Raw genomic sequence first — 271,483 nt, forward strand, 5'->3', positions numbered from 1 at the left:
CCTGTGTTAGGAACTGGGGACAAAAACCAAATATATATTTCTTATCATATCACAATGTCACACTTAATATAATCAAATTTCTGGTCAGTGTTTAAATTTCTTAACTCTCTTATAAATGAAAATTTAAAAAATTCAGGATCTATATAGTCTACAGAGAGCAATTGAGCATAAGTACCTAGAGTCTTTCAAACTATAAGACTGTCCTCTGTCTCTTTTTTCCCCCTCCAACAATTTATTTGTTGTAGAAAAGATCACTGGTCCTGTAGAGTTTCCAGTCTGAACTTTGCTGATGGAATTCCCATGTTGTAGCTTAACATGTTCCTCTGTCCTCTGCATTTCTTAAAACTTGCTAGTTAGACCTAAAGTCTTTTTCATATTTGATTTTTTAGAGACAGAGAAAAAAAAAAAAACATCAACTTGTTGTTCCACTTATTTATGCATTCATTGGTTGACTCTTGTGTGTGCCCTGACCCGAAATCAAACTCACAACCTTGGTGTATGAGGACGGCACTCTAACCAGTTGAGCTACTGGGCCAGGGCTAGACCTAAAGTCTTGATCACTTTTAGAGCTTCCTTCTCCCTCTTAGCAGGGGCAGTTCATAGATGGTCCTGGAGAACTATGCTGTTTCTCCTTCGATGACTTTAACAGCCACTGATGATCAAGCCCAGAGCCACTAATTCATTAGGGGTTGTGAAATGACAATATTCTAACTGTATCATTTCTTCCTCATTTATAACCTGGAATACTTCTATAAAGAGAACCCAGCTCCTCCCGCCCCCATACACGCATCTACAACTGGGTTCCACTACAGCAAGTTCTTAGAGGAAAGGCAAGGACAATGATTTCCTTTTATTGCCATTTTCAAAGTAATGAGATTAATCTCCAGAGTAATGAGGTAAAGGAGACTAATAAGTATATTCTTTACTATAAACTTGTGAATTCAAATGTATTTAAAATAAGCATATTTGATATGTTTTCATCTAATTCAGTTATTATACTTGTAATTATTTACATGGTTCCAAAATCAGATCCCCAAAACATGATAAAGTAAAGGAAATTCAGCTTCTATCCCTGTCCTCTCTACCCTATTCCCTCCTTCCCCTTACAGGTAATTTTTTTTAGCCACCCCATGCCTCCCCAAAATACACACACGTATAACAGAAGCATACCTCCTTACCTATTATTACAGGACAAAAAGCAACTCGGAAACAGCTTGTAGAGTTTGATTTGAAACAAAAATAAATTGTGTTCAAATGTATAATAATAGAATAAAGCCTTTTTGCTGTCTCTAAGCACATCTGCTTGCTAGGCGTCCCATAAGCTGGCACACCCTTTGCTCAGCCAAGTATTTTATACTTATAGCACATCCAAATAGGATTAGCCCCATTTCCAGGGCTCAAAAGCAACCTGTGGCCCATAGCTGCCATGGCGCTTTGGGAGTTGAATTTAATTTGGAGAAGATGAGAGGTTGCAGAGTAGAGCAGAGGCTGTCCATGTCACCCCCAGGAGCTGAGTGCTGGGGGTGAGGTGCAGAGGTGTAGCTGAAAGGGGGTCACAGGCCAGTGGGGGGACACCAGCTGTACCCTGTGAAGTGGTGACGAGTGGGGAGCTGCTGAGCATGGGCAAGTGCCAGCTCAGGACACCACTCTCACTGGCTCACAGCAGCCTCAGTGAATGGTTGGTTTTGGCGAGGAGAAAGGGGAACAGGAGGGAACTCTTCCTAAAAGGCAGAGCTGCTTACGCCAGGCCCTGGCTCAAAGCCCTCTAGGCCCCAGCTGCCCTGAGCCAGGCCCAGCCTCCAGCGCTGCTGCCCGCTGCCCGCTGCCCGCTGCCCGTGCCTGCTGCCCTCTGCCTCTCCTCGCCTCTGCCACATTCAGCACTCCCCCGTTCCTCACCTTCCTGGATCTTCAGTACAAACCATTTCCTCCTTCCCAATTGGTTGGAAAGTTCTTCAAGTCTGTGGAAAGCATTTGAGCACTGCCACTGATGTGCTGTTGGGTACACAGAGAGGCCTTCCTGCAGCTGGCCCTTATGTGACGTATATCAGCTTTTTAAAAACAAATAAATAAAATGAAAGGAGGTTGGAGGAGCTGTCAGCTTCCCCTGGGAGAGGGATGACATCTTAACTTATTTCCATACAATGTGCCCAGTGCTCTCCTGTCCATCTGAAATGTCCACACCCCCCACACACACACACTAGGGGACTCTATGCCAGCGCCCCCACAGAATGCAGGGACCTCTGTGCACCTGTTTTGATAATTCCAGAGTCTGAAGTCTTGCTAAGCTGTGAGCTCCTTAAAGACAGGTGCCAGGCTTGGCCCTTCTCTACTTCGTTGGTGAACTCAGGCTGACTGCCCAGGGGAGGAAAACCAGGCAATCTTCATCCCCCTTCCTAAACAAGGCTGTCTCCCCTCATCCCATCTGCAGGGGCTCCTGGATGACTTCCTGGAGTAGGAGGAAGGAGAGGAGGGGAAGGAGTGGAAAGCAGGATGGAGAAGGCAGAGATACTTTGCCAGCAAAGAGGCAAAGAGGAACTGAGCAGCAGTTCCTGCCTTGGGTTAGCAGAAGTGAGTCCGTGGCAAGGGGAAGACATGTGAGAACAAGAAAAAAAGCCTGGCTGGGTTGGGGACGGAGGGTGGGGGCAGGTAGAGTGTAAGTGACATGCACACAAGAGCACACTGCCATATAGGGTCCAGCTCAATGAATTTTCACCACCTGGATCAAGATCAAAGCCATTTCCTGCAGCCCACAGGCTTCCTCATGTTGAAGGGATGATGTATTGTGTATTGCCAGTAGGACCCCACAGGGTCAGAACCAGCAAACAACTAACATACACATCTCACACTGGGGCAGAACTAAGCAAACCCAGGTGGCAAGAATAATACCTTCATTCACTGGGAACTTCTGTGTGTGCGCGCAGAGGTCGGTGGGTGGGGGAGGGGCATGCACTCTTTCAGCCATTTACATTCATGGGTGATAGCTCCCCAATAAAGAATGCAAGGAATATCACATTTACCTGACTTTCTTTAAATCAAGTTAAATCCTGTGCCAGTTAACATCCCACCAGGCTGCCCAGAAATTGATTTTGGATGTAACAAGGGCACCAGAGTTTCCTAGGACTCTCTCTGGGCATCCTTACCCTTTTCTGTAGCACCAGAGCTTGAGGGGAGTGGGTAGGGGGGGAAGGGCGCTTGGACCAGAACATCCATCTGCCCTGGTGATCATGGAGACACTCATTTCTGAAGCAGATATAATCCCTTCCTGGAGGGAGATACCACTGCTTCCTTGCCAAGTTTGGGGCCCTGGGGAACTTCATCGAGGCTGAGGGCCCCCAGGTGTCCCACACAGCCATGCCCAAGGAGATCACATGGAGAGATTCCACCTCCATCCCATCCCTGTTCTGAGGGGCTTGCTCTTGTTCCCTGCTGCTCTCAGAGGATCTCTCTCCTTTCCCCTCTGAGAATTTGGCATAATCTATTTAGTGATTTGATAGTTACATCTTTATCCTGTCACATATTTTCTCCTCTTTAAATCCCCTTAAAAAGCCTAAGGGAAAGGTATCATTATCCCTTTGTACTGAGGAGGAAAATGGAGGCTGGGAGAGACTGAGTCTCCCAGGACAGGAAGACATAGAGGTGATACTCAAGTTCAGGTACCCCAGAGCCAGCATTCTGTACCCTGACCCTGGCTGCTGGGGCCAGGAACTCAGACCTAGAAGCACAGTCACGAATAGAACTGTATTAACAGAGGGCACACGTGTCACTTTCAGACTAATTCACTCTAACTCCATTATTACTCCATAAGCTCCCAAGGCCAGAACCACCTCTGCACTGGAGGGTGGACCCCTGTAGCTCCTCCTTCAAAATGCTCCCAACCTGGGAGCACAGAGCTTTGGACTTCAGACCTGGGAAAGGCCTTAGAAATTACGCAGTCCTCCTTTTATGGGAGATGACAGAGAACCCTGAAAGGTAAACAGATCCTGCAAGAGAGGCTGGGAAATGTGGCTTACATAGGGCCCCGTCCCTGCCCTACACCAAGAGGCCAGGTCCAGCAGCTCCTTTTGGAGCCCAGAGTCAGACCTTTAAAAAAGAAGGGTGGAGGCCTGCCCCCAGGTGGCTCAGTTGGTTAGCGCATACACCAAAGGGCTGTGGGTTCGATCCCTAGTTGGGGCACAGACAGGAGGCAATCGATCAGTAATGTTTCTTTCTCTCTCCCTCCCCCTTCCTTTCTCTCTCAAATCAATGACCATATCCTCGAGTGAGAATTTTTTTTTTTAAAGGGTTGAAGAGGTCATAGCCTAGAGTCATTCCTAGTAACTGAGCATATATAATGTATGTCTACATGTTTACTTGAGAGGATTGAGCACCCATTGTGGGCCAGGTACCTACCACACATTCGCAGTAGAGTTCACAGCATAGCAGGGAGATAAACAGGGGAAGGGGCAGGGTCGGATTCATGGGAGTCTAGGTAAGAACGTCCAAACCTGTAGAGAAATTTTTTTTAAGATTTTATTTATTTATTTTTAGAAAGAGGGGGAGGGAGGGAGAAGGAGAGGGAGAGACACATCAATGTGTGGTTGCCTCTCGTGCACCCCAACTGGGGACCTGGCCTGCAACCCAGGCATGTGCCCTGATTGGGAATCGAACTAGTGATGCTTTGGTTCACAGGCCAGCACTCAGTCCACTGAGCCACACCAGCCATGGCAAGAATTTTTTATAAGAGTTTATTTGAGCCAAACTGAAGGCATTGCCTGGGAGCAAGACCTCAAATACTTCAAAAAGTGAGTTTTGCAATTCCTTTTATACATTTGGAATTAAGGAAGGAACATAAGGTGGGCCCAGTAAATTATGTAGCCAGTCCAAGGAACAGACAAGCAAAACGCAGTGTGATAAATGCCAAAATAGTGAGGGCACAGAGAAGGGCTCCAAACACAATCTTCTCAGAACAGACAATCCCAGCTGAGTCCTAAAGGATGATGTGTAGGAGATGAAGACATTAACAAAAATTACAAAAGAAACTAAAAGGTAGTCTTATTCATAATATGGTTTGCAAATCAGGGACATGACCCCAGTACAAACCAAAGACATGTTCCAAAATGGAGGGGAAATTAAGAAAAGAAAAAACATACAAAATGGAGGAAATAGGGATAGTTTTTTAAAGACAATAGTTACAAGGAGCTAATGACCAGAGATGGGTTGCTAGGAGAAACAAGATCACAAAGTTACATTATTTGTCTTCTGATTGGTGGGGGCAACTGAACTTTTCAACTATAGGCTGACCCAGTGGTCAGCAAGTGGCGCTGTGATGCAAGAACAGTGGGTAGCGAATAATTGGGCATTCGTCACAGTCCTAGTTCTGATTCAGGCTTGTAGAGTAAAAGCTTTTGGGTTACTTATCAACAGAAATCATATTGCTCAGAGACTGTTCATTCTGCAGGCAGTTTCCAAGTTCAAGGAGCAGAGTCATCCTCCGTAAGCAGTCTCAGAGTTCAAACGGAAAAAATCCAAATGTTGAGCCCTGGTCAGGTGGCTCAGTTGTTTGGAGCATCATCCCATACACCAGAAGGCTGCTGGTTCAATTCCCAATCAGGGCACATACCTAGGTTCTGGGTTTCTTCCCCAGTCAGGGCACGTATAGGAGGCAACTGATCAATGTTTCTCTCCCACATCAATGTCTCTGCCCTCGCTTCCTCTCCCTCTAAAAGCAATGAAAAAAAAAAAAAAAAAGTCCTCAGGTGAGGATATAAAAAATAATAATAATAAGTTAGGCCACAAGTTATTATATTAAAAGTTCTTGTACAAACTCAAAGAGGAGGGAAGAATGTACCAAGTAAAGGGAGAGCATGCACAAACACCCTGAGATGAGAAAATTCAGGGTGCTTCTTAGAACAACTGTGGTGTAGAATATGGGGAGTGGTGACACACCACCAGCCTGACCAGAGAGCTAGGGCCAACAAGAGCCAAAATAATTCTAAAAAAGAACAAAATGAAGGGTCTCGTTCTACTGGACATCAAGACATTGGGTAGAGCTCCTATAATTAAGAGAGTGTGGCTCAGAGATAAATAAACCAGTGGAACAGAGCCAAGCCTCTGAAAATGAACCCACACATATGTAGAGACACAATTATGACAGAGAAGGAGAGGTGAGTCAGTGGGGCAAAGATGTATTATTCAATAAATGGTGCAGGGCAATTGGCTATCTATAGAGGGAAAAAATTAAGACCCCTACTCACACCACACACAAAATAAATTTCATATGGCTTAAAGCCCTAAGAGTGAAAAGCAAACTTTAAGACTCTCAAAAGGAAATACCGAGTATCTTTACAGACTCAAGGCAAGGAAAGAATTTCTTTAATAAGCTCTTTTCCTAAAAGGTAAGCTTGATAAACTGGAACACGGTATTATTTTAATTTTTTGTATGTTTGCACACCTGGAAAGAGCTCCATCATTCACTCTCTCTTTCCAAACCCCTTTCGAGTAGAGCCACATCTGTGAATGTAAAGATTCCCATGTGGAGGGCATGTTGGATTCTCAGCTCTTCAGATTGGAGTGGAATTGAAACTTGGATGCCCATGACTTCTAGTTCCCCTTTCCTGATATCACAGAAGCCAAATTATTAATCAAAAAATTACTTAGTAAATACAAAATCAATACAAACTATTAAGTCCACCTAGCTTCTACTACCTCGGAGTTTTTTGTTTTTTGTTGGTTTGTTTTCTTGAGCAGGCTCTCCCTTTGAAGTCTATGGTGCCAACACAGTGTTGTCCAAAAATTCAATCTATCGGCAACATTTAAAAATCAAGAGATTTTATTTTAAATAAACATCTGGATTTCCAGGTTCTCTTGAAAAAGATCTAGCACAATGGGCTGCAGGTGAGTAGCTACTGCAGCCTCTTTTATTTAAAGATTTTATTTATTTATTTTTAGAGAGAGGGGAAGGAAGGGAGAAAGAGGGAGAGAAACCTCGATGTGCAAGTATATGTTGATCTGTTGCCTCTCACACGCCCCCAGCTGGGGACCTGCCCTGCAATCCAGGCATGTGCCCTGACTGGGAATTGAACGGGCAACCTTTCAGTTTGCAGGCCAGCACTCAATCCTTTGATCCACACCAGCCAGAGGTGTAGTCTTTAACTCTTTACTCAGCTCCCAACACACCCCATTACATCACATTTGCTGTCTGCAGTCCTTTATCTTACTTGCCTGGCACCTACCCTGGAGTTTAAAACCACTTTATTTACCCCTGCAACTGAGAGCATTTCAATTAATACATTGAAAGAGCAAGAAAGTTGATTGTTTTGAAGGAAAGTTCATCTACTACCCGGGAAGGCTCTACCCCACACAATTTGTATGACACAAATAACATCCTCCAGGTGCCTGAATTCTTCTCCTGCCCCCAGAATCAGTTACTCTCCCTTGAACTCATGCTAATGAGCTGGGCATTCTTTCCTTAGATTGTCTAAATGATAAATTTAGAGATTAACCCATTTTTAAGTTAGATTCATCTAATGATACCTTAGATATCATTATGATAAACTAATCTAAATGATAGTTAAGGTTCTCTCTCTATATATATATACACAAATCCCCTTTAAAATGTAGCCAGAGCTGCCATGCCAGAGGCACTGCTTTGCACTCTTATGCCTCAAACCTTGGAATGTTAAAACATGACAAAATAACCTTTGGATTGGGCCTAGGACAACATTGTCTCAAAGAACTACTTATAAAGATAACAAGAAAGCAAGTCATATTATGACTATTGGACTGAAAATTAAACACGTATAAAATTAATATCACCATGTTGTCTGCTGTCTGCACCAGTAGAAATACCTTCCTTCTGATGTAATTGCTCTCTTTCCTCATACATGCCCTTTGCCTGGTCTCCTAATGGGAACATCATTTGGGGTTCCATTTGAATTAATGGTTTCCCAGTTATCTATTCTTATTGAGCTCAAATAAATGCTTGTTGACTCTCACTTTAAAAGGCCTTTTTATTTTTATGTTAACAAAGTTTGGGTTATATTATTGCATGTTGATTAAAGTGGCACCCTAAATCTTGTAAAGAAAGAGAAAGTGGGTCACTAGGTGAGTACGAGATAGTGGTAATTTGTCCTGTTTTGGAGGCTCAGACCTAAATCCCCTCTGAAGACTACCAATTACCCCACAAAAAAATTCCTTCTTGGAGCAGGTACTGCAGCAACAGGGTCAAAAACGCGGAAGTTGACAGAAAACATAGTGCGCAGGCGCGTCCGTAACCTCCGCCAGCTTTCTGCGCAGCCGACACCTTCCTTCCGCACTGCACAGGCGCCGAGACCAAGCTTGCCCTCCCCCTTCCTTCTCTCCCGAGTCAGAGGACGCCCTCCCACAGCACCGAGTTCCTGCGCAAGCTCCGTCCGGCATCCCTGCCACTGGGCCAATTGGAAGCGGCGGCACCTGGACGCTGGGGCATGACGCCGTGGGCGGGGTCGAGACGTGAGGGCAACGCGCTGGCGACACAGGGGCGGCTATATAAGTGAATACAGGCACCGCCCCTCCGCCCCAGTCGCTGAGCCGCCGCCGAGGACTCAGCAACCTTCCCCTTGAGCCCCCCTTGCTTCCCGACGCTCCATCCCCCCTGCCCACCTTCTCCCGCCGCAGCCTTCCGCAGGCCGTTTCCACCGAGGAAAAGGAATCGTATCGTATGTCCGCTATCCAGAACCTCCACTCTTTCGGTAAGCTAAGTTACGGCCTCGCGGGGTGAAGGCCCGGGTGTGGCGGCAGGGCTGCCCAGGCCGGGAAAGCTTCCAGGTCCTGCAGGCCCTCGTAAATGTGGGCGGAATGAAGATGTCTGCCCTTGTGGGCAATGGGAAAGGGGCCTGGGCCTTGAGGTCGGTCCCGGAGTGTGACCGGAAGGGTAGGACGAGAGGTCAGTTCTTGGGCGGCCCGGGTCTCGGGTGGCGCATTTACTAATGGCTCCAAGGCCACTGTGGGCCACACCCGCCCCCTCCCGCAACCCCTGCGTCACGTCCTTCACGTCACCGCCCTTGTCGCGGACCTGGGAGAGGGAGGTGGCACCAGCCCTAAGTGACAAATACGCGCGCCAATGGGGCGGGAAGTTGGCCCCGCCTCGGAGCTCGGGTTCCGGCTGGTTGCATCAGCCGAGTGGGGCGTTGCCTACCAGCCCTGGCTTCCCAAACACGTGATCGTGATCGGCTGCCGAGGGCGGGGCTGGAGGCCCAGGCTTCCAAACTCCGCAGAAAGCTGGCCGTCCTAGACTGACCTGTTCGCGGAGAACCCACAAAGGACGTATATAATCTGCCTCAGTCCTTAGCGATTTCACTATTTTCTGCATGTACAGAAGATCCGGTGGGAGGGTGACAGTGGCATCTGAGCCACAACGGCTCGAAACTTGACCTTTCTTTCCAGACCCCTTTGCTGATGCAAGTAAGGGTGATGATCTGCTTCCTGCTGGCACTGAGGATTATATCCATATAAGAATTCAACAGAGAAACGGCAGGAAGACCCTTACTACTGTCCAAGGGATCGCTGATGATTACGATAAAAAGAAACTAGTGAAGGCGTTTAAGAAGGTAGGTCTTTGTAGGAAATGCACGTTTAACATGCTCACATGGGAGTGCTGTGTTGTTTAATTTACTGAAAGGGATTATTAGTGCTGTTGCTTGGCCTCATTTGCTTTGCTTGCCGTGCAGAAATTTGCCTGCAATGGTACTGTAATTGAGCATCCAGAATATGGAGAAGTAATTCAGCTACAGGGTGACCAGCGCAAGAACATATGCCAGTTCCTCGTAGAGGTGAGTTCAGTCACTTGAAGCATTTGAGCCTCTGCCCTGGCTAATCTCAGATCCTGCCTACTCCGTTTAATTTCTGCTGGGGAAACAAGGTTCATTTTATAAAGCTAAGCAAAATGGTTGAGATTTGAAGTGCATAGGCAAATGTCTTTAAAAAGCAAAAGGGACTTGTCTGCCCTGAGTTTACTTTTTTTAATAGATCTACTTTAAAGATAGCAAATTCAAATTGCATGCAGACAAGTACTAAAGATAAGCAGGATGTCTGCTTGGCTGTTCCCACTAAGAGCTAAAATTCTATGATATTGTTGGTTTTGAACCGAGTACCCCAGGTTGAGAACTAGTGTGCTGTGCTCATGGTGGTTGAGGTATGCATCTTAGCTTTTAGACTCCCCTTGCCCAATGCAGAAACAGAAAGACAAGAGTGTTGGTACCAGAATTGGAGGCTTTAACTCTATATCCACTCTTTAAAATTTTTCCCATTTTTCTTTGCAGATTGGACTGGCTAAGGACGACCAGCTGAAGGTTCATGGGTTTTAAGTGCTTTTGGCTCACTGAAGCTTAAGTGAGGGTTTTCTTGCAATGAGTAGAATTTCCCTTCTGTCCCTTGTCACAAGTTTAAAAACCACACAGCTTGTATAATGTAACCATCCGGGGCCTGCTTTTAACCTGGACTAGTGTAACTCCTTCACGCAATAAACTGAAAAGAGCCATGCTGTCCAGTCTTGAAGTCCCTCATTTAAACAGAGGTCAAGCAGTAGGCACCTGGCAGTGTCCAGCCTGAAACAAAGCAATAACGTGATGTTTCAGCCAAGCCCAGAACCCCAAGATCACAGGCTGGCCAGAAGCTCCTCGCTAGCGTTCCCTGCCCTCGGAGAATGTCACCACCTGAACAGGCGCGGTGAAGCTGAGAGGGGTAAGGCAGCAACGGCATCTGTTACCACTAGAGGGCGTCAGCGGTAGTCAAAGATCCCCCAACCTGACCAGGTGGATGGAGCTTAGAGCAGCCACCTTACCCCTCGGAGGTGATGAGGATATCTGGCTTGCCACCAAGGTCTTTTTAATCAGACAAATCCTAGCTCTCTGATGTCCAAACACGAGAATTTGAGGCCAATCTTCTATCAGAGTTAAACTTTTGACAAGGGAACAAATTTCCAACTGTTGTGTTAGTCATGTAGCTAGCTATAGAGCTTACAACATACTAGCAACAGCTGCCCAATGCCATGTGAAGTAACAAACTGATTTTTGGGTTTTTCACCTTCAGTTTTAATGTTATGTAATGTATTTAAACCCTTATTTAAATAAAACTTGTTTTCAGAAACACCTGACTTGCAGACTCTATTTTATAGTCGGTCTTGTGTGGAAGGAACCACAGAAGTGGGCAGTGGATCTGTCTGTACCCAGAGCTGCTCAACTGGGGCCTAAACAAAACTAGGCCAAGAAAATACTGAGTGAGTTTGTTCCTTTACATTCCCCAAAAGGACACAAACATGGTATGGGACTTGACCTAATCTACAAACCCCTAAAAAGCCATGCAGGCATCTACTACTAGGATATTAGGTTTATAGTATTACAGGGTTTAGTGACTAAAGTGTTGGAGAAGCTGAATTGAATGTTGGGAGGCTATCCCTTGACAGTGAAGAGTAAAGTATATCAAGGCCTACTCCTGGTTTCATTTGTTAGAACAAAATACAATTCTCCCAGTATATGGATTATAGACTAGCCCTAATTTCAGATACTGAAATACAGGCTGGCAACTACTAAGGTCGGAAATCGACACTTTACCTGTTTGTTGTCAGTTCCTGTTTATAGATAAAAGCCAACCTGGATCAAGTGAGGTGTGGAGAGGCTCTGATGGAAGGCTGAGCCAGAGGTGAGTGCCCTGAAAATAGAAGAGGATTCAAATCCCAGTGATAGATTACAACACAGGTTCTATAAAATAGATCTATTTAATAAATTTACCACTTGGCTCCTGCCATTAGTATTGTTCAAAACATTTAGGTGATAAACTAAATCAGTAAGATTTGACTACAATAAGAGGGCTTTTCCTAAGCAACACTGGAGGCCAAATTCACAGAAGATGGATTGAAATGGTGAAGAAATGGTGCTATAAATTGAAGAGCAGGTCCTTTGTTAGGCTGTTAACCTTTTGTGCCTTTTAAGGACCTCTGATTTTCTCAAATGGGATTCTTCTGAGGTGTGTTAGCAACACCAGTGTTACCAGCTGTTTGAACCAACCAAAGCAAATTTATCTGAACATATGTGAACACTAATCCAATTGATGTGATGTGGGTGTATCTCAGACCTGAAATAAACCATAATTGTCTCAATTTGATGGTTGAAAAAACCGAGGTGGAAATTCCAAAGCTAAGTGACAGAGCCTCATCCAGAGCCCTGTCTGCTCTTCCCACCAGATGATCTGTAGCTTCATGTTTTAAATAGTTCATTTTACAAACAGGATTGGTTTGTGCAGTGCCGCTGGGGATCACAGGGCACACAAAGGCAAATCAAGAAGACTCCTCGATGGGATGTAAGACCAGCGACAGTCTTGATGTGAGGCAGAAGGGCCAGTGCCACCACTGCTTAGCCAAAGAGCACAGGGTCTCTGAGCACTGGGAAATCTTACCCTCTCTGATCCACGCCCAGGGGGCCAGCAGAAGCAGGGCATTCTAGTCAGAGAAGTCAAGGCCCAGTGGCAACAGCACACAGTGTGTATGAGAATCCTAAGGTAGGACCATTAGGCTGAAGCAGGTCTTGCATAGAGCAGAAATAATATAGAACTGTCTCTTATTATGCCAGGCCTATGCCAAGCACATAACACATCAACTCATTGATTACAGTTGGGGCTCATTAGCCCCAAGGTAAAACATTCAGAGAGGTAACCAGCAAGTAGATGGAAAGAAGGGAATAGAGGAAAATAAGGGCTGGAAAGTTGGTGTTAGATTGGAGTGGGCTGAGCCACAGCCAAGAGCCTCCCCTTCTCTTTTCCCGCATTTCTTGCCCCCGCTCTCAGTCTCCCTGCCCAGCCCAGGCAGCAGCAGCCCTCCTGCCCACCCCGCAGGCCCACCCTCTGCAACAGGGACAAATGAAACATCCCATAAAATGATGTAATTTAATTCAACAAAAATGGTCAGCTAAAACACAGGAATTTACAAAAACTACTTAAAGCCTATTCAAATTGCTGTACATCCTATAAATAGGTAAAGAAACTATATTTAGGACTGAACATTCTACCAAGTAGCTCTAGAATTGATGCCCTTCCTCATTTACCATTCTTGGTGGCACCAGTGTCAGAATACAGTTCACAAGGCTTTGAAATTAAGAGCTCCTTGACTAATTTCTTTTTTAGGAGATAAACAATTACTTCAAAATTAACACATAACAGCTGTTTCAGTAATTTCTTGCACTTTTTTCCCTTTTTACGAGTTTCTTTCTTTGCTTTTAAAAATTTCTTGCACTCTTAAATCCTAATTCAAATAGTTATAAAATGCACTCTTCTTGGGGAGCTTGTTAAAAATTCAGATTGTAGATCCCACCCAGAACAGTTCAGCTCACCTGGGTATCAGCTGAACAATGCCCAGGTCCCACCTGTTTTTCAAGTGCCTACAAAAATGTCTGAACTGACAAGAAATGTATCATCTCTAAAATTTGACCCAACAACTGCAAAATCAAAATGAATAACTGCTTAATACTACACACATTAACATTGGCAATAACTGAAATATAATTCTTGTATAACCATATATAAATGTAATCAAAGTTCTGGAGAAAGAACATTAATTATTGTTAACAAAAGTTAGATTTGTAAAATTTATAAACATCTTTTCAAAAATGTTACAAAAAGCCCTGTCTGGTGTGGCTCAGTGGATTGAGCGCCAGCCTGCAAACCAAAGGGTCACTGGTTTGATTCCCAGTCAACGCACATGCCTGGGTTGCGGGCCAGGTTCCCAGTAGGGGGCGCACAAGAGGCAACTACACATTGATGTTCTCTCCCTCTTTATCCCTCCCTTCCCCTCTCTCTAAAAAATAAATAAAATCTTTAAAAAACAAAACAACAGAGCTTACCAAAAAAATATGTCTATCTGGCCTGTGGGTACATGTCATTCATTTCACCTGAGGTGTGACAGCTTCATGCTGAAATGCCTGGCCCACAAACTCCAGGAAATGGCCCTGCCTTGAGAGCCAGAGAATCTGGTCCCAAAACTCTGATGTGGGGCCCAGGAACTGGCCTTTTTAACTAGCATCAGCCAATTCTTACAGAAGGGCCACAAACTACACTTGGGGAAACAGTGCTGGGCGTAAAGGGGAGCTACACAGGAAATGAGCAGGAAAGAAGCATTGTCAGAGCTGAACTTCAGGGAAAGTAATCAGGAGTATTGCATTTAAGATGGTTTGAAACGGCGGAGGCAGGGGGGGAGGGGGTGGTCAAGGGTCAGAATTTGGTTACCAGCATCAGAAAAATCAACCCCTGAGACTTTGTGAGATTTCATGTAAAACGTCCATCTGGACATTTTCTTGTGAGACTGTCCATGCTTTTATCATTCTTAAAAGCCCACTACCAAAAACATTTAAGAATCACTGGTCCATGGTTTCCTCCCAAGGCTTACAAAGCCCCAGGGATTAACAAAGGTTTTCCAGGCCCATCATTACAAGCAGCAACAGCACTTATCTCAGTGTCAACTTTTAAAATTAATAACTTTTTAAATATTTGTAAATATCTCTAAAACCGACTGTGTTGGGCAGAAGGCGCACACGCAGCTGCCGGGATCCACGGTGCTCAGAAGCCGGCGCCTGACTCACTCGCCCCACAGCTGCTATCACCCGGTCACAGCAGTCTGATCGTTGTACAGTTTAAATTGTCTTTACTCATAGTCCTTTATGGCTAATTTATACCCAGATTGGACAATTGGTTAAAAACAGGAAACAGGGAACACGAGAAATGTTAATGTGGAGCACAAACATGTCCCTCCTTCTGTGTGTGTATCGCGTCATTGATTCTCACTCCATTTCTGTGAAACAACAGAAAACAAGCATGAGGACAAACCCTGGTGCAGAGATGTGACTGACTTGGTTCCAAGATCCCTCATGGAGACAGAACTAAAGGCTGCTGCTCAGCATCACCTGGGAACTTGATAGATGTGCAGAATATCAAACCCCTCCCCAGTTCTACTGAACCAATCTTCATTTTAGCAACCTTCATTTTACAAAGTTTGAGAAGTACCAATTTGGACCATAAAGTCAGCAGACTTCATATTGTGATCTGCAAGCTGGTTTTTTGTTTTTGTTTTTTTTTTAAGTATCATTATGACTTCTCATTTTTAGTAAGCGCAATTTTCATTACAGTGTTAGATCTGCATTGACATGCACAAAACCAGCTGAAGCACAGAAAGCAACAGTTATGAGCAGACTATGTACCATTGCTCTAGCTGAGAGGTGCGGAAACCGGGCAGTCACAGAATCAGCCAGGGAGCTCCTCTGTGGGACCAGCCTGGGCTCAGCTTTCAGAGACTCAAGCCAGAACCACTGGGCTGGCTCATGAGTGATAGTGATCTACCCGTTCACCCCCGTCAAGCTCCACCAGACCTGCAGTTCCCATTCATGCAAGTAAGAGATTTCCAGGATGTCAAAAACAATGCTGAAGGAGAAAATACAGAGATGGACAAAGATCCCTGCCCATGTGGTGTTCTTGTTCCACAGAGGGGAATACGAACAAAATCAAACATCAGTAAATTATATACTTGTCCAGATGGTGATAAGTGCTATGGAGGAAAAGGGAGCAGTAAAAAGTACCTCTCACCCTGGCTGGTGTGGCTCCGTGGATTGAGTACTGGCCTGCAAACCAAAAGTTTGCTGGTCTGGTTCCCCATTAGGGCACATGCCTGGGTTGCAGGCCAGGTAATGCAAAAGGCAACCAATTGATGTTTCTCTCGCACATTGATGTTTCTCTCCCTCCTTTCTCCTCTCTCTAAAAATGTAAAACGAGAGAAAAAGTGCCTCTCCCTGTCACATGCCAAATATGACCTTCTGCCTAAACAGAGTAGAAATAATTTAGGTATTTGTACAGCGGCTGGTTTAACACCTGACTCCCCAACAAGAATATAAACTCCATGGGCAATTAAAAAGGTGTGGTTTGACTTGTCCATTGCTGACCCCTCACACCCACTCAGAGTAAGTATTCCATAAATGTGAATGGATGAGTGAATGAATGAATGAATGAACTCAGCAAAGAACTGGCAGAGTTCTGGATTTGGAATAGAGGTTGTGGCTGGAAACAGAGCTTTAGGATCATGAACACTGAAGGCATAACCAAAGTGATAACATAGGATGAGACCACCAAGGGAGAGCGAAGGAAGGTCCAGACAACCCTGTGGAACTCCTCCTACATTCAGAGTGGAAGAAGTGGGAGTTTCCAGAAGGTAGAGAGGTCAAAAGATGCCTATCAGGAGACCTTTTCAGAGAAGCCAAGATGGCTGGTTACAGTGCCAAATGCTGCAGGAACCACAGTAGGATGATACTAGGAGAGAGGTGCTCCACATTAACATTTCTTATGTTCCCCGTTTCCTGTTTTTAACCAATTGTCCAATCTGGGTATAAATTAACCATCAAGGACTATGAGTAAAGACTATTTAAACTGTGCAACAACGAGACTGCTGTGACTGGCTGGGTAACCTTGAGGAGAGTCAGAAACCCCACCTGGAACAGTTTGGGGGTGGGGAGGTGAGGGGCCTTGGGTGCAACATTACTCTTCCTTTAAAAAAATTTTTTTTTTGCCCTAGCTGGTGTGACTCAGGGGATTGTGTGCCGGTCTGCAAACTAAAAGGTGACCAGTTTGATTCCCAGACAGGGCACATGCCTGGGCAACAGGCCAGATCCCCAGTTGAGGGCATGTGAGCGGTAGCCAATCCATGTCGGTCTCCCTCTCTTTCTCCCTCCCTTCCCCTTTCTCTGAAAATAAATAAATAAAATTTTTTTTCCCCGTGAAAACAATACACACTGCGGAGTCTGAGGGCTGCTGTTTCAGACAGCCCGGCTCCCACGGCGACCCACTGTACTTCAGTGCAGGACGCCCAAACCCACCTGCTGCGGGAGCTCACGAGGTCACTTTTCAATAACACGACCCTGAAGACGTGGGGCTGGTAGTAGATTGGGATCACCGCCTGCCTCCATGAAGGCCACGGTTGAGAGCCTCCCCAGGACAGTCATCTGGGGCTCTCAGTCTGCAGGAGAGTGCCATTGAGATGCCTTGTGGTCACCTCTTCCCTGTCAACGGCATTCTGCCCTGGCTAAACCAGACGAGTTCCTGCCCCCTCTGCCGCCATGAGCTGCCCGCCGAGGCTGACCTGAGGCGCACAGGTGAGACGAGGCTCACATGCAACCGCGGAGCACGGACAGGAGAGCCTGCGTGGAGCCACGCACTCATTTCCACACGAGGGGGCGGGGGCTGAGCACTGGCTGCTACAACTCCCTCTTGCACCTCAAATCCTCATAAAGGTTTCTTTACCCACAAGAAAAAGGAAAAAACAAAACAAAATAAAAGACTGAAAAGGAATTGGAAAGCAGCCAAAAGAAAACAGAAATCAGTCTAATCCACCAAGTGCGAATTTCCCTGTATCCTTAACTATTCTTTAAAAACATACTGTTCATGGCTGAATGATATTTCATCATTAGATTCTCTTGGCCTGTAATCTTTTTTCTTTTTAAAGATTTTATTTATTTATTTTTAGAGAGAGGGGCGGGAGAGAGAGAAGAACATCCCCAAGGACCTGGCCCACAACCCAGGCCTTGTCCTGACTGGGAATTGAACCAGCAGCCCTTTGGTTTGTCAGATGATGCCCAATCCTCTGAGCCACACTAGTTGGGGGTTGCCTGTCCTCTTTACTAGACATAATTCTTTGATAAGGCCTTCACTTTCTCCCATAATTTTGGACTGTTTGAGTTTCCTTGATTTTATTTTGGGTTTTTTGTTTGTTTTTTATTTTTAGTTTTCTTGATTTTAAAAACGTGTATTTTTCCCTGGTTGGTGTGGCTCAGTGGACTGAGCACTGGCCTGTGAACTGAAAGGTCATTGGTTTGATTCCCAGTCAAGGCACAAGCCTAGGTTGCAGGTCTGGTCCCCAGTTGGGGATGTACAAGAGGCAACTAATTGATGTTTCTCTCTCTCTCTCTCTCCCTCTCTTCTCCTCTCTCTAAAAATAAATAAAAATAAAATCGTTTTTTAAGTGTATTTTTTCAGAAAGTTGGCCCTTTTATTGAGATTATCGTGTTTATTAGCATAAAATTATGCATATTATTTCTTATTTTAAAAAAACCTCCATTTTAAAATTATTTTTTCTGTTTAACCACATGTGATTTCCATTCTTTTGAATAATTAGACTCACTAGATGTTTCTTTTCTATTGATTTTTCAAAAATAATCCATTCTTTGTCTTATCACCTCTATCATTTGTGTGTGTGTGTGTGTGTGTGGTTTTCTCAGTCATGAACTTCCACTTTTATCAGGTTTCTTTCCCCCCTACATTCCTTGGTTTACTCTGTGGTTCTTTTTCTAACTTCCTGAGTTTGAAGATTCACACATTTGTATTAATTCCTGTATTTAATGATGAAATGTTTACATGCTCTAAATTAGATTTGGTTCCATCTCTTAGAATTCTCAGGGCACCCTGGCTGGGTAGCTCGGTTAGAGCATCTCTCCAATACAGCATGGTTGATGGTTTAATCTCTGGACCAGGCACATATAAGAATCAACCAATGAATGCATAAGTAAGTGAGAAAACAAATTAATGCTTCTCTCTCTTTCCCTTCTTCTATCTCGCTCAATAAAATAGTGTTTTCTCTTAAAAAATAAAAATTTTTCTCAGGGCTACAATTTTATAAGTACCCTGTGGGGTTTTGTTTGTTTTGTTTTGTTTTGCATGTTATTTGAAAGAGTAGCTTTAAGTTTTGAACAATCCATGGGATGGGAAGGGTTCCTAACTTCTTAAGGTGGTGTATGTACTGCCAGTTTCTTGGGCAGTTACTCACAAAACACTTTTTAGGCCACACCTGAGACCAACAAATCAGACTCTGCATCCGAACAAGGCCCCAGGCGATGCTTCTGCACATTAAAAGTTGGAAAGCACTGTTATAAAACACACTTTAAAAGCCCTCACTCAACACATAAATTTGAAATAACACAAATTCCCCCAAATAAAATTTATCAAGAATCATTTCATTTCAGTCTACTAATTTTTGACAAAGTGCCAAGACAATTCAATGCAGAAAAATCGCCTTTGTAACAAACACTGCTAGGCCAACTGGATAGCCACACGTGAAAGAATGAAGTTGGACCCGTAATTTCCACCATATACAAAAATTAACTCAAAATGGATCATAGTCCTAAGTATAAGAGCTAAAAAATACAGAACTCTTAAAAGGAAATTTGAGTTAATCTTCATGGCCTTAGATTAGGCAAAACTTTAGATACGACAACAAAATTGTAAGTAACAAAAGAAAAATAGATGAATTGGACTTCATCAAATTCTAAAACTTCTGTGCTTCAAAAGCTTCTACCAAGAAAGTGAAAAGGCAACCCACCAAATAGGAAAAAATATTTGCAAATCATGTATCTGATAACGGACTTGGATTTAAAATATATAAAGAACTCTTACAACTCAATAATAAAAAGGCAACCTAATCGAAATATGGGCAGAGGATCTGAATAAATATTTTTCCAGAGAAGCTATACAAGTGGCCAATAAACACATGAAAAGATGTCTGACATCATTAGGCGTTAGGGAAAGACAAATCAAAACCACAATGAGATACCACTAGGATGGCTATGGCCCAAAAGATGCTAACAATTTTTGGTGGAAGATGTGGAGAACTGGGAACCCTCATATGGTGCTAATAGAAATGTAAAATGATGTGGCCACTACATTTTTAAGTTCCTAAAAACCTTAAACATAGAGTTGCCATGTGATTCAGCATTCCACTGCTAGGTCTATCCTTAAGTGAATTAAAAGTATATATTCACACAAAAACTTGTACGCAATGTTCATAGCAGCATTGTTCACAATAGCCAAAAGGGAGAAACAACCCAACAGTCCATCAACTGATAAATGAATAAATAAAATGTAGTATATCCATACAATGGAATATTATTCAGCAAAGAAAAGGAATGAAGTATTGACACATGCTAAAATATGAATTAATCTTGAAAACATTACACTAAATGAGAGAAGCCAGTCAAGGCCAGATATTGTATGATCCCATTTACATGGAATATTAAGAAAAAGCAAATCCATAGGGATAGTAAGTAGATTGGTGGTTGCCCTTGCCACATGGCAGCACCACTTTGGCTGGTGAATGAAAATGTCCTCTACCCTCTGCCAGTGATAATTTGGAATTAGGTGGGTTTATAAATATAGGAGAATGTCGGTAAAGCCTTAAGAAATGCACTGTGCCTTCTCCTTTCCCTGAAATAGCTTTTCAGAATAGCCAGTGAGGTCACAGGCAAAATCAACCATCAAAACCTCCCCCATCTCACCCTGGCCGGGGTGGCTCAATTGATTGCAGTATCGTTTTGCATACACTGGAAGGTCATGATTTAGGGCACATACCTACGTTGTGGGTTCAATCCCTGGTTGAGGTGTATATGAGAGGCAATTGACCAATGTTTCTCTCTCTCTCCCTCCCTTCCACCTCTCTGTGAAAATTAAAATAAAAATAGATCAATAAGCATGTCCTCAAGTGAAGATTAAAAAGAAAACCAAAACCTTCCCCGCCCCATTTCTCCTTATCCCCCCATCTGTCACTTCAATGTACCCCACACACCAGCCACACACAGTAGATACCAGAGTGAAGGAAAAAGAAAGATCACCAAGGAGGGGACAGAAAAGCCATGAGCAAGAGGGCGGGGGTTAGGGCGCCCCAGGTGAGCTTAATGTGAGGTGCATATTGAGAGCCGCTGCTACAAAGACACAGGTGGCCAGCAGGTGAGAATGTGAGAGGAGTGGCCAGGGAGAGAAGGGGGAGGCTAAATTGGGGTGCCCTCTGCTCTCTCTCCTAGGTGCCCAGGCCTGTCCTCTGGCCCCTGAGGTTGGAGGGTGGCCCCCCAGTTCAGCCCGAGAGCAGCATGCTCCCAGACAACAGGCAAGGCCACAAGTCATGATCCCACTTCCTCCACCCCAGCCCCCTGCCCTGGGAGGGGCCATGGATGCCCATGTTGACACAAACACCTCCCAGTTGTCACTACTTGTCCCAGCACCTTCACACCCTCCAAGGCCCCGTTGCCTGGGACAGGGTGACTGAGTCATTATCAGCGTCCATCGTCTCCTCTGTGGAGGAAGCCAGCATGACGATCACCAGTAATAGCAAAGTTTCCTAAGGCCACCTGTAGTCAGGTTGCAGCGTTGCCCTTGGAGAGGCTCCCTCCCCAGGAACTGCTCTTCCCTTTCCAGGGTACCATTGTTATGTCTATTTTCTTGCGTGTGATGCCTCCCGTAGAACCTAAACTCCGCGGCAGCAAGGAAAGGGCCTCCATACTCATCTCTTATCCCTGGGCCTCCCCAAACCCTGGCTTACAGCAACTGCTCAATAATTGCAACGAAAATGGCATAGATGATCAGCCCGACACCTTAACGCACATCTCCCTTCACTGTACATACATGGAAAATCACACCCCAATCCACTGAGGGCTGGTTCTTACTAATAGAAGCCAACCGAAGGCTGCAAACACTTGCATTCATTTCCTATTGTTGCCCTAAACATTACCACCAATGTGCCTTGGCCAGGTGGCTCAGTTTGGGAGCATCACCCCTTACACCAAAAGATCGCAGGTTCCAGTCAGGGTACATACCTACGTTTCAGGTTCAATCCCCAGTGGGAGCACATACGGGAGGCAACCAATCGATGTTTCTCTCTCATGTCCATGTTTCTTTCTCCCTCCCTCTCCCTTCCTCCCTTCCATTCCCCTCTTCCTTTCTCTTTAAAATCAAGAAACACATCCTTGCATGAGAAAAAAAAATGACCGCCAATTCAAGGCTTCAGAACACACAACCCACTCTCCCACTGTTCTGTAGTTCAGAAGTCCAGGCTCAGCGTGGCTCCCTGGGCCAAAATCCAGGTGTGGCCAGGGCTGCATTCCTGCCTGAAGGCTCTGGGGTGAATCTGACTCCCACCTCCTCCAGGTTGTCAGTCAAACTCGGTTCCTTGTGGCTGTGGGGCCTCAGCTGGGGGCTCATCTCGTTCGCCCTGTTGCCCTGGGTCTCTCATCTTCAACCCAGCAAGGGCAGGTCAAGTCCTTTCTACTCTTCGAATCTCTGACTCATCCTTTGGCCACATCACTCCTGCCTCTAGCTAAAGAACATTCTCTGCTTTTAAGGGCTCGCCTGGTTAAATTGGGCCCACTCACACAATCCAGAAGAAACTCTCTGTTTTAAAGTCTGTGACCTTAATCACATCTGCCAAGTTCCCTTTGCCATGTAACGTCACACATTCACATGTCCTGGGGCTTAGGGTATGGACATCTTTGGGGGAACATTATCCTGCCCACCACCACCATCCTGACCCCCGGAGAAGAAAGAGCCCAGAGCTCGGTGGACAGAGACCTGAGTTTTGAGCCTGGCTCTCCTTGGTCGTGTGACTTCAGGACAGAAATTGCTTCACCTGCAAAGGCCTGTGTCATCATCTGTAGAATTGGAACACACTAGCACTTACATCCGAGGATCATGATAAGGGACAACTGCATTCATTCATGCGAAGGGCATACGATAATGTCAATGCCTCCCATACAGCATCGTCATTATGCAAGCACAGGGGCAGGACCCACAGGGAGGAGGAGAGGCCCCAAGGTCTGGGATCTGGCCTTCAACGTGGTAGACCTAGAAACTGGATTTTCTGGTCCCCTGTTAGTCAAAGTGTTGGATCCTGGATTCTACCCCGGCTTCCCCAGTTCCATAACTTTCCTCACACAGGCAGGTGTTGGTCCCGGAGAGGTCCAGCCTCCATAGGCTCCAACCCTGCTGCCTCTTCCAGGGACAACTCAAGGCAGTTGTCCCTCAGAGTCACCGCCAGCTGGAGGGAAAACCTCAGATTCATAGAAGATGCTTCTTAGGGAATTGCCCTCCTTGAGCCATGGGGGAGACGAAGCTCCCTGATGTGGGCAGAGGGTACAGTCCTTGTCATGTGCCCCTTCACTGCAGCCCTGTGAGGTGGGAGTGAATGATCCCCATTCCACAGATGAAGCTAACGGATACCCAGGGAGGATACGGGACGAAGGCACAAACACAGTAGATACCAGGGAACTTCTGCGGACTGGGCACAGTCCTTTACGTACGTCACCTTCCCAGGACTCCCCCCAAGTTATTTTCCTCATTTCCCATAGGAAAAACAGCTCAGAAAGGGAAAGAACTGCCCAAAGCTCCCCAGGTTCCCTTGCGAGGGGAATGTGGCAACACCATAATGGCGAGCTCCCTGGGGTATGGGCTGTCTCTCAGCTGTGCACAGGGACCCTGGTGCAAGCCCCCCGGTGCCCTGAGACAGCAACCCTCCACCACACTAACAGGAGGGAGTGCCCACCCCTGTCTGGTGCAACTGCTACCCCTGTGCAGCCAACCTACAGCAGAAAGGCCAAGGGGCCTAACCCCCCAATACCCCAACCCTCCACCCCACCCCCACAGCAGAAATCAAGTCTTGGGTTTGGGTACAACTAGGACTCTGCTGAAAGCTTGTAATTTCCCATTACCACAGCGACAGGAGCATCACTTTTCCCCCAGATATGAGCAGAGCTGCTCCCCACCCTTCCCCCCAAGCCCCTTCAAAGTCACTTCTGTCTCTGAGAGTCTGTGATTCAATTATGATCACCAATGCCCGCACTGTTTTTGTCACTTACATTTGTTCTCTCTGCTGAGTCACCGAGACCCGCTCTGGATTAGGGTGGTTATTCACTAGAACATTCTGCCATTTGTTGCCATGGACACCTCACGACCTGCTTCCTTCATCACCTGGTAATTCTCCACAAAGCTGGCTGAGAGCGTGGGTACCACTTCCCCTTATCCAGGACCCAAGGGGCCTCAAAACTCCTCCAGGCCAGGAGGGGCCGTGATGACGGATGAACCAAAGCAAAATCTCTAGTCCCAGCTGCAAAAAAATAAAAAACAGCCTAGAGCTAGCTATATCCATCCAAACCAGGTCAAGGCAGCAATTTATCAAACAGGTCAACAAAGTGTTCCATTTGGCTTTCTTTCTTTTTTTTTTTTCTTTAAATATTGTATTTTTACTTGTTTTTAGAGAGAGGGGAAGGGAGGGAGAAAGAGAGGAAGAAAAAGATATTAGATGTGCACGAGAAACACCAACTGGTGGCCTCTCCCATGTCCCCCAACTGGGGATCTGGCCTGCAACCCAGGCATGTGCCCTGACTGGGAATCAAACCAGTGACCTCTCAGTTCTCTGGACGATGCTCAATCCACTGAACCACACCAGCCAGGGCTCATTTGGTTTTCTGGAACATCTTGGACAAACCCCTTAGTCTCTTTGCTAACCTTTTTTATTTTTTTTTTATTGTTTTTTATTTTAAGAAAGTAGAGAAGGGAGGGAGAAAGAGAGGGAGACAAACATCAATCACAGGCACCCCAACTGGGGACCCTGCCCTCCACTCAGACAGGTGTTCTGACTGAGATTCAAATCATCGACCTTTCACTTCACAAGACAACACTCAACCAACTGAGCCACATAGGTTAAGTCTGTTTGCTAACCATTTTAAGATATATTTTTATATTGAAAAGTGGTGAGTGTGTTATGCAGATTACTGTCTCCCCATGAGCATCAAACTGCAGGAGCCACAAGGAATTGGCTCTGGGTAGGGGGGTTGCAAGAGGTAGGGATGAGGGGCAGGCTTGGGGAGACGCAGTGGTAGCCGCCTGCCAGCTAAATCCAGCCCAGCACAGAGGGCACAAGGGGAGCGGGGCGATACTCAGGGGTTTCCAGGTTAGGGAAGGTGAAGGGGGTTCAGAGCCAACCAGGATGTAGCACTAGGCAGAGAGAGTAAAGCCATCAGCCTATGGCCCATTGCTCCTGATAACTATGACACGTCCTGTTTGCCAAGGCCTGCAGAAGGGACAGGGGATCAATATGTCACTCTACAGTCACACACTCCCTGACCTTCAAACATCAATATATGGTGAAATGTGCTTTCTCCGAATCTAAGGTCATGTGGTCCATCTGCCTCACCTGCCTGGCAAATAGGAAGTAGTCTGAGGAATGAGCTGCAGGCCTCTGACCCAGAGGACATGGTGGGGACATTGTTCCTGACCCCAGGGAGCCTATCCCCTGCCTGCCTTCAAGCTGCAGAACTGTCCCTACCCTGCTCCGGACCCACACCACGAAGTCAACTCCCTTTCCCTTCCCCCACATCCAGAGGCGTGACTCTAAAAGGCAGGGCAGGGCTGGGGTTCCTCTTGCTGTGGGGAGTCTGGCCTTATGGGGGAGGAGGGCTTGGGAGGGGCCTTGAGGGCTTTATAAGGCAGGGCTGGAGCACCCAGGCCAGCAGAGAACTGAGAGGTACCGGACAGACCTCAGCGTCACCCAACTCCCAGCTCTGCAGGTGAGACTACGCAGGAGGGGAGTGAGAGGCTGGGAAGAGGGTTGATGGTACCTTCCCACACTGTCAAGGTACCAGGCTCCTATCTCGGTGTCTCCAGTGCTGGGACCCTTCCCTTGGCCCAGGGCTGGACTAAGTCTCAGGGCTAGGACCCACCCTGGCTTCCCAACCCTCACCTTCGAGCTGGGCTGCTGCTTCCCCAAGGGCCCAGCCCCAATGCTCTTACTCCCTACTCATCCCAGCTCTGGGAGGTGGGAAGGATAAAGGCTAAGTTCTCGTCTCTTACGTGAGAAAACTGAGGCCAAGAGGGAGATGTGACCCAAATGGCTGGGCAAGGCTGGGACTGGAACTCAGGGTTCCTGGGCCCCCATCTCAAGTTCTTCCCTAGATCAGCACCATCTAAAAGAACTTTCTGTGATGATGGTAATATTCTATGTCTGCCCTATCTGATACGGTGTCCCTCAGCCACATGTGTGCTGGAGGTACCGCTAGTGCAAGCGAGGACCTGTTTATTTGAATTAATTTAAGTGTAAAGAGCCACATGGGGCTTGTGGCTGCCATACTGGACAACACACGTGGCCAGTGTTGGACACGGTGAATACGCTGGAGGTCTCCAAAGAGATCCCACGTGGTCTGTAACACAGCTGACCGTGTATGTTCCTTCTGTATTACCTTTTTTTTTATTGTTCTGTTCTTGGGTATTACTTTTAAAGTTCACCTTAAATTACGAGACTAAAACATCCACAAAGCTGCTCACATGGCCTCAAATTGTGCTTAACAGTTTAGAAACCATTTCTCTAGGTTTTCATTTCCTCTGAGGAAAGCATCACTGGCATTAGGGTAGGTAAGCAGGAAAGGGACAAGGCTTGTGGGGAAGGGGCAGCTGGCGGGAACAGTCCCCAAGCCCTCCCAGGATTGTACACCTGCCATCAGGGTGCCTGGACCGCCCCACCTCTAAGCGTGGCCCTGCTCTCCTTTGCAGACAAGATGCAGCGACTGTGTGCCTGTGCGCTGATTTTGGCGCTGGCTCTGGCCACCTTCTCCGAAGCCTCTTGGAAGCCCGGTTCCCAGCCGCAGAATGTACCATCGGGTCCAGGGGTCAGTAGGGGCCTGGATCCACATTCGCTGGACCGCCCGGGCCCAGCCTCTCACCACCCAAGGCAGCTGAGGTTCCAGGGTCCCCCACACCTGGGGCCAGGTAGGAGATGCTGACAGCCATCCTGCTTGGCTCACCCAGCCAGTTCTGGCCCTGCCCTCTGTCCCAGAGGCTAGGTGTCCTTCCCCATCCTCACCTCCTCTCCCACCTCTGACCCTCAGATCTGTCCAAGAAGCAGGGGCCATGGCTGGAGGAGGAAGAAGCAGCATATGGATGGATGGACTTCGGCCGGCGCAGTGCTGAGGATGGGGACCAACATCCCTAGAACCGAGCCTCAGAGCCCAGTCACCTCCCAGCCCAGTCCAGCCCCTGGAAAAGACAATCAAAATAAACTAGTGTCCAATGGATCACATTGTGTCAAGTGTCATGGGGCAAGGGAGGGGACTGGGGGTACAGCTGAGGCACAGGAGAGAGCTGAGCTCCCGTCTAGGGGCACGGGTCCTGGCTCTTTCTTCTTGGTGTCCCCAGAGCTTCACAGCAACCAAGAAAATCCACATGTGCCTGAGAGAATAAGGGGTGGGGGTCACAACCAGAGGGAGATTTTTAAAAGTCAGCTAATCATGCCACTCCAACCTTCCAGGGCTTTCCATTGCACTTAGAATGAAATCTATGCGCCTCGTCAAGGCTCTAACAGCCAGCCTTCATGGTGGGAGCCACTATGGACGTCACACTTCCTCCTTCTCTCTCCTTCCCCTAACACAAAGGCGCCATGCTCTTTCCTGCTCAGATCCTTTGTCCTTGCTTTCCCGCACCCTCCCTAGCACAAATGTAGTTGGCTGTTCTTTTCCTCCTCGCGGCCTTGGTTCAAATGCCTCTTCCTCAGAGACCTACCCTCTCCGTCCCGCCCGCTTCACACACGGCCCCCGTTACTCACTAATTGTGGCACAATATTTTCTGTAGCGCACGTGCCACGATCTGTGGTTGTTTCGTCTGCCAGTTTATTGTGTGCCTCCCCAGTTAGAAGGGAGACGCTGTAAAAGGGGGGGACCACGTGTCCCTCTTCCCTGCTGTACTCCTGGTGCCAAGAACAGGAGGTATCCAATAAATGTCTGTCAGATGAGCGAGTGGCTGGCGCCAGCATTTGTTGGTGTTGCACCTACACGCCCTCACTGTTCCTGGGTCTGTCCGGGCACCCTCCCACGGGCACAGGCCACTCTCCACCTGAGGGCTTTCTGAGGACAGGGGAGGCTGGAAACACTGGGCAGTGAGTGCCCCCAGAAGCATCTCCCAGCCCATGACAGAGGAGAGTTGGAGAATCACAGTGCAGACCCCTAGGGCCCGCAAACTTGCTCGAAAAGGGTCAAATGGAAAACATCAGGCTTTGCAGGCCAAGAGGCAAAATCAAGACTATTGTGTAAGTATTCAAATAAACATTTAAAATGCAATTATTTAAAACACGAAAACCATTCTTTGCTTGCAGGCTGTATGAAAATAGGTGATGGGCGAGATTTGGCCCCTGGGTCATGGTTTCCTGACTCCCATTCCAGAGCAAGCCATGTCGTCTGCAGAAGACAAGCACTTACTACTTGAAAAGCCACTCCTGGTTACTCCTGAGCCCCGGTAGGGAACGAGCACTTGACCATTGAACATTAGGTTACGATGCAACCAGAGTGGCCCATCACAAGCTGCGTATTTTCAGACCCATCACATCACAAGGGTGGGTGGGACAAGCAGAGATGAGGTTTAGAATGTAAATGGTGAATCTGAGATTGGGCCTGAGTAGAGAGAGAGGGCACAAACAAGTTATCGAACACTCACCCACACCCCCAGGTACCTACGTCTACTGCACCTCCCCTCGGCTCATCTCCATGGCCTCATTGGAGGTTCCCTGTGGCCAGCGTATAGAGGAAGAAGAACCCAGGCCTGGTTCACAAATGAGTAGGCTTGACATGTTGGTAGAAGTTGAAAATAGACTGCTGCTGAATTATGGCCCACTCAGCGGTGGGCCCAAAAGGCAGGGGCGAGGGACCATTCTCTCAGTGGGAAGAGTTTCCAGTAGTGACCTGGTCATCAACTTGGTGTGGAGGAAGAAGCGGCCTGGGGGAAGGATATATACAGACTTCTGGGCAGGAGCAGATGGCTCCCCTCCCTGATTGGTCAGAGGATTGTAGGAACGAGATTAGAAAGTGAGAGACAAAAATTTCTGGCAAAGAGGCAAGTAGATGGATCTATGATGGAGAAGGCACCAAGTGTGTCACCTGAGAGCGGCCACCTCAACGGCCAGGCAGGCAGGGTGGCTCACGCAAAGGAAGTCAGCCAGACACAGTCTTCAGCCACTCCACACCTGCACCACGGACCCATGAATAGTGACAATGGTGGCGGAGACAGAGGTTATGCATGGGTCTGACCATCAGTCTAACTGCTATCTCTGCAGAATATCTGACCCATCAGCCACAGAGACCGACTGTGAGCCCTTGAAGTAGGATCATGCCTCAAGGAGACCAACAGCTACTTGTTGGTCAATTGACTACATCAAATACCTTCCATCCTACAGGGGGTGTTGGGCCACCCTTGTGGGGACTGATACATGTTCTAAGTATGAGTTTGTCTTCCTGCCCGCAGTGCCTCCACCAGCACTACAGAAATACAGAGCATCTAAGGATTTACAGTGAATGACTTGCCATCACGACATCCCATAAAACATGACTTCAGGGATTTGCTTCATAGTGGAAAATGTGCAGCAATGAGCACATGACCTTGGGAGATCCACCTGGTCCTACCATATACCACGTGACCCAGAAGCTGCAGGCCCTGCCTTGTGTGGCTCAGTCGGTTGGTGCATCATCCCATAAACCGAAAGGTCACATGTTGGATTCCCAATCAGGGCACATTACCTAGGTTGCAGGTTCAGTCCCTGGTTGGGGTGCATACAGGAGGCAATGATTCGATGTTTCTTTCTCACATGTATGTTTCTCTCCCTCTCTCTCTCCCTCCCTTCCCCTCTCTCTAAAATCAATGAACGTGAACTCCAGAGAGGATTTTTTTTAAAGTGCCGCTAAGGCACTAACTCGGGGATGTGCCCTGGGGGTTAGGATGCAGTATATACTTTGAACCAGTGGTTATGATACAGTGCTGTGCCCTGACATCCAGAACACATGGGCCCAGGAACCAAGGGGTAGAGTGGAGGGGGTCCCTATCACCATCACTGCCAAGAGTGCCCTTCAAGTTTGTGCTTCCCATCCTCACAATTCTAGACACTTCTGGACTAGAAATCCTGGCTCCTAGGTGAGGATGCTTTCACCAAGGAATGAATACACTAGACTCCCCTAAACCCTAAAGGTACAGCTACTGCCAGGCCGTTTTTGGCTCTTTGTGCCATTAGACCAGCAATAAAAAAAAAAAAAGTCAATAACTATCAGAAGTTATTGATCCTGATTAGCATAAGGAGCTGGGTTCACTGCCTGGCTGTGGAAGAAGGAAGGAATGTTCGGGGTCTGGAATGTAGGGGCCTCTTGGGCCTTCTTGCCTGCTGATAACCATAAACAGGAAGTCGCAGCAACCATGGCCTGAAAAGGGCATGGTGGCCAAGGGTTCAGACCTCTCAGGAACGAAGGTCTAGGTTATTTCACCAGGAAAGCAACCTGGAGCAGCTGGCCAAGAGTGAGTGGAATACAGGAAGAGTGTTGGAGGACAGAGATGAGAATAGCATGTTAGGGCAATAGGACCAGCTGCGGCAGTAGGGATCACCGCTTAGACCATTTGCCCTCCAGGTGTAAACTTCTGTTTCAAGATTTTGTGAGCAGCCATCACCTTAAAGAAGCAATGTCATGCCAGAGTGAACGCCACAATGGAGCTAAAGTGCTCTGTTGGTACACGGGGCGAACTGGAGCAGATGCCAGGTGCCATGCCCGTATCCTTGGCACTCACTATTCTGTACGTGCTGACCATCTTCTGCTACAAGCACAGTTAACTCTGCCAGGGGAATTTTCCTCAGCCCATGTATGGGAGGCCAGACACCAGTGAATTAATGCTCCCAGGGATAGCCCTCAGCCAATGACGAATGGGAGTTGCCCAGCTTCCCCACCACTTGGGTGGGATAACTGAAATGGGCTCTATTTCAGTGTGTCCTCAACTTTGACATGCCTGTGCATTGCTAGGGACCATGTTAACATGCAGACTCTCACTCTATAGGCCCGGGGTAGGACCTGAGATTCTGCAGTTATTTTTTTCTTTTCTTTTAGAGGGAGTGGAAGGAAGGGAGAGAGAGGGGAGGGAGAGAAACATTGATAAGAGAAAGAAACATCGATTGGTTGCCTCTAGTATGCACCTGACCAAGGACAGAAACCACAACCTAGGCATGTGCCCTGACCGGGAATCAAACTGGAGACCCTTTGCTTTAGAGGATCACACTCTACCAACTGAGCCATACCAGCCAAGGCATGATTCTGCATTTCTGACAAACTCCCAGAAGATGTCAATGATGCTGGTCCATGAACCACACTTTGAGTTGTAAAACACTATACTTCCTCACAAAGTTCCCCAGAAGGATTGTGTCTCAGGTACCTAAAACTCCCTTTCATTAGCTTCCTTCGGTTCTCAAGTCCCCAACTCCTGCCAAGAATGCTTCCTGGGATCATCTTCCAAATACACTACATGTTTTCAAACCCTGTTCCAACTCTGCTTCTGCTTCTGGGGGACCTCTCTCTGAAACAATGAGTGACTCTCACCCCTGCTTCAGCCTTCGCAGCCGAGCACTGGGTCAGAGTCCCTGTAGCAGAAAGGACCAGGAAGGGAGGCTATGGAGGCCTGAAGTCTCGGGTTCAAGATTTTATTTATTTTTAGAGAGAGGGGAAGGGAGGGAGATAGAGAGGGTGAGAAACATCCATGTGAGAGAGAAACATCTATCAGTTCCCGGTTGCCTCTCATATGCGCCCCGACTGGGGACAAACCTGCAACCCAGGCATGTGCCGTGACCCTCACTTTTCAGGACGATGTTCGACCAACTTAGTCACACCATCAGGACTGAAGTCTCAGGTTCAAATCCCAGCTCCACGACCAGCTGTTAGACCCTTGGGAGGGTCACTTAACCTGCCTGGGCCTATTTCCTCATCTGACAGACACCATCCCACAGGGGTTGTTGATACGATTAAGTAATATGTGTAATCAAAGCTCCTGGCACATCACTTGATATTGGAGCCATCCTCTCTCCACAACTTTGCCCCACCAAAGTACATTCCCACACATGCACACACACATGCACACTCCCTGAGAAAGATGTCTGGAGACTGGACCAGGTAGCGCACACGTACTTTATTTCCTGCACCAGCACATACACAGGCTGACAAGCAACAGCAGAGAAGCACTGCAGGGAGCAGGGCAGGTACCAGTGGGGTTCCTGAGCCCCTGATTCCAGCTGTTTATGAGTCAAGGGTGGGAAATGGGAGAATATCTGGAAGGAGGAACCAACAGCACTGCGGGGAGGACAGTGAAAGGGAGTGACTGGGCCTTGGGCAGGAGGCTGGACACTCATAGGCCAAGGCAGAGAGGTGGGGGGAAGGCACACCACGGGGCAGAGGGACTCCTCACCCACACGCAGCAACACTCTGGTTACAAACAGGAATTAGGGACTGAGAAGAAAGGGCCAAGAATGGAGGCTCCTAAAAGTCAACAAGGACTTTGGAGCCACCTTTAACTTGGGAGGCAGGGGATGAAGGGCATGTTGTTAGGAGGGTACTCGGGATAACTTCCCCCAGCTCAGAGCTGGGTCTGGAAGCCAGCAGGCCTCCCCCTGGGCTTCTTCTGCGCCCGGAGCCACCGTGTGATCCAGGCCCAGCAACCACAGCTTTTGCACCAGCTGCGGAAGGAGCACCAGGGTTCCTTCAGCCTGTCCCGGAAGAGGATCAAGGCTTGGGCCCTCAAGCTTCGGCCCAGGTTCATCAGGACAGAGGGTGGACTGGTGACAGACAGGGGGTCCCGATTCGGAGGAGGGGAAGGAGAATGCGGGGGGGTTGGGACTTGGCCAGGCAGCGGAAGAAGGGGCCTCAGGTTGTCTGTGGGGCCTCTGCAGGCTGCTGGGAAACAGCAAAGCCTGGAAGAGAAGGGGTGGATGTGAACCGGGGGCCTGAGGACCACAGGCCTGGCCTGGGCAGTGGGCAGAGGCTGGGGACTGGTCAGCCATATCAGAAAAAGACAGCCCCATTCATAGTTAGGCAGGTTTCCCACTGCCACAGAGGTCACCATTCAGTTTACAACCTGCACAACCTTACCTGGTGACCCTAATGAGGCCACCCAGTGGTGACCAAAGGGCCATCTGAGTGGGGATGGTCCAGATATAATAGTGAGGCTGCCAACAGGTTATAAACTTCACGGCTGACCCAGCAGGCCAGGCAGGCATCCGGACAGGGTCAGAGGAGAGGGTTGGGCCAGGGAAGTCGTTATGGCATAATAGTGAAGAGACCAGGCTCAGATCCACTCTAGCTGTATGACCTTGAATGAGTTACTTTGGTTCTCTGAATCTCAATTTCTTCACCAAATAAATGGAGATGATAATACCTACCCACAGAGGTCCAAAGGTAAGATTAAAGAAGATAACACGCGTCAGTAAGTCATCTTTGATATCTCTGTGAGCTCCTTGAAGGCAGGGCTCGCACAGCCTAGCATACAGCCTGCGCTCAGCAGGTACAGGTCCCCAACCTTTGGTGTTTCTAGCTGGGGAGAGGAGCCCCTGACCCTCCCCTACCACCCAGCAGGAGACCCTAGCCCACCTTCAGACTCACCCAGGGGACTGGTCCGACTGCTGCCCTTGTTGGTGGAGGCCTTTGTCCCAGTGGCCTGGGTGGCCCCAGAAGGCCCCTCTTCCTCCCAGGCCATGGGAGGGTGGTTGGCCCTGTCCTCCTCCAGCCTTCGCAAGTCCTCGGTCTGCACCCAGGGCTGCTGCTCCACGATCCCGCCCCCCATGTTTGTTTTGGCCTGCTGCTGCCATTGCTGCAGGGTTGGGGAGCCTTGGGGATGGAGGAGGTAGAATGAGGGACAGGAGAAGGGGGCAGGCAGAGACAGGAAGCTGAGGCGCATGGGAAGCTACAGTTCTGGCCCTGACCCCCAGCCCAGCCCCCAGGAGAAAAGGGGGTGGAGATCTGGAATCCTATACAAATTCCATGTAAATGAGCACTGGGGCCCGGTTCCAGCTGAGGGGGACTTGAGGTGCCTATGCAAATGATATACAGAGTCCATGCAAATCAGCACACTGGGTGGGGCCAGGCTGGGGTAAGTGAGCACTCGAGGGGCTCACCTACCCTCACCTTTCATCGGCTTGACGATCTGCAGCTTGTCCGGCTGGCTGGTGGGAGGCCCCCATGGGAGCACTCACCTTTCTGGGGCGTCTTCTGCATCGGCTGTGGCTTGTAATGGGTGTCCTGCCAGTTGGCCAGTTGCTGGAGGACATACTTCATGTCCAGGTGCGAGCTGCTGGCCTCCAGGGCTGAGGTCACCACATTCCTCCGAGTTGCCTCATCCTGTTCCGGCTCCACCTCCTCCCAGGCCTCAGCCTCCTCTGACACCAGCTCTGCCTCTTCTGTCACCCCCTCCTCAGCTGGCACTACCTCTTCTGTGGCCCCCAGCTCCTCCTCAGGCACCAGCTCCTCCACAGGCATGAAATCCTCTGCTGGCGTGGATCCCTCCTCAGCCTCGGACCCCTGTTCCTGTTCTTGCTCCTCACTGCTGTGCAGCTCAGATCTAGGCAGGGAGACAGGAAAGTCTTTCCATGCCCCCGCAAGCCAGCCCCAGCCAGAGCCCCCAGCCCCACTCTTCCACTGCCCCCGACATTTCCAGCCATGAGAGCTGAGGAGTAATCCTACCCTCTGCTCGGCCTACGCACAGACCCAGAACTACAGCACAGTTCTGTGCCAGTCAAGGAGGGGAGCTGGGTACCAGTTTCAAGGCTTCAAACACCTAGCTAGCCCAGGCTCCCAGTAGAAAGGAGGTCTCTAACACTGCATAACACTTCCCTTCGACTCCTGACCCTGCTGCCCAACAGGGACAAATAGGGATAATATTGCCACTGCCCCCTCTTTCATTATTTAACCTTTATACCCCATCCCACAGCTAGTTGTCATAGGAACAAATCCATTTCAGTAAGGCTCAGAAAGGTCAAATGACTTGTCCAAGGGCACACAGCCAATAAAGGGATCAAAACTGGGACTCAGTTCCAGGTGTTTTCAGCTCCTAGGCCAGTGCCCATTTGCCTCTCAGCCCCTGGGCAGGTAAAGGGAAGGCTCTGGTCTCAACTAGGAGCTGCCTTAAATGGGACAGCCACCGATGGGGCAAGAGGTGAAATAAAAGGAAGCAGCTCCTTCCCAGAACAACTTTCCACTCAGCAGAGATCTGGGCCTTGTCCAGGGCTGGAGCGTTGCAGAACTAGCTTAAGGCTGCTGAAAGGTGAGGGAAGGTGATCGGGGAGCCCCTGGTGGGCTTACCCCAGGTTTAAAGTCTCCTCTGAGTTCATTTCATAATTCCTTCAACAGAGAGAAGGGCCATCACTGCCCAGCTAAAACTGCAAAGTCCCTGGGGCCCCAGCAAGCAAAAAGTTCCAGGGAGAAATGAGGAGCCCAGGTCCTGACTTTGTGGGTAAAGAAAAGGGCAGGGGAATGGGAGGGGCTGGGCAGGAATCAAGGTGGGGGTAAGGAGGCAGGAGGAGGGGCACTTCTGGTGAAGGAAGGGAAAAACAGGAGGGCAAATCCCTCCCACTACAGGAAAGGCAAGAGTGAGTGGGGGTCAGCAAGGGTCTGGGGGCCCAGCAGCGTACCTTTCCATAAATAACACAGGGTTTGAGGTCATTCTCTTCATAGACTTTCTGAGCTCCTTAGCCAGGGACTCCTGGAAATCAGGAAGTGCCTCCTGCAGAGGAGGGGGGACATTACCAGAGGGTCCCCACTGAACCCCGCCCCCCCTTCCAGGCACAGAAAGGGACTAGGGATAGAAATTATCTAGCCAGGCTGAGTCACAGGGGACACAAATGAAAGGCCGCAGGCAGGGGGTCCTCACCAGAGGTATAGTGTATGTATAGTGGGTGACGGGGCCTGTGGACACTGGGGCTTGCTGGTGGAGGGTCTTCACATCTTCCTGGTCTTCGGTCAGCGTGCCCCCACACTCCATGTACTTCTCCCGAAGGTCCTGCAACTGGAACCCATCCACAGGTGGTGTTGGGACCCAGGCACACCCAGCCTACTATTTCCCTAGGGGGCCAGGAAGCTGGGCTAAGAGGCAAGAAGCCCAGACTCTAGACCCGCATGACGTGCAGGGTGACCCCAGGCATGTCCCTGGACTCCACTCTACTCAGACTCCAACTGAACTTCCACCCGCCAGGCCCAGTGCCAGACACTGAGGGCAAAGAGAGAGACAGACCCAGCCCTGCTGCAAGGAGCCTGTCCTCCCAGGAGAGTCAGTCAGAGGCTCTCAAGGACCGGGGCAGGAGCCCAGAGGGAGCCTCACCTCGTCTTGGAGCTGCATCTGGATTTCTTTCTCCGAAGCCAGCTGCTGCTGCAACTTCTCAGTCTCAGCCCCATACTGGATGGAAGAACCCAAGATGGGCGAGCCCCACCCTAAGCCTCCCACTGCCACGCACCCCCGCTTCCATGCACCCCTTCTTCCAGCAAGTCTTCCCAGGCACATCAGTGAGCCTTTGGGAGCCCTTTAAATAGGAGGTCATATGAAATAAGGCCAAATAAGGGGGAAGTGGCGGTTATGTGGCCTGATTCCTGGAACACCTTGGTCCCTTCCTTGGGATGAGAGGGCAGGGTCGGGAGGCTCTGGGGAGGTCTCCTCCAAATGTCTCTGGCCTGGGGCCTGGCTGAGCCGACAGCTCCAGGAGGTAGGGGCAGGGAAAAGATGCCTTGGGCCCCATGGGACCACAGCACAAGGAGGGACACACACACACCACCCGACGCACCGACTGGCAGCGCTGCTGCAGGTTGGTGACCTGGGTCCGCAGCTGGGTGACCTCCTTCTGCTGCTGGTCATAGTTCTCCATCTTGAGCACCAGCACCTCCGACAGCTCAGCCATCTGCTGGCTGGCCTCCGCTGAGAAGGAGTGAGGACAGGTCAGCCCTGGCTCCCCTGGACTCTAGGGGCCAGTTGTGGTCCTCCCAGAGGCCTCTGTCTACCCCAACTCTCAGCTCCTGCAGAGCACCCTTGGGTCCACTGAGGTAGCATTCCTAACTCAGGTCTTCTTTCCAATAACCCGTTATTGACTGACACAGAGCAGGGCACTGGGTGAGCAGTCAACAAGACCAAGTCCCAGCGCACACTCAACTCCAGTCTCACAAGGATTGATGGAAGTCACAATGGGGTGCCCTACTGACTGTGATGGAGCAGCTGTAAAGGACACATTGGGGATCACAGCTATGGTACCCAGCCCAGACTTGCTTGCAAAGCTTCGAAGCAAAGACCTCCATGGGGCAACGGGGCTCAGCCGGGCAGAAGGGAAGAAATGGCCCAGGTTGGGTGTGGGGAGGCCCAGAAGCCATCACAAGACACCCAGACAGAGTGGCTAGGGCATTGGGCAGGGCCCAGATCTCAAAGGCTGGGTAGAGAGGTAGGACTTTATCCTTTGGCCAGTAGGAAGTTATTTGGAGGCTTTAGGAAGAAGAGAGACATAGGCAAATTTGCTTTTAGAAAATTCATTTGGGCTGCGTGCAGAAGGGTCTGGAAAGGCAGAAGCGGAGGCAGGGAGGCCAGTTAAGAGGTAGCCTGGGCTAGAGGCAGCGGAATAGGGAGGAAGAGACTTGTTCCTTTCTAGGAGGACAAAGCAACAGACTGTGAGGACTGGCTCCTATTGGGGATCTGGGAACCAGTGGGGCCATTTGGGGAGCTGGGGAACTCAAGGGAAAGAAAGGTAGGGTTTCAGGTGAAGGGAACAGCTGTTGCCACCTTGAGTCTGCATCTTACCAGTCAGACTTGAGCTCTTCAGGGACAAATGCTGGGCCTCACTCATCTTCATAAACGCACAGTGCCAGGCAAAGCCACTGTCTAAGATGGAACTCTGAAGTGCCCCTGCCCCAGGGCCTTGGGGTGCCTGGTCTTCAGAAGTTCACAGCTCCCTCCTTTCCCTGCTTACAGTCCCCTCCTCCCCTTACCCCAAATAGCAAAAGGAGACTGGCTTTGAGAGACCCACAGCCTCTGTATAGCTCTTCACAGTTTACACAAAGAATTTCCTCAGCTGTAACCCCTGGAGAGGTCAGCAGGACTAAGATTATTAATCCCCATTCTAAAGATGAAAGTTCAGAAATGTCAAGGAACTTGTCCAAGCTCACACAGCTAAGAAGTGCCAGAACTGGGACTGAACCTAGGTCTGAGTCCTGCGTTCTGCCTCTGCTCCATGAAACAACCCCGTACCCCAAGTTACAACTTCACGTACCAAACTGCTCCACACATTCCAGTATAAGCATCTCCTCCTCTTCAAGGGCATCAAGTTGAGAGGTCTGGAAGGAGGGAGAGAAGAAGGATCAGGAGAGTCAACACCCCCTGTCTGCAGGCTAGCCCTCCTCCCCCATCTCACCTCCTCTCTCAGCTGCTCATTTTCCTCCTCCAGCAGCCTCAGCTGCTCCTGCAGGGCTTCTAGCTGCGGGCAGTGGTGCAGCAGCTCTGATTCAGTCAGAGGTGTCCTAGGGAGGGAGTGATGGGAGTCAGGGCGCTGCCAGGGGTCGGGCTGCAGAGGGACCCAGCTCCCAGCCCACCTGGGCTAAGTGTGGCAGTCTCAGCCCTAGCAACCCTGCTGGCAGGTACAGTGTCTGTCCACATCCCTGTTTGCAAACAAGAAAACTGAGGTCATCCAGGTGCAAAGGCAGGACACTTACAGCTCAGGGGCTTCATAGGAATGATCATGCTGCTGCTCCTCTTCTTCCTCCTGCTCCTCTACCTCTTCTTCTTCCTCATCTTCCTCCCTCTCCTCCTCTTCTTCCTCCTCATCTTCCTCCCTCTCCTCTTCCTCCTCATCATCATCAGAGTCTGAGTAGAGTTGAAGGAGGTCATCCCGCAAGCCCACCTGGTGTCTAAGGTGTAAAATCTGGCACGGAGAGAGTAGCCCTGGGTCAGGGCGGGGCAAAGGAGGCCATAGGCAGGCCTGAAAGGGCACGCCCCTCACCCCTCTTCCTGCCCAGTTACCTCCTCCCTGGCTGTGCCCAGCATGGCCTCCAGCTTGCTGTTCTCCTCCATCAGAACACCATTCTGTTTCGACAGGGACTGGCCTATGCGAGCTGCTGAATTCAGGTCCCGCTCTCTCTGCAGAGGGACCCCCATCCATGGGAAAGAAATTCCTGGTTTCTGGGATCTCCCAGACGGGTGGGAGAAACTAAGGGGTACACAGGGGTCAGAGGGAAGCTAGGCCACTAGGGGAAACTCCCCACCCCCCGCCCGCCATCCCCTAGTTCTCCAGAGTACTAGCCAAGAGTCTGCCATTCACCCACTGTGGGACCTAACTCAGTTTCCCCTTATGGAAAAAGAGCAGATCAGACCAGACAGCTCTAAAAGCTCTTCAGTCTGGACATCTTACATATACCTGCCTTTCAGAAAAGGGACTCCCAGCTTGGCCCCTAGAGAGGTAGCCAGGCAGGAAATAGACCAGACCCCGCCCCCCTCCAGGACAGAATTAAAACAGGGGCCTGGCTAAGGATCGGCGGGGTGGCCAGCCAGGGTAGGGAAGGCAGCAGACCTTCTCTAGCAAATTTAACATCAGTTTGATATCTTCTTGGGTGATCTTCTTGGCTGACAGGAGTCGGTCAGGACACAGCGCTGCAAGAGAAAGTGGAGCAGCCAGATCAACAACAAGGGAGGAGACTGAGCTCCTTCCTGCCGCCATTAGCCTCTCCACACCCCTGGTGCTCAGGACTCCCTTCCCTGCTCCCAGTGCCAACTGGACTCTTTCTTTCTTTCTTTTTTATTTTTTTCTTTTTCTTTTTCTTTTCTTTGTTGTTGTTGTTGGAGGGGCCCGAGTGAGGTAAGGAGATCACAGTCTTCCAGGCTCAGGTGGAAATGGGTTTGCAGTATGCCTGGGTCCCTGGCACTAGGAGAATGGAGGCAGCTAGTGCGAGCCCAGCAGCAGACTGACTCATCACCCTTTAGCCAGAGGGGAGCCGTGCCCAGCTTATTGGGGCCTTGTGGGTCATAAAAACAGTCTCAGTCACACACACACACACACACACCTTGTGGGTCATAAAGTCTCACACACACACACACACACACACACACACACACCTGCACCTGTTGCGCATGGAGAGGAGAGGGAAAGAGATTTCTTTGGCACTGGAGTAGGGGCACCTGAGGCTTTAGACCCAATCCAGAGATCTCCAGCGACCCAGAGAAGGATGCGAGGGAAAAGAAGGGGCAGATTCTGCCAGAGGGCCGCCCACCTCCGGCAGCCAAGAGGTTGGCAAAACCTCCCCCTTTGCCCACCCACCTTCCGGTCTCTGGCGCTGCGGGCCAGCGCAGGCTCAGAGCACGCCGGGCAGCGCCCTCCCGCAGCCCCCCGCCCCCCTCCTGGCACTGCGGTAGACCGGGGAGGTGGGCAGGAGAATGCGCAGATCTGCCGCAGCAACAGGCGCGCAGTGTTGGGGAGGGGGGTGACGCGCGGGTCCCGGGACTTGATCCACTGACGGAAATCAGGGACGAAGAGAAGAGGAGGTGGGAAAGAGCCGACCGGATAGGCATTGCAGACAGTGACATCTCGTGGGTGGGTGGAGGGGTGAGACTGAGGGCCAGAGGGGCTGGAGCGCCAGGACCCGACGGCGCCTCCTTCTCTCTGGAGCTGCCCTAGTCCCACCCGCTTCAGGGTCCCGGGACCCGGTTTACCTTCTTCCAGCTCCCGAATAAAGGTGGCACGCTCGATGCCTGATATCCCCGGCCGCCAGCCGATATAGGCAGCCGGCGTCTTCCCGATGTCCGCTGCCTTTCCAGTCCCCAGCCCAGTGGCCTGGGGACCAAGAGGCCCTTGGAATATGAAGCGGGACCTCGGCGCATCCGAGTTGCTGGGCACAGACTGGGCATTCCCCTGGACGGTCGAGAATTCTGACCCACCCTGGGGTCCCCCCTCTGATCCAGCCTCGGAGGCCGGGCAAGCTCCGGCTGGGGGTCCCGAGACAGCCGGGGCTCCAGATCCTTCTCCCTGTCCAGCAGCGGGTGCCTGCTCCAGGGCGGGTTCAGGCTCCGCGGGGGGCTCCAGAGCGGGGCTGGCTGCGGGCGGGGGGATGGGGGTGATAGCTGGGGAATTCCCGGGCCCATCTCCGGCGCAGCCCTGGCGGGACTCCTTCGGGCGCATCTTCGGTCCGTAGTCAGCTGCAACAGCTCGGCCTTTATAACCTGCGCCTGGCTGGGCGCCCTCCGGGCCGAACCACGAGCGGGAGGGGGCGGCCGAGGAGCAACTAGTGGTGCTCGGGATCGGAGCTCGCACGGGGGCAAGCTAACGGCGGTGGAACAGAGCGGAAAAAAAGTAAAAGAAAAGCGAGAAGACTCGAATGGGGGTTCCAGCTGGTTCCATGGGCTTGGTTTTGAGTGCAGAGCTTCTCCTCTCCTCTCCACCTCAGAGAATGGTTCTGCCCAAAACCGCAGTTTCTTGGGGACTTGGAGGTCCTCAACTGGTGACACCCCCTCCCTCCTCTCTTGTCTGGGTTTCAGCTGCCTTCCCTGCTGTTGACCTGTGACTTAGGGCAACGTTGTGTCTTTCCCTGAGGGTTGAGAGATCAACCCAAACTCCAGAACGGTCTCCACGCGCTGCCCAGTCTGGCGCGTCGCATACTCACCAATCTCCACGTTCACACCCGTCGTACTCCAGCCCTCCACAACCCTCCACAGATCTCGTTCTTATTCTTTAACTCGCCTTATTATCTTTCCTCAAGATTTACCTCCAGCCCGCATTCACTTTGCCCACCTCTTTCCACCCCGGCAAACTCCTGTTCTTCCCGGAGACCCCGCTTGGACGTCTCCGGGTCAAGACAACTCCGCCTCCGTCCCCCACGGCCCAGAGCTGACGAGCAGTGGTCAGAGTGTGTCTGTACCCCTTCGGCGCACGGTGCGTGTCCCTCTGCGCCCAGCACGGGCCGGATACCTACGGGGTCGCCGTAAATCCTGAATGAACTGTAGAGGGCAGAGGAATCCAGTGGCCATTTCTAAGCCTTGGGACTGGAGCAGACTGCAGGCAAAAAGAAGAAGTGGCTGTGGCACTGACTCTTTTAAAACTTTGGGATGGTTCTTGGTGCCCCTGTTCCCTTCTCTTCAATACCCAGGCACCAAGTCTGGCTTAATGTACCTCCTACATATTTCTGGCGTCTCTCCTCTTCAGCTCTTCTGCTGTTGAGGCCTCATCCTCACTTAGTGTGGAAATCTCTTCCCCACGCCCTCCGCCCGTGTGACTCCTTCTCTGGTCTATCCCTCTCACTCATACGCCTGTCAAGCCTAGGAAATTCCAGGAGCTCCTTCCCCACAGCCACCACTCCAAGCCTGAGCCCAGGACAGAGGCCCAAGGTGCATGTGGGACAGAGGCCTGCTGACAAGGTGTCACACAGCCTGAAACAAGAGACACAACCCAGGAAGGAGGATCAGGGCTCCCTGTCCATTAGCTCTGAGGCATTGTAATAAGAATGTTTCCTTCTATCTGGACTCATTTATTCATTCACAAATATTGATTACTCAATCAATATAAATACCAGGCACAGAGTCTTAGTTTGTTCAGGCTACTTTAACAAAGCACCATAGACTGGGTAGCTTACAAACAGCGAAAACATTTCTCATGGTTCTGAAGGCTGGAAGTCCAAGATTCACTGTCTGGTGAGGGCCCACTTCCTGGTTCATAGATAACCATCTTCTCCCATGGTGTCCTCACATGGACAGAAGGAGGGGGGCTCTCTAGGGTCTCTTTTTAAAGACTAGCTCCCTTTAATGAGAGTTTGTGACCTAATTACTTCCAAAAGGCCCCACCTCCTAATACCATTACCCTGGGAGTTAGGATTTCCACATACCAATTTGGGGGGACACAAACATTTAGTCCATAACAACCCTATCACTCTTTTTTTTTAAGCTATAGTTTGCATACCATAAAGTTTATCACATAAAAGTGTCCAATTAGTGATTTTTTCATCACCTCAGAATGAAACCCCATACCCATTAGTAGACATTCCCCTCTCCCCTCGCTCCCTGCCCCGGTAACCACTGATCTGCTTTCTATCTCTATGGATTTGCCTACTCTAGACATTTCATATAAATAAAGTTATATAATATGTGACCTTTTGTGTCTGGCCTCTTTCACTTAGCATCACTTAGCATGTTTTCAAGGTTCAGCCATGTTGTAGCATTTATCAATACTTTATTCCTTGGTTTTCCTTTTGAAAACAGCCTTATCGAGGTACAATTGACATTTACAAGTTATAACTATACAGTTTTAAATTGTATAATTTGATCAATTTTGATATACATATAGACTTTTGAAACTATCATCACAATCAAGATAATGGGCATTGTCATCACTCCCATATAGCATTCTTTTTTTTTTAAGTTTATATTTTACTTCTGGCCAAGATGGAGGCCTCAATGGACACGCTGCATCTCCCTCCACAACTAAGAAGGAATACAACTACCTCAAAACTAGAGACAACCAGAAGTTCCAGAAAATCGAGCTGCATGGAAGTCCAACAAAGATAAAAAGAAAAAATACTCAGCCAGACAAGTAGGGGGCGGCAGAGCCGGGGCACAGATGAAGCAGTGTGGTGACGGCAACAGCAGAGACAGCAGCAGGCTGGTGGAAAGCGCAGTCACATGTTTTATAAAGTAGGGAGGGACACCTGGGGAGCACTCCCAGCCCCAGACCATACCTCGCAGCTATGGATCCAGCACCAGGGAAAATAAAGCCTCATTGCTTCTGACTGTGCAAACCCGTGGGGGTTGGGGCAGAGAAAGAAACTGCTGGTCTTTCGGCAGAGTCCACTTGTTTAAAGGGCCCCGACAGTCCTAGAACGTCTGCAGACCCGTCCGCTCTGAAAATGATGGCCAGAGCAACAGCTAGAGAGGTGCTAGTCCTATACGGAAGTGGGAGAAGTGCCCAACACCCAGCACAGAACAGGACATACAGTAGAGGGCAGTTCAACTCCTGCCGAACAGATGTGCTGAACTGGATTTCCCCTGCTCCAGAGAAAGCAATTCTGAGGTCCCTGGGAAGTCTGGGGTAAAGAAGAAGGAAGTGACATGGAGAAGACAGAGAGGTGAAGGGGACCCTCCAGGTTCCCAGTGGATGGCACCGTCCAGGTCCAGGCACTGGCGCCCAGCAACTCCAGGTATAACCACCAGAGGGCAGTGCCAGCCCACATACCACCACCTTCCAGCTTTCCGTTAGGCAGGGTCAGACACTCCGCGAGCGGGGCAGTGTGGGCAAAGTGCACTGACAGAGAAACCAAAGCACAGACCCTGGGTTGCTCTTCAAGTAAACACTGTGGCCCAACTGTCTTCCATAGCCAAGAAGGCCCAGCAGACCCCTGTGGAGTGGTGTCTTTCTGTCTGTTTCCCTTTCCATCCGCTGCTGCTGGTCTGACCCCAGAGGTCAGCGGAGCAGGGTGTCTAAGCCTCTGGCTCTCCCTCCCAATACGTACCCTCCAACTCCTGCTGGACCAGAGAGAGAACAGAAGGAGGTGCAGTAGGGTGTGTGCCATGAACTTGAGTCACAGTCACTGATGCCCAGCCTTGGACAGCACACACCTGGCTCAGGCCACCTCCCAGGGCCTGACTTTGGAAAAAGTCATCTGGAACAGGTTACCCCATGGCAAGCAGAGGAGGATTTAACAGGGGGCGCACCAGGCGCGCACCCTAGCCCCGACCTCTGAAGGGCCCCGCAAAACCCCAACTTTACACTCTTTCTAATGACACCAAGTTTGGTTTCATATGTGCAATTTTCATTACATATAAGTTTACAATCGGCGGTAAAACCTGATAGTATGTTTATATTTGCTTATTTTCATTACTATGCAGCATACTATACACATACTACGCTGCATAGGCCCCGCGCGGCTGCGCTACCACTCACTGGAGCAATAGAATCGTATTTGCTACTTCATACTTACAAAGGTTCTCCTGCAGTGCAGACTTACGATATACGCAAATACGCAGGGATGTAAATTAGTTTGTGGATATGTACTTGTTTCATTTATGGTTTTAAAAATAGTTTTCTGTGCGTATAAATATTTTTATTTTCCCTGTCTCTCTCTTTTTTTAAAGGGGCCCAATATTTTCTTCTGCGCCCAGGGCCTCAACCAACCTTAATCTGCCTCTGATGGCAAGAACCCCCGAGGGTCAGTGCCAGGGATCTAGGCAGAGCCAAGCTCTAGAACGACCTTAGACCTTCGGTATCTGACTACGGAGCAGGACAGAGAGGGTGTCCTGGGACAGGGGACAGGTGAGACTCCCCCTGCCCCTCCCCCACCCCCCACATTCCTGCTTGTCTCCTGCAGAGGCCTCAGGGGAACCCTCCTCCCTCTCCTGACCCCTCTTCCCTTCACCAACCAATCAGGTCCCCCTCTTTCCTTTACTCCCCCTCCCAGGACCCTGGCCAGACTCCTGGGGCACTAAGCCCCTGAGCCCTTCCCTTGGCCTGGGACAAGGACATGGAATATGTTGGGGACCTGAGCCTCTTAGCCTGCTGTCTTCTGTTTTCTAGGACCCCCTGGCCTGGACAGGGAAGGGAAAGAAGCAAGGAGAGAGGCAGAAGAGTGATGGTGAGGGGTGGGGGCTCCAGCAGGGGTGGCCAGGATCTTAGGCGGAGAGCAATTTCCTCCATTCTGACCCAAAGGCACTCTCTGCACCTGGAGGCTTTTGTCTTATGGAACCGACACAGCCTGCAGGCTCATCCGACTCCTGCTTGGAGGTCAGCCCCTCCTCTGGGAAGCACCCCTGCTTCCAGATCTTTGTGGCATCCTCTTCTGCTTCTCACTGGTCTCCGTGTAAGATTCTATTCCTTACAAGATGATTGTTTAAAATAACATGGAGGGTAGTGTCTGTTCTGCATCCTTAGGACTCCAATTGCAGTGGACACTCAATGTTTGTGCAAGGAACACAATGGGTTTTTCCGGTGAGTTGGGGTGAGGGTAGTAACCTGACAAGGCTCCAGAGAGGGCTGGCCTGCCTCCCTGGTCAGGGTGAGAGCCTGGAGCTCTGGACTCTAGGACCAGTGCTCCATGCCCCCCGGGGCAGGTCACCCCACCAGGAGGGCTCCAGGGGCGCCTGTTGGGGGAGGAGGAATTCCAGCAAGGACAGGAGCCAAAGACCTTCAGTGAGACCTCTCCTCACGTCTCACGTAGAGCCCCCTCAGCTCAGCCCCTACTCACTTTCTCAAGGGACCAAAGGTGGAGACCTCAATGGGCTACAGAGCTGTGTCCCGCAGGTAGGCAGGTCACAGGGCTGGGCCTGACCTGGGAGGCTCCGCTGGAAGCAGCTGGGAGTGACCCACAGAGCCCACTGTGAGGGAAGACAGGGCAGTCAGCGGTGTCCGGCCAGCGGGCAGGCAATGGTGGCGAGCCTGGGATGATGTCCTTTGACCCTTGGGCCTTCTGAGCTACCTCCCGGCTCAGGGAGAAGACTGAGGAGCCCCTCCCTCTCTGGCTTCTGTCCCTGGATCACTCCTCTGATGCTTGGGTTCATGTCCAGACTCTAAGCCTTTCTCAGGGCAATTCACAGGGTTGCAGGGCAGGGAGGGAGGAAGACACACACATTCCCTGAGCCCATCCTGGGTCCACGCTTTGTGTTATTTTATGTTTTCACCACTGGAAAGATGTTATAGATGACTAATATGCCCCAAGAAGCCAAGTGACCTACCCAAGGCCATGTGACTTACCCAAGGTCACATAGCAGGAAGTGTCATGGAGACAGGATCACGAAGCTTGTCTGACCGAGAGCTCACGTGCTGTCCACTGCTCCTCACTGCTTCCCAAATCAGGGAAGGCACTAGGGAGTCTGCACCCGCCCCAGCCCTGGGGCTGGCTGTGCTCCTTGGGTTTCCTTCCACATAACAGCAGTTATAGGACTGCTGTTAGATCTCATGATATAATATATTAACAAGGACACTCACGTATTACCACACCACACATTTTAAAATACTTCAATCACTATATTTCAGTATAATAGATGTATGTTATATATATATGATAGGTTTCCTTTACAGTCTTACATGTTTTATCCTAGGCTTTTAAAACATTATTCCAAGAAGGGAATCATAGACTCCCCAGACCACCAAAGACACCTGAACCTTGGGGTTCAAGACCCCTGGTTACGAAAACACCTGAAGCACTTATAGGTGACATGACACAATGTCTGATTTTGCTCAAACAAACTTCACAAAATGAGGGTGGCTGGCAGAACAAGAAAGGAAGAAGGTTAATAACCATTGAAACTGGGGGGGTGGACGCACAGGAATTCTTTGTTCTCTCTACTTTTATGTATGTTTGCACATATTGCAATAGAAAGTCCTTGTGGAGGTTTGCAAACATTTGCAAGTGAAAAGATAATATTCCTTAAAAGGAGATAAACAGAAAGGTTATAAACCGCCTGAGATTCTGTGGCTGCCTGGAGCACGCACTACCGAGGTTGCCAGCATATACTTTGAGTCTTGTTTTCACTTTGTTTTGGGCGTGTCAGTTTTTCCGTGTGGAGACGTGGATCTCATTCTCAGTTCAATGACTCTCAGGAAGTATGTAAATAAGTAAGTGGATAAACAATTCCCTTGCTGATTTTGACTGAGAGACCCCACCAAAGGGGCTGAGTCTTGGAGACACCTCCCTCCAGGGAGCGCTGGATTCTCCCTGTCTGGGGGTTCACTTGTCCACTTTATTTCCCCCTTTCAGCAGCAGAGTCATTCACCCCTCAGAAAGCCAAACCCCCAAACAGCCCCAGTGATGCCCACCCTGCTGCGCCCTGCCATTCAGGGTAGGGAAGCCATGCTGCAGGACGACGGAGTGTGGGTGGGCCCAGTGTCCACCCTGAGTGTCTACACTGACTGTGTGAGGTCAGGCAGAGCCTCAGCTCGCCCCCCGCACACACACCCCTGTACCCTGACAGCTTGGAAACCTGGGCCCGACACCCCCATCAGCCTGCAGGCCACCCCACCAGCAGGCTTTCACCCTGCTGCCTCTGGAGAGGCTGGAGGTAAAGGAAGAACAAACGCCTGTGCCTTTGCAGATGCTGGCCCACTCTTCTGCAAACCTCTGCTCAGGCACCACCTTCTCCGGGGAGCCTTCCCTGATGTAAACTGGCCAACCCTGGGCCCCTGCTCCCTGCCCTGCTCCCCTCTCTCCCGGCTCTCCACACTGCTGCAGAGGCCACAATGGCACAATGGCCCCTGGGCCCACTGCCAACAGCTCTGAACCCATCACAACCACAGTCGGGGGGCAAACGCTTGCACCCTGACATGAACCAGAAATACAAGGGCCACCCCTACTGGTTCTGGTCCTCAAAATAACAACGCCTGAGTTTTCCCCATGAATTTGGGCTCCCTAACAGAAAGAAATCTATTCCTGGAGCTAAGTCGTGCCCTCTGTGGAATAGTTGCTGTGTCGTTTGACAGACAGGGTCGTGTGGAGGGTTTCCACTCAGTCCTGCTGTCCTTACACTCTTCACTGGTAGACTTTCCTTTCTCTGTGCTTCTGATTGTCTAGAGTCTCCCTTTGGCCCAGGCTGTGAGGACTGATTTCCCTGCCTGGGAACCCCATGGAACCCACCGGCTCAAGGCAGGGGTTGGTGGTCTCCATCTCCACATCCCAGAGCCTAGCACTTGAGTTGGCAAGCTTGAGAGCTTAATAAACACATGGTGAATGACTCAGCCAATGGGAAGAGCCCGGCGGTGGACAGGCCCTGCTACTCGCAGACCCCAGACAGTTCCTCAAGGCCCTGCTCTCCCCAGAATCTTCATCCAGGAAGCCAAAAGTGTTCTCTGTCTTCTCCACCCACATCACAATCACTGGGCTACAGGAGGGCCCTGGGTTGGGTATTTAAGTCTTAGGGGGTTACTGAACTTCTCCTGCATGGAGAGGCTGTATGAGGACTCCACATGTGCTTGAGGTCACCGCACCTGAGTGCCTTACACCTGGCAGGGGCTCCAGAAAGGTGTGTGGGCTCCTTAGTCCTGTTGGAGGGCTGTCACAGTGCACATGGGGCAAGGCAGTGCCAGGGGTGCACTTGCAGGGCTGGATCTGTGCACCTCTACAGATGTCCTCCAAAGGGGGAGCTGGTGTCCCCTCCAGCCCCGAGGTCCCAGCGCCCCCTCGACAAGGGATGTCAGAGAGCCTTTGTAGGGAGTAAGATCTCTCTGAACCTCAGTGCTCCTTATCTGTAAAATGGGGATAATGAATCAAGGCCCTGCTTAGTGGGGACTTCATGGCCAGGAAATGCAGTAAGGGAAGCAATTAGCAGGCTTCGTAGCAGGTCTTCAGCGAGCGACTACAGGGGCCACCTCTCAAGACCAGAAACAGATGGCTCTGGGGGAGTCCGGGGGAAAAAGATTCTCACCCCCTTCCCTTGGGGGAGGCAGAACAAAGAGCAGGGACATGTTTTTAAATTTTTTTAGTATAAGACTTACTTTAATAACTGATTGTTTTTAATAACTTATCCTTTTTCATTGACAGGCTTTTTTTAAGAGCAGTTTTAGGTTCACAAATAACTTGTTTTTAAGACTTATTTTAATAACTTGCTGTTGAAACCCCATCATGTTGAATTCTGCCTCTCATCCCAGCTTGTCCCTGCTTTTTCGGGCCTTGGTTTTCCCATCGAGAGCAGCCCTCCCTTGCCATCAGCATGGCACCTGCCATCGGGATAGGTCAGGGTCCACCTCCACCAGCATTGTTGATACAAAAGAGAGGTTGACCATGCAGGTGGCAGAGGCCTGCCCACGGCATGTCTACCCACATCTCCTATGTCCCCTTTCATACTACTCAGGACCCTGATTTTTATCAAGGGGGCAATGTGTGCAGCTCAAGCAGTCTCCATTTCTCAGCTTCCCATGCAACAAGGGAGGGTCATGTGACAGTTTCCAGCTGACGTCCAGCTATGTCCCTGGTGGATACTCCTTTTGGAAAACAAAAAGGAAAAGCGTCTCTTGGAAGAAGCCTCTCACCCTTTCCCCTCCTTTCTGCCTGGAATCCCTGTGCTTTCTCATCTCACCCTCACGGTCAGTAGGCGGAGATGGTATTATGCCCATTTTACAGATGAGGAAACTGAGGTTCAGAGAAGGGAACTGACTTTCTCACGGTTCCGGGTCTCAGACAGCTCCTACTTGAAAACTGAAGAATCGGCCAACTCACTCCATTGAGATGAAGTTGAATTTGTTTCCCTTTCTGGCCAAGCTGCCAGGACGCTCAGCACCTAACATGAAGCTGTCATGACTAGCATTAACCATTAACATGGGGGCTTTGCCGCCCGTGTCTCGCTGCCTGCTACTACATTTGAGGGAGCGATCCTTCCTTGTTAGTTGTCTCCAGTCCTCTTTTGCAAAGACTGGCCAGGGGCAGGGGGATTCTTCCACTGGCCTCACCAGATCCTTTGTAAACTCTCTCCCAGATTCTCAACGATCCAAGCTGAGTGTTTCCTGAGGAGGTCCTGTTATGGATTGAATGTTTGTGTTCCTCCACTTTTATGTTGAAGCCCCAGTGTGATGGCACTTAGAGGCAGGGTCTTTGGGACACAGCTACTTTGAAGGCATGAGGGTGGGACCCTCATGATGAAATTAGTGCCCTTCTAAGAGGGAGAGAGATCGCACTACCTTTTCAGGGACATGCACCAAGGAAGGGCCATGGGAACACAGGGATCTAAAAGCTGACTGAACCTGCTGGTACCTTGATCTTGAATTTCCAGCCTCCAGAACTGAGAGGTCGGTCGGTCGGCAGCCATCCGTCTCGAGAGACGATGGTGTAGCTTCTTAAGAGTCTATCTGCACCACCGAGAATGGCTGTGCAGTCCGACTCGGGAGTGACACGGTATCTGTCTCCTCCCGTGTTGAATCGACATCTTGCGATGATGCTGAAGCTACAGAGCCTGGGCAGGGTAATATGGAGGGTCTGCTGTTGCCCATGCAGCAGACCCCCCCTCTCTTCGCAGCTGAAGGGTCCAAGGGAAAGACGGAGTCGATACAGCTTGGGTTCAGGTGCGCCGCAGGAGTTGCCGGTGTTGACTACAACGTCAAACCGCCTTAGGGACTCCGGCTCCGGATTTTCTGTCGGGGTTTACTCCCTTAGCCTTTCCCCTGAAGAGGTATGCCGCAAGGCAGCGGAGGTTTTTTGGAGTCAGAGTTTTCCTTCTCTGAGCAGAACTGAGAAATGCCTGTTATTTAAGCCACCAGTCTATGGCAATTTGTTATAGCAGCCTGACAGACTAAGACAGGCCCCGAACAGAGTACAGAGAAAGTGCATTAAGATCTCTGAGAACCCTGTCCCCTCCTCTGCCATGGCTCCCTCAGCAGAGCTCAGTTCAGCATCTCATACCCTCGTGCCCACACCTTTTAGCTGCCTCCTGAACAGGCTCCCCGCCCTCCCCCCAGCACCGCCACAGCGCCGGTGTTAGCCAGCTCATGGCCTCCCTCCACTGCCCGGGCTCCAGGCAACAGAACCAACGCAACAGGCCTGGCAGGAGCACAGGTGCCGTGGGTTCTCAGGCTCGGCAGGTGTGCTGTGACTCGCACCCCCAGGAATGAGAATTTGGGGATGCGGGTGGGGGACTGCCACAGAAGCTGACAGTTACACCAACGTGACAAGGAAATGACAGCCATGCACAGGGCATCACGGAGCAGAGAAGGGGCAGCAGCTCAGTCTGGCTGGGAGCAGGGAGGTCCTGGAGCGATGGCTGAACTGGATCCCAATGCGTGAGCAGGTGAGGGGCTCCCAGGCAGCGGGACCAGCACGGACAAAATCAGGAGGCAAGAAACAGTGTGCAGGATGCTGACTGAGGGGCCAGGGGAGGCGGGCAGGGTACGGGGGGGCCCGCCGCAGACCACAGAGGGGTCTGGCCTGCAAGCCACAGGCCACAGGGTTACACCCAGCGGAAGCCACCAAATGTACATTCAGGCCGGAGAGGGCAGGGCTGGAGGCTGAGAGGCCAACACGGGTGTGGCCCATGGGAGAGAAGAGTCAGGCCTGGCATCCCTGAAGGTTATCTCTTAGCCCCTCTTAGCCTCCTAAGGTTCTAAGTAGGAGCCCTACAGGTTTGTATTGCATTAAATCAGCTCTGCCTCCCTAAGCATCCTTTTCTCCCAACCCTCCTCTCTCGGTGTCTTTCCCACAAACAAGGTGGCCATGAGGACACTTGGGATCTAGCCAAGGAGGTGACGAGGCTGCTAAGGGAGCCCCCGTCTCCCATCCCATGCCCCCAGACAGCCTCCAATGGATCTGTGTGTTAGTTTTATTTTCATTGCTTTGGTCTATACAAAAAAACCAATAACCAAAAACATAAAGCGATAATAAAACTCCGCAGGGACCCCTCCCAGTCCCCATACCCATGTGCAAGAGGTCGGGGGGTGGGTTGAAACAGGAAGGGGGAGAGAAAGCCCCTCACCGCACACCAGAGGGGTCAGCCAAGAGCACTTCTGGGGTCAGGGAGGGCAGTCGTGTGGGGAGGACAGGGCTGTGAGGGAGCTGTCCCCAGAGTTCCCCTAGGAGGGGGCCAAAGCCAACTGAGCATCCTGGGGAGAGAGGCAGGCAGGGTCCTGGAGTGGGGGACTCATTCTCCACATCACTGCCCCATCTCCCTGGACAGTCCCTGAACTTTTCAAGCAGAGCTTTGGATTCTGGTGCTTTGAGCCTTGAACCTGGATCCTGGAGACCCCAGGGGTTCAGGACAGTTGGTCGGGTGGAGTTCGATGAGAAAATCAGACCCAGAGAAGGAACCAAAACCCTGGGAGCCCAGGTGGCTGGAGACAGGCAGCCAGGGCAGGGATGGGGGAACTGCTCGGGGGAGAGAACCTAAAGCGTTAGTGGGCAGGCCACAGGGCTGGGGAGGGAGCACTGGGCTGCCATGGACTCGCAGCCTGGACCAGAGAAGCAGGAGTGTATCACCATCCCAAGAAAGACCCTACAGAGGCACAGGGCTCGGCAGGAAGTCATGGCCCTGGTCCCCCCGGCTCAGGCACTTTTCTGTCTCGCCCAGTCGTCAGCACAGAGTCTCTCAGATGAGGAGCCGCACCTGGGGGGTGGGACAGACACAGAGGGTTCGGGGCAGGCCTGTGTCCCCTGGAAGCTCGTACCATTCCCACGTCCCCCATCCACCACCCACAGAGGGGGCAGGACTCCACATCCCCAGCAAAGACAAAAGAACTAAGGCAGCCAAGGCACACCTTCCCTGAGGGAGCTCAAGAGCAAAAGGCCCCACACTCATTCTCTCCCGAAAGGACGCAGTTTCAATAGAAACATGAGAGAGCCTCTGTGAGAAGGAGGCTCTAGAGCAGTGGTTCTCAGCCTTCCTAATGCTGTGACCCTTTAATACAGGTCCTCATGTAGTGGTGACCCCCAACCATAAAATTATTTTCGTTGCTACTTTGTAACTGTAATTTTGCTACTGTTATGAATTGTAATGTAAATATCTGATATGCAGGATGTATTTTCATTGTTACAAATTGAACATAACTAAAGCATAGTGATGAATCACAAGAACAATATGTAACTATATGGGTGTTTTCCGATGGTCTTAGGTGACCCCTGTGAAAGGGTCATTCGACCCCCAAAGGGGTCGCGACCCACAGGTTGAGAACCGCTGCTCTAGAGGGAAGGGAAAGTGTATCTCAGCAGCCCACAGGCATGAAAGAGGCTGCAAAGTGGAAAGTGCCATACTGAGGTGAAACCGGCTAGGCCAGCATGTGGTCTGCAGTGGGGTAGGGGGGCCGGAGGCCCTCGCTGTAGGTATCGATGGGATAGTCCCCGTCCATGTCCATGTGCATCTCCAGGGGGTCCAGGGGCATGTCACTTGAGTACATGGGGCGGTAGGTGGCATCCATGTCTGGGAAGGAGAAGGGGGACTGTGTCCAGGGTCTGCAGGCCACCCTGCGGGGGTATCTGGACCGCCCTTGGCCACTTCCCCTACCTCTGCCTGACCCCAGTGGGTCTGACCCACCTCCCTAAATCCCACATCAGGGGACCTGGACAGGAGCTCATGTGGGTACTGAAAAGTAGCTGCCAACGGTCCCTTAGTCCTGGAGATACAATATCCCTCACTCACACCCCCAGGCTGCCTCCCCTGCTCTCTAGGGTCCTGAGAACTCTGCACCCACTTACCATCTGCATAGGGCTCATTGATGGGGATCATGCTCTGGGCCTGAGGAAGGACACAGAGAGAAACACTGAGGGGGGTGGGGAAAGGTAGAAAACACAGGGGTTGCGGGTGGGCAGCTAGAGAGGCTTCTATAAAGGGGGCCAGGGACAAAGCAAAGACCCCTTGAGGGAACAGAAGATGAAATGGGGTTACCCAGTACCCTGATGAACTCCTCTCCTCAGGCACCTCCCCCAGGTAAAGGGTCCCCCCAATCATGCTTAGGGGCACCCACAGAACAAGAACAGCCCTGAGAAAGGGACTGGAGGAGAGAGGACTCAAGAATGGGTACCGAGCCCTGGCTGCTGTTGCTCAGTGGATCGAGCACTGGCCTGCACACCAAAAGGTCGCTGGTTCAATTCCTAGTCAGGGCACATGCCTGGCTTGCCGGGCCAGGTCCCCAGCTTGGGGCACGCAAGAGGCAACCACACATTGATGTTTCTCGCCCTCCCTATCTCCCTCCCTTCCCCTCTCTCTAAAAATAAACAAACAAAATCTTTAAAAAAAAAAAAGAAAAAATAGAAATGCTTATTTAAAAAAAAAAGAATGGGTGCTGAGAGCTACCCCACCCAGGATCAGGGCAGCCCCATAGCCTATATAGAACTTTTGTGCAAGTTAGAAAAACGCACTGCTGCCTCAACACTTTATATTAGTTTGGGCAAAATTAAACTGCCATTTTTGTAGGTCGAAAACAGACAGATGGTTCAACCTACTCTTCCTGTCTCCTGAGAATCGTCATAAGTGATCTGATGGTGAAATAAAAATCTACAAAGTCACTGGGACAGTAGGGCCCCCACAGAAGCGCTGTCCCCGTGCAGCGAGCATCTGGCACAGCGCGGGCCGTGCCCGACGGGGGATACTCACAGCCTCCCAGGCGGCAGGGTCGTGCTTGAAGAGGGAGTTGGTGAGCTCCACGGACACGCGCTTACGGTAATCTGGGTTCTTGTCCTCGGAGATCCGGAACAAGACAGCCGCGGCATAGGTGGCTGAGCAGAGGGGGAAGGCCACATCAGGCACCTGCCGCCGCCGTGGCTGGGGGGCCAGGCCCACCCCCTCCCTCGGCCCCTCACCCCAGCACAGCCTCTCACCAGTGCCCTCATTGCGGGAGTGAAGCAGCTCCATGAGTGGGGCCGAGGCCCCCTCGGCATCAATGGCGTCGGCTGCCTCCTTGTCCTGGGCCAGCTCGCACAGGACCCCGGCGGCCACACGCTGGATGTTCTCCACGGACGAGTACAGGAGCTGGGGGGGGGGGGGGGGGCACAGGGGAGGGGTAAGGCTGGCGGGCCACAACCCGCAGAGCCCTGCCAGTCTCTGCCTCCCCTTTCTGGCTTTAACGCAAGCTCACACTAGAAAGAGTAGAAAGTCCAAGAAAAGTATGAATAAACGGAAAAGAGCCGGCCACAGCTCCCCTCCCAGACAGACACAGCCTCTGTTAACACGTGGGCATATTTCCACTGGATTTTTATCAGTCGTCTGTATATCCTATTTTCTCATCTGACATAGCATAAAGCCTTTCCTATATGATTAAAAAACCTTTCCTAAAAATCTATGAGTTCACACTGATACTCAAAAAGGAAAGAATGCTGCAAAGCAAAACAATAACCACACTGCACGGATCACCTGACCACGGCTGCCAGCCTTCCTAGTTGAGCAGTGGGGATAAGCAGGGGTCGGGGGGCCTCCCCTGCCCACCCACCCCAGGCTCACCTGCACAAACAGGGGGATGGTGTTGAGTCGGAAGATCTCCATGCGGTTCATGGGGTCCCGGGCAAGGATGTGCAGGGCTCCAGTGCAGCCCTCCACAATCTCCTCCATCCTCACGCCGTCCTGCACAAGAGGAGGCGTTGGGGCACGGCAACAGGTGAGCCCCCAGCACTCTGACAGACCTCGCCGGTCCTTGGAGTGGCGTCCCCGAGTACACACTCACGTGCACGCACGTTCACACACATTCACACAGAGAACATCCCGGCCCCAGCAAGGGCGGTCACAGGCAGCACAGCTCACTTACCGTGTAGGGTTGCTGTGTGCCTGCAGCCACATGGCGCTGGGCATCCTGATGGGCCTTGACCAGCAGCTGGACGAGGCGAGGAATGACCGCTGCCTCCTGCAGTGGGGCATGGTTGGCTGGGCACAGGGCCAGGTTCCTGATCAGGCCGATGGTTGCCTGGCCAAGAGAAGAGACAACCATCAGGGTTATTTCTCGGGTGTCTGGAGGATCCCAATTTCCCAGCATCATCTCCTCCTCCCCTATCATCTCTCTGTCCCCCAGGCTGGACATGGACGTGCTGGAAGATCTCCAGAGAATGAGACCACCCCAGCCCATGTCCCTTAGTCCGTAGGATCTATGGATTCTCATCTGTCTAACAGCCCCCACTAAAATAATATCCTATCCCAGAACATTCTGCCAGCTCCCATGCCCTGACCCTCACCCTTATCCCCTCTACTACCTTTGCCTGCAGAGCCAACAGAGTCATACTGGCTTTTCTGATAGTTCCCAAACCCTGACTATCAGGGGGTCCTTGCTCCAGTCGACCCCAAAGCCTCCTCCTTTGGTGTTGCTCATACAGTAATCAATCCCCAGTCGGGCCGTGGTCTCCTCCCTAGGGTCCCCCGACTCTCAGGAGCCACTCTGGCCTCCCAGGATCCCTCAGGGTCTTGCAAAGCAATTTATCATCTAAATTGCTCCTCAAAACAAGAAGCCCAGAGGGCAGGGATGAAAACCACATGAGAGGTGAGGACATGAGCACAGGGTAGAGCAACCGCCACAGTCACCTGTCAGTTAGCTGCTGGGTCAGGATGGAAACCCCTCCCCCACCTCAGGCTTGCAGCCAGTACCAAGCCCAAGGAGGGGCCACAGCTGTCCTTTTAGTCTCATTATGAATTTCTTTTTAATGTATATAATCATCGTAATTTTTATCTGCACTGTTAAATTGTCTAGAATTTAGCTAATGCTAGCTGACTCTCCTGAGAAGAAGGCCTCACCACTTCACACCCTGACTCCCCGTGGCAGACACCAGGTATCCCCCAGAATTCTCTCTATCCCTTGTCTTTTTTAGCATTACTCGAGTTTTAATGGACACATGGCCCTCTGACACATGACACATCGCTAGCCTCTTTGCACCTAGATTAGATGTAGCCAGATGACCAGGTTCCAGGGTGTGGCTAAAGTGACGACATGTCCCACTTCCTGGTCACTGCTAGCCTTCCACTCTTCTGGGGCCTGAATGCATTAGCGGGGGTGACAGAGTCCACCACTGCTGTGAGCACAACTCTCTCGTTCAGACCCTCTAGCATAAGAAATGAGCTCTCTGGACCCACAGAAACACGTAGGAGCTTGTTAGAAAATGCAGAATCTCACCGCCCCCTGCTCCACAAGGCCTAGCAAATCCAAACCTGCCGTTTAATGAGCCAGCCCAAGGTGGTCATGTACATATTAAAACTTTGAAGCTGTGCCCTTGGGGATGGCCGAGCTACAAGAAAAAAGATTCTGGGTCTCAGGATCGGGGCCACCATGTAGGTCTAAACCATTCCATGAGAGAGGACTGAGTTTCTGTCTTAGGGCCTCTCTGTCACAGCAGCTTGGCCTATGCCGATACACCACCTAATCCTGACTGCAGAGCTCTCCTTCCCCTGGCCTTATCCCCACCCCCGCCCCCCTCCACCCCCCACAGCATTGGTTGTACCTTGACCAGTGGCCACTGGTTGGGCTGATTGAGCAGCTTGACAATGGCCGGGATGCCATAGTTGAGGCGCACGGAGTTCTGGGCCATCTCAGCCTCGGGGTGGCGGCTGGTGAGGTGACGCAGGGCACAGACAGCAGGCTCCGTGATGTCGTCCTTGTCACCGGCGCGCAGGATGGCATGGATGAGCGCCTCCACGCCGCTATTCTGTGTCACCAGCGTCTTGTTCTTGCTGTTGTTGCACGTCAGGTTGGACAGCGTGCCCGTGGCGCAGGTGAGGACGTTGACATCGTCCACACTCAGCTGGTTCACCAGGATCTTCAGCACACTCTCCAGGCCCTCCTGCGGCCGGGGGAAGGCAGTGAGAGACGCCCAAGGGCTCCCATGTTTGTCCCAGGGGAGCGAGATGACCTGACTGGGTCGGGAGCCCACTCAGCTGGTACTCAATGGGGCCTGCCTGGGTGCCAGGGAACCTTCATCCCTGGGATCCTGCCGACACCTTTGGGAGGCCAGTGCTCCCCCATGGGGCAAGTGAGACTCATAGAGGTCATGCGGCTGGCCCTGGGCCCCACAGCTAGTAGGCTGGATCTGAAGCCAGGCCTGTCTCTAAGCTCCATGCTCTTTCCTCTAGTTCCCCTGCTCCTCCTCTGCACCCTCAGGCCCAGGCAGAACCCCACTCAGGCCAAGGGCAGCCCCCAGGCCAGGAGGAAGATGAGGAGGAGGCCACAGGCTTCGGTGGCCCAGCCGACCCATTTTTACACGCTTCTCCTTTCTCCTTTCTGGGTCTTCACAGCTGCCCCCTCAGTGACCCTTAGGCCAAATCCGCTGTCAGGAAAGAGCCCTCACCCAGAAGCCACGCTTTTCCCAGTGGGTGCCATGGGGCCATTGTGATGGAACAGGAAGACCCCAGGCTCTGGGGACAGACAGACAGTCCTAGGTTCACATCCCAGCTCTGCCGTTCCTTAGCTGTGCCCAAGGGCCTTACCCCCTGAGCCTCTGTTTCTTCATCTCCACAACCCTGCCCCACACTCCACCTCCAAGTGCTAGGAGGGGCGAACAGGATAGTGTCCCAGAGTCCAGCACATGGCAGGTGCTCATTAAACGGCCTATTGATGGGGGCTCTTATGAAAGATAGCCAGGTTGTAAGGAGGGATCAGGAGACTTCTCCTGAAACTATATATTTTTTTCTTTCTTAAATCGTGTTTTTAGCCACTGGGGCTTCCAAGCTGCCTCTTGGCACCCTACTGCTCCCTGAGCCAAAGTCGACATCAAAACTGTTCATCCAGTACACCTGAAACCCAGCTTAGAAAATCAGCCCCCTTCATTGATCCCCCTTCCCAAATTCCTAATAGAGATTAGAGCCTCAAGCTAAAGGGATGAGGGTCTTCAGGGTACTTCAAGCCTCAGCCACAACACAGCAAGAATTAGGGGCCTTAGGCCTCCCATGGCTCCCAAGGTCAGACTCCTAGACTAGGGGCTGGACGTGGTAAGACAGGAAGACAAGGGGGCTGAAGAGGTGAACCCAGGCCCGAAGGGTTTCCTCACCTGCTTGGTGGCCACGTCTGAGAGGTTGCGCAGGGTCCAAAGGCAGTTCTGCACGAGGCGGGGGCTGTTGCTCGTCAGGTGTTTGCCCAGAGCCTGCATCCCACCTGCGGTGGAGAACAGGGGTCCCGTCAGCCACAGGGGAACACAGCTAACTGAGCCTGGCCGCTAGCCTGGGCCCCACCCTGGCCCCGCTCGCCGCAGGCCGCGCTACTCACCGGCTTCCACGATGGCAGGCTTGTTGCTGGGACACACCGACAGCACCTTGAGCACGCGGCTGGTGGTCCAGAGCAGCTTCTCATAACTGTAGTTGCGCATGATCTGCACAAGGGCCTGGGGTCCTCCGTTGGCCAAGATGATGAGCTGTGAGGGGCAGGGCAGAACGAGTGTATGACAGACAGGGAATATGACAACGAACAAGGAAGGAAAAAGGAGTTGACAAAGCTGCCATTACTGAACTTCAGCTAAAAACCTGAATAGAGTTTGTGCCTATTAAATAAGCCAAAATCTTGAAAAAATGATAATACACAATGCTGACAAGGTGAAACTGTACTAACAAACATCACCACTAATGGCACTGTGAATAATACAATCATTTTGGAAAAGAATCTGCCAATTGAGATAAAAGCCTAGAAATATTAAAAACTTTAGCTTTGCTCATGAAAAATTTTCCACTGTTTGGGAAAAGTTGTGGGCCCAAAGATGTTCATTGTAGCATTGCTTACAAAGGTGGAAAATCAAGAGCAATGCAGATTGCATTGCTCAAAATAAATCTGGGACCTCCACTTAATGAAATGCTACTTGTCATTATAGAGGATGATTTTGAGGACAATACAACAAGAAAATGTTTTTAATGTCATGTAGAAAACTAACGCAGTTATACATTTGCTACGACTATAGCTACGTATGAAATGCCCACAGGATGGCACTGGAGGAAGCACATCAAGATAACCTTGGTCATGAGAGGAAAATGATTTTTCCTTTTCCTTATCCTCCAAATAGCCAGTTATATAATAAAATAATTGCACATACATACACATTTAACCTAAAAACAGTCGGAAGGCAAGCAGTCTCAGGTCGCAGCTACTAGACAGAAGGTGATGTAATGGTGGACTGTGAGTGTTGTTTGGGGTCAGGGAGGGGCCCACCTTGCTCTCCTGGTTGCCATAGGCCAGGAGCTGCAGGCAGTCCGTGGTGATGGCCAGGAACTTGGGGTTGTTTTTGTTGAGCAGGGGCACCATCTTCTGCAGCCCATCGGCCAGGCGCACCGCCATCTTGGCGCCCTCCTGGTTGAGCAGCAGGTTGTGCAGCGTGGTGATGGCATAGAACAGGACCGATTCCACGGGGGAGCTGGGATGGTGGACATGGGGCTAAGGTGAGCTAGATCCCAGGGGCCTAGCATAAATATAGGCCGCCTTCCCCTGAAACCCTTCTCTAGTGCCAACATCCCCATGGAAACAGCCCTTTGCTGAAATCTCACGGTCCCTGAGCCGAGCCCACTTTTATGCACAGAGCACACAGCCACCTGTCCTCTCCCCACTGGGACCATGATACCCCTGCTCCTAGGCTCCCAGCCTGGTGCGAGCAGAGAATAGGTCCCCTTGATACCTGTCCCTTCCATCTAGAATAAATAGTACATAGAAGACCACATGCTAGAGAGGTCTGCAAGGGCCTCAGAAGGGAGTAAGATCAATATGTACCCTCAAGGAACTCACCACCCAGTATGGGGATGAGGAAAGAGGCCAATCAACATTGCAAGGCCAGAAAGATAAGGTGGCAAGGGAACATGTTGTACCCTCCCCTGGAATACTCTTCCCTTCATTTACAACAGCCAAACTCCACTCATGCATCAACCCTGCATTAGAGTCAACAGCTTCTCAGAGGTCTGAGCAATCTCAGACACACCTCTGCCCTAGTCTATATTGCAGCCTCACAACTAACCTGCTCACGATATGAGCAGCGAAGCACCAAGACTGGCCATGGTTTTGCACCTGGCACATAGTAGGTGCTCAATGAATATTATATGGAAGCCCAGGGAAGGGCAGGGGAAGCTCAAGTGAGGGAGGCCCTGGGCCACCCCAGTAAGGGGTAGGTACCTGAGCATGCGAACCAGGGCAGGGATGCCACCAGACTTAAAGATGGCAAGCAGCCCTTCACGGTGGTGGGAGAGGTTGTGCAGGATGCTGGTGGTACAGCGGGCCGTGTCCAGGTCGCTGGTGTTCTGCATGGTACGCACCACAGCTGCCACCAGCTGGGGAGAGCTCATCAGGGCCTTCCGAGATGCCTCCTTCTTTGATAGCTGATTCACAATCATGGCCGCCTTGGTCACTACCACCTGGAGGAGTGGAGGGAAGCATGGAAGTGAGCAGATCCACCAGGTCCAGCTGCCACTGTGAGAAGGAGGTGACCAGGAGATCCCTTCACAAAGCTCATAGAGACCCAGGTTAAACCGTTCCTGCTGATGGGGCTCTGGGTCAATGACCTCCCTCTATCCTGGGTAGGACCTCCCCTGTGGACACCTGACCTCTCCCTTCCCCGTCTGCCCCCACCCCAGCTAAGGCTCTCACGGACCGGGTCCTCGTCATTAAGCAGTTTGGTGAGCTCCGGCAGGGCCCGGGTGGCCAGCTCAGCATCATCCTGGTAGTTGATGAGATGTACAATGGCCGACTTGAGCAGCTGGGACGGCTCGGCCAGCCGCTGCAGGTTGGTGGTCTGCCCCTCCACCTGAGTGGCCAGTAGTAGCGAGCTGTCCTCCCCCGTCATGCCAGGACACATGGCCTCCCGCACCCGCTTGGCTCGGGCTGTTGTGGACATCTGGTACTCCAGGTCACCTAGGGACCAATGGATGGGGACTGAGCTGTAGAAGGCCGGCAAGGGGAACCCGGGGAGCAGGGCAGGCTGTGCAAATAGCCCACCTGGATATTCTCTGGGCTGCCGCCCAACCAAAGGCCCAGCACACCACCTACAATTCTGCCTCTAACCAGCGACGTTGGGGAGGTCACCATCACTTCAGTATGTCATCTATAAAATGGGCTACTATCTGTTCTGTCTACCACAGGGGATGCTTATGAGAATTAAATGAGGTAATAGTTGTGAATTCCTCTGAAAAAGATTCATGTGTCTGGTACATCTCACCACAAACACGTCAGTGGGTATTAATATTAATAGGAATAGCTAACATTTTTGGAGTATTTATTATGCACCTGGCAATGAATTAAGCATTTTTCTTGTATTTCTTCATTTAATCTTACGACAACCCTACGAGATAAGTACTATTATTATCTCCACTTTATAGCTGGAAGAACTGAGTCACAGAAAGGTTACAGGAACCTAAGCTGGGATCTGAACTCAGACAATCTGACTCCAGAGCACAAACCCCGACTCTGTGTCCCTCCCTTAACAACTAGGTAAAGGTCAGATGAGACAACCTGCTTCTCTTCAACCCTGAAATCTCATGATTCTAATTATACCCACATCATCCCCAAAGGAAACAACTCTCCCATTATATGGACAGGCAAATCAAGACTCAGAGGCAGTAGACACCCAGTATCCTACAGCAGATCGGAGGGAAAGTCAGGACAGCGGGTTTCAGAAAGCAGGAGATGGGTTCTTAGCTCAGACTCCAGGTTCCACCTCTTGGGTGGACCTGGGAGTCCCAAACATAGTTGCCCAGGTTTCCCAGGCGGCACTGCCCTGGCCAGCGTCCAGATGCCCCGGGGAGAGGGAGGCAGTTTCTACCCTCCAATTAAGTGGGAGGAGACACTGGCCTGGCGTTCCCACCTGAATGCTGGGTCGGCCACTTCACCACCTGACCTTGGCCCATTTCCATGTCAGCATATTCCACGTGCCAGTCTTGATTCCTCCTCACCCCCCACCAAGAGCTCTCAGGCTTGAGAACTGCACCTCCTCTACCAGACTGGGGACTCCCCAAGGGCTGGAGCTCTGCCTCCCCACCAGACTTGAAGGTCCTAGAACAAAAGGACGATGTATTTCCACAGTCCGTGGGGTTGTGAGAGCAATGGCGACACCTCGTCATACTGCAGATTTGTGGAAGGCAAAGACTGTCTGTTCCTTCAGACTGGTAGGCAGGATCTATACCGCGCCTCCATTCTAGAGGTTCACAATGAGGAATCTGCCTCCTTCTCGGATGGGGGCACTCTAAGGCAGCTGTGCCTACCCCCTCGGATTAGAGGCCCCTTAAGTCTGCCTCCTTTTACCCTGACCTCTCTGCAGGGCCCAGCCTGGCTTTCTGATGGGAGTATTCCCAAGGAATAGCCCCCAGGGCTCCCAACCTTGGCTCTGAGGCACCCCCTGGGTGTAGGTAGTGGTCTTCTTGAGGGTGTACTGGCGCCCGCAGGCGTCCTCCTCCTCCATGATGCCCTTGCTGCTGACCGAGGGCACACCAGTGTTGGCGCCCGAGTGGATGCCCGAGTCGTAGGTGTACGTCTGTTGCCACTCTGTCACCTTGATGGGCTGTTCAATCAGGTTCATCACGTCCATGGTGGCTGCTGGGGACACAAAGAAGGGGCAGGATATCAGCTGGCCCCACTGGGGCGTCCCACTGGCTGGCCCAGCCACCGGCTTCCCCAGGCCCTGCCCATGACTCCTTTCTCCCATGACAAACCCAAGGGCTGCAGTGGACTGTGGTGGAGGGAGTGGGGGACAGAAGGGCACCGGGCCCAGGGAGGGATATCCACATGAGTCCTGGGCTTGCCTCTCTGACCTCCAGCCAGAGTGGGGTGAGCCCCATGCGGGGGTAAGGCAGTTAAAAGCTAGATGCCCCAACTCAGCCCTGGTCTCCCTCATCTTGCTGACCCCTCCCAACACTCCCAGAGCAGAAAGCGCTCAGGGCCTCCAGCAGCACCTGGTGTCTCACAGACCCACCCCCATCCACGGGGGCTCCCTGGGAAAGGCTGTTGGAGGTGAGGTAGCTGCACCAGAAACCGGTTGGTCAGACAGGAAAGCAGACAGAAAGTTTTCCTGGGAAGCCGGGGAGGCTGCTGAAAGCAGTCAGAGGCGCCCCAGGATCCCTCAGGATCTCACTTCTGCAGATGGTGCAGGATCCCAAGTGGCCCCAGAGGCCCAGGGCCTAATATCCCCGTCTTTCCAGCACCCTAGCTTCTGGAAACCTTTCGCAGAATTCTGAGATCCACCAACAGCTTCTATCAGGGCAATTCAACTGTCTGCTAGGCCCCAACCATAAAAGGGGGTAGCACCACGTCCCTAGCAGGTTGGTGTGAGGACCATACTTGTAACGGACCCAGCATGGTGCCTGGCTCGCAGTAGGCACAGATGTTGGGGACAGTGGCCACGTATCAGCAGCACCTCTTCCCTACAGGTGTTGGCACACCTCCTGGCCTCTTCGAACCCCAGCCAGGGATAAGCAGTGAGGCAGGCCTCGGGGTGGCCACTGTCATTCAGGCACCCCACCCTCTCTCTGCAGAGACTTGGGCCACTTGAGGGTTGTGAAGAGTTGGGCCCTACTCGGAACCAGGGAGGTGCATTCCCACCTGCTCGCTGGCTCCCTGTCTTGCGAGTCAGTGCCTGGGAGGAGAGGCAAGGGAAGCTGCGTTCCAGCGAGGGCTGACCTTGTACCAGACCTTTCACTACTGCGCCATCCTCACAAGCGGGTCTCAGAGCACACACTCTGTTTCCTCATCACAGATGTGGAAACTGAGGCTCCACCAGGTGAGGTGGCACAGCAGAGAAATGGCAGAGCCAGGACCAGGCACAGCATGAGTGACACCCAAGTCTGCAGCCTTGCATATCCAGTGTGGCCTCTGACAGCGAACAGACCCCGGGCTGGTCCACCCATGAGGCTGGACAGCACCCAGCACCTTAAACCTGTGAGTTGGAGGACTGGGTGAGAATGAGGGAGGGGTGGCTGGTGCATTCTGGCCCCACCCCAGGAACAAAGATCACCAGGGATGTGTCTTCCCAGTGAGCCTGGCTGGTGCCACCCTTAAGGAGGAAGGGATGACAAATGGTCCTTCAGGTTTCACTGCCTTTTATGGTGACACCTGACTCCTCCCCTGCCCCTGAGCACACCTGCAACAGGCACAGGCAGGAGTCTGAGCAGCTCAGAGCCTCCTTCCCCGCCTCCCATCACATCACCCGGAGTGACTCAGAGTTTCGGGCTGCTAAACAGAAGCAGGCCCAGAACACCAGCCAGCCAGCTCGGTGCCACCAGATGTGCCAGCTGCTTCCCAGGCACTGACCAAGTGTGACTATTTCAGGAGGAGGCCCCCTTCCCCCCAACCACACTGCCCGGCACTCCTGCCTTCCCTGGAGAGAGAGCAGAGGAGAGTTGGGGAGGAGCAAGCCTGTCACAGAACCAGAAGGTGAAACTGCATCAGGAAATAAGCAGCATTAACCCTCTAAATGCCCGTTGGCCAGGAGGAGAGCTGAGCCAACACCTGGACGCTGAGCCTCTGCCAAATCCACTCAGGACAAACTGGACATCTCCAGCCCTGATTGTAAAATCACCCCACCATTGGAGCAGAAAAAAAGCCGCTACCCCCACCTACCCACCCACTGCCAGCAGAGACAGCTGCCTATCCCTGGGGCTTCCAGCTAGAGGCTTGCAGGCCTCACCCAGCACCACAGGGACCATCCCACCTGCCTGGTGTCCAAAGAGACCACCAAGGTCAAGGCTGGCCACAGGAGGGACATCTCCTCAGGAGGGGCCCCCACCCACCTCACCGGCCAAGATGGGAAACCAGAGTCCTCACAGAGTCAGAGGATCCCTAGGACAGGGAATATCTCCCTGCCGTTACTATCAAATGAATCCTATTCTTCCCTCCAAGCAACCCTGCGGGCATTTTATTATTCCCAATACCCAGGTGAGAAAATTGAGGCTCCACCTGGAGGAAATGGGGGTGCTCTGCTCAAATCCAGGTCAGCTTCACTGCAGACTAGCCTCAGTCACTAAACAGGGCTGCTCCCCTGGTTCCTAAGAGGGGATCCAGCAAAGAGGGACCCCTGGGGTCAAGGAGAAAGGGCCAGATCCAGCTGCAGAGGAGTCGGGGGGGTGGGGGTGCTGAGCCTCTCACCAAGGGTAGAAGCAGCAAGTAAGGTCAGGGTTGGAGGCCGAGCACTGGCTGGGAAATCAGGAGCCCCAGTTTCAATCTCAGCTCCACCACAAACTTGCTGAGCATCCTTGGGCAGTTATTTTCCCTCTCTGTGCTTCATGTACAGAAGAGAGGCCCAGGTGATCTCAGAGGAATGCTGATATACAGGATTCTAGGATTAAGGAACCAGGATTTCCATGGCAGACAAGAGAAAGCTGAGGGTGGGCAGAACTGCAATGCAGCTCAGAGAGGACACACACCGGAAGCCCTCTTGAGGAAGGATCATGGAAGAGCTATGCCTGCAACAGGAAGACTAGAAAGACGTCAGACCTCAGGCAGGACTGACAGCCAGCCCCACCTTTCCCCCACCTACTTCCCAGGAGAAGCAGGGAAATTCTCCCATAAGAAACAAAAGTGCTGTTTTTGCAGTTCCCAGGGTGGAGAGGGCCACACCCAATTTGGTCTCATCCCTTTCCACCCTGGACCTGGAGTGAGACCTGCCACAATGCCTATGGACAGAGCCAGGGTGGAGGTGGGTGAGACAGACTCGGGCCCTGCCCATGTGCCCTGGACACAGACGGGCAGAGCCAGACACAGGGCAGTTTTTGGAATTGAATGGGGGGTCTTTGTTTTTAGCAGCACACTATTCTTGGCAACACAGGAAGAAGCAGCCAGCTCAGAGATCACGGGGTGGGGTAGGGGATAGCGGAGGGGAAGGAAGAGAGAAGACAGGGCCCTGGAGAGTGTGTGTGAAGGAACCTTCCCCCACCAGCCCGCACTGGGGAGAAATCCATGAGGAAGCAATGAGGCTGCTTTGGCCATACTCTGCCCTTCATTCTTGCTTCTTCCTCAGCAGGGCCTATGCAGCAGGCTGGCACTGGGCACCCTAAATTCAAGACTGTCCTGACAGAGTATGTATGGCCCAACCCTGGCATTAAAAATTACCTCCGGCCCTGGCTGGTGTGGCTTAGTGTGTTGATGCCGACCTGCGAACTGAAAGGTCGCCAGTTCGATTCCCAGTCAGGGCACAAGCCTGTGTTGCAGGCCCAGAGCTCCAGCTAGGGGTATGTGAGAGGCAACCAACTGATGTCTCTCTTGCACAGTCATGTTTCTCTTCCTTTCTCCCTCCCATCCCCCCTGTCTAAAAATAGTAAATAAAATCTTTAAGAAAAACTCCCACCAGAGCTACACCAGGCTCCTGCTCCCACTAGCACCCACTGTTAGTGACAGGCACAGCTGGACTGCAGAACGCCAAGTGTCAATAAGACACCTGGAAATAAGGGCAGGAATGGGCCACCCAGGAGGCTGGCATCAGGCTCGAAAACCTTGCATTAGAGGACTAGAAGAGCAGGCTGGGCAGGGCCCCCAGAGGTTTCTTGGGCCAGAGGCTAGCGCCTTTGCAGACTCAAATCATGGGCTCAGACAGTGACAGAGGGGAGCTATGGGCAGGGTGGGAGAGCGTGGAGTCAGGCGAGGGGCTTCAGTCCTGCCACTCACTGGCTGTGTGCCCTGGGGCAGTCACTCCATGTCCCTAAACCTCATACTCCTCATCTGTGACATGGAGACAATCACGCCACTCCCCTCTTCAGACCGCCGTGTGGACCAAACACAACTGTGACCGTGGAAGCCCTCTGGACCGTAAAGACCCAGGCAAGCATCCTTCTATTAAGGAAGCAAAGAAATGGCAGAGGAGGAGGCCAGCAGAGACAGGCCTGGCAAGATGGCCAGCAGCCAGCCTGCTCCTTGGGACCCAGGACCCAAGACGCTGAGCCCTCTGATGAGGGCTAGGAGGGGTGCTGTCTCCTAGGCTTAGGCCAGAGTTCCTGAGGTGGGGTGAGGCATGGCTGGGGAAGAAGCGTTATGTCTAGGTCCTGGCAGGGGAGGCCAGGTGAGGACGCTGTGCTGCCCCCTCCCCAGTCACATGGGCTGCCATATGCAGCCAGGGAGGGCAGGCCAGTCAGGCTTGGACATTCCCCACATAGCAGCCCCAGGGGAGAGGCTGGGCTCAGCAGGGTCACCGGCCCCCACCCTCCCCCACTCTGTCTCTGGCTCCAATCAAGACTTGGCCAGCGATGCTGATGGAAACAGACGCTAGAAAAGTACAGACAGACATGGCCACTTCGCTTGGGAGCCCTGTCTCCCCCATCACGCTGGGGCTTCCCAGCCAGGCTTCTCCCCTCAGACTAGTGGCTCCTTGAGGAAACTCCCAGCAGATTAGGAGTTCCTTGGCAGGATACAACATCCTCCATCAGACTGGTCATTCCAAGTGGGCAGAGACTGAAGCGGGTGCTCGCTATGGCCAGGGGGCCCTGGGGCAGGAGAAGACAGGCCCATCTGGAGCTTCTGGAGCAAAACCCTCATTTCCTGTCTGGAGGACACCCAAGCAGTGGCCAGAGGTCTGGCTAGGGGTGGGGGAGGCTCGAGTCAGGCTGACCCAGCTGCTGTTCGTTTTCTTCCTTCTGGGCTCCTTCCCAAAGCAAACAAACCAGGGTGGGAAAACGAAGGGGACTTGGAGGAGAGGGAAATGCCAGGCCAAGTGGCTTGACCCGGGAACCTCCAGGCTCCCCCAGAGAGGGCTCCAGCTGGAGCTCCACTCCCTGCTGGTGACCCTGAGTGGACAAAATCCCATACCAGCAGATGACCCCAAACCCAGGCTCCTGGGAATGGAAAAACACTTCACCCGGCCTCAGGAAACAGCAGCAAAGGGCCAACAGGTCAGTGATGGATCTCGATGCACAAGGGCTGGCTGCCCTTCTTGCCCCCCACCCACCCACCCACCCACCCCAGGGGCTTGGTGGCCTGATGACCCCAGCTGATGTTATTCCTCAGGTGCAATTCACCAGGTTACATGCTGCAAGGCTGTTGCCTGGCCTGTTCCTGGGAGAGACCCCACTCTTCATTCCCTGTACAGCACTTGCTGGGGAAAATGAGGATCTGGATAAAGGTGTGGTTGAAATGTGGTATTGTATATAGAGCGGGAGATCATCGGATGAAGGCTATGAAACAGAAGGTGCTAAGAAAAGGGGAAAATACTTGCGGTGGTTGCCTCGATGGAATAGGATTTATTTTCTTCTCTAGTAAACTTTTCTAACTTTTCAATCGTTTTTTTCCAATGATCAGATAGTACTGTTTCAATCTAGAGGGAGGAAAAACCAACTTCCTCCTCACCTCCAAACAAGCAGAATATCCATTGCCCAGCCAGGGTCCCTACTCTCCCTTCTGCCAGCAGGCCGCTCCTCAGAGATTAGAATCCACAACACCCCACTGTCTCCACAGCGAGTAGAAAAAGCAGACCTGTTAACTCACACTTTGCAGGTCACAGAAAACTGAGCTTTCGGCCCCGAGGGCTTTAAAGGCTGAGGTGCCAGGAAGCTGAGCAAAGGAGAGGGGTCAGAGAACTTGCTCTCTTCAGGCCTGGCAGAGGAAGTTGGTGGAAACTGGGGCAGCGCATGGCTCCCAGACCTCCACCAGATTCAGCCCGGTCCCAGGAGAGAGGCCTCGCATCTCACTTGGAGGGACACAAACCCCGAGGACCTGCCCCAGCCACACAGCCACACTTCTCTTTCTCTTCGCAGGGGTGACGGGGCCAGCTGGCGGCTCATGGATACCTGCCCCTCTCACAGCCAGGTCTCTTTTCTCCCGGAAGACAGGGGACTGAGTTTCCCCAGGGACCGCAACAGACCTCAGATTCACCCCACAGACTCGTGACAGCTGCCTGCCCTCCCGGTCCTCCCCAGCTCACACGGGGCCCTGCTTCATCTTCTTCTGAGAAGAGTCAACTCTGAGCCTCCATCTCTCCCTCTTATTCCTCAACTCAAGATCTCATCTCTAACACACAGGAAGTCCTTCTGCCTGTCTACCTCATCCTTTCCATAAAAGCATCAGCCCCAATTGCTCTTGTGTCCTCAGGGATGATGAAAAACTGCAAGTCCCTCTCCCTCTTTATAGCTAACAGCCAGGACTGAGTTCCTTCTCGGTCACATCAAGTCTCTCAGCCTTCTCTTCAGCATCAATACTTCCCATGCATAGGGTCCCCTCTGGCCCTCAAGGGACCCAGAAGCCCAGTGCTGATAGGCTTTTATAGAGATTCCTATTTCCCAGGTCCATGCTGGGGTCAGGTGCCCAGCTGGAAAAGGTGCCAGAGCTGGGCAGGTCTGAGATGACAGTGACACCAGCCCCTCCTTCAAGGACCCCAGCCCCCTCACCAGAAAGACCCTCCCAGCAGCAAAAAATAAAAAACCCACACTGCAGTCCCCCAGTCTCCTGGACCACAAAGCAGAGGACAGCCAGCCCCACGCCCAAAAGCAGTCTGGCAGTATTGCCCAGTACAATCTAGCAGGACGTCGGCCCAGTCCTAAATCTGACTCTCATTTCTCCCCACGCTCCAGGGAGCAGGCCCCCCTTTATCTTGGCAGAAGCCCAGCCCCCAGCAAAGCAGGCAACTCCCACTTCCTATACAGGACAAGCCCAGAACAGCCCAGGGTTCTGTCCAGGTCAAGCCAGGAGGCTGCAGCAGCTATGACCAGCAGAGTCTCCTCTTTCCTCCCCCAACCTCCTCCACGCATCCCAAACAGACCCTGGCCTTGGGGAGAGACCCCTACCCCCACCAGGCACTAAAAACCAGGCCACACGGGAGGTTTCAGAAGGCTGGAGGCTAGGGCATGAGTCACCCCCACCTGACAAACCTGTCCCCACCTTCACCACCCACACACACATACTTTCCTGGGCCCTTCTGATGTCTCTTCTCCCCAAACCCCCGAGCAAAGGCTCTCAAAAAGGAGCAGCAGAAAAACTCTTCCCAGAACCACATTGGGGTGATACATCAGGATGGACCCTGGGTTTGGAGCTAGAGAACCAAAATGCCGGTCTTGGCTCCTCTTCTGTCTCACTGTGCAACCTTGGGCAAGTTACTTAACTTTCCTGAGTTTCAATGTCCTCATCTGTAGAATGGGATAATGATTCCGGCCCCCAGGGACAGTCGTAAGGGTTAAGTTAGAATAGTTCCTGAAAGTTCTCAGTATCGGTAGAGTCCTCCCTTGCTTACATTACCATTCATCAAGTACTTACTGGGCAGGTAGGTATCATTCTTCCCATTTTACCCAGGAGGTCACTAAGGCTCCGAAGGTAAAGTGACTTGACCAAGGCCACAGAGTTAATGAGTGACAGAGCTAGGATTCAAACCCCGCTTAGTCTGAGCCCAAATTCCAGTGCTCAGTACTGCCTCCAGTAACACCTCTCCAAATCAACAGCCCTTTTGTTGGTGAGTCTATTGCCCCATCTCATTATAAGGTGGCTCCTCTCCTCATCCTTCCCAGGCCAGGGAGTGACCTCCTCATTAGTACCTTCCCCATGGGCCCCCAGGAGGGAAGCAGACAGCAGCCCCAACCCTGACCTCCTTCATTCCTGCAGGCTGCATTCTCAGAACTTCAGCTCTGGCAGTCCAAACGGCCTCCCAAGGGAATGGGGTGGAGCAGGGGGGAGGGGGAGAGGACTTGTCACCCAAGCTAGGGCTTGATCTAGCAAGAAATGACTAATTGGACCCTACCTTCCCCCTCCCCACTCCCATCCAGTGAGGACCCAGTTTTCACCAGGCACTTCCTAGCAGCCCTTCCTCAGTATTATCTTTTCATCACAGCCACAAACCATATCAGCTGTACTAATCATTTAACCAATGTAATTATAATGCCTTCCCCTCCTCCACTTTGGCACTGAGGAGAAGGCAAACGGGTTATTTTTGCCCAAATTCCATGCCCTTATGACTGCCAACAGGTACACCACCCACTAGAGAAGAAGTGGGATGGGGAGGAAGCCTGATCCTTCAGGAGTGGGACACTCCATGGGGGTCTGACCCAGCCCCCACTGTCTCATCGACAAACAGGAAGAGGTGGTAAGATCGTCCAAGTGAGTCAGGACAAGCAGCCCTGATTCCCCCCAATCTTCCCTTCACCCTGGGATTGAAGGAGAACCTAATTCTTCCATTTCCCCCTATGTTCCCCAAGAAGACTGGGCTCCAAGTCCCTGCAAAAGGACCACACTTCAGGTTTTTTAAAACCAGTGCTGGAAGCTTGGTGGAGATCCCCAACTCTGGCCAGGGGCAGGGCTCTCAGAAAATTGGGGGCGGGGAGGCGCTAATGCAGCTCTGCCTGAAAAACCGTCCCCACAGAAGCCTTCCTTCTGTCCCACTTTCCCCATCGAACTCTGTCAGGAAAAGGGGTGGGTGGGGAAGGGACAGCAAAAGCCTCCAGAAAGAATGCACCTTCAAAATCCAGAAACCGAATGGAAATCAACCTCCATTGCTCCGCGTTTTTCGCCCTCAATTACCAGTCCGCTAAATAATGTAGGGGACAGGGTAAAGGGGGGAGAAAAAAAAAGACCCGACAGTCGCTTCCACCACAATCGTCATTTGGCCCGGCCCTGCCCCACCCCCATTCCTGGGGAGGGGGCAGAGCTTGGGTGAGAGCCACCAGCGCAGGCCTCTAGTGAGGGGGTGTGGTGGTCCCCCGAGGCAGGAAGAGAAGGAAGAAGCTGCTTCCCCTTTGGCCCACCCCACCCCCACCTCAGGCCCCAGGGGCCCAGCAAACAGGACGGAGGTGGAGGCAGGGAGGACAGGGTCAGTGCGCAGGCACTGGCCCTGGGTCAGCCTAGCTAGCTGGGGGATGGGGTTTTGCTCCAAGGAGGACCCCATAAACCTGGGGTAAGCCCAGGCAAGGAGGCAGAAAAATCCCCAGAAAAAGCTGCCGTGAATACTTCTCCTGGAAAGTTTGTTTTGGGTGATTTCTTCCCCTGACAATAAGAGGTTAGAAAAGAGTGTAGTCCTGTTCCCATATCAACACTCTGGAAGCCGCAGCTACTGGAAACTGAGCCGGTGAATTCTTTACCCATACACGCACGACCCCTCCTCCCAGACCCCAGTTGAGCTAAGGGTGCTAGACACCGGCTGGGCGCAGAGCCGGCCCTGCACAAGTCCCACTATCATCTCACCCCAAATCCGGGGGTGAGCCCCAGCCCGGCACCCACCGGAGCGGAGGAAGGCGCCTCAGGTACGGTGCCATTGAGGCTCCGGGAGCTGGAGGACAGGGCCTCTGGACTCCGAATGCTCACCTGCTGGCAGGTGGGGCCGGCGTCCCTGGGAAAATGTGCGCTCAGCCCCCACAGTAGGGCAAACCGGGCGCAGACAATAGGGCCCCACCCAGGCCTGGGGCAGTAGAGGGAGGGAAAGCAAGGATGACGCGTGAGGTGGGGTGAGGGTGGCCCCGAAGGGACCAGCTGCGGCAAGTTTCCCAAACGGTGAATTCCCAACCAGTAGAGCCCTGGGATGCAGGCGGCGCAGGTCAAAGTCTCCCCCCGCAAGAGTCAGGCGAGAGTCAGGGACGCGGCGTCGGGAGAGCTTTGTGGGCCCCGGGGACGGAGCAATTCCGGAGGCACCCACCTGCCCTGATCACTTCCCGCCCTCCTTGGATCCCTGGCTCACCCGGCCAGCAAGCGCACACCGCCGGAGCCTCGCGTCCCTGTATAAGGTCGCCGCGCCCAGGACCCCGGCGCGCCCCCTGCCGCCGGTGCAGGGTGAGGCTCCCTGGCTCCCGCCCTCACCTGCCCTGAGACAGAGGTTTCGGCCTCTCTGCCGCTTGCCGCCCTTCCCTCGCCCCAGCGATACCAGCCGCGATCGTCTGCACCTGCGTGTGGAGCCTGGCCGGGTTTGGTGGGGGTCAGGCCGGGCTGGGAGCCGGCGCGGGCAGCGAACTAAGCTCGGCGCGCTCGGGCGGCGGCTGCTCCGGACTCTGGCCAAGGAAGCAACTCAGTAACTGAACAAAAGGCGAAGGGACCTGACAGCCAAGTCACGCCTCTCGCCCCCTCGAAGCTCCGCCCCTGAGGGAGACGCCCACCCGCTGAGGCGGGTTCACTGGCTGCCTCGCCTGACTGTCCCATCGAGGGGCGGAGCCTCGCCCGCAGTCCTCTTCCACCGCCGCCTCTGTTTATCCTCTGGCCATTGGCCCCGGGAACTGCCATTCGGCTCTGGGGACGGCCTCCAACTTAAGGTTTCATCCTAAGTCTGTACTTATTGGGAAATATAAAGTTACTTCCTCCTTATTGGGCAAGGAACTGTCAGTAAGCCTAAGGAAAGAACCAATGGGAGAAATGGGGTGTGTCTTGCCCCACCCTACCTCTGAGCAGGTAAGACTCATTACTCTTCCCCTTCCCCCTACCTGACCAACAGGTGAGTCAGGGGGCACCAAGGAAAAGGACAGATGGCTTCACAGGCCAGCCAACTCAGCGTCAGGTATGATGCTTCTTGGGGCTTACTCACCCTTGCCACAAACTCTCAGTAATATATTTGTATAGCATTACATAGGCTTTTTGCTGGGTTGGGATTTTTTCCCCAAAGATGGAGTATCCATGAGATTTAGAGTTAAAATGCCAAGGTTTGAGCTCTGCCACTTAGTAATTGTATCATCTTAGGCAAGTTACTTCATCTTTCATCCCGTTTCTCCTCATCTGTATAATGGGTACATTAGCTATATCACACAGCTGTGTGTGGGAATCAGGCAAGTGCTAAATGTTGGAATTTAAATAAATGATATGGGTTTTTTAAATTCTTATGATAATTCTGAAAAATCATTAGCACAAAAAAATTATCCTCATCTTTGAAATAATGGATCAGAGAGGTCACAAAACTAGAAAATAGCACATCCTAAACTAGAACCCCTTCTAATTTCAAGCCCTTAAACTACATGTTCTCCTGGTAGAGTAGTAACATAGACATAAAATGTCAAAGCAGTGGGAGGGTCCAGGGAAAAGGCAAAAACAAATATTCTGGGTAGAGACAGAGAGCAATGATTTGGAGGAAATCGCCTGTAAAAATTGTTTGTTAAATATCAGGCAGCAGATCTAAAGGAAATCAACACTGGCATAAAAGGAAATGAGGCGGTGGGCCCCTCTTTAAAGGAAGTCTGGGTTAGTTATCAGAAAGAACTTCCCAATAGGCAGCTTAAGAAAACAATGGTCTTTCCTGTGTGTGGTTGATGAACTGAATGCCTGCTGGTGGTGGTACAACACGCCAAGGGTCCTGCATTCATTTATCAACACTTAAGTATTGAGCATCAACTGTAAGCTAGGCACTGGGTTAGACCCTGATGACATGGAAAATCAAAATGATCCCAGCCCTCAAAGGACTCCCAAAGCGCTAAATGTAAGCAGGTCGCTTTAGCTGCTCTGAGTACTGGAGTATTGGGGGAGTGGTTGTTCAGGGAAGGGCCCTTCCTCTGAAAAGCTTTATAGCCCCAAAGCTAGCACACAGGATGGCTGAGTAGAGGTACCCCAGCAGCATTCTTGACCACTTTCCCCACCAGAGAAAGGAATAATGGATAAATAGTCTCACTTCTGAGGCTTGTGCCACCCAAAAGGTCTTCTGGGAGAGGCCCAGGGAGACATCAGCATTCCTAACTAGATACCATCCCACATGCCAGTACCAGGGCCTTTTGCTTTGTTTCCCTTACTCCCCCTCCTCCAGCTTATCTCAGTATCTTCCCCTTTACCCCTGCCCAACCCAGCTGCTTGCCACCGTGCCACACAGTGCAGTGGCCAGTCCCCTGATTGGGAGCTCACAATCCTAGGCTGCCGCCACCACCACCACGGTTTCACTTCCTCCCTCTTCTACCTCCTACCTTCCCCTGCCCACCTCCCCACTTCCACCCTGCACACTGACTCACACACTTCCCAGACACAAGACTGGCTTAACGCCTTGCTTTCTCCCTACTTCAGCATACAGGCAGGGTAGGACTGGTTGACTGCAGAGGTGTGGAGGAGCCCGAGTCAGGTGGAGGAGTAGAAATAAGGCTTCAAAATAAAGCCTGTGTGTGTGTTCCCAGAATGCTCCCGGCCTGTCAGCCTGGAACGTGCTGCAACATGATGGCCTCAGAGCTAAGCACTTGGGCTGGGACTGGGAGGAAGCACCACCCCAGCAGCAGGAAAGACTGGGACAAGAGCTGTCTCTCCTCCCAGCTCAAGAAATTTTCTGCACTGTTATTAAGCACCTACTATGTGCCTGCCAGGCACCGAGGGTACAGGAAAGAATCAGAAAATGATGTTTACTATAATCAGCTGTCTGTATAGGGGATAAAGCCTCCCAGCCTTTAAACGCAGGGATTTCTGTTTGCTAAACCTCCAGAAAAGGAGATTCTCCAGCCTCCCTTATATGAACACCCTTGTCTCCTGATTCTAACACTGGTAGGTTCCTTCTGATAGTTAGCCTCGATTCATATTTCTGCAGTTTAAACTCATTTTTTTGCCCAAAGCTTAGTGGAAGCAGAGTCTTTGGGCCGCCAAGAACACATCTGGTTTATTCAACCTTGCAGTTTTCCGGGGCCTCAGAGTAAAGAGGAAAGAGCATCAAGTGGCCCATCCCAAGCTGCTCCAGAAACAGAATTTACTGCAACTAGAGGTCGGATGAGGGGCCAGTTGGTGAGGGAGGGGAGTTGGTGAGAGGTGAGAAGGCACTTCCCAGGGGGGAGGTGAAAAACAACCAGGGGCCTCCTTCACTCATCTGCTTCCCTGGTCCTCCACGAGCCTCTGCGCCATATAAGGATGTGGAAGAGATTCTGTTCACTGTTCAAACTTGGCCCTTTTTCTGTGGGGGCCCCTTCCCCAGAGGCAGGCAGAGATGTAGGTCTGCACAAATCACACACACATCCACATACAGCATCCGCGCCCACGCCCACGCCTCGGGGATACACACTCATAGGCACAGATTCAGATACACAAATGCCAGCCCTGTCAGCTCTCTCTCTCTCTCTCTCTCTCACACACACACACACACACACACACACACACACACCTTTCTTCTCTCCTCTTGGGGCTTAGGTGGCCTCAGGAATGGCCACCTCTAACAAGAAAGACTGGTGAGCAGATGGGTTGCTAAACCTCAGGCTGATGGTTGCTCCTTTTCATCACACAGCACTCTCCCTGGTGTTATAGCAGTGGGAAGGAAAACAGACAGCTGGACTGTCCCCACGAAAGGCAGGAATCAAAGGCGATGCAAAAATCAAGATGCATCTTAAAAAAAAATAATTTATTAGTTATTTTTTAGAGAGAGGGCAAGGTAGGGAGAAGAGGGAGAGAAATGAGAAACATTGACGTGAGAGACATCGATCAGTTGCCTCTCACATGCCCCCAACTGGGGACCTGCTCTGAAATCCAGGCATGTGCCCTGACCAACAGGGAATTGAACCAGCGAACTCTCTGTTCACAGGCTGGCACTCAATCCATTGAGCCACACCAGCCAGGGCAGGAGGCATCTTAAGCATATGGCCTCTCTCTCAGCCAGGAGAGAGCCATCCATAGACCGGGGAAGGGCTTCTGCCCTGGCTCCTGCCCTTTGGACGCCCCAACAGTGGTCCTCCCGGGGCTGCATCCTCCACACTGGGCCAGGGGAACAAGCCTACACAGAGTTCATACATCTCTTCTTCAAGACCACATTCTAGATACTGGACACTCTGGACTTCCTTGCCCAGCACTGACACTTGCTTGTAGGACCTGCAGTCCCTTACTCTGGCCCTTCCTCCTGAGAACAGACAGCAGCACTACACGTTGTACATGCATATTTAGGCAAAGGGTGACAAGGGGCAGTTATGGGGGAGGGATGGACACAGTGTAGACATGCAAACTGACGTATCTGCACACATGTACTGGAGTCCCTCTGCAGTGTGGGGGGAGCCAGGGTGCGAAGGAAAGGGGAGATGCCCCAGGGGCTGGGGGTCAGGGCATGGTTACCCCGGACTGCCATGCTCTGAGAAGAAGTCAGAATTCTCAGTTCTATCCAGGCCCTTCAGTTCATTGTGAAGGTGTACTTGTCAAGGCATATCCTATTTAACAGTTTGTTAGCTTGATCTGTAAGTTATTCAGTCCCATGTATACGAGATTCCATTTACACCCCTGCCCCTGCCCCCAGGAGTTGGGGTGGGGGCACTTGCTCAGAGTGACCCCTGAGCCTGGAAAAGACACTGGGTGTTGCAGAAGAGCCTCTAGGCTCCCAAACTCTTCCAGCAGGAGGGGGCACAAGCATCCCCCAGAGCAGGAGCAGGGTAGAAATGTACCAGGCCCTGGGGTAGGGGTGCTCCTGCCTTTTTGCTGCCCTTTGTCCAGGGGAGGAGTCTGGAGGCCAGAGGCTGCCCAGAGCCTGGGTCTTGTCCAGCCATGAGTGGGGGTGGGGGGCTCTTAATTATAGAGGTAGTTCCAGCAACACTTCACTGCAAGAGGAGTAGGCGGGGATGGAATGTCAAAGGGAAAACAGGGAGACAAGAGAACAGAGATAGGACAGGCCAGAAATAGCACAGGCCAGGGTGAGATACCAGGGGCCAGTCGTGGTGGAGGGAGCAGCTGGAGGAAGGTCAGGATCTCTCCAGATAAAGTCTATCCTGGGTTTACCCTCCTGTGCCCACCCTAATGCCCCCAAGGTGCAATTCCAGGACTTCAGGAGCCCAACAGAGTGGGCTGAAAGCATCAGGATTGTACTCTGGTCCTGGGTCTGCGCGTCTCTCTAAGCACCCCCCCCCCCTTCCTGAGTGATTGGGTGCGGGGAGGAACAGGGGAGGGCTTGCCACCTGAGTCACCCCCTCTCTGCTCCTGGCCTGGGCAACTCCACACACAGGCTGACACTGCTAGGGCCCCACCCACCGTGCCAGCCTGCCTGCCCCTCCCGCCCCCACAAGCCAGGAGAGGTGCCTGCCCTCATAGAGAGGCCACCCCTCCACACACACACACACACACACACACACACACATCAGGGCAACAATTTCTTTTCTCCCAGACCTGTGGATGGAGAGCCCTTCGAAAGAAAAAGAAGGAATAGTCTAATCAGCCTTCTTCCCTGTGTATGTGGGGAAACTGAGACTGGAGTCAGGAGGTGAAGGAACTTCCCTAAAATCACACCACCAAATTCCTGGCAGGGCTGGGGCTTGAAGCTTTGTCTCCTGCCCACCAGGTCTCCCCTCTAGCTCTACTCAGAGGTCTGTCTACATCAGTAACCTCCCTTCACTTCCTCTGAACCCTCTACAGCCTGAGAGGGCACCTCCCAGAACCACAGCCATCAATTATGCAAAGAGACCCTTCCCCCAGCTCACTGGCCCTCTCCACCGCCTGGCGCTCCTGGCTCCAACCCCACCATGGTGGGAACAGGAGTCAGGACTTCCCCCGGCCTTGTACATTAGTCCCAACTTCCCCAGTCCCGATCCTTGGCCACCAGGGAATTTGAGAGTTGAGATCCTTGAATATTTCATCAGCACTTCAACCTCCAGTTTAAGAAGCAGCCAACTTAGAGCTCATGGTTAATTTACGGCGCCAGCAGAGAACCTGGAAGTAGTGAGGGGGAGGGGCAGGTGGGCGGGTGAAGGCTGGACCCATCTGTGAAGAGGGTGCTGGAGAGAAGCCAGCTCCATCCATCCATAGTGTGTGTGAGAGGGGTTGGGGGAAGAGACTTGGGACATTTCCATTTTTGAGGATACCAATGTATTATCAAAACAAACAAAAAAAGGTTATCAAAATAATTGTGCTAAAGGTTAAAGTCATATGACAAGCATTTTCTGACTTCATTCCTGTCCCCGTGTCTCTGTAACTTGGTGCACAATCTCATTTGGAGATATTAATGAGAAGTTCCCCATGGCTGTGAGGCTCCCTACACCCACCCAGGCCAGGGAAAGAGACAGACTCCCCACTGAAATTGGCTGAATCTTGAGCCTTCCCAGTCTCCTCTAGGAGGATTTAGCCAAGTGGTCAAGGGAAAAGGAAGGAATCTCTAGTGACCACCTCTTACTTTGTTCCAGGAACATAACACCACACTTCTAAAGGGAAAGATGGAGCCCTGGCTGGTGTGGCTCAGTGGCTCAAGCACTGGCCTGCCAACCAAAAGTTTGCTGGTTTGATTCCTGGTCAGGGCACATACCTGGGATGTGGGCCAGGTTCCCCAGCTGGGGGCATGCAAGAGGCAACAGATCTCTCACACTGATGTTTCTCTCATAAAATAAAATTATAAGCTTTAAAAAAAAATTTTTTTTTAAGGAAAGACAGAAAAGGTGATTCGAAATGGAAAATGTCAAATTCTCTGGGTCTCTTGGTGACTTACCTAGTGAGTTCTTTCACATCCTCAGAGGATCAAGTATATGTATACGCATGTGGTAGTGGTGGGGGCGGGGAGTGAACCAGCATGCCCTCCTCCTTGCCTCAGTTTCCCCACCTGAGTCATGGGATGACAGCTGCTCCCACACCAAGGGCTGTTTGGGGGACAGAAGAGATGCTATCCAGGCACGCTGGTGGCAGGTGGGTCCCAGGCACATAGTGATTATGAGGTGATGAGGCTGGCTTGGGGTGTAGGTTGGGGCTGATTGGGATGGGTGGCCCCAGCCCCCAGCACACTCCCAGTGTAATCCCCAGTCATTCTGGAGCTTGATCCCTGGAAGGGAGCTGGGCAGGACTGTGCCAGCCTGCCTGAGAGTGAGCCCTGGCCCTCGGGGCCCAGTCTAGCCTGTCTGGGGCTCAGTTTCTCCACTTATGAAATTGGGGGCATCTGCTGGCACTGTCCTTGGAGAGAAGTTGCAAGAGAAGGCCTGAAGGCCTCGGAATGGGGAAGCTGCGGGGAGCTTGGGCCCTGCCACCTCCAGGACCTCTCCAGCCAGGGTATGCAGTTGGCCCCAGCCTTCTGACACAGGAGGGTGGCATTGTTTGTCCCTAGGGGACTCTACTCTCCCAGAGAAGAGGAACAAGAGGGTACAACTTTAAGAACTATTTCTCAAACCTAAATGGGGAATTTCTTCCATTGGAATTTACTGGAATTTTGGGGAAGGACACGGGGCTCCTCCCACCTCACTTGATTATCACTTCTCAGGGTTCAAGAACGGGCTAATCTACCTGACTCTAGCAAGTCTGCCCCTCCCGGCCAGTCCTCTAACATCCCACCCAACCTCAGGAAGCAGACAAGAGAAGCAGACAAGAGGGGCAGGACTGGCTCTGGGATCAGGCCTGAGAGAGAACCCTAAACTGCCTGCTGGCTCTTCCTCCCCTTCCTCCCTCCCTCCCTCCCTCTTCCCTTCGGGAACTCCTTATCTCCTGAAGTGAGCTGGGGCAATTCGGACCTTTTGTCTTCACAAGTGGCCCCCACCTTCCTGAATTTGGCCCCAGCTGAAAGCCTAAAGGGACAGAGCCAACACCGGAAACCAGGGCAGCATCCTCATCTTTCTCTCCCTTCTCTGAACAGCATGATTTGAGGACAAAAGGTTCAAACCCAGCTCAGTCACCACTCTCCTTGAGGAACCTTGAACAAGCTGCTTCGCAGTAATATCTATATTGCAAGACTGTATTGAGTGTTATAAAGAACGTGCTGAGTGCCTACCACATAGCAGATAATACATTGTAGTAGTGAGGCTTCCCTTGGGATGGGGTCTTTCTGGGTCTGGGACACCTCTGTGGCATCTGAGTCTAGTCTTTTCAACCGTCCCTAACCTTCAACCCATTTCACTGCAGATGCTATGACTGATGAGGTACTGGGTGGGGTAAGAAGTGAGACAGATGTGGAGGAGCAAGAGCGTCTGGCCTGGGTGGGGTCGGGAGAATGGGCTGGAGGGCCCCAGAGGGCCCACGTTGGGACTTGCTGGGACTTGCTGGGACTCCGTCACACCGGTTTGGGGAGCCAGCCCAACACTGGGGAGAGGCTGGCATTAGGGAAAGGCAGGAGGGCTGGCGCTGCCTGAGAAAGAGGAGCTGAGCGTGGCACACTGACTGGGGAGGCCTGGGCTAATGGCCTGTGTGGAGGACTGGTGCCTAGAGAGGGGCCACACTTGTGCTCTGTTCTCACACACACTCAGGGACACCACTCTCAGATGCACACTTGGACACACCTGTCAACATACTTCTTACACTGCAACCCCTCCATTCTCTCCATCCTTTTACTCAGCTCTATTTTTCCATCTTATTTATCTAATATGTATTTTTTAACATTTATTGTTGACTGCCCGTCTCCCTGCTAGAATGCATGCTCCACCAAGGCAGGTGCTTGGCCTGCTTTGCCCACTAGCGTACACTCAGCACCAGTGGGTGCTCAATAAGTATGTTGTGAGCGAGTGAATGACCCCCATGTAACCATATTCACAATGCACAGGGACAGCCAGGGACGCACATGCAAGCACATGCACACGCTCACACCCAGCCTCGCACATCCACACGACAGGCAGTATACAGACCTTTGCACTCTTGCACAGCAGCACTTTCAGATTCCACCCATCCGTTCAGATGCCAGGGCTCCTAATCACACAGGCACGCTCAAGCACATCCCTGCTCCCCACCTTCTGAAGTGCCAGCTCCAGAGGACAGCCCCGCCCAGCACCAGGGCGGGAGCAGAGCCTTGCTGGGAGCTGACTACACAGCAGCTCCAAAGGGGTGGGGTCGGGCTGGGCCACCTGGCACCTGAGAGCTCTCAGGAGACGCTACCTACCGGAGGGAGGAGGGAGGTCACCTTCACCCCCTTGACCCCGCCCACCTGCGCTCCAAACTCAAGACTCTGGCCTTGCCACCCTCATTGTTACCAAAGGCTCAGGAAAGGGGTTTTGGGTGGGGTAGGGATGGGCGGGGCCCAGGCCAGGTCACCTGGCACGTCTAGGGAAGGTAGGGGTGTGGAAGGTGAGAACTAGGCCTCCCAGCTTTAGCTCCACCCTGCAGTAACAGAGAAGGCTCCTCCACCAGTCACCTGGCAGGCTGTGGCCCATGGTCCCTTCCCAAAGATGCCTCTTTGCCCCCACTTCCCCATTGTGGAACATGGAGGGGACACTGGTGAGTCACAGGGCTGGGTGATAGCCACCTGACACCACATCTCCGGACTCTCTGCCCCACCACCCCCTAGAGTCAATGCAAGATTGGGCAAGACAGTCTGGCAGTCTCACTGCCACCACAAAGTCTCAAGTCATCAAACCATATCCCTAGGGCTCCTCTGGCCACTGAGAGGCTGTGTTATGGAGAATGGGCGCCCACTCTGACTCCAAGGAACCAGGGTCAATGCCTGTAAAGTGAAGATTGGAAGTAAACGTCCTTGGCCCCTTCCACTCACTCGCCATATGCCAGGAGGGAAGCGATGCTGAACTAACTAGGAAAATACAGGACATCCCATCTGAGAAATCTGAAACCACCATGTTCCCAGGATTCAAGGTGGGAACTGAGTCCTTACGCCCCCTGGTGGCGGATTGCAATGACAAGCTGCTGCTCCTCATGGTCGCAAACACCCATGGTCCGCAGAGGCCAGACTATGCTCCCTCCCCTGCCGCTGCATTTACAGATGAGGGGAGATGGGTGCAGAGGGAGGGAGGGAAGGATCTGCACCCTCACCACTCAGCCCAGGCGAGAGTGGACCCCAGCTTGTAATTCATTCAACAAGAAACATTTATTAAGCACCCCTGGCCTGTGTGCCAGGAACCGCTGGACTATTGGTCCAGCATTCTTCATGATGCCAGCTGCCCCTCCACTGTCTCTGCAATTCAAGCTGAGACCCTAGGAGAAGGGCACTGGGAGGAGGACAGGCCGTCAGCACCTGCAGCACCACCGTCTTGTGGTCCAGAGACCCAGTTGGGGGGCAGGAAGGGCCCGCAGAGCCACGCTCACAGGCGGGACCGGATGGCGCCTGGTCAGCTATGTCCATTTTACATTTTTAATAAATAGTTCTTGCTGCTGCCCAGGCTAGAGGGTGGTCCCATTGGGCCCAGGCTTCCCAGGCCCTTGGGAGGTACAGGGACAGGCCTCTTCTCATGCCAGGTCAGGTTCTGGCTCTGCAAAGGAAAGAAAAGAGCACTGGGGTCAGCCCCCCACCCACTCCCAACAGGTGTCTGGGTGCTGTCCTGTGGGGAGGTGGGATCAGGTCCCAGCTGGTTCCTGCTCCCAGGAAGGATGCCACCCCCTACTGAATGGGACAGGGGTTGTCCACAGCCTGGAAGCCCCCAGAAGACAGGGGTCCCAGCATCCAAAATACATATTCCCCTGCTTCTGCAGCCCAGTGCCTGGATCCTCTGTCCCCAGGGTCCATCCCAGGCTGCATCCCCACCCCGCCGCCATGGCTCAAGTCACTGACCAGCCTCAGCTTCGTCACCCTTGGCGTCTGCCTCCTGCCACCAGTCAGCATAGATGCTCTCCTCGTAGTCACCCTCCCCCTCAAACTCAGCATCAGATGGGTGTTCCTCAGGCTCCAAGGGCGGCTCTGTGTCCTCCAGCTCCATCTAGAGCAGCCCCAGGGTTGGGGGACAAACCAGATCACAAAAGGCACAAACCTGGATCAGCTCCCACTCTGGCCAAGGGGACCTCCCACCCCATCTCTGTCTCAAGATCTCATGCAGGAATAGGTGAGGGTTTCACCCACAAAGTCCTATCCCCAAGCAGCTCCTCCCTGAGTGGGTACATGGGGCTCCACCAGCAAAGATTTGGTGTTAGCATAGCATCACCCTCTCCACAGCCCACCTTGTAAGTATAGATACCCCTGCAAGAATACTGCTAGTCCATGCACACTGTCTGCTTACACGACTCCCAGCCAGGAATGCCTTTACTCCCCCACGCCTGCATAGCTCATGTTTATCCCTCCGACCCCAGGCATCAGCTCCAGGATGCACCCCTTGTTATGACCCTGGCTGGGTCAGGAGTCCTCCGGTGCCCCGTGCTGACCTCCCCCACAAGGAGAGGGATTTTGTGCCTCCCCTGACTCCCCCACTGCCTGGGAAAGGGACTGTGCCCCTCATCGATTTTCCCCAGCCCCAAATACGGAGTCTGACAAATAGCATGCAACACATTACAGTACTGTAATCAAAACAGCTACTACTTGCTGAGTACCTACTACATGCCAGCTCTATACTAAGTGCTTTACAAACTTGATCTCATTTCATTCTAACCACACGGTGTGAGACGGGCATTATTCTCCCCGGTCAATGGATGAAGAAATGAAAGTTTGAGGGTTATCTAATACTTGGCCCACTTGGGAAGTGGTGGAGCCAAGTCAGGCTAGCAACAACCTTGATGCTAAGAGTGTAGACCCAGCCCCCATATTCGATGAGAAGAGCAAGGGTGCTGGAACAAAGCAGGGAGTGGGAAAAGATACATTAAGCAGGAACACCTGAGAGAATTTAGATTCGCAAACCCTCATTCAGAATCAATGTAACATGCTATGGTCCTTCCTTCCTGGTGTCCTGCATTCATTCCTTCATTCACTGGTTCATTCAGACTCAGTTTCTGAGCGTTTGCTCTGTGGTGCTGGGTGCTGTGGGTGAGCTGGGAATTGTGGTGCTGGGTGCTGTGGGTGAGCTGGGAATAACCTGGTCCCCCATTCTGGAGCACGAGTCTCTTGGAGACTGGCTGGAGAAGGGGGCTGGGTGGGTTGGACCTGGACTGCAAATAAGTCCACATCCAGGGAGGCATGGAAGATCAGAGTTGGTACTGCAAGCCCAGATGACAGAGCCAGGGCATGCAGCAAGGGCTTCCTGGAGGAGGCGCCATCTGAGTTGGGCCCAGGAGAAGCACGATTCAGACATACAGAAAAGGGGGACATGAGAACACTGAGGAGGGAGACAAGGGCAGATGTAGATAAGAGACAGAAGAATTTCTCCTGCTTCACAACAGCTGACTGCCAGGCTGACCTTTGTCAAAGTGGCCCAAGGAAGACCAAGCGGTCTCCATCACCAACCACACAGCCCTGGAGTACAGGGGGGCCCACTCACCTCATCATCTGACTGCAGGTACATGTGCGCAAACTCCAGCAGCTCCCGCAGCTCAGCTGTCTGGTTGTGGTAGTGCATGGCCTCCTGGGAGGGGAGGGGAGGGAAGTGAGGTGAGCTAGACCCTGCTGCCAGGTGGTGCAGGAGCCAGAGCTCCTAGGATCTGGGTCCTCTGGCCCTTTCCCAGCCTCAGGAGCCTGAAACAGGTGTCAGCTCACGTGCTGATTGAAAACTTGAAGCTGCTTGGAGTACTGGGTTAAGAAGGATTCTGAGGGCTCAGTGAGAAAGAGCGCCTCAACCGATGAGTAATGTCTGCCACTGACAAGTAAATGGGCAATAGCACCATGTGCCCCATATTTGCCAGTGTTGCCCTAGCCTCCCAAGGAGTTTCTCAGTTGGTCCAGGCTGGGGTCCCTGGGGAAGAAGGGCCAAGGCCAGCAGTGAGGATGATGAGGGTGGGGAGGTGAGCAGGCAGGAACGAACAGATATTTCCCCCATCCCAGGCTGTGCTAGCAAGGTAGGTAGTATCATCCCCGTTTTTCAGGTGAGGCAACAGATTTAGAAAAGGTCAGCAGTGTTCCCAGGACCACATAGCTGGTGGGGCTGGGTTCAAACCCAGGACTCCAACCACAACCCACATTTTTTACTTTCACCTCCCATCCTGCCTCCTGAGGAAGCCAGTCGAAAGGCAATGCCCACCTCCCGGGGCTGGAAGTCCTCCTCCTCCAGGCCCCAGCGAGCCCGGTGGAAGCGGTAATACACCAGGTTCTGCTGCATGACACTGTCCTCAGGGTCGAAGAGCATGTAGCTGGCGGCGCTGCGGGCGGCCTGGCGTACGTCGTTCACTGCAGACAGACAAAAAGAGTGAGGAGTAGCCCTGGCACTGCCCCACCTTCACCTCACCCACCCCATCTCCTCATTCAGTCTAGCACCCCTGCCTCCCCAGCTGTCTTCCAGAATACCTTTGGGCGTCTCACCCACCCACCCAACAATAATGCAAGCTAGGGTGTACTGGACATCCTAGCCCGGCCCTCATTTAAGACTCAACATTATTGTCATCCCCATTTTACGGACACAAAATAAAACGCACAGAGAGGTTAGGTAAACTGCTCAAGCTCACACAGCTAGAGAATAATGCCACCGGGGAATTAGAGGCCAGTGGTGGCCCTCAACTTCTTAGCCAATTGGTCCCATTGAAGGGTCTCCTGACCTCTTGGTCCTCAGCACCTCCACTCCAATTCCAGCCTCTGTCTGAATCTTGGCATCTCTGCATTGCAGAAACCCTAGAGATTATCCATCCCAACCCCCCTTGAGGCCAGGCTCTCCCTCAAATGAGGAAAGGTTTAAGTCCTGATGCTACATTTTATTAGCTATGTGACAAATGGCCCCTTGCCCTCTATGAGCCTGTTTCCTGATCTGAAAAGTGGATCTGGTAATGTCAGCTGCAGGGGTTGGTGAGAGGATCAATGAGATAAACAGATGTGGCAGGGCTCTGGAAACTGTCAAGTGCTGCAAAGTTGTTGGCTCTCTATAGTCATTTACTCACGAAGCCCTGGAATCTTCCCCCGAGGCTGCTCCCTGTTCTCTCCCATAAGCCTCTCACCTGCCCCATCAACCTCCTCATCCTCCCACTGCCCAGGGGCCTCAATCCTGAGGGACAGCTTCCCATGGCTCCATGATGCTCCCAGTGCGGTGCTTTCCGCTCCCCTCTCTCCACCCCTGCCCCAAGCCCACCAGAAGGCTCACACTTATAGTAGGCAAACTGCAGGTAGTGATACATGGTAGCCACGAACTTCTCCACGAAGTAGCCACCCACATTGGGGGTCAAGTTGGCCTCACAGTCCACCTTGCACTGCAGAGATTCTGCAAAGAGATCTGTGGGATGAGAAGCAGTGGTGAGAAGCTGGTGGTGTGCTGAACAACACAGATGGGGTGATGGAGAGGACTCCCAGTCCCAGCTCTGCCTGCACAGCCTGATGCAATCCCGGGAGATAAGGAGGGGAGGATAAGTACTGCTGAGGATGACTACTGCAGACAGGGCTGACTTACCACTCACATCTCTGCTCTCTGGAAGAGCGGCAGGTGAGATTTGGAAGCGGGACTGAGGCCCCAATGGAAAAGCTCAGGACAACTTTTTCTGCTTTCCCCTGCAGTTAGGGACCCCCAGACTATTAATTTCTGGCCACAAACTGCTCTTTGCACACACATGCTGGGCTGTTTCCCATGTCAGCTGGGCACCTTTGCACCTGCATCGATTTCCTGGAAACTCTGGGAACCCAACCTCTGCAGACACTTTTGAGATGTCACTGCCTCTCCCCACCGATAATGCCCAGCACCTTGGACACTCCTGACTCAGCCCTTTGGCACACAGTGTCAGGGGATCTGGTGTGCTGTCTCTCTCAGCAGACTGCACGCTCCATGCTCCCAGAGATAGGGTAACACTCGACTCCTGCCTGCCTCTAAAGAAAGCACTTTGTAGGTGCTCCATACATGTGTTAAGGGGCCTGAGTTGTTCTGAGCAGGGCCCAGGGGTGGTTGGGAAGGATGCTCCATGGGTTTGGGTGGGGGTACCTGCTATGGCAGGGTAGAAGTCCTTGAAGTCCACCTGCTCATGGGCGCCCTCGCAGCCGGCCAGACACCGGGCAAAGATAGCCAGGTACTCGGCCAGGGCCCGTTCCATGTCCTCTGTGCTGCTGCGGAAATCCCCGCTGTTGTAGAGCTTCACTGCCCGGAGGAACACGGCCTGGAGAGGAGCGTGGTGGGGGTCAGGGGGACACCCAACACTTCCCTCCTCTACAAGTCCTATAGGGGGGTTAGGGAGGAGTTTCAGGGCCAACTCTCCGCGCCCCGCACCCCACCTCGTAGGGCTGCGCCTCCAAGTCGGTGAGCGGCTCCTCGGTCGCGTCCAGCAGCCCCCGATAGTAGTTGAGATACTTGGAGGTTAGCTCGTGCTTGGGGTTCTTTTGGAGGAAGGTGTAGGCCGCGGCCAACGCCTTCTCCAGCCGGTTAGCCTGGGAGGTGGGGGGACAGAGTGGGACAGTAGGGCCAGAGACCGCTGCCCTGAGCGCATAAGCGGGCCTGGGAATCGATGGCAGCAACCGGCCCCCCGTAATGCACCGGAAACCCGACGCCGGCTGGGAGAGACCAGGCCAAACAGGGCCCGGGAGCGGGTGGGGGGCGCGGGGTGGGAGCCCACCTTGAACTGGGCGTAGTGCAGGTACTGGTAGGGCAGGCGGCTCTGGAAGTCACGCAGCAGCTGGCGCGGCGGATAGGGCACCTGGAAGGCGGGCAGCGTCCGCTTGCAGCGCCGCAAGCAGGCGGCGCGCTCCAGGACGTGGCCGAAGAGCTGCAGCTCGCGGGCCCACTCGTCGCTGTGGCCGCCGTCGGGGCCCGGCGCGGGCCCGAGGGCCGAGGCGGCGGGCGGCGTGGGCCCGCTGCAGTTCGCGTGGCAGAAGGCCTCGCTGTCCCGCAGCAGCCGGTGCAGCCGCAGCGCCGCTTCCAGGTAGCGCGCGCTCTCGCGCCAGCTCTCGCCCTCGTACTGCTCCAGCGCGTGCCCGTAGGCCGCGGCCAGCGGCATCAGGTCCTCCGGCGGGAAGCCCCGGAAACTGTACTTCTCGTACTGCGCCCCGGAGCTGCCCAGTAGCAGCCACAGCAGCAACCAAGCCGTCCTCTTCATATCCCCGCCGCGCCGGCCGGCCGGCTCGCCAAGCGGAGAAAGCGTCGGTGTCCGGCCGGCCGGCGGGCGGGGAGGGTAGGGGCCGAGTCGGCAGCCCGTCTGGGTCTTAGCGCCGGGCCCCCGGGCCCCCAGTCGGGTAGTGGTCTAGGTCAGGTCCCCAGAGGGGCATAGGGCTGCGTCTTCCCTCTTTTCGGAGGGCGCAATGGTGTCTTGAGTTCCTAGCGTTGCCCCGGCCCCGTCCTTAGGGCTTTCCTTCGACAGATGGGGGGGGTGGGGGGTGGAGGCAGCGCTTCCCGCACTGTTTGGGAGCCTAGAAAGCTCCTCCCTACACAAAGACAGCACCCCCCTCCACCTTAAGGTCGTGAAACTGAAGGAAGCCTGTTATTCTACCCAAGCCCTAGGGCCTCGTTTTCCGTTCATCACAGCGCCCCTTCTGCGCACGCCCTACACCCAGTCCTGGAGGGGTCACTCCAAGTGCTCCCCTAACCCGCGCTGGGGAGGCGCACACCTGATTTTATCTTGCACACCGTCCACTCTCACCACCTCCTCCTACTGGATCTCCATCCCATGTCAGAAAGTCCTGCTGGCAGTCCAGCGTTTGCAGGACAAAGCAGCTCCTCGTCCCTGGGTGGAGAGGCCGTCCCTGGGACAGTAGGGTTGGGGGATAGCCTCCGATTCTGAAGCCTCCCGGAGAGGACTTTGATTTGGGGGTGCCAGCAAAAAAAGCAAGTGCTGCCACAGTCTGGCTTTAGGACCCCGGGGGCTCCGAGGGGAAAAAACAAAAAACAAAACAAAACACAGAGTGTGTGTGTGTGTGTGTGTGTGTGTGTGTGTGTGTGTGTGTGTGTGTCAGCTCGGACTTCTTTCTGGAGCCTCCCTCCCCCGCTAGGCCCCAGGTCTCTCAGGCCGGGAGGGGGAAGAGGAGGGAATCTGGAGTTCTTTGTGATGCATTCCTCGGTCTCCAACACTCTCGGCCTGGCCCTCTCTTCCTATTCCGCCCCCGCCCCGCCAGCTCAGTCTTCCCAGCCCCCATTCCACGTGGACCAGCCAGGACCGGGGTGGGGAAAGAGCACAGGAAGAGGGGGAGCCTGCTCAGGGAGCGGGGGGGTGGGGGAGGAGGTTAGTGGCGGCTCTTCTCTCTCTCGTCCTCACTGCCCGCCGTCCCAGATCCAGGCACCATGTTCCCGGCGGGGTCCCCCAGCCACACCCTCCTTCGGCCCCCACTACTGCAGACGTTGATGCTGCTCTTGTACGCTGTGGGGAGGGGGCTGAGCCGGGCCAGCCCGGCGGCCGGGGGTCCCCTGGAAGACGTGGTCATCGAGAGGTACCACATCCCGAGGGCCTGTCCCAGGGAAGTGCAGATGGGGGATTTTGTGCGCTACCACTACAACGGCACTTTCGAGGATGGCAAGAAGTTTGACTCGAGGTAATGGGTTGGGGTGCCCCAAACTCGCCACTCCTCTTCCCTGAGCGAGGGCCAGGCGCTCTTGGGTCCTGGGGTTCTTGTCGCCCTTTGAAGCTGTGTCTGCATTCTGGTACTTGCTCCAGATACAGCTCTCAATTTCAAATCTTTGCCTCTCCAAGGACCCCAATTTCTTTCACACAAGCTCCCCATATTCCTCAAAGTGCATGATAATCAGGGCGAACTGCTCTATTTACCATTACTTTATTTAAAGATAGGGGGAGGGGGACATTCTGGTCCACAGTGTTGGGGGGAAGAACATGGTCTCTGATACATGTGAACCCTCCAGTGGTCTCAGCCTGGGACCCCTACTTTCCCACCCACCCTGGCTCCCTTCAGGTTCCAGCCCCAGGTTTCAGTGTTTTTGTGGTTAGAGTAGAGGGAGTAGAGCTTTCTTTTGGAGGGGGTGGCAGTTATCAGCCTTTGGTTAAGCAGCCTGCATTATAATAAGACAGCGGGGTGGATCTGGGTGTGCAGGGACCCAGGTGCATAGGGACCCTGGCTATATTTACGTGTCATCTTGTCAGACCTGCCACCCTCAGAAGGCTCCCTCTCCAGGTCTCCCTGCACCCCCACCTCCCTCCATCTTACTGAGCTCTCAGGCCAGGGCTGCCACCCATCTTGCCAGTCTTGGGGTTTGAGAGACCAGCTTCTGGTCTGGGCCAGGCCTTTGGTCTTCTCTGGCAAGTCCACTTTTGTTGGGGGGCGGGGGCGGGGCAGGGCAGGGCTGCATCTTTGGTCTCAGTGACACACACAAACCCCCACTCCATACCCTAAGAAGTCAGTTCCTCCTAGACGTTTCCCCGAAACACACAGCTCTGGCCCACAGGACATCGGCGGCCATGGCTTTGGGGGCATGTGGTATATGGGTAAGAACACAAATTCCAGAGTCCAAGACCCTGGGTTCAAATTCAGGCTGTGACCATGGACAAGAAATTTTGCCTCTTGAAGCTTCACTTTCTTTATCTGACAAATAGAGATTACAAACAGTCTGAAAAAAGCAAGCCCCTACTTCCTAAGGCTAATGATAGGGCTCAAACAAGATGATGAATGAAAGTGAACTTGACACAGTGCCTGGAAGTCCGAAAGGGTTCAAAATATATTGGCCTTGACCCTGGAGAGGACCAGGTGCCCTGAGAGTGTTTAACTAGCGCTTGAGCCCTCACACAGTACTGTGAAGGAACCAGGCCAGTCATAAAACCAGCTCAGTGGGCAAAATGAGGTATAGGCAGTAGCCAGCTGTACAGTCCTGAGCCCTTGACTGCCAGCAGTGGGGGAGGGGCATGGCTTTGGGGGATGATTTCCCTGGTGGGGACTCTGGGAGCCAGGCTGGGCCCAGTTTATGCAGTGCTGAGCTTGGAAAACTTTCACAGTCCATGGCCCCCTCTGATCAGTCTCCCCTAACTTCTGAAAACTTAAAATAAATGAAAACTGTAGCAAAAAAATAAAAGCTATGGCAGTTTTAGAATAAGCTCTTTCAGAACTGAAAACCAATCCCTATCCCCCAGCAGCTCCGCTTCCCCTTCCTTTCTTCCTTGGCCAATCTGTGGCGCAGAGGCACACTCAGGGGCTTCAGAGTTATGCACACCATATATTAGCTGTGACCCTGAGTCAGTCAAGTCTCAGTTTTTCTCATAAGAAAAGGGAAAATAATGTACGTCTCAGTTTTTTTCTTATAAGAAAAATGAAAACACTTATGTCTACCTCACAGGGGAAGGAATCAAATAAGATCACGAATGTAAAATGCCAAGAATTTAATCAGCATATCCTAAATGCTCAATAAATGTTCCTCTTCCCCATGAAGCACGGAGCATTCCTTTGCTGTCAGCAGATAGTAGCAGCAAACAGGCAGGCCTGCACCAACCCCTATCCTAGGGGTACAAGGGCCCCTAGGCTCCTTGGGAGCTTCCTTTTTGCAACAGCCCAGCTTCTAAAGCTGGGGGTCATGGCTGACCTCAGAGGGAGGTGAGGAGCATGTGGATCTACACCCGTGTATAGAGAGGGGGTTGTGTATGCATGTGTATGTGTGTATGCACCTATGCATGTATGTGACCAGGGGCAGAGGGAAACATCTGACTATATGTACCCTCACCTGACTCCACTGTATCCCATCTGTCCCCTCTGCCCCCCAGCTATGACCGCAGCACTTTGGTGGCCATCGTGGTGGGTGTGGGGCGTCTCATCACTGGCATGGACCGAGGCCTCATGGGCATGTGTGTCAACGAGCGGAGACGCCTCATTGTGCCTCCTCACCTGGGCTATGGCAGCATCGGTGTGGGTGAGAAGGGCTGGGGCGCAGGCATGGGGATGGGGGAGATCAGGAGGTAGAATCAAGGACCCTGTGGCCAGAAAAACTGAAGCTTAGAGAGGGAGAGTGACTTGCCCAAGGTCAACTGCCTACACAGTATGAACAGTGGCAGGTCTGGGACTAAGTGTCTGTTTCCTGCCCCTGAGGTGGGAGGAAAGGAAATAACTATAACAGGGCCCTGGGTGGGATTATAGCTTGGGTAGGAAGAAGGGGAACTAGAGGTGTGGAGAGGGGGGCCAAACAGGGCACTCAGTTCTCCACTCCAGCCCCATCCTGGGGCGACGGGCATCAAACATGAGCTGCTGCTGCCTGGCCCTCACAGCGGGGCTCATTCCCCCGGATGCCACACTCTACTTCGACGTGGTCCTGCTGGATGTGTGGAACAAGGCAGACACTGTGCAGGTTGGCACCTTGCTGCGCCCGCCCCACTGCCCCCGCGTGGTCCAGGATGGTGACTTCGTTCGCTACCACTACAATGGCACACTGCTGTGCGGCACCACCTTTGACACCAGGTAAGGGCTGGAGGGAGCCCTGGGGAGCAGGGGTCTGTGGCATGGGAGGGAGTCCAGCGCCCAGCTGCTCCCTCCTCCAGCAGCATCACCTCTACCTCATTCTCTGCAGCTACAGTAAAGGCGGCACTTATGACACCTACGTTGGCTCTGGCTGGCTGATCAAGGGCATGGACCAGGGGCTGCTGGGCATGTGTCCTGGAGAGAGAAGGAAGATCATCATCCCCCCATTCCTGGCCTATGGGGAGAAAGGCTATGGTAAGGGCAGGCGAGGACTCCAGGCGATGCCCCAGAAGTGGGCTGTCACGTACAGCTCTTCAAGCTGTGTACTGCACAAGGGCACCCAGCCAAGGAGGCCAGTAGGAATAAAATCTAGCTCTTGGTGCTCATCTCATTAAGAAGGGGTGCTGTGTTCTGATTCACACAAAGGTTCCGTATGGGCTGGTCGGTGGCCGAGGGGAAAATCCAGCTCAGGCCTCACAGGGGGAATGAGATACAGGGCTGCTGAGGGCAAGGAAAGGGCTCTGGTGCAGGGTTCCCACACAGGCCTTCCTGAGTCAAGAAGGAGCCGAGGTTTGCCCTCCACCAGTATGGTTGAAGCCTATCCCTTCCCCAGGGACTGTGATCCCCCCGCAGGCCTCCCTGGTCTTCCATGTCCTACTCATTGACGTCCACAACCCGAAGGACACGGTCCAGCTGGAGACACTGGATCTACCACCTGGCTGCATCCGGAGAGCCGTGGCCGGGGACTTCATGCGTTACCACTACAACGGCTCGCTGATGGATGGCACCCTCTTTGATTCCAGGTCAGGGGGCTGCTGATGCTGAGGAGGGAGAGTGGAGCTGGGGGGAAGGCAAGAAGCCATCAGGAAGGGAAGTACCAGGTGCTGGGGGTCACCTAGGCAGCAGATGGGGGTGGCTCTGAGCTGCCTGCAAGGGCAGGAGCCTCTCTGACGCCCTCGCTGGCCTCCCCACCCTGCACTGCAGCTACTCCCGAAACCACACATATAATACCTACGTGGGCCAGGGTTACATCATCCCAGGAATGGACCAGGGGCTGCAGGGCGCCTGCATGGGGGAGCGCCGGAGGATCACCATCCCCCCCCACCTCGCCTACGGGGAGAACGGGACCGGTAAGCCTGTCGTACCTCAGCTCCTCTCCTGAACCCCTCAATGACCTTCCCCAGCTCTGCCCCTGTCATCAGAAAAACAAATCCCCCATTCAATTCCTGCCACACGGACTCCATACATTTCTCCAGGGCAGTCTCACCACTTCTCTTCGTCCATACTGGAGAAGTACTCCTGAGCTTGGGGCGGGGGGATGGTTATGGCAGAACAGGAACAGCGTAGCCCTAGGAAGCAAAGAGACCTGGATTTGAGACCCAGCCTTGCTGGCAGCCTCAGCGTCCTCACCTATAAAACGGGACTAATCTTCTTGATCAGCTGGGTAAGTTACTGGGAGGCTGCAAGATGGTGTAAAGGGCTTTCTTACCGGCAGGTCCCTCCCTCCCTCCCCTGCTCCCTAGAAGAACTGATTATGGGGACAAACATCCTATCCCATCCCATCCTCATTTGAAACCTCAGAGCCATTTCATGGAGACCCGGAGTGGTGCCTCCTAGACTCCAAGCTGATCCCCTCCCCCATTCCGGTCCCAGGAGACAAGATCCCTGGCTCAGCTGTGCTGATCTTTAACGTCCACATCATCGACTTCCACAACCCTGCGGATCCGGTGGAAATCAAGACATTGTCCCGGCCCCCTGAGACGTGCAATGAGACCTCCAAAACTGGGGACTTCGTTCGCTACCACTACAACTGCTCTCTGCTGGATGGCACCAAGCTCTTCTCCTCGTGGGTCTGGGGCAGGGCCAGGGCTGGGCAGGTGGGTGGGCACAGGTGAGGGGAGTCCTCATGGCACCCTCTTCTCCATAAGTTCCCATCTATGGGACGCATAAGGGGCAGAAAAGGGAAGGGAGGATGAAGCTGGCAGAAGGGGAGCCGAGCCCTCAAGGCCACACTTCAGGAGCAATGGCAGGATGATAAGGGTGTCCCACCTCTGGGCTGTGGGGCCCTGCACTCTGCTCCATGGATCGGGCACCAGGAGGATCCTGGGGTGGGTAGGGGGATCGGGGAGACAATGGGATATGAACTACTGGGGAACAAGGAAGGGTACTGACCTGGGAATCTACCCTTCTCCCAGGCATGACTACGGGGCCCCCCAGGAGGCAACTCTGGGGGCCAAAAAGGTGATCGAAGGCCTGGACACAGGCCTGCAGGGCATGTGTGTGGGAGAGAGGCGGCAGCTTGTGGTCCCCCCGCACCTGGCACATGGGGAGAGTGGAGGTGAGAGGCAGAGACTGGTCTGACCCACACCCTTTGCCCCTTACAGATGGTTCTGTAAACATCTACGGTCCCACTCTCCAGCCCCCAGGAGGGATAACGGAGGCCTGAGAGCTGGGGGGCACACTGGGCAGGCTGCAGAGCCAGGCCCAGCCTCTGGCCCGATTGGGACCCTTTCCTTCTTGTCTCCCTCCCTCCAGCCCGGGGGGTCCCTGGCAGTGCTGTGCTGCTGTTTGAGGTGGAGCTGGTATCCCGGGAGGAGGGACTGCCCGAAGGCTACCTGTTTGTGTGGCACGAGGACCCTCCCGCCAGCCTGTTTGAAGACCTGGATCTCAATAAAGATGGCGAGGTTCCCGCGGAGGAGGTGGGTGGGGAGTTCAATCCATAAAATGACCATTCCCACACTCTCACCCCCACAGAGCTACCTTGCGTGGTGGCATCTAGCAAGGACAAGGTGCATGTCCACCCTCTTGTGTGCGCCAGTGTCCCTGCCCCTCTGCTGGGTCCCTGTGCCTTGGCTTCCTTGTCCCTGCCTTCTCTCCCAGCACACATGCAGCCCCGGTCCGCTCCTCTCAGTCCCCACCGGCTGGCCTCCCTGGGGGCCCTTACCTAGGCCACCCAAAGTTCTCAGGCAAGACCCTCACGCCCACCTTCCCCTGGCTCTCTTCTTCCTCAGTTCTCCACCTTCATCAAGACTCAAGTCAGTGAGGGCAAAGGGCGCCTCTTGCCAGGACAGGACCCAGAGAAAACCATAGGGGACATGTTCCAGAACCAGGACCGCAACCAGGATGGCAAGATCACCATGGAGGAGCTCAAGCTGAAGTCTGATGAGGATCAGGAGCGGGTTCATGAGGAGCTCTGAGAGCAGAACTGGGCCTGGGCCCAAGCACCAGCGCCCGCTTCTGGGGGGCAGGGGCCGGAGGGTGACCTCCAGTAGTCACCCTCCTCTCTTCTGGGAGGAGGTCTGAGAACATCTAGAAAGTGGTCAGAGGAGACAACTCGTCTTCCCATCAGCACACGAGTAAAATCCACAGCACAGACCTCCACTCGGTTTTTCTCTTCCAGCCCACACCACTTCCTTAACAGTTTTGGAGTTACAAAGCCAATCCGGGGATCGGTGGAGTTCTGGGTCAGACAAGGCCATTGCGGGCCCCTCCCCCACACCTCCGTGTCACCGCTGAGCATGGCCAAGCTCATCGTTCCTTTATTTCCCCAAACTTCATCTGTTTGTACTTTTCCTCACCGTCCCCGATCCTGCCCCCCTTTCTCTGTCGTGGCAGCTCTCAGGAGCGTGGAGCAGGTTGGCAGACCCCCGGCCTTCCTCCCACAGCCCTGGCTGGCTCCAAAGGAAGGGGCGGCTCCAGGAGAGCAGCCCTAACACACTGTCCTGTCCCCACCGGCCTGACCCCTTCCTCCTCGCTGCTGGGGCATCCCCGGGAGCTTCAGGGCAGGGCTGGGCTTTGTGTCACCTTTCATCCCTAAAGAAGGCTGCCTTCCCTAAGGGACTGAGGGAGAGGAAGAAAACCAAAGAATGGGGGTGAGGAAACCTACCTAGATGGGTCTTAGGGCTACGAAATGAAGTCCCTGGTTTGGAGCTGAGAAAACTTGGAGGGGCTCATTGGGGACTGAGGAGTGGGCAGGGTAGGCAGTAGGCAGAGTTCTGCACCCTCAAAGGGCTAAACTGGTGTCAGATCTCTTTTCTCCTTTGTGACAAATAAAAGACTGAATCAGAACCTCAGGAAGTGGTCTTTCATTAGGGGGAGGCCCTTAGACCCAAAGATTCCCAAAAGATTGGGAAGAAAGAAGAACAGCAGGTTGTCTCCATGACTCTCAGCTCAAGACACTGGTCCCGAGGTCTCAGTCTCCTTCCTCTAGAGGTTCCTGCTGCTCTGATACCCAATGCCCAATGCGGGTGCCCTAACCTTGGAACAGGAGCCCCAGTCTGGCCAGAGGGAGGGTAGGAAGTAGGTGACCACAAAGGGGTGTAGAGAAAAGGTCCTTATCTCTTAACTGTCCCAAGTGAACAGAAAGACAAGGTCCCTGATCTCAAACAGGACATACAAAGCTCAAAGGTTAGCCCTGGCTGGTGTGGCTCAACGGATTGAGTGCCAGCCTGTAAACCAAAGGGTCGCTGGTTTGATTCCCAGTCAGGGCACATGCCTGGGTTGTGGGCCAGGTCCCCAGCTGGGAGTGTGCGAGAGGCAACCACACATTTATGTTTCCCTCTCTCCCTCCCTTTCCCTCTAAAAATAAATAAAATCTTAGCTCAGAGGTTGAAGTGCATAGGTTGGATTCCGCTTTCACATAGATCATTTCCAATACTATGATATTTCCACTTCCCCTGCTCCTGGCTGCCCACCATTACCACCTGCCAGATCCTCCTGCTTGTCAGAGGAAAGGTAATTGAGTTCAAATCTTCGGTGTCTGGGGGGAGAAATTGGCATCAGCCACCAGTCAGGCCATCTGCCCTCACCTACCCTGCTGGACTTTGGCCAATGCAACGGAGATGACCCAAACTATTCCTGGACGGGGGTTGGAGAAGGTGCTTGGGAGAGAAAAGGACAGAACTGATCGGTGAAACTGCTCCCACAAGCACCAATTTCTTGCCCAGCATCCCTTGAGAAATGTGATCTCTCCCCAGGGCCACTCCCTGGTCCCAAAGCATCCCAGGGGCACCTCAGGGTCTGGCAGTGGCTACAGACCCAGCCCTGGGCAGAAACCACTCCTCCCTGAAACTTAGGGTGGCCCATGTGCAGGCAGCATGATGCAGGCCCGGCTTCGCTCAGAAACACCCTCACCCTCACTCTGGCTCCTAGCTCTGGGGTTTAGACAAGTTACTGGTCCCTTCTGAGCCACCTGTAAACTAGACCTACTTGCAGGGTCACTGAGGGTTAAGTGGCACACATCTAAGTACCACAGCAGGATTCAACCTACATTCCCAAGACTTCCCCATTCAGATCTACAGATAAACACCAGTTTCCAACAGCCAGGCACCCTTGGGAAGGACGAGGGACTGAATTTCTCTGAGGACAGGCTAAGAAAATGCCAAGTAAACTGGCTGTCTACATTTTTTCTTCAAAAGGTACCCTAGAGAGAACTCAGCTAGTTCTTGACCATCCAAGTCAACAGGGAGGGGAGAAGGGGTGGGGGGACTGAAGAATGCCCAACAATACAAGACAACAGAGCACAAACCACTTTTAGTTTACTTTGCTACAGGTCCCCGGTCCCAACCCCCCTTAAGTCATCCATTTTAGTGGCCCTGGACCCACAAGAAGAGGAAGAATGGGAACCAAGGGCACCAGGGAAAAGCAACACCCAAATGCATCCCTTTAGGGACCTCTAAAGAAGAGGCTCTGCAGACAGGGTTGGCCAGACCCAGTTGGTCCCAAATGAATTTCAAGTTTAACGGCTGCATCAGAAAAAAGCCAAACAACTCCAGGTCAGAAACACACCTTTCTGAGCCCGCCTGCTCACCCTGATCCCCAGAGACACATTTAGGCTGTGCTCAGGGGGCCTTCCGGGCTAATTTGGTGGTCTTCAAATTGTGTTTCGTGCAGCCCTAGTGGCTTCTTGGAGGTTCCTGCACCTCCAGGACCAAAGGGTACAAGCTCTGCTCCCCAAACTCCAAATCGAAACAGCTCTGGTTTTTCCTTTTTTTTTTTTTTTTTAATTTTGATCTGCTTCACACATTTGATTTGCTTGTAGAACAGCTTTCCATGTTTAAAATTTTCGGAAAAAAGAATCCTGGACCAACTGATTCCCAGAATGTGAACACCCCGCAGGTCCGATTCATCTGGAATGATTTTCCTGCCTCGCACCTGGCAGAGCCTCCCTCAGGCCTTGAAGAACACAAACAGAATACGTCAGGGAAAGGAGGAGGGAAGGGTGGGGACCCAGCAGCTTGTGGACGCTGTGCACTGTGCTCTGTACACACCAGGCTCACAGCAGGGCAACCTCCCGCGGAGGCTCCCCTCCTGCTCGGGGCTGCAGGGACTGGCCCTGCGCCTGCGTGCTCAGGAGCCCTGCATCTCCACCCAGGCCCCCTGGTGCAGGATGTGCTGCAGCAACCCGTTGACCACGTCCAGAGTCTCATCCTTCTCCAGCACAATGTCATACGAGTCCATGTAGTGCTCCCGCTGCTCCTCCACCTACGAGGGGATGGGGAGACTGTGAGCCTCCGAAATGCTCTGCCCTCTGCCCACCATCTCTAACTCTCCAGCACCTGGGGCTGGGGGAGGGGTGCATTCAAGCCACAATTCCCTTAGGGGAGGTCAAGGTCACAGAGCCTGCCTTTTGGAAACACAGATGGCAATGGGTATAGGCTGCTACAATGAACACTGGGTCAATGTCAAAAGGACAGTAACAAGGACTAAAATTTAAAAACCAGATGTGACCTCTAATCTGTCGGGATTGAATTTTCACAAGGCTCAAGCGTCTGGGGGGACTTAGGCACGTGCTAGCTGAGGGTGAGCACGGTGGCCTTCCAGCTTGTTACCACCCTGCTTTTACCCGTTGGCCTCTGGTCTGTTCTTATATTTTTCGTCTCTAAATCAGACACCCACATCCTAAAACACTGCCATTTCCCATCTCGATCATGCCTTACAGGTATGATTTAGGAGGACTGGCAATCAGCCCACCACATCCTAAACAATGTCACCTTGGGCAAGTTACTTAACCTCCGTGCCTGCTTCCTCACCTGTAAAACGGTACAGCGGTCACTATCTCAAATGGTTGCTGTAAGGATTAAATGGGTCTGTGTCTGTGCGTATGGTGAGCACTCAGCAAGTGTGGGCTCCGATGCAATGTCTGGCATTACCCTGACTCTGAACTAGTTAGTCACTGGGTATCTCCTGTTTTCCTGTGAGAATATGGAATATTCTCCTGAGGAATACAGCTTGTGCCTCACCTCTGTACCTCTAACACTTAATGAAGTATCTAACGCACAGGTGTTCGAGAAGCACTTGTTAATAGGAACTGAAGGAGAAGCCACCCACAAAGGAGGAAGCCCTGGTCCCCTACCTACCTTGTCATTTAGGAAGCCAATCTTGAGAATGTTCTCCACACCCAGAACCCCATCGGCCATCGTGAGGTCCCCCAGGGTGTCTCCCAGCAGGAGGATGTTGGTTTTGCCCTGAAGCTGATGGAAATAACTGGAATTATCGCGCACGGAGCTGTTCTTGTTGTATGTGTGTATGAGCTGGCCCTTGAATCCCTGTAGAAAACCCTAAGTGATAAAAAAACAAACAAACAAACAAAAAAACAGACAGACAGAAGGGCTACAGGGGCCCATCCAGCATCAGTTTATCCCTGTCTCTGCCACAGAGGAAAGGAAATCCTGAAAGCCATAGATAACACCAAAACCTCACTGTAGTCTAAACTAGAGGTCGGCAAAGTAGAGCTCATAAGCCAGACTTGAACTATTTTTGTAAATTAAGTTTTACTGGCACACAGCCATGCCCATTTACTTACATCTTGTCTATGGCTGCTTTCTTCGCACAGCAGAGCGGAGTAATTGCAACAAAGGTTGTATAAAACCTTAGAAACCTGGTCTTTTACAGAAAAAGTTTATAATCCCTGGGTTAAACTTTTAAACTAACAGGAGCCATCAGATATTGTTGGTCACCTACTCTGGTGGAAGCATGAAGCTTGTGACACAGCACTGTTCAGGCTACATGTGTGCTAAGCTCAGCTTTGGGCCACGTCCTTAACCACAGCTCAAAGGTGTGGTCGTTCCGGCCACAGGTTTTAAGGGGAAGAAGTTAGAACGTGGGTGAGTTGGAGTAGCCCCCCTCTGGCTCTAGAAAAACAAGTCGATGTCCAAGCCCTTGAGTACCTAGAATGGCACGTGACCCATGAGAGTGACATGGGTCCTGGTTGACCCCTAAACTAGGTCCCTCATGGCAGAGAGCTGGCTGTTGGCCAAACACCAAAGAGCAGGTCCTTTAAAAGTAACTGTCTTTAGCGAGCATAAATAAATAAATAACTGCCCAAGGACAAAGAAGCCAGCATGCCTTCCTCTCTCTTTCTTCCCCAGGTCAGGGTTCATGTTTAGAGTGAAGTACTCTGGCAGGTGGTTCCCACCCCTTTGTCCATTTCCAGCCTGGAAGAGGTTTGGCTCACATCTTCATCAAAATCCATGTAGTTAGACACAACGTGGATGTTGGGGTGGAACACTTTCATCTGTCGAATAATTTCTTCCAGGACATCACCAATGCCCGCAGAAAAGATGAAAAGAGGGATGTTATTTTGGTACAGGGTGTCGAAGAATGTCTTGTAGCCCTCCCTGGAAAGACATGAATGGATTCTGAAATGGCACTGCCTCTGCTACTGTTCTTTATTTTCTACTGGGGTTATATATTTTCAGATTTCTTTTAAAACATTATAAATTGAGGTGTAAAATATAGTATGTGGTTAAAGTGTACAAATCTTTTACTTATTTATTTGTTTGTTTGTGTATTTATTTTTAGAGAGAGCGGAAGGGAGGGAAAAAAAGGAGGGAGAGAAACATCAGCATCAATAAAAAAGGGAAACATCAATCAGTTGCCTGTTGTATACACCCCAACCAGGAACCAAACTGCAACCCGGTCATGAGCACGGACTGCGAATTGAACTGGCAACCTTTCGGTTTGTGGGACAACACCCAACGCACTGAGCCACACTAGTCAGAGCTAAGGTATACTAATCTTAAGTGTTCAGCTCAATTAATATTGACATGTGCATATGCCCATGTAATTAGCAACCAGATCAACGTTTCCTTGTGTCCCTTCCCAGTCAATGCCATCCTCTCCTATTTTGAATTCATAACACCACTGATTAGTTTTGCCTGTCCTTGAATGTCATATGAATGAATGGGCTTATACATTTTTTGTTGTTTCTATACTAAGTTGACCCTTGAATAACATGATGGTAAAGGGTACTGACCCCCAATGCAGTTGAAAATCCATGTGTAATTTTTTTGGGGGGGCGGCCGGAAATTTCCTTAGTTTAATCATCCAATTAACTAGGTAAATTTTTTATTTTACCCATTACTGAAGGTGACTATGTTGCTAAATTTTCTGTGACTAAATAATCAGTTTTCCCAGCCTCTAGTCCTCGTATAACTTCTGACTCCCCCAAAACTTAACTACAGTTGTCCCTCAGTATCCACAGAGAGATTGATTCAAAGACCCCCATGGATACCAAAACCCAAGGCTGCTCAAGTCCCTTATATAACATGGCACAGAACAATGCATACAGTCTGTGGACTCCTAACTGTGGGTTGAAAATACTGTTTTCAGGATGTGAGCGGGATCTGGCGGTGAAAAAGAAAGAAAAGAAAACACTATTTTCAGTCTGCAGCTGGTGAATGTACAGATGCAAAACTCAGAGGGCCAACTGTATATTTATTCACAAAAACCCATGTATAAGTGGACCCACACATTCAAACTCTTGTTTTTCAAGGGTCAACTGTAAAATACAACCAGGCATCTATCCTGGAGCAGGTTCACTGAGCAACTAACCAACCCGAGCACTTACGGGGTCTGCACACATCTCTCTTAGCTATTCTCTCAGCTTTTGATGAGCTAGCTTGTCCCTATAGTTAGGATACACAATCCTAAGGACAGACACCCATGCCGACTCCTTCCTCTGTGTACCCCCATATCTTCTCCAGTAAAGAATGCTCCAGCAGAGACCACTGTACTGTGAAGGCTGCCAAAGACCAAGGGTCCCAGGCCAGCCAACTCCCATGTCTGGATAAAGAACATCAGTCACCATGGCAACCCCAAAAGTCTTTATACCATTGGGGGAAATGAGCTAGGTGCTGTTTGTTCTAGGAGATGCAGCCCTGGTCACATTTATACTTCACCCACTACCAGCAGACTGTGTCCTAGGAAGCACCCAAGGGGAGAAAATCCTTCAGCTATATCCAGAGAGGAAAAGCAAGACCTTCCCCCACTTCAGGTGCTCATGGTGCTACATCTCTTCTAACTCTCCCAGCAACTAACTTCTCTCCAATCCTTTCAGCCTCTTTTCGTGAGGAAACCAGTTTAAAATGTTCTCCAGAGCAAGGAGCTCACCTAAGCATTGCATTGGACTCTCTCACCGCCTGGGCTATCTGAAACTTCTGAATCTTCTGCTGACACAGCAGATTGTGCGCTTTGGTCCACCTAGAAACAAACACCGCACAAATTCAAATCACAAAGTAAGTAAAGCGCCCTTTCCCTCTTCAGGGCCAAGTCCCCTCTGGAAGTATTGACAATGGAGGTGGCCTCATCCTTTTCCACAGGGCCATTCCCTGGAGGACCCTGGTTGTCCATAAAAAAATTAAAAATAAAAAGAGGATGAGAAAGCAACACAACTGAGAGACCAGAGGGGCTGAGTTAACCGCTAAAGTCAAAGCCCTTCTGAATCCCTTCTCCATGGCACTGCTCTGAAGAACCGGGGCTGTGTCCAGGGATACTGGTTTCTATAGAAAGGTTATCTCCCCAGAGCATTTACTCCCCCAAACAAAGGGTCTTCTAACTTATGCCAGGGATTCTTGGTGGGCTCCCACTCTAGCAGCAAGTCACAAGTAGCTCCAGGTATGTCTGGACAATTGATTCTCAAAGCTGGGCCTATGGCATTCCATTAAGCATCAATAAGGTAAGGAAGCCTGTCATCTCAACAAAGCTCAGGAAAAATATGACCCCTTCTGGACCAGACCACCACAGGGGCCAGGGGCTTTCACCACCACCATCACTTACCATTCCACCATATGAGGTAACTTCTCCTTGGTGGTCCGGTGTGGGTCAATTTCAATCGGGTAATAGTGGTGAAGGAGCGCTTTTAGCTGGGACAGCCAAAGGAAGAGAAACACCGTTAGCCCCTCGAGTTTTCCCCAGCAAAGTCCTACAGTTCAGCATGAGAAAAAATCACCTAGAAGATGCAACTTCACGTAAGGAAGAGACTGGATCCACAGAGCTAGTAACTCCTTTGCACTCACCTAGGAGTGCGGTCTAAGAAGCAACAACAAAAAGAGCTTTGCTATCAGGTAAAAGAGTGGCTAGGATTTTGTTGTTGTTATTAACTAGCTCAGTCATCAGGGCTTAACCAGTGAGAATTGATTTAATGTTGTGTTTCCCAAAATGTGGTCCACTTTCTCAGCTGGGAGGCAAGCTTACTTTAGGGAATACATGGATAAACATGTTGTTTTGTTAGTTGTGGATTTATTTTAATGTCTATTAGGAAAAAACTAGCATATCAAACTCATGCTTTCACAAAGATTATTTCTTTCTTTTGTAAGTTAATCTCATTCAGATTTTTAAAAGCAGGCCAATTTTCAAAGGGCCCTAAAAAGGGTTAAATGCAAAGATCACACACTCACCAAGGCAGAAAGCTCCTGAAATGTATTCTCAATGTGTGTAGGGATTTTTTTTGGGGGGGGGGGGAGAGGGGTTGGGGGAATGAAAGAACATTTTTCTAAAAGTATAATAGAATTCAACAGAAGAATATAATTTTTTTAAAAAGAAGAAAATGGTTTCATATGTAAACTTTGTTTTAGTAATTTTTTTCAGGAGTCCATTGATACAAAAAAAAATTAGTTTTCTAAATTAGTTTTCTAATTTCTAAATCAAACTTACTATTTTATTTGTCGATGCAGCTTCCTGGAAGTGACTTGCTAAAAGCAACCAGTGGTGGAGCCAAAACCCACCTTAAGCTCCAAGTGGCTTTCCGTGAGACAGGTTTTAAAAATATAAAAACAATCTATAATCCACTGCCCATCTTAATACCAAGTGATCATGGCAGAGTATTGGAAGAGCTCACCAACTGGACAGACCAACAGACCATTTAGTATGCAATTTAGTGAATTTCATAACAGAGTGGAACTAAATGATGTAGCTATTCAGCAGAAAGAGCCCAGCAACCTTCAGAGAAATACGCAGCCAGCACAGCTCTGCCCTGGCAAAGAGGACCTTGACACGGGAAGAATGTGAAACAAAAGTAAAATGAACTCCAAGGCTACAGGGATCACTTCACAATGTTTGTATCCATCTTATGGGAACAGAGTTATTGTACAATGTATTGACATTAATTCAGAAGTCATTCTCCATGCTGTTGCCTTACCAGGAAAATTAATATATATTACCAAGGAAAGAGTTTGAGATAGAATCAGATCTAGGGGAAAGTCGAGCTCTGCACCTTGCTGTGTGACCTTAGATAAGTTGCTGAACCTCTCCAAACTGTTTTCCCAATTGTTAGATGGAGACAATACTGGTTCTATTCACCTCTCCAAGTTGTGGGAGGGTTAAATAACAAACACTGAAGTCTCTTGTAAATCCTAAAACTAGCAGTGAGCATAATGTCCATACTGCAACTATTAATTTTCAGTCTTGGCCAACAAGGAAAAGATGTTCCAATGTATGAAGACTAGGTTCACCTAAGAAAAAAAATTTTTTTTTAAATTAATCTTCAAAGGTCCTAACCAAGAACCACATGAAGTAATAATAATATACGATAGCGGTTCTGAGCAAAGAAGGGGAGAGATTCACCTCTTTCTGGCACTCCTCACTGATGATCTTGCTGTTATCCAGAATATCTGCAAAGACACAAAGCTCTTTTCACTCGCTCGGTAGAAGCCATCATCTTGCCAAGCCCAACAAAATAAGTTAGTATGTGACTTACTGTAGGAAGAAGGACATCGTTTTCCATTATACGCAAACCTGCTCAAGGTCATGTCAAAATCAGAAATGACCTAAAACGCAAAGGAGAGATGATGTCTAGATAGGCTCCTTCTGGGGTAGCCCTGTGTCAGTCTGCGGGGGATGACCATGAAAGCGAAAGCGCTCGGTGCAAAGCCCTGGGGGAGTTACAGAGGGCTACAGAGGGAAGGAAGCAATAATCCTAGTTAATACGGTGCTAACCCTGGCGAGGCCCACCGCCCACGTTGGGGTGGAAACGCTGAAGAATCGAGACTCCTTTGGCTCTTTCAACAGCACCCGTTTCAGTGTCCCGGGGCCTTCCTTTATCACCTGTCTCCACAGCTGCAACTTCCTGGGGAGCCCGCTGACCTGAGCTAGTGTGGAAAGTTAAGGCTTCAGGGCCTGGTGTGGGGTGCTTTCTAATTAGAGGAAGCAGCGTGACCTTACTGAAAATTTGAAATCTAGGTTAGGGCAGGCGAGCTCTCCCCCAAGGCAAAACAAGCGAACCAACTGCTTGCCCTCAGGCTCCTGTCCATGCCTGGGGGTTGAGGGCTTGCAGGTGGCCGCAGCAACGCGGGAGAGCACCCAGCAGGACGCCAGCACAGCCGCCGCGACCCGCGGGCCCGGCCTCGCCCCGGCCGTACCTGTAAGCGGTCTCCTCCGCCCCTGCGGAGGGCGCTCACGATCTCCTGCACCCGCCCGGGCTGCCGCATCAGGACCGTGGCCTTCATCAGGGTGCTCACCTGTCCCGAGACCCGAGAGAACAGCTTACCTCGGCACCCCGGCACCGCGCAGGGCCCAGGGGAGCCCGGGGCTCGCCTGGGCAGCCCTGCGAGACCCGGCCGGGGGCGCGGGGGCTCCGGCCTGGCCGGGGGCGCCTACTGGCGGGGGTGGTGCGGCGGGTGCCGGCCACGGCGCGCCCGGGGGGGTCGGTGCCCGCGCCACGCCGGATGATTCCTCCAGCCTCACCTCCTCCACCATGGTGCTCGCAGCCGAGAGAGCTGCGCCGGGACAGCGACCGCCCCCGCGGCCGCATTGCGCAGGCGTCTGCGCTGCCTTCGGCCCGGAGACCTTGGGGCCAGACACCCGGCGGGGCCAGGAGAGGCTGGCGACCCTGGGAGCGCTGTGTCGCGCGCTGGGGGAAGATCCTGGTGGAGGGCTGTGTTGAGGAGGGTGACGGTCCCAAGGAATTGGGGTTACTGTGTGCTACTCTCTCTAGAGCAAACACTGTAGCAAGCGTGATCATTTCCCGGCTTACAGTTTGCATGAAAAAAAGAAGAAAAAGAGAGGAAAAAGAAAAAGCCGCAGGATGGAAGGGGATGTGAAGGAGCCACAAAGTGAATTCTGCTAAACATCCAGAAAGACTTCCTGATCCCACTCTTCACCAGAAGAAAATGAGTGACTACCTCACGTCCAGAGGGCAGGAAGGCCCTGGACAACTAACTGGGCAAGAACGAAATTTTAGTAAGTTTTACTTCTCCCCTCTGCCTCCTGTTGGTTTCCTTGAACTCTGTAGTCTGGGGAGCCAAGTGCGGAGCTGTGGAAGAAGGCAAGTGGATGCTACAGGGATACAAACTGGGCAACAGGAACCAAAATTAATAAAAACTCATACAGTGGTGGTGGTGGTCACAGTCCTGCTCCAGGTACAAGAGCACGGATGGAGGTGTGGGGTGATCTTCAGCCTAATAGTGTGGTGGGGGAGGGAAGAAGGAAGGGGACAGGGACAGGAGAGAGTTCCAGAACCTGAGAGCACAATCTGAGAGTGATCTCACTGCAGGCCCAGGATTCTGGAACTTGGGCTGCCTGACAGACCCTGCATGAAAAATGTAGTAGGGAAAAGGAGCGACAGCTGGCTAAAGGGGCCCCTCCACAACCCTCCCAACACCCGAGGAGAGCAGCCTCTCTCGGCTGGTCCCAGGGTGCCATGGAGATGGAGAGTGCGGCGGCCTCCACGCGTTTCCACCAACCCCACATGGAGCGGAAGATGAGTGCAATGACCTGTGAGATCTTCAACGAGCTGAGGCTGGAGGGCAAGCTCTGCGATGTGGTCATCAAGGTCAATGGCTTTGAGCTCAATGCCCACAAGAACATCCTCTGTAGCTGCAGTTCCTACTTTAGGTACAACAGGGTTGCTGAACTAAGCCAAAGGGGGAATTTGGGTCATTTGCAGACGTCTTGGTATAGTTCATGTTTCCCACCTCACCATCTGAAGTTTAAGGACACTGTCAGAGCTCTGGGCTCCTGTAGCCCGGGTTCCTTAGTCGTCTGAAGAGGCACAACTAGGGCCAGACCCCCTTCTCTCTGCTGTTCAATTGGGTTTCAACCACCTGTTGGTGGGCCAGCTGCTTTTTCCCTTTGATTCTCACTCAAACCAGCCTTTGGGAAAGCTGAGCTCCTATACTGGGTTTCCTACTTAAACCTAGATGATAGTGCCACTTAGGTCACCCCTATGCCCCTATCCCAGTAGACACAAGCTCAAACGGGGTGACATATTAACAAGGACTGAGGAGATGGAAAGGGGGATTCAGGGAAAGAACCACATAAATACTTATCAGAAAAAAAAGGAATTTGGGCCCAAACCATTGTAACCTACGAAATAGAAGGGCTATTTTCTTCATGAGCTGAAAATGTTTGAGTAATCAATTCCAGTCAAGATATGAGAAAAGTGTCCCACCTGCTGCTAAAAATTCTTATCTAGATCTACCATAGTTACAAAAAGACCAGATAGCACACACTAAGCTTTGCAGGCCGTATGGTCTGTCCCATGCAACTACTCCACTCTGCTGTAGGCCGTATGGTCTGTCCCATGCAACTACTCCACTCTGCCTTTATAGTGGGAAAGTAGCCATAGATATCACTAAATGAAAGAGCATGGCTGCGTTCCAATAAAATTATTTATAGACACTGAATTTGAATTGATTATAACTTCCAGGTGCTACAAAATACTCTTGTCATTTTACCCCCATTTAAAAATGTAAAAAACATTTTTACCTCAAGGGCAGAACAACAACAACAAAAAAGAAGTGGGTGAAATTTGGCCCAGAGAATTTAATCTCTAAGCCCATTATTTTCTTAAACCCCCTAGAAAAGGGAAGCGAAATACATATTAGGGCAGGGAATTCTGTCTTGTTCAACACCTAGAAAAGTACCTAGCTACACAGTGTAATAGTAGTAATGTATTCAATAATTACTTATTGAGTATGTATCTTGTGACGGGGACTACAGTGAGTACTGGAAATAAAACAATGAATAGAGATAAACATTCCTGTTCTCCTGAAGCTTACCTTCTGATAGGTGGAACAGGCATTAAATAAATAAAATACATATCAGTTGTAAGTGCTAAGGGAAAAAGGATATGGAGGGATGGGTGGCAATTTTAAATAGGATTGTTATTTTGCTGACAAAGTTACAATACATTTGAGCAAAGACTTCAAGGGAATCAAGGAGTGGGAAATACGGAAACCAGGGCAGCCTTCCTGACAGAAGGAATAGTGGGTAAAGGACCAAAGATGGAAGCGTACCTGGTGTATTCAAGGGAAGCGTGGGCAGCAGGGCTGGCACGGAGTGAGTAGGAAGGTGGGAGGAAATACCATCAAAGAGGTGTGACTGATGGAATCTCATGGGACTTTTGTAGTCCCTGGTAAGGACTTTGTATTTTGCTCTGAGTAAGGGAAATCAATGGAAGGCTTTGAGTTTAAGAGGAACACTGGTGGCTTGGTTACAGCTAAACTCCGGAGGTGTCAAGAGCAAATCAGAAGGTTACTCTCAATCTAGGCAAGAGACAGTGGTGGCTTGGAACTAGAAGTGATTAGGTTATGGGTATGTGTTGATTGAAGATTACTTATTTTAAAAGTATACTGTTCAAGTTTAATTTCCTTAAGCAAGGTAGTTTGGTGGGCAATGGGTTGGGACCTGGGTCTTACTCCTAGCCCTAGATCCCAATTTCTCCATCTGCAAAACGAGAAAGGGACCTAGTTATCATGAGGATGATCAGAGTGAGCAAAGTGAAGTTCTTGGAAAAGTTCTTTGAAAAACCTAGTCTACTCTCCCCCCCCCCCTTCCTCACACCAATTTATTTCCAATACACTCTTTGGAAAATGTCCAAACTCTCCTCAACAAGAAAAAGTGGGGGGAAACATGGCAAACTGGAGAAAAATGTTTCAGTGACTGCTAGTTTGTTTTTCTCCCCAGAGCTTTGTTTACAAGTGGCTGGAACAACACTGAAAAGAAGGTATACAACATTCCCGGCATTTCCCCCGACATGATGAAGCTAATTATTGAATATGCGTACACCAGGACCATCCCTATCACACCAGACAACGTGGAGAAGCTGCTGGCTGCTGCAGACCAATTTAACATCATGGGTATTGTAAGGGGTTGCTCTGAGTTCCTCAAGTCAGAGCTGTGTTTAGATAATTGTATCGGCATCTGCAAGTTCACAGACTACTACTACTGCCCAGAACTGAGGCAGAAGGCCTACATGTTCATACTGCACAACTTTGAGGAGATGGTGAAAGTCTCAGCGGAGTTTTTAGAGCTCTCTGTCACTGAACTAAAGGATATCATTGAGAAAGATGAGCTAAACGTCAAACAAGAAGATGCTGTATTTGAAGCCATTTTAAAATGGATTGCTCATGACCCCCAAAATAGGAAGCAGCATATTTCAGTTTTGCTCCCCAAGGTCAAGTTTAATTACTTTTTGTGGGATGCTCACTTTTGATTCATTTTTCCCAGAGATTGTCCTAAGAGCCATATTCAGATGCTTGACAGGTTCCAGAGCTGTATTTACATATACTTATATAGACGGCATCTCCTACTAGTGTCTGGAATTTTCTAATTTTCTTTTCCTTGTTAGTTCCTTTTTTCCCAGTTATATTCTTTGATCAAAACTCTCCCTGGCTGTGGGGGCAGGAAAGAATTCAAAAGAATTCTAGAGGGTCTTCCTTTTACCTTTGTCCATTCTGTGAGTTTTCCCAAACCCAAGAGAGACACTGAACTAGTAGTAACGTGGTGCTAATTCATGTTATTTTACATGTAGACAAATATTCATTCATGGGACAATTACTACAGCTTTAAAAAATTTTTGGTCTAGTACTGTCCAGGGGCCAAGGAATGGGCTAGCTTGATGATCCTTTTCTGGCTCATTCTTAACATCCAAGTGTATACCACCTCTTAAAAACAAATATTTAAAATGAGTTGTAAATTTCAAAAAAGGTGCAATTCAAAGGCAGGATGTAGAACAGGGGGTTAAGGATACGGGTTTTCCAGGCATCCTCACCTCACTTTAAATGACTTGCTGCATTTCCTTCTTAGGTTCGCCTGGCCCTAATGCATGCTGAGTACTTCATGAACAATGTTAAGATGAATGACTATGTCAAAGACAGCGAGGAATGCAAACCAGTCATCATTAATGCCCTAAAGGCCATGTATGACCTAAACATGAATGGACCCTCTAACTCTGACTTCACCAACCCACTCACCAGGCCCCGCCTACCCTATGCCATACTATTTGCAATTGGTGGCTGGAGTGGTGGGAGCCCCACCAATGCCATTGAGGCATATGATGCTCGGGCAGACAGATGGGTGAACGTCACTTGTGAGGAAGAGAGTCCCCGTGCCTACCACGGGGCAGCCTATTTGAAAGGCTACGTTTATATCATTGGGGGGTTTGATAGTGTAGACTATTTCAATAGTGTTAAGCGTTTTGACCCAGTCAAGAAAACCTGGAACCAGGTAGCCCCGATGCACTCCAGACGTTGCTATGTCAGCGTGACAGTCCTCAGCAATGTTATTTATGCCATGGGAGGATTCGATGGCTATGTGCGTCTCAACACTGCTGAACGTTATGAGCCAGAGACCAATCAATGGACGCTCATTGCCCCCATGCACGAACAGAGGAGTGACGCGAGTGCTACAACACTCTATGGAAAGGTAAAAACTGTGGGGCGGAGAGGGTGGTGGGAGGTTTGAAAGCACATGAGCCCAGAAATAATGCTCTTCTTCATTTATGGGGTGGATGGAAAACAGAAGTGGCAGTACTCTTTGCAGTTGTAACTCTCATCAAATGACTACGTCATCCTTATTTTATTTATTAAAAAGCAATGCATAAACAGGGCAGACACTCAGGCAGCCAACTCTAATATAAACTGAATATAAGCCTCAGGTGAACTTCCCTGGTTGGCAGTACTCCACATGTATTGCCACACATCACTGCCATTAAGTAATACTACCCATGACTCCATGAAGAAAGCTCCTGTTTGGGACATTCTTGGATTCTGTCCCATGAAACTTCCCCAGGCTGAGCTTTTATTTGCATCCCTTTACTGTAATAAACTGAGTATAACCATAAAAAATAAAAAGCAATGCATGCACATGTGGAAAAAAGAAACTCAAGAGTGTACAGACTGGCATTAAAAATGCTCCCACCCCACACACACACCATATACATACCTTTTCATATCCCAGAGGTAACAGTTTTAATAATCTTGGAACTGTCTTCACACAGGTCTACATATGTGGCGGGTTTAACGGGAATGAATGCCTGTTTACAGCAGAAGTGTACAACACTGAGAGCAATCAGTGGACCGTCATCGCACCCATGAGAAGCAGGAGGAGTGGAATAGGCGTAATTGCTTATGGAGAACATGTCTATGCAGTGAGTTTAGCTTGTACCGCAACAAAATTGATACCCCTCAATTTTCTGTTAGTAAAGAGGTTTATACTGTTATTGGTAAGCATTTGAAGTTGTTTTCCAATGGAAGACAGTGGAAGAGGGAGGTATGAAATCACTAGTCCTCCCCTAAGAGGGCCTGCTGGGTAAACAGAATCAACGCTTAATAGTCAATCATGTTTCGTTGCTGTCCACAGGTAGGCGGCTTTGATGGAGCAAATCGACTTAGAAGCGCAGAAGCCTACAGCCCAGTGGCTAACACTTGGCGCACAATCCCCACGATGTTTAACCCTCGTAGCAATTTTGGCATCGAGGTGGTCGATGACCTCCTGTTCGTGGTGGGCGGCTTTAATGGCTTCACCACCACCTTTAACGTAGAGTGCTATGATGAAAAGACGGACGAGTGGTACGACGCTCATGACATGAGCATCTACCGCAGTGCTCTGAGCTGCTGCGTGGTACCGGGGCTGGCCAATGTTGGGGAATATGCGGCCAGAAGGGACAACTTCACAGGATTAGCGCTGCGAGACGAAGTCAAGTACTCTGCTTCAACAAGTACCTTACCTGTATGAGCCGCTTCATTTAGCTAATAAAAAGTCCAAGCAATAAGAATTAATTCTTTTTTTAAATAAATTCAGTGTTTAAATTTGTAAGAGTACTGGAAAATGTTCAACTTAAGGGAGCAAAGGGCCGGACAAATGAGGGAGCAAGAGGGAAGGAAGAGAGCAATGTTCAACAGTACAGGTTTCAAAAGGAAAAATCACACAGGGCAAACAAGCTCTAATGAAATACGTTTATTTAGAACTTACATTGAAACCATTAGTAGCTTTAACACAGAACAAGACAGCTTTAGGAACACGAAACAAGCTATTTTACAATGTAATGTCTCAAATGTTCTAAATTCCACATCTCCTCACTTACAGGAGATCGTCAAGATTATACTTTCAGTGGAGTAGGGGCTTGGATACTGGTAGCCCTCAAAACTCACTGTGTATCAGCTTGAACTACGTATTTATGTTACTAATAACTCAATGAGCCCTAGCACAGGGTCTAAGATCTTCGAACATCTAGCAAGCACTACTTTTTGTGAGTGCATTATGCAAGAGGATTAAGTTCACAAGTGCTCTACTGTGTGTGCTTCACTGTCATATAGAGCAGACAAAGCCCTACAAAGGTAAGCAACAAATAGCAGTTATTGGGCTATCTAAATTCCTTGAAGCAAAATGACTACTATATTATGTTATTGTATTACATCACTCAACTATGAGCTCTTTTGTTTCCAATGACCAGAACATATTATAATGTTAACATTATAACAAAAACAAAAATGGATGATTCTCTCAAGAAAGTAACAAACTGGAGTGATGAACTGCGCCTAAGTGTTTGACAGTTAAAAAAGAAGACTGCATTGTTTCTCAAATAGTCTACAGTTAAACAACCTATAGGCACCCTATTTTTAGTGTAGGTAGATAAATGTGCTTCACAATTTCCTATGTTTTCAAAAGACACGAAATGTGACCAATATACTCTTTATTTAAGCTTAATTTGAGGAAAGCACAAAAAGTCCCTTTGGCTATGCTTGATTAGGCCAAGTAACTAAAATACACAATTTAGCTTACCTGTCTACCAATAGTATAGTGGTCATATTAGAATTAGGAAGCAGAGAATAATGTATTTATATATACCACATGCTATACTAATCAAGAAACATGAAGAAAAAAGCATGTCCTAGAAACTGCCTTACCAGCAGCCTAAAGACTTAAAATACATAAGCACACAAATCTTCCATAAATACCATCTTTCCAGCTCTAAATGTCTGTTCTATATTTTAAAAATTAGTATTTTAAAAGTTTTGGTCCCAGAAATACTATACAAAACCAGCTGATCAAAACAAAACTGATGTCAATGAATTTTGAGATTTTTTTTTTAAACAAAATATTTTCAAATTGGCACAGCAAAAGCCAAGATACCAAGATACACAAGACTAATCATGCAAGTAACTACAAATGAGATACTTAAACACTAAGCTCATGACTGACATTCTCAATATACACCACTGATTTTTTAAAAATCCATGGTGGGAAGGTATAGTTAAAAGATATCCATTCTGAGACAGAAGTAACTTCATTCAAAGTTATGTATAGTTGTTACTTTTTGTATAATCAATTCCTCTTTTCCTTCCACAAAACCAAAGTAAAAGCAACAAAAAAGGTTTGCTTAAATACATTGTTTTTTTAAAGCTGTATTTTTAAATGCTCAAATTACCAAACACAATCTTTAAGTTTTCATCAAAAAGGACATTTTCTCCCCTAAAGAGCTACTTTAGGTTCTTCATAATCAGAACTTTTCCAAATATGCCAGGAAGTTAATTCCAGTTTAGAATTTCAGAATGTCAGCCTTGAACAGATTTAAGCAAATCTGGTTTCTTCCCTGATTAACAAGTTAGTTAGGATATTTCAGAAACACAAGTTATTAATGTGAAATCACACGTGTGAATTCAAATATGAAAATTAGAAATTCAGTAGTCAGGAACACCTGCACACATCATCATGCAAGGAAGGACTTACCCCTTCTTTTCACCCATGGCCTAGGCTGCCTGCTAAGTTAAAAAACAACAATTTCAATCAAGTTTTCAAAACCAGATTATACCTAAATCTTATGAGTTATAATTTCTGCCACATGTGAAAAAAAGACAATCCTCCAAATAAACTGATAATGTCTCAGAAAACTGAGACAAAACACAAAAAAACACAGCCCCAAATCCTTATATCACACCTTCTAGAAAGAAACTGGCATCCTAGTGAGCTACTGAATTATTTATACAACCAAGAAAAGGAATTTGCTAGCACAGTCCATCAAAGAGAAATGAGAACTTCATTCAATGAGCTTTTCTGCCTTACTTGCATAGACCTCTCACTGCTAAGTATTTGCACTTTTCAGAATCCAATGGCTTTTATTAAAATAACTACAAATACACAGAAATTGAGAAAATGGTTGAGGTTGGGTAGGATAATATATCCTTACGTAGAAATATGACTTGCAGTTTCCTATCCCCATCCTAATCTAAATTAATGTTTTTTTATTTTTAAAATTTAATCCTCACCCAAGGATATGTTTATTGATTTTAGAGAGAGAAGACAGGGGGAGGGGGGAGAGAGAGAGAGAAAGAAACTGATCAATTGCTTCCCAACCAGGGATCGAATATGAAACCTAGATATGTGCCCTGAACAGGAATTGAACCTGCAACCTTTTGGTGTACTGGACAATGCTCCAATTAAATTAGCCTGCCAAGGCTAAATTAAATGTTTTAAAACAGATTTCCAATGAGTTTACTGAAAACCTGTCCTAGGCAGGAATATCAATTTAGAAATTTCAGAAAAGTTCTTAGTATAGAGTCCAAGGAATAAACATTTAACAGTCTTGCAGCAAACTGAGAGCTAAACTTTCTGTTTGGTTGGGTTTTTCATTTGTTTGTTTTTCTGATGTTTGATTCAACTAATAAGAAGGTTAACTATAATTAAACTTCCAGGACAGTATTCTGGAATGTCTAAGAAAGTAGACACTCCAAAAGAAACAAGAAAAAAATACTGGACCCACACTGCAAACAGTAAGAGCAGAAGTTACTAAGTGCTAAAATAGTCAACCTGAGTGTTAATTTGTATAAAGTTTGGAATTGTGTAAGAGAATCAGAAGAATGCATAAAAATAAGTAAAATATAACTAGAGCAATAAACTTTGAAGAGTCAGAATTATGCATGCACTTCAATTTGATATTCTAGACTCAGGTAAAGTTTCAATGAAAATCTAAGACAACTGGGAGCATTTGAGATCTTGCTCCCAGCATATGTGGTCAGCAAGGCTCAAATAAACTAATTTAAAAAAAGTCTAGGGCAACTGGATATAACATAACAACTAGGGCTGAGAAATAATAAGGCTTCTCTTTAGCAACATTTCTCTAAATTATTTCCTATTTCAAAAAGTTTCTTTTAGAAAGGAATGAGAACTCTATTAAATATGGATTAGAGCAAAATTTAAAATTGAAGGCATTGAGTGTTGATTGTCATAGGCATTATTTTCACTCATCAACATATTCTCAAATAAGCCGGCAACTCCTGAAAAAAGTATTTTAAAAAATTTAATGCCTTTGATTTCTCAGTCTACACTAATAATACTCCTCAGAGAAATGAATTTCACATATATAACGTCCTCTGTATTCAATCAGCTAAAGATCAATACTTTTGCTAATTACCATCATCTCAGAGTGACAGCTTGAAGATAACTCAGTTGCTAAAGAAATGAAAAATATTTTAAAAACACATGAGCCAATCACAAATTTCTCATCAGTCATCTCTTCTAGGAGGAAATAAAATATTTTTCTAGATCAACAAAATATCAATGCAAACATTCTAAGATCATCTTGCTGAAACATTGTGCTTTTCCTTTCAAATTTCAGTCTCTATTGCACATACCTCTTGCAGATGAGGGCTCAATGCATAAGTTCTGATTCTGTCAAAACTAACCATTCAGGGAAAAAATAAAAGAAATATCATGGTAAATGTGCAAATAAAACAGGTGTTTAAAGCATGTTCAAAACCTAAGTCCCTAGGACAAAGGGGTTATAAATTCTTGGCAGAAAACAAGCCAAGTAACTACGCCTGGTTTTCCCACTCGTCTTTAATAAGATCTTGTTTAGCTAGCACACACACAGAGACCAAAGACAGAAAAGACTGCAAGCTAACAAAAATTACGTACTGAGCTTCCCAATCTTCCGTTTTTAACTATATTTCCCTTTAGGAGGCAATAATCAGTTCACATAGAAAATAAGTTACCAACATACTTTTTCAAGTAACAGTCTGGATATCTTCAGCCTCACGAAACAGGTGTAATTGTCTTTAAGCTGCACATATTAGAGAACCTAGCATTCAATCTGAGAGCTTGGCACTCGCCTCATGTTTAGGGTGTGTCGATGTATTTCTTGCATGTGTCTGATCTGGTCTCTTTGCCACATTAAGTTCTGAGGCATAGGATATCTCTGTGTGCCATGCAAGTACCGGTATGGGATTCTCACGTGGCAAGCAGTGGCTCTACATCGAGGCTGTGGCATGGGAGGAAGAAGCATCCACCTCTTTCTCTCAGCACAGTATCGGTAGGCTTCTTTCCGATACTGCTTGTCAATATCATCACTGTTTTTCCAGCCTCCAATAATGAAAACGTCGTCTTTATAATAGCAAATGGCTGCTCCTTCAATGCTTAGGACTTCTGGAGGTAAGCTTTCAAGGATCTCATCAGAAACTTGGCTGGCAATTTTTCTGACTGCTTCTTCATTTTCTAAAGAATAACTCTTGGGACAGCATGATGCTGTTTGATAAAAGTTTGAATTGACCACAGACATTTGGAAAAAGCAGTAATTGTCAATAAGTGGCAAAGATTCCACATCTTGCCACTGTCGAGTCTCTGTATCATAGCAAGTAATTACGGCCTTTAGTCCATCTTCAGTGTCCCGGTCCACAGGAGTGCGGGCAGCGATGTACACAAACCTGTCTTCAATGGCTAGTGCTTTGACATCTCGAAGAATCTTTGGTGCCGATTCCAAGTTGTGCCACTTATCAAGCTCAGGGTTATAAACAGTAACATCTTTGAAGCCAGGACTGAAGTTGCCATGTCCTCCAATGCTATAGAGCTTCCCTTTCACTTGCGTTAGCCCAAAAGAATGCTTCCTTGTCATCAGACTACAAACATGTTCCCATATATTAAAATTTGGGTTATACCTTTCCACAGTTTTAGCAAACCCTGGTTCCATTGATCCAGCAACATATATGTGGGATTCTGTTACCACAACTGCATGTCCATCCAGGTGATTATGAATATGGGGCAAGTTTACCCATCTGTCCTCATCGACAAAATATCCTACACATTCACTTAAATAGTCCCCTCCTTCCGACACGCCCCCAATGACCATGATCACGTCCATGTTTTGCCCATAACGAGGTAATAATGAGACAGGAGAAGTGGGATGCTGGAATGTGCCCGACTGTATGTTTTCAGCTCTCAGAGCGTGCCTCTCCACTGCATCAGCCACTAATTTGACACAAACTTCATTATTGGCCACCAGCCTCTCTGGTTTGACATGCCGGGTAAGGTAAGTAGGTTTCATCTGGGACAATCTGAGCAATTTAAAAAGTTCTTCAAAGTATCTCTCCCTCTCTTCAGGATTTCTCTGAACCCACTTCAAAACTGTTTCAAAAAGAACCTCTTCAGAATCAACTGTGATTTCCAAGTCCGACAGCCAGTCTCGAATGAGATGAAAAGGTAAAGTATAAAACTCCTCGTCCTGAATTACTCTGTGGAAATTTCTTCGTATCATATCGGCAGCTTTCAGAGCAAGTTGGCTCAGGGTATACATGTGAGCTAAGCTATGAATGGCCACGCAATTAGAGAGATGAAGTTTTTTCTTAAGAAATTCTCCACAAAATTCTTTTAAACGAATTAATAAGAACCTACAATAAAAAAAAAAAAAAAAGGATTAATTTTCAAATGTGCATAAATATAGTGGCTACATTTTGAGAGCATCCGAATTATACAAACCAAAATGGTAAGCTTCATTTCACTTTATGTGGTATCTGAAAAAAACAAACCCTCCCAAATTAAAATGAATTATGCTAAAAAGTATGTTTATAAGCATATATAAAGTCTTTATATATGATCTGTTTAAAATTATTTGTATTATATAGTTTGTATATTATATATTATGCATAATATATCTAATAGACTTACCCACACACAAAATGGAGTTTTAAAATTATGTAAGGTTTTCCAGAACATATCCTCTAATAAAGTACAACAGTCTCATATTTACTTCCACTTTAATTTGCCCTTGGCAAAGGCAAATCCCAATTCAAACTTGTCTATGCCATCCTGCCCTAATCCATTGCCAGTTACCAGCCTCTTCTTCAATGAGGCAGGGTCTCCATGAAGATACTTTATTAAGCATTGACTGCTCAGTATAGGAACTGTGGTTTGGAGGCTGTTTGTTCACACATCAGAAGCAACAGCAATGAAGGTTTTGTGTCAGAGGTTTAAGTCACCTCTGCACTTGACCTTTCTTCCAGATCAGCAAGTAGGGGGAAGGTGCTGGGGAGTGTGGGAGCACTTTGGGCCAAGCTGCATTCTCATTAGAGCAGGGGTGACAAAACAAACTCAAACATCGGAAGAAGTCAGGAAATAAAGCAACAATAAAAAACACATGTATGGGACAGTCCAGGTTTAAAAAAGAAAAGTGGCTTAGCATGTAACTCACTAGAAATTGCCTACCTAAATTTGTTTGAAATTAAAAAAAAAAAAAAAAGCCCACAAGAGTTTCAGACAAATCCTTAAATATGGCAGAATTCAGCCCCAAGGGCAGCCAATTTGTGACCACATCTTTCAAAAAAGAAAGTCCCCACTGAGAGCCTTAAAAATAAAAGGATATTTTCATCAGATCATGCCTCTCTAATTCAGTAACCATTTGTTATTATGGTTATTACAACTATTGTGAACCCTGAAAAAGGCAATTACTAAGAGGGCTCCTGGTGGCTAACTGGACTCAAATATTTAAAACAGAACCTAGCAGCCATTCCTACACAGGGGCCTCTCACACAAACTGCATTTCAGGGAGAAGCCTGCACTGTGTTTCTGCAATCTGAGCCAGCCCTTATAAAGGAGTTTCTGGAATCCTATTCCAACCAATAGGACTGAGGCTTTCCCCATCCAATCAGAACTGGGCAGCGCCAAACAACCTGGATGGCTCTATTCCAACCAATCAGGACAGTGTCTTTTGGGCCAGTTAAACTGTGAGAATTTGGAGTCCTCATATGCATGAGGACAGACCAATCAGAGTCCAGAGGCAGGGACTTCACATAAGCCAGCTGCCCTCCTGCTTTGAGAGCACACTTTCCTTTTCTACCAAAAACTGTGTATCCTTGGCTGAGCTGAAACACAAAGATGTCTCACTGGAACAGTGAGGAGCACAAAGCAGACCATCGAGGAGCAGAGCTGTCTTGCAGGAAAAGGGGCCTGGCCCCAGGGCTGCCTCACAGCCATGTTGTATCACAACTGAGGTGTTGCACAGCCCATACTGTTTGTTCAGCTGTGCTGTAGCACAGTGAGCTGTTTCACAATGAATAACGTTTTCTTCTTCACCGCACCCCAAACTGGGGCTTTGAATTTGTGCCAACGACTATGAATGACACTATCTAACAATGATATAAAGGTAAGTAAGACAGGCTCCCTTCATCCTCTTCAGGGAATATACCATCTCAGACATAAGACAAAGACAAGGTGGAGTGATATGAGCTCTAGTAGCTCTCAAACATGTCTGGATGCCAGGGCCACTAGATTCCCAGGCTCCTATTTTTGGCAGGCACTCTAGGTAATTCTGACACGTATTCCCTTGGAGAGGTGTTTGGAAAAATGCTCTATGAAAACAATAGCATATACTAGGCATTTGCCATGTGACGGGCATCACACACTGCACTCCCTGTTATTTAGGTTATAAGTGCCCTACAAGGTAGGTATGATCAACAGTAAATGGGGCCCTGGCTGGGTGGCTCAGTTAGTTGGAGCATCATCCCATACACCAAAAGGTTGTGGGTTTGATTCTCAGTCAGGGCACATACCTAAGTTGTGGGTTCGATCCCTGGTCAAACATATCCCCTGATTGGGATTAAAATAAACATTAAAAATAAATCTTAAAACAAACAAACAAACAAAAAAAAACAGTAAATGGGGGGAGGAGGGTGGCAGGGAGAGGGATCCCACCTGGGAGTTGATAAAAGTAGATGTGATGGTTGCAGGGCACTCAGAACAGTGCCTAACACAAAGCAGCTGCTCAGCAGCTGACAGATGGAGAGGAGATAGAGTTTTAAGTAAATGGCCTGGGGTGTTTTCTCCTCCTCCCTACCCCCATCCCCCAGTAAAGCAAGAACTAATCTGCAAAACACAAGCTCACTGACAAAAGTAAACACAGAATGAGTGACTGCAATAACCCCTGGACATCCATTTTTATTCAATCCCCAACCCCTTAGATCTACACCTGTCCGACCCTGGCCCACTCCACCCTCTAATGGATGACCCAGCCTCACAATGTTTGAGAAAGAAGCGTTCAGGCAGAAACTTCATCTTCCCACCACTCAAACTGCCTATAGCTTTACCCTACTCTGCCTTCCTAGTCCAACTTTTCCATTTTTAATATGGATTCTATCCCCTTCTTGGTTTCAAGGACTTTGCTCCTGCAATTATTTCCCCACTCCCCTAACACTGATTTCTCCTTCTCACTGATTCACTTTTCATCAGCACACAAATATGCTCCTATCTTAGAAGGGGGAAAGATAGATCTCCCTGGACTACTCCCCAAACATTTTCATGTGTGTGTCATTTCTCTGATCCTCTTTGCAGCAAGACTTAAGTGACTCTTGTCCCTGGCCAGGAAGCTCAGTTGGTTAGTATCCTCCTGATAAGCCAAGGTTTCGGGTTTGAGCCCCATCAGGGCACATACAAGAATCAACCAATGAATGCATAAATAAGTGGAACAACAACTAGATGTTTCTCCCTCCCTTCTCTTTCTCTAAAAATCAATAAAAAAAAAAGTATTTAAAAAAAATAAAGGGCCCTGACAGGGTAGCTCAGTTGGTTAGTGTTGTTCTGGTGTGCCAAGGATGTGGGCTTGATCCCAGGTCAAGGCACATACAAGAATCAACCAATGGGCCTGGATAGTGTAGTTCAGCGAGTTGAAAGCCGGCCTATGAACTGAGGGGTTGCTGGTTCAATTCCGGTCAGGGCACATGCCTGGGTTGCAGGTCAGGTCCCTGGCTGGGGGTGTGTGAGAGGCAACCAACCAATTGATGTTTCTCTCTCTTTCCCATCTCTGAAAAATAAATAAAATCTTAAAAAAAAAAAAAAAAAGAATCAACTAATGAATGCATAAATAAGTGAAACAACAAATTGATGTCTCTTTCTTCCTCTCTCTAAAAAAAAAAAAAAATTAATAAAAAAAAATTTTAATGGCTCTTGTCAGGGAATGCCATCAAGAACCCATCACCAACTTCAAAGATCATTTATGTCTGACATGACATGAGTGGCTACTCCCACCTGGACACCCTTTCTTTCTAGGCTTCTATGAGATGCATCTTCTCTGCTGGTCTTTCTTTAACATTTTGAAGAACCCCAAGACTCAGTACTCCCCTTCTCTTCTTCATATACACTCTCTTCCTAAAGTAATTTCATCCAGTCCCAAGCTTTAATTATCACCTATATGCTAATTTCTTCCCAATCTCTAACTCCCAAATCTCTGATATCCAACTGCCTACTCAGACATCTGGACCCCAACCAAACTCCTGATCTTCCTCCCCAACTTGCCTTCCTACAGTCTTCCACATGTTAATAAATAACAACTCCAACTTTCCAATTGCTTGGGTCCAAACTCTAGCAGTTTTTCCCTCACACCCCACATCAAATCCATCAGCAGGTTCATCTCCTCTATCTTAAAAACACATCTAGAACTGAAGCGATTCTTACCGCCTTTACTCCTCTCTCCTCGATCCAAGCCTCTGCCACCAATGCAACAATCTCCTAAACTAGTCTCTCTGCTTTCTGCCCTGGCAGCCCCTTTCCTGCTGCCCCATTCTTTTTTCCACATAGCAGAATTCTTCAAATCAGGCAGCATCATTCCTCTACCTCAAACCTTCCCATCTCATTCAGAGTAAGAGTTCAAGTGCTTCCACAGCCAACAAGGCCCTATGGGACCTGCATCCATTCCCATTATGACCCAGAGTCCTCTCCTACTTCTCTCATTCACCATCCCTTTGATCAGCCACAATGGCCTCCTGTTATTCTTTACCATCCAGACAAGCTCCACCTCAGGGCTTTTACACCTGCATTCCCTACCTGAAACACTGATTCACCTAGCTTCCTTCCGCTCTTTGCAAAATATCCTGTTTGTGAGGGAATCCCTATTCAGCTTAAAAAAAAGTTTCTCTCCACCAGCACTTTCTATATGTCCTGTTTTATTTTCCATCATAGCTATAACAATCACCCAGCATGCCATCTATTTCACTTATTTGTTGTTCATCTACCAATGTTGAGTGCAATGAGGAAAGGGACTTTGTGTCTGTTTTGTTCACCACTAAATTCCCAGCACTTTAGAACCCAGTGTCTGATCTGCTGTATAATAGTTATTTGTTAAAACAATGTATCTGTAACATAATACTGCCCAAGCAGGCTCCTCCCATCTCTATAAATGGCATTGACCTGCCTCCTACCCAGTCTCTGGAGCATCCATTCCTGCCCCCTACAATCCATTTTCCACAGTAGCAAAATAATCTTTTAATTAATATTTAAATCAGATAATTTCTTTACCCAGCTTCCCATCACCCGGTAAAATCCAAACCCCTTATTCCAACGCATTACACATACCCTTCTCCCCTTCACCCACTATATCCAGCCCCACTGAATTTTTCTTTTTTAGTTCTTCTCTAAGCAAAAGTGGATCCTGCCTGAAGGCCTCTGCGCTATCTGCCTGGAATGTTCATTCCCCATCTTTACTGCTTTCAGGTCGGTTTAAAAGTCAACTCTTCAGAAAGGTCTTTGCTCTACCCAATCACTATCCTTTCATACCCCTTTAATCCTATTTCATCCCTATTTAATGTCAACACAGCACCTACAAGATGCGGACCTTGCTTTTCATTGCCTTTGTCCCTCCACGTTGAAGCTGAGCCCCGTAAGAACGAGTAGCCTCCGCAGAACAGCCGGCGGCATCCTCAGCACACAGCAGGCACTCAGAATCAAACGAATGCATTTCCTTAGGGTTCGCTAGAGTCCACCCTTAGGCACTGCCCCCCCCCACTTCCGCGCCGTCCCAGGATGCGGCACTCAGGAGGCCAGCATCTCCACCTCCCGCCTCTCCTGCGTCACCTGAGTCCCCTGCCTACCTGTCGGCCAACTCCAGCACCTCGTGCACACTGCCCGTGCTAACGCGGATGCGCCCGGTGTACATGTATTCGATAACGGCTTCCACCGTGTCGGGTTCGGGCCCAGGCTCAGAGCTCCACTTGCGCATCTCCACTCGGCCTGACCGGGACTCAGAGAACTGGCCGGAGAGCAGGGGCGTGAAGTACTCGGTGGCGGCGGCCAGCACCGAACGGTGGGCCCGGAACTCGCGGCCTCCCGCACCGCCGAAGCACAGGGTAATGTCGCAGAAGAGGCCCTGACGCCGCTGCTCGTTCTGCCTCCACGACAGCTCCGAGCAGTGAGAGCTGCACTCGAAATCCTCGGCCTCCGGGCCCGGATCGCCCCCGCTCCCCTCCATGGTAGATAAGCAGGTGGGCCCGAAGTCCACCGTTCCGCTGCCCCTGACTTCGGCGGCCAGCCCTGCCGAGCCGGCGGCGGCCGTCTCCATGGTCTCCATCTCCAGTACCTGCAGAGATGCAGCTGCGGCTGCAGCGGCCGCCGCCGCTACTGCCGCAGCCGCCATCTTGGCGCCGCCGCGTCTGGCTATCGCAGTCTCCGAACGGTCCAGCCGTTGTGGTGCGACACAGAGGGATTCTGGGAATAGTGGGCGCGGGGCGGAGCCGGCAGGCAGAGGGGTCTGCGCAGGCGCCATGGCACGCACCCAACACCGTCCCACCTTGGGTAAACGCCACACTACTGCTCTCCTGTTGTGACGCCTCCCACCCGCATGTCCTTGGGGAATAGCTTGTTTTCTTCCCCTTGGTGAATAGCATTCTTTTCATTGTGGGCCTTTTGTAATACCCATCACTAATTGTTAGTGTCTTGGGTGGCAACATAGAATTTTTATTTAAAGGTTTAAAATGGCTTTAGGTAAATTTTTTACAAAAGACGAGAGCCCCAACTTATGGATGAGTTGGGAATACAACACATGAATGAGCGTGTGCAAGTTACGTATTATCTATGAATTCATTATCTCTTATGAACGGTATTATCTATATTGGAAGATGGCTGTGATGATTAAATGAGATGCTTGATGTTGTGCAGAGCTTGGCCCATAGCTATACTGTATACTCATTAAAAAGATGACCAAAAGCCACTTTTGGGTTTTAAGCAAGGGTGTGTCTCAATGAGATGTTTTTAAAAATATCACTGGTGGCTGCGTAGAGAATGGACTGTAAGAGGTCAAAAGTAGAACTGGGGGCACAAGTTAGCATACCAGATATGGATCCATCAGAGATAAAGTGTAAACTGTATGGTAACTAGACTTATTGTGGTGATTATTTCACAGTGTATACAACTATCAAATTATGTTGTATGCCTGAAATGAATGTCAGTTATACCTAAATTATTTTTTAAAAGGATAAATTTACAGGACCTGTGAACCAGATAGAGAAGTACAGGATGACTCCCAAGTTGTTGGCTTGGGTATCTAGATGGGTAGAGCTTTGGTTCCCATTCATTGAGAAAGATGGAGGTGCAGATTTAAGGGTGGGTGTTTTGTTTTGGGAAATAGTTTTAATTCTTTAAATAAATTTTAAAAAGAGGTAGATTAACATTTTTAAAACTACATGTAGTTGAAATTATTACAAAGTACAATTCAGATGAATACAGAAGGGGTATGTATGAGATGAGACAGCAGTAGATATTGTTACTATATAGTTTATTCAAACCAAACTATGATAATACAGAGAAGAGATTGAGGTGGCAGCTGCCTAGAATCTTTGTGGATTACAGATGCAAACTGGCTGGAGAGGAGTCCTTGGACCCACAACTTCAAGAAAAGACAGACAAGTCAGTTGCATAAATACAGAGAACATAAGACTCAAGACATTTCACAGCTTTTTGCTTTGTGTTTCCATTTTAAACATATGTATGTTACAACTTTACATTTTAAATTACTACTCCATATATTCTGTGACAATGGCTAAGGATTCAATGGTCTCAACCCCCTGACATAAGCAGACTTTGGTCTGCAACATGGAACATTTCAGTGAGATACCAAACAAACCCTTAACATAGAACATACAAAAAGATCCTAAAAAGATCCGATTAATACAATGTTCTTTATGTTATATGAGCAGGAAGAAAGGGAAGTGGAAAAACAAGACATCAGGGGCGCTTTAAATGTATAGTACCTTGAGGTCTTAAAAGTTTCATTCCCTTCCTCCAAGGGAAAACATTTTTTTAACTAATGGGAAAAAGAAAGCAACATCAGAAAGCCCTACAAATGAGGAAAAACACTATCCTGACAGTGCTTAGATGCTTTTATGTAATAAATACAGCAAGTAGCAGAGCAAATGTCACAAGTATTGGCTTGGTTTTTATTTCTATGCTTATAAAAAAAAATATTAAGCTTCTTTGTGTGTGGACTGAACAGTGTTAGCCTGTGGGTGTTGGTCTTTGGTGCCTGCACACCAGCAGCTGTTTACATTCCAGGCCCATCCTAATAGCAAGCTCCAGTGCCAGCTGTCTGCACGCTATTTCCCAAGGGAAGAGTTGTCTTCACTTGACTGCAACAGGGTTCCTGGCTCAGTTACATGCTCATGTGTTCCGGCAGAACATATGAAATATCATCCCATGGGTGACGATATAGCCCCTGCTTCAGCCTCTTCTGATCAAGGTAGTGTCCTGAAATGGAGCAAACCCATTTTTTATTAAGAGTTCATGAATTTGTTAAAGTTTGGTGAAGGTGAAAGGATAAGGAAGGGAAATCTTTCTTAATACAAAAGGTAGATACAAAGAAATGGGGAAGTAAATCCAGATCCATTCCACAGGTAGGTGCCAGGCTTGGTAAAAAAGGGAATCGTTGGAATTAATTATATTTTGTTGGGTTTGCAATCAAAATCATTTCCAAGGACAAAGGAACAAAGATAGAGATGGGGTGGGAGTAAAAGTAAGAAAGGAAGGATTAGGAACAATGTGACATCTCTTTTGAAGAAACCACATGAGTTAAATGGTGCAGCTGGACCATGGAGGGGAAAAAAAACACCTAAAACACTCTGAAAACAGTAACGACTAACTCACCAATGAAGCCCATACTCCTTCCCAGCACAAAGATGCCATTGAGGGCTCCAATGTCAATATATTCATCAGCTTCCTCCCTGCAACACACAATTGACATGTAGTTTTAAAATGGCTCACATGACCACCCTCTTCCCCACAGACAGTACAACTGAAATAGCTCTCTTTGATTTCAAAGTGGAAAAGAGGGGTGCTCTGAGTGGTAGGAGAAGAGGCAATTTAATCTCTCCATATTTTCTAAATACTCCATTATGAACATGCATTGCTTTTAGAGTTGGGAGGGAACAACAACAAAAATCAATAAACATTACGAAGAAGGAAAGGGCTGCAAAGCTCACCGTGTAAAGGACCCACAGTTTCTAAGCATGTCTACAAATGCAACTCCGATGAAACCATCTACATTCAGGATGAGATTTGGTTTCTGGGAAGGGAAAAATATTCAAAGCATTTATCCTTATTTCTCATTTTTTTCCTTGTAATTTTTCACTATTACTATTATACTACACATTCTGATCACCAATTAAAAATCTCCCACCAAAACATCCCAATTGGTTAGAAAAAATGTATTACTGAGTTCAATCCTCAATGTCTAACAAAGGACTGGACACCCAGTTGACACTTAGTATATTATCTGCGGAACTTAGTTATGCAACAGAAATAAAATTTCCAGAAAACCATGTTTAATTTTAGCTACACAATCAACAGGCAACTTGGCTGTCTCATTTTCCCCAAGAACTTCACCCAAAACTGTGATTCAGGAATTAGGGACATTTTTACCTTCGAGGTGGTAATCTTTTCCACTTCCAGTGCATAGTCCAGCAGGGGGGTGGCAGGGAAGTGCTGTTTGACATAATCTTTGAGGATCTGCACTCGCATGTCTGGGTTGTTTATCTAGAAAGTGACGCAAAGTTACAGAGGAACCCATGCTAACACTGCTGTTAAGAAAGAGGTTCATGCTCATGTCACAAGTAGACACAACTATACATTTCTATCCAGGTGTGTTCCAGGACCAGAACCACCTGTATGATTCCATGTAGCAACAGATTATGACACTGGGCGTAAGGTTTTTAAACTCCTCATAGTTCATTTGGGCCTCAAAATAACCTTTTAGGTTCTCTCTATTTTTTTAACTTTTTAAAAAATGTCACCCAAGAATATGTTTATTGATTTTAGGCAAGGGGGGAAGAGGAGGAGAGAGAAACATCAGTGTGAGAGAGAAACATTGATTGGTTGCCTCCCATATGCGCCCCAACCATGGATAGAATCTGCAACCTTTTGATGTACAGGACAACACTCCAACCAACCTAGCCATCCACTTAGGGCTAGGTTCTCTCTTTTAAGCTACAGACAAGGAACTGAGAGACTTGGAGATGTTGAGTTAGCCATGGGTCCTACTGTGTTAAGCAGCAGGGGGCTGGGCTTACCCACTCTCTAACCAGAAGTCTTAGGTTCTAGCCACTAATCATGTTGCCCACCAGCTCAGCATCCTGGTCAAGCTGTAACAAAGTTCCACACTAAGCACCCTGAGATTTTAGGAAAAAATTCTAAACCTGCAATGAATAGAGATGAGCTACCTGTTAAGAAACTAAGTACTAATCTATCAGTGAGGGAGTGAGATGGATTGGGCACATGCTAAAACCCAATGCCATTGTGACCTCCTCCCTCTGCAGAGTCACATTAGGTCAGTATGGACTCCAGAGGGAAGGAGCCTGAAAGACTGAGTGTCGCCATATGGGCCTGACATTATCTCAGAAAGGGGCCTTGCACCATGTGGACTGGAGAGTGTTATCTGCTTGGGAAGCTGGGGGTGGCTAAGCAAAGTTATGCAAAGTCTGGATGGAATGTCCCTCTGAAGTAACTACCTCCCCTGGCTCTAGTGGAGTCCTTGCTGATCAAGCAACCTCTGGAGGTTTACCTGGAGCTGGCTAAGCATTTGGATGCCTAGAAGGGGGATGTTCTTATAGATCACATGCATGACCCTCTTGTTTTCTTCTTTATACATCTCTATATTTCCTAAGTCCTCTGTAATAAGCACGCATTGCTTTCAGAGTTGGGATAAAAATCAGTAAGCATCAGGAAGAAGAAAAGGGCTGCGAAGCTCACTGAGTAAAGGACCCACAGTGTGAATGGGAGTCATACGCCCCACCTAGACCAGCAGAGTGACCGACTGAATGAGGTCTTTAAGAGCTACAGAGCCAAGGACCCCAAGGCAAAGGGTTCTATAAGGAGCTGTCCCTGTAAGACGCTGAGCAGCTGTCACCCTTTGATTTCTAAATACAACCTGCTACTAGGACACACAGATGACTGCCTGCCCTGTGGGAGACTCTATTAATTATTTAAAATAGTCACTCCCTGACCTCTACCAATCAAGCTTGCCCTGCTATTAACTGCTCTTCCTGCCCCAGTCATGTCAGACTTAACCATGTGACTTTCTTTGGCCAATGAAATTCTAGTGAAAGTGAGCTATACTACTACCAAGCAGAAGCTTTAAGAGCTTTCGTGTGGTTCTGCCATAACAGTTTTCTAAGATAGGGGCTGCTTCTTCAGTGCAGATGAGAGAACAGAGCAGCAGGCAACCCACAGTGGGTGGGTGAATAAGAAAGAAACCTTTGCTGTTGAAAGCCACTGAGATTTTTGGAGTTGTGTGTTACTGCAGCATGCAGCTAGCCTCAGAGGAGTGATATGTCCAGTTAATCCTGACCTCAATCCTTTCTCCTAAAAGTTTCATAGGGTGAGTTTTCAGCTTATATTTTTACACTACAATTGAACAAAAACTATTGAAAGGCAATCTGTATTATAACACTGGCATGTGCCAACACATCCAAAGCTTTGCATGTTGGAGTCAAGGGCCTGGGTGTTCTCAACTAAACTGATGCTCTCGTCCCCCTTAACCCCGTAGATCCCGTTCCTTAAGGAGAACAACTTACCGACTTTACTCGGTGACCGATGCCCATGATCAGTTTTCCTTCCTTCTTCATCTTGTTCACAAATTCCATGGGGATAATGCCACTGTCGAAGGCTTTGCTGAACATCTTGGCTGCTGCATCCAGGGCACCCCCAAACCGATCCCCCTGTAAGAGAAGCAAGCCCATGTTACCCTGAGCTGTGAGCCTTCTTCAACTTTGCAGACTGATCTGGCATGCCCTGAACAGCCCCAACACAGGCTTTTCCCCTCCTGGGCTCCTTCTAGGACCCTGTTGTGCACCTCCCAGGATGACAGTACTCACAATGGTGAGCAGCCCCGAGGTGAGGCTGGAGACCAGGTCCTTCCCAGCCCGAGCGCAGATGATGGTGTTGTGAGCTCCAGACACAGCTGGCCCATGATCAGCCGTCACCATCAGGCACATTTCAATGAACTGGCAGGAGTACTTGGGCAACCTACGGAGAGTGAGCAAAGGGACAGGGAAAGGAGGGTAGAGACAATGGTGAACTACTGAACAGGAGATGCATTGGCAAGGCCATGGTCCTACTTTCTCCCACGTCCCTAAACAAGTCACTCAAATTCAGGAAGGGCAGCAACCTGCCAATCTAAGTCTGATTCTATCATACAACTCTGGGGCAAAACCTCCAGATTCTTGAGCAGCTCTGGACTTTGCTGATAACAAATACTGGTTTTAGAGTTAGCAACCAGGGTTTGAAATCTCCTTCAGTCAGCAGTTTTCAGCACAAGTTGCTATGACACGATTTGCCCTGCATTTACGGCTGCCCTCTATGGACCAGACAGAGAGGAGGTGAGGTCCCTGTTCTGTCCACAGTGTAGGAGGCCCCTGGCCTCCTCCAGTGTTCATCCTACCAACTAATGATTAAGAATGTAGTCTGGAGACATGGGGATGCAAGAGCAGAGTGAGACCTGCTCAGGTGTTACAGCTGATGAACATCTCCCAGGAAGGGCCCAGAGCAGGACTGACTCTCCTCTCTGCATGTGAGGGCATGACACAAACCAGGACTCGGACCTGGCCGTCTGCCCAGGCCAATCCCAAGCCAGGGCTCTGTGAATCATGTTCTTGCTGGCCTCCCTGCCCAGCTGTCAGTCCCAGAGGAAGACTAAGCTTGGAAGTTGCAGAGAAAACCAATTTTTTCTCACATTTAGGCTAATGACACAAGGTGCTTTATGTTTGTTCAGCCATTCTACCAGCCCTGCTCTCTTTAAGGTACCAGATCCATCCAGATCTCCCCCGCTAACCCTCACCTTTCTCTCAAGAGGCCTGCACTGACCCCATCCCATGTCTCTGTAAGTTCCCGAGGAAAAGAGGCTGATCCAAGATTCCTAATTAAGTCATGCTTCCACTTCTCTTGGTTTAGACTGGCCTTTCTGTCTTTGGAAGACATAGTAGCCTTAATTTCTTTCCTCTAGAAAGAATGACTGACCCTGGACATATTCTCTAATGCTGCCCATCTCCACTCCCACCAGGGAGCAACCATGAACTCGGAGTTGCAGGGCCCTACCAACTTCTGCCTTCCACACCTCACCTTCTCTGGAACCAGAGGAGGCCAAGGACCCCGCCGATGCCCATCTCTTCCTTGAAGACCTCGGTGATGGGCATGCCGGCATAGATGAGCTCCTGTCCTCGCTCGTCACAGATGCTGGTCATGAACGAGGCAGGCTTGCGGATCAAGCCCAGCTCCTGAGCAGAGACAGGGGCAGACAAGCAGTGCTATGGGGATCACAGAGATGTTTCCTGGACCATCCCACTGTCTGCGCTCCCAGAACCAGTGTCCCAGGAGTGTCTTAAAATTCTAGTGGCCATGTATTCAACAACAGCTTCCACCGTGTCGGGCTCAGGCCTGGGCTCAGGGCTCCACTTACACATCTCTACCCAGCCTAACCGACAAACTCCTCCCAGAAAGAACTGCAAAAGCCCTTTTACTGGGTCATTTCAGGTGGAGAAAACTAGAGTGCCAGGCCCATGGCACCCGCTCAGCCTCAGCACTATTCTGTTCTTTACTGAGCATTTATGGGGCCAGGCAGTGCTCTAAGCCGCTTACATCCATCAGTTCAGTTGAGCCTCACAAAGGACAATCATTCCTCATGTTAGAGCAGAGGAAACGAAGCTTAAAGTGGTTCAGTAACCGGCCCAAGGTCACCTGGCTAAGAAATGGAAGTGTGAATCCAAAGGAAAAATTTTAAACACTTCACATACAGCTGCCAACTCCCCACCAAAATGTAATGAGGCACGTGGCTGTGGATATGGGGGGGTGGGGGGGAGGAGAGTCCCCTCAAGATGTCTTTTACCCAGGGGAGGGAACTGAGCTCCTGAATTTCCCGAGTTGGGGCATATGGAGGTATCATCAGCTAATGTTGTCCAAGCCCATTTCTTCAATTATCCCCTATGAACTTTAATTAAAAAGTGCATTTAGCCATGGCTGGTGTGGCTCAGTGGACTAAGCACCAGCCTGTGAACCAAAGGGTTGCCAGTTCAATTCCCAGTGAGGGCATATGCCTGAGTTGCAGGCCAGATCCCCAGTTGGGGGTGCACGAGAGGCAACCACACATTGATGTTTTTCTCTCTTTCTCCCTCCCTTCCCTCTCTCTAAAAATAAATAAATAAAATCTTTTTTTTAAAGTGCTTATAATTTACATAGTAATTACATGAGTACATTCTCCTTTTTAAAAATTTAAAACAGAACAGATAAAGTTATGTTGCCTTTAACCTCCATCCCTTTTTGTTTTTTGCCTTAGTGTTTGTCAGTTTAGTGGACATCTTTCTGGACCGTTCTTTCTCCACTTTTATTTACATGCATACATAAACACACGGAGAATATACAACACTGTTTTGTGTGATACAACAGATATACTGTCCTGTAACGTGTTTACTCAATGAACCTGAGCTCTGTAAATGTCAGCACACACATAAATCTAGTTCATTCCCTTACCTGCTGTATAATATCCCATCCATAGGACAATACCACCATTTAGCTATTCCTTCACTGATAATTTGTCAACCAGAAAAATATCCTTGAATATGTTTATTTGTATATGTTAGCATTTCTCTGAAGTAGTTTTCTAGACATGGAATCACTGGGCCACAAGGTATGAATGAGCACTTTTAAATTTGATTTATATTACCCAACTAACTGCCTTTCAGAAAGGTTGTGTCAATTTCCATGCCTTCCAACAAGGAAAGAATGTACGGCCACACAAACATAGCATATTACCAAAGAAGATTTTGTATCTTTGCTGGCCTGATATGGAAAAATTGGTAGCACAGTTTTTACTTTGGTGCCTTTTATGAGTGAGGTTGAGCATTTCTTTTTTCCTTTTGAAAGGCCCTATCCTACCCATTTTTCTAATTGGGCCTTTTTAAAACTGATTTCTATGAGTTCTTACATATCAAGAATATTAGCTCTTTATCTATGCTCCTTAAGACAAAAAGGTAGAGTGGACACACCACCCTGAAATCTCTTAGGAAGCACAAACAACTCTAGGGGGACTGTCTGCCTCAGCCCCCCCTTTCCAGGTCAGGCCACCCACCCGTGGGAAATACCCACTGCCTCTGCCCTCCTGGACCCTGTATTGTGTGCTCCAGCACATGAGGAGGAGATGGAATCCAAGAATTAGTAACCCAGTTTCTCCTTAGGCCTTGGAGAAGCCTCCCATAAGGGCGTGGTTTGGGGCCCAGACCAGTGATCACATGGTGCTTGAACTACTAGGGCAGGCCTGGTTTCCAAGGGTTCAAGGCAAATCAACCCAAATCTCCCTTGCCCACACTGTTAGGGACATACATGGCACCTACCCTGGCCCAGGAGTAGTCCATTGGCACCGTCGGGGGAGGCACCTCCTGAGCAGGTACAATGGCTCCTTTGGCCACAAGATCCTCGTACACAGACCTAGGAGGCAGGGAAAGGGCAGGAGAAAAGACACCCATGTGGATTTCCTTCTTCTCGGCTCTTTTAAGCCATCCCAAAAATACTACTCCATCTAAACCAAACATTTTAGGTTTTCCTTCTCTGTGCTCCCTTCCTGTTAGTGACTTAGTTTTACCAATTAGATTCCCAAGAACAGAATGAAAATAGGTTCTTGTCAAGACTCCCCTGAATGGGGCTTTATAGAAAGTTGAATCTGGAAGTCATATAAGGACAGAGAGGAGGAATGGGAAGAAAAAATAACATATTCAATAACTCTTTATCCATCAATTAGAGATGACACTTTCTAAATGCTTCTATGCTCATCTCTCATTTATGGCCAAGTAGAAAGGTTAAGAAACTGAACATGTTTTATTTAATACCAGCCTGAATGGCTTGTTAACGGCTGCTTCTGCAAACAAAACAAAACAAAACAAAACAAAAGCCAGAGAAAAAGCATTCTGGACTATCCACACAGCTGCTGAGACGGACCAGGAATATCAAACACCTCCATGTTACAGGGGCTGTTGACCTCAGGAGGGATTTGGAAAGGGATGGGGTGGCTGACATCCTACACAAGTTCCACTCACTGGATGATTTCTCCAAGTTCATCGAAGCTCCGAGGCACAAACACTCCTGCCTCCTTCAAAGCCTGGTTCTTGGCTACTGCAGTTTCAGAAGCCTGGTTGGCACAAGCTCCAGCGTGGCCAAACTGTACCTGGAAGGCAAAGGAGAACAGCGTGACTGGGCTTGTTAATACCCTGAAATAGAACAAATGCTCCTGGGAAATGTCAGCACTCATTACAGGCCTGACCCTGCTAAGCAATCTTCATAAGTCACTTCATTCAGTCCCAAGCAGACCCACTAAACAAGTATGATGGAGACTCATTTTATAGATGAGGAAGGTGAGGCATCAGGACACTCGGGAGCTCACACAAGGCCGGACAGCTGCGTACTGGAGCCAGGATACAAAGCCTGGCTGCCCAAGCCCTTCGCCTGGCTTCCCTGGGGGCAGTGGTCACGGGGATGGAGGATAGGGGTTAGTTCTGAGTAACAGGTGACAGGTGAAGTGACAAACCAGCAACCTGAGGCTAAAGTGAGCTCATAGACATGACCTAACCGTTCTGCACATACTTTTTGTAAAATAGGTACTGATATTTCTTTTTTTTAAGATTTCATGTAAAAATACTACTTCCCAGATTCTTTGAAGGTCAGATTTTGCACCCACATAGCAACAATCACCTGGAGCCAGTGAGCAATTGCTGCCTTCCCCCTGAGCATGCACTGAGATAAAATATAAATCCAGTGGAATATGGGAGTTGACTGACTGTGGGAAGTGAGTGAGAGGGAAGAAAAATTAATGTTTTTGATGAAGCAATGGGGAAAATAAATTAACCCAGTGAAAGCTCTGGTACAAAAACTCTGACTAGGAAGGGGGTGCTGGGTAATCATGATCACACCTAACCTGTTTAAATAACACTTACTATATCCAGGCACTTTTCTAAGAGCTTTACTCATTTAATTTTTCAGTAGCTATAATGTTTCTATAAAAAAGGAAATGGAAGAATGGAGAAGTAAAGTAACTTGCCCAAAGTCACACAGATAATGTACGGTAGCATTTGAACCCAGACAACTGGCCTCGGACTGTGCTCTTAACCACTAAATATAGTAAAAGACGCCTTAAGTGTTGAAATGGTCTTCAACTGTGGCTCTGGTTAGCAACACATGCCTTAAAATACAGATTCCCAATACAGTCTTTGTAGGACTGAATCTGCATGGGTGAATGGGGTGGGGAGAAGAGATTTTGTATTCAAATAAACTTAGAAAATGCTGGGTTCAAGGAAGTTCAACAAGTTTCCTTCACTCAGAGATTTCTTAAAACTGAAACAAAAAAAATGTTAAAAGGGAGCTAGGTTATATCTCATGTTCCTAATTTATAAAAGCTCTTTTGCTTTTGTTTATTTGGTTTTGAGGACCACTGCTAGAGGACCAGTGTTTTGTGGAACATGCTTCTGAAAAACGCCACCTACCCAGTAACCCCGATCTCTACTCCCACTCCCAGTTCTTGAATCAGTTTTTCCCAAGGAGCTGTGTCAGCATGCCAATGGGTAGATTTATCTAATCTCCTCTATAGGGTGGAAAGTTCTGCAAGGTCATGTGAATTCAAACATTAGCTAGGCAGTCACTGTACTATTTTACATTTGTTATGTTTAAGATTTCATAAAGTTTTAAAAATTCATTAAAAACAGAAATAAAACACCCCTCTGGGACCTGCCCAACCCATGGGGTGATGAGTGTCCAGCCAGAAACAGAAGAGCAAGGTCCTTGCCCTCTTGAAGGGGTCCTCAGCAGAGTGGGAGCAGGAAGGTGAAGGGCAGCAATGCAAAGGGGTCAGGAGAAACAGTGGTGCTGGGGGATTATATTTGGCTGCTGGGATGGAGGAGAAAGTGGTGAAAAAGAAAGAAAGTCAAAAACAGCTTCATGAAATAAATGAAGAAGAACTGAAAGGACTAGTTGTTAAGACCTGTATGTGCTAGACCTTTACGATTACTTATTTCATATATCATTCCTATTTTATAGCTCAGCAAACTGGTACAGAAAGGCCATGTGACTGGCCCATGCCACAGAGACCCATCAATATCTGATTCTAAAGCCTGTGAACATAGAGCTCACCCCTAAAGGAGAAAACAGGATTCCATCATCCACCCACTCCCATTTTATCTACTTGAAAAACACACACACACACACAGTTAACAGTTATACAAAATGGATATTATAAATACTTACTGCAATCTCCCCTTTATTAGATGTAACAAATCTTAAACTTCTTCTATATCAATGTATCAACCCCCCCCATTCTTTTCCAGCCTGCTCGCTTTCCATTAGGTGATTATGCCATGATAACCCAGTACCCCCTGAACAGCATCTAAGTTGTTTCCATTTTCTGCCATTAAAACGTTATAGTGAATCCTTATACACATACTTCGAAGTATTTTTTGCAGGCGTACCCATAGGGAAATATGTAGAAATGGAACAAAGGACAAGGGCACTTTACAACTGGACAAACATTGCTACTTTGAGGTGGGCAGAAATCTGAAGGGGAAAGGCAAGCATTTTAGAGAGAAAAAACAGTGATGCAGGCTTACTGGTAGGAAGACCTAAGGGTTAAAGCGCAGGGATTACCACTGTTGCAAAAAGCCTTGAAGGCCAGGTTTTATCTTCTTATATACACAACACAGGGACAAAGACTCACAGTTGGAGCCTGCTCTGTTATCTTCAGGACTTACAGCAGGCCACCAGGCAGGTTCACCTACATCACATTATGTCATGTGAACAAACCTTTGCTTCTATGACCTCCCCGCCACACAGAACTTCTCACCATGCCCCTTCCCAGCTCTGCACCAGGAGTGTGTCCTCTCCCTCCCCGCCTCCTTTTGCTCAGCCAACTTCTTCTCAATGAAGCCTTCTCCACTCCTCCAGACAGTCGGTTGCTCTCACTTCAAATAGGGACTCAGAGACTGATTCTCAACTTCATCAGTTGATGAGTAGTCTCCTCCACTTGGATTTAAGCTCCTAGAAAGCAGGGCCCTAGCTAGACCTTGTAGGAACCAAGCAGGTAACAAACCTGTACAGAAGGAGCTGGCTGCTCATAAGATAACCAACTAGGCGGTTTGCCTCCCCACCCAGGAGTGACCTGTACCGGCTGTACCTCAGAGGAGAACATGGTGGCACAGGTCCCGATGCACCAGCAGACCACGGGCTTAGTGATGCGGCCCTCCTTGATGCCCCGGCAGATCTTATACTCCTCCGTGCCCCCAATCTGCCAAGGAACAGGGAACAAGGAAAAGACCGTGAGCTGGAGGCACCCTCTGTGTCGCTCCAAGAGCAGCAAAACAGCAGGAAAATCTCTGTCCCGAATCAGGCAGGAGCCCGAGTCTCAAGTTCATTAGAAAATGAGGGGACGTGGGCTTGGTCCAAACAGCCTGGAAGACTGAGAGTAGACTCAAGGAAGAACTGTAAAGGGACAGCAGGTATGCTAGGAGAGTCCCCGGGATGCCTCCTTCCTAACCTAAGGGCAACGTGATTTAGAACCAGACCTATTAGAGGCACAACCAGGGGATAGGATGAGGTTATAGGACTTGGCTAAACTTAAAAAAATCTTTTTACTTTTCATTCCAGGCACCTACTGCCCAGCAGGTAAAGACCATGGCCAGCAGTACAAAGCTCCTTTTTTATTGGCACTAAAACGTCTTGTGCCACTGAGAAGCAAAAGGTTTTGTTTTTGTTTTAGGAAAAAGACAACAGTATTAAAAGTGAAAACTCCTAGATACCAAAGTCTAAGGGGTGAGATTACAAGCGATGGTCAACCTGAAGTTACATAAAACCAAAATGCATGAATTTTTAAAGAACTGGCATCATACATGACTAACAATGAGAAAAAGTAAAACATTTTTCCCTTTAACTCACCTCTCCGAGAACCACAATCATTTTGACTCCTGTAGTGTCCTGGTAACGTAACACGTGATCCATAAATGTTGAGCCAGGGTACCTGATGAGAGAAGGGGGGTCATGTAGGATCACGAGGCAGCTTCGGAAGATGTGTTCAGATGTGCAAAGCACACCTGTACTAAGAACACTGTGGGTTTTTCGTGGGGGTGGCTGCCCCGGGAGGGTCCAGGGATGCCTTAGGAATTAATGGGGGTTGGTTGGCAGAGGGAATAAATGGAGCACAAGGGAAGAGAAGGGAAGGGAGGGAAGAGGCGTGAATAAGCCCAGAGAGGCTCACTTGGTGGTAAGAGATACCTGGAGAGCACATGCGTGGTGGTTTTAAAATATGTCCACAAAGTCTTTTCAAAAGGTGGAACCTCCTGCCTCTCCTCTTGATTATGGGTTGGATTTAATGATTAGCTTCTAATGAACAAAATGTGGCTAAAGTGACTACGATACTGACTTCCAAGGCTGGGTTATAAAAAGAACAGCTTTTTCTGGCACTCTCTCTTGAGTTGCTCCCTCTGGGGGAAGCCCCAAACCAAGTCATCAGGACACTAAGCAGCCTGTGGAGAGGTCACAGAGCAGAGCCACCCGGCCAGCTACATGGATAAGCCCCCTCTGGCCTCAGGCCTGCCTTCAGCTGACTGCAACCCTGAGGATAAGGGTTTAGCCACACCCCTAAATAACTGGGGAGGAGTCCTCCCTCAACCAGGCGTTCCATCTGAAATGACGTGGGAGCCAGGGAGACTGACAAGGTGACCCAGTCTCCCAACAGCTTTCTGTTTTGAGCTAAGCAGTAGCAGTAGTAATGGTAGTAGTAGTGACAGTAACTGGAAATGGCTATTTGAGGGTATTAAGTACTACTGATTATTGTTCCCATCAACAAAAATGGCACTATTTGTAAAAGAGGAAATATACACATTGCTCTCTGCCCCTAGTTCCTGACACAGAGCTCCTATAACCCTTGTGATCTCTCCTGACTGATAGGGGTGCTAGGAGCACCTTTTGTTCTAGTGTTTGATCTTTGACTCTGGTTCCTGACGCTGGGCTCCTAAGACATTTTAATTTCCTGAGTAATGAGGTCTAGAGGCTCCTAAATCCCTTGGAATTTCCTGGGTGATAGAAGTATCTTCTATTCTAATGAGACAACTCTTGATGCGCTCCTGTGAAGCTCCTGGATGGGGGGTGGTCACCAGAAACACCAGGCCATGGCTAGAAGCTTAGAACTTTCAGCCCCACCCCTTTCCCCTGGAGAGGGAAGAGGGGCAGAAGACTGAATAAATAATAAATCATATCTACATTATGAAGCCTCCATAAAAATCCCTGAATATAGGAATTGGAACTTCTGGGTTTTTGGCCAGAAATGTGAGTGTGATAGTAGTACAGCATAAAGGAATACTGCTTTTCCTTTCACTTAATTATTAGCTACAGTGAACACTTACTGCGTACTTATTAAGTGTTAGCCACTTTATAATACGTGACCTCATTTAATCTTCCCACCAACTCCATGAGGTGGGCACTAGTATTTTACCCATTGATATGTAAGGATGATGGAGGTCTGGGAGTGCCAGGTTAGTAACCTGTCGCAGGAAACTAGGATTTGAACCCCTTTGGTCTGATTTCAGGATCAGTCCTGCTAATCACAGCACTCTGCTGCCTCCCTATGGCCACCTCAGACAATAAACAACTCCCCCGCAGGCCCAAATGCCATTTAAAAAGCCTTTCCCTGCATTTTCTGATCTTTATGCCAATGCTAGTTCTGAGACAAGAGTGGACATGCCCCATTTTATGGACTTAAGATAACATTCCTACCTGAAACTAAGATAATATTGAATGTCAACTGCAGTTGGAAAAACAAACAAAACCAAAAAAAAAAAAAAGAAAGAAAAAAGAAAAGAAAGAAAAAGAAAGAAGGAAAAAAAAGAGACATTGTTATGTGCCAGCAGGAACTGCTGCAAGCAGCAGTAAGCAGTACGGGAGATCCCCTTGGCTCCCAGCTGGTCACCTGTCCCCGCCAATGGCGACGCCCTCATAGACGCCATCCGTGGTCCTAGAGATGATATTGTTGAGCTCATTGGACATGCCCCCAGAACGCGAGACATAGGCCACGCTGCCAGGGCGGTACAGCTTGGAGGCCAGGATGTTGTCGAGCATCCCACCTGTATTCCCAATCTTAAAGCACCCGGGCTTGATGCCTCCAACCTGCAAGGGCAGAAACAGCAGTCAGAGAGGAAGGGTGAGCTCCGGACTGACCACGAGCTCAGGGAAATCACCAAACCCAGTACTGCCAGCCCATCCCACTCTGCCAGGCTGGGGAGGAACTGGCCGAGAGAGCACACTGGGTTTCCTGCTTAAGAAGAATCACTTCTCTCCCTCAAGAGACTTTACGCACACAAAAAATAAAGCCTTATTTATAAAATATGGCTTCCTACTGATAGGCATACTCAGGGTTATGCCACCTTTTTTGCTCTACAAGAGTGACAACGCCCAGTATAGGCGGATAACACAGATGTGTGTCTCTGCTCAAAACCACCCACGCAAGGTCCTTCTGTCTTAATTTCACATACATTTCAATGAAACAACAAACAAATTGTCACAGGGCAACTTCTCCTTTAGGTCAAAAATAAAGCCTCCAGGTAGATTTTTTTCTTTGGTTTATAGTTAAAGGAATTACCAAAGACTATGCAATGGTTGTATGAGAGTAGACAAACACTTAAAACAAGAATCTTCTCATTAGCCCCTTGAAACTATAAAGGTGATATGGACTGGAGAGAAAGCCCTTTAAAGAAACCAACTGGAAATGGACAGACTGACTTTCAAGAGGTTCTCTCTGAATCTTTTTCTCTTAGGAGACAAACAGAAGAATCAACAAGTGAGTTTCCTGAGGGCCCAGAACTTCATAAAATAGCCTGGAACTTAAAAGGCTTTCTGGAGGGGATGCTCACAGTGGCAGGTCCAATGATGGTCACACCCTTCTGGTCGGCCTTCTTGATCAGCTTCCTTGTGAGGGCCTCAGGAATACCTTCGGCTATGATGGCAATGGTCCGGATCTAAAGGATAAGAGGAGTGCTTTCCCATCAACTTTCCGCCTCAGATGGGACAAAGAGGCAGCAACTATTCAAGAACCCACCTTCCACGACCCGTTCCAGACTCTAAGGACAAAGTCATGTTAACAACATGCACCACTTCCTCCCACAGGTCTCTGTTCCTATGCTGATCAGACCAACCCTCCCAAAAGCCTGCTACAGTCAAAGCTGCAATATATTCTCCCATCCAAAAATCCACAAGACTCAGACATCTGTTCCCCACTTGCTCATAAAGCAGCTATCTGTGGCCTTCTCTGCTGTGCCATGTCTCCAACTCTGTCCCTACAGGACAGAACCAGTACGTGATAAAACAAGCTGCTTCCACACTCCAAACATAAAGTGGGCTGGGGAAGAAAGCCAGAGGGGGCGGGAGGTAGGCAGGGAAGATTGAGAACCATCTCTGACTCTAGTCCAGGGGCTGGCAAACTTCTATAAAGGGTCAAATAGCATTTTGGGCTTTGTTGATCATGTGGTCTCTGTGGTAACTAAATTTGCCTTTGTAGCATGAAAGAGCCATAGACAATATATAAATGAATGAGCATAGCTATGTTTCAACAAAACTTTATTTATAAAAACAAGTGAAAGACTAGTTTTGGCCCTTGAGCTGCAGTTTGCAAACCTCTGATCTAGACTAAAAACCCAGCATATTTTTAGCATGTTTAACATGTTTTTGTTTCATCTAGATATGCTAACAAGTTTATCTTTTCTAGTCTTACACTGAACTAAGCCAATATTGTCTAGGACCAGACAATAATTCGGAACAGATGAATCAGTTCCTTATTCTATCAGGGGGTCTTACAAATCAGTAACAAAGAAAACAGATACCTCAACAGAAAAAAATAAATAGGGGAGTCCAAGTCATAGACTAAAAATGGCCAATAAATTTTTTTTTAAAGATTTTACTAATTTTTTAGAGAGGGGAGGAGGGAGAAAAAGGGACAGAAACGGCAATGTGTGAGAGATACATCGATTGGTTGCCTCTCACAGGCCCCCAACGGGGGACCTGGCCCACAACTCAAGCATATGCCCTGGCTGGGAATCAAACCAGCAACCTTCTGGTTCGCAGGCCGGTGCTCAATCCACATAGCCAAACCAGCCAGGGCCTGATAAGTGTTTTTAAAAGCTCATCTTAATAATTAAAGGGATGAAAATTAAACAGAATGCCTATCAATTTGTCTGTTTTTAAGATTCAAACATTCAGTGTTGGCAAGAGTACTGAGAAACAGGCATTCTCAAACTCCTGATGGGAGGTTACATCAGTACAGCTTTATGGAGGCAGTTGGGCAAGATGGACCAAAAGCTTTAAAATCTGCTCATTCTGATGGAGCAGATTAATTTCTAGACATTTATTCTGGGGAAATAATTAAGGATATATACAAATTACTCCAAGATGCTCATCACCAGACTTGACAAAGCAAAATTGATGCTACCAATAAATATTTATTGCTGTGGAAAGAGTAACTGAAGAAAATGGATTATAAAATAGTTCTATAAAATATTATTCCATTTGGTCAAATCCAGGAAAAGGTGTGAATAAGGAGGTACTGAAAAATAACAGTTGTGTTTCTGGGAAATCAGGCTTGAGGTATTTATTTCCTCCTTTTATTTATCAGTAACTACATTTTTTCTATAATATGTTATGATTTTATAAGAAAGGAAGTAGTTTTGATTGTTTTTAAAGCCAGGCTTAGATAGCACAGAGAGATGAGGGCAGCTGATCCTGAACTGATTCTTTGTTGGCCCAGGCGAGCAGCCAGCCTGCCCTGGGTTACTGCCCCGCCTTCTGAAGATCAAGTGTCTCTAACCATTTTCACCCAGATCAGAGGCCAGTCCCAAGTCCCAGCCATTTGTCCCAGGTGGCAGTGACCATGGACACCTACAACCTCGTCCTCCCCTGAGGGGCCAGCAACCGACCTGTGCGTAATTCATGGTCTCGACGGTACTGTCATAGGCAGAGCGAAGAGATGCGAAGCTGATCAGCACATCCACCTCTGGGTGTTTCTTCATGGCATCAGCCATGTTCTTGAAGACGGGGATCAGGATTTCCTTGTGACCCCAGTAAAACTTCTGCTTGTGGTCCCCACTGTGAGAAAGGTGAAGGAGGGGTCAGGACAACATGTCAGGGCTGGAGAGGGAGCGGTCAAGAGGAGGAGCTTCATCTAGAGGGTGGGAAGGCAGGGTTCTGCCCTCAAAGAGTTTCTATCTACTAGAAAAGACCCTCCAGGAATATGGTTCGCTCCAGGCTGAGATGGACAGTCACTTCTCCAGCAAAGGGGATAATCTAGCTGCTCCCCCAGCTCAGTCTTAGTGAGGAAGGGACTGGATTAGAGGAGGCAGCCTCCCTGCTGTGGCATGACTTACGTGAAGGGGTAGACCATGGCAGCCACCGAGGGCTCGTCTCGGGAGCAGACGTAGTCGAAGTCCAGCATGCCTTGCACAGCCCTGGTCTGCATGCCCCACACAATGGCCTTGGTATGGCGGCTGAAGAGAGTGGCACTCTTTCCTGGTGGGCAAAGACACAGCAAGTGCATCCAGAACACACACCCCTGTGAGACTTGTAGGGGAGGGACTACCTGCCAGACCCCTCCACATCCCAAGTCCAGAGAGGGCAGCTAATCAAAACCACAAAGGAACATAAGAGGACGGAATTCTGAAAACCTGGGAAAGAAATGCATCAATTTCTTCTGGAAAGAGGTGGCAGAAAGTAAAAAAAGCTCAGAAAATCTGTCTGGCTAATAAACAGCTCAGCAACAAACAGAGAAAGGACTCCCAATGCAAAGAGGCCTTTTTAATTTCATAGGAAAGGTAAATAACGTATGTAATCAGCCTCCTGGTTATATGCAAATAAACACTTGATAAATTATTTTTAAAGTCGCTGGGAAAAAAGTGTTAAGCTCTCTCAATTTTGGTGACCACACAATGTTATACAAGGGGAGACCCCCCCACAAAACAGAATTATCTTCTGGAGGGTGGGCCCCTTATAGTACAGGCTTCCCCTGCCAGGTGAGAGTTCTAGAAACCTATCTGTATCAGTGTGCCAGCTGGCGTTGTTGTGAGAGACTGCGTTTGGCTTCAGTGAATTTTTTTTGAAGGCTCTTTCAATGCCCTTACGTATTTTATGATGGGTGATTTAGGAGCGCACCTGCCCGCACTGTGCTGAGTGTTCAGCAGTTTTTGACCAAAAATGGCATGAACCCCACTGTGCCCCACCCTCCCTATTCACCTGAGCAACTTTTTGTTTCCTGAGATGAAAAAAGCCATCAAAGGGAAATGTTTTGCGGTTGTGGAAGAGGTGAACAAAAAATGGCAGAAGCACTAAAAGGCACCAAAATCAATGAGTTCAAGAACTTTTTCGAGTAATGGAAAAAAATGTCTCAATACGTGTATTGCATTAAATGAAGAGTACTTTGAAGGTGAGTGAAGTTTAAACATCTAAGAATAAAAATACAATTTTTTATAAATAAATTCCGGGGTTTTTTTGGGGTCCCCACCTTGTATAACTCTCCAATAATCCTTATCACCTGTGGAAATCTGGACCTAAGCCACCTCAGGTCAGGATTTGAATCCTCAGGATCCTAGGTCAGTGTAGGTCCAATGGAGAGGTTTGCTCAGCTTTAACTTTAGCTGAGGTCCCGGCCCAGGCTCTGGCACTGGCAAGGAGGGCTGGCTATTCCTCCCGTCCTCCTCCCTCGACCAGGTGGCTCTTTCCTGCTCAGACCTGTGCTCTTGGATGGGCTCTCCAGCCAGCAGGAAAGGGGTAAGGGGGAAAAGGAAGGAACAAAAATACCAGGCAGAAGTAGATTCCTCAGCCTTGAAGGAAAAGGCTCCTTCACCACCTTGCAAGCAGGTGACCTCACCCTCCCTTCCCTGCAAGTCCTATGGAGGAAAGTAGCCCTCAGGGGAGGTTCTCAGCCTCTGGGGAAAACAGTGCACCAAGTTCAGTGGCATCTGGCATTCATCTACCTACTGTACTAATACAGACTTGGCTAACCAAGTTCAAGGTCTGATTAAATGAATTTAGGAGATCACTTTCCCAAGGCAGATAGGATTCTCATCCCCACAGGCCCGCCTCTTCCGCCACAGCCATAAGCTTCGTGTGACACAGGCTCCTGATGTTGCAAATACCCAGGATTTACTGTCACTGGACCCGTCTGGGTTCTGACGAGACATGAGATCACAGAACAAGGGAAGCCATCTAATCAAGTACCCTCACTTCGCAATCCCAGGACATTGAAGCCTGGAGATGCCAAATGACTAAGAACCTCAGTCATCTAGTGCCTGAGCCAGGATTACAGCTCAATTGTGCAAGAGAGGAGGAGGAATATAAGCCCTGCCACTCCCCGTCCTCTGGGTCAGCATGCGACACAACCAGAGTGCTCATCTCCTCCAGCACAGAGGAGCCAAAGTCGATGGGGGCAATCCTCAGTCCACCAGCAGCAAGGAGGCCCCACCGACAGAAACCCTGCTCTGGGACTAAGAGTCCTGCACTAGGCTCCTCCTCTAGACCCACTGATGGGGGGGGGGGGAGCACTCTGGTACAATCTGTCCTTCCCCACACATTTGTCAGCACAGCTGGGGACTGGCAGTAAGCAGACTCCTCCCCTCAGGTGGAATTGCTGTCTGAGAACTAGAGTGGCCCATTCTCTGCACAGGGCTCAGCCTCAGGTTGTGCCTTTTAGGAAACAGTGAATCTTGCCAGATAATCTAGGAGCTGCATTCCTGACCTTTCTGGGGGGATATGAGCAACCCTGCCTAGTTATTCCTCCCCCTCCCCTGAGCAAGAAAAGAGTCAAATATTATCAGAAGACTCCCCTTCCCCAGGGTTAAATCTCCCATGCTGTGAATGTCAAGAAGTTAAACAAAGCCCTGATGTTTTGAAAAGGTGAACAGGTGCATTTTGTGTGTGAGGATGCACAGAAAATGTCTGTCCTAAACAGTGACCTCAGACACCAAAGCTCAGACCCCTTCTATTGCACACCTGTCTGGGTCTCTTGCTCTTTCCTCTATCCCATCTTCCACCCAAACCCCAGAGAAATCTGAGCTTGTCCCTGGTATTGGGAGCTCTAGGATAAAGTTGGCAGTGGTGAGGCCAAAGTGGGGAAAGTAAGAAATGAAGCCATCATGAAATGCTGATGAGAATCAGGTGATCCACGGCTCTCCTTCCCATCCATTGTGTTCTGCCACTTCCCCTTCAGTTTTCATGGCTCCCTCCTTCCCAGGAGGACCTTCCCTCCTCAGCACCACTCCACTCTCCAAGGCTGTAGGCCTGGCTCATCCCCAAGTTTGAAGCCAGAGACAGCCACATGGGGGCTCCAAATAAGCAGGAGTGGGAAGGGAGGGAGAGCAAAGAGTAGGACTTGGGAGCAGGCCACACCAAGGCAGGGACAAAATATACCAGACAACACTGCAACCCACTGGGGGAGGGGAAATTAAGCAAACAGTAAGACTGAAGCCCACTGAGAAGCCACACACAGATTTGGGAAGGGCAGGGGCGTCCTACCTTGCAGGGATCTTGGACTTGGGACTGAATCTGTCAAAGAAAATGACCAAGGCAACTGAGTGACCTACTGATGGCTAAAGGCTTTGGAGGGAGAGGGTGGGAATGGGGAAGGGTCCCATGGACAAGCCTGGCAGGGCTCATGCCCTCACCATCTCTTGTCTATTCCACAATAGACAGGAGTCAAGTCAGCAAAAGAGAAGACAGCATTGATCAGCAGAGCAAAAGCAAGAAAGAGCAAAGGACAAAAGGGGACAGAGAGAGGGGGAGGAGAAACACGCAGGCTTGCAGGGTGTTCTAAACACCCAACTGCCCCAGGCCCTCTGATGGGACAGCTGGCCCGGTCCCAGACCCTTAACACCAACCCTTGTCCCCGCAAAGCACACAATGATTATGTTGACATGGGTTGGACCTGTCATTCTGTGCAGTGGGTTTAGGGACTATAAGGTACTGCCTTCCTACTCTAGTGCCTGGGGCCAGTGTCACAAAAAGCCTTAGGGATGCTCTGTCCGTATTAGGAAGAGGGTGCTTAAGCCACACTAGCCCAGTAGTGACTAATGCTGGTTCCTGAATGCTGGTTGCAAGGGCCAGCTGGCAGGGATCACATCTTTGATGAACCGCAGGATGGAGAGACAAAGTAGGCAGAGTACACATGGGATAGTAGAGAGCATATGTCCTTATGGTGGGCTCACAGGAAAGGAGTGTCTTTGTAGGAGCACCAGGGTGATGGGGTGGGCAGGAACTACCGTTCTACAGGAAAAGTCTGGGAGACCTACCCACTTCCTGGAAGTTTTGTAACCCTGTCTCCTCCGCAACCTCCCTACCCAGCTCACTCACCCACAGGAAGTAAGGGGGCAGACAAGAAGGTGGGGAGTGAGATGACCCAGGCGCAGCTGGGTTCTCAGTGCCAGGGGAGCCCATAGGGAAAGCTCAACACATCCTCACGTCTGTTCCCATCCCATGCCCCATGATCACTTTTGCAGCAAAGCCCAAATGCCTTCCATTACCTCTGCTGCTCCAGTGAGGCCCGGAAAGGGAAGGGGGACAGGGAAGATCCAAAACCACTGGGAGTTACCTTGCGGAACAGCGGGCTTGGCCTTCTTTGCAGGTGCCACCTCGTCAGCCCTGGACTCAGAAAAAGACGCAGTCCTGCTGGGAGCTGGAGTCTGGGGTGAGACACGGAGAGGGGGTAAAAGTCACAGGTAGCAGCTGGAAACAAAAGCCATTGGTTTTTGAGACCCCACAGAAACCAGGTAACAAGCACTAAGTACAGCACTATTCTTTACAAGCTTCTTCCAAAAGCACTATTCTAACAGCCTCCTGAGACAGGAATGAGTACAGTGATCCCTCACTTATTGTGGGTATTACGTTCTAGACATCCCTGTGATAGGCGAAAATCCGCAAAGTAGGAACCCTACATTTATTTTAGTATTTATTATATTTTAAGGTTTTATAAACCCTTCCCACACACTTATAAACCGTTCCCAGTCCCTTATTAACCTTTCCCACTCCCTTATTAACCTTTTCCACACTTTTATAAACACTACTTATGTTCTTAAACATATTCTACACTCTTAAACCTACGTAACTTTAACAACATATGTATAGAGTACCGCAAAATCCCGCGATATAGCAAAAAATCCATGATAAATAATTAAATATAATATTTTTTTAAATCCTGTGATAAGTGAACCGTGACATAGAGGGACTGCTGTATTGTCCTCATGCTCCAGCTGAGCAAGCTGAGGCTCTGAGCAGGTATGGTAACTGCCAAGGTTCCTCCTTCAGCAGGATTTGAACTCAGGTCTGACTTAAAAAACCCTGGTCTTTCCATTATTCTACCTTGACTGGCATTGAAAAAAATTAGTAGAGATCATGAAACCAACCATGTACTACTCCCCCCCGCATTTCCCCAGTGTACCGGACTGGCTAGGGATGGAGGTGTGACAAAGATGGCGCAGCAGGCTTGAAGGAACAGGCCGGCCAGCACCTACCGACGTGCTCCCACTGGCGTTGAGGAGGAAGTTTGCAGTGTGGGCGGCCGTGGGCGGCTGATTGGGGATGGGCCGGTGGCCCAGGGCCATGCCCACAATTGCCGTCATGTGAGTCTCAGTGCCAAACACGTGGATGGGGATCCCAGTCGTCTTTCCTGTGAAGGAGGGAAATAAAGTCCATCAATCAAGTCTTCAAATAAGTGCCCAGTCCACATGACTCTGCACAGGTCCTTCAGGGTCCTGCCTGATGTCTGGTACTTCCTGTGCAAGACCAATTATCCAGGACAAGTAAGCTGTCATGTCATTATCACCCAAGAACCCTCCTACTGGTAAGAAGAGCAAGAAAGAGCTTTGCTGACACTCTCAAGTGATCTAAAAGCATCATTAGTCTACACCCCTCCCATCCACAGCCTGGGTCCTGGGTCCCCTTAGACCTTACACTCAAGCCTCGCTCCCTGGCTGGGCCTCTATTCCTAAGCACTGGCCCTACTCCTGCCCCACATGGAGCCCTCTCATCCCAGATCTGCACCCAGCTGTTCACATCATTCAGCTCAAACGCCATCTTCCAATGACCTTGACAGTCACTCTTCTCCACACTACCCTGCTTGCTTCACTGTGTGGAGCCCTATCTGACAGCTTCTTGCTCCAATAATGGTTTACTTGTCTAATGTTCCAACCATGACTGAGTGACATGCACTGTACTGTACCGAAGGCCAGGCCCACGGCAGGGACTCAATTCTGGGGGAAATCAGAATTCGGCAGTGCTTCAACTGATTGAGGTGTGTTTGGTGTTTGCCATGGACACCAGATTTGGAAAATGGATAAATGAAAAAGTTTTGCCTCTCCAATCAGAAAACACACACACTGAGCACAAGCATCTTATGTCTGTCACCCCTCTGGCACTTCACATGAACTCTGATCCACACATAACTGCTCTTAGCAATGGGGGCTGTGTTTTACTCAGAACCAATGCTGCTGTCACAAAGTTCACGTATTTCAGGTTCAGTCAGGTCCACCTAGGGAGACCTGATGTTAGTCTTGACTGTAGTCCCAGACTTCTTGAAAGCTCTGAGTTGAACATCTTGTGAACCTGCAGGAACCACTCAAAATGCAGAAGGGAGAAAGGAAACCAAAATAGATGTCATACCCTCTCCTCACTCGGCTCAGCGAGGAGCAAAGCTCCTTTCCTCTTTCCCACATCCAGGCCACCACTGTCCTGGACTCTGCTGCAGCCTCTTAGGAGCACCCCCTGCTTCTATCCTGGCTGCCCTCTGGTCTGCGGGCCACACAGTGACTAAAACAACCCTTCAAACCCAAGTCAAACTGTCACTCCTCCGGCCAAGTCTCCCATGGCTGCTGACCCAGGGTCCTGTACTAGCCCCACACGTCTGTGACAGCTGCCCTCAGTCTCCCTCCTCTAGCACCCTGCCCCTTGCTCCCGCAGCCCCATCCAAAGACTATCCCCAGTGGGTCTGCACATGCTGGCATACTCCCACTTCGAGGCCTTGGAACTTGCCCTTTACTTTGCAGACAGTCACCACTGATCTGCTCCCTCCTCTCCTCCAGGTCTTTGGTTGAAAGTCACCTTTTCAGTCAAACATTCTCTGTGATCACCCCACTTAAAACTGCCTCTGTCCCCTCCCACACACACTATCCCTTCACTGGCTTTGTCTTCCTTCATGCACTTAGCATGAGTTGACATTATAGTCCATGTTCTTAATGGCACGAGGGCTTGGCTATCTGTCATGTGTCATGGGTGTGGCTCTAACCCCAGTGCTCAGGAGAGCAGGGATTCCACAAATATTTGTGAAGCAAACAGCTGAATGAAAATGCTTTACTGCCCACTCTGAAGTTTAGAACAGGTCTATGTCAGAGAGCAGAAAGTGGCAGGAGAAGCAGGCTGCATATCCAGAGAGGGGAGAGGAAGAGCACGGAAGTGTCCAGATTGACGCCTTCAGGAGTCCCAAGGAGGCAGGCCATGACATTCACGGTGAGAGGGCGAGAAAGGGTCCCAGTCTTACCGACTTCTCCCATCACCCGTAAGCCCTCCTGATAGTTGGGGCCACCTCTTCGGACAAAGATTGTGACCTCATGCTCCTTCAGGGGGCCCTGGTAATCTCGAATTGCTCTCACAATACCCTGGAAGCACAAAGGGACAAACAGACATGTGACTAAAAATAAGGCAGCCATAAATCGATGACTTATAACCATGGTAAAGAAACGTACCAAGGTGTACACAACAAGGGCTGCTTCTCATTAAGTGTGACAGGCCCTGGCAGCCAAGAATTTTACATGTGTGGACTGGACTATGCACAAGTTACCCAAAGGCCTGGTATATGTGGTTACCTGTGAAGATGCTGAAATGAGCATCTGGAGCACCTGGGACTGACAACCCTCAATGAATGGGGTTGCTGGACTTCCACTATCAGTGAGACTTTGCCGGTCTCTCTTGTCCCATCTACAGTCATTCTTGTTATTTCATTGTAATTGGGGGGGGGGGGGGGATTTATGCTGGGGTACTACACAAAGAGTATCAACTTTGGAAACAGTTGTGCACCGATTTTGTTTCTCCAGACACAAGACTAGTTGACCAAGTCAGGAGCCTAATGTCTGTCACCTAAGGCTTTACACACAGTTCCTGCTCCAGACCTAACCAGCCCTTATCACCAGTGCTAGCTTCATTATAGGGTTGCTCAGAAGTTACAACATTTGTCTGCTGAATCAGGTTCAGTTAGGGACACCCTGTTATAGGAGGGACTGATAAGGCCTGGTCCTCCACTTCTTGAGAGCTCAGACTTTCAAGGTTGACATTTATTTATTCATTATTCTCAAAACCTATATGAAAGTACCAGATAGGGCATATTCCTATGAATAGCTTCAATGTGTATCTGACAGAATAATAAATGCCTCCTGAGGTGGCTGGCTGTCTTGAAGCAAACAACTCTTGAGATATGTCAGCTCTGCCATCCTTGCTGACCAGCAGTCACGCTTTAAAACTGTGTGCCCATGGCCCTGACCTGTGTACAGGGACACAGCCTGACAGGCCGCTGGCTGGATGAGCAGGAGCCCCAGACCATCCTGACCTTTTGGAGAAGTGGCTGATGACCAAGCCACAAAAGACTACGAGTTGCAGAGAACCCAGAGTCTCACAATGGAGGGTTGAAAATGAAGGTCCATTAAGACAATTCTTCAAGAATCGGTCCTGAAATGGGGTAGAGGTGACAGAACTTTGCCTCCTCCCCACACTTCAGATGGGAGAATTTCGGCACAGTCAGTGCCAGCTGCTTGCCCAGAGACACAGCTTCAGATCCAGATCTGACTCAGGGTTTTCTGCATCCTCCACAAGGGACCTCTACCCAGACTGGGTAATTCTTGGGAACTCGCTTCTGTCTTAAACCTGGCCTGATTCCCCCATGTTACCCAGAAACTGCAGTCACTGCAGCTGGTTACCTTGAATGTGGCAGCCACATTGGTGAAGTTTGCAATGCTGCCTCCAATGATAAGGATCTTGCCTGGGTTTGGAGTAAGAGAGAAGTCAAAAAAGGGTTAGAAAGGTGGACTTGAGTTGAGCATCTTACCAGAAAGCCAAGTGAGAGTTCTGTCCTCTGAGTAAGGGTTCCCCAACTGTTACGAGATCAGAGCAGAGATGGGGGAAACGGGCTGGTCTCTCCTGATGACTAAGCCTCATCAGCTCCACCACCTACACCACCGAGTAGGTGGTTAATCCAAACCCACAGAATCCCTACTTAATTCCTAGACAGCCATCCAGAAATCCAACTTGGTTTCTGGATACACCTGGAAGGAATCTCACTCTATGTGGCTTCAGGGTAGGGAAACTGGTATGTGTAGTCCCCAACACTGGAATGGCACAGTTGAGTCATAAATGTCTAAGAGAGCCACTGAGAACTGAGTTTATCGAAGCCCGAGTGACGGCACACCTCACCTCCTCCCCTGCACCCTGCTCACAGGGCTTTAAGTACACCTCCTTATCCTCTCAGAGACCCCGTCTGAGAGATGCTGTCACTGCCCACCGTACAGGAGGGGAACCTGACGTCCGAAGTTAAATGACTAGCCCTGGGTTGCAAAGAACCAGGACCACAACCTTGGTGTCTCCTAGCCCAAAGCTGTTCCCCCTGTAGCACACTGGGCCATCCTAAGAAAGGAGTGTGTATGTGTCTCACCATCTGGGTGCTTCTCGCGGGTCATGAGGGACAGGATCGTCTTGGCATAATCATAGGTCTGCTGCTCACTGGGGGCGCCCGAGTACTCCCCATAGTTCGCCAGCTCGTTGACACCCCCCAGATCGCAGATGGTATCACTGCCAGGGAGACACGGAAGTCAGTGCTGGCTCCACCTCTAGCAGTGGAGAGTGGCAGCTTGGTGACTGGGAGGACACGCAGACACCTCCGAAGCCCTGAAGTCAGACTATGAAACTGACTTCTCAGACCTGGGATCCAGGTGCTGCATCAGGCTCTCCTGAACACTGTACTCTGCCAGCGCTGACACTGTGGGGCCCTGGACTGACCAACAATGGTAAGTGAAATGAACAGAGTACCTCCCAACACAAAGAAAAAATGCACATGCCAAGAGTCTGCCAGGCTGCCCAATGGAGAAGAGAAACTACTGTTGCCAGAGGAGAGCCACACCAAGCACAGAAGGGAATGTGGCCGGCCGATCTCAGGCCTAGAAAGGAGCAGATGTCCACTGGGCTTTAAGTGGAAAACCACAAAGTATCACAAAGGGTATAGACTAGGATCCCAATATTTCTATGAAGTTTAAAAGGATGCATAGTTCCACTGGCGCTAAAATGCCTGGAAGAATACACAGCAACACGTTTACCATGGTGCCCAGGTGAGGAGAGGGGCGGGGATACAGCAACGTTCACTTTTAGGTTCATTTCTGTATTTGTTGTGCCCAAATAGCTTCATTTTGAAGCAAACCGGAAGGTTCATGGAACCCTTTGCAATTCCCCACAATTCCTGCTCTGCACCAAAGCAAGAAACTAGAGTCCCCTAGAGGTGAAGCACTTGATCCAGGCCATGCACCTGTGGATCTGACTAGCATCCCCTTCAGCAGCCCCCTCGGTCACCTGTACACGACAGAGGCACCACCTCCAGCCACCATGGTCCAGATCCTCCCTTTGGGGTTCAGCAAGGTCAGCTTCAGGCTTGCCCCGCTTTTGGCATCCAGGTCTGCAATATAGGCTTCCTAGGGACCAGACAACAAGCAACAGGTGGGCCCTGGCAGCACCCCCTTCACCAAGGTCCCAGACTCTAGGACCTCTCCCCTCCCCTGTCCCTGGAGACACATAAAGAAGTCTTCAATTGCTTTAATAGGGCCGGGGGGAAAAGGCTACGTGGGACCCTATGTGCCTGGGACAGAACATGATGGCGTCTTCAAGTACCAAAACCACTCACTGCCACTGTCAGCACCTAGGGACAAATTTCCCAACTCCTTTCTTGGCCCTCTGCCCAAGTCCCAGGCCTCGCTATGTCACTGTTTCTTCCTAGCATCTGTCGTCTGTCGCCTAGGTCACACAACCCTCTCCCCATCCCAGGCCCCACTCCTTCCCCCAGCCCAGCCACTTCCCTTGGCCTGGGTTACGTCATGCCATACAGGCCATGCAGGCCTGATTCTGTTGTGAGGACCTCAGAGAGGACAGGGTGGAAAGAAGCAATTAAAATTCTCAGCAAGTGGCAGAAAGAACTACCTTCCTGACAGATTGGGGGGAGACACTCTGAATTATCAAGAAACAACAAATCAAGTTAAGAGCCCCAGGAGGTTGATTGAGAGAGAAGTCTAAAAGGATTTCTGGCCAGGATTCAGAGGCTTGGCTGACTGCTACCCCCATCTCCCCTTGGGGTTTTAAGAAAATTAAATGGTTCTCGACCTTCCTTTCCCTGCCAAATATACCGACCACGAGGGGGCCAAATGCTCATCTGAGATTAGTCATCCCCTGGCCCCCGTCACTCTCCATCTCCTCTCCAGACCAGCCTTACCTCCGGGTAAGCCTCTCGCCCAAAGGGGGGAGGGAACTCTATATCGCCCCACTTCACTTTGCAGATGTAGTCAGCAGTGGCATCCACCTTGGCCGCCAAGTCAAGGACATAGACGCCATTTTTGGTCACAACTGTAAGAAAAGCAAAGGAAATCAGACACCAGCCCCAGGCAGAGGTGACCAACAACCTCCAAACCACCCCCCCAACGGCCTTCCCACAGACCACTCCCACGGGGTCCGGGTCCCACACAGGCCTAAGGACTTCCTCGCTGAGCAAAAACCAGAATAATTGTTATGGAGACACAACTTTCCCCCATCAAAGGAAAAACCAGTCCTAGAAGACCAGTTTCCCCCTCCCTGATCTACAGGTAATATGATAGGAAAGTATGTTTTAGTTGTTATGGCAATTTTTAAACATTTTCATAAAATGCTACATAATGTGCCTTAAATATCTAACCATTTACCCATCCATGGCCCTATCATTAAAAAAAAAATGTTTAAAGGTACAGACTAGGGGAAGCCTCATGGTCAGGTACTAGGCAGGGAAAGCTGGGAAGCTGCAGGGGTGCACTGGGCCCCCAGCCAGCAGGGTTCATTTACTGCCACCTCACTGGACATCTATCTTCCCTTTCCCCCAGGGCCATTTAGCTAATTAAGTCAGCACAGAGCCATCTGGTCCATTAGAGGGGCTGTATCCCCAGCTGGATCTAGAATCAGGACTTTGTCCTGAGAAGCCCTAGCCAGAGCCAGATCACACCACCTACCTCCTTTCCTACCAGAGAGGCTGGGGCCAAGGCTTCCTGCCCTTGGGGATCAATGACTGACCAACTCCCGGAGGAGGTGCCTCTGAGGGCACAGAGAGGGAAGAAGGAGCACTTAAAGGGTCAGACCAGTGCAGAGGCAGCCCCTTCCTGGGTGAACAGTCTAATCCACTGGCAGGAACAGCCACAGAGCACATAGGACTTCCCCATCACAGACCAAATTAAGGCCAAAGAAAGAAGCTGGAGTTGGCTAAAGAGGACTAATCACAGTCTTCTGAGAGCTCAGAAACAGAAGCCTGCACTCTGAGCCTGGAGGTCCCTCTGCACACACACCCCTGCCTGCTGTGCCCTCCCCAGATGGAAGCCTGGTCTTCTGCTCGCCAACACCAGGTCACCGCAAGCACTGGCACCCTGCTATAGCTGACCCACGCCCCACCCTCCACCCCTGCAGAGCTAGTTACCAAGGGGGTTGATCTCGAGGTATGTGAAGTAGAGATCCTCATAGAAATTGAAGAGGCCGGAGATAAAACTGGCCAGAATTCTAAGGGGGTAGGAGAGAGGGACAATCAATCCATCAATGAGCAGGTTCAGCAGCAAGGTCACTGCCACTGGCAGCTCTACTTCCCACCATCCTGACACCCTGCTGACCCTCTTGCTTTTCTCTGCCAAGCCCACTCCCTGGGCCTCACTCCTCAGCCACTGAGGCGGAAAGGAGCTGTCAGGCAGGGAGCCAGAGGAGGAGGCACCAGACAGACAGGGGCAAGGTGAGGGACACTGACGGCACATTTCAGTCTGAGCCAGCTAGTCCCCTCCCTGGGACTGGTCAGGGGGGTTGGGCAGTTGCCTGTGTGCTTACCACCTGCTCCCCACCCCCTGTTCATAGGGAAGACCACTCTGCTTTCCCTGTTCTGCACCCAGAGCCCGTCGGCCTTCCCTATTCCCCACATCCCTGCAGACCCTCTCACTCAACTCTTTCTTGTCTTCAGGGGCACGGAGCAACAGGTGTTTCTTGAGGTCCTCAGGATTCAGCTTCTCATCCACCCTGACAAGCAGTTTCTGCGCTTTGGTGTCCACATCGCCCACGTCCATGCCCCCTTCATGGTGGAACAGGACGTAGTCCCCTTCTCGGGTAGCATAGATGCAGACGTAGAACTCCTCCGCCTTATAGGGGAAAAGAGCACCACGTGGGTGGGGGCACTGAACTGGGGACAAGAAGCCCAATCCCTGTGGTCTCATTTCTAAAACCCATAGAGAACATTCAGCAGGGGAGACCTGTTTATCACCTCCCCCTCAGGGACAAGAGGAGAGAAGAGGCCACAGCCTTGCTGACTGACAGTCCCAGACTGAGCCAGCGCGACCTGATCTGGGGGAGGGGTTCTGCCTTCAAGTCCTTCCCATCTCAGCACTGGGAAATCACCAGCCGTGATTCCTCCGGCTGCAAACTAAGCCCTTCCCCTCATCTCTGGACTCCCTGTTCCGCAGGCCCCTCCGTGCCCCGGGGCCCTCAGTGCAGCTTCCTAGATTCTGGCCCCTTTGACTTTTCTCCAGCAGTGTACTTTCCCCTTTTATCACTGTAGGGTTGATAAACACAAGGCTCCAGGAGAGAGAAGCCCCAGCCTGGAACCACTTCACACATACCTGACTGTGCGGGACAAAGGGTTCGATCAGAAAGTTCTTAAGGAAGCCTTTGGCCTTGCCCACCTGCGGAGACAGAGGGAGATGAAGCTCAGACGGACAGCATGTCTTCCTCCGCAGGTCCAAGGGAGGGAGCACCTCGGCTCCCTCTGCCTCGCCTTGTCATCAGAGGTGGGGTTCAAGCACTTACACCACAATACCCAGCAAAGAGATTTTTCCAGAAACCAGGGTAATAGGACCACAGATCCCCCACAAGCCAGCGGTGTTTAACCAGTGCACCGCAAGAACTTTTAAAACATGCAATAAGTTGACTATTTAGTCAGGGACACTGACCTCTTTGCGCTTAGACTGTCAGATGAAAAAATGACAACAGCCAATAAAACAATATTCCTCTGACAGAGGCAGATTTAACGGTGGGCGCACCAGGTGCGCACCTGGCTTTTGAAGGGCCCCGCAAAACCCCAAATTTACGCTTTTTCTAATGACACCAAGTTTGCTTTCATTACTATGCTGCATAAAATATGGTTAACATGTATTTTTATTTTCCCTGTCTCTCTCTTTTTTTTTAAGGGGCCCAATATTTTCTTCTGCGCCCGGGGCCTAAACTGACCTTAACCCACCTCTGCCTCTGGAGTGAATGAATCAAAATGATACCTAATTTTTTGTCAGATCAGCAAAAAACGAATTTTTGGTGTGCCTCAGAATTTTAGTACTTCGTCTGTGCCGTGAGATGAAAAGGCAAGAAACGCCTGCGCTAAGCTAAAGAAGTACTTCCTGAGACCCCTCTCCCATCCGCTGGCCCTTGGGCAGCCACACTTCGACCTGTGCTGATCTTCCACACCCTTCTCTGCCTTCTCTGGAGGGTGGCAAACGAGCTGCAACACTGCCCGGGCCCCAAAAGCAGAGAGCGGGAGCCACCTCCGTCCCTGCCATCACACAAAGTAAAGAGCTCAGACAAATCATAGCTATCTATCTCGGAGCTCAGGCAGGGAGAGCCCGCCCAGGGACCTACGCCCAGGCACAGCGAAGACTGGGGCAGGAGGTGGGGTGTGGGTCGGGGTGGGGGTTGCGAGAAGAGGAAAGTGAGAGCTTGACTAGGAAAACTTTTCCACAGAGTCTCAGGGCTGAACACAACAGGCCTGCAGAGCTAATCAGTTTAAGTGGGTCCCTGGTGGCAGCCAAGGCAGACAGCCCTCATCCCAGCGTGTCCAGAAGCCCCCGCCTGCCGTGCAGCACTGCTGAGTCAGAGGCCAGACAGTGATCCATCAGAGGTAATGAGCCGAAGCCGCTGCCAGCCCAGTCATCCCGACATCCCCTTCATCGGCTAGCAGAGGAGAAAGGACCCTGAGGACCTCCCTGGGGACACTGCTCAACCCCTAACCCTGCGGTCCTCTCCCCAAAGGCCTGGAAGCACAAGGGTCAAAATCCTTCAGCCCCCAGGCCCATGTACAACTTCAAGGATCCCTCTTTACTACGAGGGCCAGAAACTGGGAATTAATGCAAAGAGCTGATTTAAGAAAGCTCAATCACAGAGGAAGATGGTTCCATCACCATCTTCACCCTCCCTCAGGGTCAGCCAAGGAAAAGAACGGTCACCCCCAGTCCACAGTCACCCCAGATGGGGCAAAGCCAGGTGTGGACGGCACATCCTCCCCAGTCTAAGCTAAGCCTCAGCCAATCCCTCCCTTTAGTTCTTCATTCCCTTTGGGAGTGACAAGAAAAAGAAATGCAAGTTTATTTCTGAGCATCTCTTAGCCTTCCTAAGGCAGATTTCACTTTAGCGCTCTCATCTACAGAGCTGAAATTAATTACCAAGCCAATCACACCTCTGCCTAAATGATTCTGCATGTCTCTTCTTCCACTTTTTTACCCACCCTCTTAGGGTTTGCATGTCATGACAAGCTACCATACATCCTTTCTAGAAATTGAAAAAAGGAATTCCTATCTCAGATCGACAATAAAGAAACAGACCACTTCTACCCTGCCCTTGGATTATAGTGGGGTTACCTATGTAGTACATCTGGCCGTTCCCTGATAGAGAGAGCTGGGAATAAGCACCCGGACTGGCCCGCTGACTAAGTCGGCTCCACAGACTACCACCTTCCCCAGGCTGCAATCCGACCAGTGTCGGGGTGGGCCACGGGACTGCTACCATGAAGCTACCATGTCTGCTTCTGCTACCATGGCACAGCCATACCAGCCCTCTACCCAGACTCACTGTGGCTTCCTGTCCCAGCCGTGGCTTCAGCCAGGATTTGACTCCATCCAGAGTGAGGTTGACCCCAACTAGGCCCAGCTTTCCACGCCGTTTGATCAACTGGTCTGGCTTAACCACCAAGCTCTGGAACAAGATGGGTTTGTATTTAGAACAAGGAAAGAGAGGATAGAGTAAGAGATGACAATCTGGGGACCCAAAGCACAGGATAGACTGGGTGACTTCCAATCTATCCCACTCTGCAAACCAATCCCACCCCTCCTTTAGGGTCAACTCTTGGAAGCTTCTCTCACCTGTTTCAGTCTACACCTTCCTTTTGATAACCAGGAATCTAGAACAATCTGTGCCCAGGATAGAACCTGGCACAGAGCAGGTACTTACCAAATACCTGCTGAATAAACTATCCCCTCCCCTCCCTCATGTGGTGTCTTAACTTGAATAAACTATAAGCTTTAGGTTTAACCTACAGATTTTGTCTCCCTTACACTCAAGGGGATGGACCAGCCCATGTTCAAAAAGGAAGAACAGAAAGATAGAGCCTTGGGTCGACCTTAAGAGGTCATCTGGTCAACCCCATCCCTGTGCTTGAACCCTGTCTAGAAGCTCAAGAAGCAGCCCCCAGCCACTGTTCATATACCTCCAGTGCCAGGAAATTCACTACTTCTAGAGGCAGCTCCCTTTTCGGCTGGACTGCCTCCCAGTTGGGAGGAAACATGCATCCCTGAAACCCCACCTTTGGATCTACCCCTGCTCTCTGGGCCTTGCCAAAGAAATCTAAACTTCCCAACCCTTCCCAATAGTGGCCCTGCAAGGATCTGAAGAGCCTCTCTGCCAGGCTGCCTGACCCCCAAGGCCATTAGCCATTCTTCCCAAACTAAAATGTCACACTTCCTCAGGACCCTGACATCCATGATGTGCTCCACTTGAGGGGATGGGCCCAGGGGGGCACATACCTATTCTCTACTGGGCATCTACCAAGTGACAGGCAGCACACTAAATGCTTCCCAGACCTTACTGCTAATCCTTACAGCTCACATGGTGCATGTTATGCCCATGAAGCTCAGAGAGTAAAATGGTTTGCTCCAGGCCACATGATTAATAAACAGAGCTGCCATTTGTCCAGTTCCAAGGCCATGCTCTCTGTATGCCATGCCAAGGTACCTCAACATGTGGGGAGCTGAACACAAAACACTGCCAGCCCACTGCATGCTGCCCATTCGATGCAGGCAGTCTGCCATCACATGACCCACTTGGACATCTCCAACAAACTGACTACTTTCTCTTCCTCAGCCTCTGGGCTTGGATGAAGGGTCTGGGATGGGGGCATACTCACCTGGCTGAGCAGCCAGGGGTGGTCCTGCAGCAGGCGGGCCCAGTCTGTGTCAGGCGTGACCCGGGCATACTTAAACCGGTTCTGGATGGCCGAGGTGGTGCAGATGTACTTGTAAAGGAGTTCTTTGCCCGTCTGCTCTGAAATCGCCTTGGCTGACATGGCTGCAGAGGGACCTGCTCTATCTGTTGGGGTAAGAGGAGCTGGTCAGAAGGGGCAGAAAATGGAAGCACTATCTTCATCAGCAGGGCAGACACAGGCCCATTTGCCACTAGACGATAAAACCAGATCTCAGCACCTCTCAAGAGGGAGAAAAAGGGTTGCCCAGTAGGAGGAGTGGGATCTCAAACAGCAGACGAGGATCAGGACATGGTGGAAAAGGGAAGATGATAGAGAAATATAAAGCTGGCATTTCCCTTGGATTCTTGGCCTCAATCCTATCTCCACGCTCTCTAGGCAAATCAGCTCACGCATGACGACATTCACCAGGGAGGGACCAGGATTATCAGTGGTGGGAACCCGAACCTGAGTGCTGATCCCACCCAAGGTGGGCACAGGCACTGAAACACACCCTCTGGGTCTGTTACCTGCAGGGAGCATAGCCAAATTGTGCAATGCTAGCCTTACTCCCCCTACAGGTTTTTTCTCCCCCACACCCAGATTCACCCTCTTCACACACTGACACACAGCACTAAGCTGAAGGCCCGGCCAGCAAGTTTAGTTAGCCTCTGGAAAGATCAAGCCCCTGAAGAGCAAAGAGGAAGAGTCATATCAAAGCTCATTTCTCCCTGAGTTCAGAGCAAACACAGGGCGGGGGAACTATGACCTTCAGTGCAACCCACCCAGCCCACTGAGTCACCCAGCTGCTAATTTAGAGCAAAACAGAGGCCTCCCTGGAGACCACCCTGTACTGGTCACTTCTAACTGAGCCAGGGCTGGGAGGAGGCTGAAACCATCCTTAGTCACATGTATACAGAAACTCACTTTATGTGAGTCTTGTGAGGTGCATCGAGATTCATAACCCTGTTTCTCAGATGAGAAATAGAAGCTCAGAGGAGTTAAAATAACCTGCCCAAGAAGCCTAACTAATTAGCAGGGGCCACAAGATGTGAATCCAAACATTCTTACTCCTGGTCTCCAGAAAACACCACACCCCAACTCAAGAGAAAAGACCATTTCTAAACGGAATATGCCATGTTAAAAAAAAAAAAAGGGTCTGTGCAACAATTTCATTTCCCTTCCCACCACTTGTCCTGACACGCCATTTTCTCCCATGGGTAGTGACAGGAACGATTTAGGGAGAGGAACAGGGGCAGGAAAGGTAATCAAGTCACTATGCTAAGAACTTGGCCAGATGAGGAAAGGTCACTCCTGTCTCTCCCACAAAGATCCAGAACTGAAGTTGTTCAATTTGCTGGAAGAGAAAAGGCAAGTGCAAATAAAGGAGGGCAGAGTTAGGGAGCTGGCTGGTTTATACAAACAGGAAGGCTGGTCTCCATTTCCAGCTCAAGGAAGGCCAATGTCCCGAGGCCACTCTGCACATCCCTCCCGAATGGCCATGCTGGAGCTTCAGATTCTAATCCTGGCTCAATTGCTTCCTTTAGCCTCCCAGCTGGTCTCCAGCTGAGCACAATGGGCACATTCAGTCTAGTGTCTGGCCCAAAGTGGGGTAGCAGGGAAGGGGCTCAAAGTAGACATTCCCTTTTCTGGACTTCCCCTGGAATACCTTCCAGCTCCATCTCAACGTGAGTTTCAGAAGGAGATGCCTCAGCCAGCCCCACTGCCCCAGAGTCTGCCACCTCCACCCACTCCAGCTCCATTTCCCAACCTTCTTGACTCAGACCAGAAAAACTGGTCCTGAAATCAGATGGGTACACCTGCCCCCACCCCCCTCCCAGAGTGCAGCCCAGGGCAAGCAGAGAAAGAAGGGGGCAATTTCTGACCACCCTCAGCAGTTCAGACATATCAGGCACAAGGGATCGCAAAATCCAGAAGGAAGGAAGCCCCTCAGCTAAGCCTCTATGGCAGAGGTCTGACAGGCACTGCTAGGACAACAGTCCCCCAAACCTGGCACCTGCCAAAACAGACAAGAGACCCGACTTTGGAAAGGACAGGGAGAGAAAAGGGACCTTGTGTAGCTGAAAAGCCACAATTTTCTTGAGCACCAGATCAAATCTCAGATTCAAGAGCTCATCTCCAAAAGGATGGGAGAGAAGAGGCACACCAGGGCTATGGTACAGGATGGAAAAGATTTGCCACCAGAGCATTCTGGCTTAGATGGGGAAAGCCCTCTCAAAACCAAGACAGAGATGTTATAAGACAGAATAAAAGCCGGGAAAGAATCGCCTCTGCATATTCACCAACACAGGGTAAGAAGGCTCACAAACCCAGGGAGTGAACTGGGTGGTGGTAAGTCCCAAGTTTAAACATTCAGCGGAGTCTTGAAGTATCTCTAGGACAGTGGCTCCTAACCTATTTGAGGTCTCAGACTTGAGGATCCGAAGAAAAGCCCAGAAAAAGGTGCACACACCTGACTGTATATATCATTTTAAGGTGACGACCTGTGACTAACCTCTGATGGCCCCAAACCACCAGTTAAAAACAGTTGCTCTAGTGACAACAAGAAAAAGTGTGTACCAATCTGGGCTGGAGGTGCACAGAAGCTGAATGCGCTGTCAAACTGGTGATAAATGGTTTCAGAGCAGAGCTAAGACCCCAGGCGTTGGCTTTGGGGCCAAACTGTTACCTGGTAACAGGTAAATGTGTAAACCATTTGGGAGACATCATGTCAAGGAACCTGAAACACACACATACACATACACACATATTCCAAGGGAGGAGCCTATGAGCTGAATGGGGTCTTTTCTGCAGACAGAGTATGTGACCCAAGACTGAGTTCATCTACAGAAGCCACCAGGTGCAGAAACAGCCCACAGGGAAGGCTGAATGAAAGAAGCCTGTTCCCCAGGAATGTATTGCAGAACCACTAGGAATGCTACTTAGGGTCTCTCTCTGGAAAAGACAAAAAGTACTCATTTTTAAGGTTAGTATCCATAACATCTGGAGGTTGAGGAGAGAGCCAATCCCTGGAGCAAAGGAGAGGGCAGTTCTGTAAGTGCCCCCTACATAGTGTCAGAAGGTGGGTAGAGACACTAGCTGCCCAGTGTCTGGGGGACCTTCCCATCAAAGTCTCCTAAGCTGTTTAAGAAGCTCTGCAAGAGGTGAAAATTACCCACCTGGGGTCTACCCGCTAGCTGTCCCTACCCAACATTTCAGAAATACAAGGAACTGAGCTGGCTGAAACACTGTGCTATGCACTGCTCCTAGCTAACCATCCTCCCCAAAACTCTGTGCCCAGACAGACTGCCGAGGAGGGACCACCTAATGGCATAACTCCTCGGAACTGCACAGTATCTGCCAAGGTTGGAGAGGGCAGTAGGCGCGGGGACTGGCCCTCTGCCAAGCCCAACAGGAGGGTGGCGGCAGCATCCTCTCGCCCCTAGAGGACCTTGCTTCAGCCAAACTCGGAGTCAGCGCCAGGGAGGCGGGAGGGGGGGGCAGACTGGCACCCTGGCCATCTGTCTCTTAGACGCTTGGCCCGACGGCACCTCCAGAGCGAGGAGGGTCCTTCCGACGTCGCCACTCTACGGCCAGGTCCTCGCGGCAAGGCCAGGCCTCGGACCTCGCGCCTGCCGGGGCCCACCGCGCCTGCTCTCTCTACTTCGGCGCGAGGCTCAGTGGACTCTCCGAAACTATAAGGAAGGAAGGGCTTGAACCTGACTTGAAGGGGTCAGAGTGGGTCGAGTGGCCACCGCCTCTCTACTTCCCGTCCTCCGCATCGGCTGAGAGGAACCGGATGGGGGCAAGAGATGGTCCGATAAAGCCCGAACTGGCTCGGTACCTGGCTCCTGGAGGAGGTGAGGGGTGCCAGCATAGAGTAAATGCAAGTCGGCGGAGGAAAGAGAAGCAAGGATGGCGGCAAGCCTGTGCAAACTCCCAGGAACTGGAAAGTGGAAGAGTTGGGAGTCAGAGGCACGTGGCCGCTGCCGGGGGTTACGGACGAAGGCTAACCCAAAGCTAAGACCCCCAAAACTTCCAAGCAGGTGCAGAAAGGGCGCTTTAACACCAAGCCTGCGTCGGTGGAGGCGGTTCCGGGCTGAGAGAGGGAGGCAGGAAGATCCTGGGCCAGGTGGGGGCCCTCCCACAAAAGCAGCCACCAGCTACTCACCTCTCTGCGAAGGTCCGTGCGCGGCGCTCCCTCCACAGAGGCCCTGACCTAACGCCCACTAACCGGAGCGCGCCAGCCTCCCGCAGCCGCCCGGGATCCGGCTTTTGTCCGGGCCCTGGAGGGCTTCTCCCCGCCCCCATCGGCACACGTCGTGAGCCATCCGGCGATTGGTCACACGTGTTCCCTAGCCTGAGCGCCAAAGCCCCTCCCAATTCGCTGCCCGGTAGAGCCCGGCCCCCGTGGGCGAGCCCAGGCGCTGCTGGGACTTGTAGTCCTCCAAGCGTATCCATCCCAGAAGCCCAGACAGTCCTTGGGTGCCGCCTTTCTCGAGCCTGCTGAGCCGGGGAGGGATCGGGGGCGGAGCCTCGGGTGGGGAGATGGGCCGGGCTACGCTGGGAGGAGAACGTACCGGGCCGGGGGCCGTCGCCTGATCGCTTAGGGGCTGGGCCGACCGCCACTCCAATGGGGGTGTTGGGAGGGGGGGGAGGGGGGTTGTTGTCGGCCGAACTGGCTGTGGCGCTTCTTTGGGGACCTGGAGTCTCCTTCCTATCTCCCCAAGGGAAAAACTGACGTCCGCATCCCAGCTGCCTGAAATCGGCCACACCGAGCCCAGTTGCTTAGCCCCACTTTTTTAAGCAGCCGTGGCAGGCTGCTTTCCCATATGCACTTGGACCCTCTCAGTTGAGCTAGTGGGGCGAGGCTGAGAGCCGAGGCTAACATATCAGACTTCCCAGTGTGGGATTGGGCCGGGGACAGGGTAAGCAAGTGGCGCTATGATAATGCCAGTAACACTGCGCGGATTCACGGAAGTTTCTAGCGCAGAGCTGGGGCCATCTCTGTCACTCTCCTGCTCCTCCCCGCTCCTCCCCCCATCCCACTCATAGACACTGGAATGAATGAACTGTTGCCTCCCTCTTCATTACCTTTGAGACACACGATATTTTCCGAACCAAAAACTGGGACACCTAGTCCGACAGGTACTGGTGAACTTGTGTGGCAGAATATTTGAAATCAGTCTTAGAAACCAGGACACCAGGACATAATATTTTCTGCTCCGACGTTCTGGACCTTTGCTATGTCTACCCCAGTCCCTGTAAGTCTCTCCAGCTGCTCCCTGACCCTAATAGCTCCAGGGTGGAGAATCGCGGGCTGAGCAGCTGAGGTTAAGGGATCAGGACAGGGTGCAGAGTCAGCATGTCTGTGTCCCTGCCAAGCACCTGAGTGACAATAACACTGTTGAAATGTTGTGACATTCTTATGGACGAAAACTTTGCCAAGCCCTTCTCTCCCCAGTCCAGGGGTAGCTAGGATCACTGGCCTGAAACAAATGATCCCTGATGATGTCACTTTCAGGTCACTTCCTTCATTCACAGGTATCCTTTTGAAATGCTCCTCACTGCCTTTCTTTGTTGGTCCTACAGAGGCTCCACCTCTGCATGGATTGAGCTCCACCACTACCAAGATTCTTCCCAAATAGCACAAATCTCAGAGAAGAATCCTCTCTGTAGTTAAAGAAAACATCTATGAAGGTATTCCATTTCTGGCCATCAGAGAGAGCAACTCAGGGTTTTCATGAGCTAGTGGGAAGATTGCAGTTGGGAGAGATCACCTGTGCAGAAGTTATCTCTCTGGTTAGGAAGACTGGTCCAGAAACAGGTATACAGGTGGAACATAAACTATAATTAAATTATAATAAACTCTTTGCATATATCAACTTGGCAATATTGATAAAAATTTGCCCTGGCTGGTCTGGCTCAGTGGATTGAGCACTGGCCTACAAACTGAAGGTCACCTGTTCACTGCCCAGTCAGGGCCAGGTCCCCAGCTTGGGGTGTGCAGGAAGCAACCAATGGATGTATCTCTAGCCTCTAGTGTATAGATATTTCTCTCCCTCCCTTCCCCTCTCTCTAAATATATATATATATATATATATATATATATATATATATATATATATATTTTAATTTAGTCCTGGCTGGTGTGGCTCAGTGTGCAAACCTATGGGTCCCTGGTTAGATTCCTGGTTGAGCGTATGCCTGGATTGAGGGTCAGGTCCCTGGTTGGGGGCATGCAAGAGGCAACCAGTCAACATTTCTCTCGCACATTGACATTTTTCTCCCTCTCTTTCTCTCTCTCTTCCCCTTTCTCTAAAAAAATTTTTGATAAAAATTTAAAATGCACAGGCCCTTTGCCCCAGCTATGTCATTTCTAACAAATCCTTCAGATATATTTGCTTATATCCATGAGGATCTTTCTTTTCTTCACCGCTATGTCTCCAGCTCTTTGAATAGGGCCTGGTACCTAGTAAACACTCAATAAATATTTGCTGAGTGATTAAGTCCCCCTCTAGGTATTGCTGGGACCAAGTTCAACTAGTCTGGGCAGGGACAACAAGAAAGCAACTGTCTAGAGAGTGACAGAGGAGAGGTGCTGGCCAGAGAGAGGGTCCATGAGCCAATCACCGAGGTTCTTCAATTTTCTCAGTGGTCTCATTCTAGGTGTCTGCCCCCACCCCCAAACCCCTGAACTCCCCAGAAAAGACTCTCATTACACACCCACCCCCAAACCCCTGAACTCCCCAGAAAAGACTCTCATTACACAGTCCTGTCCCCACAGAGACTCCTGTGGCCTGAATTTATCAATATGTCCCCATCTTCTCATCTTTCTGTTCTCTGGCTTAAAAGTTCTAAACTCTTTTGCTTTTCCCATCTGAATCTTCTAAAATGGGCTGGAGGACAGGTTCATGCCACTAGACCTAGAGGAATATAGGTACCATTTCTGTGTCCAGGCTTTGGCATTCTATCTTAGTTTCAGAAGCCTTAGACTGCCTAATGACTCCCTCCTAGATTTTAATCCATTTTAGCCAATATTCATCGAGCACCTACTATGCGAAAGGCATGGGTGCTAGCACATACTCCTCACAGCAACATCATTTTGCAGACGAGCAACTGTCCCTCTGCCTCCACGTTCCTGGCCTGGTCCACTAAAATCTGCTGCAGGTGAGGAGGGGAAGAAAGTCATATCCAGTGGATCTTCCCATTTGACTGTGAGCTCCTCAAGACCCAGAAGTGAGTGCCTTATTCATTTTGGCATCCCCAGCCCTAGCATGGGACTTGGCACATGTTAGGTACTCACGGTATGCATGACCGAAAAAACACTGGAATGAACATGTAAATCAAAGAAAAGGATTATAGGGGAAGAGTAAGGGGAGCAGGGTCTACCTGAGTGTACAGTTCTAAACCCACCTCTCTCCTTGTGACAACCAGAGACAGGGGCTTACAGCAGAGACCATCATGATCTATCCTGTGAAGAACCACAAGGTTCTCAGTCACTTTTTGCCCAAGGGCCCATGTGTTCTAGGGAAACTCCCCAGGGAGGTTCAGCCAAAGCAGCATTTGAGCTTAATGAGACTGCAGAAATCCCCTAGTCCAATTCTCTTATTTTAGACACACACACACACACACAAAAAAAAAAAAAAAAAAAAAAAAAAAAAAACAGGAGATATCAAATTTGTCTTTTATTTTTCATGCTTTTTGTGTTCTATTATTCTCACCTATATATTTTTTCTGGTTTTTAAATTTTACCTCTTACATTTAAGTCTTTTAATTTTTTAATATGGTGTGAGGTAAGGGTTAAGGGTTTTGATTGTTTGTTTTGTTCTGGCATGTGGCCATCCAATTATTTCAGCACCATTTGTTGAAAATATTATTCTTTCCCCATTGAATTTCCTTGGCAACTTTATTGAACATTAATTGATTATATATATGTTTCTGGACTATTCTATTCCATTGACCTATATAGGAATCTGTATGCTAATACCATTACTGTAGCTTTAAATAAGTCATAAAAGCACAGAGTGTACGTTCTCTTTGTCCTTTTTCAAAACTGTTTTAGCTATTCTAGGTCCGCATTTCCACATAAATTTTAGAATCAGCTTGTCACTTACTGAAAAAAATGTCTGCTGGAATTTTGATTGGGATTCCATTCATTGAATGTATTGATTTCTTCTTTGCAGGAGATTTTTTTTTTTTCCTAATTAACAACTGCTGACTCAGCAGTGTGTTTAATTCATCTATGCACTCATCTTGACAACCTAGAATAGGACAGTTTTCACTCCAACGCATGGGGTTGCTGCTCCTTACACACCTTGTGAACTTACGTCTGGCCTTTGCTCACCTCCTTCTCTACTTAGGTGTTACAGGCATCATCCTACTCACCCTCAACTCAGTTATGCTGGCATTTTCATCTTAATCCCCTGGGAAGCTGTCTCTGACCCATACCAAACCCTAACTGAACTGTTCACTCTTCTGGGCTTCACACCACTCTGTCCTCATCTCCCTCACAGGCACACACTTTGAATAGTTAAGGATATCGTGTTACTACTTAAACTTTAACAAGGATTTATTTAGCTCCCACTATGTGTCAGACAGTTGAATTCTGGGAATACAGGATTAACACAAGATCCCTGCCTTTGTATAGTCTGGGGGTTAGCACCTTAGAACTGGATTCTAAGTGCCTGGGGTTGAAACCTTCTCTGCTCCTTGCTAGTTCAGTGATCTTGGGCATGTTACTCAATTTCTTTATCAGTTTCCTCACCTATAAAATCGAATAATAACAGTGCTTTGCCTATAGGCTTGTACTGTGCTTAGCAGTATGCCTGGTATCCTAAAACAGCACTTAATCCCCTGAGGGTGGAGCAATTTATATTAAGGTTGTGTATGATAATATTATTTACTGACCACCTTCCATAAGCAATTGCATGCCAGAGGCTTCACTTCTGCAAGCAGCCTTAGCATAGGTCACAATCTCATTGACCTTGGGAGACGATATTTTAGAAGTAATGCAGTAAATGTAAGGGTGTTTGTTGGAAGCTAGTTCACTATTTTGAGGAGCTGGAGTGAAGGGAAAAGGGAAGAATGTCAGGAAAGGCCTTGATCCAGTCCTGCCACTGGCAGAGGTTCAATAAATGTGTTCAATTGAAGGTTGAATCCAACGTTATTTTCCACTTTGTCTCATGCAGACCCCTGACATCTAGAAGGTTTTATTATCTTCCCATTCATTTGGCAGGAGGAAAATTAAAAGCTCAGAGCCCTTCCGGGCCAGTTGCAAGGTTAGTTCCGTCGGGAATGAAGACTGCCCAAGGATTACTCTGACTCCAAGCCCAGTGCTCTCTCCCCGCAGCACAGGCGGGGAACATATCCTTGCCACGTGAGCCTTATCCTTACTGGGACTTCTGCCCCCAATCCTCTTCCTATTTTTCTTGCTATAAATTTCGGACACGATTCAACTACGGAGAGGTCCGGTGGAGTGTGCGGCAGTGAACACTGTAGTGGTGCCGCCTCACACCCACCTCACGCGGAAGTCACACCTCCGCCCAGTACGCAGCCGCACAGATGCCAACGCACTTGGCCGCAGGCGGCGGGCTGTCGTCCCCTGGACTGGGGCCTGGCACGAGCAAGGGGAGGGGCCGGAAGTAGCTCTATGTATCCCGGTTGCTAAGAGACGGTACTTCCACAAGCCAGACAGGTTCTCCGGCGTCTCTTCTTCTCTTTCTCCGTTTAAGCGTCTCCGAATCCCGTCATCATGTCTAATTTAGAGGATCCAGAAACTAGCGGCTTGCGAACTACCTTTTCCTCTTACATGGCGGAGGGCGAGCGGCTCTATCTCTGCGGGGAGTTCTCTAAAGCAGTCCATAGCTTCAGCAACGTAAGTCATGTTCTAAAGCTACCAATCATCCATCACTACTTTGGATTCCTGATAACGCTGAAGTCCTGATGATGCCTGGATGACCCTATTATTTCTGTCCACTTGTTGCTGATTAATGCACCGCTGTGACAAGCCCCTGCTGAGCCATTTCCTAGCAATTCCCACCTACTTTCCGCCTGATTCTTAGTAACCATTCTGTGAGTTAACAATGACCTCTTCTCTTTTACTCAAATATTTCGTCATTGACTGGCCTCCTACAGCGCAGCCCTAATTTCCCATCATTGGCCAGGAGGTTGCCTGGGAGACTTCTTGCAAAAGTGAACTCTCAGTTGCTTATGGAAGGGGGTCAGTAAATAACTAACATTATCAAACATAACCTTAGTAAAAATTGCTCCACCCCACCCTAAGGGGATTAAGTGCTGTTTTAGGATACCAGACATACTACTAAGCACAGTATAAGTCTATGGGGGAGGTGCTGTTATTACACAATTTTGTAGATAAAAGCTGATAAAGAAATTGAGTAACATACCCAAGATCACTGAACTAGCAAGGAGCAGAGAAGGATTCAACCCCAGGCACTTAGACTCCAGTTCTGAGGTGCTAACCATCAGATGATACTTCCTTGCAAGTAAGTTTTTAGATGTTCTTATGACATCTTTTACAACAAATAGCCACTTCTTATTCCAAATGGAGGTGCAGAATAGCTCTCTTAAACCTGTCTGGAGACTCCCACTAAAGTCAAGCTTCTCAACTGGTACCCAGAGTCTTTTAGCCCTTCCATCATCAACCACACCCTAAAACCAGAAATGATTGACAAGATGGGCAAACAATTGAGGTCAAGAGCCTGCCCCCATCCATTTTCTTCTTTGGGGATCACGTTTGATCCTGGAGAACCTCAGGCTGAGAAAAAAGAACACCCTGAGGGAAGATAGCTTTGGGTGAGAAGTGGCTTTTTTTTCTCAGGAAAGAGTAGCTACTTCCTCTTCCTGGAAAAGTGGGAAGGTCTTAGAAAGGGGTATACACAGTCTGATGCTTCAGGAAGGACAGTATACCACTGACTATGGTAATGGTCTCTCAGAAGAAGAGAGGACATGGTAAGTAGGGGAAGAGTTCTGCTCCCACTTAGGGCCAATATCACGGTTTCATTTTTGTTGGCATTTTCATCTTTGTTATTTTTATTTTCTTAAAGATTTTATTTATTTTAGAGAAAGGGGAAGGGAAGAAGAAAGAGAGGGAGAGAAACATCGATGTGCAAGAGAAACATTGACTGGTTGCCTCTCTCATGCCCCCAACCAGGGACCCCCACCCACCACCCAGGCGTGTGCCCTGAGGTGGGCACATGTGCCTCTTGATCTGTAGGATGGCACTAAACCCACTGAGCCACACCAGTTACGGGGTCATTTTCATCTTAATCACCTGAAATAGTGATTAATTATCAATAAGCTCTGTAACAAAAGAGAGCTAGTGGAGCAGATAACTCAAGCTGCAGATTGTCCTAAAATCTATTTTGTTACCCTTCAGAATGCTTGCCTTTGGGATGTATTTTGAGTGTGTTGTGCATTGATTTCAGGTTTGTGGCTGAATTTGGTATTCACCAAATGTCCTAAGATTCTATTGTCTAAGTGGACTGGAGACATCCTAGACACTCAGGGAAATTCAGTATATCCACAGAGTAGTGTATTCTCACATTGTAGCCAATGGTTTCCACAATAGTGTGTGATTTCACATTGTTTAAAATGAGCCACTTGCAGATAATCAGGCTGACCAAGCAAAGATTGATAATGTGCTGCTTTTCATCAGATAAGATCCAAAGACCTGTTTGCTGCCCCAAGGAGTCCCCTGGAAACTTTGGCAGGAGGGTTTGGGCTGCTATTTCCAGTCTAGCTTCCACCTTGCCCTGCCTGGTACTCATCAACCTGAGTGGTTTCCTTTTCAGGCTCTTCAGCTTCAGAACGGAGACAAGAAGTGCCTGGTTGCCCGTTCCAAGTGCTTCCTAAAGATGGGAGAGTTGGAGAAGTCCCTGAAGGATGCTGAGACTTCACTCCAGGGTGACCCGACTTTCTGCAAGGTGATTGTGTGGCTGGAGAACTCCATCTTGCTTTAACACTGCCATTGTCTGCAGCACCCTCTGATTAGAAGTGGCAGAAGAACCAGCCAGACTGCCTAGAGTTTGATACCATTTTCTCTTTCTTCATAGGTCACTTGCCTTGCTTTCTGCCCCTCTATTCCAGCCTTGACCCTCAACCCAGGACCCTTCTCTTCCACCACACCTGAGTCCTGTAAGGCCTTGTCTGTCCATCTTGGTTTGACTTCCTCTCATTTCAGGGGATTTTACAAAAGGCTGAGACCTTGTACACCATGGGAGACTTTGAGTTTGCCTTGGTGTTCTATCATCGAGGCTATAAGCTACGGCCTGACCGGGAATTCAAAGTTGGAATTCAGAAAGCCCAGGAAGCCATCAACAACTCGGTGGGAAGTGAGTGACCATGGGGCCTTTCCCTTATCCAGGAAGTCTCTTAGAATTCTTAGGTGTGGAGGAAGGCCTGAGGTGTCTTGGATGGTGACCACCAAGAGGCCTACAGGGAGTCGCATGCTTGGATTTGACTGCTGCTGATTTTGTTAAAGATTAGGAACTGTTCACTGGGAGGGCCAACCCCTGATCCACTTTACTGAGCACTGCAGTGTCCGGTTATCCTCAAAGCCAGATAAGAAGGGCTCTTTCACTCACCCGAAGTCAGATGAGGATGCCTATTTTTGACCTGGTGTCATAAGGTAGAGTGGAGTCCTGAGCCTGGTCTTCCCCACTCTTTGGCTTCCTCTCTTACCCTCTGTGCAGCAAGAGCAGGGCTTATGTCAGGGCGGGGGGGAGGTGGTGAGGGAGGAAGGAGTAAGAGCTTGCTAGTGTAGATGGCAGAGTATGGAAATGGCATGAAATCAGAGCTCCCCTTGTTTGGAAACCTGGCTGCCATGGCCTTGGACTAGCAAGGGCTGCATAATCCTATAAAAGTATTACACCAAACCTTTACCATTTGCCTGCCAGGCTGACTCAGAACCAGCTTTGCAACAACGCCCACCATCCCCCTGCCAAAGATAGCCATTCCACACAAAAAGATGTGACAGATCATGCTGGAGGCCTGGCCAACCTGAGCCTCGGCTTCTGTCCTTGCAGGTCCTTCTTCAATTAAGCTGGAGAACAAAGGAGACCTTTCCTTCTTAAGCAAGCAGGCTGAGGTAAGGGCCCTGGTTCTGATGCTACATCCCCTCAAGGGAAGAGGTCACATGTGCCTGAGGCACACAAGCCTTAGTGGCTCTGCTGCCTGGGAGCAATTAGCCCCTACCCATCACAGGCAGCCATGGGATTCTGCTCCAGCTCTAGAAAGTTCCTGGGAGTCTAGCTATTCCCCAGCCAGAAACACTCCATGGGTCTTGGCCCACAGGGAGGTCCTGGACAAAGAGTTTGGGATCACAGACTCTGGGCCCTGGATTCTCTGTGCTCTGTGCTGAGGCTCTGTTGGGTGCTGCTCCATCTTCCCAGGATATGAAAGCCCTGCAGAAGCCGCATCCTGTGAGACAGTTCTTACATCACCCCAAGAGGGAGTCCAAGCGGAGGGGCTCGTTCAAGAGTGAGAAGACTGTCCGCCAGCTCCTGGGCGAGCTCTATGTGGACAAGGAGTATCTGGAAAAGCTCCTGTTGGACGAAGGTTTCGGACACTTTGTTTGCAACAGGAAACAAGGCAAAGGGAATCTGGGGTGGATGCTTAGTGCACAAGGCAAAGGCTGAGCCTGCCATCTAATATTAGCCAACATGTTCCTATGGACAGATTTTACTCTCATTTTACAGAAGAGGAAACTGAGCCACAGAAAGATTAAGTCACCTAAGGGCACATGTAGATAAGCAGTGACACAGCTTTCAGATTTGAATCCAGGAAGTTCAATTTCAGAACCAGTGCTCTTGAGCGCTATGGTGCCCTGGGAGGGAACTCCGAAGATTTGGGTTCCTCTACCCCCTTGTCTCTGAAGAGGGCATCCCCTTGGCCTTCAATAACTACAAAGGGCAAGGTAATCCAGCTGGGAAGCACTAGAAGGGGACTCCTAGGACACTAATACTAGAATGTCCCATGCCTTACCTGGTACAGCCCTTCCTTTTATAGACAAAGAAAGAGACCCTGAATGGGGAGTAACTTGTTCAAGGTGACAAATAAGTTAATGGTGGAGTTGATACCAGAGCCCAAGCCTCCTAACCTCTGGTCCAACAGCCTTTCTACCACACTGTGCTGGCAGTGACAGGAAATAGGATGGAGCCTTGAAATGAATGCCTTACATAAACATGCAGGATGGGAGTACTGCCATTAGCTGATAAGCCTGAGCAGGAATCACCCTTGAATCAAATAAATGGCTTTTCTCCAGAACTGACTTCCAAGGTCATCTGCAGGATTCCTTGCAGGTCTGTGTCACAAGGCAGCTTCACCACTGACACATCTGCATAACAGGCCCGAATGCTCCCCCAGGGCGAGTTTCTGTGGAGGGAAGGGGTGGCCTGAACAATACCTCACCTGGCCTTGCAGCTTTGCTACCAGCTCTAACCTCTCTGCTCAGGTGGCAAAAATGACTTGGGCACCACCACACCCCCCACTCCCCCAGCTCCCAGCTTGCACTGGCCTACTTAGCACCTGGGGAGGCACTGGGCACTGGATGCCTGGGCTGGGTCGTGCATTTAGACTTTGTCTTCTCTGGGGACACAGCTTGAAATGCGGGAGGCCTGAAGACTGGGGGCCATCCACCAGCTGCTCCTTCTATTAGCTCCTCATATCTTGCCATAAAGGGCCTATGTACTAAGCTCTGTACTGTGGGACTGCCTGAGAGGTGGAGCTCTGGCCTCATCTGGGCCCAGATAGACCCACACAGCCACCCATGTGCTCCCACTTTGCTCACTGTTTCTGCAATTCCAGGCAGAGCTCCCCACAGGGGGCCCTAAAGCTGGGGCAGGAGCCAAAAGGAGGCAACTCCCTTAGATGCCTGTTCTGGTTGGTTCCTCCTCACACCCTTTCCCACAGACCTGATCAAAGGCACCATCAAGCGCGGCCTGACTGTGGAGGACCTCATCATGACAGGCATCAACTACCTGGACTCCCGCAGTAACTTCTGGAGGCAGCAGAAGCCCATCTACGCCAGGGAACGTGACCGGAAGCTGATGCAAGAGAAATGGCTGCGGAACCGCAAACGCCGTCCTTCACAGACAGCCCATTACATCCTCAAGAGCCTGGAGGACATTGACATGCGTGGGTGGTTATTCTCAGAGGGGTGGGGATCTGCCAGGTGGGAAGGGAACAACAGAGAGGCCTGAGCCACTGGCTTCCCTGGGCTGTGGATGGTGTGGGGGGTGGGGTAAAGGGGCAGTGGGTTCTCCCCTCAGACACAAAGAGGCTGCTCCCACCTCCACATCACCTCTTCCCTTCCCAGTGCTGACCAGCGGCAGTGCTGAAGGGAGCCTTCAGAAAGCTGAGAAAGTGCTGAAGAAGGTGATGGAATGGAACAAAGAAGAGGTGCCCAACAAGGATGAACTAGTTGGAAACTTGTACAGCTGCATAGGGAATGCCCAGATTGAGCTGGGCCAGATGGTAGCAGCCCTGCAGAACCACAGAAAAGACCTGGAGATCGCCAAGGAATAGTGAGTGCCTGGGAGGCTGGGAGGCCAAGGCCCAGGGGCCTGCAGCGGGGGTGGTGGGGTGGGGTGGGGGTGGGGGGGGTAGGGTGCTGTACATCTTGGCCTTTTGCCAGGGCTGCGGATGGCTGAACTCCTAGTTTCAGCCCTGAGGTCCATCCTGTGGAGGGAGGAACCACCTGCCCAGGACTGAGGGTAAGGGGTGGAACAAGACTGTCAGCTTTTTCTGCTGCAAAGACAAGGGCATTGGCCCAAAACTCTAAAAAACTTCCAACGGTCTGACTCTTAGGGATACTTTCATGTCAACAAGCATTCCTCAACCCTGGGCAGGCCAGATGCTGCTAGTGTTGGGGACACAGCAATGACCACACGCAGGGGTCATTTCCCTGCAGCTGCAAAAGAAAAGGTGGCATAGCTAATACATCGCCATTGTGACAAGTGTCATGAAGGAGGAAAAGCACAGGACCCGGTGCTAGGAGAAGTATATCCCAGGAAGATTTGATGGGCTTTGGGGAACACATGTGGCCTGTGGGAAGGCACTGAGGCAGGCGGGGGGAAGCTTAAGGCTGGAGAGCACAGGGTATTGCCAGGGGAAGAGCGGCCAAGAGGAGGCTGGACCAAGTGGGGAGGGGGCAGATCCAGCCAGGGCCTTGCCAGACCTGGTGCTGACCAAGTGCCTGGGCTCTGGAGTCCTGCCCACCTGAGTTTTGGAACTGCACCTCCCAGGCAAGGCCCTTGACCTCTCTCAGCCTCAGTGTCTCTTCTGTCAGGTGGACATAACAACAGCCCCACCTGATGGGGAGGGGAGAGGGGAGGATGGCATGCAGAGGGCACATAAAGACCTCAGGACATTGCTGCGTAGCCATAGTAATAGTGATACCAAGTCTCCCAGAGACCAGCTCTTCCCAAACCTGATGGCTGGCTCTCAGAGGTGCCATGGCTTTCTGGGCACCTGGTTTGAACCTTTGGAGCCATTTGCGACTTTCTCCTACGTGGCTCCTACCTGCTCCACAGTTCCGAGTCTCTTTCAGCCTCCTATCATCCTGTGTCTGCGCACAGGTCAGCCCTCAGCTCTCTCTGCTTCCACTGCTCCCACGGGCACAGCACCTCCAGACACACACAGCGTTTCATCTATCAACCCTCCTGCCCATGCTGACAAATAGGCCTTGGCCCCTCATTGGCTGCAGGTTAAGACCAAGCGCCATTGCTTGGCGCTTGAGGCCCTCTCTGAACCTACTTCCGCAGAGCTCTCTGATGTCAACCCTCCATTTGGGTCAAACTGGATTTCCCGAACCTTCCTGCCTCCTGCCCTCTCCTCCTCATTCATCGGAGCTGCCCCTTCCCGATTCATTTCCCACCTGCCTACACTGTGCTGAGCAGAAATATCACATATTGGCCATTCCAGAAGCAGGAATAAAAAAGCCAACCAGCCTTGGAGACAGACCTGACTGACTCCTGGCTCTGAGCCTGTATGGATTTGATTAAGTTCCTCTCCTCAGTTTCCTCATCTCTAGTGAAGGCATAATAATACCGACTCGCAGGGATTATGAGAATTAAATAAGATACGTATATACAGTAATATGGATCCAACTATATCCCATGCCCTAAAGAAATACAAGTCTTTACTTATGACCTGACTCCCTCCCAAGCCCCAGACCTGCATATCCAACTGATTCCAAGGAATTTCCACTTGGGTGTTCCACAGGAACCCCAAATTTAACACGTCCTAAGTGGAATCCCTTACGTTCCTCCTGAACCTCTTGCTCCAGGGTTCCCTATCCAGGAGGATGTCACTAGTTGCCACTCAGTTTCCAAGAAAGAGCCCAGGCTGCTGCTCAGACACCTCCCCTGCCTCACTGCTCTCGCTCAGCTCACTCAGGTCCTGCCCATGCCGCCTCTTTCCCTCCAGTTTCCCTCCCACAGCTCAGTCCAGACCCTCCTTGCTTCTTGCCTATTTCCTCTGACCTGGATTTCCTGTGGCCCAGCTGGCCCTTCTGTGCAAAACAAATCCAATGGTCAGACAAAGTTCAAGTGCCCAGTTCGGTTGCCCTTCCTTTCCTGGCTTGTCCTGGTCTCTCTTGACCCAGCTCTCTCCAGGCCCCTGAACAACTGTGCCCCGGCCAACACCTTGTGCTCTGCTCCTGCTAGTCCCTAAATGGGACCTCCCCCTTTGCCAGCCCTTTCTTCATCAACTCTCTCCTACCTATTCTTCAAAATCTAAATAAGCATCTTCCTTCTGGAAAGCCTTCCATGTGCCCCAGGGGCGATTTATTTTTATTTATTTATTTATTTATTAAAAAATAATTTATTTATTTATTTGTTTGTTTATTTATTTATTTTATTTTTAGAGAGAGGGGAAAGGAGAAAGAGAGGGAGAGAAACATCAATGTGTGGCTGCTTCTCACATGCCCCCCAGCTGAGGACCTGGCCCACAACCCAGGCGTGTGCCATGACTGGAAATCAAACTGGCAACCTTGGTTCACAGGCCAGCATTCAATCCACTGAGCCACACCAGCCAGGGCTGGATGGGACTATATTATATTCCCTTTCTGTCCACAGCACCTGCCACAAATGGGCATGCAATAAACGTATGCTAAGTGGCTGAACAAACAGAGGTGTTCCTCAAAGTTAGTTCCTTTATAACATCCACAAACGGGCCTCCAGCCTTACTTGTGAGTTCAGTGCACCCCAGGGGCTCCCTCATTCTAACCAGCCACACCCCTCCCTTTGCCCCTCTGCCCCAAAGCCTGTCATCCTTCCAGATGAAGCTCAAATCCCAACTTGTCTAAATAGTTTCTTCAATGACCCCAGCCCTCATTTCTTTCTTTGAATCGTCTATAGATGATCTGACTGCATGCTTTCTCGTTCCTATTATATATTATTGTTATGAATAAATTACCATGTTACAACTTATTCATTAATCACACCATAACAGAGTACCCGCTTTAGAAGAGGAGGCTGACATCAGAGGTGTTGTGAGAGCAGCAGGGGCAAAATATGGTCAAGGGTCCAAGGAGAGAGGCAGGTGGGAGCCCTGCTGGGCCAACGAGGCCTCAGAGAGGACAGGGGTGTCAGCAAGGGGGGATGAGGAGGGAGTATGGTCCCGTAGGCAGAGAGACATGGCAGGGCTGGATGATCTGGGGAACTGCAGGTGGTGTGTAGGGCTAGGGGCCAGGACCTGGGGGGACCAAGGGGGGCGGAAGCCATGCTGAGGAAGAAGGACCTTAGCCTGAAGGTACTGGCAGCCAATGAGTTTGATTTTACACAAGTACTAGTGTTGTACTTGGTTCACAGCCGTGTGGGGCTGAGAGCTGGACAGGACAGTCTTCTCCCTCCCTTCCCCCGATTCCCGCCTCCCTTCACTGGGAACAACTTGACGTGAGTCATTCTGGTTCCTTTTTAATGCATTTACCTACATACTTATGTACATCTATGCATACATAGGATTTTCAAAACAAAAGCAACTCATTTCTGTTTTTCTTTCTTAAAGTGTGTTTGGGAAGGGTGTCCTTCTTTGAATGGTATTTCAGCTCGCACAGTGATTTGTGCAACTACCTCCTTGTGGGCACTTGGGCGGCCCCCTCTTTGCTATGGCAAACAGTGCTGCAGTGGAGCTCCCCAGATATGTGTGCAGATGAACGTCTTGATCAAATCTGCATTTTAGAAAGGCAGGCTGGGCACAGTGGGAAGACTGGATAGAGAAGGAGAGTCTCATTGAAGACAGGGAGCCAACTGGGTTGCAGGCATTTGAGGGGCGAAGAGGTAGTTGTGAGTGGGGGAGTGAGAGGGAATGCGGGTGGAGGGGATCTGGGGCTGGAGGAGTTTCATTTGTTAGGAAGGAGGTAATTTTGAACAGAGAGATGAGAATGTCCATATGGTAGTGATAAATAATTAGTGTCTTACTCTCTTTTCTGATGACACATGAATACCATAAAAATTTAAATAATAAGGATAAATTAAAAGTTTCCCTCATACTCTCATTTCCCTTAGGTAACCGCTGTCAATAGACTTACATTCTCTCTACTTTTAAAAATGCCCACCTTTAATTTATTTCCTTATTTTTTGATGGTTTCAAACAACACAGTTTTATTCTCTTACAGTTCTGGAGGTTATAAATATGATGGCAGTTTGGGTGAAAATCAAGGCGTTGGTAGGGCCTCTCTCCCTCTGGAGGCTCTAGGGGAGACTGGATACTTGCCTCTTCCAGCTTCTAGAGCTGCATGCATTGCATCCTTTGGCTCATGGCCCCTTCCTCCATTGCCAAAGCCAGGAGCGCAGCATCATACTACAGGCCTGCATTTATTTTTTTCCAACAAAAATGCTGTGATAAACATAGAATATACTCCTACATTCTGACTTACTAACTTAATATGTCAGGGATGTCTTTTCATATACAAAACTGCCAGTGCTAAGGCACTAATAACATTTATATTGTTTCCAATGTTTATTATTATAAACAGTGCCTTAATGGCACATTATCTTCTTCATGTAAATTCATAGAAGGGGGATTACTAGATCAAAGGGACATCTTTGCAAATTGTTGGCCGATGGCCCTCTGGAAAGGTCCTGATAATGTTCATTCTTGGCTATAGGGCATGAGAGGGCCTGTGTGTGTCATCCCGGCCAGTCTGGGCATGTCCCTCAGACTGGACCCTGAGACCCTGAGGCCAGGGCCACTGTCTCTGACTTCTTTTCTGTTTGCACAGTGCCTAGAATGACTGTTTTCTAGTGAACTTGTCATGATTCTTCCCCACAGCAACCTTCCTGATGCCAAGTCGAGAGCCCTTGACAATGTTGGCAGGGTTTTCGCCAGAGTTGGAAAATTCCAGCAAGCCATTGACACGTGAGTAACCAAGGACTGTCCCTTCCTCACCTTGGGGCCAGGACCTCCTACTCTCACTCCAGACTCCCAGCCTGGGGCCAGGATGCCAGGCACAGAGGCATAAGAAGACTCAAGTTTGGCTCCTAGCTCTGATAGGTGACCATGGGAAAGCTACTTTGTAAACTCCAGGGGCTCAAGAGTTTTATTAATGAATAGACTCAAATCAGCATTTTCTCAAAATGTCCCAGTGACGAGAATCATCTCAAGAATATGTTAGGTATGTGAATTATTTGGCCTCTTCCCTGGAAATTTCAATTTCACTGGTTTGCGTTGAAGCTCAGGGATCGGTTTTAACAAGCGTTCCAGGTTACCCTTACCCTGGGCCAGTTCAGGAATTGAACCAAGTGAGGCTGGGACGTCTTCTGACACTATTCTGTGACTCTGTGGTCATGTGGAGTCAATGGTAACAGAGTCTGAACTCTGCAGGTGGCCCAAATGCTGGACTTCTGATGTCCAACCCCGGGGCTAGTGACCTTTGCCAGTAGGGTGATTCAGCCCCTGGGAGACATTGAGGGAGGGCCTGACCTGGAGACCAGCCTGGGCTGGGTGAGCCAGCTCCTTGGTCCCACTTGCTTAGTGCAGAGACAAATGTCCTTCAGGCCCTTGTTACCTGATTGAAATAGACTTGTTCATCTCTGCTACATGGCATTTGGTTTCCTGAATGGCCCCTGGTGTCTATGTGCCAAAAGAAGAGGAGTATTAGAGTTCACCTACATATTTTTATAATAAAACATTTCTTAGCAAATATGTGCTTATTATTAAATATTAATTTGGAAAATACAGAAAAGTTGAAGAAAAATTACTCAGTCCCACCACCCAAAGACAAGTACTAATTCTAATCCAACTTTAACTTTTTAAAAAATATTTATTTATTTTTAGAGGGGAAGAGAGGCAGAGAGAGGAAAGAAACACCAATGTGTGGTTGCCTCTTGCGTGCCCACAACTGGGGACCTGGCCCATAATCCAGGCGTGTGCCCTGACTGGGAATTGAACCAGTGATCCTTTGGTTCAAAGGCCGGTGCTCAATCCACTGTGCCACACCAGCCAGCACCCAACTCTTAACATTTTAATTGATTTTTTGGTTTTCATTGCTTTCTTTTTTCTGTATTCATTTTTCTCTTATATATACTTAAGACTATTCTTAAACAGTGTTTTTATGTTATTTCAAATGACACTTGTAAACATTATTTGCAAATGTTGTATCAAATTTGACCCCACAGATGTTCCAAAATAATTTTGAAAGTTTTAACAAGTGTTATGCTTATTAACACTATCCCTTATCTAAAAGAACTGGTGGTTAGAAAACAGTTTTTATCAGTAGGAGGCCTTGACCTTCTGTGGCCAAGTGCTGGTTTAGAGATGAAGAAGCTGACCCAGTTCTTCATGTCTCCAGGTGGGAGGAGAAGATCCCTCTGGCAAAAACCACTCTGGAGAAGACCTGGCTGTTCCATGAGATTGGCCGCTGCTACTTGGAGCTGGACCAGGCCTTGGAGGCCCAGAATTATGGCAAGAAGTCCCAGCAGTGTGCCGAGGAAGAAGGGGACATTGAGTGGCAGCTGAATGCCAGTGTTCTGGTAGCACAGGCACAAGGTACAGGCTGAGAGAGGACACTATCTTTCCCAGCCCTCAGGCCCAGCTGCCACACCTGGGATGGGAATTCTGTGGGCCAAACTTAACACTGCAGTGTTGGACATCAGAAGTCCGGCAATGTGCTACTGCCCAGATTAGTTCTGATTCTGAGAGAGGGGGTCAACCCCTCCATTCTGACCAGCATAGGTGCCTATTTTGGGCTTGGAGTACCCTGAGCCGCCCCTGCCCCAGAGGAGCTCTGTTGCAGACCAGCATAACACTGTGTGGTCATCAAAACAGCGCCACCTCCTCTTGCCTGGGTGCTGCTTACATCAGCATTCTTGCATTTAATCACTATGCAAGCCCGTGATGTGGACATTGTTGTCCTTGTTTTACAGATGTGAAAACTGAGGCACTGAGTGTTTTGGCAGGTTGCCCCAGGTCACACAAGGGAACGTTTTGGAGTGATGGAAATGTTCTATCACTAGGTTGTGGCGATCATTGCACAACTCTATAAATGTACTAAAAAACCATTGAACTATATACTTAGAAATAGGTGCATTTTATAATATGTAAATTACATCTCAATGAAATTGTTTAAAAAAAACAGCACGGGTTCTGGCTGGTGTGGCTCAGTGGATTGAGTGCTGGCCTGCAAACCTAAGGGTAGCTGGTTCAATTCCCAGGCAGGGCACATGCCTGGGTTGTGGGCCAGGTTCCCAGTTGGGGGCCATACAAGAGGCAAACGATTGATGTTTCTCTCCCCTCTTTCTCCCTCCCTTCCCCTCTCTCTAAAAATAAATAAATAAACTCTTACACACACACACACACACACACACACAGCAGGAAGGGACAGGGTAAGGAGAAACAGATAAAACAAGATTGGCAATATTTTGATAATTGTTGTAGTTGAGTGATGTGTAATGGGAGTTGGCTATACCACTCCTTTTCCTTTTGTGTATATATGAAATATTTCATAATATGAAGTTGAAAAAGAAATGGCTCCAGGTTACAAGCTAATAGGTGATGGAGCTGGGACTAAAACCCAGTTCTATCCAACTCCGAAGCTCAGCCTTTGTTAAGCTGTGCTAAGCTGCTCCTCCTGCTCCAGGTACACAGCTGACACCCAGTAAGGGAGGAAATGTGACCAGTGCTATGATCAGGAGTATAATCATTCATTCGTTTATTCATACCGCAACTACTTGGTACCTTGCCAATAACAATTTCCTGGCCTTTTGTCTGAAGAGGTAACTTTTTAAATAAAAGATTTTATTTATTTATTTTTACTGAGAGCAGAAGGGAGGGAGAAAGAGAGAGAGAGACATCAATCGGTTGCCTCTTATATGCCCCCCAACTGGGGACCAAACCCACAACCCAGGCATGTACTTTAACCGGGAATTGAACCAGCGACCTTTCATTTTTCAGGACAATGCTCAACCAACTGAGCTACACTGGTTGGAGCTGAAGAGATAACTTCTAAGGAGAAACTTTAAAGATGAGAAGGCACCAGCTGTTATAAGAGCCGAGGGAACAGCACTTAGGAAGCTGGGCAGGAATTGGGCCGATTTTTTTTATAAGCTGAAGGAGACCGATGTCAGGGAGCTCCTGGGGGCCAGGGAGGATTGGAGGAAGGAGGCTGATGAGGATCCAGATTCACACAGCCTCATGGGCCTAGTTACAAATCGTAGCTTCATTCCTAAAAGCATAGAGAAAACCTCTGAAAGCTTTAAACCTAAATCACAGACATGGTTACTGTGACTTTTCCTAGAACTATTTTCTGTTCTTAGGAGGGCAATGTATAAGCTGAAGGGGAGATGGGACATACCCCTCAGGGTGGACATTATCCTGAGTTCACTCTTCAAGACTTCCAGGGCCCTGAGGGCCTCTGGAGAGCCAGGCCCCTCCCTCCTGGTCTCAGTTTCCCACTCCGGAGTTTAAAAAATCACATGCGGCAGTCTGGGAGCCACTGGATTCTAGAGGCAGCACAGCCTAGGGGACAGAGCTTGGAGGGCTCTGGGCCCTCCTAGCTCAGGGGTCTTGGGCAAGTGCCCCTCTGTGCCTCAGTTTCGTCATCTGTAAATAGGGATCATTATAGTATCTACCCATAGGGGTTGGTATAAAGAAATAAAGTAATACTTGAGCGAGTAAGCACTGAGAACGGGAGCTGGCATATAGTGGACACTCAGTGAATATTAATCTCTTCCTTCCTGCCCTCTCATCAACTTCTTGTAAGTGTATAATAGTGATGAGAAAGTTATAGGCTTCGGAAAAGCCTATTTACGGCTCAACAAAAATGTAGGTATAAATGTGTAGGTTTGTGCATGCACAGAGTGGGGAAAGAAGAGGAAAAGAGCTCCCAGAATCAAGATAACTTGAGGTGACAGACTCAGTTAAAAACAAACCAACGAAAAAAACAGTCTTTAATGTTTACTTGAATAAGTGTTGTGACTCCTCCATGGACCTGCAGTGTCAGAATGATACTGGCATTCATTCACAGTGGTCTCAGTGAATACCGTGACACTCCTTCTTTTATATATCTATATATATTTGACCACATTTACCATTTCTCTATGTACGCTCAGAGTTATTTTTGAATTGCTTTTCCATTGGAATAGCCTTAAGCAGTTTGACTTACAGACACAAGGCCCTCCTTACCCCATGGATCCTTCTTGGGCGGGGTGTGGATCTTGGGTATACACGTATTCAGGTACACGAAGAAGCTGAACTATGGGGTCCCGCACCTTGACTGGTGAGCACTTCTCTCTGTCTTCCTGAACTTGAGCTCTTCTAAAGGGCAGTCAGTCATTCCAGTCCCAGTGCCAGCGCTTACTGCTGGGGTGGGTGAGCTCAGAGTGCACCGCTGGGCGAGCTGGGCTCTCGAGAGCTCGGGTTCCAGCTGCTGGCCCACGAGTCACGTCCAACACTTCAATATTTTGTTTGGTCTCCACAGAGTTCTTTAAATAATGGAGCAAACATTTTTAACATACGTATTTCCTCTTTGGGACAATCTAAATATAGGGCAAGACTGATTTGTCCCCTTGTCCTAGAAACACATGATGTGTGCACAGGCCACCTTCCCTCATTTACGCCTTTGAATGACTCAGGTTCCCGTGTTCTGTCCTTAGTGGGGAGAGGGCCTAGGAATGTAATGAAAGGATGGCGCTGCATACCTCTGTGATGCCGCCTGAGACCTAGGGCTGACTCCAGCTCACTCAGGGTCACCCTCCCAGGCAGGCCAGGGCAGTAGCATCATGCAACACCTACCTGTGCTGTGCCTCCCCTCTGTTCTCCAGTGAAGCTGAGAGACTTCGAGTCAGCCATGAACAACTTTGAGAAGGCCCTGGAGAGAGCGAAGCTTCTCCACAACAACGAGGCACAGCAGGCCATCATCAGCGTGAGCCTTTGCCCCGGCTGGGCTGGCTGTGGGGGCGGGTTGGGAGGGGTGGGTGGGGTGGGAGGGCCCTCAGCCCCTCAGCCTTCCCAGCCGGCCATTCCACAAAGATTGGTTACCTACCAACTGCAGGGCACATTCTGGTAGGGCCGTGCATTCCAAATGCTTGCCACTGCCATCAGTTTATATAGGCACTCCATACACATATTTTTATCTGAAATAAACAAAAAATAGGAAGTTTTACAAAACATATTTATCTTTCCTCTGGACGCTGATATTTCCTATTCTAGTTTTCATTTTCTTTTATGTAATGCTGGTGGAGATCTTCTAAAGTGAATTAGGTTTTGCAGTTTCAAAAACACTACCTCCTCCATCCTGTTCAATAAGGCAGCCGCTGGCCATGTGTGGCTACTTAAATGAAAATGAATTGAAAGTAAAGGAAATTAAACATTCCGTTTCTCAGTCACACTGGCCACATTTCAAGGGCTCCGTTGCCGCATATGGCTGTGGTGCCACATAGTGCAGATCCCGAGTAGTTCCATCGCTGCAGAACTTTCTGTTGGACGGTGCTGGCTTAGGCTGTCAGCTTCAGGAGGCAGGGACCACAGGTAAAGCCATTGCTTCCAGAGCCTCTCCATGCAGATGGACAACCTCAGAGGGCAGCACGCTGAGCCTGCAGATGCATAAGCAGCTTGGCGTGAGCCCCTGGCCTCCTCCCTCCTGCTGCCAACCTGACTGCTGCCCCTAAGCTGCCCTATGTCGAAATTTCAGAGCCACCATCAGCACACAGATGGACCCCAGTAAGTGTCTGCTGGAGTGAATTATACAAGGTCCTCGTCCTTGGGGAGCTTGCCCATGGCTGAAAGAAGCCAGACTGCATAATTCATGGGCAGCACAAGGGCGTGGCTTCAGTGACCACATTGGAGGTGCGGCAGGCACTCAGGAAAGCGATCAGGGACCATGGGAGGTGACATCCTGAAAATGCTACAGTTGGTGGGGGACCTCATGCTGGCTTTGAAGGACAAGGACCGCAGGGGCTGGCCAGGCTGAAGGCAAGGGATGCCGTGGGTGCTGAGGGGTCTGTGGGAGGTAGAAAAGGAGACCCTGGCCTACATCCAGGGGCTGGGTCATGATGGCAGAAGGAGCAGGGGCAAAGAACCCCAGACAGTGGTGGACCAACCTGGACTTGAAGGTCTAGGAATGGCCAAGAAGCCACCTGACCTTGGACTTTTAGGGGGCGAGATCGTGGTGTATGAAGACCATGGTGAAACCATTTTTTTCCCTATCATGGGGGAAAAATTGCTCCCTAAGTGACCTCGCCATGTGGCAGTCCACGCCCTGCTTTCACCTGGCCCAGGACAGTTCAGGCCTGTCACCTTGTTCTCTTTCTCAGAGGGGGCTGGCTCCCTGAATGTGTACTTTGCTTTTAAATCAGGCCTCCCGAGGGAGAGTGCTCCCCTTCACTGAAGCCCAGCCGTGTGCCCCTCAGTCCACACGCATGGTCTCTCCCATTTCATCCTCTTCCACATGATCATCCTGCAAACATTTGGAGAGATCATGGCAGTTAAATCAGGAAATATTTGCTGACCACACGTCGGCCTGGACTGTCCAGCCCAAGGTGATAGCCATGGCCCTGGCCCTCAGGAAGCCTGCTGTCAGCAGGAAAGTTATAACAAAACCCCCCTGTTCATGACCAGTGCCCTAGGGACCAGGGGACTGGGTGTGAGAAGGCCCCCGCAGGGGGGTTTGAGGTCACCTGGAGTGCTGGGCAGGGTTTTGAACAGTTGAGAGGCAGAGAGAAGTACCTGTGGGGCCAAGCAACCCCATGGCCCTAAGCGACTCCTCATGGGACCCCTGACCTTTTACCCACACGGATAGCATCTCTAGACAGGAAGACATACAGGGGTGCAGACCAACAATGTACAAGAGCGTCCAGGCCTGGTCGTCATTCAGTACGTGGTTCCGAGTGTCTACTGGTGCTCCGCCCGTGAGTTCCAGCCCCCCAGGGAACCTGCAGTCACCCTGGAAGGCCCTCTGAAGCAGGCCAGCCCCAGGCCCACCCCGCAGCGTGTGTCTGAGTTCCTTCCATGGCTTGCTGCCCTGCTGCAGCCTTAGGGATTTGCATGGGGTCTTTGCATTGGCTGAAAGCTTTAGGTAAAAAAGGTAGAGATCAGTAAATACACACACTTTCAAAATACGTGCCTAAGCCCAAGGGAAATGAAGTTAGAGTTCCCTGCAGTCATGTCCCTCATACCATTTAGCCTGGGTATTTCCAAGTCTTTAGGTATCTGGGTAGAAGCCTTCAGAGGAGCCAGGAGCAATCAAGGGGTTTGGGTAGTGCAGAGCCCTGTCTCCTGGGGCTGGGACTTGGGTGAAAGGGGAAGTGTAGGTGCCAAATAGGGGTTATGAGAGTTTATTGGCTCCTCTATTACCCACAGGCTTTGTTTGTTTGTTTTTAATCTATGATTATTTTTGCTCACAGGCTTTGGACGATGCCAACAAGGGCATCATTGATGAGCTGAAGAAAACGAACTACGGTGATTTATTCAAAGAAAAGAAAGAGAAAGGTGAGCTCCTGGAGCCCCTGAGACTGTAGCTTTGGAAGTTTCCCTCTGCATTCTCTTCTGTCAGTCCCAGCCGCGCCTTCCAGTAGCTTCTCCAGTCCCAGGGCGTAGCACGGTCTACCAAGCATTCTGGTTTCAGCGCCAGCAGCAGCCCCAGCCTTTTCCCAGAGCAGGAAAGGGAGGCGATCCAGCCCAACTTGGGCTGGGGTCTGAGCCTACACTGTCTGCCCAGAGAGCCCACCCCTCTATTCCTTCAATTAATTCATCAAATATTTGCTGAGCACTTATCAAATGCCAGGAAGGTGTGAGATTTGGGGGAGACAGAGGCTCAGTCAGAGGCCACAGTCTATTCATTGGAAAGGCCAGGCGATTAGAGTTGTCCCCAAATGGGCTCTTGCAGGTGGGTGCTGAACCGGAAGACCTGCTCTGCTGTGAGCACAGGCAAAACACTCTGTCTTCCCTGGGGAGGCAGGGAAGGTTCCGAAGAGGAAAAATCATCCTTTTCAGGCTCCAAAAGATGCCCAAGGAGACCTTTCCAGGTGCGAGATGGAAGAGGGAAAGCATTTCTGGCAGAGAATAGCAGGAGCAAAGACAGAGGCAGAATTACAGTAATTTACACTTTGGGGGCTCTTCCTCTGTGCCAGGCATCTCATTCTGGGTTTGGCATCTCATTCAGTCCTCACCATCCTAGGAGATAGGTACTCTTTGGGGGCAGTGGAAGCTGAGTGAAGCCAAGTGATCTGCCTGGGTCACACAACAGTCTAATTAGAGCCACTCTGTCCCCTGCTGTGTGACGCTGCTCTTTGGGGCCAGCATGGGTAGAGAAGGGGGAGGGGGAGGGGACAGTGGGGCACGTGGGTGGACTGAGGTGCAGAGACGGATCTACCTTATCACATTCTTTCTCTCAAGGCCTCGGGAAGTAAAGAGGCCTTTGACTCCCTGGCTCCAGGCTCTCTGAAGAAAGTAAGAAAAGAGGAGGTGGCTGGGACTCCAGGACCCCAGACCCCACCAGGTCATTAGGGATGGACCCCAGAGGGAATGATGGATAAGAGAAGTTGATCTCTATTCAGTGCTTCCCACATGCCAGGCACTCCTCCCGGGACTTAATACACTATATTCTGACTCATCTGATCCCACAAGAACACTATGAAATAAGTATTATTATTCACTTGGTTTTATGGATGGCATGGAGGCAGAGGGGTTGAAGTCCCACAGTGGTTTTCTCTCTGGGGCAGCCTGGCTCTAGAGCACAGGATTTGTCCATGTTCCCAGTGACAAGACACCTCTGTCTGCCCTTCTGTGGTGCCCTAGCCATATCGCAGGGACTCTGCAGCCAAGAGGACAGAGCTGCCTCCAGGGCCCAAGGCCAAAGCCCTCTTATCCGGGCATGGTAGTGGGGACCTGGGTGTGGTGTCTGTGGGCACCTGAGCAGCCCTTTATTAACCAGCACCTGTCCTGTGGTGGCAGGATCCCCTCGGAGAGGCTCTTCCTCTGCCCCATATGACCTGGGAGCTACTCTCAGAAGCCAAAGCAACAGATGTGAAGGGACACACCTGGGAAATGGCAAATGCTCCAAGCATCCACCCTCACATGCCCTCGCCAACCTTGGAGGGCCTTGTGCTGGGGAAGGAGTCGTTCCAAGAACTCACAGGGAATGCTCTGTGGCCAGGCACTTCCCTCCCCGAACAGCAGGTGGCAGCATTGCATAGTCTTCACCACCAAATGGCAGCCTTTTTCCAGCGGTGAATGGAGCCCCAGTAGGCACCTTCGAGACCAGGGGCTTCCAGGAAGAGAATGTTGAGGTGACTCAGGAGGAGATTGGTGACTTTTCTCTTTAGCTGGTAAAAACAAGGAGCAAGGATCCCTCTGGGTTTAAAATAGCTCTCCAGCTGAACCTGCCGCTAGCAGTCTGTTCATATTTTACAGGGAACCTCCCAGCAAATGATGAAATGTACTTCCCAGGGACAAAGAGAAATGCAGAATGAGGCTACTGGAGAAAAGACTCTCTCTGCTCTGTACTTTCCCAGCACCTATGCTATTTCTTGTAGGGAAAGAGAATATGCTGTGGGGGCAGACTGTCTTGGGTTCAGATTCTGACTCCGCATTTATTTGCGGTGTGACTATGGCATGTGATTTCTCTCTCTCAGTCTCAGGTCCCTGGACTACAAACTCGAATCAATGACAGTATACACTTTCATGACACTATGCACTTATGATTGAATGGTATAATCGGTGCAGCTCACATGATGCCTGGAACAGGGCTGGTGCTCAGTAACGCATGAGACCCTTTCTCTCCTTTTGGAAAGGAGTGCTTCTCCTAGAAGCACAGGCCCCCACAGGCTGGAGTTCACCCGGGCTGGGAGATGGACCAACTTTTACCTTTCTCTCCTCCTTCCTCTTGCTTTTCGGTAGAGGCTGCTGCATTGGATCATACATCGACGATGGCAAAGGGGAAGGAAACCATCAGAAGAGGGAGAGATGAACGTGAGAAAGTGATGAAGCAGTGGGAAAGATGGCACATGGACAACAAGAAAGACACAGAAGATGACTTGTCTTACGAAGACGTTCTGACCATCACAGCAAGTGGACAAGAAGAAAATAGGCAGAGAGAAGTAGAAAAAAGCAGCTCCTCAGGAAGAGAAATGGGAGCCATGGGGAGAGATTCGGGAGATGTTGCCAAGAGACTGTCTGGAGAACTAGGCATAAGATCAGGAGAAACAGGCAGCAAAGTATCAGAAGTGAGCAGAAGGGAATCAAGAGAAATTTACAGGAGGCCTTCAAATCTGGATCAAAAACTCTCAGAAGAATTAATCAAAAGGGAATCAGAAGGACAAGAGGAGAGTCTTTCAGAAGCTGGCAGAAGAGAGTCAGAAAAACTAGGGAAAATAGAATTAGGAGAAATAGGAGAAATGAAAACAGAAAATGCTGAAAAAATGGAAAAAGATGAAAAGGAAGATGAGTAAACCAACTGTTAAGTAGGCATTAGGATCAGGAGGCTGGTGTTCACAGGCACCATGGGGATCTTAGTAAACTAGACTTCAGTTGAGATTTTTTTTAATAGGAAAAAATGTGGCCTAGACCCTGCAGGTCACCTCTGCCTCTTTCTGTTAGTTTCCCCTTTAAATATATATCTTTCACTCTTACAAATCCTGAGTCTATCATTTTGCCCCCTCACCCCCACCCATTCTCAGAAGAGCCTTAGAGAGTGAATGGCTTAGCTGGGTACCACTTCCCACGCAGAACTCCAACTGCATGAGCAACACAGAGGCCCCCAAACAAGGCCTGAGCTAGAGTGTGATCAAGGTGTGAAGCTTGCTCCTCTTGCCCAGGCCCTGTCCAAGAACCTCATGAAGAAAGAGAAAGGTGCTAAGAAGAGTTTCAGGAGGGGGAGAAACAGGTGAGCTCTAAGAACCAGGACAGCTTAAAGGCGGGAGGAAAGAGAAAGGCCTGGGAGTAGAGGTCTGTTCGCCCAGCTGCTGACGATCTTGCGGAGTACCTACTTTGTGCCGCGCACTGTAGGAGGCTCTGTGGAAGAAATAATGATGGGACAGCCTCAACCATCACTCAGTGAGAGAGACCTACTCGTAAATCGTAAGCTCTGAAAGCAGAATGACGTGCATGTTGGCAGTAATAGGGGACCTGGACTCTGGCAGCCCAAAGAGAAAAAGTTTCCTGCCCAAGAACAGGAAGCAGCCTGGGAGTAGGAGCTAGGGCTGGTCCAAGTGCACTGCCTGTGCCCTTACAGTTAAGTCAATCAGGGTCCCAAGTTTGTTTACTCCCTCTGCTGTGGAAAGGATACCTGCCTCAGGGGTTGCTGTGAGCATTTTGAGTGCTTAGCACAGCACTTGCTACACAGGATGTTCTACAAAAGCCACCCATGCTTTCAGTGGCTTCAGAGGAAGTAGCAGCTAAGCAGCTGCCTCAGAGGATGAATTAAAATTTCACTAAGGTTATTTATCTGTCCCTTAGGTCATTGCCATCCTGGTTCTGTCCCCACAATTCCCAGCTGGGTTGGGCTGAGGCTGTATTTAGGCTGGGACAGGGCCTGGACTAGGGTGAGGCAAATGAGGCATTTCAGCTGCAACATTTCAGGGGCGCCAACTCAGTAAGCAAGATAAATAGTATTTTCAGTGTAATATTGTTAAAAAAACACACACACACACACACAAAAAATAATAGCAAAAACCCATGATGAATAAAATTCAAAATTTTATATAAAAACAGAATCCGACCTTGCACTTGCAAGACACTGCTTCCTCTCCTCCCTCCTTATCTCGGGGCGGGAGGGGGACGGGTGACTGCTTTCCTCTTTCAAGAGTTGATTATTAACCCAAGAAATAAGAGGCCACAGAAGCCCTTACCCCACACCCTTTGCTGCTGCTCTGCCTGCTGGTGCCAGGTGCGCCGCAGGTGTGCGCTCCCGTAGGCAGCCCCACGCGCTGACACTTCCCGGAATCCACACCCCGCGCCTGGTCAGTTTCGATTTGCTGCGCGTGCGCAGAATAGAAGGCGCGCCCAGGCCCGGCCCCCTTTCCGCGGCCCGCCCCCAAACGCTCCGCCCCCCCCAGGCTATGAAAGGCGGCACGGCGGCGGGGTCGCACCATCGCTGGGCTCCGTGTCCCTCCGCGCAGGCGGGCGGCCCCGGAGAGCTAGTGCCTGCGAAGGCGGCGACGGCGGCGCCCCGTCCCCTGATATCATGGTGAGCATGCGCGGGAAGGCCGGGAGATGAGCGGGCCGGGCACGGGGTAGCGCCTTAACCGAAAACAGGGGCTTTGGGAGATGTTCGGGAGGAAGTGGTATGCAAACAAGACCCGGAGGTTCCGGGCTTAGTTTAGGCTTTCTTGGCAGTCCGGTGCATCCCTGAGGTAGGGGAAAGGCAAAGACAGTGGGGCGGGGGCGACCGCTGGAAGACCAAGGACTCAGGGGCTGCTGACCCAATGGCATGTGCCCCGCTCCCTCGCCGGGCGGGCCTTCCTCGCCTTCCCCTGCCCTAGGGCCTTGCCTGGGAACAAAGTGTGCCAGCTTAGCTCAGGGTGCTGGCGGGAAGTGGAGTTGGTGTAGAGAAGAGTTTGCAGTAAAAACTTATCTCTTGTGGCTTTGAGCTGGCAGGAAAACAAGTGGCTGAGAAAGGTGCTGGGACACACAGCAAAATGGTGGGTAGAGCTAGACCCTGAAGGCAGGTGCCCGGTACTGCCCAGTCCTGGTGCAGGCACGAAGACCAGGACCTGGGGGGGCAGGGAGCAGAGGAGGAGGTAGCACGCGTGGTGAATGAGGCCCTTTGTCCTGCGCTCTCCTGCCCTGCCCCCCACCAGTCCTTCTGTGGGACCATTGTCCCCCCCATCCCGGACAAGAGGGTATTATCTGTTGCTGCCATTGTTGGGGGAAGGGAGGCGGTCTTTGGGTAACCCTTCTCCACCCACACCCTCCTCTGCACACTCAGAGCAAGGGCTGCTGTGGCTGTACACAGATATAAGATGCCTACCTCTGAAGAGTTCATCCCTAATAGGCGCAAAGAATATAAGTTAGGGGGTCCACCAGCAGAACCATTGCCTTAGGCCCTCCCTGCATACACTTCCAGCACATTTACCTTTAGAGGTGGCAGCAGTGGGGGCCTCTTGGGGCTGCAGTTCTAACTAGAGGCGAATAAGAGTACAGGACAGCTTGGACAAGGATGCTCTTCATCCTCCAAAACCAGAAGAGAGACGAGAAAGTTCATTACTTGGCAGCTTGGGAGGCACCCACAACACCCAGGGTACCTGTTAAGTCAGGGCTGGAGAGCACCAAGTAGGGAGGGATTCCTGGTTAGAATGAGGCCTGAGACAAGTGAGCAGGGGGGTCACGAGTGACCAGGCTGACATCTGCTCCTCTTCTCCTCACACAGAATAGAGGCTTCTCTCGAAAGAGCCATACGTTCCTGCCCAAGATCTTTTTCCGCAAGATGTCATCCTTAGGGGCCAAGGACAAGCCTGAGCTGCAGTTTCCCTTCCTGCAGGATGAGGAGACGGTGTGCACGCTGCAAGAGTGCAAGACACTCTTCATCCTTCGCGGCCTGCCAGGGAGCGGCAAGTCCACTCTGGCACGGGTCATCACAGACAGGTACCGTGACAGCACCAAGATGGTGTCTGCTGACGCTTACAAGATCACCCCTGCTCAAGGAAGCTCCTCCGAGATATACAAGCGGCTGGACAAGGACCTGGTTGACTGCTGCCGCCGGGACATCAGAGTCCTTGTGCTGGATGACACCAACCATGACCGGGAGCGGCTGGAGCAGCTCTTTGATATAGCCGACCAGTACCAGTATCAGGTGGTACTGGTGGAGCCCAAGACAGCATGGCGGCTAGACTGTGCCCAGCTCAAGGAGAAGAGCCAGTGGTCGCTGTCAGTTGATGAGCTGAAGAAGCTGAAGCCTGGGCTGGAGAAGGACTTCCTGCCACTCTACTTTGGCTGGTTCCTGAGCAAGAAGAGTTCTGAGAGCCTCCGAAAAGCTGGCCAGACCTTCTTGGATGAGCTGGGGAACCACAAGGCTTTCAAGAAGGAGCTGAGACACTGTAGGTGGCAGGGTGGACAGGGTGAGGGCAGTTAGCCTCATTCTTGTGCTGTGTGCACAGGACCACAGTGTCCTCAGCACACTGGGAACAAGTGAGGACGGGGTGGAGGCTCACCTAGTACCAGGGAGAGGTGCTTCCCTCCCACTTCACCCTTCTCCCCGGCTGCCCACCCCCCACCCCAGCCCAGGGGAAGCTAGACCACTGATCCTTGTTTTAGAGGTAGGCAAAACAAATTACTGTCATACCAGAAAATATGTCAGCATTTCATATAATCTTAGAGGAAGAATCTGGTCCAATGCTTTCAAACTCATTTTTAGCAGAAGAACCTTTTTTTCTAAAATAAAATGTTCTCTGGAATCCTATGCTGCAAAAACATAACTGGGACTGTTGTGACTTTATTGGGGATGACTCCCAGGCCTTGGGCTACCCAGTGCACCCCCCTGTGGCATCCTGTGTTTCAAAGAACAGCCTCCCACCTAGTCTAAATGCCCTTGTTTTGCAGATGGGAAAACAGGCCCAGAAGGGTTGTGGGGTTTGCCTAAAGCCACAGTAAGAGCCTGCACTCTGTTGACTCCAGCAGGGGCTTCCCCAGGGTTCTCCACAGGCAAGGGCTGTTTGCTGCAGTGATGGGGTAGGTTTGGAGAAGGAAAGCCTGGTGGCCCGCATTCTCCTGCAGCAGCCTCTTAGGGATATGTCACCCACTAATCCATCTGTTCATTGAACCCATTGTGGTTCCCCCTAATTTTAGGTTATGTTCATATTTGAAGTGCCCCCTCCCCTACCCCCATATTTGCATTGCTCAGAGGCAGGTAATTTGTGTCTGCGTTCTCAGAGAACTCTGCTCAGCATCTAAAGCTGGAATGCTGGGAACCAGGGAATGGTGGAGCCTGCAGTGCCACTGGCCAGGTTGAGTCCTGAGCCTGTGAATAGCTTGAGAAAAGCATTCTGGAGGCAGGGCTCCTGGTTAGAGCTGGTGGCTCTGCCCTAGACAGTGACTGCCTCTGAAGCTGCTTCTTACCCTTATAAACTGGAATCCTTTTCTGCCCGGGATACAGGAGGACAATGTACTGGGCCAAGAATAAGGTCTGCTTTCAAAGTAGAGGCCTCCTCCGTGGAGTGAGGGAAATCCTCACAGGGACTCGATTCTGGGGGATAAACCTAATGACTTCTAAGCTAGCCCAAAGGCCTGGAGTCTGAAATTGAGATCAGTTACTCCAAACCTCGTCATGTCTACCAGCCACATGTCATCCCATTATATCCCAGGCCTTGTGTAGGTTCTCACACATCAGACGAGACTGCAAGGTATGCAGCGTAGTATGGTGACCAGTTAACTATCCCACTGAATGAAATAGGTGCTAATGATTGTTACCTGGGTGGCTGTGGGAAAACTAGGATGTATGGTCACCCTGATTGTGGACTTCATTGACAGATAAGGTCACTTGACCCAGGTCAAATGGTTTTTAAGTGGACTGGGATGTTAATTATGCTCTTTCCTGCTCCTTCCATTGATCACATAGTTCCTAACCATCTTTTTTTCTTCCCCACTTTCCATGACCTGTGGATTCCCCTTGTAGATGTGATGCTGGTGAATCTCATTCCTTTGGCTTATGTTACCCACCTCTGGGTTACCAGTGCCTTAGTGTTCAGGTGTGGGGAACAGATGTCAAAATCTACATAATGTGAAGCCCTAGGGAAGTTAAGCACCTTCTTATAGCTCTGGAGCTGCTATTTGTTTGATCAACTAACAAATAAATGAATTACGGTGGATTGCTTGAGAATTTATGCTGACTTTTTTACTCTGGGTCTCAGTGGTCTTGTTGATCGATGGGATGCTCCTGCTTTGCCCTGATGACCTCACTCTTTCTCCCTGCAGTTGTCTCTGGGGATGAACCCAGGGAGAAGATTGACCTGGTCACCTACTTTGGGAAGAGACCTCCAGGCATGCTCCACTGCACAACTAAGTTCTGTGACTACGGGAAGGCTGCAGGTGCAGAGGAATATGCCCAGCAGGAGGTGAGTGCTTCCCAGGGACACCAGCAGAGGTGGGGAAGGTGTGGGTAGTGGCCTAAGGCAGCGTCCAGAAACCAGATGGCAGCTCAAGAAAAATGACATTTGCTCCAGTTCACCCTTCTGGATGGCTTAGTTTTACAGACCTCAGGCGCCCTTTCTGGGGCCCGGCTGGCGCTGCTGCCAGCCCTCACATCTGTTCCCAGCCGGCCTCCAGTGCCGGTTCTTCTGCAGATTAATGGAGAACACCGGTTGGAAGCAGGCTCCTTTTCTGGCCCCTGTAAGCCTACGTTAAGTCCCACAGGCTAGGAGTCTCATGTCCCGCAGGAGCCTGGTGCTCTGAGGCTTCTGTCCCCAGGTCTGAGGACTGGCCTTGCCCCAGAGTAGGGAGTGTCCAGGGATAGTGAGGCTTATTGGCTTAAGGGTACCTGTACCCTTTCCTCACTTCACAGCTGGTATCCTTGCCCACAGCCTCTGACATGGTGATCTGTTGCCTGGGTGTACATGGCTCTCTAGGCTTCTTCAGGTTGCTTCTCAGCACAAGGCTTTCCTTGACCCTCCACCCACTTCTCTGCCTAGGTTAATGTAGCCATTTACTTGTGTGGACAATGGTCTCCTACTCGAATGGAAGCTCCCTGAGGGCGAGCATGTTTTATTTTGGTTCAGCCCTGTATTCCTAGCACTTAGCACAGCTGCGTAAGTGTGTAACACTTTCCACTACCATCTCTAACCACTCGTTCATTTAGCAATTATGTGTTAAGCATCTTTTATATGCTAGACACTTGAGACAAAGGATTGTGAGCAAAAATGGGACTTCTGTGGTCGGATGGAAGAGATGGGTTTTCTCAGTGAATCAGATATAACCAGATGTGCAATCAGATGTAAACCAAGGTGTACAGAGATTTTGCTCAAAGGCATTTCTTTCTCACCTCACCCTGCCCTCCAGGATATAGCCTGGCTACCAGGGTGCGTATCACCTGGGAGCTGAATAGTAATGACAGCAGCACTGGCTGTGTGCCCAACACTGTTCTAAGCTCTTCACCTAGTCACTCCTTTAATCTTCACACAAGAGTTCTAGTGTCATTTCCATTTTACAGATGAATAAGCTTGCTCACTGCCCTGCAGCTAGTGGGGGTGAGGGCGGGGATGGGACTAAATTTTGAACTCTGTAAGTCTTTTAACCCTTGCCTCTCTGACACCTTAGTTTTTTTCACATCGGTCAACAGTCAGTGGAAAGACACCCCCAACACTATACAAACTGTGTGTTATGGAGTTGGTGGGTGACGTGCCTATCTCAAAGGGCCTGCTTGGTTGTGCTCACCTGTCAGACCCAAGCTTCGCAGCTGTCCTCCCTGGAGGCCACCACCTCTGGCACAGTCCTCATCCCCTCTCTCCACAGGTGGTGAAGAAGTCTTACTCCAAGGCCTTCACACTGACCATCTCCGCCCTCTTTGTGACGCCCAAGACGACGGGAGCGCAGGTGGAGCTCAGTGAGCAGGAGCTGCCGCTGTGGCCAAGTGACGTGGACAAGCTGTCTCCCTCCGACAGCCTGCCCCGGGGGAGCCGTGCTCACATCACGCTGGGCTGTGCGGATGAAGTGGAGGCAGTGCAGACGGGCCTTGACCTCCTGGAGATTGTGCGGCAGGAGAAGGGGGGCATCCGAGGAGAGGAAGTGGGTGAGCTCGCCCGGGGCAAGCTCTTTTCCTTGGGCAATGGGCGCTGGATGCTGAACCTGGCTAAGAAGCTGAAGGTCAGGGCCATCTTCACGGGCTACTACGGAAAGGGGAAACCTGTGCCCACACATGGCGGTCGCAGGGGGGGTGCCTTTCAGTCCTGCACCATTAACTGAGCATTCTCACCACCCCTCATGTGCTCCTTGCTCTTTAGAAGGGAAGGGGGTTAAGAGGGAAGCACACCCTCTGCTTGATCTTTAAGATTTTTTTTTTACTCAGTTAACCTTCCTATAACTTTTTAAGAACTTGTAAAATAACTGCCGCTCTTTTTCTGTCTACCCTCTTCCTGTCTAACACTCAAGCTTTCAACACAAAGGGGTGGGGGGCAGGTACCACTCAGGAACCTGGACCAAAGCTGGTAAGGCTGGGCAGAGCTGGGCCTGGAGCTGCAGCCACAACCCCGAGCCTGCTTTCAGCTACTACTGCCCTTAGCCCAGGTCTGCAGCTCTGCTCAGGGCTGGCTACTGGGGGAGAGTCCTCAGGGCTACATGTCCCTACAGCCATGGAACACTGGTGGCAGAGGTGGATGTGAGAGGGGAGGATCCCTGGGCTTTGATCCCATTTCTTAATCAGTATAGCCCCATGAAAGCTGGGGTTATTTACCAGGGTAAAAAAAGGGGCTTGCCTCTCACCTTGGGTCCTGAGTACCTGGTCCCTTCCTTCTTCACACTGTAATTAGGTAACAGTTTGATGACTAGGGAAGAAAATCAGCAGCAGCCACACCCTGGGCTGCCTGCTGGCTTCAGCCCTGGAAGGGGATGGGGTGGCCACCCTTTCCAGTGGTGTGGCTCTGCTGTATGGATGGGAGATCGAGGCCAGACAGTGCTTGGCGGGGAAGCCCCAGTCTTGCAGTCTGCCCAGCCCATCTCGCCTCCTGGTGCCTCTGGAGGCCTCTGGGTCTCCTCTAAAGGGGGCTTGGTGGGCACTAAGAGCCAATGGAGCAGACTCCTGACTGTTAAGGGCTAAGCCCCACTTGGTGCCTTTGGGAAGGGCCTTTACCACTGCTACGAGGGCTGTGGTTCCTTGGGTGCCCTCCACTACCTTCTGCTCAGTAACAGGGCCTTGCTAATTAAGTTGTCACTTGACAAAAGTACTTGGGATTTGAGTTACCATTCTGGCTTTGCCCAACTTCAGCTACTTGTATGACTGATAATGAAATAAATCATGTTAATCCTAGCTGTGTCCAGTCTCTCTCACCCTTCTGTGCCCAGCTCATCTTCCCTGGGGCGAGGGCTGCGTGTGCTAGGTCTGGCTTTGTCCTACAGCTTGGGGCCATCGGTCCTGTCTCCCCGCTGCTGGCTGGGCACAGCTGTGGCGAGGCTGGGCAGCTGAACAGTGTTGGCTTTCATGAGGCAAAAAGGAGAGGCCGTCTTAGATGCACACAGAAAGTGGGGGCTAGCTGGGTATGAGGGACACCGAGCACAGAGCCTCTCGTCCCGTTAACTACTCTAACAGGCCCCCAGGTGTGCCCAGCCCAGTCCAATCAGACTTCTCAGAGAAACAAGATCCCAGACTCCTAGTATGGGTTTTCCCAGTTCTCTAGGGAAGGCCACCTCAGGTCAGTGCTTCTTCAAACTCAAGGGAAGGCCTGACACTTGAGTCTTCTAGCCACCAAGGGCTTGGACAGCTATGCAGGGAACTTCCTAAGGCCTCTATCAGTCATCACTTCATCATGGCCTTGGCACCAGGAGGGGAAAACTGGGAAAAAAAGGGCAGGGGCTCAGGAAGAGAAATCAGGTCATCTGTTTGGTCCAAGGTCTTGCTCCACCATGTCTACCACCAAAGCACCAAAACCTGAGTTTCAGCCAAAGCCCCTAGTGCCTGCCTGGGAATCCCAACAAGATTCCGCCCCCCAAACACTATGCCTGACCTGACCAGCATGACATACGCCACTCACTGCTTCCTTCCCCAGCCTGCCTCCCACGCAGAAAGAGGAACCAGTGGAGAAGCAAGGGCATTTGTTAAGAAGGGTGTTTCCAACTGTGTGAGGTCATGTCGGCAACCAGACGCCTGGGCCTGGGAGCTGCCCCTCTCACTGGGAAAGGGTCTGGTAGTTGGGGAGGTAGGACTTTCACCTTGTCTCCATCTCCCTCAAGCCTGCATCGGCAACAGGAACTGAGTTTATGTAAACCTTCTCTGTCTAGGTTAGCCTGGCCTGACACTTAGCATCCACTCATGCTGTGAGCTTTGGACACACAGCTTCTAGTGGTTTCTGATGGCCCTCACCAAAAAATAAGCATGTTTTCTGAATTCCGTTTCCCGTGACTGACATCAGACTGGGCCCCGCAGCATATGTAGCACCTGCTCAGCACTTACATGCTATATAGGTTTAGGAGAGGGACCAAGCACCCCACTGGCCACCAGGCTTTGGGTGCCCACACCCCTGTGGGGCAGCTTGCTGTCAGCATCAGTTCTGTGCTGGGGGCTCAGGTCTGGCCCACCGACAAAGCAGCTGCCAGAGCAAAGTGCCAGAAAGGGTCAAAACATTTTATTCTCTTAAGTTTTTTTTTAATAAAGTTAAACGGTAAAACAAAAATTCACAAGCTGCTTCCCTGGCCACCCCCCGCCTCCCTCCCCTACCCGCAGTCTTCCGCGCTGGCTCCCTTTCCTTCACCCCACTCACAGACACAGGGCATCCAACTGAGAAAACGAAACTGCTCTAAGTACATGGAGACATGATAGAGGAGGTGATTGTGTCCACATTCAAGATTAAATTGAGCAAGTCTGCATTTTCTGGGTTCTGGATGATTTCATTAGCCAAATTGAAAAAAGAAATTCCCTGGACCAGATGCTGTAGGGGAAAGAAGGGTGTGTTAGTTGACTGTGTTTTCTAGGAAAGACCACCACTCTGATTACGAAAAAGTCTCCAAGGGCTGCTTCAAAGTCAGAGAAAAAGCTCTAAGGATATCAACCTGGGCCCCTGGGGTGTAAGGGAGCACATGCGCATGTTGTATGTGTGTAGCTTCTAACACCGTCCCTCATGCAGACAAGCTCTGGTACAGGCAGCTTAGCAATGCCTCCCCGACCCAGTGGAGGTATGGTGGTAACGGTCCCACAGGCAAGGTGTGCCCAGGAAGCTCCCTTCTGTCACCCTCAGCAACACTGAGTGGACAGAGGCCCTACTAGACGAGAATTCAGCTGCTTCCACCCATGAGTCTCCCTGACTCTCAAAGAGCTGCCTAACTAGGGAGTCAGTGTCAGCTTGTGATCTGGGAACTCCCAAGGACAGCAGGCACACTCACCTTCAAAGCTGAAGCCCCCAGGACCACCGAAGAATGCCTTGAAGATATTGTTTGCATCAAAGTCTGTGGAGCAAGAAAACGGAAGAAACAAAAAAGTGAAAAAAGTGTTTGAAGAGGTACTTACCGTGACACTGAGATGGGTCTCCAAAGCTTTCCCAGATAGTGTTACTTCCCTCTGTTCCCCAAATATCACAAACTACAGGGGAGCAAATCTTGCCCCACCCTGTGCAAGTCTTACCTATGATCTCACTCCTGGGCTATGTTCCTTTCTCTTCCCAAGTGCAGTCCCAAAGAAAGTGTTCTCTGCCTCAACCCACTTTGCTGGCTCTCTTCTCCGCAACTGGGAATGCCGACTGCACTTACTGATACAGACCTTCCCCACACTGTCCTTATACTGCTGGGACTGCTACTGAAAAGGCTAAACTTTATCACTTATATACTACCAAGAATAAATAAAAGACCTATGATTTGTATCTGTTTGATTCTATGCCGTCTAAATTGTATGCCAGAAAAGGGGTTTTTTTTGTTTTTTTTTTTAAGTGCCTCCTAGGTGCTAATCATGGCCCCAGGTACTTTGCATACATGATATCATTTAATTTTAATAACAATTTGTCAGGATATTATTACCAATTTATACTCAATGAATCATTAGTAAGGAGTTCCAGTAATTTCCCCAAGATCCCGCCAAGAGTAAAAGTAAAATAACTGAAAATTCCAACTTCTGTCTGACTTTGGCACTGTGCCTTTGTCCTTAGGCCACAGCCTGACCTCCTAAGCTTCACAGAAAGATGTATCTCCACCAGTGGATCCCACAGGCACTGTGTCCAAAAGTGAATTCTCTGCCAGCACAACTGTTGACCTTCCTGAGTCCCTCCATGCAGTGAATGGCCCCACTGAGTCTGCTACGCCAAAGCCACGCAACAGTCCTTTCCTTTTCCCAACACGTTCAGCAACCGACTCCTGCTGAGTCCACCACAGACTTCCAGCTGTGTCCCTTGCCTAAAACCATTCAATAGCTTCTGATGGATTATAACTCTTCTCAACTGCTGGGCAGAGCAATGTTTACTACTGGTACACCGAGGTTTTTAAAATTTTCTGTCTGTCTATGAACTGGAGACCAGGTCAGGAATGTATGTCATCAACTTATTTTAAGTTCCAACAAGTTTTCTTAGTGGAGGAGAAAGGGCTGGCATTAGAGACAGTGGTCTGAGATGCAAGCAAAATTCAAGGGCTCTTTATCTCTGACTGAGCCCATAGTAAGCAATGATGCTAACAGCTGTGCTTTACTTCACTCTAATGTTTTGGGGAAATTAGTATCTGTAAGGGCTTCGAGGAACGTATGACGCACATAAATATCACCATACACCTTGCAGTGGGAGACCAAAGAACTGCCAGCTGATAGGAAAAGCCCATATTGCTCATTCTAGCCCCTAAGGCCTTCTGAGGTCTGCACAGGCTACTTTCTGGCCTTGTCTCTTCTCACTGCCCACCTTGAATACCCTCTTCTCCTCCTACAGAGCCCCTTGCAGCTCCCAAGGGTGCTTTGCTTTTCTGCACTTCCATGCCTTCCCTTTTACTGCTTATTCCTTGGTGCCTATTCTGCACCCTGGGCACCAGCTACACTTGATTGCACTCATTGAATGATTCCGTATCTATTAAATCAGGGGTCAGATTTGAGTTCCCAGAGGTCAGTGAACCTGTCTGATTTATCTTTGTTATTTCAAGCACCCAGCATGGTGCCTCACATGTCACAGGTCTTCATCAAGAGTGTGCTTTACAAATCACTGCACATCACTGGCTGACTCTCCCTCTGGAGTGTCTTTAGAAAAAATTCTAAAATTCCACAGCTGTCAGATTCATCCCAGGCTGCCCTAACCAACTTACCACCCATATTCATGCCCTCCTCATCCAGGTCCTGTCCACTATCATAGCGAGTCTTTTTCTTGGGATCAGACAGGATGGTAAAAGCTTCTCCGACTTCCTTGAACTTTTTCTCCTCCTCCTTCTGAACTTCAGCACTGGCTCCACTGTGCCGATCTAAAGGGAGCACAGGGAATTTGTCTCAGAGTCTCAAGAAAAAAGTTTAAGACCCTTTACATAAGACTTTAGAATCTAGTACTTTCCAAAATGTGGAGGGCACTCAACTTAGTAACATCTTCTTCCCAGTGAAGGGCCTCTCTGAGGCGTCCATTCTGGACAGAGTTTGGTACCAGGCCTGCCTGGCTCGCTCCTCCCACAGGGTCCGCTCCCCTCCATTGCTCTACCTGGATGGTGCATCAAGGCCCGTTTCCGATAAGCTTTCTTGATCTCGTCCTCAGAGGCATTCTTGTCCACTCCCAAAATCTTGTAGTAATCTTTCCTCTTACTCTTCTTCAGCTCCAGCTGTGCATTTTTAAGGAGTTGTTTGTGTTCTAGAGGGAGACATCTAGCATCAAGGACAAATCTGATTCTGGCTTCCCTTACAAGTCCCACAGCCCAGATGCCTTGGAATCAGGAGCCTCATTAATTATACCAGGGGCTTTTATGGTGTTGTTTTCCCACTAGAGATTTTTAAAAATCTACTCATATTTCGGGTTCCTCACATCAGCTTCATCACATAGAAAAGGAAGTGAAAGTGACAGGGAAGATTTGGGACCAGGAAATACACACCTCACCCTGCACTAAAGATTTCTGTTCATTTCTTCCTGGCTGGTGATCAAATAAGCTGCAGCTACAACCCTGATCCCTGAATCAGATTACTCCTATCTCCAGCTTTAGGGCCTATAAGTAAGACCACAGTTCCCTGAGAAACATGCTCCCAAATGTCTTTACCTTTTGTTTTCTCCGTCTGATACACTTTTTCATAGTCCCGCACTGCTTCTTCATACTGTTCTGTGTCCATGTAACTGAGAAGGGAATACAGGGCAGCACAGTGACATATATAGCAATGGCCTTCAGCAGTACTCTAGAGGAAGAGGCATGGCTCAAGCAAGAGAGACAGACTTTTGGTTGAGATGCTTCATGAAACAGGAGTCCTGCTAGCTGTGGAAAAATTAACTACCACTTCCTCGAGAAAAAGATAGGTCTCATGCCACTTGCACCCAAACAGCAAAGTGATATTCTATTCTGAGCAAAAAGCAACCAAGAGGAGAAAGTTCATTCTCATTTCAGAGCCACCAAGAAACATCTGGCCTGCCTCAGAAAAGGCAATGTGAAAGCACCTACTTGATTTCTTGGGATTGAAACACATGAGAAAAATTATCAAGTGAGATAAACAGATATGGAAGAGCTTTAAAACCTAGAGTGCCATTAACATGCAGGGCCAGCTTCAATCCAGGGCAGAAGTGGGATTAGTGAGCCACCAGAAAGATCAGGGTAGAAGTGGCTGCTGGCAAATGCTTCCATTAAGACCAATCAACCTGAGAGATGTACGCGAGACAGAAAAGGACATGAAACTCAACAGGCTTGCTTCCATTTCAATAGTGCAGAAAAAAGGAGGGGCCCTGGCCCAAGATGGGAGGACTTTAGCTTGACAGGCTGATTGCCAAACCTTTTAAGTGTTTCTTCCACAGAAGCAAAGGTTCATCTTTTGTGTCCTGATAAGACCACTGGCACCAAGACTGGCCTACTGATTATACAGACTGTGGCAGGAGCTCTAGAGACAGACCCCATCAGCTGGGGAGTGGGGAATGGCCAGGCAGTGTGGCAGGACGCTGCACAACAGATTCGGTTTACTCCAATGCTCCCACACATGCCTGTCTTCACAAATACCACAGAGCCCCGCCAGGCTTGGAGGCCAGGGCAGAGGGAGTGTTTCTCATGTGGCTTGCCCGAGAGGAGCCCAACATCTGAGGCATCTCTGACTTTCTGTCAACATCTTGATTTATGCCTTTAAAAAAAAACTGGTGACAAAACCATGCCCTTCAGACACAGGGCAAAAATGCTATTAGGACTTCAGAGAACCCATTTATAGGATGAAGTATATAAACAGAAGTAAAAGAAAACTGGTAACTGACAGCTCCGGATGTAGAGGGACCTAACAAGCCAACAGGCCATATGTGATATGTCCAACCAGCTTATATTACAATGATTTGCATTTTTACATCACACTTTTTAAAAAATTCTAGAACAGCCCTGGCTGGTGTGGCTCAGCTGGTTGGAGCACTGTTCTGTAGCCGAAGGGCTGTGGGTTGGATTCCCAGTTGGGGCGCACACTTTGGCTGTAGGTTCAGTTCCTGGTCCAGGTGCGTGTGGGAGGCAACCAATCAATGCTTCTCTCTCACACTGATGTTTCTCTCTCCCTTCCTCTCTAAAAAGCAATGAAAAATTGTTCTCAGGCGAGGATTAAAAAAGAATTCTAGGACATTCTTACATTTAGCTTTTTTTCTAAAGTTGAAGAAAAAGTAGAAAAGTAGAGCCCTAGGGAAAATGGGAAACTCCAGCCCATGGTGGGAGATATAGCAAAGATCTGACATCTCCCCAACTTTAGGGATGAGCTGAGGCAGACTGGGACAATAGTCAGGCCTCTGGTAAGACTCTGGTCTGAGCTCATCTCCAATTCTTCTTCTTAATCACAGATGCTTGATAATAGAACTGCTGCCAAGTTCTCGGCCAAGTGCGACAAACAGAGCATGCTGTCCCCTGTGGTGGGATCTCAAAGGCAGAACCACTCAGGGGACAGTTCTATTTCTACCACAAAGATAAGGAGATGTCTGATCAAAGCAACTCCTGATTTTTATTCATTGTACATATATGAAGAAAATAATCCTCCATCCCATCATCCTCCTAACAAATCAAGAATGTTCTGGCCCTGGCCGGGCAGCTCATTAGTTGGTTAGTGTTGTCCTGATGCACCAAGGTTGCAAGTTCGATCCCTGGTCAGGGTACAGATAAGAATCAACCAATGAATGCATAACTAAATAGAAAAACAAATTGATGTTTACCTCTTTCTCCTTTCTTCTCTCTCAAATCAGTTTAAAAAAAAGTATTCTTTTGCCATCACAGAGTATTCCAAATGTGATATAGTATCATGTATAGTATAGACACATAGGTGATTCTCCTTTCCTGCTATTATTATAGATAAAACTGTAGTAAACATGTATATAACATTTTTGCATCTGTTAAAATAAGTCTTTAGCTGGGTTAAAGGGTACTCTTGTCTTCCAAAGCTTCCACATTTGTCTGCCAGTGGTTTGTAAAGGTGAAATAACTGGTCTCACAGAATCTATAATTCTGTGTGTTTCTGTCTGACAGACTTAGTCAAGCACTAAAAATTCACAAAAACAAACAAAACCCTTACCACACACAGTAGCAGTTTTCCTATTCTTAAAAAAATTGTGGGTAATTTTGGGAGAACTAAGTGGGAGATAGGCCACATTCTGCACCACTGACGAGACTTGGGTGCATAAAGAACTATGGCCTCGTCAGGCATCAGTACGGCACCTGTTCTTTAGGTATGACACTTCATAATAAGGAAATGGAACAGGTATGGAGGATCCATATATAGCAACTGGGACTTCCATTTAGATACTTTAAAGATGGGAGGTTCTTCTGTCTGGAAGGAATCTGAAATAAGATGGATTTTTGAGAGGGGTCTCTTCTAGCTCCTTGCTAATGTCCCTGCATGAAGAAAACTTTGATGGGTTCAGACTAAGAGGAACAAAGACGCTGGGGAGCACTCCAACTCTGAAAGCAACCTGGGAACTAGAGGCAAGCATATCCTGGCTGGGAAATCACCAAGTCAGACAGGTATTTCCATAGAGCATTCTCTGTACTACTGGGGGGCTGGACTAGATTAAATCCCTTCTAACTTTAAGACTTATCTTTCCTAAACCCAGGACAAACAGGTTAAGCAAAACTCTTGACTGTCTCCAAGATTCTTCTTCTTCCAAGCACCATACATTCATTCAACAAAACATTTATTGAGTGAACACTTACTATGTGCCAAGCACTGTGCCAAGTTAGAGCAAAAGTGTACAACACAAACAATCTCCAAAGGAAATGGATATAAACTTTTAACAAAAGGTATTTGGGTCAGGCATCAGAGGAAACTTACTGACCGTGAGGGGCGTAAGACACAGGCATGGGAGACTGAGGGAGCTTGTGCAATCTCCTCCGCTGGAGGTCTATAAAGATAGTCTAGGGCTGGAGCAATCCCACCTAGAGGCAGGGGGAAGGACCAAATGACCTCACAACATCCCCGGGTCTGCTTCATCATCCATAATGCACTTCCCCTGGCAGGCCAGCAGCAACGCCCCCCTCCCTCCCGCCCAGCAGAGGCACTCACCACTGAGCTCTTCTCAAGTAGGCTTTTATATAAGTGTCATCGAGCTTCACTGCATTTGTGCAGTCTTCTATTGCATCATCTAGTTTCCTAAGCTTCAGGAGAGAGAGAGCAGTCACACTTCACATGGCGGGGACTGAGGGAGCCCAGAAGCTGTGAGCACGGCTTCAACATTCTAAGAGGATCAGTCATGCTGGCTCCCTGTCACACTTGTTCTTGGTCACTGGGAAAGCCTGTATCTCAGTGGGCTAAAGACACCAAATTCAAAATTGGTTTCTTTAAGTAATGGAGGATAAAACCACCTCTACCATTCCAGGGTTAGTGCCCAACCAAGATGTGGAAATAAGGGTGGTTCCTGCCCTCCATTCTTCCAGAGACCAACTAGAGGGATCAATTACTGGGATTTTTAACTACTAGAAATCTGCAAGAGGCCTACTCTTGTTTCCTATGGCATGTAGGACCACAAAACTACTCAGGCTGTTTTCAATTGAGCATGGTAACCATCAGTTATGCTGAAGAAAAAAACCTAAGCCTGACTCATACTGTCATTTTCTCCAAATCACTCCTAAAAAAGAATCACTTGCTTAGGCAAAAAAAGGCAATAATAGTTGCTCAAAAAATTATCCCAAAACTCTATAGTCATTCTCTGGAAGAAAAAGACCTTGAGGAAGAACAGGTAGGAATATCCTTCCGAATCATCCCCCAAGTGCCCCTAAATTCCAGAGAAAAGATACCAGTTTGCCTCTCAGAAGCAAGTTCCTAATAAGCGGAGATGCCAATCAAATAACTTTTACTCCTGTCCTCTGGTTTCCCCTCATTGGGTAGATTTCTCAAGACCTTTCGATGTTCCTTAAAAATATCTCCGGGCCCTGGCTGGTGTGGTTCAGTGAGCGCCGGCCTGTGAACCAAAAGGTCGCCGGTTTGATTCCCAGTCAGGGCACATGCCTGGGTTGCGGGCCAGGTCCTTGGTTGGGGTTGCTCAAGGCAACCACACATCAATGTTTCTCTCCCTCTCTCTCAAAATAAATAAATAAGATCTTAAAAAAAAAAAAATCTCCATAGACCCAGACCAAGTGCTTACCTTGGAATTAACCGTACCCCTATTACAGTAGAGTTTAGCATTTGTTTTTATATTGTTGGGGTCTATTCCCAGGGCTTCTGTGTACAGTTCATATGCTAGCTTGTAATTTCCTTCTTTAAAGGCTTTATTCCCGTCTTCTTTCTTTGCTTTCAGTGCTTTGGCATTCTGCAGAGAAAAGCAGGGGAGGTCAGTTCACATCCAGAAAGCCTCACACCACTGTACACAGAAGCCAGAGTCAATTTTCAATTTCTTGATCCTAGTAGTTTATCATCACACAGATCCCAATCCCATTCCACCCTATCCCTTCGGCTATTTATTCTTCCCTGTGCTTTCTACAGAGTGGACAGAAGAAACCACGATTTACAAAAGAATATCAAGGAGACCCATATTTCTCAGGGTTTCCCTCCACTCCTCAGGACAAACATTATCTTTTCTTCATCGAGGGAAGAACAGAAGAAAAAAGCACTTAGATATTAAAAGGATCTAACCTATCTGATCACATTTACCTTTGGGCAAAATAGTTTTGAAATCTGTTTTTTATTTAAATTTAGAAATTGCATAAGAGTGTATTTGAGCCAAACTGATGACATACACCAGGGAGCAAGATCTCAATTGCTCCCCTGAAATCATTTCTACTAAAAGGACCGAGCATCCTGGAATGGCAGAAAGAGGAGCTACCACATTCCTGTGATTCTAAAACCTTCCATTCCAACTCTCTTAAAGGCTCAAAAAGGAAGCTTTCTTTCCCATACAAATCTGGTGCCTAGAACTTACTCTGCAAGCAACACAGGCCTTCTCATGATCAGGAGCCATCCTGAGAGCCTGAACAAAAAACTGAACCGCCTTCTCAATACAATCTTCATAATAAAGGCAAAGACCTCGTACGTACAGAGCATCCGCATTGGTGGAATCCATTCGTAAAATGTCACTGCAATAGCCAGAAAGAAGGCACATTTAGCTGTGGTTTGGATTTCCCCCCCATTACTATTTGTGCGTTTTTCCTTCTTGACCACATGCCTAACATGGGAAGTATCCAAAGGTAGACAGATTACCAAATATTTTTCCCAAACCACCTATATTTATCTTATGTCTCACAATCTTTATTAGAACAGGTTGGCAGACTGTAGCCCACAGGGCCAAATCCTGTCATCAGTTTTTGTATATAAAATTTGACTGAAAACAAGCCACATCATTTGTTTATCTATTACCTAAGGCTAATTTTGTATTATAATGGCAGAGTTAAACAGATGCAACGGAGACCACTTAGCCTGCACAGCTTAAGGTATTTGCCCTGACTGGTGCAGCTCAGTGGGTTGGGTGCCATCCTCCAAACCAAAAGGTCACCAGTTCCATTCTGGGTCAGCACACATGCCCAGGTTGTGGGCCAGGTACCCGGTTGGGGATGTGAGAGAGGCAACCGATCGATGTTTCTCTCCCTCTCTTCAAATAAATAATATCTTAAAAAAAAAAAAAAAAAGGTATTTACTATAAGGCCCTTTACAGAGATTATAAACCCCTGGAGTAGAAAGAAAAGGACATTTTAAAAATAAAAACCAAATTCACACATCTGTTTACAAACAGCTGAAGTACCTACCAGACTCCTATATTCCCTATGGGTTTTCAAATTTAGTCTAATCTTTGGCTTTAAATCCCAGGAAGGTCCAGTTGGCCCCAGCTGGCCCACCTACAGGACATATGGTAGGTGCTGCTATAGAGGGCTACCGGACAGCACTTGTCCAATGGAATCTGATTTTTCAATGCAGAACTGGCAAGACTTTGTACCTGGCCACAGACTGTGCTTCTGGATAACGACCCAGCATTGCTAAACATTCTGCTTTGAGGATTTTGAAGCGATGGCAAGCAGGGGCAAATTCTAGGGCACGATCCATGCAGAAAACCACCTACAGGGAAGAAGAAAGCAAATAAGGCTCTTCATCTTGGACTCTTCATTTTAGTTTGGTCACAGATAATAGATTCACAGAAAATAGATTCAAAGGAGAGTAATATCAGAGTTTAAGAACATACCTAATTCATTTGGCTAAACCACTGAAATGAGAAGAGCAGCTGATCCAGATGATGACAACAGCATTTACCAGTATTTTATATATTAACCCATTTGATGCTCACACAATTTTATAAAGTAGGTAATATTATCATTATTTTACTTATGAGAATACTAAAGCATAGGGATTATATAACTTGTTCAAAACCACCAAAGCTAGTAAGTGACAGAAACAGGATTTAATCTTAAGACGCCAAGACTACAGAACCTATAACCTTAATCACCATAAGCTGCCACCACAGTAAATCATATCCACAATGACTATGATCAAAATTCATCCTTCTACTATAGAAACTGTTACTTGCTACTTTGCATAATTCATCATGCTTAGCCTAGTAAGACAAGTAGTACCAAAAATAACCTGGTATGGAATCATTGTTCCCTGTATTATTAAAATTGCTCACAGTTCTCTCCTTCATCTCAAGAGTACCCTCGTGGTCACTCTTCCACTTTTATTTTAGTACAGAAACATACCAATAAAAGTTCATTTTAAATGGTCCTAAATGGTCATATCGGATTACTGCATCCAACATGGTGCTATACAAAACCAAAGCTAAGTACCTCTCTCTCTCTCACACTCACAGCTAGGATTAGCTCACTCAGCTTCATAAATGTTCTCCATATATTTCCATTTTTTCTTTTCAGAACTTTGTTCTCTGAGCTTTCATTTTTGGTTTACTGCTATTCCTGGGAGATCCTTGCTAAATCACATTCTCCTCCAAGATTAATTGACCCAAAGGAGAAACAGGGAGTTAAGGGCCACCCATTCCCTCTAAGAATCTGGCCATAGGGATCAAGTAGAGATTAAGTCTGTAAACTCAGAAGCAGAAATAACTCAAATTCCATGAACAGGAGACTGGTTAGATAATGTAAACCTTCATATATTGGAATACGATGTGGGTCTAACACAGAATGAAGATTTAATCTCCAGGTACTAATACAGAGAGACTCTCAAGGTCTATTAAGGGAAATGAAAATATAGAACTATGTTGATCCTATTATCTTCCATGCAAAAAAATAAAACAAACAAAAAAAACCCCACGTTTCACGTTTACACTTTCTAGCTTTTGAACCACACAAAGCACCTCTTTGAACATTAAATTTAAAAATCTGGGAAAGTAGGTAAACACCATGAGCTGTTCCACTGGGTGGGAAGAGTTTCTACAGTATTAACAGAGCAGTGGTAAGGATGCCTCTCCTTCAATGGCACAGGGTACTGTCCTGGAAGTTATAAAGACAATATGAAAATTTAGGTATTATGTAGGGCAGAATCATGGGGCTAATTTTTCCCCCTTAAATGGAAAAAGAACGGCGCGGGGGGGCAGTCAGTCAAAACTTCAGCAGCCACACCCTGCTGCTTTCACAGCGTGCTGCAGAGAGACGGTTCGGTCATCGTGGGGAGTGTCAGAGGCTCAGTGCTTCACTTCCCACCCCCACCTCCCCATGACTACGGACAGCTGCAAGCAAAGAAGATCTTTGTTTCTCCCAACTTCATCTGTTTCCCCTACCAGGATCATAATTCTTCATTTATGACATCACCATGAGCTACAGTGGGGGGGGGCTGGGGTGTCACAAACAGGATTCTGTCACAAACTGGGGATTCTGGTTCCAGAGTGAGCAGGAGAGAAAAGAAACCTAAAGACGGCCTTTTAAGACAAAGCTTTCGCCTATGCAAACCTCAGAAAAGATGACAAGAGCCAGAATCACTTTCCAAATATACACACAAAACAAAAACCCCTTACGAATCACACTATAAAGACACTGTGGTTATTAAAACCAATGGACAGAAGAGGGATGCTAATAAGTTAACGCTGGGACTCACCATAAGCTAATCAAATATATTTATTACCAAATAAAAGACCTTATCTGTGTGTGATTTAAGAATAATTCTTAACTGTACCCTATTATCAAACGTTCATTGAGTATGCAGTTGCTGCAGAGAGCACCCAAGTACCACCTGTGAAGTGACAACTCAACTCCTTGGATGGTGCTCACAAACTTCCACGTGGTCCTAAAAGTCAATCCTGATGGGTGGTTTTTAACCTTTAGGGGACCATTTATCTCCCCTTTTGAAACTCTAGTGAAAGCTACTTCTGAGTACCATCTAAAGAAGGGAGTTAGGAATTATTATACAGGTAAGGCATAAGCCCTGCAAGACCTAGAAAGATACCTAGAACTTTTATACTTTCCCCATTTCAGATTTGTCAACCCCTTTGGGTTTAAATTTTCGTGAACTGTCACACAGCTCCATAAAGGACAGTAGTGTGCTTTTGTAGAAAAGCCCAATGTCAAAAAGGTAGCAATGACAGGTTATCAACACTATGCAAAATGTAAAAAGGGCCTCCCTCTAGTTTTGATTTCCAGCTTCGTCCAGCTCCCATAAAGCCAGAGTAAAGCTAGCTCTTATTATTCAAATAAAAATCGTTTATCCAAAACCAGTATCCAATAGCAACTGGCTTTTCCTATTTTTTTCCTGAAAGCACACTTTTAGGCCACAATCTTACATCAAAAACAGGAACAAACTCAAGTAACAAATTCATTTTGCTTTTATCACAAAGCCAAATATAATTAACCAAAAAAGCCACTTAGTACAAAATAATTTTAAATGCTAGTGATGGTATGAAATGCAAAATGGTACAGACACTTTGGAAGACATTTTGGCAGTTTCTTATAAAACTAAATATACTCTCACCATACATCAATCATACTTCTTGGTATTTACTGTTAAAGGGTATTTCTTAGATGTCCAGCCAGTAGGGTAATCAGCTGAACTTGGGTCCCGGGAACCAGACCCCCACTGTTGCATGCTCCGGCCAAGCAGAACAAGGAACTTAACCTAACTGTTATTCCTTCGAGCAGTGACCTATTCCTTTGAGCAATGACTTGGGGAATAGCAGTGACCTATTCCTTTGAGCAATGACCTCGGGAATAGTGGAAAATTTTTGTCTATACAAGCTGTATTTCTGTCCAAGTTTCTGCACCTGAAATGCTTTATAAACCCCCCAATCCCTAAGGTCGGGGCTGTCCACCTAAGTCCGACTTGTGGATGGGTGGGCAGTCGCTGGCCAGCTAATAAAGGCTCTTTAAATTCTAATTTGATTATCTCCGACCGTTTGGTTCTCGCACTCACTCCACAACATTTACCCAATGGTGTCGAAAAATGTCCACATGAAAATCTACACGTGGATGTTTACAGAAGCTTTATTCATAATTGCCACAAACCTGGTTGTAACAAATGTACCTTCTGTGGAGGTTGCTGACAACAGGGGAGGCTATGCTTGAGTGGGGGCAAAGTTTATTTGGGAAACCTCTGTACCTTCTTCTCAATTTTGCTGTGACTCTAAAACTGTTCTAAAAAAAATTCAAGGCTTAAAAAAGAAACAGTCCAAGTCAATTAAATATACTATTCTAGATCTTCTGTACCACAGTCCTACTCTTAATTATCACACACACAGAACTTTGTGAGAAAGGGTAGATGATATTTCCTCATAGTTGTACTTTACCTTCCGAAAATCCCGCTTCTCAAAATCCGTTTCTGCTATTTTCTCATATTCTATGACTGCATTAGCATTCTTGAACTACACCAAAAAATCAGATAAGGGAAAGTTTTAATGAAGTTGTAGATTCAACAACTACAAAAATCAATAAGGCCGATTAATGTGTTACTTCAAGAAAATCAGAACCACAAACTTTTCATAAATCAAGTTGGTGAAGATGCAGCCAAGACTCTTTAACAGAAAAACTAAGGCCCAAACCTTACCCTCAGTTTGAACTTAAACTCGGGAACATAAGAATCATGCCTTGCTATATATAAAATAAAGGCAAGGCATTGTCAGGGACTGAGGAAAAGCTTGGAGATTCTCACTAAATTACATCCATGGGTAAACTGAGCAAGTGTCAGCTGCCATCAATTTAATCAGGATTTGAATTTATGAAATTCTTTAGCCTCACTCAAATCAGTTCCTTGATGCATCTGCCCACCCCCAAACCCCGCCCCCACCATCTTGGAAATCCTCCAATTTTCAGATTTTGAAAGCTGCAAATCATATTCAATACTCTTTCGACAGATAAGAAAGCTGAGGCTCAGACAGACTATGAGACTTGCCTACAGTCACCCAGATGTGGCTGATGGCAGAAGTGAGACTATATTTCAGTTCTCTCAAGTCACTCTTCACCCAAATATAACACACTGCTTCTTTCGATACAAACAAGATCACTCATACCTCCTGTTGTGCCTGAGCATTTTTGTGATCCAATTCTAGCGCTCTCTGGAAACTGCGACATGCTGCCATGGCATTCCCTAAAGACAGGTGGCATTTGCCCTCTCGTAGATGTCCCTAGAAGAAACACAAAAAGAAAGATAAGGAGCATGAGTGGCTAAGCACACAGAACTCAATAGTAGCAACAAACACCCACACAAAACCAACATGGAATAAAAATGGCCAGAGAGGTGGTTCTCAACCAGGGCTGATTCTACCTTCCATGGAACATTTAACAATGCTGGAGACATTTTTGATGGTTACAACTGGGCTGGCAGGGGGGTGTGGGGGGAGTGCTACTTATACCTTAATGGGCAAGGACACTGCTAAACATCCTACAATGTATAGGATAGCCCCCACAACAAAGAATTATCTAGCCCAAAATGTCAATGGTATTGAGACTGAGAAACCCTAGGCTAAATAGAGGAAGTCGCCTGCAGCAACTCAGTCCTGGCCAAAGAGCTCCTTTACATACCCGGACAAAAGTGTCATCCAATCTCACAGACTGCTGTGCATCTGCAAGAGCTTCTCGGAACCTTCCGAGCATCATCAACGTGGCTGCTCGATTCCCATAGTAGCTAGCATTTTTAGGACACATATCTACAGGAAAGGATGTAAAACAAGGTTTAGAATGGGTCACTGCTTCAAACACTCACGGGCCATCTCCCTCAGAACTATATTAAACTACCTAGGAACGATGATATTCTCTTTAAAAAGCCACCGTCAAATGTTTGACTACCTGTGCAAATGGACGGCAGCAACGGTGCAACCAATTTAAAAAGAAAGCAAGTTATTTTAAAAATCATTTATACTTAGCTTTAAAGTGCATTAATTATCTTTTGGAATAGGAGTTAGCATATTTATCTTCTTAATGAACTGTGCTTTATGTAGTAAGATTATGAGAATCTATTTGCATTTGTTTAGCTTGGGTTGGGAAGGTATAAAGCAAGGTAGGTGAGAAAAATGCTGGCCTGGGGTTAAAATACGTTGGCAAATTGAACATGGAAGTAACTAAGACCTGACAGTACCCCAAAGGGCCATATTCTAAGACAGTAAATGAATTGGAAATGGCTGAAATACATTTTGTTGAGCATCTTACTGCCATAGCATCTAGAATTTCTGGAATTGCTTTTAATTTGCCAAAAGAACTACCACCCACTTAAGCTAGAAAAAGTAATTCCCTCACGAAGTTATTAAGCTTGAAGATGTGCTACTTCTTAGAAAAGAGCTATTAATAACAGTATTTGGCAAATTATTTTCCAGCATAAGCACTAGGTACATCTCACCTATGGCTTTTGTGTAATAGTTATAAGCTTCATTGTAATCTTTCTTGGCATAGTATGCATTTCCTTGTTCTTTGAAAGATTCTGCTTTCCTGAAAAGGAAAAAGAAAGAGAATCATGTTACTATCTATACCTAGGCAATAACCTCTGCAATCTCATGGGAGCAATCTTTGGTCTAGAATTCTTAGAACATTAAGCTGAAAGTTAGGATGATACTTGAAGGAATTCACATATTTGTTCAATTGGCTGACGGACCAAAAGGAGGTGCTAATGAAAGAATCCAGGATCTTCAGATGCTATTTTTTGTCACTTAGATACATTTAAACTAAGAAAACCTTTCTCATGTCACCTGCCTTGCCCTCACTGCTCCCACCTGCAGTCACTCATTCTCCTTACGACAGGCAAATTTAGACATTCCCTCACAGAGACTGAATCTTTATACGTTTATTGTCTTTTCAAGGTATCACAACTCCTGCCACTTTAGCAAACTTACCAAAAAATGAGCTAGACACTTTCATCAGGGGCAACTGATTTCTCAATGTAAAGTGGGTCATATCCTTAAGAGTTTTAATGATTTATTGTCTTGAAATGTGGTTCATGTGTTTGTCACTGGGAGGATAAGCAGAGCAAAAGCAGACGGCAAAGAAGTTAAAAGCATAGCATACTGGTGTTTAAGGTGGAAAACAAGAGTTGAATCACAGCGAAGACCAAGAACTCAGATGACAAGGACATAGGAGATACAGGCTGCCATGCCATGCTCTAAGTACCCATCCACTGGTATTCCCTCTGCCCATCACACCTATATGGGTACCTTCTGCCTCCTACCATCCCTGTAATAACTTGGGTAATATCAGAATTTCTGCCCTAACCCAAGATACAGTTTTTTTGAAGCTGTGCCATTAGATAAATTGTACCCTCCAAAAGGAACAATGTTTATCACTGCGAATCATATTCCTGACCAAGGAACTAAAACCAAATCAGATATGACCAACAATGTTTTAAAGGTACCACCACCTAGTAGCCTCTATCAAAGATACCCAAAATCATTCAACTGACCAAGCTGAGTGACAAAGATAATTCTTTGCCAAAATGATTACTGCAACATGACTAAATAACCGAGTATTTTTGTTACAGGGTATTCTTTGTTTCTTTTCCTGTCCTCCACACATGCAAAAATGAACTGAGTTCAAGGGCTGCCTGAAGTGGAAACAAAAGTACTTAGTTCTTAACCTTGGTGAAGACATGGGAATTTATAGCTCGATTCTATGGATATTGGCAGTGGGGAGACTTGTGATTTATTTTAAAATACAACTGGCAAAGGGAAGACGTTCTCCCCTTCCATTCCTCTACATGACTGTCCTGGCAAGCCCTACTAACACGAAGAGTTCTAGAAGAAAAGAGAAGGAAAATGGCATGACCTATAACTGCTGAAAGATTTGAACTGAGATGGATATAAATCTGTTTGAGTAACTTTTTTATACCATCTGTCTCAATGCCTGAAGAGGCCATCTGCTGTTGACAAGTCCTCAAGCAGGATCCCCCAACTACAAGACTTGCGGGACCAAAGGCAATCTTTTCTACATGGTATACAACATCCTGTAACTCTTACGTGAATGAGGCACTATGAGGAACCTATCCTTTCAGAGCAGACATGCCAAGCAGGTTGAAGAAAGAGCTTCCCCAACACATGATTTCAGAAGTTGAGTGAAATTCCTGTGAAGAAATGTAGTAGTAAATTCAATGGAAACATCAGGCCCAAAATGGCACCTGAGAGGATCTAGCCATCTCTTTAGCTGGCTAATGGCTAAGAATACACAAATTCTTGATGAAAACCAAAGGTGTCTAAGCGCTTGGATACATGTTGTGCCAGCAGCATAAAGCTCATTAGTCAAAGGTAAAATAATCTGTAGAGCTCCTGCAAGGTGTCCCTTCTTTTGTGAAACACTAACCCCAGGGAGGTGAGTGAGTTCAGCTCTGGCTTCTAGTAAAACTGCAAAGGATGATTTCAGTGGAAGATTAGTAATAATCACTGAGGTCAGGTACCTTCCACACATTATATATTTAATACGTGAGTTTCATTATTCTTATTTTTCAAAGGAGAGAATTAAGGCTCAGAGGTGAAACACTGGCCTGAGGTCGGAATGTCAATCCACACCTGTCAGACTCCAAAGCTCTGCACTTCGTCCCATGCTATGCTTTCTCTCTGATGCTCATCTCCACCTACTGCCTAGGACTTAAAAATTAATCTATACTGCCAGGAACAAGACATGGGCAATGAACATGAATTTCGTTAAAACTCAGGCACAAAACAGCCCAAGATATAAAATCCGACTCCAGAACTGCAACCTGGATTTAAATAAGCTAAATGACATTCTAACAATCAGTCACAGAGAGAGCAGGGCTCCTTTAAGATGCAAGACCTAGTGAACTGGACTTTGCCTCCCCCAAGAAATGCATTTCATTTTAGTAAATGGTGAGTAGATTCCATTCTAGGGCAAACAAAGCAAGTAATGTAGAGTCAGCCCACAGCAGAAAGAACAAGAATTGTGTTGTGATAAGTTACCATGTTTTTAACCTCACACTGCACAGCATCAGGCCAGAATTAGCTATTCCCACACAACTGCCTCATGAAAAGGACTTATTTTCATAGAAACATGGTTGATTAACAGCTGCCTAAACAATGGGCACTTGGTGCTTTTAGACTGAATGCTTATTTTTTGTCTCCAGGTCCAACGCCCAAAGTGGAGTCCCTCCTCCATTTTGAACCTCCCCACCAAATACACGATAAGCTTTAACCAATGGGCCTGACCCTGCGAGACCAGCCGAGGAAAGAGTGGATCTTTGGAATCCAGAATGGCAGCAGCAAGAACTGAACTAGGCTGCATCAGAAAACAATTCCAGGGTCAAATCCATTCAAGTCCTGCCCTGGGAGTCTGAGAAAGGGCTGAAGCTTGTTCAAGTTGCCCTTACAGCAAAGGGACTGAAGGATGAAGTGTCAAAGGCGTGGGACTGGGAAAGAAGAAGAGCTGGTTAACACTGGAATTGAGGGCAAGCTGGCAGAGGCATCTGTCACTCCGCTTACTGCCAAGGTCAATTCATTTGATAAGCAAGTGAAGTGAGGTACAACACATATCTACTGAAACACATCCGTACTGAAAAAAGGAAGAATTAGAATTAACTGCCTTCACCAGGACCATCTAAAAAAAAAAAAACAACAAGTCTTCCAAAAGGGACTAAATTAAATCACAGATTATCTTGTATGGCCACAAAATAAAATTCAGACTAAACCCTGAAATACATACCACAGCAAAATATATACTTGCCATAACGGACTTGATGACATTATTAACAGCTATGCTTTATCTCTAGTACTTTTTCAAATTTTCAAAGTAGTTCCAATGAAGATCTTCGAAATGGCCCTCTGAAGAGGTAGTGCTGAGAAGACCACGTGTCCTCCAACAAAGGAAGCGCAACTGCGGCACCCCATGACGGCTGCGGGGGTTCCCTCACTCCCAGAGTCCTATGTTTATTCCTCCAGATCCTATTACGTTTCAAGGTTTTTAGCTTAAAACAAATTTGTCCAGTTCCCTACCCAATCTCTGGGTCAATTCGAAGCAGAATAAGCTTCATCTCTCTGACTTTCCAAGAGATGCTGGAAATGACTTTACTGCCACCAAATCAGTCCCTTCACTTTAATAGCAGGAACAAATTCTTATGAAAACAGCAACTGAAGAAAGGTTTTCAAAAACTCTGTCTTCTTTGGATGTGTGATGCGATGGTCTCCCACAACAGGATCACTGCTGGAGGGCTGGGGCCAGCCTTCCTTCAGACATACAGAGGAGACTACATTCCATTTTTGGTTTGCTTTGCTATTTAAAATTTTTTCTTTGTTTTGCCCATCAGTTGGAAAACTGCAGCTCTGAAAACCTGCTTTTCTACACTACAGGTGTGTTAAAAATCTGCATATCCTTTGATCATGCAGGTACATTCTCTCTCTCCCAACTGAGCGTTCATTTATCACAGTTGCTACTTACCCAACAAACACTGCCAAGGGAATCACTTCACACAGGTCTTAGCAGAGTTCATCATCGCATGATCAAATAAGACAACTTGGGCTTATGACTACCGGCCAACTTTGCACATTTACAGCTCAGCTAAATTAAAAGCACATTAAAACACCATAGTTGACATTGCAATGTGTCCCAAATTAGATGCCCTACAAAAATTTTCATTTTCTCTCTAAATACTTCCAAGTTGTATACTTAAGCAAGATCTTTGCCTTAGGCCAGCTAGTCTATCTTTTAGCAATTAAAGAGGTAGTCAGAAATTTTAATCAGCTTCCACTAATGCAGGATTCAGTGGGTGGTAGTTTTTAAACATTTTCAACACTTCTGAGTTCACTCTGGAATTGCTTTACATAACACACATTTATAGATTATTAAAAGAGGGAAGAGATATTTCATCATTCGTAGAGTATCATTTTAAAACATATTCTGCCTCAGTGCATGAAAAATAAAGAACAGCATAGCCTCACAACGTTCCTAATGTAAGAAATGCTTATTAGACTTTTGTATGACAAAAAACATACCACACTGCTTTTATTTATTTGAAGTTATTTGGCTAGCCCTGGATGATGTGGTTCAGTGGACTGAGTGCTGGCCTGTGAACCAGAAAGGATGCCAGTTCGATTTCCAGTCAGGGCATGTACCTGGGATGCAGGCCAGGTCCCCAGTTGGTGGCATGCGACCGGCAACCTATTGATGTATCTCTCACATTGATGTTTCCCTCTTTCTTTCTCTGTCTCTTCCCCTCTCCCTAAAAATAAGTAAATAAAATCTTTTTAAAAAAGTATTTGGCTGGAATAGTGTATTTTTAATAAAGCTCAGCTCTTCCAGTGGTATAATAGTTTAAATCAAAACAGACGCAGCAGCTTGATGAGGTCTTTTCGTTGTTGTTTTTCAGTTTCTTAGAAGAAAAAATCTAGCTTTGCTAAAATTACAACTCAGGACAAAATAATTTCTTTTGTTAGCACAGAGAAGTGTTTAGGGGCCTTTGAGACTCTTTTATTGGCAAGAAGTACCTTAGATATCTTGCCTTCCCTTACCTCAGGCTATTAACAATAATACTTTATACTGCCAGTGAGACAAGTATCTTTTATGCATTCCTACTATATTTACTACTTCCAAAATGTCACCCTTACTCTGATTGTTGAACCCATTTCTTCTATTCAGTCAGATTTACTTATTGCCTGCTGATACAGAAATGTCCTCCTCCCTTCAGAATTCATGGGATCTTGGCCAGTGTCAGAGTAGAAATTCCTTTCTCCTTCCCACAGCTTGAGACCTCTTGTCCCCAAAGGCATGTCACAGGGCCTGTTTCATGTTGTAATCTCTCTGACCTTCATGAGAGAGTAAAGTAAAAGGAGCCTAGGAGTCTAACTTTGATTCTGTCTTACCAAATACATCATATTCTCTTATCTTCTAACTAATCTAGGGGTGATTTGACAATGTGAGTTTCACACAGATAGGTGGAAGCCACACACGACTTAGAACAATTCAGACTGAGAGTTTGCTAAATGCAAGGTACTGCATACCAAATGCAAACAAAGGCTTCACAATGGTCCAGAGAAAACACAAGGTGGGCAGGCTCTATCCAACTGTTACCAGTTGATAAAGGTAGGCTACCTAGCTTCCTTTACCCAATTTCCTATAAAATACAGATTCTTTTTTCATTTTAAAATACCTAGCCTACCCCCCAAAAAGAGGGTAGAAGATGAACATAAACAAAACTTATAAACATATAGCTCAAATCTTTGTCTAGACATTCAGTGGGAAGCTTCGAGAGAGGCAGAGCCAAAGGGACCAAGAGGCACCAAGCTGAGTCGCAGAGCCTGCACAAGGCAGCAGCACTCTCTACTGCTTCAGTCGGGAAGGACGCCAGGCAACACACCAGAGCTGGCTCTGGCTCCTTCAATGGGGGAGTGAGCAACCAGTCAAGTGGATCTGGACAGAAATCCCATCAGTGCGGGTAGGACAAGTCCCAAGGAAACGCTGTTTCAACTGTGAGTTATGCTAGTACCTTAAGAGGGAGGTGTCACAGCCTGTGGCATCCACCTAACCTTCAACTGCCCTGGGGCAAGAATACAAAACCTAAGCTGCTTCAGAGAACAAGCTTCCCTGAAGCCATGCTGAATCAGCCAAAGGCTTGTTTTCATAAACACATCCCCAAACTCATCATTTCCTATTCCTTCCTTCCCCATTCTTTGACACCTCCCACCCTCATGGGGACACTAGCACCCAACAAAAATCTAGAACTGAGGTACTAAGAGAAAGGCTGCTTTCTTGGGGTGTTATTTGGGGAGCAGGGGCTGGAGATAGGAACCAATGTGGGGGAATCTGGATTGTCAACTAGTATTTTGCTTCCAAAGGTCTCTGGGATCCTTAGTTCAACGGGTGGATGACTGTCTCAGAGCAAACTGAGAAAGAGCTCTCAGGACAGGACAGAAACTCTTAAGAATAAGAGAGGGTCCTGCATGTCTCACCACATCTCCCCCCACCCTCAAGTTTAATATTAGAATCAAGAGAGATAATTAACACGTTGCTTATCAGACAGTTTGGCCTCCCCACACAAACATTAAGTTATATGCCAAAAGAATAGGTCTTAGAATTAGATTTTAAAAGTCATATATTCTCCTCATATTACCATTCTCACATCCCTCATACCCCTGCCAATGGTGGAGTACAACACAGTAAACTGCCATTCTGATCTGGCCGGGAGAGAAAAAAACTGTCACGCCAAAAAACAGGCAGACTACTGGGATAACATACACTCTGATCCCTGCCATTACTGCTGAAATTCAGACAGTTCAAAAGAATACCTGGAATGACCTCTAAGTAACTTCCAAGACATCACTCAGCACTGGAGAAAGGGGACCACACATTAGTGGAGTAAGGGAGAAATGGGCTCTCAGAGGGACTCTGCATCAGACCACAAGGCACCTAGGCAGCCGCTGACCATTGTTCTCCAATCTTCTAAAGCCCTAGAAAGAGAAAGCAAAGGCAAGTGCCCAGTAGTACTTGGTCAGCTTTTTAAAACTTATAATACTAGCTTCAATGACTAAGCTAATTCCTGATTGGCTGGAATGTACAATACACCTGGGCTTTAAGCCAATCAGAGTTCTGGTCATTGGGAATGGCCTAGACATTAGAGCAACTGCCACTCACTAGCCCAATATTTCATTAAAATAGCTCTCAATTTACCTGGCTCTGGTTAATATGTGGATCCGAATTAGAGAGCAAGGAACAGAGAGACCCTTCCTTCCTCTGCTCCAGTTAGGATTATTTAACAATTTTGTCACTTGTTAATATTAGGGTTCAGTTAATTTGCTGGTATTAAGGATTCTGTATTTCTAGGTTTAACCCTTCCTTAACCATTACTCATTTGTCCCATCTCCCATTTCTTCATATCTGACCTCAAAACAAAAATAAAAAGCTGAGAGTAGCGTTTCTCACTGATTTGGGTTCAAGGTCAAAGAGAAATTCCCATTCAACTTGCAGGCTTACTGAAATGTCTAGCTGTCTGCCCTGGAACTTCAATAGAAAAATGAGAGAGACAAATGCCTAAGAATTGAAAACAAGGTAAGAGGGAGAAGAGGGACGGGAAAGGCACCCCACGAACTCCAAAAACTTCCAAGAAGCCACAGTAAACATCAACTACAGCAAACCCTGGGATATGGATTCAGTATCACCAACAGTTCGAACAGAGGAATAAAAGGCAAGGTCCACGAAGAGTTTACAATAGCTAGGTACTAAGAAAGGACCTAAAAATAATTGTACTTGCTTGTATCCATGAGGAAAACAGATACAGAGGAGTTAAAATTATCAGCTCAAGGAATCAGGTAAGGATGTCCTTGCTCTTCAGTGTAAGGCTCCCACTGGTTATTTTAAAACTCACTGTCCAGTCATGCCAGGTACGGCATGAGACACAGAAGTGTCTTCTCTGTTAATGAACAACTTGAAATTCTTCAATTTTAACATAATAAAGACTTTTGGAGACCAAGCTACTTCCCAGTCCAGGAAATGTGATCAGAGCCTTCATTCAGACAGTATTCATAAATTAGGTAAAGCAATCAGCAAGCTCCCAGGAAAATGTAAGGCCTTAAATCAGCTGAAATGTAAAACTATGAAATTTAGCCCTCTGGCTTACAAGCTGCTTTATCTGTTCTGGTGGGCAAAGAAAAATAGATAATCATGTACAGAACGCCAATCTATTTTGGAGTGCCAACTAATACATCTTTTATTTTAGCCTCTCAGCTGCTGTGGGGGGAAAAACGTTATCGAGTGACAGGCAAAAAACACAGTTGTTTCTTTTCTCTCTAGAGACACTAAAGCTAAGGAAATAAAACATGTAGCCATTTAAAATGCTGTAATCATGAAGTCCAGTGCCTTGAAAGCTCTTCTCATTTTGCTCCCAGCTGTGGGACTGTAACAATTCAGCAGCAGCAGCAGCAAGATGCTGCTAAGACAAGAGGAAAGGAAGGACTCCTTTGCTGGACTTCACAAAAACAGCCCAAGAGACCCATCAATTCTTGCGTCCCCAAGTGAACTGGGTAGCAGGACTGTAACCAGAGATGTGAACTTGGCCAAATGACAGACCAAGCCAGATAGTAAAGGGCACTTATAAGGGATGTTCCTATCCCTGCCCTCTGCTATGGCCACGTAGGAGGATTCCAAGATATACGAAAAATGTTAACAATGTTTCTCCAAAACTCCTAAATTCCCCCTCCATTTTCAGCTTTGGAAAACCATACATAAACAAGGCTTTTTCTTATTAACAGATCGCTCCTAAGGATGGCAGAAAGTCAAACTGGGATTTTTTTTTTTATTTCTATGTTTTCTTTTTGATTTTTTCACCTAAGTGGTATATAATAAACATCTATGCTTCATTATGTTTAAGAGATTTACATAAACATGTACAACTGTTAAGTCTATTTGGTAAGTATGCACATTTCATTGTTAAATTAATAGTTACTTTTTCTTAGTGGTATATGAAACAATCGTACATTTTACAACCAATGACGTCTTTGAAAATTTTTTTATTTTTAATTTTTATGGAGTATATTAGGGTGATATTGGTTAATAAAATTATATAGGTTTCAAGTGTATAATTCTATAATACATCATCTGTATATTGTATTTTGTGTTCACAACCAATGACATCTTAAATTCCATGAAATAAGGCAGTTGACATAAGTCAACACCTTCCCTTATTTTGTTGTACTGCTACCAAATACCATGTTTTGGGGTAACGTAATTGCATTACAGCATCACTAACTTTATGTTTTTTAATATCTTCAGCTCATTTACTATAATTTCATGATAAAATATTCCCTAAGGCAGTAATTTTTTTTTAAGGAAAAGAATTTGTTTTAAATAGGGGCTTTGGTGAAGAACCCAAATTAGGGACAGTCCCTACATCAGATATTTACGCTGAGTAGCATAAGTTTAAATTACATACAGCCCAAGATCCTATTTATAGTTCAAAGAACCACAGAACTCTTCACATGAAGTTAATCCTTACAATTAATTTAAGCTCTGTGTTAGTGGTAGCTTTATTTCCCATTTTACAATTCCTTAATGATGCTGATGATGCTTAATTCTAAATACCTGGAGAGAACTAGGACCCATGTGTAAACTCAAAACTAAGTGTGCTAGGCAGTTAAGACATGCGCAAAGCAAAGATGATGGACCAATTACTGAAGATCACCAGGGTGAAAAGCCCTGGGTGCTTACAGGCAAAACTGGGAAAACAAGAACCTCACCCCCAGGGTAACCTTTCCTCCCCCTGGGGTGCTGGAGAATTACCCTTAAGCACTAAACCCCCAGGACAATGAGGTTCTGACATGCATCAAATGTATCTAGGCCTCAGTTGTGTTTCAGCTCCAGGCCCAGCAAAGAAGAGAAACCAGACAAGTGAAGCCATGGCTGACATCAGGACCAGCTGCATTGACTAATGACCTCATCCTGGTGCCCACCAGTCAGTGGAGACCACGACTCTAAAAGGACACACCTGGAAAGTTGATGAATGCTCTGTTGGGATCCTCCCTCAACCTCCAGGTAAATAACCTCAAGAGGAAGGACCTAGAGCAGCTCTCTGGAGCAGGCCCTTCCTTCTTCCTGCAGGTGCGTTTTTCTTGCCTCTCTCTCTCCTAAGCTCCAAGGGCCCTTCTTTTGCCTCTGTAACTTGTTCCCTGAGCCCGTGCAGCTCAGCTGGCTCACTTCTACCTCTGTGACTTTCTAAATAAACTTTTACTTGTATCTGAGTCTTGGCTCTGAATTATTTCTCAGCGAGAACTCGAATCCCGATATTGCTGAACTGAGGATCAATCGCTGGTAACATTCTGGTGCCATTTTGCTGCCAACACACACTGGGACTACACTCTGGTACCCTGACTTCTCTCCTATCCCAGGGACCTACTACACCTTGTCAAGTCTCTCAGCTCCCAACAGGTCAGGGACTGGGATCACTGGCTACAGTGACTACTCTTGTGCCTGATACCTAGTCATTCTTCCCCAATGAATACAGTGTACCTCTTATGTTTCCAGCTTAGATGGCAAAACCCCTCAGAATCCCGATTTCCGATCTCATGCACTAATTCTGCACCACCGCCTCAAATCACCCAACGAAGACGTATTGGGCTTGGTATAAAGATGAGGAATATGTAGGAAGGAGACTGTAATCAATGAATCTGCAGCTGATAAGAAAAGGGCTCCAAACTGTCAGAACCTTTTGGTTAATTTTGCTTCCGGATTGGGACCAGTACGCCCGCCTAGAACTGTGTTCCAACCCCACTTCAATAACCTGTCCTAGCTGTAGCCAGAATCCAGAGTGTTCTCGAAAAACACTCCCTCAGCAGCTCCCTTGGCTGGTCCGGACTGGCGATCGTGAGCCACTGCAGCTGCCCAGCAGTGCCAACAGCGCCTAGGCAGCTGCCCTCTTCGTTCCTGCTTAACTTGTAAGAAGGTATAATAGTCCTGGGTGGAGGGAGAGGAGTCTGACGCGCAGAGCATGAAACATGCTCCTCACTCTCCTCCTCTCCTTCTGGGGTAACAGGGGGAGGGAGCGACTAGGTCAACAATGGGGACACGATCACCTCGGATCCAGACTAGTGCTCGCTGGGGTATAATTAACGAAGGAAAGAGTGAGGAGAGCACGGGCTATGGAGATGCGAAGTGTTGATAGACAACAATGCACAGAAGTTAAGGCGGTGATGGGGACGATGTAAGAAAGTTGTCGCTGTCGCTGCGCCGCCTCCCCCACCCCGCATCAGACCTCAAATTCCCTCAGAGACCAAGTCTCCACCGTAGGGACGACCTTACTCTCCGCTGGAGAACGGCGCGATGCCTCAACTCCCAGCCAGGCGGAAGCGGGAGGGGAGGTCCGACCTCTGAGAGCGCCCCTTCAGGGGGTCCATCCGGACTGGATCTCGAGTATGCAGCAGGGGGAGGTCGCGGAGGGCGGGGCATCTCAATACCTAGGAGCTGCATCCTGGCAGGGAAGGGTTACCCAGAGCCACGGAGCTGAACCTCGCCCCTTCCACTACCCTGCCACCTGGTTACCTCTTCGCTCCTTCATCGTCGAGCAGCTCTGGCTCGGTCGCCGCCATTACCACATCGCACTCCGCGGTAGCCGCCATCTTACCGCCGAGACCAGAGAGCCGGGTGGGAGGCCGGCGGTGAAGAGCACTTCCGGTCGGGGCATCGAGCAGCTCAGCGCTGCTGAGCCCAGAGTGGCTCGCTCGGGCCCGTCTACCAGAGAGAGGTTCCGCTTGGGGCCAGAGTGGCCTCCCGTCCCTGGAGGTCCACGGTGGTCTCCGCGCCGGGGCGGGGCCCCAGGGACGATTCCTGTGCGTGGGGGGCGCCACTTTAACTATGGATCGAAAGGAGGAGCAGGAGGGCGTCTCGTCTTTATACCTTGGCTTTCCTCAGTATTCCGAGAGCTTCGTTGCCATAGCAACTTCCAATCCTAGAGCGTCTTCTGTAAGGTTCAGGGTAGTCTTGAGATGGATGGGAACCCGGCGACCCAGGACTTTGGAGGGAAAGACCCTCCCACTAGTACCTTCCGATCTTGGAGTCTGTCCACAGCCTCCTCCCGGGAAAAGCAAGAAGAGACACTTTGAGCCCGGTTCCCCTAGCTTTCATCGGCCCCTGGTAGCCCTGCCCAACCAAGCCAGGGGAACGCAGGGCGGCTTCACCCCGCGCCTTTCATCCCCTCCGGATCTCCAAGCACCAACTGGTTCATCACCCTAATGACGCTGACCCTTTTTTGATGCTGCTTTCATGTCAGCCGCCTGGGAGTGCCATCTCAGCATTAGGCCTAGGAAGAGTGGCACAGCACCGCAGACCCTGCCCTGGAGTTTATAAGGTAGCTCATGGGATGAGGTCCCTGCCCAATGTCCTTAGTATTCCCACCCCTCATAAAAACTCCCTGCTCAGCACGCTTGTGTTGCTGAATGCAGTCTGCATTGGGAACTCAGAGAAAGCAGGGACACAACCTAATCATCTTTGTAGTAGTTAACCTCGCCTAAATCAATAATATTTGTGGACTTGAATTAAATTGGGGTTAAATTGAGGGAGCTTGAGTTTAAAAACGTAAAGCTATGGAGAACCAAAATAATAAGGGGGCAAGGAATTTCAAAGGGATCTCATCTTCTTACTTCAGTAAAACTATGTGCCATCGTCCATAGGCTGCTTGCATGTTCCCTGCCTATCAGAGTGCCAAGGAAGCTGAAACCAAACTCACCATTAGGTAGGGGAGAATGGGAGAGGCTCAGTGGGTTGGAAGAGAGAAGTCATTTACCCAGCCCTCTCCAAAGTGCCTACTCTCCCATTTCTAAGTTGGGAGGGCACAAACTCACCACCTGCCCTGCCTACCAATGGCTCACAGTCTGCAGTCTAATGCAGGAGGCATCCTTTCACCATCGTCCCACCTTGTGTTCTCTGCATCGAGGCCAACTCATCTATACCCACAGCTTTAACCTTAATGGTGACTCTCTGTTGGTATCTCCAATCTAGACCCCACTTCTGAGTTCAGATCTGTATATTCAGCTCTCTGCTGGTATCTTTTGGATGTTTCACAAATCCCTAAAGCTTAAGGTATTTAAGTTGAACTTGTTATTCTCTCCCCACCCCTCAACAACAGAAAAAAGTAAATGCTGTACTTGATTCTCTTCTGCTGAATTCTTTATCTTGTTGAATGAATTCACCATTTACCTGGTCATCGAATGAGACAGATGGGAGACATCATGAATTCCTCCCTCTTTCTCACTCCTGACTCTCAATTTGTCACCAAGTCTTGTTGATTCTCCTACAAAAGTCTGCCAAATCTATCTCCTTTCCACCTCAATTCAGACTCTTGTCTTTTTTTTTTTTTTTTTTTTTAATTGTAATACTACCAAGTCTCCTAACTGGCACCCCAGTCTCACTTCTCTCCAGTCTTTGGTCTTCTCCCAGACTGACTTTCTTAAAAGCAAAAATTGATCATGTTACTTCACTAAAACTTACCAATGGCTTTCCACTGCTGTAAGGATACAGTTTGAAACCCTTGGCCTACTACACAAGGCCTTTGATTATTTGGTTCCTTTCTACCATCAATATTAAGCCCAAGCACTGTAGTTCCAGAGAAATGCCATAATTCTTTGCCATGCTTTCTCCACCCTTCCCTCCCAAGTCCTTCAAACTTAACACAGACATGACCTACTCCAGGATGTTCTCTGGGATGCTCACCGCCCCAAGTTAAATGCCCTTCTGTGCCCCCATAGCACCTCTGTAATAGTTCTTACTGTGCTGCACTGTAATTTTTGGATTAGATGTCTAGCTCCTCTACATGGTGATGTTCTAAAAGGCAGCTAGTGTCTAATTCGACTGTTTTTCGAGGTACATGGTCCTGTACCAGGCACAGAACGGGTGCTCTCGGTGCACTTGATGAATAAACGATTGGATAAATAAAGTATTTCTGTACTCTCGTAGCCTTTAGAAAAAGAACTGTTGGGCATCAGACAACAACAAAAGCATCCCGTGTCCAGGAAACCTAGTACCGTGCCCGCCAGTGCACCACCAGTCAGGGGCCCGGCCGTCATTTTCCCGCCGGCCTCTGGGGGCGCTGGGCCGAGGGCGCCCGCTCTTTGCCACCGGAATTCGTCGTGCCGGACGGGAGCTGGGCAGGGGCGGCGGGGCTGGACCGAGCCCGGATCGACCCGGAAGAACGAAGGCCTGTGGCTGTGCTGCCCTTCCCCTGGTCCCCGCGCGCTTCTGGGGTCCCGGCCCGGGTGCTGCGAGGGCCCCCCGGGAGGTACGGAGCTGGAAGGCCGGGATCAGCCACCGCGTCGGGGCCGCTTTAGGTGGCAGAGCTTTGCAGCCTCTGATTCCCTCTAGGGGTCCCCTCGTGGGGAAATTTGTGGCAGAGGCCCCGCCGCCTGTCTCTCTTGGGGTATCTGTTAATTGTGGGACTCACTGTATGGGGCCCTTTGGGCGAGGGTAGGAGGGTCTGTGATGAGGAGTTTCTTCCAGAGGTTTCTGTTTGGAACGCCTTAGGGAAGTGACCTCTGCATCTCTGCTCTCGGGAGGAATCTGGGGGCTGCTTCTGGGAAGCCTGTGTTTTGGGATGCCTTCGAGATTTCTGGGACCTCTTCGGAGAAGGGCTTTCTGTGCCTGAGCCTTCACACCTGGGCCTGTCAACCCAAGGGCGGCAAAAATTGTCTCCTTTCGGTAGCCCTCTTTTCCCTTAGATTCCTGCACTCCTTTCTTGTCTGATAGTCTTCATCTTAGCCATAGACTTGACTAGGAATCAGAGGGAATTAATTGTTGTGTAGATAAGTCATACAGGAAAGCAAAATACAGTATTCTCCTTATTTGTTTACGAGAAAGGATAGCTTAAGACATATCCACACAAAATACTATCCCTGCTTATTTCTCCATGGGGTTATGGTTAAAAAGAGGAAGCTCAGCACAAGCGCCCTTCAGCAACTGGTCCTCTGAATCCTGTGCACAGAGAGGAACCTTGCCAGTGTTTCATTTAAACCAGCATCTTTCTTCCCCCTTTTATGACATCACTTACTGAGCACCAACAGTTACTAGCCAGGTATGGGGAATAATAAAGATGAATAAAATACAGCTCCCTGTCCAGTAGTGGACACCCAACTAGAGCAGGGGACAGTGCTGAATCCTTGAGACTGTGCATGCAGTTCAGAACCCGGGCTCTCAGTTATGTGAGGTCTGCCCTCTGTGTTGATCCCACCTCACTCATTGTGCTTCTGTTCTTCAAGGTTGAAGGCTAAGCATGGGGAAGAGTTGCAAGGTGGTCGTGTGTGGTCAGGCATCTGTGGGCAAAACGTCCATCCTGGAGCAGCTTCTGTACGGGAACCATGTAGTGGGTGAGTGTTTTGGGGGTTGGGGGGGGAGGAGAGTGGTGGAAGAAGTTGAAGAATAAGGAGTAGCATTTGATAACACACAGAAGCTAAAAATCTCCTGGAGTCAAGTGTCTACATCATGCCCTCCAGCTCTACAACACTGAGGTCTGGAGGAAGGAAGCCCACTATCCAAGATAAGGAGGAAAAGCTCCAAAGTTTCACTTTTGCTCAGCATGGTATGAGCCTGAGATTGATGTTTGTTTCCCCCAAATCATTCCAGTCCTGCTAGACTCAGTCTGGCCCCCTCTCCTCAGCCCCCACATTTCTTCCCCGCCCTGTCTGGTCAGCCTCTCAGGATATACTCAGTCATTCATGTTTCCCACCTCCTTCCTCCCTACAAATAAGTTTTCTCATTTTGGTCCCAGGTTCTGAGATGATTGAGACACAGGAAGACATCTACGTGGGCTCCATTGAGACTGACCGAGGGGTGCGGGAGCAGGTGCGTTTCTACGACACCCGGGGGCTCCGAGATGGGGCTGAGCTGCCCCGGCACTGCTTCTCCTGCACCGATGGCTATGTCCTGGTCTACAGCACAGACAGCCGTGAGTCCTTTCAGCGCGTGGAGCTGCTCAAGAAGGAAATTGACAAATCCAAGGACAAGAAAGAGGTGTGTGTGGGAGTACCAGCGGGGGAGAGTGGGCCCTGGGCTGGCTTTGAGAGGCTTGGCATGGCTTTGTTCTTCACTCATTTTCCAGGAGTTAGGTTAGGAGCTAGAGGAGGGATGGAGGCCACTAGAGGGTGTCTTCACACATAGAGGTGGCCCTGTGCTGAGACAGCTCAACCAAAGAGGCTTCTCTAGTTTAAGAGGTCCCTGACCTAACACACAAAGCCCCCACTAGTCTTTTTTAATAATGGTCCCATACTCTTAGTTATGAAAGCCCTTCTTTTCTCAAGTCCCTCTTTAAGCTGCAAGCAATCTGGGAGTACTTCCTCACTAGTGACTTGGCCAAAAGTGAACTGACTGCTAGTATGAGCAGGTCTGGGTGATTCAGGGCTTGTAATAGAACTCTTGGAGAGAGGGGCCAGGTGGGGGCCAGAATTTGAACAGAGGAAGGAGAGGAAAAAAGCAGCCACTTCCCTCCCCTCACTTTGGTTTCTAATAGAGGAAGATTTTCCTTCTCTTAGGACTGCTAGGTGGTGGCCAGCCCTCACACCTATTCCTAAGGTCCTTGGTACGTCCACAAGTCTCTACTCTGTCCCTCTTCCCCAGGTCACCATCGTGGTCCTTGGCAACAAGTGTGACCTGCAGGAGCAACGGCGTGTGGACCCAGATGTGGCTCAGCATTGGGCCAAGTCAGAGAAGGTGAAGCTGTGGGAGGTATCTGTGGCTGACCGCCGCTCCCTCCTGGAGCCCTTCGTCTACCTGGCCAGCAAGATGACCCAACCCCAGAGCAAGTCCGCCTTCCCCCTCAGTCGCAAGAACAAGGGCAGCGGCTCCTTGGACAGCTGAAGACCTGCCATTCCTTCTTCACCTTCCCAACCCCAGTCTAGCTTCTGGGGCTTTGGAAGATGGCTTGAGGGGAAAAGGGAACACCCCACTAGGGCAGGCAGCTGGGCTGTTCCAGGCTCAGGCCACTTTTGCTCCCTCCCAATTCCGGGAAATGCAAATAATCTAGGTTAGTGCCCCCAACCTCTTCCTCCAGCCCAGCTTTCATCACATCTGCCCCTCTCTGACCTAGGGCAGTTGTGGGTCAGTGTTCATTCCGCCTGTCCTGGATGGGAAGTAGAGCTACCATGCAAAAGTGCCCAGTCTAGGGTCTGGTTCTGATCATGGGTCCTATGCCTCTAGGCTCCCCCCACCCCCCAACACACACACACACTTATGGCACTAACCTGGACTCCAGGGAGAGGGCATCCAGGTATCGTGTATATGTGTGCATACTGGTGTTAGGGGTGCCTCCTCATCCAGCACCCTGATCTTTCTCCTGTCCATATCTTGGCTGGAAGAAACCAGCCTCCTGGGAAGTGTACTTTTTCTACTTGACCTCTTCCCGCAATTGTTTCGCTTCCTCTTCCTGCTTACAGAGCAGATGGGCCTCGTTGGTTGCGTTGGAATAGAAAGATCACGGGGCTGAGTCGCCAACTGGCTTTGTGGCCCAGCAAGGCTTTCCCCCTCTCTTGGCATCAGTTTTCTCATCTGTACGGTGACAGGAGTTTCTTAGGTGACCTAGGTCCTCTCCAGCGCTTATTTTACAATGCCCATGGCTTCAGGCCATCTCACTTCTCCCTTTGCTTCTCTCTCTTCAAGGTGCTATGCCTACCGGCCCTAGAGGCTGGGACACTGCTGACAACCGCCAGGGGACAGGAGTGCACTATCTACTCTAGTTGCCAGAATGGCTGCTTAGGGCCCAATGGGGAACCTCATACACATGGCTTCTGGTCCTCACCCCTTCCTGTGGTGGTTTTCAGCTAATAGCTGGACTTTATTTATAAATTTTCTGTTATAAATTAGTATGCTGCCATGGTGAAGGCAGGACAAGGTGCTCCTCTAGCCCTTCTTCTTACCTCAGATGCCTCCATAGAAAAAGGCAAACAAGTAGCAGCTTCTTGGGAGCTGACAGATGTGTTGGGGCTCAGAAGGGTGGTTACACTCTCAACATGCTATAAAGTGAGCTTATGACCCACAACTTTCCTGTGCCCACTTTGTGCTTCTAATGGGCACAGCCAGGCCACCTCCAGTGCATGCCGGGAGGTGAGCAGGGGCAGGTGGCCCAGGGCTGGGCGAGTGAAGTTGGGGGCATATACATGCTCAGGCTTAATGTTCATTTATTGATGCATTGGATACAATAAAACCACAACTGTTATCAAAAAGTTTCCCTCCCATCCCCCCCCCGTATTCTCCTGTTGGAAATATGTTTTTAAAAATATACAGGTGGATACTGGCAAAGTCCCATATTGGGTGAGGGGAGCAGTACTGGGGTAGGACAGAGGTTGTGACGAACTTGACAGCATGATAATGGGTTTGGAGTTACCAGACTGGATCACAACATTCGGCTTCACAGTGAAGGAGTCCTGGGGTGCTGGTTGGGAAGAGGGAAAACTGAATTTATTGCTAGGGACCAGTTTGGGGTAAAGAGCTAGAGAGGAAAGCTCTATTTGGGAGCCCTGGAGAGATTCAGTGTTAGCTGAGGAAGACCCAGTGCCTCCCACCCGAGAGCTGGGGTTCAGGAAAAACCAATGAAAGACTAAGAGGGGATTGACCATTTTCTCTATTAAAATTGGGCCCAGCCAAAACATCATCTTCACCTCCCCTGTGCCATCCCCATCCCTCTCAAACATGAAGACACTCAAGCTTTCAGCACCATCCCCTGCCATGGCTGTACCCCACCTCAGCACTGCTCCCTTTCCCCTCCAGTCTTCACCGCACCCCACGGTTATCTTGTCCAGATAGCGTTGAGCCTATTCCAGCTCGGGAACCCATCCCTCCTCTCCAGTCATTCCAGAGAGTCCAGTGAATGGGGAGGGCCTCCCCAGAGCATGGGAGTAGGAGTCAGTCACAGACGTGTCCCCAGGGTAGAAGTTAAGATTTCTGTCTTGAGTGGGGGAAATGAGAGCACCATGGGGCTAGGATTTTGCATAGACCTTTGGGATTTCTCAGTGCTCCCTGTAAATCAGTCTGGGAAATGCAAGGGAGCCTGGGACTAGCCCTAGAAGACAGGGGCAATGAGAGTGGGGATGGCACTTGGGCCAGGGGTTAGTTGAATCCCTAGTCCAGATGGAATGAGGGGCAGCTGCCCTGGGAACTAGCCCAGCTCTTCCGATTGGTCAGGAACCCCTAGGCTACAAAAAGTCCCCTGTGGGATGTAGAAACAGAGGCTCTTGGGGAGAGTGACTGCTGGGAAGTCAGCCCTAGCCTCCCTAGGAGGGCTAATAGGGGGCAAAGAGGATGGGTCCCGTGGCGGGGCGGACAGCTCCTGCTGGGGTGCGAAACAGAGTTGGGCCCAGGATCGGAGCTGGGAAGAGGGTGGCGGCCGCAGTGGGGGCAGGCCGGAGGGCCAGGGGCCCTGGCAGGGCACAGATGGCCGCGGCCGTGGTGGGGATTGGGCTGGGCAGGAAGCGGGCTGCCAGCGTCTTGGTGAGTTGCTTCTGCAAGGCCAGTTTGGACTGCAAAGGAGAGAGAGGACTAGCTAGACACAGTCTGACCCCAGAAAACCACCCCACCCTGAGCTCCGTCCTTGGGTGTTTTACGGCAGGATAAACATGCCTTTTAGGGTTCCAAACCTAAATCCTCCTCCCTTCCCACCCCCAAACATTCATTCCAGAGGGCTTTCTCCACCACCTGTCTTCCTGCCCAGAAGGAGGAGAAGCATGATGGGCCAAGGGAGGAGGCTATGCTGGGTGGGGGCAGAGATGGTTTCTAGGAGATGGCACGCCCACCCCTTGCTCTTGCCCCTGAGATTCCTACCCAGGCCCACCTCCCCGGAAATTCCTCTGGGCAGATCCCAAGATAGCTAAAAACCCAACCCCAGCTCCGTCTCTGCCCAGGCAGCCTGGAAGGGGGTGGATGGCTTTATTCCTGCCTCGGCTCCCCAGCTGGCCCCCACTTCCCACCCCCACCACCACCACTTGACTGGGTTCCCAGTCCTGTTGCTTGGAGACAGATACCTTGAGGATACTCACAGCCAGCGCTGCGTGCTTCTGCAGCTTGCTGTGCTGGCTGGAGGGCTTGGGGGGTTTCCCGGCCAGGCGGTCTTTGTGCCTCCTGCTGCTCAGGTGCTAATGGACAGACAGACTGGGAACAAGATGAGGAAGCGCAAGGACCCCCGACAACCCCATTATCCTTGACTAACTCATCCTTCTCTACCCACGGTTCATACAGTGAACCTCCCTTTATTGGGCATCACCTGGAGTGGCCCACGAAGAGGAGAAAAGAATTGGCCTTTGCCCTCCAGGAGCCCACTGTCCTGCTAGCCTTGCTCCTCCTCCTCCACCTGGCCCTGCTCTGCCCACCTTCTCTCCTCAGACTACCCCCATCCTCCTCTCCTGGTACCCGTCCCACTCCCTCACCCCTGCTCCAACCCTAGGCCGGCCCCCCTTCTCCCACCTGCTTGAGTTGGGTCTCTGAATTGACCTGGAGCTGACAGACAGCACAATGAAAAGGGGGGCTGGGCCCCTGCCTGCCCCCACGGGCCCTGGTCACTCTCTTGGCCTTGTGTCCAGCTCCTCCCCGGGGCATCGGGCGGCCCCGGCCCCTTCGGTGAGCCCCTTGCTGACCTTCCACCATCCACCGGTGTTTGGCTCCTAGTCAAAGGAAAGAAGACAGCCTATCAGCCTTGAAGAGGGGCCGCAAGTGCCATGGAGGCCCCTCTGCACTAGATCAGCTTGGTTGTCCCTTTAGCTTCAAGGCTGCTCAGCACATATACTCCCCGCCACCACGTGAGATTTCTTTCCCGTCTCCACCAAGTCCTCTCTCTTAGCTTCTCTTTCAAGCCAACCTCCCCCAAGGAAGGCCTTGCAATGTAACTGGGCAGCTTGCCTTTTGTCATCTCAATCCCTTTCTCTGGGTCTGACCTAAAGAGATGGAGGAGGTGTCCCCGGTAGCCTCTGAGTGACCCTTCACTTTTTGCTTCTCTTCCAGTTGTCTCTCCTCAAGCATTAGTGGGACGACTGGAAATGCCTCGCCCAGTAACAACTGAGCACAATGCCTCTATTACCAAGCCCTTGAGCAAAGTGCCCAGAAACCAGTCTGCCCACACCTGGTAAGGGGCAGCCTCCCTGCCCCACTCCTTCCCCCAGACTCCGGCTGGAGGGGCACACTGACCTGTGTTGTGAGCCTGAAGTTGGGAGGCGGAGTTCACAGTCACCTTACACGTGGGGCAGTAGAGGCGCCCCTTCTCATTCCTGCCTTCCCCGCTCACACCACTGCCCATAGCAGCTGCTGCCGGCTCAGGCCCTGGTGCCTCTCTCCCAGGCTCTGGGGAGCACGGTGGACAGGAGGAAGAAGAGGAGGAGGAGGCAGCATCCAAGAGGTCTGAGTGGGCTGGCTCGCTGGGCATCGGGTCAGGAGTCAGTGGTGGCTGGAGTGGGGGGCCAGGAGGAGGGTCTGCAGGAACTGCTGGGGAAGTGGAAGGCATCAGGTAAGAGGCTGAGGCCTGAGCTGATTCTGAAAACCATGATTTTAAGCACTGATATATTAGGGGTGAAATGGCAGAGTGGACAGGTCACTAGTGCAGGGGTGAGCAGCACTGAATTCCAGACCCCACTCTACCAATCAACTCACTCGGCAGACTTGGTTCTCTTTGGGCCTCAGTTTCCCCATTTGAAATTATAAAGTTGGACAGAGTAATCTCAGAAAGCCCTCACTGCTGTGATAGTTATTAGCAGTTAAATAAATAGAAATTAAAATATGTACCAGAATGTTCATAGAGCACTATTCATAATAGCAAAAACTGGAAACATCAAATGTCCATCAATAGGCAATGGAATACTACATGGCAGTGGAGAAGGACAAACTATAGCTACCACCGCAACAGCACTGGAGACTCTTATAATGAATGTTATGAATGTTCATGAAAGATGAACTAAACCCAGACACAAAAGCCTATGCTCTATATGATTTACCAAAACCAAGTAAAACTGGTATATGCTGAGAAAAGTCAGGATCGTAGGTACCCTGGGGATAAGGGTGCAGGTGGTTGAATAGTGTCACCCCAAGATTCATGTCCATCTGGAACCTCAGAATATAACCTTATTTTGGAAAAAGGGTCTTTGCAGAGTAATTAGTTAAGATAAAGTCATAATGGATTAGGGTTGGTCCTAATCTATGACTGGTGTCCTTATAAGACCATGTGAAGACACAGACACATGGGAGAACGAGATGTGAAGATGGAGGCAGAGATTGGAGTGATGCACCCACAAGCCGAGAACTGACGGCAATCACCAGAAGCTAGAAGAGGGGTGTGAAAGAGATTCTCCTTCTCAGTTCCAGTGAAGGAAACAACCCTGCTGACACCCTGATTTCAAACTTCTGACCTCCATAACTGTGAGAGAATAAATTTCTGTTGCTTTCAGCCACCCAGTTAGTGGCCACTCATTACAGCAGCCCAAGAAACAAGGTAGTGACTGGGAAGGGGCCCCAGGTGGGCTTCTGGGCGCTTGAGAGACGTTTCGTGATCTTGATATATGTATTCAGACAGGAAAATTCATTGAGTCGCCCACTTGTGATGTGTGCCTTCTTCTGTATGCAGGAATACTCCAACATAAGCAAAAATAACAATAAGAAATCTCTCAACCCCTCATCAGAAACCAGACTTAGAGTGGGGAGTGGGAAGGAGAGTTCAGGACTGACCTTTGCTCTGTGGCTCTTTGGGGGCTCCACTGGCCACAGACAGGGTTGAGGACACCAGCGTCCCATCATGGGCCAGGGTTTGGGTCCTCTGCTTGCTTTTGGCAGCTTCAATGGCCTTGAGTTTTCTGGCATGTTTATGGCCTTTATAGTGTGCTTCAGCCTGGTTCTGGGGTGGGGAGGACATAGGGTCATCATTCATTCTCTGAGTCTACATGTCCCAACCACGAGCTGGCACTGGGCAGGGGGGAAGGTCACACAGGGGGTGAGTCCTTTTCATTGCCATCATCATCACAGTATGTGCAAGGCCCTAAAGTTTACAGAACATTTTCTCACACACAAGCTCCCAGGCGAGCAGCCTCTGGATTTAAATTCTGGCCCAGCCACTTGGTGGCTGTGCCTCTTTTGATGAGTCACTTCACCTGTCTGAGCCTCAGTTTCCTCACTCATAAACTTTGTGATAACACTGGCCTCGAGGGACCGCGAGAATTAAATGAGAACCTGAAGAAGTGCCTACTACATACCGTAGGCGCTCCATGAATGTTACTTACCAGGTTTATAAATGTACAAATGGAGAAAACAAAGATCCTCACGCTTTAGGGTATGTGCACCCCAGAACATTCATCCTTTTGTTCATTTTTTTTCAACAAATACTTATTGAGCATCGGCTATTTGCCAGGCACTGTGCAGATGCTCAGCATGAAGACACAGTCCCTCTCTCAGAGTGAAGTCTCTGTCCAGCTTGTTCACAACTTGTAACCAAAAGTCTGGAGGGAACCCCCATATCTGGCCTGGCAGTGTCCTCCCTCCTTCAACCTGGGGTCCTTGCTTGTCACTCCCAAATGCAGAAAGACAGGCCCCTCCCTGGACACTTTCGCCAGAACAGTCAGCTGAGAGCATCTCCCCAAACCCCAGAGTTGCCTGGACAGAAGGTAAACCCTCCCTGGGAGGCCAGAATGAGGCTCCTTCATTATCCAGGGGCAAGCTATGGTAGAAAACATGCAGGCCTTGGGGTCAGCCAGGCCTGGGTTCAGATCCCAGTTTTGCTACTTACCAGCTGAGTAGCCTCAGGCAGGTTATTTAACCTCCCTGAGGCTGTTTGCCCATCTGGAAAGTGGGGATAATTATACCTCTATGCACCTCACGGATGTATCATGGAACTAATTTAAGACGATAGACATGAACATATTATGTAAACTCTCAGGTGCTTTAAGAACTCAGCTCCAAACTAGAAGCTGGCTGGGTGGCCCCTGAGACCCAGAATGGGGAAGGGCAGTCTTCTCTCTTGCAGAAGGATCCAGAACATAGGAGAGAAGCACAGGGAAGGGAAATGGAACCCCAGGGGCACTAGGAAAGGAAGGGGCAGAGGGCTCTGGATAGAGAAGAGGATGCATGGATAAAGGACCAGGAGTGCCTCTTCTGCAACCAGGGATAGAAAATAGAGACCCCAGCCCCTCTGCCACCCCTTTTCCTCCAGGAAAGACTCCAGAAGCCCAGTCTCCAGCCCTCTCCCTGCCCAGCCACTGCCTCAGCTTGTTTCCACTACTCCCTCTCACCGCTGAGTTGAACCTCAGGTGACAGATGTTACAGGAAATGAAGAGCTTCTTCTTCAGAGGGGAGGGGACCCCAAAGGTGTGGCTGATGACAGCTTTCTGGACCGGGTCCATCTGTGAAGGGGGTGGGAGGGCACAATAACTCGGGGGTCAGCCCCGGAATGGGGAGGGGTCAGTACAAAATGCCAAAAACTAAAGACTATCAAGGAGGGCAGTGGTTAGCCCCTAGGAAGAACTCTTCTCATCCCTGTGATGTTAGACAGAAAAAGAAACAGTCCCTTCCCCAGCAGACTTTCTCTGTCAGCCTGGACTTCTGCTTGGATGCAGGGGGATGGCTAGGGTGACCTTCATGATCTATTTATTTATTCATTTACTTATCCTCACCCGAAGACATGCTTTTAGAGACACAGCAAGGGAGAGAGAAAAGCATTGATTGATTGCCTCCTGTACATGCCTAGGCTGGGCATCAAACCCACAGCCTAGGTACGTGCCCTGACCAGGAATCGAACCTGCAATATTTTGGTGACTGGATGACACTCCAGCCAACTGAGCTACACTGGCCAGGGCATAATCTTGAGAGAGAGAACCATGTCCTGGTGATTGCCTTGGCATCTCTTGCTACCACTCTGGTCTCTTGTTTTTTTTTTTTTTTTCTTTTTCACAAGAATCACAACTATTGGAACAGAGAGTTGGGGGCAGGGAGAGGCAGGGGTGGGGGTGGGGACTGAGTTCCTCGGTTGGAATTTCCTCTCCCGTAACCCAGCCTTGTACTGGACCTGTGCGCTGGGGGATATCAGGCTTATCTTATGAGCTCTGCCACTGTCACAGGGCCTGAGAGGGAGAGAGACCCACAGCCAGGGCAGGTGGGGGCCAGGATGGGACAGGTGACAGCAAGTAGAAGCTAGAGGGTTCCCTGAGTAGTAGAATCATTTCTTCGGGATATTAACTTATGTGTCATTGTCTTTTTCTTATTTTAAATATATTTTTCTTCTCTCAAACCAAGCCTTTTTGTTCCCTTTTCTCAGGGCCTAGGTTGTTGGGCCAAAAACAGAAGCTGTCTGGGTTTGCTTGTCAAGAACTTTCTGAGCCTTCCTGAGAGAACAGAAGCTTTAAGGGAAAAGCATGGTTTCAGAAACTTCCCTGAGAACAAAAAGAGGTTCTCATTCTCACAGAAACCCAGGCTGGGCAGCAGGGGACAGGACCTCAGGGAAGGACCCACAGGGTCCCCAGCAATCAGGACAGCGGTAGCTTCACCTGCTCCGGAGGGACCATGCACTTGAACAGTGAGCATGTCAGCAATTGACAGCAGAAACCTAAGACCAGAGGACCCTCTCCAGATGTCTCATGCTCCTGAGGACCTCTGTGACCCCTGGAGGGCAGGAAGGAGGGGATCCTCAGGGTGAAGTGGGGGCTCATTGATGATTACATTTGACTTTTCAAAATTAAGGGGGGGGGCATTAGACCATGTAGTGGTCTAATTCATGCTCACTACACTTGTTTTTCACACATATACACACATGGAAATACACAGACCAGTATACGAATCGAGAGCACCTGAGCTTACAGACAGTTACAGGTTACGGAGACATGCAGCATAAGACACTCTCTCACACACAAATGGCACACAGTCACAGACAAAGGCACAATCACCCAACCCACACAAAACACACTCAGAGTTCAGACACACACCAAACATATAGACAGTCAACACAAAACACAAAACACTTCTCATATATCCTAGCACCCATGTTACATATTGAGAAACAAAGAGTTGTTTACAAACACACACACACATACAGAACACCAACACACAAATTCACATCCACAAATAATACACAAAGACCTATGCAAACACAAACTAAAACAGAAAGGCACATCAATTGCACACAGGCATACACAAATCATACACAGAAGTCCCTATAACCAAGCTCAAGTGAAATCCGCAGTACAGACCCTACAGTCCCAGCCATTGTAATTGGGGAAGCGGGTGATCCCATCCTACTTCCTTGATCCAGAGAGCTGAGCCCAGGGGTGGGGCGGGAGGGTGTCTCTATTTTGGGAATGCCTAGTCACTTGGGGATGTTGGAGGAGACTGAGCTCCTAGTTAGACCCAGCTTCTGAGAGCCAGCCCCTCGGAGCCCACCTTCCCTGCCCACCCCCCAGCTTGGCTGCATGCTCCCACCCACCAGCCCAGCCCATACCGTGCTGAAGTTGGGGAAGAGACTGAGCGGGGCGGCACCATTGAAGTGGAAGGCCAGCAAGTGCTTGAAGTCCAGCGGGGGCTGCAGAGGCCTGGCAGGCAGGGGCAGGGAGGCCAGCAGAGGGCTGGGGGTGCTGGATGCTGGGCCTGCTGCAGGAGGGAGAAGGGCAGGGTCTGAAATGGGAGCCACAGGGCAACCCTATCTCCACAGCCAGAAGAGGCTGATGGGTTTCTTAGGTATGGAGACAGGGCTGAGCTCCTGTCTCCCTCTTCACTAAGTAGCCCTGGCTGAGCCCAGGGCAAGTGCAGCCCACCTCTGTGCCTCTCCTCTCCACAACGGGGGAAGCAGAAGCAGGGAATCCACAGCGTAAGGCTCCCGGCCCAGAGGAATGACCCTCCTGCCCCTACAGAGACCCAAATGAACCCCCAAGGGAAGTCAGGCCAAGGTGGGGGTGGGGGACAGAGGTGTCAGGGCAGGCCTCTGACACACACACACCACTATGGAGACTGTACAGGAGCTGAGTTTCCTCTTTATTGCAAATTAAACCCAAACCCAGGAGGCCTGGGGAAAGGTCAGATGCCTCCCTTCTTACTGACTCCCCTGCCCCAGATCCACATATCATTACTGGCAAGGGCTGCCAGAAGTGATGGGAAACCCTTGGAGTCTGAATGGATGTGTGCCCCAACTCCAGTGAGGCCCCAACTGCTTCCCCTGGGAGGCAAAAAGCCCTCCAGTGGCATCCCTGGGTCAGGCCTGCAGAGGGCAAAGCATATCGTTTTACAGTCTTTGGTCTTAAAGGTATGAGATGAGGAACTTGAGAGAACAGCCACAATTCAAGAAAGAAAAAAATTAGAAATAAATCCAGTTCATTTGGGACTTTTTTGGACCCCAGCAAAATGAAATGAAGTCCTTTGAGATTTATGTGTTAACACTATGAAAGGTAGCATAGATTTATTTCACATTTATAGATTGATATGTCTATGTACTATATGGTCGGTCATATACAGAAAAGCCTCAGGTAGCCTATTGATGGGGAGGGAAGGGAGGAGGGTACCATATTTCCCTTAAACTGTTAGCTTGTGCACAGAGGGGGTGCTGTGCTGTGCATCAACAAGGACAGTGACCTGCTCTCCAGTCATATCTGAAGAGGTGCTGCCAGGAGGGTACTGAGAAACAGTCAAGCACCTGTTCTTCTTTCCCTCTGTCCCTTAATTCTGGAGACCCAGTCTCCCTCCCTCCAATCAAGAACCCCCACCCCCAACATTTTTAGGGCCAAAACTTGAGATGAGTCCAGAGAGAAAAAGGTGAGTTACTTCTTACCAAACTCTAGAATGGTCAGGAAAAATATTTAGGGTGCCCCAGACCCTAGCATCTCTGTCCACTTGCCCAGGCTCCCCATTGACCCACCCTTCCTCCATAGCCCACTGGGCTGGGTGAGTACTCAGCGTGGAGCAGAGGAAGCATGGGGAACGTGGATGGAAGGCCACAGTTAGTAAGTCAGCTCAGATGCAGCATGGTCAAGTCCAGCTTGGCCCTTAGAGTGCCCAGTGACGCAGGCTGGCTGGGTATAGAGGAGGCCACCCTCACGTGAGCTTCGACCCCAGCAGCCCCTCCCCCCACCCACTCTCTAAGAACTCCACGGCCATCGCAAAGTCAAACTCGTGCAATGGGGGACCATCCACAGCAATCTTGACCACAGGGTCTCCCCGGCCTTCCCCAGCCCCTCCCTGCCCCCACCACCGCAGCTCCCGGCTGCGGCCGACCTTGTCCAGGAGGCCAGCGCCCGCGGGCAATGCCAAGGCCAGGGTGGCGAGGACTGCGAAGTCGGGGAAGAGCTCATGCAGCTCAGACTGTGCACACGCCAGCTTGGAGCACAGAGCCCGTGGGCCCAGCTGCCCAAGGCTGCAGACCACGCGCTTGAAGAGTGTAAAGTCACCCAACGCGCGCTGGCGCACCACAGCCGGGGCGTAGGCGCGCAGCAGGAGCCGCAGCGCACCCTCGCCATGTGTGCCCAACTCATCAGGAGCCTGTGGGTAGCGGCGGGGATCGAAGATCACAGCGAAGGCGGCCGCGGCATCCAGCGAGGGCCCAGGGTAGCAGTCCCGCAGCCCCCTCCGCATAGAGTCCAAGAAGGCCCCCCGCAGCCGCTCCAAGCTCCGGACCGCAGCCTCTGAGTAACCGACCAGCTCCAGGCCACGGTAGGTACAGCGCCCACCGCCCAAGTCTGGACTGGAGGACGCCAGTTCCTGCAGGAAGCCCTGGAGGTGCACGCCCCCGGAGCTTTGCTGTGCTTGGAGGGAGGCTGCAGCTGCCATCACCAGGGGCTGCAACAAGGCCAAGTCTGGATCTTCTGGCTGCAGGACAAGGGCAAGCTTCTGCACGCAGGGCAGAGTGTCCAGGAGCAGGTGGGTGAAGGCCACGAAGGTGAACTGGCGCAGGGCGAGAGCCAGTGCCATAGCTGTTGGTGAGGCTGGGGCAGAGGCCTCCAGTGTGGGCACCAGGCAAGGCCAAGCCTCAGCCACTGCTTCCACGACAGGCAGCAAGGAAGCCCAGGGCACTGGCTGTGGTCCTGCCAAGTCAATAGCTGCAAGGTCCAGTGCCGCCTGGAGCTCAGGGACCATGTGGCAACTGGGGCCACCGTGGAGGCGGAATAGGGCATCCAGGACACTTTCATATTCGCCTAGGTAGGCAGGGGGCTCAGGATCTGGCCGGCCAGAAAGGCAGTGTAGCTCCATAAGCAGTGGGCAGGCGGCCCGGAGCTGCAGGCCCACACTCCCCAGGTGGTCACTGGGGAGACTCGAGCTGAGCCAGGCTAGCTTGGGTGCAGACACGCCGAAGGCCTGCAGGATGTCCAGGAGTTGGCCAGCAGTGGCCTCGCCCTCCTGTAGCTCCACACTTCCCAGGAAGGTGGTGACAGGCTGGCCATCGCAGGGGGACACCGAAGTGGCAAACAAGGCCAGACTGTGGGACTCAGGCCACTCCCTGGTCTTGTCCAATACCAGCCCCACATATGGGGATGCCTTCAGGCACTGGCAGGCCTCTGTGTGCAAGACACTGGCAATGGCCACCTGGGACAGCCAGAGAGAGAAAGGGAGGGAGGGCAGTTAGCCTTGTCCTGAGAAGGGGAGGCAGACAGTACAGGGCAATAAGAAGAGCACAGGCCTCAGGGTCAGAAAGACTAAGGGACTAATCCTAGCTTTGCCTCTTACTGGGTGTGTGACCTTGGGCAAGTCATTTTACCCCTCTGACCCTCCGTTTCTTCAGCTCTAAAATTGGGCTAATAGGTGCTCCCAATCTCCTCAAAAGGTTGTGAGTTATAAATGTAACTTTTTGTTGTTGTGCTTATAAATGTAAAATGCTTTACAAACCATAAAGCTTCTACAGAGTTTGGTGTCTGTGTGTTTCTACAGCATCACCCATCTGGCTTATTCCGGGGGTGTCTCCCTCTTCTCTGCTGCTCAGGGATTAATTGATAGACATGCTTGCTCCCAACTCCTGGCTGTGGCACAGGGCCCAGCTGAGGGCTCTGTCTGTCTCTCATCTCTCTGTGAGATGAGATCAGCTCCCCCACCTCCCAGCTCCTAGTACTCACACAGCTAGTACCCAGGACAGAGCTGCAATTTGCATGCCCCCAGAGGCCACATGGGTAATACTGAGCTTGAAGTGGGTTAGGGATAAAGCAGAGGGTATGGGGAAGTCCATGCCTGCTCCCCACCTCTGCCATTTCATGCCCCAAGAACACAGGGACCTAGTTTTTCAGTACAAGTAACAAATCTAGATTTTTTAATAGGTAATCTCTCATTTTGTTAGATTTGGAAGTTAATTTAAGCTTTTCAAAAGCACTGTGAAAACCAACAAAACAGTTCTGTGGGCCAGTCAAGCCTCCAGGGCTATCACTTTGCTATTTCTGGCCCAGGTAGTAAGGAGAGTGCCACTGCACCCCCGAGGACAGGACCTGGTCTGGCTGCTTCACTGTTGTGTTCCCAGCAGCTGACCCAGGGCTGGCACACAGTATGCTCTCAGTGAAGGTTCTGTCCAGTGAAGGTATGAATGAAGTGCTCTGGCCACTGTCCAGGGGCCTGGCATACTGGCACTTTGCCAGATGGCTCAATGTCCTTCCTCCCCAAGCCCTCCCCCATACCTTTGGCTGCCACCCACCTGCATATCCCTCACCCTCCTGGGGTTGTAGTAATCGCCATGCTCCGTGCCCAGCAGTGCCTGGCATAGGTTGAACCTCTGCAGCTCCAGCAGGGCAGAGCAGCGGTCATCAGGCACATCCTCCTTGGCCATGCAGTATACGGTGGTCAACACAGCCACTTTGGCGGGGTCCACTTCCACCTTGATGCCCCTGGAGGTAGGGGTGGTTTCCAGGCCTGGGTAGGCCCCTCCTTCCTCAGCCTGGCCCTTAAAGGTAGGCTGGCCCCTGTTGACAGCCAGAGCCTGGCGGTGGGCCCCTGAGGTTACATGGCGCAGCAAAGCATGGCGTTGGAAGTTGTCAGTGCCCACAGTGAAGGCATTCTCAGCCTTGCCATGCTTGTTCCGTACCAGAGCCTGGCGGCACTCAAGGCAAAACATCAGCTTTCTCTTGTAGTCAAAGTCTAGCCAGGTAAACTCCTCTTTCCAGTGCTCGTTGAAGTAACGCTTACACTTCTTGTTGGAGTTGGAGGCCTCTCCAGCTGGTTTCTTCCCTGGGGGCACCATTCCTGCTCAAGGGACAGGGCACCCACAACCCCCACCCAAATGCTCTAACTCCCCAGCTTCACCCCCACACAGAGGCACCTCCCTTGACAAGGGGAGTTGGTGGGGAGGCAGGAGAGGGGCAGCTTGTCAGGCTAATGTGGACCATCCATCTAACTTAGCTGGGAAAGTTTATTCCTGCTCCGCCGGTGGGAGACTGGGGATGAAAGAGACAAGGGAGGATTGTTAGGGAGTCCAGTATGGGTTCCCACTGCCCACAGAGCGCTCCCCAGCTGAGGGGTGGACTGGACCCAATGGGGAAGGGCTATCGGGAGTGGGTGGGATTGTGCGAAAGGCCATAGAGCAGTTATCCAAAGTGGGGAGGTAGGGGAACCCGAACCCCACCTGAGGGTCTCCCTCCATCCAGGACAAGGCATTGATTAGTATTGAGAACTGAAGCATGCCAGAACTCAGAGATGGAAAGACTGGTACCATCTACACAACCACATGTAATAGGTGGAGGAACTCAGTCCTGGAGACAGAGTGGTTCTCAGGACTCATGAATAATTTCTGAGCCAGAACAATCCATATCTCCTGACTCGTTGCCCAGAGGATGACTGACTGATTCCTCGAGCCCACAGTCATTTATTTCATCAGAAGGAAGTTAGCACCGAGCTGAGCTTCCGGAGCCACAGGATTGAGGAACTGGATTTGTTTTCTCTGGAGCTCTCTTCCCTAAACACACACACACACACACACACACACACACACACACACACACACACACACACACACGTAGTGTGGTTTTGGAAAGGGTAGCCCAGAAGTGGGGGCTGAGACGCAGACTAAAGACACCTAGCTGGTTGCCTCTCTTTCCCTCACTCTACCACCCCACCCAGGGTGCAAGGCCAGAATAAGCAGTTCAGGACCAGAAGACCATGTCCAGCTCATGGCAAAAATCTACCAACTCTGCTTCCTAATTACCTCTCAAACCTGTCTGTCCCCTCCTCTCCATGCCTACTGAAAAGAGCAGTAACTACCATTTATTGAACATGAACAAACTCAGGCCCTTAGCTATGTACTTTACAATGACTCCAAGAGGAGACCAAGACTTGTCTTGCAGAGACTCTGAGGTAGGTATTATCCTCATTTTGAACAGGAGGAAATTGAGGCTTGGAGACTTTAAGGGGCTGCCCCAAGGTCCACAAGCAGTAAGTGCCTGAGGCAGAATTAGATCCTAAGTCCTCCTGATCCCACAGGCCACACTGAGACTCTGGTCTGCACCATCTCACCTGGATTACACAGCTGCCTTCACCTCTGCAGTCATTCCCCCAAGTTCATCCATCTTGCAGCAGCCACAGAGCAAGGGCACACACAAATCCACCTATGTCACTCACTTGCTTCTCCCTCTTCAGTGGTATCCTGTTGCCTAAGTCTACACATCTCACCATGTCCATCCCCCCAAGCCTCTGGATACCTGTAGAGCGTCCTACCCATCACTCCTGTCTGCTTGGCCAACTCCAAATGCTTACCATTCCCCACACATATTACTGTTACTTTAGCTCCTACCTTCACCCTCTGTGCCTGGCATTCCCTATCTCTCCTCTTTCCCTGGCTAATTCCTAGGCTGGTACCTGCCCTCCTGTCTCCCATAATCCCCCATGGGTGATTCTTCAAAATACAATATGGTGAATGCAAGAATTCTCTGTGTATTTCTACACTTAGTTCCTGGAAGGCCAAAATCATATTTGTTCATTTTTGGATCCTTAAGTTTCTGTACAGGGCTGGGCACGCAGATGCCTCTCAGCAAAAGTTGGTTGTTTAAAAGAATGAAAGGATTTATTCTGGCTATGTGAAAGAACTTCCTGTTTCTGAGGCTATTGGCAATGAGTCTAGCTCTGAGAAAGCAGCGACTGTCTTGTCCAGCTGATATTACACCCAGCACCCTGTGTGGAACCTGGCACTTAGTGGGTAGGTAAAGTAAGGGCAGAGGAGTAGAATTCCAGGGACAGCTGTTTAGTGTAAGGAAAGGCACTCTGTGTTGCCAGATGTGAATGAAACTCGTTGGTCCTCTTCCCCTGGACTCTTAAGTGGCATTTGGTACTGCTCACCATGCTGTCCTTGAAACACGTTTTTCTCTTGGTTTCCAAGATCCTACATTCCCTGGTTTTGCTTCCCCACATCAGCCACTCCGTGGTCTGTGCTGTCCGCCCCACCTGCTGTTTCCAACCTCAGCCTGTCTGAAGAGTTCAAAACCATCTCTGCCGGTGACTCTGAAATATACAACCCCAGTCTGGGCCACCCCTGTGGGTACCATGCCTCTCTTTCCAGCCACCTTCCTGACTTGTCAAATGGAACTCTCTGGGAGTCCCTACAAAATATGCTCCTCTCCCAGTTGTCTCCAGTCCGTGAAATGGCCCATCCCTCACTCCATCCCTAGGTGCTCTGGCCAGAAACATGCTGCTTTAAAAGCCCCACTCTCTTCAACATCCAGGACCTGGTCCATCCGCAGGTCCTTTTGAATTCCAACTCCACAATCTACCTCTAACTCATCCCTTCTCTCCATGCCACTGCCACCACCCTCATTGAGACCACCTTCGTCTCTTGCCTGGACTATGCCAATTGCTTCTTCACGGTTCTCTGGGTTTCTACTCTCACCCACCTCTGAGCCATTCAAACCCCAGCAGCCAGAGGAAGCTTTTAAGACACTGTTTAAACCCCCTCCACTGCAGCCCATTGCTCCAAGGCCAGTGCCAGAATCCCTTTCCAGGTCTGCCAAACACCAAGGCACTGCTGACTTCGCTGGCAGCCACTCGGCCCTCCCTCTCCTTCCAGGTATACCTGCTTTTTCTTGGTTCCTCCAGAGTGCCAGATGCCCATCCTCAGGGCCTGTGCACATGCTGTGCTTTTTTCTAGAATGTTCCCACCTTCTACTTCCTCTCTGGTCTTAGCTTAACTGTCCCCTCTTCAGAGGCCTCTCTAATTATCCCTTCCTAGGAAATCCCCTTCTTTTCTGTCACTAACCCATTAGTTCCCTCCATTGTACTCTCCACAGTTTACAAATCTCCTTATTTCTGTGCAGTTCCATTGCTTGGTGTTTTGGTGTGTTCCCTCTCTCTCTCCCTCTCTCTCCCTGTCTCTCCCCAACCCCCTCCCTGAACCCAAGAGAAGGGACCCAGCATGTACACCACAAAACTCGGGGAGTGAGTGAGGAAGGAAGCATGAGCTCTCAGACAGAAAGAGCAGTGGAATGGGCTCTTGGGTACCTGTTGGGTGGTTAAAAACAGTTGCCTTTTGACATCCTTTCCTCCTAAAACCCAATGATTCAGTGACCTTGCCCAGCCCATCACCCAAAGGGTCCTAGAATAGGGAAGAGATGCAAGGCCAGGTTTGTCAGGTCCTTTCCATGCACCTATAAACTGGCTCTCCTGCCCCATTGTGCAGAGGGGATAAAATGACTCTCAGATCTAGGATGTTTTTGACAACAGATTAAGAGAGTAGGTAGGAAGGAGGCGTGGACAGATGGGGATTCTGTAATTGCATTGTTTGATATGGTAACTGCTAGCTAGATGTGGCTGTTTAAAAGTAATCAGAATTAAATTTTAAAAAATTAAATTTAGTTCCCCAGTCACAATAGCCACAGTTGAAATTCTCAATAGCAACATGTGGCTAGTGGCTATTGCATTCCATGGCTCAGACAGAACATTTACAACATCTCATAAACTTCTATTGGACAGTGCCACTCAAAAAATAAAACAGAAAAAAAATGGACAAGTCTTTGATATTCCCCCACCTCAGCCTGAGGGAAGCAGGCTGGGTGGAGTGTGGTCCAAGGCCCACGTGTCTCAGACCCAGGTCCCTCATACCTCTCTGCACCCTGGTCAGCTGGGTGGGAGCAGGCACAACCTGCGGGCCCCTGGGGCATAGGTCTGCCATCCCCACCTCACCCAGCATGGAAGCCTCAAACATAGGGTTTATTTGGCTCCAGGATGGTAGTCCCCAGCCTCTTCCCCAGGCTCCTTTGGCCCCTTCCTTTTGGGACCCCACTAAAAGAGTCGAAGGTCCAGGCAGGGGAGGGGTAGACGACCCCTTCCCTGGCAGGCCGGGTGAGGCTAGGGCTCCCAGCATGCCCGGCCCGTCCTCCTGGGGGAGGGCTGGGGAATGTCTTCTGGGGGGTGCGTTGGGGGGAATCCCTCAGATGGGTCCCTCGGAGGCCCTGGTCCCCCGCTGGCCGGTGCCTACCGCCCGCAGGGACCCAGCCCCCATCATCCGCTCCCTGCCCGGCAGCTCTGGGAAGGGGCGCCCCGCCCCGCCCAGCCCAGGTCCTGCCGGCACAGACTCACAGAGACACTGGAGCCACCATCTTGCGCGGTGGACGCTCTGGCCGTGGTCTCCTTGGGCTTCACCAAGCGACAGCAGCCACTAGTGGTAACCGCGGCGAAGAGGCGCCAGCAGCCAGCGCGGGTCGGGGTCGCAGGCCGGGTGGTGGCGACCCCCACCCTAGGGCTCGCCCGGCTGCTATCCGCTTTGTCCCAGCGGGGGCGGCGACGCGTGTAGCCCGCGGTCACCCTCATCCTTCCCCCGCTGTGTGCACTGCAGCAGGAGCTACTGAGATTAGACTGCAGGAGGGAGTCATTCATTCATCACAGTCACCTGTCCATGCCTAGAGGGGCTCTCAGGTGAGAGCTGGCAGGTGAGAGCTCACAGGTGAGAGAGTGCCAAACCAGGTAGAGCACCATGGAAGGAGGCAACAGTCTGGCAGGCGCTCTGAGAGCTGTGAACAAAATGCTTTGGGATCACAGAGGAGCAGGCAGTAAGCCCACGGTTTTCCTGGGGAGTCCATTAGTATTCACAGCAGGGTCGGTGAAATTTTCCCAGAGGAAGGGCATGCCAGGCAGTGGGACTAGCAGAGCATGGGAATTTGAAAGTGCAGTCAGTGCAGGCTCACCAAGGTCGGGGTAGAATAGGGGTGTGGGGGATGGGGTGAGTGTGCACAGGGCAGTGAATGCTGGGGATTTTGACCTCCGGGCCTGGTGGGGAACCTCAGGATGTGTTTGAGCTGGGTGCTCAAAGTTTTAATCCAATGAGTTATTCGGAGTTATTTGTAATGGGGATGGCAGAAACGGGGTGTCAGGGAGGAGGAGTGACCTCTTCCTAGGACTCTCAGATGCACAGGAGACCCTCCCCACTGTGTGGGTTCCCAGGAGCTGGGGGAGAGAGAGAGGGTGCAGGATCCCTACAGGAGGCATGTGGATTTGTGGCATCCCAACCCTCCCAGATGTGGAGTCCAGACCTGCAGTGGCGATCTGAAGTGGACTTGGGCTGGACACTTAGCAAAGAGCCTTGGTTTCCTCATCTGTGAAGTGGAAATTGCACCCAGGTGAGGAGGAAAGGACAGGACAGGAATGGGTCTGAGGACCAAATGAGTTGCTGGGTATGGAGGTCATTTGAAGAGGGGTTTGCCAGGGCACTTGGTGACTCAGTCTCCCCTCCAGTCAACACAAACACACCCGGACATGCCTTTCAGCTCCCTCACAATTGGGTCCACTACTCTCCCACACAAGGCCTAGGGTGCAGGTGGATTTGAGGTCAGGGCCTCACACAGCACTGCTCTGTGCCACCCACCGTCTGCCTCTGAAATGCACTGTGAGCGCTGACGTCCAGGGCCGCTGGGGTGAGGCGTGGGTCATGGCACGTGCGCACACATGTGTGACTGCCTGAAGGGAGACACCACAGCCCCCACAACTGCCCCAGGATGGCACCGCACAGCTTGACAGGTCTATAATTCTACACCCACGAAAGGGTGGGGTGTGGAGGGTCTTCTCTGATGGCATTTTGCAGCAGAACAGCTGCCTTGGCTAAGTGGCTCAGAGCAGTCCCTCCCAGCCCTTGCCAGGGGTCACATTTGGGACCCACAGCTCATTGGATGGCTGCCTCAAGAGGGCAGGTTTTTGCTTTGGTCAAACATGAACAAACCAGACTGTAACAGAGAAGAGGCCACCCCCAGGGGTCCAACTGAGGCTAGGGGAGGAGAGAAGAGCAGAAGTCTCATGAAATAACATCACGCTGGCTGCCCCCCAAGGGAGAGGCTCTGGGGAGACTGCATTCTGCTGTTTTGCCATCGTTAGGAGACACACACAGAAGAGCACAGGGACATACTCTGTGGGGCCCATGCTCCACACACAGATGGCAAAGGCACAGACTCTGAGGCCACACATCTCCCCATGGTGACACCCTATACGCACACTGATGTATTCACATATGGAGGTCATACTCACACTGGCCAGGGGACAAAGTCAGGCACAGAGGCTATGCACGAGCATGCATGTACCCACACAGGCAAGATCAACAAAGATGCACTCAGATCATATGTTCCCAGAGTGACGGACATGCAAAGACGAACAGACTCCTAGCAAGGCTTACACAGGCAATTCAAAACAGCAGGTCTGCAGCAGCACACACCGCCACAAAGAGATGCAAATACAAAAGATCCATGTACAGACGTGTTTATCCAGAAGTAGGTGCGTGTACACACCTCACTTACAAAATTAGATGCATATGATGTACACACACGCTCATGTAGCCAAACCCAGAGTCTCTTTCTCTCTCTCCCTCAGGTCATAGGGGCAGATGGTAGGGCCCCCCCTCCACCCCAGGCATACACACAGCTCAAATAGAAAAGTTGCCATTTCTATAACAGATAAAACCAAAACTCTGCAAAGAAAGTGGAAGTCCAGGAAGGAGAGAGAACCAAAGGCAAGGAATGGGAGATTGAACCAAGATCTCCTGCTTGCTTGCTTGCTCCCACCAAGTCCAGGGGTTCCTCCCCACATTCTCTAGAGCCCCCAACCCACTTCTGGGTCAGCCAGCACTCGGGAGGCCGTGCTGTTCCAGACTCGCTCCTTCCTGTGCTCGAGGAAGACACCCAGAGCTCAGTCACAAGAGGGACCCTGCTCTAGCCTCACAACCTCCAGCCCTTACCCCCATGGGAGGAGTTCCCAAAAGTGCCCCTTTAAAAGGTAACGGCTGTCTTTCCCAAAGAGGATCAGACAACCCCGGTGTGGAGAGGTGGGCAGCAGACCAGGGATAAAGCAGAGCATCAGCTTTGATCCCAGCGCAGTGGCTGGATCTCAGGTCAGAGTCCCCTAGATTTCTGCCTGTCTCCCTCTGTCTGCTTTTCTCTCTTTCTCTGCTGCAGTAACAACCCCCTCTTCAGCCCCCTCCCCCTAACACCCCTTGGAGGCTCCAGGCAGCCCTGGGAGGTAGCTGAAGTGAGATCTGATACAAGGAACCTTTGACACAGGCTCCCTGGACGTGTGTCTGCCCTGAAGTGAAGCACACTTAATTCCTGCAGGGTGGACCTGTAACCCCAAGTCTTCCTGCCACTCCCACCCCCACCTTTGTCCCAGCCAGAGTTGGGGCTCTCCTGCCTAGCCCTGGACCTATGAAAAGGTACCAAGAGTCAACTGGCTATGGGAGTCTCTTAACAGACAACTTTCGGGAGCCAACAACTACAGGAAAAGGAGAGGGCTGGAGAGGGAAGAAGCCCATTCTGGTCTCCAAGACCCCTCCGCATCCCAGTGCATGTGCCCTCAGTACTCACCCAAGAGCATTCTCTTCTTCCTGGGCACCGTAGGCACCGCTGAGCGCAGAGTGAAGAGCAAATGAAACCCAGCCAGGGAGTGACAGAGGGAAGGGGGTGGGGGATTCCAGGGACAGGAGGGGAGGGAACGAGGGAGGGACTCCTGCTCCTGCCTAGAAAGCAGTGGTTACCAGGCTCTGTGTCCCCTTGCCAGGAATAAGCTGCTTAGTCCCTGGTTTCTTTCATCCCTACCAGAGGTGAAGAGAACCAGGCATTTCCTTCCCCAAGGGTGAGGTAAGGGGCAAATATGGAGATTAGGGGCAGGGGGAAGAGTGTAAGGCAGTATCCACTGCCCCCAGTCTCAGCGAGTCCCTGCCTAGGGCCTCTTACACTGAGGCAGTGGTTGACCCTGCCCACACACACCTCAGTAAAGGTGCTGCCAGCCCCTTCTCCTGCCACAAAGTCCTTGCTGCTAAGCTTTGAAGCCCTGCCTCCAGGCTTGCTGCTTCAAGAGCCCACTTCTGCTGTCCAGCCTGACTAACCCTCTGCCCACCATTCCCTTAAATTTACCTTCTTTGCTGAAGGGGAAACGGAGACTATGGCAGTGGGGGAAGGGAGCCCAGGTGGCTTGCCCCTCTTAGCCTGGACTGGCGGACCTGCTACCTGAGCAATGCCAGGAAGGGGTGGCAGTGGTCATCTGATCAGCTAGAACTTCTGACACCTCTTCCCTGCCCTCACCCTTTCCTCTCCACCCACCTACCCCCAGACTTTTCTCTCCTCCATTTACCCCTTTCGTCCCTCCTCTCCCTGAAAACAGGCTGTCTCTCTATTCACCTCAGCACCTGGTGGCTGGCTGGGAGGGGGGTGGACAGGGGGTGGGGAGGAGACAGCCAACCCACAGCTGGATCCAGTCTCGCATTCCAAGCCTGGGTCCCAGCGGTAGCCCCCCACCCCCTCAGCATCCTGTCTCCACCAGACAATAACCTGTAATCTCTGGAGCAGCCAGTACCTGAGCTGCAAAGGAGGTCTGGGGAGGGGTTGGCAGCAGCAGCTCCTGAAAACAGGTTTGTTAGGAAGAGGCTCTGGGGGACTTGCTGGTGTGGGGAGAAAAAGGAAACTCAAGCCCAGAGCTAATTAACCCACCTAGAGACACAGACGGAACCTTTGTCTTCTGCTGGGCAGGGATCTGAACTAAGCCCCCTAATTCTCCACCCAGATGGCCTTGCCTTTCCTGGTGGTCCCTGGGGGAGGTGCTGATGGTCAGGTTCACACTGGGCAAAGGGGGATGTGACGGCCATCAAGGGAGAGTGCGAGGTACTTCTATCACCTGCCGCTTGAGAAGAACAGCCGAGGAGGCATGGTTAGACTGTAAGAACTTCTCAGTGGCCTTGGGGAGCACAGTGTCTTCAAAATACACACCCAAAGGCCTCGGGATGGGTTGGGGGGAGGGACTGAGGAGGAACCAGCAACCCAGGGAGATAGTGAAGAGGTGGGGGGACAGGCTGGAGGGCTTCCGGGGCCTCCTGATGGGACTGAAATTAATCTATCTGCAGGGAGTAGGGAGGTGGGGGTTGAGAAGCTCATCAAGCTAGAGACTCAGGCATGACCCAGCTCAAGGTCTTTGATCTCTGGGGCTCAGAATGCAGCCAGAGGCTTCTGCAGTCTAGGACTCGAAGAGGACATGGAGGGGCTGATGAGAACAAGAGCTAGGGGAGGTCTGCAGGTGTAGGGCAAGGGATGCCCTCCGCCTGCTGCTCTGACCCCTTCCCTGCCCCAAATGCACAGGGATGGCTGGTGTAGCCATCTTTGTCCTGAAATCTACTATAGTCTGACTCCATCTCTGTTTTCCGGTCCCCCTTAGTGTCTACCCTGCAGTTGCACTTAAAGCTCATCTGGCCATTTCAGTAAGTCATTTCTGGAAGCCCCTTCTCTCCCCTCCAGTGTCATGTTGCAAAGGATATTGGGGGACAAGGGTGGGCCCTGAATTGGGTGACTGGGTCAGTCCTGCCAAGAGATGAGGGGAAGGACCAATTGGCTTTGGGAGGATCCCGTCTCTTTCCCTAGCCGGCCTTGGTGAAGTGGGAAATGGCTGGCATCTCTCCATTTCTCAGGTGAGGACACCAAGGCACACAGCAAGAGGAGAGACCAGGGGGCTTGAGCACTTGAGGAATCATCTCCTGGGAGCCGGTCTGCCTTCTCTGGGCCTTCCTTCCCCTCTCCCCTTTCCTGAAATGTTAAGGCTCAGAGGGCATGTGAGGTCAGATTTAGAGTCAGAAACCCTGGGGTCTGAACCCAGCTGTGTGACCCTGGGTAGGTTGCTTAACCTCTTTGAGCTCCAGTATCTCAATTTCTAACATGAGGACTGCATGTCATCACCTACGCCTGGGATGGCTGGGTGAGGAGGGCATGCTGAGCTGCACATGGGAGTGCTTTGTAAACAGCTTGGCTCCAAAGCAGATGCTCAACTTCACACAGGAGGTAGGTCACAACTGCTTGCCCCAGTGTCCCCTATGCCCTGTGCTAGCCCAACAACCTCACTGGAGGTTGGATTTAGGAGGGTTGAACCAGCAGACCTTTTCCCTGCAGACGTTCAAGAACCACTAAAATTGTTTAGGGGTGTGTGTGTGTGTGATGGTTACTAGGGTCTTGAGTGTAGCCTTATTGGGGCAGGGGTTTTCAGTGCCCACACCTACTGTGGTAAAAGACAGCTAAAGACACATTCCCAAAGAAGAAAAGGGCCTGCTGTGTGGGAGACAGATGGGGTAGAGGGTGGACTGGGACATTTGGGGAAGTACCTGGAGGAGGGGAATGGGGCAGTGTGGGAAACCTGCTTCCCCATCCTGCAGCCCCTCCCACGTGTTTTAGGTTCAGTCTGAGCTGGGACATGGGTGTGGCTGAGTAGGAGGCCTCTGACCCAGGCAGGCATTGGTCAGAGAAGAAAGAGCCAACCAAAACCCCAATACCTCCCTTCCACAGACAGCCTCAGGGGCATGAGCAGGAGAGGGTCCCCACCTCACAGCCTGTGATGTCCTGTCACTGTACAAGCTGCCAGCACCACAGACCACTCATCAAAGTGACAGCTCCAGGAGGCTTCCCAGAGAGGGAGCTTCTAAGGGGCATGACTAGGATGTCCCACCCCCCACCCTTTTTGTGCTTCCGGGGAACAAGGACTGTCTAGGAACAGAACAGTGTATTAAGAGCCCCTCCAGCCTCCCCAAAAGCAGGTGTGGCTCTCTTCCTTAAGTCAGCCACACCCTAAGGGCCCTCTGCTCTGGCCCAGTCTGGAGGTCCCTATGCACTTCCGCTCAACCCCAACCTCATCCTTTTGCTAAGGGCTGCCTCTCCCATCCCCAGCTCCCAGAGAGTCAAGGAAACAGGAGAAATTCACAGGAGGAGAGTAGATGTTGGGGGGCCATGGCCCAGAGTAGACTCAGGGGTAACCAGGCCAATGGAGAACAGCTTCTCCAGCTGACACCTCAGAATTCCAAGGTTCCCAGGAATCTGAGGACCCTTCACCCCTGCCCTGTACATAACTGTCACATGCCGCGCTCACACAAGGCTGCCCACTCCACTTAGCCTGGCAGCGGGGAGGGTCCGGCCCCAGGGCTGACTTCCCCTCCAGAGCGTGGAGCATTACTTGGTGCAGAATGCCAGCCCCACGCACGCACGGGGCCAGCACAGGACCTCGCGGGGTTGGAGGCCTAGGCGATGGCTGGGGGCATAATGACTTACCAGGTCCCATTTAACAGTCTGGAGAAGAATACCTGGTGCCCCCTGCACCCACTCAGTGCTCAGGGGATAAGGGGAGAGGGAAGCCAAGTAAAGGGGGTCCGCATCCCTCTGGGCAGCCTGACTCTGGCCATGGGTGTCTGGTGCTACGGTCTTCTCTCCTCACACCTCGCCTGCTCTCTCCACACTGGCATGGTGGGTGGGAGGGGAAAGGGAGGGCTTGTAGCATAGGGACCACCGCCCAGAAGCAGGGCCGGAAGAGGCTGTGTTAGAGGTGAGCAGGGGCAGGGCAGTGTGCTTGAGCCACAGGGCTGGCCCTCCCCACCCAACACTGCCCTCCAGACCTGCTTCCCTCTTGGTGCTGCCCCTTCTGATAATGGAACTATCCCTCACAACATCACCTAAGCTAGAGCCATCCTTGACATCTCCCTCCCCCATGGTCCCCACGTCCCATCAGTCACCAAGTCTGAACGTTCTGTTACAGAAAAGGCCCCAGAATCTGTTCCCTCTATCCCACCCCCTTTTTTATCACGCATCCCCAAGTCTTACCCTTTCCCCTTTCCAGAGACCTCTAAACACACAAATCCCTCCTGCTCAAAACCCTTCAGTGACACACATCACCTTCGGTTCAAAGGCCCAATGCCTGGCCTGCCCAGGAGGCCATCACAGGCAACTCCTGGTCACCTCCCACTGTGTGCCCAGTACTGCTCGCCACCCCTGAAAGGCCACGGGAATCAGGCCTCAGTGCATTTGCTCTGTCTCCCCACCTAGGGTTCCTTTTCAGTCTCCAAGATCCAACCTCAGGGTCACTCCTCTGCAGCTTTCCTTGACGCCAGTCAGTTCACCTCTCCCTCCTCTGACTTCTCGGAGCACCAGCCTGACCCCAGGAAGCCTGCTGCTTTTTTGCACAAAGTCCTCTGCGTGTGTGGTGGTTTAGACAGCACTTTCCTAACGGGTAGGTACGCTGCCTTTTAAAAATATGGATTCCCAGACAAATACTGGGTGTTCTCACTAATGTACGAACTCATAGAAGGAGAGTAGAAAGGTGGCTGCTAGGGCTGAAGAGTTGGGGATGTGGGGAGATGTTGGTCAGAGGGTAGAAACTTCCAGCTATAAGATAAATAAGGTCTGTGATTTAATGCCCAGCATGGTGACTATATGAACAATATTGTATTATATAATTGAAGGTCACTAAGGGAGCAGATCTTCACTGTTATCACCACACGTGCAAAATCGGAAGTATATGAGGGGATGGGGGTGTTAACTAACCTTATTGTGGTGATTATTTCATAATATATATGTCTATCCAATCGTCACATTTTACACCTTAAACTTACATATGTTATATGTTAATAATATCTCAATAAAGCTGGGGGGAAATATGAATCCTCCAAACAGTGGCTTGGACGTAGAGGGATGTCTGTAAGTATTTGAGGAATGAATGAGTGTCCTTTGAACTTACACACACACTCCAGAAACATCCATAGAATCGGACATGCTCTTGCTTAGACTCACATCCTTGGTGTCCCCAAGTGCTCAGGCAGAGGGGCTGGTATCAGCCATCAGAGCATTCATTCCCTGCTTTGCTTATGCCTTGGCCTCTGCCTGTAGTGACCCTCTTCTCTTATCCCTGTTCTGAAGCTCAGCACGCCCCAGTTCCTTCAGGAGGCCCTTCCTGTTGCCCTCAGGTATAACTGGCCTTCCTCCTTTGTATTCCTGGGGATATATCCCACAAAGCACCCACAACACTCACCTGCTTGTTTTGTGTCTGTCTCAGCCCAAAAGACAGATTCAGTCTTGGCCCAGGAGGCGGGATGGGGGTTTGAGGAGGGAGACTGGACCTTATTTGACTCTAGGCCCCAGGCAGTTGGTACAGAGAACACAATGGGTGTCCAAATATTCACCAAAAGAACAGGCAGCCCTGTTCAGGATTCAGATGGTAGCTCTCTGGAAAAGCTACCAACCTGGGCCACAAGGTAGGTTTCCAGTGGCTGCCCCCAAGAACCAGGCAGAAGTTCGAGCTCTTCCCACCTCTCCTATACTGGGCCTGGTTCTGAACTTGTTTCCCCTGCCAGCCGCAGCCAGCCTCTCCTTATTTTCCCCATGGCCCCTATGTGCCTGTCAGCTGGAATCACGCTGACGAATGCATTCACCCATTTCCCCCAGAAATCTGCCTTGCAACCAGCTGCCCCTTGGTGCTTGAAGCCAAACCTCAGCAAAGTCATCCCAGCTAGGGAGAAGCAGAAATCCTGGCCAGGAGTACAGTGGCCTGTCCATCCCTCCGTGGCAATGTCATGCACCCTGCTGACCCTGGCCTTCAGAGACCAGAGCAGGGGCCTGGGATACTCTGCAGGAGAGGCCTTGGTCCAAAAGACTATCCCTGCCACGGGGCTCCAGACTGGGGTCCTGATCCCATAAGTCCACAGGGATATCCCCCAGACCCAGAAAGACGTCAAGAGGAAGCCTGAGGCCTAAAGACCCTCAGATTCTGAGAAACCCCCAAGAGAGCTGTCCAGATGCAACACAAAACTAGACAGCATCTGGAAGACTCCAGACCCTAAAACTCATGGGAGGTGCTCCAGACCCAAAGACCCCACAGAGAGAAGCCACAGACCCAGAGCCCCTTAGAGGGGCCCAGAGCCAAATTTGTGGGCACAGTGGCCCTCACACTGACCTGGCCCTACAGGGGACTTTCCCAGGCTGAGCTGCCGCAGCCGCCTCTGGTGGGCCCGCCCCTCACAGTGCACCTGGGCCTGGGCTGCTGAGTTCAGCTGGATGTTGCAGACGTCACACAGCGTGTACGATGGCCGTTTCCTCTCGCGCTTGGGCTTTGGTGGTTCTGGGGGCTGAGTGGGACACTCAGCAGCTCCAGATATGGGGGGCTCCTTCTCAGCAGGAGGAGATGGGCTCAGTGGCCGCTTCATACCTGAGCAGATAGAGAGGGAGACAAATAAACCAAGGCTGAGTGGTGTGAATACATAGAAGGAGCAAGACAGGTTCAAGATCCAGACATGCCTGGGTCTTTTATCCCAGATGAAAGCCCCAGCTTTTGGAGAGCCCCAACCTAAGGATGGCAGGGGGAGCATCATGGGGTCTATTTCAAACAAAGCAGTTTTCATTAAAAGGCAGGACTAGCTAGAAGAATGTCAGAAATGTCTACACACAGGGTGACCCATACCTGGGGACATGGCTACAGAGCAAAGCTCAGAGAGGGATGCCCGGGTCTTGGAGAGCAGGTGGGTATTTAGGGACAGGCAGCAGTGAGGTTGGAGAAGTCACATTTTGGGAAGCCAGAGCCCTGTTCTCAGCCCTGTGGCAGGCGCTGACAGTCCTGTGACAGGCAGGCATGTGGCGCTTGCTGGAGACACAGCAGCTACTGGCCAGGGTGGTGATTGCAGAAACCCAACCTCCCTGTGTCCAGGGCCTGGCCAGGTGACATTCACAAATGGTGGCAGTGTGTGAAGCTATCCGCACCCCTGCCCCATGTGGCTCCAGATGCTCCCTGCTTTCTTGGCCACCCAGCCTGTGGCAACAGTTGGTGTTTTTCGTAGAGACCTGGGCCCTACAGCCTCTGTCTGCTGAACACAGACACACAGACACACACACAACCTGGGTCCCACAGAGCTGGCACATCACCCCTCCAGGCCCCTCATCTTCCATAGGGAGTCTTTCCTTTCCAGCTCACTTCTCTGAAACTTTCCCCCCTGACTCCCCTGCCTCTAATGGGCTTTATTCTGGTGCTGCTCAATGACCTTTCTCAGACTGAACTGTGTCAATTTTCACTTTCTTTCTGAATCTGTGTGTGTGCTTCCTGCCTCTGCTTTAGTCTGGGGACTTCCTGAGAGCAGGGACTATGTCCCCCTCAACAGGACAGAATTCCTGACGTCAGAGACAGTGTCCCTTTCTCAGATTGGGGGATCCTCAAGACTAGGGCCTCAATGAGGTGTGATTGAGCCTCTCTCTTATGGGCTGAACTGCATCCACCAAAGATCCATATGTTGGAGTCCTAACTCCCAGTACTTCAAAATGTGATTGTATTTAGAGAGAGGGTCTTTAAAGAGGTAATTAAGTTAAGATGAGGCCATTTGAATAGAGGCTAATTCAATATGACCGATGTCTTTATAAGAAGAGGGAAGACCATATGAAGAGGCAGGGAGAAGGTGACCATCTATATGCCGAAGAGAGAAGCCTCAGAGGAAACCAACCCTGCTGACACCTGGATCTCAGACTTTCAGCCTCCAGAATTGTGAGAAAATAAATTTCTGGTGTTTAAGCCACCCAGTCTGTGGCTTTTGTCATGGCAGCCCATGCAAACTAATACATTCCCCTAAAAAGCATTTCCTCTTCCTTGAGCTCATGCTCATGTTGCAAATTAGACCAAGTGAAGTCAAGTGAGGCCTTAATATTCTCATAAGGCTACACGTCCAATGGTGGAGCCCACATCTGAACAAAGAAAATTAATTTCTCAAGTCCACAGCCAGGAGCCAGGAGTCCCTGGACCTATCCCCTGCTCTCAGAAAGCTGCCTATCATTTTTGTGGGCGGTGCTCCCATGTAACAGATCTGTCATTTCATGTGTGGGGACTGTGCATGAATGAAACAGAGCGGCACAGTGATTAGGAGTATGAACTCTATATTGACTCACACGGGTTCAAATCTCAGCTCTGCCACTTACTGGTTGTGTGACCTGAGCCTCAGTTCCCTCATCTGTATATCTATAAAATGGGGGTGATGATTAACAGTTCCTAAGTTACAAGTACAATGTGAAGATTAGAACAGCTGATCTATATAAAACATTTTTCAGTGTCCTATAAAAGTCAGTTATGATTAATCTGCAGTGTGGCTACGTTTTGTAGCTTGTCAGTGGAGTCACCTGACCTGTCACCTTGTATGTTTTTGTCATGGCATACCTGGGTCACCATGAATGTCTCTGTTACCCCGTCATTTCTTGAGGTGAATCCATGTTGCTCAGACTGTGTGTATGTCACAGTGGAGCTGTGTCACGATGGGAGTGTCACTGTGCCCATGTCATGGAATGAGACTGTCACTGAACATCCAAGACTTGCCATGTGCCCTCCCAGGTTTGTGTGTTGAAATCCCAAACCCCAGCACTTAAGAATATGAAGTACAACCTTGTTTGGAAATAGGGTCATTGCAAATATTATTCATTAGGTTAAGATGTGGCCCCCTAATCATATGACATGACCAGTGTTCTTCTTATAAAGGGGGGAATTAGCACACAATCATTCACATAGGGAGGATGCCCTGTGAAGGTCAAAGCAGAGATCGGAATGATGCCTGTACAGGCCAAGGAACACCAAAGGTTGCCAGCAAGCCACCAGAAGCTAGAGGAGAGACATGGAACTAAATCAGATGACACCTTGATCTCGGACTTCTAGCTTCCAGAACTATGAGACAACAAATGTCTGTTGTTCAGACCACCTTGTTTGTAGCAGATCGTTGCAGCAGGCCTAGAAAACTAACACACCCTGTGTCTGACTCTTGTGTGGTCATAGGTGATATGAAGAACCCCCTTCACTCTGCCTGGTGTGACTGGGATGCAGTACCAGAGATAACCTCCAGGTGGCGAAGCGAGTACCAGGCGGGAAGATAAGAGATGGAACTCAGAACCCCTCCAGGCAGGAAGGATCCCACTCCTCCACACTCCTGGGGCAACTAGGCTGTCCCTCCGAGCCATGTCGATCTCCTGGGCAACACATCTGGAGTCTAGGGCACAGCTCTGTCACACTAGAAAGTTACTCCCATCACCCTATAAGAACCACCCCCTCCAAGGCTGCACTGAGCTCCCACCAACATTCTGCTCCCTCTCACCTCTAGATGGACATCATCATAGCTTTTCTCCTGCCTTTGCAAGTCTTCTCCCATTCTCCCAGCAGCAAGAAAGTGCCAGGTGCAAGTGTAGGAGGGGTGTCCAACTGGCCACGGTAAGAGATGTCAGGGAATGAGATTTTCCTGGCCATGCCAAGGGAGCTGCCTGCCCCCTCCAGAAAGAGGATGGAGGTTGGGGGTTGACATATCGGTGCAATTTATGACAGGCAGGTCGAGGATATGGCCCAAGAGAGCAGACAAATATCTGCCATGGAGCTGATTAAACCTCCATGATATACAGCCTCTGGACTCACAGGTCCTCCTGGATTCCGGGGATAACTGTGTCCCCCATGGCCAGGCTGCTGGGCCTGCCACAGCCTGCCCTGCCTGACCCAGCCTTCCCAGCTGTCCCCTTAGGAGTTATACCACTCCAGCTAAGCTAGGGATCCCACCCGGATTTGGAGGGGTGGGTAATTTTTAGGGCGCACGAATATCTATCTCAGCACTCCCCACACTGGCTCCTATTCAGAACCAGCATGACTCACTCACCCCACTCAGACCTGCACTTGGACAGGACCTAGTCCACAGGCTCTTTTTAACAGAAGAGGAAATTGAGTCCCAGAGCAGGAGAGTGGACTTTCTTCAAAGTACTTGGAAAGACAGTACAAGAACTCCTTCTAGAAACTTCTTTGCCTCCCTCTCCTCCCCCCAGCTGCCAGGCCACGTCTTCTTTAGAATGACAACCACTTTATTGAGAGCTTACTGTATGCCAGGTGCTTTACACACAGGATCTCTCTTAAACTTCACAACAATCCCATGAGGTGGTCACTATTATTAACCTATTACCCCACATCGCAGATTAGTGAACACGCTCTGAGAGGTTTCATGGCTGGATCTGAACCTGTGCTTGTCTGACTCTGGAGCTCAAGTCCTTAATTACTGCTCTGTCCTACTTCTCCTTAAAGCCTGCCAAGCCCTGTTTTGAACTGCTGGGTGGGAAGGGGCTTATTGAGACAGAGTAGGGCTCCTGGGGAAGCCCAGACCCTATCAGCTCCTGGCGTAGCCCAGACTGTCAGGCAAGGAGGTGCCACACCCTGGTCAGGAAGTCAGAGCCAAAGCCAGAGAGGCTGAGAGGAAGGGGTGTGAAGAAAGGGGCAGAACTGAACTTGAGAAAAGGCCAGGTGAGAGCAGAGCAAAAGAGCATGCGTGTGTCTGGGTGCCTGGCTGTTTGTGATTTACATGGGAGTGGGAGGTAAATCTGTTTTATCACCTTCCCTGAGAGATGGGCTGAGGCTGCAGCAAGGAGGGTGGGGGGCTGGGCTAGGGGAGGGAGCCACCCACTTGAAGGCCGGCTTACACAGAGCTGGAGAGCTGATGGAGGCCAGGGTTGCTGCCTGCCTGCCTGCCTGCCTGTGTGTCCATCCATACAGAGCTTCAGGGATTGGGGGTGGAGGGAGCACTCAGCCAGAGCCCCAGGGCCCTGTCTCCACCACTTCTTGCTGAGTGACAATGGACTTCAGGGCTGGGTTTCAGTGAGGTGGAATTATCTGTCTGCTTATCCAAAGATAGAAATGGATAGAAAGAACTTCAGAGGCCATAAAATGCAGGACGAGAGTTGTTTCAGCTGCAGCCGAGGGGAAGGGGGGTCCTTAGGAAACAGCTGCTTTTGCCAAAGGGTTAACTGGAGAGGAAGATTCTCGGCCTGTCCCCAGCCTTTGGCCAGGCATGAAGGGCTCCCTCACCAAACCTTTTAATGAGCCCAATTACATTCTGGTATTTTCCCCCACGTCTGCCAACATTTACCCTCACGCTCCCCCCAGCCAGGTCTCAGGACCTGCCTTTGAGAAGGGAGCCTGACTGGCTGTCCAACCTTCAGCCAGTCCCTGCCCCTCTGGGCTTTGGTTTATGTTTTAAAGAGAGGGGGTTGGGCTGAGCTAATCTCTTAGGTCCTTCGCAGGAGGTGTGGCAGTGGCAACATAGAGCAGCTGCCTCTAAGGAGGTGGGGGTGGGGGGAGGCTGATGGGGTGGATATGGAGAAAGAATTGCCCAGTGGTGAGTGCCCACTGCCTTCTGGGCACTGTAGAAACATTGCCTCCATTTACCCTCATAACAATCCTGTGAGCCTTTACAAATGAGGAAACTGAGGCTCGGAGTTGGAAAGAGAGGCAGGTGAGTAGGGCCAGTTCTTTCCCATCCTATGATCAGTGGCAGGGGGTGCAGACACTAGAGGTCCCCATCCTTGTCACTCACAGGGTCATGAGCAGGAGTGTGGCATCTCCCGTCCCCACTAACCCCGCTGCAGAGACAAGTGTCTGGGAGACGAGAGGCCTTGTCTGTTCTTGTCCTAGTAAAGTATGAGCCCTCCCAGGTTCGGCTGCTCCCTCAGTGCCCCTGAAGAGTTACCACTGAGTGCTTTGGTCTCTCTTCCCTCACCTCCCCTCTCCCAAGGCTGACACCTTCTTAGGGTGAAGAAAGGGGAACAACCCACTTCAGCATGCGGCCACCACAGTGTGGCACCAGCCCAGCCATCCTGTGGGCCCAGAGAGCTGGGGTCACCTAGAATCATACCCAAAACTCCCCAGAGGAGCCAGAGACTCACACCCCATGGGTAGGATGGCTTGAGTGGAGCCAGCCGGGCCAACCTGCGGCCCCCACATCCTTGCTTTGCTGGAGTAGGAGGTTCTAGGAGCTGGACAACAGCTGGTCCAGGTGTGCATGTGGGTGGGTGGGTGGGGTTCCATTGGGCAAACCAAAGCAGCCATGTCTGCCACTTTTCATACAAAGTGGTGATAGAGGAAGCCTGTCACCTTTCCCTTGGACTTCTGGGTGCTGGGGATTTCAGGAGTGAGCTGGCTAAGAGGTGCTGAAAGCCAACACTCCAGCTCTAAGGAAGGGAGAGAGGGAGGGCATGGGAGGTGAAGGAGAATGATGGTCCAGGGATGAGCTCACTGTCCCCTACCTACCATTTCCCCTCCCCCGAGCCTGCTCTGTTCTTGCCTTCTATTGGCTGGGTGCTCCAGAGGCCCTCCTGACACACCAAAGATAGGGGCTCGCTCTCCTAGGTAGTGAGACTCCCCCAGGACCCTCAAGCCACCCTCAGGAAGTCCTTCTTGCTATCTAACTTGCATTTCTTCTTGCAGGGTCCACAGAGCAACACAGATCAGCTGCCTCTAAGGTGGTAGGTGTGGGGGTGCTAGAAAGGGAGTATTAGCCTCAGTGCCACCTTTTCTAGCCTGTGGCTGCCAGGCAAGACCTAGGAAACCTGACTTGTACAGGAGATGCCCCAGACCCCAGGGCCCCCTCTTACTAACACTAGGGCCTAGGGTCCTGGCCTGCTCTCCCAGCCCAACTCCCCATAGAACTGAGCAGTAGCTCCCCAAACCCCACTCCGTGCCAGTGATGGCCACACCATCAGCACTGCAAATCAGGCTGGGGGAATGAGTCCTGAGGCCCCAAGGGAGGAAGGTTGGGAAGTCCCCAGAAGGTCTGAGGGTTGCGGGTAGGAGGTAGGCCAGGAGGGCCCAGCCTATGCCCGAGGCAGCAGAGGAGGCACACTGCTTGAAGGGGGAGGAGTGGGACAGGAAGGCCTCCAATGGCCGTGATGGAGGAAGGTGGAGGAGCCCAAAGTGTGCTCTTCGAACCCCCAAAGAGACGATGTATCTCCCCTCCTTAAACCCTTCCATTCAATTCTATCCCAGAGACTGATAAAAGTGGATTGATTTGGGGGTTCTCTAAACTCCACAGGAAAAGAAGGTATTGGGTGGAGCCCCGACTCCAGAGAATGGTCCCCTCCTCTGCCTGGAGGTCCTCAGCCCCCTTCCCCTACCAGGAGTTGGAAGCCCTTCTTACAATCACTCTCATTGTCCCCCATCTCAACCTCGGTTTCTGGCTAAGTTGGGGTTCTTGTCTCCCACCTTCCCCCAACTCCAGGTGGGGCAAGGTCCTTGCCGCTGCCCGCAGCTCCACGGAGCCACCTACACCCCCACCCGGTGCACGGCCGGCCCCCTCGGGCGCTCAGCCCCAGCAGCGCATGGGTCCTGGATGGGGTGCGCCGGCACCTACCTTAAGGGCGCTCTCGACCTGAGCAGGGCTGCATCCAGGCGGCCACCCAGGGCGATACAGATTCGTGGCTCCCAGAGGTGCGCGGCGGGTGAGTCCCAGGCAGCCGCGTCCCTGAGCGGCCGCTGCGTCTCCCAAGCCCGCCCCTGGGCGGCCCGCGCGGAGCAGGTGCCAGGAGCCGCGCCGCCTCAAGTGGAGCCCGGGCAAGCCGGGCAAGCTGGGCAAGTGGGCCACCGAGGGGCTGCGCGGTGGAGCTCCCTAGGGAGTAAGGCGAGGAGACACACCCGGGCTCTGCAGTGGAGGGCTGGACCTACTGGGGAGTTCCTGCCTTACAGCTGGCAAGCCAGGTCTGAATACCCTTCGGTCTTTCCAGGGGTCCCAGAT

At 49.8% G+C, this 271,483-nt stretch overlaps 15 protein-coding genes across 29 annotated transcripts; 7 read left to right on the plus strand and 8 right to left on the minus strand.

Moving 5' to 3' along the window:
* Positions 1-8,538: 8,538 nt before the first annotated feature.
* Positions 8,539-11,110, plus strand: EIF1 (eukaryotic translation initiation factor 1). The gene is made up of 4 exons (XM_090291750.1): positions 8,539-8,708; positions 9,403-9,566; positions 9,687-9,788; positions 10,278-11,110. The coding sequence occupies exons 1-4, from the start codon at positions 8,678-8,680 to the stop codon at positions 10,320-10,322; spliced, it is 342 nt and encodes a 113-aa protein (XP_090147876.1). The 5' UTR covers positions 8,539-8,677; the 3' UTR covers positions 10,323-11,110.
* Positions 11,111-25,317: 14,207 nt separating this feature from the next.
* On the plus strand, positions 25,318-26,861 carry GAST (gastrin). The gene is made up of 3 exons (XM_090292588.1): positions 25,318-25,361; positions 26,341-26,556; positions 26,676-26,861. Exons 2-3 carry the CDS (start codon positions 26,346-26,348, stop codon positions 26,777-26,779), a joined length of 315 nt encoding a protein of 104 aa, XP_090148714.1. The 5' UTR covers positions 25,318-25,361; positions 26,341-26,345; the 3' UTR covers positions 26,780-26,861.
* Positions 26,862-33,461: 6,600 nt separating this feature from the next.
* Positions 33,462-40,784, minus strand: HAP1 (huntingtin associated protein 1). The gene is made up of 10 exons (XM_090291574.1): positions 40,294-40,784; positions 39,158-39,237; positions 38,611-38,727; positions 38,304-38,512; positions 38,006-38,111; positions 37,865-37,928; positions 36,398-36,528; positions 35,941-36,015; positions 35,255-35,346; positions 33,462-34,185 (listed from the first exon to the last, which is right to left on the minus strand). The coding sequence occupies exons 1-10, from the start codon at positions 40,757-40,759 to the stop codon at positions 33,756-33,758; spliced, it is 1,770 nt and encodes a 589-aa protein (XP_090147700.1). The 5' UTR covers positions 40,760-40,784; the 3' UTR covers positions 33,462-33,755.
* An 11,057-nt stretch (positions 40,785-51,841) lies between these two features.
* Positions 51,842-82,305, minus strand: JUP (junction plakoglobin). Of its 6 annotated transcripts, none has more exons than XM_090291329.1 (15): positions 82,270-82,305; positions 63,269-63,484; positions 61,548-61,807; positions 61,073-61,311; positions 60,125-60,326; positions 59,195-59,339; positions 58,980-59,083; positions 57,438-57,776; positions 55,763-55,918; positions 55,462-55,581; positions 54,843-54,993; positions 54,619-54,740; positions 53,721-53,760; positions 53,280-53,445; positions 51,842-52,635 (listed from the first exon to the last, which is right to left on the minus strand). In XM_090291329.1, exons 2-14 carry the CDS (start codon positions 63,474-63,476, stop codon positions 53,294-53,296), a joined length of 2,238 nt encoding a protein of 745 aa, XP_090147455.1. In that variant the 5' UTR covers positions 63,477-63,484; positions 82,270-82,305; the 3' UTR covers positions 51,842-52,635; positions 53,280-53,293. The 6 variants fall into 6 exon arrangements, with proteins under 6 accessions (XP_090147455.1, XP_090147454.1, XP_090147452.1 ...); XM_090291328.1 differs by lacking the exon at positions 82,270-82,305 and adding an exon at positions 73,720-73,854 and having other exon boundaries at positions 63,269-63,481; XM_090291326.1 differs by lacking the exon at positions 82,270-82,305 and adding an exon at positions 73,720-73,854.
* On the plus strand, positions 73,348-97,793 carry FKBP10 (FKBP prolyl isomerase 10). 2 transcript variants are annotated; one of them, XM_090291333.1, is made up of 11 exons: positions 73,348-74,324; positions 76,399-76,528; positions 93,038-93,183; positions 93,536-93,725; positions 93,835-93,980; positions 94,339-94,528; positions 94,710-94,855; positions 95,379-95,571; positions 95,921-96,063; positions 96,261-96,424; positions 96,737-97,793. In XM_090291333.1, the coding sequence occupies exons 3-11, from the start codon at positions 93,096-93,098 to the stop codon at positions 96,920-96,922; spliced, it is 1,446 nt and encodes a 481-aa protein (XP_090147459.1). In that variant the 5' UTR covers positions 73,348-74,324; positions 76,399-76,528; positions 93,038-93,095; the 3' UTR covers positions 96,923-97,793. The 2 variants fall into 2 exon arrangements, with proteins under 2 accessions (XP_090147459.1, XP_090147458.1); XM_090291332.1 differs by lacking the exons at positions 73,348-74,324; positions 76,399-76,528 and adding an exon at positions 90,563-90,869.
* P3H4 (prolyl 3-hydroxylase family member 4 (inactive)) lies at positions 83,761-89,718 on the minus strand. The gene is made up of 8 exons (XM_090291334.1): positions 88,964-89,718; positions 88,626-88,778; positions 88,339-88,510; positions 87,514-87,642; positions 86,467-86,612; positions 85,771-85,854; positions 84,141-84,285; positions 83,761-83,841 (listed from the first exon to the last, which is right to left on the minus strand). Exons 1-8 carry the CDS (start codon positions 89,441-89,443, stop codon positions 83,819-83,821), a joined length of 1,332 nt encoding a protein of 443 aa, XP_090147460.1. The 5' UTR covers positions 89,444-89,718; the 3' UTR covers positions 83,761-83,818.
* A 1,449-nt stretch (positions 97,794-99,242) lies between the features above and the next one.
* Positions 99,243-107,766, minus strand: NT5C3B (5'-nucleotidase, cytosolic IIIB). Of its 3 annotated transcripts, none has more exons than XM_090291392.1 (9): positions 107,688-107,766; positions 107,363-107,461; positions 106,702-106,771; positions 106,569-106,615; positions 104,784-104,869; positions 104,118-104,207; positions 102,142-102,343; positions 101,084-101,284; positions 99,243-100,208 (listed from the first exon to the last, which is right to left on the minus strand). In XM_090291392.1, exons 1-9 carry the CDS (start codon positions 107,697-107,699, stop codon positions 100,074-100,076), a joined length of 942 nt encoding a protein of 313 aa, XP_090147518.1. In that variant the 5' UTR covers positions 107,700-107,766; the 3' UTR covers positions 99,243-100,073. The 3 variants fall into 3 exon arrangements, with proteins under 3 accessions (XP_090147518.1, XP_090147519.1, XP_090147520.1); XM_090291393.1 differs by having other exon boundaries at positions 102,181-102,343; positions 107,688-107,765; XM_090291394.1 differs by lacking the exon at positions 107,688-107,766 and having other exon boundaries at positions 102,181-102,343; positions 107,363-107,578.
* A 3,153-nt stretch (positions 107,767-110,919) lies between these two features.
* Positions 110,920-114,020, plus strand: KLHL10 (kelch like family member 10). The gene is made up of 4 exons (XM_090291426.1): positions 110,920-111,399; positions 112,032-112,649; positions 113,224-113,373; positions 113,586-114,020. Exons 1-4 carry the CDS (start codon positions 110,980-110,982, stop codon positions 113,958-113,960), a joined length of 1,563 nt encoding a protein of 520 aa, XP_090147552.1. The 5' UTR covers positions 110,920-110,979; the 3' UTR covers positions 113,961-114,020.
* Positions 114,021-114,167: 147 nt separating this feature from the next.
* Positions 114,168-125,944, minus strand: KLHL11 (kelch like family member 11). 2 transcript variants are annotated; one of them, XR_016514045.1, is made up of 3 exons: positions 125,351-125,944; positions 118,225-119,884; positions 114,168-115,987 (listed from the first exon to the last, which is right to left on the minus strand). XR_016514045.1 is itself a non-coding variant. In XM_090291425.1 (2 exons), exons 1-2 carry the CDS (start codon positions 125,890-125,892, stop codon positions 118,303-118,305), a joined length of 2,124 nt encoding a protein of 707 aa, XP_090147551.1. In that variant the 5' UTR covers positions 125,893-125,944; the 3' UTR covers positions 114,168-118,302. The 2 variants fall into 2 exon arrangements, 1 of the variants encoding a protein (XP_090147551.1); XM_090291425.1 differs by having other exon boundaries at positions 114,168-119,884.
* A 1,066-nt stretch (positions 125,945-127,010) lies between these two features.
* On the minus strand, positions 127,011-166,633 carry ACLY (ATP citrate lyase). Of its 2 annotated transcripts, XM_090292808.1 has the most exons (29): positions 166,469-166,633; positions 162,244-162,421; positions 160,914-161,036; positions 158,699-158,761; positions 158,031-158,221; positions 157,522-157,601; positions 156,301-156,431; positions 155,391-155,509; positions 154,483-154,619; positions 153,752-153,813; positions 152,323-152,440; positions 150,302-150,456; positions 149,383-149,473; positions 148,311-148,340; positions 145,172-145,313; positions 144,725-144,893; positions 142,670-142,774; positions 141,730-141,926; positions 139,701-139,782; positions 138,943-139,053; positions 135,824-135,951; positions 135,125-135,218; positions 132,861-133,015; positions 131,618-131,768; positions 131,318-131,461; positions 129,168-129,281; positions 128,729-128,811; positions 128,394-128,470; positions 127,011-127,997 (listed from the first exon to the last, which is right to left on the minus strand). In XM_090292808.1, the coding sequence occupies exons 1-29, from the start codon at positions 166,606-166,608 to the stop codon at positions 127,903-127,905; spliced, it is 3,465 nt and encodes a 1,154-aa protein (XP_090148934.1). In that variant the 5' UTR covers positions 166,609-166,633; the 3' UTR covers positions 127,011-127,902. The 2 variants fall into 2 exon arrangements, with proteins under 2 accessions (XP_090148934.1, XP_090148935.1); XM_090292809.1 differs by lacking the exon at positions 148,311-148,340.
* Positions 166,634-171,994: 5,361 nt separating this feature from the next.
* On the plus strand, positions 171,995-193,374 carry ODAD4 (outer dynein arm docking complex subunit 4). 2 transcript variants are annotated; one of them, XM_090291973.1, is made up of 12 exons: positions 171,995-172,174; positions 174,111-174,242; positions 174,500-174,650; positions 175,344-175,405; positions 175,710-175,875; positions 177,229-177,453; positions 177,635-177,842; positions 182,593-182,679; positions 184,112-184,308; positions 187,581-187,681; positions 190,161-190,245; positions 192,655-193,374. In XM_090291973.1, the coding sequence occupies exons 1-12, from the start codon at positions 172,052-172,054 to the stop codon at positions 193,203-193,205; spliced, it is 2,088 nt and encodes a 695-aa protein (XP_090148099.1). In that variant the 5' UTR covers positions 171,995-172,051; the 3' UTR covers positions 193,206-193,374. The 2 variants fall into 2 exon arrangements, with proteins under 2 accessions (XP_090148099.1, XP_090148098.1); XM_090291972.1 differs by having other exon boundaries at positions 190,161-190,244; positions 192,651-193,374.
* A 1,428-nt stretch (positions 193,375-194,802) lies between these two features.
* CNP (2',3'-cyclic nucleotide 3' phosphodiesterase) lies at positions 194,803-201,706 on the plus strand. The gene is made up of 4 exons (XM_090292691.1): positions 194,803-194,941; positions 196,124-196,790; positions 198,664-198,803; positions 200,197-201,706. Exons 1-4 carry the CDS (start codon positions 194,939-194,941, stop codon positions 200,644-200,646), a joined length of 1,260 nt encoding a protein of 419 aa, XP_090148817.1. The 5' UTR covers positions 194,803-194,938; the 3' UTR covers positions 200,647-201,706.
* A 1,297-nt stretch (positions 201,707-203,003) lies between these two features.
* DNAJC7 (DnaJ heat shock protein family (Hsp40) member C7) lies at positions 203,004-230,613 on the minus strand. The gene is made up of 14 exons (XM_090292692.1): positions 230,338-230,613; positions 218,723-218,811; positions 217,912-218,036; positions 217,401-217,514; positions 216,681-216,755; positions 212,898-213,016; positions 211,890-212,043; positions 211,116-211,280; positions 210,038-210,129; positions 206,584-206,657; positions 206,037-206,183; positions 205,657-205,809; positions 203,773-203,835; positions 203,004-203,321 (listed from the first exon to the last, which is right to left on the minus strand). The coding sequence occupies exons 1-14, from the start codon at positions 230,412-230,414 to the stop codon at positions 203,284-203,286; spliced, it is 1,485 nt and encodes a 494-aa protein (XP_090148818.1). The 5' UTR covers positions 230,415-230,613; the 3' UTR covers positions 203,004-203,283.
* Positions 230,614-232,894: 2,281 nt separating this feature from the next.
* Positions 232,895-236,996, plus strand: NKIRAS2 (NFKB inhibitor interacting Ras like 2). The gene is made up of 4 exons (XM_090290799.1): positions 232,895-233,068; positions 234,042-234,149; positions 234,551-234,792; positions 235,396-236,996. Exons 2-4 carry the CDS (start codon positions 234,056-234,058, stop codon positions 235,633-235,635), a joined length of 576 nt encoding a protein of 191 aa, XP_090146925.1. The 5' UTR covers positions 232,895-233,068; positions 234,042-234,055; the 3' UTR covers positions 235,636-236,996.
* A 20-nt stretch (positions 236,997-237,016) lies between these two features.
* ZNF385C (zinc finger protein 385C) lies at positions 237,017-271,210 on the minus strand. 4 transcript variants are annotated; one of them, XM_090290797.1, is made up of 9 exons: positions 271,103-271,210; positions 263,887-264,138; positions 245,225-245,373; positions 243,027-243,137; positions 241,474-241,639; positions 239,947-240,237; positions 239,230-239,426; positions 238,806-238,901; positions 237,017-238,289 (listed from the first exon to the last, which is right to left on the minus strand). In XM_090290797.1, the coding sequence occupies exons 2-9, from the start codon at positions 264,134-264,136 to the stop codon at positions 238,053-238,055; spliced, it is 1,497 nt and encodes a 498-aa protein (XP_090146923.1). In that variant the 5' UTR covers positions 264,137-264,138; positions 271,103-271,210; the 3' UTR covers positions 237,017-238,052. The 4 variants fall into 4 exon arrangements, with proteins under 4 accessions (XP_090146923.1, XP_090146922.1, XP_090146921.1 ...); XM_090290796.1 differs by having other exon boundaries at positions 238,791-238,901; XM_090290795.1 differs by having other exon boundaries at positions 238,791-238,901; positions 239,947-240,240.
* Between the last annotated feature and the right edge of the window lie 273 nt (positions 271,211-271,483).

This window comes from Furipterus horrens, unplaced genomic scaffold (genome assembly GCF_987537825.1).
Source record: "Furipterus horrens unplaced genomic scaffold, mFurHor1.1.pri manual_scaffold_11, whole genome shotgun sequence".
Taxonomy (NCBI): domain Eukaryota; kingdom Metazoa; phylum Chordata; class Mammalia; order Chiroptera; family Furipteridae; genus Furipterus; species Furipterus horrens.

Coding starts and splice junctions, on each gene's coding strand:
- EIF1 (XM_090291750.1), top strand. CDS start 8,678: ATGTCCGCTATCCAGAACCTCCACTCTTTCG. Junction 9,567..9,686: donor TAGTGAAGGCGTTTAAGAAG/GTAGGTCTTTGT, acceptor CTTGCCGTGCAG/AAATTTGCCTGCAATGGTAC. Junction 9,789..10,277: donor TATGCCAGTTCCTCGTAGAG/GTGAGTTCAGTC, acceptor TTTTCTTTGCAG/ATTGGACTGGCTAAGGACGA.
- GAST (XM_090292588.1), top strand. CDS start 26,346: ATGCAGCGACTGTGTGCCTGTGCGCTGATTTTGGCGCTGGCTCTGGCC. Junction 26,557..26,675: donor TCCCCCACACCTGGGGCCAG/GTAGGAGATGCT, acceptor TCTGACCCTCAG/ATCTGTCCAAGAAGCAGGGG.
- HAP1 (XM_090291574.1), bottom strand. CDS start 40,759: ATGCGCCCGAAGGAGTCCCGCCAGGGCTGCGCCGGAGATGGGCCCGGG. Junction 37,929..38,005: donor ATGAGCAGCTGAGAGAGGAG/GTGAGATGGGGG, acceptor CCCTCCTTCCAG/ACCTCTCAACTTGATGCCCT. Junction 36,529..37,864: donor GGAATGTGTGGAGCAGTTTG/GTACGTGAAGTT, acceptor ACTCCTTCTCAG/CGGAGGCCAGCCAGCAGATG.
- JUP (XM_090291329.1), bottom strand. CDS start 63,476: ATGGACGTGATGAACCTGATTGAACAGCCCATCAAGGTGACAGAGTGG. Junction 57,777..58,979: donor CAGACGTGGCCACCAAGCAG/GTGAGGAAACCC, acceptor CCCCGGCCGCAG/GAGGGCCTGGAGAGTGTGCT. Junction 54,741..54,842: donor CTCCCGCAATGAGGGCACTG/GTGAGAGGCTGT, acceptor CCCTCTGCTCAG/CCACCTATGCCGCGGCTGTC.
- P3H4 (XM_090291334.1), bottom strand. CDS start 89,443: ATGAAGAGGACGGCTTGGTTGCTGCTGTGGCTGCTACTGGGCAGCTCC. Junction 88,779..88,963: donor TGCACTACGCCCAGTTCAAG/GTGGGCTCCCAC, acceptor CCCACCTCCCAG/GCTAACCGGCTGGAGAAGGC. Junction 87,643..88,338: donor CTTCTACCCTGCCATAGCAG/GTACCCCCACCC, acceptor CTCATCCCACAG/ATCTCTTTGCAGAATCTCTG.
- FKBP10 (XM_090291332.1), top strand. CDS start 90,622: ATGTTCCCGGCGGGGTCCCCCAGCCACACCCTCCTTCGGCCCCCACTA. Junction 93,184..93,535: donor CTATGGCAGCATCGGTGTGG/GTGAGAAGGGCT, acceptor TGGCCCTCACAG/CGGGGCTCATTCCCCCGGAT. Junction 94,529..94,709: donor GGCACCCTCTTTGATTCCAG/GTCAGGGGGCTG, acceptor CCTGCACTGCAG/CTACTCCCGAAACCACACAT.
- NT5C3B (XM_090291392.1), bottom strand. Junction 104,208..104,783: donor TTACCTCATATGGTGGAATG/GTAAGTGATGGT, acceptor GTTTGTTTCTAG/GTGGACCAAAGCGCACAATC. Junction 101,285..102,141: donor GGCTGGAAATGGACAAAGGG/GTGGGAACCACC, acceptor TTTATCACTTAG/GGTTTTCTACAGGGATTCAA.
- KLHL10 (XM_090291426.1), top strand. CDS start 110,980: ATGATGAAGCTAATTATTGAATATGCGTACACCAGGACCATCCCTATC. Junction 111,400..112,031: donor TTTCAGTTTTGCTCCCCAAG/GTCAAGTTTAAT, acceptor TTTCCTTCTTAG/GTTCGCCTGGCCCTAATGCA. Junction 113,374..113,585: donor ATGGAGAACATGTCTATGCA/GTGAGTTTAGCT, acceptor TGCTGTCCACAG/GTAGGCGGCTTTGATGGAGC.
- KLHL11 (XM_090291425.1), bottom strand. CDS start 125,892: ATGGCGGCTGCGGCAGTAGCGGCGGCGGCCGCTGCAGCCGCAGCTGCA. Junction 119,885..125,350: donor GTGCTGGAGTTGGCCGACAG/GTAGGCAGGGGA, acceptor TTTTTATTGTAG/GTTCTTATTAATTCGTTTAA.
- ACLY (XM_090292808.1), bottom strand. CDS start 166,608: ATGGGGGCGGGGAGAAGCCCTCCAGGGCCCGGACAAAAGCCGGATCCC. Junction 145,314..148,310: donor AAGTCCAAGATCCCTGCAAG/GTAGGACGCCCC, acceptor TTTGCCCACCAG/GAAAGAGTGCCACTCTCTTC. Junction 144,894..145,171: donor GCCATGGTCTACCCCTTCAC/GTAAGTCATGCC, acceptor CCTTTCTCACAG/TGGGGACCACAAGCAGAAGT.
- ODAD4 (XM_090291972.1), top strand. CDS start 172,052: ATGTCTAATTTAGAGGATCCAGAAACTAGCGGCTTGCGAACTACCTTT. Junction 175,406..175,709: donor TCTTAAGCAAGCAGGCTGAG/GTAAGGGCCCTG, acceptor CCATCTTCCCAG/GATATGAAAGCCCTGCAGAA. Junction 177,454..177,634: donor CCTGGAGGACATTGACATGC/GTGGGTGGTTAT, acceptor TTCCCTTCCCAG/TGCTGACCAGCGGCAGTGCT.
- CNP (XM_090292691.1), top strand. Junction 196,791..198,663: donor CAAGAAGGAGCTGAGACACT/GTAGGTGGCAGG, acceptor TTCTCCCTGCAG/TTGTCTCTGGGGATGAACCC. Junction 198,804..200,196: donor AGGAATATGCCCAGCAGGAG/GTGAGTGCTTCC, acceptor CTCTCTCCACAG/GTGGTGAAGAAGTCTTACTC.
- DNAJC7 (XM_090292692.1), bottom strand. CDS start 230,414: ATGGCGGCTACCGCGGAGTGCGATGTGGTAATGGCGGCGACCGAGCCA. Junction 217,515..217,911: donor TGGATGACACTTTTGTCCGG/GTATGTAAAGGA, acceptor TGTTTCTTCTAG/GGACATCTACGAGAGGGCAA. Junction 205,810..206,036: donor GGCCTTGATGCACCATCCAG/GTAGAGCAATGG, acceptor TGCTCCCTTTAG/ATCGGCACAGTGGAGCCAGT.
- NKIRAS2 (XM_090290799.1), top strand. CDS start 234,056: ATGGGGAAGAGTTGCAAGGTGGTCGTGTGTGGTCAGGCATCTGTGGGC. Junction 234,150..234,550: donor GTACGGGAACCATGTAGTGG/GTGAGTGTTTTG, acceptor TTTTGGTCCCAG/GTTCTGAGATGATTGAGACA. Junction 234,793..235,395: donor AATCCAAGGACAAGAAAGAG/GTGTGTGTGGGA, acceptor CCTCTTCCCCAG/GTCACCATCGTGGTCCTTGG.
- ZNF385C (XM_090290798.1), bottom strand. CDS start 249,925: ATGGTGCCCCCAGGGAAGAAACCAGCTGGAGAGGCCTCCAACTCCAAC. Junction 238,902..239,229: donor CAGAGACCCAACTCAAGCAG/GTGGGAGAAGGG, acceptor TCTGTCCATTAG/CACCTGAGCAGCAGGAGGCA. Junction 238,290..238,790: donor TGGCTGTGAGTATCCTCAAG/GTATCTGTCTCC, acceptor TCTCCTTTGCAG/TCCAAACTGGCCTTGCAGAA.